The 288358-nt window shown below is 37.9% G+C and overlaps 1 long non-coding RNA gene across 1 annotated transcript; it reads left to right on the top strand.

Annotated features, from left to right (window-relative positions):
- The first annotated feature begins 82030 nt into the window (after positions 1-82030).
- Positions 82031-212008, top strand: LOC120317013. Its single transcript, XR_005559115.1, has 4 exons — positions 82031-82134; positions 119039-119106; positions 153983-154045; positions 211816-212008. It is a non-coding gene; the product is annotated as an uncharacterized LOC120317013 (long non-coding RNA).
- Positions 212009-288358: the final 76350 nt, after the last annotated feature.

The raw sequence follows: 288358 nt of genomic DNA, 5'->3' as shown, positions 1-288358 counted from the left end.
GAGGGAGATGCGTGTTTTTTGTAGGGGGGAATCCCTTCTTCGTTGGGTGGTCTGGTGCTGGAAAGTTGTACAATGTCGTTTGATAAATTTTAATGGATAACCGTTATATATGCACGTATGGAAGAGGTGTCTCCTCTCTTCTTTCTTATATTCATCCGTGCTGCAGTGGGAGTCAACGCGTTTAAATAATGTTTTAATGCAGCTGATTTTATGGGAAATAGGATGATTACTCTGGTAATGGAGGATTCTATCCGTGTGGGTTGGTTTACGGAATACCTTCGTATGTAGGTATCCATCTGGTTGACGGTGGATGGAAACATCTAAGAAGGCAAGAGAATTGTGTCTTTCTTCCTCTACAGTAAACTTTCTGTCAGAGTAGATGGAATTTAATATTCCCATAAATGTAGTTACATGTTGTCTTTTGACAATGGCAAATGTATCGTCCACGTATCGAACCCAAAATTTGGGTTGGTATAAAGTCCTAGCCTTATGTTCAAGCTGTTGAAGGACTACCTCAGCTATAATACTGGAGATGGGGGAGCCCATCGGGGTTCCTTTTATTTGTTCATAGATGGTACCTTGGAATGTGAAATAAGTCTGGAGACATATTTCTATCAATTTCACGAGGTCTTCCGTCTGAAGGGAATCTTGGTGATGACTTTCATTCATAGATGTCAAACGTTCTTTCAGGACAGAGATGGCTAAGTCCTGGGGAATGGAGGTGAAGAGAGAGGTGACGTCGAACGACACCATCATCTCATCATCCTCCACCCTAAGGGTCTTAATTCTAGTTAAAAATTCTAATTAAAAATATACACATACATACATACGCCCAGTCAGCTCAAATATGGGAAGAAGAAAGCTAAGGAGCTTGAAATAGCTATAGCAATCCGGTGATGAGAATCTAATGTCTCTTCACCACCACCCTGAACATTGCAGTTCTTTCCATACAGAAGGGACAGAGGTTATTCAGAACAACATATATCAGAAGGAAAAAAGAGGAAAAGCAATTAGAGTCCAGCAAGGGGTTCAGATAAATCAGCATTCAACCATTGATCAACTTTTAAAGCAAAATAAAACAATAAAGTCAAAAAGTGAAAGTTAAACTTCTGGTATGCTTAGAAAATGAAACTGCTTGACAGGAAGATAGATGTGCCCAGTGACTTTTCAATCACTTCCAGAGGGTAATGGAATCTTCAAGACTTCCCTTCCCCACTGGCTCTATGTTCATCCAAAAGTCATCTTGGATCATTCCTAACTGCTCCCATTCAAAGCCAGGGAGCATGATCACCAAAGAACCAGGTTCACCAGTGAAATCATCAGATCATTGGTAAGAGAAAAAAGAAAGTTACTGAACAGCAGCCATCTTGAAAGGAGGGGGACCATCCCTGGAATATATTTAATAAAATTATCTGATTCAAAATGGTCCATTTCAGTCCAACTTATCACACATTTAGTATTCCCATTTCAATTTTGAAAGCTTACTCTGGCTCATTAAATGAGTGAAATGATGTGTGTGTGTATATATATATATATAATCTGTACATATTTTAGTGTTCTGCCTAATATCATTATGCATTTCAGTAATTAACGTATATTCATATATGACTTTCAGTTAAAGGTCATTTAAATTGCAACTTGATTACTTTGGCTTTTGCATCTCAGATTTTGAATATTATTTAGCTCTAATCCTTAAAATATGCAAAGCATTCGGCATAAGATAAAGCATCAACTCTATGTGTAAAGTTTTTAAATTATACACAACACTTTAAAAAATACTTCCATACTGTTATATTGTTAAAAATCGTTTCTCTATGATCTTTGATAAATTTTGTTTCTTTAAAAAATTGTCTATTTTTTTCCAAGAAATTTCTTGTCTTCTTTCTACGTATATATTGAAACAATATTGATAACACTTTACCTGTTGTTACAATATATTCTTCTTGGATAATATATATTATATATTATATTATTTCCAGTTTTTTTACTTAGATAATTGTCTCTGTAGATGCTAATTTTTTTGAGAAATATTTATCTTTTCTGGAAATATCTTTAATCCACCTTCTTCTCTTTTTACCTCACCCAAATAGCTTTTGTTTTCTCTTGCCTCTTCTCATGAAAGCTTTGCTTGTGTCCCAAACCATTCTTATATCTGTATCCTTAGTAAGATTATTTTCTAAAAGTAATAAAATTGCTTTTTACAATCCATCATTATTGCTTGTCTCAGTATAAATTAAAATGTCACTAGGTTAACTAACACTCCCTTGAATAGGTATTCATGCAGCACTTCATTTATTAGCTACATAAACACAGCAGGGGCCCTTTGCAGTCCAAAAGGAAGGACTTGAAACTGGAAGATCCTAAGAGGCAACTGAAAACCATTTTCCACTCATTCCACTGCTTTGATCCTCACTCAGTAGTATGCCTCTCGCAAATTTGCCAGCATGTCTTTCGTGAGGGGGACAGGGTAAATGTTTTCCGCACAAAAGCAGAAAGCCCACAATAGGTAAGACATAGACAAAGGAACCCGTCCTTCTCACCCTCGGTCTGGTGAGTTGGATGAATCCAAGTTTCAGGTCTTTGTCTGTAAAAGTCTGAATTCCTCCAATTCCCTAGAGGCCATGGAATACAGTTTGGTTTGGGTAGTTTGGCCACCGGTAGAATTTCTATGGAACAGCAGTTGGCCGGGATGGGAGTGTATCTGACCCCTTTTCACTGTTCTGTAAATCCCAGTACTCCTTGGGGATCCGAGGGTCACCCAATCTTTGAAGTCTCCTCCCACCTCCCTTTTTGGTTTTCCCTGCTGCAGCTTTGGGGTAGGTTTTTGATGGTCCTTTTCCCCTCCCCCTTCACAGACGGCAAGCCAGATTTTTAGCAGCTCTCTCCTCCAGTGCACACAGGGGTTCCATTTCTGGAGCCAAGTCAGTCCTAACACAAAGGGCTTTTCCATTCCAGCGGCTATGATGAAGCTCAGGGTTTCCATGTGTGCATCCATCCTCATCTCTATTAGTTTGGTTACATATATCGCTACCTCCCCCCCCCCACCACCACTGAGCTGTCCATCTGGCAAAAAGCTATGGCCACTTTAAGCTATTTGATTTCATACCCAGTTTCTTGATCAGAGCAGGGTTGACCAGGCATCTGATACACCCCAAGTCCAGGAGGGCTACTAGGCTCCCTTTTGGCCCTGAGGATTGAACCACCTGTTCTATGGGGATGGTCACTGGGTGATTTACCAAGGGATCATCATTGTATTCTGCCTTGCTTTACACCAGGCCAGGGGTAGGCAACCCAAAACACTCAAAGAGCCACTTGGACCCAGTTCCCACCAAAAACAAAACACCAGGAGCCGCAAAACCCTTTTGATATCTAAAATGAAGATAACACTGCATATATCCTTTTTTACCTTTATTATAGGTGTGTGTGTTTGTGTGTGTGGGGGGTATTTGTGTGTGTGTGTGTGTGTGTATATGTATATGTATGTATGTATGTATGTGTGTATATACACACACACACACACACACACACACAGGTTAAAAAAAGGATATATGCAGTGTTATCTTCATTTTAGATGTCAAAAGGGTCTCTCTCTCTCTCTCTCTCCCTCCCTCTCTATCTGCCCTTGGTCTGCCACTCCTCTTCCCCCACTCTCTTTCTTTCTCTCTCTCTCTTTCCTCTCTCTCTCTCTCTCTTCCCCTCCCTCCCTCTCTCTTTCTCTCTCTCTCTTTCTCTCCCCCCCTCTCCTATCTGCTGCTCACCTGGCAAGCTTCAAGCTGTTGTGCAACAAGCTCGGGGGTAGGCAACCTCGTCTCTTTTATGACTCATGGACTTCAACTCCCAGAATTCCTGAGTCAGCCTAGCTGGGCTAGCTAGCTCTCTCTCCTGTGCTTCCTGCTTCCTGCAGAGACGCAGCAAAGGGAGGAGCTCCACCCAGTAAGCTTTTCAGCTCCTCGGAGAACACTGTGAGTGCACTCTCTTTTAGACACACACACACACACACACATACACAGCAGGGAAGCACAATTGCCTCTCTCTGTCTCTGTCTCTCTCTGCAAAGGCAGAGGAGGCTGGGAGCCACAGGGGAAGGCTCAAAGAGCCGCATGCGGCTCCGGAGCCGCAGGTTGCCGACCTGTGCATCAGGCTGTCCACCGGGTCAGTCAGAGTTCTCCTACCCTCTTTGGGGGATGGGGTAAACTCTACAACTTCTACTCCCTTCAGGGTGATTTCACAGGCTCACTGTTTTTTTCGCAGGACCCTGAGTTGCAGCTTGGCAGTCGGCTGCTTGGTGCCCCTCATTCCCACACCTGAAGCAGCCAGTGGATCGTCAGTATGGGCTCTGCACTGGTTTGGGGGCCTCTTTCTTTTCAGGGGGAGATTATTGTCATCCATAGCTTGACTGGTATTTGGATCAAGCCAGATTTATTTCCATTTCCTCTGCTTGGATATACCAGCCATGGAGGTTGGGGGGCTGGTATATCCAAGCACCTGAAAATGCAGGTATTTTATTTTATTTTTTCTTTTGAGAAGCATTAGCTCAATTTATATTCCACATTAAGAATTTGTAATCCATAATCAGGCCAAAAATTCAGAAAATCAATACTTGGAGTACCTAATTCAGTAATCCTTTCACTTTCTTGTTCTATCTGTGGATAGACTGTGATCTCATTTATCACAGCCAGCTCTTTGAATTTTTTTACAAATTCTCTGGCTTTCACCCAGAATTCAGTTAAAACCTCTGCTATTTAGAAACAAAAATCATTTCCTTCCTTCATTTGTCCCATTTAAATCGGACATTTTTCTTTTTAAGTCTATCAATCGGAAAGAAGTACTTTTTTCTCTTAAGAAGTATTCTACTGAGAAATTCTTTAAGCACATCTTTATTATCAATCTTTAGTCTTGTACTGAATTGATTTGCAGAACATAATAATAATAATAATAATAGTAGTAGTAGTAGTAGTAGTAGTAGTAATAATAATAATAGAATTGGAAGGGGCCTTGGAGGTCTTCTAGTCCAACCCCCTGCTCAGGCAGGAAACCCTATACCATTTCAAACAAACGGTTGTCCAGTCTCTTCTTTAAAAATTCTAGTGTTGGAACATTCACAACTTCTGGAGGCAGAGTGTTCCACTGATTAATTGTTATAACTATCAGGAAATTTCTCCTTAGTTCTAGGTTGCTTCTCTCCTTGATCAGTTTCCATCTATTGCTTCTTGTCCTGCCTTCAGGTGCTTTGAAGAGTAGCTTGACTCCCTCTTCTCTGTAGGAACTCCTGAGATATTGGAACACTATCATGTCACCCCTAGTCCTTCTCTTCATTAAACTAGACATACTCAATTCCAGTAACCGTTCTTTACATGTTTTAGCCTCTAGTGCCCTAATCATCTTTGTTGCTCTTCTCTGTACTCTTTCTAGAGTCTCAACATCTTTTTTACATTGTGGTGACCAAAACTGGAGGCAGTATTCCAAGTGTGGCCTTACCAAGGTGTTATAAAGTGGTATTAACACTTCACGTGATCTTGATTCTCTCCCTCTGTTAATGCAGCCTAGTACCATGTTGGCTTTTTTGGCAGCTGCAGCACACTGCTGGGTCATATTTGACTGTTCACTAGGACTCCAAGATCCCTGTCACAGTTACTACTACTGAGCAAGGTAGCACCTATACTGTATCTGTGCATTTGATACATTGTATTCTTCTTGACAAAGTGTACCAAATAACTCATGGAACATTTCTTAATTTCACAAATATATTTATTTTGCATAAACTTTGTCAATTTCTGCCTTTCTATTCTTTTCATTCCATTCCAAAAACATCAATAAATCTTTGATAACCTTTTATCTAATATCTTCCAGAGGATATTCAAAATCCTCTGGAATTACTCTTAATATCAAGCAGAATTCTTTTCCCTCCAATTTTTATAATGCCAGATTAACTAAATATTTTCCATTTCTCTGTTTATAGCTTCTAGTTTACTTTCCAAAAATTTCACTTTATCATTAATTTGTTTTACATCTCCAGTTACTTTTTCTACAGATTCCTCCATTCTCTCTTCAAAATCTGCCAAATTGGCATTAACTGATTCAAATAACTTCTTGCCCTATTCCTCAAACATTTTCTGCAACAAAGCTGGTGTAATTCCTTTCTTCAGGCTGCTCTAGTGAGCTTCTCTCTTTTTCTGCTTTTACATCTTTTCTGGTGATTGCCATTCTAATATTATAACTGAAACGTGAAAGTGTCTCAAATACAAGGTAAAAAGTAAAAGGCAAGCTTCCCTTTTGTTTTTCAATTTTGCCTTTCTCCATCCTTTTTTGCCTTTCTCCATCCTTAATATTTTGGTCTCAATTAGTACTCTAGTTACAGTGATAATCACAGTCTGTGTCTTATTACTTCATCTTCTTTGTTTTATAAAATCCATCAATTGTTTGCATTCTTTAACATAAAACAAACATTTCCACAAAAGTCCAATACATTTATCTATTTAATATAAATGATAATAATTAAGATGAGGCATTTTTGAACCTTGTGTTCATTACAGGTAGCATTATGGTTCTTAGCCTGATTTAAATTCTTTGACTCCCAACCACTTGACTCACATGTCAACAACAACAGCAAAAAAAAAACCCCTTCAATTCCTGAAGTCTCTTCATAATGAACAGCTATCCAGTGTATATGTGGGAAATTTCATTCTGTCTCTTTATCCAGAGAGATTTTATCCACCAGAATTCATCATCTGGCTACCAATCTCAGGGATGACTAATCTGCCATAGAACCTCACTTGGAATCTGGTATTCCATCACTGTTCTTACTCTTCATTCTTTCAAAATGAATTTGAAGCTAATTCCTGGTCAACTTCACTTCTGTCTTCATGAACCTTCTTAAAACAGGTAAAAGGTACTACAGATAGTCCTTACAACCACAACTGAGCCCAAAATTTCCATTGCTAAGCAACACATTTGTTAAGTGAATATTGCCCCATTCTATGACTTTTTTGCCATAGTTGTTAAGTGGATCACTACAGTTATTAATAAAGGTGATCACATAACCCTGGAACACTGCCACCATCATAAATACATGCCAGGTGGCAAGTGTCTGAATTGTAATCACATGATCACAGGGATGCTACAATGTGAAAAACAATCATAAGTCACTTTTTTCAGTGCGGTTGTAACTTCAAAGAGTCACTAAATGAATGGTTGTAAGTTGAAGACAACCTGGTTTGAGTCAATTTGTCCTTCCTCCAAGGAAAGACAAGGAATTAAATCAATGTGTTTTTCCTGAGCTCCTGTAGCTCCTAGAATAACAAAACTGTCTCTCTCTCTCTTTAGGAGTGGGGAATATTTTGAATCAACAGGGAAATTACACAATATTGAAGTTAACACAGTAGTTGGTTTTCAAATATTTCTAATCAAAAACATTTTCTACCCAAAATAGACTCAAATATGTATTTGATAAATGTTAACATACGTTAATTTTCTAAGACATAGACTTGAATAGCATCTGTCAATTGGCAATGTGCTTATAAGAATGTATCTGTATTGAATTTAGCACAATATCATAACATAATGATGAGGCTTCCAAGAAGATCAAGCCACCACACAATTCCCAGGAGAGGTGCTGAATTCCATAGAATAATATCTAGCTATCAACATATCAATGAGAATCCCAATAAGGAGGAAACCAATCATATGGTGCTTCTTGCTAACCAACATCAGAAGAGCGTTTAATGAAGTTTTTCATTAAAAATGTAAAATCATTTAAATTAACATAGGTATTATTTGCAAAGAAACCACCCTACTTGTATAAATTTGAATACTAATGCAAGTAGGTACATGTAATCACTGTTTTATGAATAATTACTATCAGTATTTTATTTTATTTCCTTTTGCTTTCATTGAATATGTAATTTAAGACATTATTTCAGGAGCCTAATAAAATGGACCACAAACTAGGAATGATAAATGTATTGGTCTTTAAGTTGTCACAAAAGTCTTTATTATTTTGTAAAGAGAGGAATTCAAGAATCTCAATGTCCCTATGCAGGATAAGAAATTCAAAATGATATCAATTTAGTAGAGCAAAAATTGCTTCACCTAAAGTCTATGACAAAATACTCTGTCATTATGGATTGTACACTTGACAACAGACATTCTGCAGACTTTAATAATGCATTTTGTAACAGCAACAATAGCAACTACAAATGTACTTGTAGCAGTAAAGGTTAAAGAATTTATTGCCATAAAGATGGAACTGAAGATTTCACAAGCAATAGAACATAGTCAAACTAGAGTCTTGGACTTCAAGAGAGCTAATTTCAATAAACTTAGAGAGGGCTTGGGAAGGATTCCATGGATGAGAATCTTCCAGGGGAAAACAACGCAAGAAGCTTGGGAAATTTTGAAAAGCAAGATAATAGAAGCCCAGTCTAGCTCAATACCAACAAAGAGGAAAAATAACAGCTCTCAAAAGAAACCAGCATGGCTGCATAAAGAACTCTCTGACAAACTGAAAGATAAAAAGGACAAATATAGAAAGTGGAAAGAGGGGCTCATAACTAAATCAGAATATCAACAAATAGCCTGAGCCTACAAAAATGAAGTGAGGAAAGCCAAGGCTCAAAATTAACTAAGGCTTGCAACCAAAGTCAAAAATAACAAAAAAAGCTTCTTTCAACATGTAAAAAACAAGAAAAAAGTGAAGGAAACGATTGGTCCATTAGTGGGTGAAAGTGGCAAGAAGGTGACTAGCAATAGGGAGAAAGCAGAACTATTTAACTCATTTTGTCTTTACACAAAGGGAAAAAACAGACCAACCTAACAAAAATAGTGCCATAAAAAACAGTATAGAAACACAAGTTAAGATAGGCAAAAAAAATGATAAGTGAGCACCTGTCCAGCCTAAACTAGTTCAAATCACCAGGATAAGATGGATTACATCCCAAGGAACTGGCAGATGTGATTTCAGAACCACTGAGCTATATTTTTCAAAGATCTTGGTGCACTGGGGAACTACCAGAGGACTGGAAAAGAGCTGATGTCGTCCCCATATTCAAAAAAGGAAAAAAAATGGATCCAGGAAATTACAGACCTATCAGTCTGACCTCAATACCTGGGAAGATTCTGGAAAAGATAATCAAACAATGAATCAGCGAACACCTATAGGCAAACAAAGTCATTACTAAAAGCCAACATGGGTTTGTCAAAAACAGATCATGCCAGACAAACCTTATTGCATTCTTTAACCAAGTGCCAAAATTAGTGGATCAGAGGAATGCTGTGGATATAATTTATTTGGATTTCAGTAAGGCATTTGATAAAGTAGATCACAACTTACTACTCAATAAGATAGAAAAATGTGGGTTAGACAGTATCACCACCAGATGGATTCGTAGCTGGCTGACCAGCCGTACTCAGTGTGTGGTCCTCAATGGAACTGCATCTACATGGAGGGAAGTGTGTAGTGGGGTGCCCCACGGCTCTGTTCTAGGCTCAGTGCTCTTCAACATCTTCATCAATGATTTGGATGAGGGGATAGATGGGGAACTCATCAAATTTGCAGATGACACCAAGCTGGCAGGAATAGCCAACACTCCAGAAGACAGGCTTAAGATACAGAAGGACCTGGACAGACTTGAACACTGGGTGCTATCTAACAAAATGAAATTCAATGGTGAAAAAAGTAAGGTTGTTCATTTAGGCAAGAAAAACCAAATGTACAGGTATAGTATAGGGGGTACCTTGCTCAATAGTAGTAACTGTGTGAGAGATCTCGGAGTCCTAGTGGACAATCACTTAAATATGACCCAGCAGTGTGCTACAGCTGCCAAAAAAGCCAACACACTTCTAGGCACATTAACAGAGGGATAGAATCAAGATCACGTGAAATATTAATACCACTTTACAATGCCTTGGTAAGGCTACATTTGGAATACTGCATCCAGTTTTGGTCACCACGATGTAAAAAAGATGCTGAGACTCTAAAAAGAGTACAGAGAAGAGCAACAAAGATGATTAGCGGACTAGAGGCTAAAACATATAAGGAACGGTTGCTGGAATTGGGTATGTCTAGTTTAACGAAGAGAAGGACGAAGGGGGACATGATAACAGTGTTCCAATATCTCAGGGGCTGCCATAGAGAAGAGGGAGTCAAGCTATTCTCCAAGGCGCCTGAAGGCAGGACAAGAAGCAATGGATGGAAACTGATCAAGGAGAGAAGCAATGTAGAACTAAGGAGAAACTTCCTGACAGTTAGAACAATTAACCAATGGAACAACCTGCCTCCAGAAGTGGTGAATGCTCCAAAACTGGAAGTTTTTAAGAAGAGACTGGACAGCCATTTGTCTGAAATAGTATAGGGTTCCTGCCTGAGCAGGGGGTTGGACTCGATGACCTCCAAGATGCCTTCCAACTTTATTATTATTATTAAGATGAAGATGAATAGCATGCCTTTTTAAAATTTGGAAGAAATTGCAATTGTTACAGCACTATCTCTCACATAGGCTATAATAATATAATAAATGGTAAAAATATGAAAAGTGGAATGCAATCACTACAGGAAGTTAAGTATCCCCAGTTAGCTAGTGCTAAAGCAATTTTAAGAAACATTTCATATCATTTTAATCAAGAATTTATGCAAGGTATTGCTTTGATTATGCAAATATAATAAACCTCTTTAGAAAAATAAATAAAATAATATTTTATATTTCTGAATTAATTGAAGACTTTGTGGGGTAGAGGACGGGGATTTTTTTCCATTCAATAACCGATCCCAACTTTAAAGAGTCCCCTCTTATGGTATTTAGAAAGGTAGAGAAACCATTTTTTTGTGAAGCTTTTATTCTTTAATTCCATAATGCAGTGATTATTAGGGAGGGATATTGGCTTTGTGAACATTTATTAACATTATGCATTTGTTCTATTGATTTTATCTGTTATATTATTAATGACACACAGTCTCTAGGGATGAATGGAATATATACTGCTCAAAAAAATAAAGGGAACACACCCTATAGGATTTCTTATAGGATGTGTTCCCTTTACTTTTTTGAGCAGTATACACACACACACACACACACACACACACACACACACACACATATATATATATATATATATATATATTTGTTTTCTGAGGTTTTCGCGGATGTTTGTATGTAGGTCTTTGGTTGTTCGGGTTTTCTCCCGCGTAAAATTGGAAGTGTCTTGGCGACGTTTCGACGAAGTCCCATTCGTCATCTTCAGGCTGGTGTTTTCAGTTTGAAAAGTACTGTACCATACCATCCATTATTAATATTAGGGTTCATTACACAGTCAGTCACATGTTTAACCTGGATTTCGCATTTTTATCCCCGTTTGAGTCATTCCAAAGGACCTGGGATAGACAGATGTTGTTGATGGTGTTAAAGATATTGGCACAAAATGTAAGATGTTCCAAGTAAAACTGCCTTTTGCAATTGACTGATGAATGGTGTCCAAGTGGTGTTCCAGATGATTTAAGATTGCATCCAAGGTAGCTATTGACTAATTGGTACTATCTTTGCTTTATTTTGCCATAGCCATTCTGATTGTATTTGCAGGACTTTGTATTTTGTGATTTTCTCCACTTCTTTGACTTCTATTCCATTGTATCCAAGTACTGCAATACCCATTATGCAGACTTTTTGACCTTTTAATTAACAAATGGCAGGTGTTTGTTTCAATTCTAAAGTTCCAGAGCACTTTAGCTTCTTCATTTTCTATTATTTTGCTATATTATAGTCTCACCAGTTCTTGCTTGCAGGGAAATGGTATTTCTTGAAGATATTCCAATGAACCATTATTGCCATTGTTGTAGTCAGTCTGTGTGATTTTGGGGGGGAGGGCAGCAATTAACTTCAGCTTCATGTGAAGTTACACCTGACAGTTCTTTAGCTGGTGTTGATCAAGTTCTTCTCCAGGATGTTGTAATATAGTATACTGTACGTGCAGATCCAAGCAGTGGGCCTTTTGCAATTGACATATGAAAATTTTGTCAATGTGCAGATGTTCTAAGTGCTATCCAATATTTTTGATATGGCACCCAGTGGGTCAATAACTCTTGGGACCACCATAGCCAGTTTATGCCATAATCTTTCCATTTTGATTTTCAGATCTTGATTTGTGATCTTTCCAATTCTTTGCCTTCTATTCTACTATCCCCTGGTATTGCCACCTCAATTATTGATACTTTCTTCTTTTCAGCCACAATTATATTATATCTAACGTGTTATGAGCCAAGACTTTTAGTGGAATTTACTTTTCTTTTGGAGGGGATAAAGCCTATTCCATTTATATAAAGAAGGCTGGAGGGCTTTGTTCTAGGAAAAAGTTCTAGAATTTGAAGGAGTATAGAGAACTTAACATTCCCTTTGGTTTTAAAGCAAATATAAATAAAAATTATATATGTTGTAAAGGTATATGTAGGAAAGCAATATGTTAAATGACATGTTCTATATGTTAAGTTTGTGAATTCTCTTTTCAACTGACAGTTCCTTCCAAAATATCCTCCCCCAAAAATGATTATAAATTTGATTTTTGAACTAAGAATAAATACACTATTTTCATATTATTTTTTTTTCCTACTATGCCCATTTTGTGGGAAAGCTGAATTCATCTACTTTTAATTAAGGCCACTCATTTTTTTTTCTGTTCCCAAATTTCTGGAGCAGATTGAGGCTTTGAAAATAGCTGGTTTGTCTTATTTTACAGCTCTCTTCGATAAAACATAGACTTTGGGACAGCAAAGGAGGTATATTGCCTAAGGAGGTATATTTATCTAATGTTTAATTACATCATGAAAATAAGCTGCTACCCATACTTTTCGTTGGAGGTCTTCTTTCAGTTTGGTTAGGCATACTTAAGGAATGGAAAGCCACTTGCTTCTATCTGCCTATACAATTCTCAGACCCATAACTATCAGATTTTGGGGACATTTACCTAGGTCTGTCTCCCAGCTTCAATTAGAATCTAGGGTCAGAATAGAAAAGCAGACATTTTCAATTTCCATGCAATTTACTTAGCTGTTCAGCAAAATGTTCCCCCTCATCAAACAGGCAAATTGTGACATGAAAATGGAAACTCAGAAGAACTCAGCTCTATTTTATGCCATCTTTAAAGCAACTTTTTCAGAAAACCAGTGTCACCACATCTTCCTCTGCCAAAATTATTTTTGACCTTGTCCATGTTTTGGTATATACCAGTAGTAGAACTGATTATTCTGATCTTGTTTTGTATACATTTGTATAGGAGTCTAGTTAACCATACCATTTCTTGTTCCTAGCAAAGATTCACAAAGCTTGACTTATAAAGTTCGCATCTCTTTTTTCCCCCCCAAAAAAAGTTATATGAAGGACAACTGTGATTAAAGGGCAACCCAATACAAGCACTGAACCTATTAATTCAAATTAAGCTTGTTAATTGAATTTTAATCATATTAGTATTACTAATATGTGCAAATATCCATTTGAAAGCCAGGTCACTACTCATCAATTTAATCCATAAGGATGTCTGTAAATTGGTTGATCCACAACCTGGGAATCAATGAAAAAAATGCATTATCTCAAATGTTACCCTGAAATTTGCAACTATCATTCAATCTTAGGTTACAGTTCCTAGTAAAAACAAAAAACAAAACCCTATCCCAGGTGTTTTCTAAGTATGTCTGTGTTTTCTTACATTGTATTCTTCTTCCAAATACTTACAATAAACAGTGATGAACAATATAAATGAATGAACTTTTCCGATCTTTTCTTTCAGCCACAAAACTGAAAGAGTGCTATTAATGAAGACATCTTTATAATGAGAAAGATTTATCCTGCTCTCAAATTCTAATTCAAATGATTGAAAATCTTACTATATACTTTGTATATCTTGACATCACTTTTCTAATGTCCCTGCTTCTTGATAATTGTCTGCTCTATGCATAGTGGGCATGGTAAAGTGTGTTTTACATGTCATAGTCCTACAAAGATTATAAATATATTTTAAAGGAATTTTTGATCCATTTACCAAGGTCCAATTTTAGACTTTCTAAAAGTTTCAACATATTCATTTCCATACATTTAGAAATATTTTAAAACATATAAAGCCAGAAATATTTTATATAACCAATAGAAATCTCAAAACTCATCTCTTTACATAAGGTATATTGATATATGAGCACCCAAATGAAGAAAGCAAGATGTAATCCTATTTAACTTATAACCAGAACACTTTCTAAAATACTGCACATTTATAAAATTAGGCAAACAGGTAGAGTATTGCTCCAAATTTAACAAAATATTATCAACATAAAAAAATGATTTATAGTCAAATCCTGCCAATGCAATACCCTTAATATCTAAAGATTTTCTTTCCATGGTGGCCAGAGGTTCAAAATTCAAATCAAATAGCAAGGGTAGCTCTGCCAAGTACCATATTGTAATGAAAAAGAATCTGAGATCATTCATTTTGTTATAATTCTGGCACAAGTTTGTAAATAATAAATCTCAATTGACTGGACAAAGTGCCATAGAAAGGAATGTCTGCAGTAATCATCACTTGCTTTAGAAATGTAAATTGGAACTAAATCAAAGGCCTTTTCTGCATATAAAGATACATACATCAGAATACCATAACATTTTTACGTTTGTTGGGCAAAATCAATATTATTAAAATGAATGATTTATGTTCTTAGATGCATTGCTATGTTAATACTAAGTAATTGTTTATTTTGGATTGATATTTAGGAAATTTATTTGGGATAGTGGACCCCCATGATTTTTCTTACCTAAGTTGAGATTACCATTTGAGCAAAATGACTTATTTTTTCCAACTTGTAATATTTTATCAATGGAATGAAAATTTAAATAAATATTATTACTTATGGGCTGTTATAAGGATCTTTTTATTATATAACTATAATTATAAAGAAATGAAATTATATAAATATAAAGAATTGAGTTCTACAGTGTGGAAGTTTCCTGGGAGTCTGGATTTATCAACTTTTAATATTAAAACCTCCTAAAGTTCAATAGGAGACAATATTGATTGAAGCAATAATATGTTTCATCTTAGATCATAAATACATTTTGATTGATAAGCAATAACAGTCATTTGGAATGGGACCTTGACATAACTATTGCAGCACTTCTTAATGGAAAGAATAACAATTACCTATTAAGTTTTTGCTTCCAACATTATGCCAATATAAGGATGCATTAATTTTATTTATTGAGTTTACTCATTATGTTCCTTCAGAAATAAAAAATTCTTGGTAAGTAATATGCTTCTGGACCAGTTAGCAATTCCAAAGTGCATTATCCTTATGTGTTAATGGGGGAGGATAAAGAGAGAATAACTCCAAATAATAGTTTTGTAAATACCATCTTCATTTTTTGTAATGTGAACAAAAATCTTCAGATTTATTTTAGTAGCTTTGAGACATTTGCAGTTATCTTACATGCATTTCTTTATTAAATGATCCTGACCCAGCAAAAGAGTAGCATACTGAAAATCTGTAATTGTTTTTCATTCTGCATAGTTATTCAAATTCCTCCACTGAGCTACTATGTTTGTGTAATTAATAGAAAAGAGCAGATTTTTATCAATGCCAGACTAGGTTCAATTATTACTATATTTCCTATCAAGATTTAGTTCAGGTGCTTAAATAGATGCTGATGCAGAGGCTCTGTTAGTGTGAGCAGTATGGTGGAATAAATTGTTCCTATTCCATGTGGTTAATAGTTTTTAAGAATTACTGTTGTCATCATATTGACCATTAGGATTACTGGTTTAATTCTCATTGGGAATTGCCAGACCCAATAGCCAGATGTTCTTCTCTGAAGTTCAAGCCCTCTACTAGGAATTAAATGTGCACTTTAGAAGACTATATACAATGCATTAGTTTTAGGAATTATCCAGGTCCTAGTGCTCAGTAGTTTCAGGAACTCCTTGTGATCAATGTAACTGAAAAATCTAACACAGGGTACACACTGGTTAAAAATAAATTACTCTCCCCCAAGAAGGGCAATGGATGTTTATAACACCTTGTACACAGGCATGACATAACATCTGTATCTTTCTGCTTTGAGCTTAAGGGTAGGTGGATTGTATTTAGTGTACATACCATATGTATGTACTATTCTGAGAGTTTATCATGGAAGCAGAGCATGAGTTCCCTCTGTGGAACAGAAAGCTTCCCGGGGTCGAAAAGCAATGTAAAGTAATCTCAAGGTTATTTTTATCTTGTTTATTTTTTTGTCAGCACTTTGCAAACTGGTCCTTAGAAGCCTCATGTGTAATTAAGTCACATGAGAACTGGTATATCTATTACATACACATATACACACATAGTAGGCACATTTAGAGGAGGAATATCCAACTGAGGATCCTACAGGACAAAAAAAAAAAAAAAAGCAGGATCTGAAAAAAAATCAGCAGAATGAACTGGCTGGTGGCAAAATTTGGTTGGTGGACTGAGCAGGAATCAGTGAGGATAACTTGTCAAAGGTGCTGGCATTCCAAGAAAGTTGGGAAGGTAAAGAAAGTTTTATTTCCCTTTTCATTCTCCTTTTGGCTTAAAGAAAACTCAAGAGGTGAAAGTAATGAAATTTTCTAACAAAATATGGATAAGGAATACTTGAGCAATCAAGAACAGAGCAAGCAAGACAATTAAGAAACTGTAAAAATAAATCCCTATAAATTATTGTATAGAAATGACTGTATAGTATGTTGAGCTAAGGTCACTGTATATTTTAGAACAGTGGTTCTCAACCTTTCTAATGCCGCAACCCCATAATACAGTTCCCCATGTTGTGGTGACCCCCAACCGCTTATATATCACCGGGTGCCAGGGGCATGGCCAAAGAAAAGGGGGGGGGAATGGCAGACTGCGTTGTTTGGCGACCACCGTGAAATGGTCGTTCGACCCCAAATGGGGTCCCGACCCACAAATTGAGAACCACTGTTTTAGAACTATTTGCCTAAAAGTACTATAATAATAAACATCACAGAAATTTAGAGAAGATTGTCTGTGCACATAGAGAGCTCCTGATCCTTTATAACTTCACTTTTAAGCTATTTTTTTAATAATAAGCTAGCCATCATGATATCTGCTCAGGTTTTATTTGAAACAGTAATTTATATTTCAGACAGAAAGGCTGGAAGTAGGCCTAATATGACATTTATCTAAGTTCATTCAACATTTAGCAGGATAGAGGATATAGAAACATATTATTGCACCATCAAAGAAAGGAAAGCAAGATCTAGTCTGATAATTAAGTGGAAAAGTGACTCACTGTTGGATAAAGATTTAATGAACCCCCAAATAAATTCATAAATTCATGAATTGAAAAAAGAAGCTACATTGTGTACTAACTATAAATACACACACATAACTTCCATCTGTAGGAAAGCAACAGCTAAACAATTATTAGATAATCTATTCAGGAACTTCAAATGAACCCATACAGGGCTATACCCAGGAGGGCACTTTTAAATATGCAGACATCTGTTGAGTTTAGCATGCAATAAGCTAGGTTGCCTGCAGACAACTTACTGTTCCTGATTTAAGCAGCTCCTAATAACATTATTTTTGCTTCCTGCCAGGGCTATGATTATAATAATTCTGCTCAGGTTTATGATAGCTGCATGTACATCTAACTAAAGGTTAACTCAAATTATTTCTTCCAGTGGTTAGTTTTATTGATGACCATTAAAAACTTGATACTAAGTTAAAAGTGGTATAAAGTTAAGTCAAAAGCCATGCAGGAATGGAATGATAAGCAATTACACAGAGTATTAATTCCTAACTGATTATATAACACTATAAAGTAAATATGGCCAGCAAAGTTAACAGAGCTAATTATCCCACTGTAAGTGAAGCAAAAAAAAATGTCCAGATCTTTTTCACATATAAATGATATTATGCAATTATCATAAATCAAATACTGAAAACTCCATTATGTATTAACCATATTTAAAAATTAAGATTAGATTTTTGAATAAATATCTCATGGGGAATAAAATTTGCTTTGAAATCATCTGCATGTGTAACCCCTATATATAGATTATATACATGTTTATATTTGAAATGGGAGATAAAATGAACCATACACCCATTCATAAAGCAATTAAACCATCCTTTTATTTCTGGATTTCAAAGGAAGGTTTGTTTTTTCAAAGATATAGAGCACAAGTAGGAATATGAATGCATTTATGCATGTGTGTGTACTACATGTATATGAAAGCTTGCCAGATGTAACAATGAATGGGGATAAAGATTGCATATCACTTTTTTTTCTCTTTCTGGTCTATTGTGTGAGACTGGGTGCAAGTTATAGGTTTTCCCTTCACCCACAGCAATATAACATTAATCTAATTGGAATTCCTTTTTGGTGATTAATTCAGTACATATTTATAATATGTATATATAAATTATACAGTTAAAGTAACCCAGAAAAAAATCTTAATATATCTGTTTTCAAATTATTAAATAATAGTACTTCACTGCAATAAAAATGCATTGGCAAAGTAAAGCTTCAACATATTTAATTTACACTGTCTTATGTTTACATAATTTAATATTTGATTTTTTATATTTATTGGTATTTATATATTAGAAGATACATTTCATAGCAATTAATTTCATCCAGAAAAAGGATTATGTTTATCACTTGACTTAATCAAAGTATGAATACAATCACAATCCTTCTCTGGGTAGCCAAGTGTGCATTTCCTGTTTTTATTTTAATTCTTCCCTCTCTATGGGTTATTGATATTTTTCAGTTGATTATATTCTCTATATGAAGAGCCATAGTGGTGCAGTGGTTAGAATGCAGTATTACATTCTGCTGACTGCCAAATGCCAGCAGTTGGGCAGTTCTAGTCTCACAGGCTCAAAGTTGACTCAGCCTTTCATCCTTCCGAGGTTGGTAAAATGAGTATCCAGATTTTGGGGGCAATATGCTGACTCTGTAAACCTCCTAGAGAGGGCTGTAAAGCACTGTGAAGCAGTATATAAGTCTAAGTGCTATTGCTATTGCCTCAGATTCTCCAGAATATGTATTGAGATCCTTGGAACTATTCTGAGATTTTTCCAGCACATTTAATTCTAGCTACCCAAATCCCAACTCAACAAAGCTATTTTTTCTGCTCACCCATTAACTTAAAGCTGCTACCTTTCAAAGGCTGGAAAAACAGCACAGTAAATTAAAGAAAACTTTGTCAGGTTTTAGCCTTCACTGAAAAAATATCAGCTGACCACCTCTGGCTATTAGCAGTCATCAGCTTCACAGAAGATGGTTACCTAGCAGCAAGGCTTTTTTTCTCATAGAATGCCCAGAACGGAGTTCCGGCACCTTTTTTGGATGGAACCTTGTAGGGTAGGCAAGGCGGGTTGTATGACATGTGTGAGTTCCGGCACCTTTTTTTTTTTTTTTTTTTTTACAAAAAAAGCACTGCCTAGCAGCAGTAATACATACAGTATATGCTAACAAGAAAAACAATCCGTGCTACTACTTTTGTAGCAAAATAATAACCCATCTTCCAAGTTATCTATGAAGTTGGATGTGATAAACAATTAAGGGTGATGAAATATCTTGAACACTGTAAGACTTAAACATTTTTCTGTGCTCATCCAAAAGAATTCCATTTGAAAAAACCTCTAGTGAATAATACAAACCAAACTGTATTGCATTTCATCTCTTAAACTATAGAATGCTGAATTGCTAGCATGCTTTGATGTAAATCAGTGGCCACCAGAGACCTATTTAAAAAGTAGAATAACAAAATAATGTGACCATCAGCACCGAATGAATTTTGTGGGGAGGGATGCGTGTGAATAAATAGCTAACTATTAACAAGCAGTTTTATATAACTTCATATCCTCATTACTGAAGGATAAACTTACTTTTGTTCTAAGAAGCTTTTATTTCAAGGAGTAGTTACAGATACATAAATTAACAACAGGCAAGAATTTCTCTGAGTCTCACCTATTTTCTCCAAGTTAATTTGGCAGGCTGGCTTCCCTTTTTTTACATAATATGCAATATTTAACAAATTTTAACAGGGGCAAGGAAGTAGAAATATACGGCCATGTAAACCATTTGCAGTAACCCAAGATGTAATATACAAACCACTCTCTAGATTTTTTCATTGATCATGAGAAAAACTTTATGGGCTGGCTTGTTAGATGCAGCCAGTGAGAATATCATAAGGTCATGTCTTCAACAATGATGCTATTCTATTATAAAACTCCAGCCCTGTGAACCAAAGCAATTACTAACAGGAGGATTATTTATAAGAAAGGGACATAATACTTCTTTTCAACTAGTGAACTGAATTGCTTTAACTGCATTTATTTTGAAAAGGAAAGCATCAGCAGCTGGTAGAAATCTAACTGAGAAATCTAAAACATTCTAGATGAAGGTACCAGCTATCCCCTACCAGACTGATACCAAGAAAACTCCATGTCTGTGTCTATGCACTTACTAGATGTTGAATTCAGTTTGAAGGTGACTTCATTTGCACAGTTATAGCATGCTTAACTAGTGTTTCCATGTTTTATACATAAGGAAATGTTCCCTTGCTAATAAGCTCTTCTGGCCTTTTTCCTCTGATCACATTTACCTTTATTCCATTCCAGCCAAATCTGTATAAAAAGAACAAATTGCTTCAGGTAGATAACTCTTTTCCTAGGTAGTTTTTGAAGACTCTTATTATGTTCAGACATCTTGTCTTATTCAAACTTCATTTCCATCTTAGACAATTTTCTGCCACTTCAGTTCTTAACTTCTTTTTTTCTTCTTCCATCATGATCTTAGAATTTTTAACTTTGCTTCATCAGTCCAGGACTAATCTTACTCAGTCTATCTTGCTGAGCTTTCCTTGTTATAAACTTTAGGCTAGAACCTTTGATGGAACCTTAATGAAATTTTAACTTTTCAAAAATATTCAGCAGGCCAATCCAAACTGTACATTGGTGTTTTTCAGGCATTTCAAAGCAATGACTTTTTAAGTGAAGACAGAATAACCTGGATATACATCTTCAATTCTCACAAGACTTGTTAGGGCAGAGATTCATCTATCCAAATTCAGCTGGCATTTATTTTTCTCCACTCAAATATCTGCCTGCCCCCCCAAAAATATTTTAAAAACTAAAAATAGAATACAATGCAATCAGCATTCCTTGTGTTCAGATAAGACCTTATATTTAATTTAATTTAATTAAGAATATTCTATTATTGAAATTTTCATGTCAAATAATAAAAGAAAAAAGCCCCCCTTTTTAGTGTAATCTAAGATAGTGGTTCTCAATTTTTCCACCAGACCCCCTTTGAATACCTTTGATGGCCACAGACCATGGCCACAGACCCCCAAGATTTAATTCATGATTTAAATCATAACATTTCTTCAAGCCTTCACGGACCCTCCCCCCATGATGACAGGGGTCCACAGACCACAGATTGAGAATCACTGATCTAAGATATCAAGAGATGATAGAAGTATCAATAAGTATAATAAAATATTTAAAGTTTTTTACACCAGAACAAAATAGCCAAACCACAATGCTATCATATTAATATAATAGGTGAAACACATCAGATATTTATCAATCCATGTATTCCTACCAGAAGTTATTTTTTAAGCAGCTACTTAAAAAGCAGTCACTCTATGTCATGCCCCTATTCTACTATTACATTCTAGATTCTATTAAAATTAGTCTCAGACACATTCATTGCAAAACACAAGCTAGTCAAAGAATGTCATGCCTCCGTCGGAGCCTGAATCTAGGAGGAAAATGAGCTGGAATGGGACCCTATGGAGGTTGAGGGAGAGGTGTCTGTGGTTTCAGAGGAAAGTGGGAAGAGCAGACCAAGGCAGGCCAGGGCCCTTCAGGATTGGGACAGGATGAACAGGAGAGACAGAGTTCAGGCAATGAGCAAGGGCCACCCTCACCTGATCCTAGAGTATGGACAATGGAGAGAAGGAGGAAACAACGCAGGCAGGCTCAACTATTCAGGAGGAGAGCATCCCTCCCCTCTCCACAAGGCACACCTGGAGACTGAGATTTAAGGAGATGCTGTGGGGAGAGGCATTTGTTGGGAACAAATGCTGATTCCTTGGAGTTTTGTGTGTGTTGTTGCTGATCTCTCGTTCTGTGCCTTCTGCTTGGAAACCTGGAAACTCTGACCATTGGACTGGCTGACAACATTGCTTGGATGTTCAAAGATCTTGGACTATATTTTGGCTTCTCTTTTGAAACTGCTCAGGCAAGCATGTATTCACACAGACTCGTTAGGTTTATGATATATGTGTCATTCCTTGTTATCTCTGTGGCCTTGAGTAAATTCATCTCCTAATAAGACTGTACGTGAAACTACTTGCAGCCAGAGGCGGTTGAAGGTGTGTGTGTGTTCCTTTGTTTAGAGGCTTGCCAGAAATGTGAGAGCATTTGGGGAAAGTTTGGAGCAATTAAAGGGCAGTTTGAATTACCAGCTGACTGCATTGCCTGTGCTGTGCTCTGAGTCATCACAAAGTGATTCTTGTCATGTGACAAATAATAAGATCTGTTTTGTTATTTATGTATTAGCTTCAAAAATTCTTGTGCTTATCTGCTTTGAGCTTGTAATATAGTTGTCTTTATCTCAAAGATGTAAATTTACTACAGGTTTGCAAGCATAAGTATATACACCAAAGCAAAAAAAAAAAAAAAAAAACCTCCAAAACATGGCAAAAGCCTACAGACAAGCTAAAGATAATACCAAAGAAAGGACTAAGCTCTTAGAATTTCTTGTCAGAAATCCATAAAGACTTCAACAGAACAGTATTGTTCCAACTATCTTATTAAGCCTAGCAGTTTTCTAAAAGCCAGCAGCATCTGAACCCACCCATCATTACTAATCAGGTTTGGGCTCTTTCAGCAGGTTATTCTTGAATAGTGTTGCAAAGTCTAGATGTCTACCAGTATAGCTGAGAATTTGTATATCTCACTGTCATTTACTCATATCTCCTTAGATGGAAGTGTTCTGAATGTTGCAGGAAGATGGTAAACTGCTGCCTCCAGGACAGATACAACATGACTATTTCTAGAGCTTCATTCTCCTTATTATCTTCCATATCTATTTTATTTTAGTTCTTTAGAAGTCATATTTATAAGGCCACCAATCCCATGGAAAGTCTGGAGAACATACAATCTTAAAAACAGCAAGGATCAATGTCACACCACACACATAAACACAATTACTTTCTTGGCATATTATGCAGCATATCCAATCAATAATAGTAGTTGGTAAATCATCTAAAATAAGTCATTTTCTCTTAGCATTTCCTGTTTCTTGTTTCCATGTACACAAGCATATGCTAATGCCAAACTTCCTACGTTTCTGCTGAATGATTTTGCTTTGGCTTAGGCAAAGCAGAGAAAAGACGGGTTTTTCAAGGTCAAGGGCTCACTGATGTTTCCTGGGACTTATACATTGTCATGTTGGGTGACATTGTCTAATGAGAAGTAATTACATTTCCATATTAAACATTTAACAGTGACTGACACAAGGTGTTCTTCAATGTTTTGTTAAGTTTTCTTACTGCTGCATTAAATTTGTTCACTGTTATCTTTCTTGTAACATTTTTTAATGAAGATGTTCAGAAAAAAAGTTTGTTTCTTTGATTTCCAATAATAGTGCATGAAAACTAAATCTGTTGCACTTCTTCTCAAATCAAAGTGTGAACATTGTGACAGAGAAGGAATTACATTAATATAAGTAAATAGATTTTAGAAATCCCTCCCCCCCCCCAGCCACCATGGTTAAATATGATCAAATTAAATTCCTCTCTAGCATTACATTATGTAGTAGAGTTTCAAAACTTTTCCATCCTGAAGTTATTAGCTCTGAGTACTAATTATTACTGGGATTTCCTTGAAGTAAATGGATACCATTAAACCATGAAGATTTCAAATGAAGACTATGGTTATGAGCCCACCAGCTTATGGATGTAAATTCTTTTGAAGATAATGAGTCCTAGCAAATATGGATGGTAGATTATTGTAGAACTATTTTAATCAATCTAGAATCACTTTGAATTTAATTAGAAAGTATAGCCTAATGAACTTTCTCACAATGAATGGATATGCACAGTTTATTCACACATTTTTGTTATTCTTGTTTTTCATAATATACAATGTCACTCTAATAAAAGTTTCTGACTTTTGTGGAGACATATAAATAGCATTTATTGGAAGTTGGCTTGTTTTCACTGTATTTGTGATTGTGGGTCATGGCCATGGCTTCCAAGAGCTGTCAACCAATACTAATTGGGTGACAGCTGGAAAATTGCAATGTGCACACAACTCCCCTACCAGAAATCCAATCACGTTTTAGACAAACCCCTTCCTGGCTGTCTGTACAGAAGAACAGAGAGCATTGTGAAAAAAGTTATGCCTGCAACCACATACCACTATTGTCTTCTCTTTCACTTTAATAATTGAAGGTCTAGCATTATATTTAGTTTTTATTCTGAAATAAAGAGTGATAAGAATACCTAACTCCACCTAAAAGAATATAGAAGAGGAATGCTGTAAGAGCTTAAAAACAAACATGGTTTTATAAATTTACATCAAGTTTCCCCACTCTATACATGGGGGGGAAAGGCCTTTTTACCTTAAAGGCCCTCTTAGCTACATTCAATATGTACATTCTGTAATAAAAGGTTCTTTCTTTCCTTTTTTTTAATAAAATGTCATCATCCATTTAGTCAAAGGACAAACCATTTAAAGCTCCAATAAATGTAAACTTTCAGAGCAAATATATATATATATATATATATATATATATATATATATATATATATATATATATATATATAAAACCAAAAAAACCTAAAAATATTTTCTATGTAACTTAATGCTTTAATGTCTGGAAATAACTGTATTTTCTGAAGTGTTGTAGGCTTCTTATTTAGGACTACTTCGTTATATGCCATTTAATATCCTCTACATTTCTCAGAAAACTATATTGGTAAAAAGGAAGATGAAACTTTTCTCTTGAAACTGTAAACAAACAAATTGTACAATCACATTCATTGTATAGGCTGGTTTATAAAGACATTTCTATGATATATTTTAAATTGTGCAGAACACAAAAAAGTGGATATTTTTATGAGCATCCTATATGAATTCTCCTTGCATTAAATCCTTTTTTCTGTATTTCTGAAATCTGGGAAGCTTTTTACCCCTAGAGAGGCCTATTATATCTACAAACTTCTAATTCTACTTTTAAAAAAAAGTTATACTACTTTTGTTTCCTTTTTTATTGTCAATGGGAAGAAAAACACATTTTCAGATTTTATTATTTGGATCACAATCAAAGTAGATGGTCTCCAAATGGAATTATAACTCTTTACAAAGGACTGGAGAGAGTCCCAGATAAATCTTATAATTAGTGCACCCCCTATTAAAAACCATTAGACATGCTTCCATTGCTTGAATGCAATTATTTTGTGGATATTTGGCTAATGTAGCTTCTAAACATTAATTAATTGTCCTGAAAATGTAGTGCTTTTTAGTTGCTCTTGTCTCATTTTTGCTCTAGAGACATGTCAGATATTTATATTAGTATTAAAATTGACAAAGGATTTCAAAAAAGCATGAAGGATAAGTTAATGTAGTAAGACATTTCAAAAGCAGGAGTACTGTAATCAGTGCCAGCAAGACAGCTATCAGATACTTGGTTTGTTTATAGGAATAATAGACTGATGGCTTTTGAAGACCAAAGTAAATATCAATCAGAAGAAAAGGGGTGAGTAAATACTGTGCCAGCTGTTCTAGTTAAAACTATTAAAATAATATATAATGCCATTTGCAGAGAATGAAAAGTCTACTTGCTCTGAGAAGCCCAAAAGGAAGCAGTTACTAGAAGAATGAATATTCCAATTTCCTCCATTCTAAGACATTCTCAAAATACTCAAGAGAGCTGAAAACAAGATACTTAGTTCTTATCTATCTATCTATCTATCTATCTATCTATCTATCTATCTATCTGTATCTATCATCTATCTATCATCTAGCTCCTTTCTCCCTTCCCTATTCCATCCCAATCTATCTATAACCAAAAACTAAACAGACTAAACATACAAATTTGGTATGAGAAGACAAAACTGAGTTTTAAATGAACCTGCTCATGCTAGGAGTTTGAGAAGAAAAAAAATTATAAATATTCTCCCAGTGTATCAAGAAGGGAAGAAACTTCTGAGACTTCCAGTTTGACATCATGGTGTGACGGATGCAGGAAGATGGGGCTCCATCTTCCATGTTTGATTTCACCCCACTGGGGACCCTAGAAGGGTTGAAAGTTACCCCAAAGAGGCAACAGAGAAGGAGTGGGTCCCCATTAATTGCAGCAGGGTGGCGGCCCTTCTGTTTGATCTGAGGAAGCCCTCCAAACCAGCAGGGGAAAGACTGGCTACATTTATGTGGCCAGTCAGAAGCTGCTGACAGCCGAATAAAATAAGCATTAATCAGCAACTTTCGAGCAACATGGATGAAATTGGGTGAGACCCTATCCTCTCTTTATGACTTTAAGACTTTTTCCTGGGAAAAGCCACCCAAAGCAAAGAATCCTCCCTGATGAGAGAGGGAAGAGGAATTTCCACCCCATTTCCTCAGAAAAAGAAAAGTGGTGAATTAATTGCTTGGGGGAAAATAGAGACAATTACAAGATTAATTTGGAAGCAATACACATATATAACTTTGAAATTTGGGGACTAAAAGTGCTTTTGAATTTTTTTAAAAAAAAGAGACTTAAAAAGTATGTAATATAAGTTTGGATGTAAAAAGCTGGAAGACGACGTCAACAACATCTAATGGCGAACTATAGCACTATAATTTATCATGTCTAAAGGAAACTTGGCTGGAAGCCCAGACTCAGATATGACTCTTGGGTTTTCAGAAACTTTCACTTTTGAAGACTGCAGCAGGGAAAAGGAGGGGGAAAAACCCTCTTGAACTGCTTATCTATGTGACAGAGACAATAAACTATTTTGGAACTGGCCTGCCTGGACTATGAATATAAATACTAACTGACTTTTAGAGCTGTGTCATGGAGCTATTTCCTTATAGAAGAAACATGCATTATTGATTGAGATGATGGAATACTTTGGACTATAAACCTTTGATTGATGAACAATTTTTAATTGCTCTTCTCTCTCTGGATGAAAGGATGTGTTTTTCATTGGACAGAAAAATTTGAAAAATTCGAACTTTACTTATATATGCTGAGGGGAGACTTAAGGCTGGCCTGATAGGCTGGCTGGATAATTAGGAGTTCAAATGACAATTGACTGAAACTTTTTAAATCCCTAAATAGATTGGACTATAAAGACTACATACAAAAACAAAATGGATGTTTCATACTTAGCTTCAAATGGTAAAAAAAAAAACCATCCCTAACATCTGTCTCCAAAGTCCCCAGCTTGATATACCAACAAGAAAATGTTGATGAATTTCAGAAAGAGATTCTTTCTATGTTAAAATCAATACAAGAGACAATTACCTTAGTTCATAATGAGACTAAAAATAATACAAAGGAGATAAAAGAACAATTCTTTAATCTAAATCTACAAACTCAGACAATGACTACAAAGAAGGAACTAGCAACCCCCAAAATAGAAGGAAAATCAGAGGAAGCAGATCCAAAGATGGAGGACCTATAGAAAGGAACTAACAGACAGACTCAGACAAATGAAGAATTAGAAGACATAGCAAAAATATTGGAAATGGAAAAGATATCTTACCTGTCAAGATTGCAGAACACACTTGATAAGAAAGATATCAATGGGCTGAGTGTCGTTCCAAAAATACTTTAATGAAATTGTCTTTCTTATTCCAAACAATATACACAAAACAGAATTACCTGATGATTCAAATGCACTAACTTGGAAAGTTAGTTGGCAAAGGAAGAAAGCTAGAGTAAGACTGAAGAAAATAGAGGTTTTGACCCATTAGATGGGATATTATACTATTAATCAGATGTTTGATCATGGCTGAGAATAGATAATTATTAGAAATAGAAGTATTATTATAACTAGAAAGATAGGATTTATAATTAGAATATTATATTTTGGTATGAGAAGGGAAATATGAAAATGCTAAGTGGGTTTGAATAAGCTTTTGGTTACCCAATTATAACTTATTATGAGAAATTATAAGTGATAGAGAAATTTTGAACACTGATGGGAAATTATTCTTTTTTAAAAAAGCGGGAAAACAGGATATTAATTGAACAAATGGATATTAAGTGCAAATGCAATTAAGATATGTTTTGGTTAGAAAAGATATTTTAAACCAACATTATTGATGGTATTAGGAAAATGCAACAAAGATATTGATATTCAATTATATATGTATTAACAGCAATAAGAATTGCATTTGCCTAATGTGAGAAAATGTTACTACCGGAAGAAGAGAGGAAGCATTGGATGGTGTAATATTGGGCCTAGATTGAAGAAGTTAATATGTACCACTGAATTACTGAATGGACCCAGGACAACACATTGTTTATTAAGTACTATGATTGTAAAACTAGAACATTAACAAAATATTTATTAAAAAAAAAGAAGGGAAGAAACTTCTGTCAGAAGGTTACTGACTCCTTTCCTCCTGACATGACCCATGAAGTATTATTATGAGTGGGAAATTCCACAAATCATAATGTGTATGTCTTCCCTACTTTGCAGTATATTACAATCAATAATTCAGTAAATGGAATATAGGGGGAAACTAACAACAATGAAATATTTTTTGTTCTTATATTCCAAGTGATTAGCTTTACTGACTGGTAAAGACAATATTCTGTTTGATAATTTCAACTGTGGAATTACATTCTGAAAGAGGAATCTTCCATGTATGCAGACTAGACAAATTGTTCCCTATTTAAAAAACACTTTTTGCTATAATGTTCTTTCAGCTATAAATTTATCTCAGATCCAATTGCTGCTTGGATGTCAGTTGATGTAAACATTTAAGCAGGGGGGTGCTTATTGTCCCCAATTCATTGCCAACTCGACAATATGCTTGATCGCCTGTTCAGCCCCAGAGATCCTTATATTGATACTAATTTTGCATCTGCCATATCTAAGGCACCAAAATTTCTTTCTTTTCCCCATCTGCAAAGGAATGAGAAGGAAATATACGCAGGCAGAAAAAGAAGAAGGTATAGGCAGATTGTGGTAATTGTCCATGTCAGAGACTTGCACCAAAGAGAAATTAAGAGAATGCAGCAGTGGCAGCCACTGATCTTGTTACAACTTCCGCAGTGATGAAGATGTTTGTGGATGCTATGCTGTAGAAATGGAAAGGAAAATCATCTATGTTTACAGGAAAGGCCTGCAGGGTAAGTTGTTGTTTGTGGCCAACATAAACCATAAAATACAGAAGGTCTATCAGATTGATAGCTATGGAGTTAATACTGATGGAACTTTTATCAGAGGGAGAGGCAGTTTGGTGTAGTGAACCAGGCTATAAACCAGGAGTTTATTAGTGCTAGTCTCTGAGTGACTTTGGATCTGTAACTCTCTCAGTCCTAGACAGGCAATGACAAACCATTCTCTCCCAAGAAAACTGCAGGGACTAGCCCATGTGGTCATCAGGAATCAAAGCTGACTTGAAGACATTAAGTTGTTTTGTTATTGTTGTTGTTTTATTAGAAGATAACTAGTAATGTAATTCCAAAGATGGTATACAACCTACAGCAGGAAAGTCTGGCTTCCCGGTATCATGGTTTTCCAGTTATGGCACTCAGGCCTTTTGTTTCCCCCCTTCATTTAGAAAAATTGCCCAGATTGCATTGATAGCAAAATTACCAGAAATTAGCATGAGTTGTTCAAGAATAAATATTAGTAGCAGTTTCCTTAATATATTGGAGATGCAATGCATATATTTTGACTTCAAATATTTGTAATAAGTTGATTAGAAATTAGTTAAATGTGGGCAGGTTGATGGAGTCACAATATCTATCTATATATCTAGCTAGTTCAAGTATATTTTCAAAAAGTGATTGCCATACTGCTCATTAAATTGAAAGGAGTATTAAGTGGAATGCTACAAATCTTAATCCCAGATATGAAGAGGTGGAGGAAAGAAATTCTTTTCATATTTCCAATTGATTCAAAATTTGATGAGTACCTCATACTCTAGACCTTCAGATACAAAAATAGGCTACAAGCAACAAAATTACATTTAACAGAGATCACTGTAATATTCTTCACTTACAAAAGACAATTGAAAGACATAGGTATAAAGTAGCTTGGTATTGGTACTTGTGAAAATATTTTGGAATGACAACTGATTACAAATGAAATATGAGTCAGCTATTTGAAATAGCTGCAAAAACAAAAAAATAATTATTTACAGTACTTTGCATCAACTGAAACATAATTTCAAAATCATGGGAAGTATTTATTACACTTTATTCAGTTTTGATCAGTCCATATCTTGAGTATTGAGTTGAGTTATGACTATCACTTTAAGAAAGATTCACCAAACGAATGACTCATTGGGATCCCCATATCAAAACAACTTACCTTATGTGTGGCCAGAACTTGAAAATAACATTTAACACAGCACAGTATTTAAACAAAATGGTTCGGTTGAGATCTGCATATGTGGGACTGATTGGGGTAGATTGCAAGGGTGACTCCAAGATATAATTTTATCATATTTTATCTATATTTTCAATTACTGTACTCTATTTTAATTTCATTTTAGACTGTATTTTACTCCAATTTCATTTTAACTCGTATTTTACTCTAATTCCATTTTAAACTGTATTTTATCAAATTTCATTTTAAATTGCTTTTATCAAACTTTAATAATAATTTGTTGCTGGAACTTTGCACTTTGATATGCCCCAAAGGCTAACCCAATAAAGATTTATTTTTATTTTTTTAAAAAAAAGAAAGATTCAGAGAAATTGGATCTGGTTCAGGGTATAAAACAAGGGTGACCAGTGATTAAAAAGTTTGTTATAAAGAATATGAAGGAATCTGTGTATGTTCAGGTTCATGAAAAGACTGCTGAGTGGGATATGGCAGTACTCTTCAAATAGTTGAAGGGATGTCGCAAAGAAAAATCAAGAATGTTAGTTTCTCTTATTCTAGAATGCTTGATTTAATAATGAATTAAAGGCAGATTTAAACTGAATGCTAGAAAAAAAGTTTTTGGGCAAGGATAAGAGATGTTTAATAATGGTAGGTTCTCATTTATTGGATGTTTTCAGTCAAATATTAGCAGCCATTTCCCTTCAATGCTTTAAATTAATTCTTGCACTCAGGAGTGGATCTGATGGCTTAAATGTCCCCTTTCAACTCTTACGATTTTATCAATATTTTTTTAAGTCTAGAATGCATTGTCAGTGTCTCAGATAGGTAGTTAAAGTAACTGGAGATTTTTGAAGCTGATTTTCCTGCTGACATATTGGCATTGGAAATCCAAATATGCTAGGTACACCACTCTTGGGTCCCCGTTTGTCTCTTTCTATTTTTTTTCACTAATCAACATGGAAACTCTTGTTCCTCGGCCTACATAACAGGCAGTAGTGCTGTTTTTTTTATATAACTTCACTAATTACATAGCCCTTAAAATGTTTCTGTGCAGGAACCAAAGATAGTTCTTCCAACTCAAATGTGAATCTTCTCTTTTTTTAAAGTTGGCACATAGTTATTAATGTTCCCTGGGCTGACAGATGTAGTGGGCGAACATGAATTAAGAAAAAAAAAAAAGGAGAATGAACCAATCATTTCAATTCAAATAGGAAAGAGAGGTGAGAAAGAATTGAAAAAGAGGAAGATTTGATTTGTAAATATATTGTTCAGATTTAACAGACTATTTACTTAAGTATCTCTATGTTGTTTTGTTCATAGTGTACACTTTTCCCCACTGAATGAAACTTTGTGCAAATGATTTCAACAACATTTTTTAAAATGTCTGTGGAGTATTTCACTTCAACAGAAGGGGATAGCTGTCCTACAGTATTTAGAGTTGCAATGTTAGAAAACCCTGGGCATGTTACAAAAGTTACATCCCTTTCCAGGAAAAAATATCTGAAACGTTGCCAGCTTTAGGCTTATCTCCTGCCAATCAGCTTCTCCAGAAGCACTGCAGGTGTCCAACATCCAGGTTGAAAGGAGTAGCAGGTGGCAGCACCTTTTTTGTAAAGAGTCCCTGACAATAAAGAGGAAAATTGGTGGTTTCAGAAATAATTAAGTAGGAAATGGGGCCATAAGGATAAGGTTGTTGAAAGCTACAGCTTCCTAATCAGAAGAGAAATACAGTATCTCAACAATATTCCTCTCCTTACAAATAAAAGTGAGCGCAAGCTATAGTTTGATTATTCTGCACTATCAAGTTGGTACAAACTTGATTACACACTGAATATAGCAAATGCATCTGAAATAAAATAACGTGACACTTCCAACTGATATTGGGAAGGATATGAAAATAATTCTTCTTTTTTACAATTCCTTGATGCTAACCTAACCAATATGGATTATGCTAAATGTTTTATTGTAGTTGCTATATCCACATTTCAGTTCTAGAGTAAACTAATGTTTATTTGCAAACTTACTACTAGACCATATAAACCTTTGTTTTAGAATAGTTAAAGAGGAACTGTAACAGGAAAGTGAATGGGAAAAAAACTGACAGGAAAGATGGGAAAATGTTAAGAGATAGGAATGCCAATTTATAGATAAAATTTGAGAGTAAAAATTATTTAGCAATAAAGAGATCGTATAGTATTTGCTAACAAATTACTACTACTTCAGTTTACCTTTTAATTTTGGTTAAAAAAAATTCATTGTTTTTTATTGAACTGTGATCAACAAACATTATCAAATAACTAAATTAACATAACTTTAAGATGCGGAGCGGTACGGAGCGACAGCGATGGCGGCTATCCTCTAGCCGTCCAGCTGGGAAAGTGTCAGAGCCGCGGAGCGCAGCGCGCACCAGCTGGCCCGCGGCTCGGAATTCCCTTCCCGGGCAAAGGGAAGGGACAGAGAGTGCAAGAGTAGAGGTAGAACCCCTGAACCCTCTCTGGATTTAATTCTAGAGGGGGTGAAAGGAGTGTTCCCTCGGAGCTCTTGCTGTCTCCGCCTCCCAGCTGTTTTTGCTTCCTAGGAAGCAAAAGAAACTGCCGCTTCTATCTCCGTGCTTATAGAGAATTGGTGAGTAATTCTTAAAAAACGGACAGAGCAGTTTAAAGGATTTTTTCTTATATAATTTAGGTGTTTATTTTTTTTATTTAGTTCTGATTATTTCTCCTTTTTTTTTTATTACTGTGGAGAAGGAATTAAGATGGCGTTTTGAAAGTGACGGAGTTTTTTTTCCCTTGTCTTTTGTTTCACTTTCTCCTTTTAAGGACTGGACTTTACTTTTGCTTTTGGTATTGAATCCTCTTTTTTGATTTTTTTTTCTTGGTCTTTTTTCTCTGGATTTTTAAGGATTATAGTGTTTCTGCTGCCTCTTTTAAAAGTAAAATTTTCTCTCTTTCCCCCTCATCTCTTTTTTTTGGGGGGGAAAGGGAAGTGAGAACTGTGTCATTTAAAATGGCTTCAAAGAGACAGCCGCCTTCTACAACATCCAAGGTGATTTCCTCCCCTATAACTTCTACTGCACAACCACAACAACAACTTAAACACGCACCACCGGCACAGCCACCACCCTCCCCTCCTTTGCCTGGACTTTCAGCACAAGAGGCTAGAGGTATAATGGGAGACCAGGGAGATGGTTGGCTTATCAATTGAGAAAGAAACAGAGACAGAGAACAATAGATAAAATAAATTACAAGGGTAAATTAGTTTCTCAGAAGGAACTGATTAAGAAATCTTTTTTGGATTATTATCAAAAATTATATAAATCTACTAATGTGCAAATTTTAGAGATAAATAAATACCTAAGCGAGGTTAGTTTCCCTAAATTGACAGAGGATCAGAAACATGAAGTTAATAGTTTAATTACTAAGGAGGAAATTTCGCTAGCAATTCAACAATTGAAACCAGGGAAAGCACCGGGTACGGATGGGTTAACAGCTGTTTATTATAAAGCCTTATTGGAGGAGATGACTCAACCATTAGGTGATCTTTTTAATGGCATTTTACAGGGTCAAGAGATTCCTCCCTCATGGCGTACTGCTTTTATATCATTGATTCCAAAGGAAGATCAAGATCTTACTTTACCAAGGAATTATAGGCCTATATCTCTTTTAAATGTGGATTATAAGATATTTGTAAAAATCTTAGTAAATAGGCTTATGAGGGTTGTGCACCACCTTGTGCATAAAGATCAATCTGGGTTCATAACTGGAAGGTACATGAAAAATAATGTCAGACAAATTATTAATTTATTAGAATATTTAGATAAAAACAACCAAGTTCCTGCAGGGTTGATATTTTTAGATGCTGAAAAAGCCTTTGATCAATTGAATTGGCATTTTATGTTAAGAGTAATGGAAGAGATGAATTTTGGTGAAAAGATATTGCAAGCTCTTATGGTAATATATCAAAAACAAACGGCACAACTTATTGTTAATGGTGGCTTGTTAGAGGTTTTTACAATAGAGAATGGTACTAGACAGGGTTGCCCACTATCACCGTTGCTGTTTGTCTTAACACTGGAAATACTGTTGATCAAAATTCGAGAGTCGTAGGAAATTAAAGGAATAGAAGTTAATAAAAAAGAGTATAAGTTAAGAGCTTTTGCGGATGATTTGGTCATCACTTTGTCGCAACCTACTTATTCTGTAGAAGAAGCAGACTTTGGTTAATTTGACGGGTTTTGAAATTGTTAATAAGGTAAAATATTTGGGGGTGATGTTATCTGTTTCTAATGCAAAATTATTTAAAAATAATTATGAAAGGTTGTGGGTTAGGGTACAGAGAGACTTGAAGAATTGGGAAAAGTTGCAATTATCCCTCATGGGAAGAATTGCAGTGATAAAAATGAATATTCTACCCAAGTTTCTCTTTTTGTTCCAAATGATACCGATTTTGAAGAATGAGATCAATTTAACTGAGTGGCAGAAAGGCCTTAATAAATTTATTTGGGCAGGGAAAAAGCCAAGGGTTAAGTTTAAAATTATGCAAGATTTCCGTGAGAGGGGAGGACTCAAGGTGCCGAATTTGAAATTATATTATGATGCGGTGGTTTTAACATTAGTTAGTGACTGGGTAAATTTGACAAATTCTGATATACTCCACTTAGAGGGATGGAATCTACTTTTTGGGTGGCATGCCTATTTAATATTTAATAAAAAAATGGATTGGGCTTTTAAATCTCATATCTTAAGAACTTCTTTACTTAGGATTTGGAGAAAATATTATAAAAGTGATTTCAAAGTACCATTATGGGCTATACCTTGGCATGCAATAGAAGGAATAAAAAGAGGGGTTAAAATGGATATGGTGTCTTATAGACAGTTACTTAAATGGGATGGACAAAACTGGCAGTTAAAATCACGGGAAGAGTTAGCACAAGAAAATATTATTTATTCTTGGTTCCAATATAGGCAATTATCAGATAGATGGAAGATGGACTGTAAGGTGGGTTTTCTCAGAGAAGATGAAAATCTTATTAAGCAAGTGAAGGATCAAAGACAAACCCACATTAAGAGGATTTATGGGGTTTTAGTTGAATTGGATTCAGAAACGGAACTAATTAAAGATTGTATGATTAGATGGGCGCAGAATTTTGGCGAGCCAGTTCCATTGGACACCTGGGAAACTATTTGGGTGAGAAATGTCAAATTTACACAAGCACAGAACTTAAGGGAGAATTTTTATAAAATGTTTTATAGATGGCACCTTGATCCACAAAAAATGTCTTTTATGTACCCTGACTTACAACCTAAATGTTGGAGATGTGGTTGTATGGACACTACTTATTATCATATTTGGTGGTCGTGTAGAGAGATAAAAGCATTCTGGATTAAGATATGGTGGAATATCCAGAGAATTTTTAAAAGGAGGGTAAAATTTACTCCACAATTATTTTTGTTAGGTATAGTTATTGATTGTGATACAAAGGAGGTTATATTGATGTTAAATTTGATTACAGCTGCGAGGCTGTTAGTAGGACAATATTGGAAGAAGGAATCTTTGCCTACATTGCAGGAATGGTTTCTTAAAGTGTCTCATTTGGCGGAAATGGCAAAGATTTCGTCTTTCTTAAAGGGACAAACGCAAGAGAAATTTCTTGCTGTTTGGGATAAATGGATAAAATTCATACAATTTAAATTTGATATAAAAAAATACTATATAGTTTTTTCATAATTTTTAACTCTATATATATATATATATATATATTCTATTTTATATTCTCTTTTTTTATAAATATAAATTTTTTAACTTTTTTTTAATTAAGCCTATATTCTGCTCTGGGAGGCCCTGGGGGGGGAAGGGGGGGTTGGGTAGGGGTGGGGGAAGGGAGGTTTTGTTGGGTAATGTTTGTTTTTTATTTGTATATGTTGTTTTTTGTTTTTGTATTGTCTTTTATTTTCTGTAAAATTTATAAAACTTTTTAATAAAAAGAATCAATCAAAAAAAAAAGATGCATAGAAGAAAAAATATATAGAAAATACAAAAGTAACTACTAAAAGTAAGTAAAAAGGCAGGTATTGTATGTGTATAAATTTACCTTATATTGTATGCAAAGTATCATATTATGGTTTATTGAGCTAAACCATAAAATCCATCTATATTTGACAGAGTTCATGTCTCTGACATTTCATTATTTTAGCTTGTTAATTTTTTCTAATGTGGCAATTGAAGACATCTTGTTAATCTACATCTCAATTTTTGAGATGTTGGAAAAAGAGTTTTCCAATGCTGGGTAATTATTATTTTAGCTACTAAAATTAAATAATTAGTTCCTTATTTTTAAGTTTGAGGTGTGTTCTTATGAATACATGCATTAAGCCCAACTCTGTGGAGTATTCAGTTCTTTGTATAGTAATGGTACCTATTTTCCCCATGGGCATAGTTTGAGCACATAACCATCACAAATGAAATAATTACCCCTTTTTGACAACCTCTGCTATATTTGGAAGAATACTTTTGACATATATGTGCCAATCTGACTGAAGTCTGGTGCAGCAATATATAATCTTCCACTGAAATTCTTGCACTGAAACTGAGGTAAATTCATCCAATTATCATAATTCCTGCCAATCCCATATGGGTTTACTGAGATCAGAACCTCAAGTTTCCTTTAAACCATGAGATAGATCTCCTATTTCTAATTGCAGTAATGACCTATACATCTTCAGGTTGTTCCTTTTTGTTGTTCTAAGAAGCGTTAATTCTCAAAATTGGTATAAGACCATGTTGCTGAAGCTCTAACATTTCTATTGCCCAAAAGAGATTTGAGCTAATATCAGAAGAACCGTAGTAACTTATCAGCTATTTGTTATTGATCTTTACTGAGAGTTCCCTATTACTATAAGTATCTTCTATCTGTAAATGTTGTATTCTATCAAAAAAAAATATTTTAGCCGAACCATAATGATTATTTTGATTTACGCACTCTATGTTATTAGAGGAGTTAAGGGGAAATATCTTTTATCAAAGTTATGTATTTACTCTTCCAAACTTGAAGTATCATTTTAGTGAACTATTTTCAATATGGGTTTTTCCAGAAACTTATTGTAGGTGACAGACCACTGATTTATATAATTATTTGGCTCTAATATAGTTTCAGTTTGTGGTCATTGTTTAGAAGAGTCCTCTGTAATGAATGGAATCATATACCTTAACAGTGCCACTTGATAATATATTTTAAAATTGTGCCTCCAGTTTAGGAGTTTTATAAAATAGTATCCTTCTATTTATTTTCATTTTTTTCCTTTTTGCATAAAAACAGAAGAGTTTTCTTTCTGTTTTATCCCAATGTCCTACAGCCTATTTTGGAATTTCTGCTGGGACACTGAAATAAAAAATTAAATCTTATAAGGATTTTCTGTTTTATAACTGCAATTCACCCTATAACGTTGAAATGTTTTGAAGACTGGTTTTTCATTTCCCTATTTAATTTCTTCCACCTGGTATACATGGAAAAGCCTGGAAACTTCACTTTGCTGCCTGGCCTGGCACCCTGACAGGCATGCTATATTGGGGCTGGCTGTTAGGGCAGAAAAGATCCCCACCTCTGGGCCACTCATAGCTTTAGTTTTTAGCTTTCCTGTTTAATTCTACTAGTTTCAATTGCTTTGTATTACCTTTTAATTTTTTAATTATATTGTATGCCATCCAAATTCACTCTTATCAGTGAGATGGGTGGCATAAACATTGAATGAATGAATGAATGAATGAATCCATCGCATCATTTGGTGTGAAGACTATTAGCCAAGGATCTGACAAGAAGAATGATACTGCAGTTCAGTAGATGGTGGCACTTGCTTAGTACTGAAGGAAAACTAGAGCACGCAGCTTTATCATACCTCTATCACAGCAACTTTATATGTCATGGTTCTGACTGACAGAGACAAATAAAGCAGAACTCCAAGGCTTGCAAGTTCTTCAAAGAACATGTTTATTGACACAAAGTATCGGCATGTCAAAAGTGAAACCAAGTCTGAATAGACACATAACAATCCCCAATACAAAGTTAAGAAATCCCACCCCTAAAGCTATGCAAGTTACTATGTTCCCCAATACATCTTCTTGGCGGGCTTTTCACAAAATGCCCAGCCTGCAGTCCTGGGAGCAGCCAATGACCTTGGTTTCCATGGGAGAAGATCTGTTTAGTCTAGTGAAGTACCTGGAAAACCCTCCTCCCTCTGTGCTATGTGTCAATCAAAAATGAATAGGGAAAATGGCTGCAGCCATGCTCATTTTCAAAGTTGACAGTCTGCTCCTCTTCAGAAAGAAAGAGTCTCCTGCAGGGGAAACAAAAATCAGATTAGGTATCCCCTCAAGGCTTGTGAGGGTATTTATCATAAAACTTTTTTATCAATCTATCTGCCTTCACATCTGTATATTTCACCCATGTAGCCTCTGAAAGGGGGTAACCTTTCCACTGGACAAGATATTGTAACTTTCCCTTGTACAGCCTAGAATTGAGAATATGTTTTATCTCATAATGCATCTCTCCCTCTACAATCATTAGACCAGGCAGCTCCTTTGGAATAGGTCTTAAAGTGCATTCTGACACTGGTTTCAAAAGACTGCAATGAACTTTCCTCAACAATTGTGGAAGTTTTAACTCCACCATCACAGGGTTTATGATTCTGATAATGGCGAAAGTACCAAGGAATTTTGGACCCAACTTTTTTCTAAGCTACTTTAACCATAGATATTTAGTTGAAAGATAAACTAATTGTCCAACATAAAAAGGGTTTTGAGGGGAACGTCATTTGTCTGCTTGCTCCTTGTAAACCTTGGTAGCTTTGGTCAGTGCCTTCTTCGTGTTCACCCAACCCCCCTGGAAAGATGTCACCCCTAAAATCCCACCCCTAAAGCTATGCAAGCTACTACATTCCCCAATACATCTTCTTGACAGGCTTTTCATGAAACGCCCAGCCTGCAGTCCCAGGAGCAGCCGATGACCTTGGTTCCCATAGGAGAAGATCTGCTTAGTCTAGCGAAGCACCTGGTAAACCCTCCTCCATGCTATGTGTCAATTGAAAATGAGTAGGGGAAATGGCTGCAGTCATGCTCATTTTCAAAGTTGACAGTATACATTTTTGTATGACATGGTTTTGGTAACTATGAGACTGTATTTTATAAGTAAATGTGGCTGTAAAGTGAACAGAACAGCAGAAGAATGTAAATGATGAATAAGGTAATAATCTAAAAGTCCCACCAAGCCTCAGAAGAGATTTGTTTGTGACCTGTGGGTCATTCCTTACGTTAATAAGAGGGTATTACAACTAGATACCAGAAGTTATAGAAATTAACTACAATATGTTTTGATCCTGCCTTTATCGTCCTATCAAACCAGAAGCATATTTAAATTATTTGATCATGGCTAACTGAATCCTTTAGAATCTATCTTGCTGCTTTTCCAAAATAGTAGGGCTGAACTTGTTCAGTAAAACATCTCCAAAATAAACTTTTGTCAGTCAATCATAACTTAAACAAAATGTTCCCTTCAGGCTGCTACCTGTCATGCTTATTGTCAATCTCACAGTAAAGTCATCTGACAACCTATTCATGTGAAATTTCAATTTATACTGCCATTTTTTAAAACAATGCTGAAAATGATGTTATTATAAAAAATGCAAGCAAAGCTGCAGTTTAGCTTCTAAAATTGCTCTTGCAAGCACATTTCTTTTAAAAACTTAGAAGTAAGCCTGAAATGTATCTATTAACCAAAAAAAATCTTAAAAAGCTAATTTTAACTTTTCTTAAAGTATTTTCTTTTTAGGATGTGGACTACTATCTTGTTCCCTTGAGTATTACTGGCACTACAAGAGCTACAGATCAAAAGCAACCCTTCAAAATGTGGGGTCAATAATGTCCCTTTTAATCTGTGCTTAAATGCTGGTCTGAATGATTCTGTCAGCAATTGCTGAGGTTCAAACTTCATACCAGCTTTCAGACAGAATACCCTTGTGGAACACATTTGTAGAAGGTACAAAAAAGCTCTCCAGTCCATGAGGCAAATTATATTTCTGATGCCCTGCTGCTCCAATAAAGCAGCATCAGTGATGCTTTCAAAAGAGAAATGGAGTGCTCTTGAAATAAAATGTAATTCTGGTCCTACACAGGCACAAAAATGAGCAGAAAATGAGGCATTAGAACATCTACCAATTCAGACAGCAGGTCAGCAGAATGAAGAATGAACTTGAATTCTGCAGTGGAAATCTATTACTCTCATTGTTGTTATTAATTTTTATATGACATATTTCCATCAAGATCTCCTGCTGGCTTTAACCTTAAAAAGGTTACCAAAAAAAGAAAACAAAACTCCCTTGTCCTGGAATAATTTTCTAGTTAATTATTACTTAAAGAGAAGATTCCACTAAATATTTTTTAAAGAGTTGGAGATATGAGGATGCCTGGTTGACAGGGTGGAAAAGATCTGTGCTTCTAATAGGCAGGGTGTATCAGTACAGCATTAACCTTGGTGGGTCTGTTAGAGATTAAACCACTATAGAGGAGCTCTACATCTTCAGAAGATATGAAATGGATTTATATTTCACAAGGGAAAGCTGTGGATGACAACCATAAAATATAGTGAGGAGTGGGACCCTAGCTTAACAGTAAGAAAAGTATAATAAACTTTCTCTCCACCCACACATACATTTCATGACTTATTTCTTTGCAGCTGATATTTAGACCCTCAGTTTAGCTGTACAAACTGTGTTTTGAGTTGAGTTTCCAAAGATGAAAAATACTAACTGTGGCAGATGTGGGTTTACCTTTTTCCCCTATGCATGTAATCCCTTTGCTCTAAAATCACACTACTCCCATTGTATTCATCACATTTAATTGAACTTTTTGCTATGAACTTCCATATCTGGCCATCAGCAGATGTTTTATTTCTTTAGGGAGATGAATAAATATCCAATACTAACCTCACCTTATTTATTCTTGGATCTAAGGTGGGTTACTGGAAATTGTACAATATATCTTACTTATTTTTAAAGAACTGAGTCATCTAGCTGATACAACAGTTCCTAAAAGTTCTTTGTCTATAGTAGGTATAATCAAGAACCTATTATATATTTTTCAGGAGGTCCTTTCTCACAATGACTAACTGAAGCCAATGGAAAGCCAGAAAGATGCTTCTAGATATTATGCCTGTGATTATTAATAACTACTGACAACTTTATCCTGCATGCACTTCTCACAGAATTCAGGATTCAAATGAATCTATATCATTTACTATGATCCATTCATTATATTAATAATAATAGTGACAGTAACATTCTAGAAACATCCTATTTTCTCTTCCCAGATAAGGAAATCTCAAGGAAACACTTCTGTACTGGCTGTGTTAGTGGGGTATAATAATTTCATGATAACACCATTGTGCCTTCATTTAGAGGGTATCTATTATGCAGCCAAACTCACTGTATTATTTTCTTTTTGAATGTTGATTTAACTAAAGGCTTTCGTAATCATCCTATCCTACTTTCTTTTCATCTCTGGTTCCATGATATGCCTTGCTATTTTGCAAATCTTATTTTGATTTGGATAATAAACCTCTTAAAAGCTATAAAGCAGATGGTACCTTTTGTCCCTTTCATAAGGATCCAGGCTAGGATCTAATTTGAAATTCCCCTGTTGAGTACAAAATTACTTTTTGCTACTATGCCAGCAGAGAGGAGAAGGTTTGTTTATCTGCATACATGGCAGATTCTTATTCTTGAAATAGTAACAGATTTACCAACTTTTTACAAAAATTATGTCAAAAGATCAATACCATGTTATAATTTGAGCTAAATTAATTTTCTTTAAAGTGATAGAATCATCTGAAATGAGAAGGCATATTTTAATTCCTTGGCACAAGAGACCATATCTGCCAATAATTTTAGCATATGAATAACTTGATCCTTAAAATTTAGTACCTTCATGAGGATAATTTACAGACTATATTTGCAAAGTTGCCTCTTAATGATTGAGAATGTGATAGTAAATAATAAGATTGCAGTAAGCTTCTATTTGATAGCAAATTCTGCAACATGTGTAATGCATGGATAATTTTTCCAATTATCAAATTATGGTAATATCTTCTTTAAAAAAAAACTGATGATATGTTTTTCAGTTAAACCTGAAACAAACTGAATCTTATGTGGCAATTTATTGATTACATTTTCTTCTGTTTTTGAATATTAAACTCCATGTGGTTAAAGATAAAAAAGCATTCCAAGAGTCCTTTAGTGAGTCCTTTGTTGAAATATAGCTTTGAGGTTGCATGACAGAGAACCCACCTTTCTGTACTGAACATTCACTTCACTGGCCTTTTCACCACCAAAAGTGATGTATATACAAGGCACATAGGTAGTACACATTTCTGAAACAAAGCAGCAAAACAAGCACATTCTTTGATTGTAGGCATCCAGGAAAAGCCTTTCACTTTTCCAGCTGCAGAAATGGTTTTTAACAACATAGCGTTCAATCATGTCCTATTCTGTTATAGCCAATTGTTTTTAAAATAGTAAAAACAGGGGCTCTTACAGGGAGCCTGGAACCCCCACAGAGCCTGTCCCCAGGTGGCGGATTGGGGGGCCCCTACCCATTATGGCTTTTATACTGTAATGGCGGGTTGGAGGGAATCAAATACCTCCCATGGACCAATAAGCCTGGTAAGTGGCAGCTGGCTTCCCAGTATTGACTGAAGGCGGAGACCATATTGGTTCGAACGGATTCAGAAGAACAGCACATGGTGTGATGGCAGCCACTTGAACAGCGTGTGCACAGCAATGTAGAAAGCAAAGGGAAGACTACTATACTATATATTTCCCAGGAAAATCATGTTAATGGCAGCAAAACCTAATAATGGGGCAGATGTGCTAAGAATCTCCCGGTCCGCTAGAAGCATGATAAACCCAAAACTACGAATTGGTATGTGGAATCTGAGAAGCCTATACGAAGGTGGGAAAACACACAACACTATCCAAGAAATGTCCAAATACAATATCTCTATATTGGGAGTGAGTGAAATCCGCTGGCCTGAAAATGGAATGTGTAGAATAGGAAATTATATTATCTACTACTCTGGTGAGGATAGCAAACACCATCAAAATGGAGTAGATATAATTGTAAACAATCGTGTAAATAAATGCATCAAATCCTTTATTCCTGTATCCGATAGAGTGATAATGATCCAAATAAATAGTGCTCCAGTATATATGAATGTTATACCAGTTTACTCTCCCACAGCTGACAGTGATTTAGAGAAGTTCTACAAAGATAAAAGCAGTGTACTGAAAACCCTAAAAAGTAATGATGTCACAATACTCATGGGGGACTTCAATGCAAAAGTGGGAGAAGGAAGTGATGCTCCTGTAGTTGGAAACTTTGGCTTAGAAATCAGAAATGGTAGAGGTGACAGATTTGTAGACTTCTGCAAGGAACATAGGCAATGTGTGATGAATACTTTTTTCAAGTTGCCAAAAAGATGCCTCTACACTTGGAGATCACCAGCATATACACGAAATAATGTAGTAAGGAACCAAATGGACTATTTTACAATAAACAAAAGATTTAGAAACTCGGTAAAATCAGTAAAGACATACTAGGTGCAGATGTACCATCCGATCATAATCTACTACTTGCTGAAGTCCAGCTGAAACTAAAAAGGATGAAAAACCCGAACCCTGCTAAACCAAAATCGACAGAAACTTCATCATTAAACATGGAGGTATGATTAAAGAAGAACTAGAAAATCATTTAAGGGAAACCAACAACCTGAATGATGGTGATGTAGAAGCGAACTGGAATAAATTTAAAAATACAATAGTAGAGGTAACAAATTCAAAACAGAGAGAGGGATACCACAAGAAACAACAGTGGATGACGGAGGAAATTCTTCGTCTCATGGATGAAAGAAGACCTTATAAAAATTAAAACAAAGAAAAATACAATGAATTGCAGAAAACAATTAGAAGAAAAATTCAACTGGCAAAAGAAAAGTGGTTTGCAAAGAGATGCAAGGAAATAGAAGAGACAGAATGTATACATGATAATTTCAATTTACACAAAAAAGTGAAAGCAGCAGCAGGCCTCTACAAAAAGAAAACCAACAACTTAGTTGACAAAGAGGGGGAAATTAGCTTAGATGAGGATGAAAAACTAAAAAGATGGAAGGAATATATTGAAGAACTTTTTGAGGACACTAGGGATGATATAGATATGGGAAGTATAACAACTGGACCAAATATCACTATGGAAGAGATTGAATATGCAATAAAAATAGCAAAAACAAGAAAAGCCGCAGGACCTGATGATATCCCAGTAGAAATTTTAAAATTGCTGGAAGACAATGGGAAGAAATTTTTACTGCAGCTCTTCAATCAGATATATGAAACAGGAAAGATACCAAATGATTGGCTAAAATCAACCTTTGTGACAATCCCCCAAAAAATAAATGCAAAGAAGCGTACCGAATACAGAACAATAAGCTTAATGAGTCATGCCCTGAAAATATTCCTGAGAATAATTCACACAAAAATATACAACAAAATTGAAGAGCATCTAGGTAACACACAATTTGGTTTCAGAAACAATCTTGGTACACAAGATGCGCTGTTCAGCATTCAGGTTCTTGTACAGCATTGTAGAGATGTCAATCACAGTGTTTACATGTGCTTCATTGATTTTGAAAAAGCTTTTGATAAAATAAGACATAGCAAACTATTAGAAATCCTGAAACAAGGGGGACTAGATGACAAAGACATCCAAATCATAAAGAATCTGTATTGGCATCAGGTAGCAAATGTGAGACTAGGCCAAAAATACTCAGCTGATACAGAAATAAGAAGAGGGGTCAGACAGGGATGTATTCTGTCTCCACTGTTGTTCAATATCTACTCTGAGTCAATCTTCAATGAGGCACTGGAGAACATCAATGCTGGCATCAAAGTAAACTGTGCTTGGATCAACAACTTAAGCTATGCTGACGATACGGTTCTGCTTGCCAGTAAGCATGAAGACTTTCAGCTCCTCATCAACAGAGTCACAGAAATATCTGAAAAATACGGCTTGAAGCTTAACACCTCAAAAACCAAGATCATGGTTGTCAGCAAAAAACCCATTAATTTACCACCAATAAATTCAGAAGGAGTACCACTAGAAAAAGTTGAAAGGATTACACACCTCGGTTCCAATTTACATGAAAGCTGGGACATGACCATTGAAGTAAAGACAAGGATAGAAAAAGCTCGAACAGCATTCTTCAAAATGAAAAAGGTCTTCTGCAGTCACCACATAAACCTAAGACTGAAAATCAGGCTTGTCAGATGCTATATTTTTCCTATCCTGCTCTATGGAGCAGAGAGTTGGTCTCTGACAGAAGGCCACCTGAAGAGACTAGAAACATTTGAAAAGTGGATTTATAGGCGGCTGTTATGTATAAGCTGGGCTGACAAGATCAGAAATGAGGAGGTGATAAGCCGCCTGAGAAAGCCAAGGGAAATCATCAAAACAATTAAAAAATGAAAATTAGAATATTTTGGACATCTGATGCGACACCCAGAAAAATATGGCATACTCCATTTAATCCTCCAGGAAAAGATTGAAGGCAAATGAGGTCCAGGCAGAAGAAGAACATCATGGCTTCAAAAGGGACTGGTTTGGACAAAACTCAGCAGCACTTTTTCGTGCGGCTGCTGATAAAAACATCACCAACATGACCTCTCACATCCTATGATGGATATGGCACAAGAAGAAGAAGAAAAACAAGGGATTAGAAATCAAGAATTATTATTAAATTTAGATTCTTTGGTTAGTAACTACAGATAATATAAATAATGTAATGTAAAATTCTGTTAAAAAGATATAGAGCTTTAAATGGCTTGAGGATTCTTTTGTAATGTTATTACTTTCATTGTCTTAGTCCAAAGAGATTAGAATTTAGCATAAATATTAGCTCTTTATTTTTTAAAAAAAATACTATTTTCATTGTTTTCTCTTTAAATAGCTTTGCGTGTATATGTATGCATATGTATGTGCATAAAAACATATTTTATATTTTTCTATTTGAATGAAGATTTATTGTTCTTTTTTATATCGATTGCATATATTGTCTTGTGGGTTATTTTTACTTTTACTCATGTATGAAGTTCATATTCAGGCAGCAGTTCATATGGCTTGGCTATGATGGTCAATCAGTGCTTCTGAAGAATATATTGTTCCTGGCTAATAAGAACAGTGTTTGAATTAACTTCAAAGTATCTTCACAAATGAGCACTGCAACAATATACTGTAGGCTAACTATGCTATCTATCCCAAGAAGAAATCACAATAGATCTAGCTATTGATCCTAGCTCTAGAATCATTTCACACAATTTTAGTTGAATAGGAAAAAGGAAATTCATTTAGAATAAATTAGTCAATTTGCTTATTAGATTTGAAAGTAGCACCTTTGATGTAGCCAGACAAATTATCACTTTATTAATCATTCATGCTGTTTTGTTGCATCCTTTATTCCCCTGACTCCTGTTGCTTCTCAATGCTACTTCCTTCCTTCTTTCCCGTGACAGAATATGGCTTCATTGTTTATATTGCAATGTCCATCATGACATATAATGTGTTTCCTGATACTTTTTTATTTTTAAAATATCTAAGTGGTTTACGCTAATTATAAAAACCAGAGGTAAAAATGAAATAAAATCAGAATTTTAAAACTAAAGTAAAATCAAGAAAAGTGTAATAACAAATATACAAATGTTAGGATAATTAATTGCTAGGGAACAACAACAGAAAAGACACAGAAAAAGTGTAATTTCCATTGAAGACTGTACATATCTTAGAGGCTGATGTATTTGAAAAGATTTTTTGAATAGCCTGACCCTTTAGGTCAAATAAAATTCATTTATTATGGTCATAGATCAGCATAAGGATGGAGTTTAGTCAATTGAAAAGCATGGAAAATAGAGATCTTCTCTTTTACAAAAATAATTATTAAAAGTTAGAAGGCATGCAAAATATATTAAAATCCAAAATCTATATAGAAAACAAATGTCTAAAACAATCTAAAAGGAGGAGTAATATTAGATGGACATAAGGAACATAAAGATATATGTTCCTACAGTATATCTATCAAATTATAGAGCACTCTAGTATGGCAAATTAGATACTCATTAAGTCAAGTTTATGGCACAGGTCATTTCCGATGAATTATAAGTGCTGCTGTGGAGAACCTAGAAACACTGAATGTTGTAGCAAGGTTAGTATCTGAAGGCAGCAGAGAAGTGTAGCATTGCCCTGATTAGTTCTAATGGGCAAACGTCCTTGTATCTTTGTGTATGACGCAGGAATGCATATTTAATAAGTGAGTGTGTGAGTGTGTGTGTGTGTGTGTGTGTGTGTGTGTGTGTGCATGTATGCATTTGTGTGTGTGTGTATGCATAATGTTTGGGTGCAAGAAAACAGATCTGAATATGTGGACGAAAGCATGTCACAAAAATACATTTTCAAATACAGAGGAGATTTAAAAAATATTGAATTTTCCTGTGTTTATCAAAGATATATAAACCAGTATGAGTTGAACATTCTTGTCTCCACAGTTTTCTTTATAGATTTTATAAGGTAATTTGCAATCATTTTCAAACCTGCTAATCCCAAACGTAATTGTAGTCCTTCCCATTTTAAAAAAAATGATATAAAATATACTTCTTCCAAACCTTTCCCCACCTATGTCGAGTTGTATGGGGGGGGGGGGAAATGTGATTTCCACAACAGCTGAAAAAAATGTCAACCTTTTTCTTTGAAGGACTTGAATCAGGTTCAAGTGTACTTGGATTTAGATGTTAAGGAAATTTAACAATTGGACTCTGTGTCAAGCCCTGTGGGCTTGACATGGATGGGAGGGGGGAGGGAGACAGCAATAAATGGCTGACCAATTCCCTCCCTGAGCCAACAAACAGCTGTTCAGTGCGAGAAGGCATGGGGGGAAAAGCGGCAGGGACGACTGATGCGGGAACGCTAGAAGGAATGTAAGGGGAAGGAAGACAGCGGAGGCCAGCGACAGGGATGCCAGGAAAAGGAGACAGGGCAGCCTTACCTTGACAGGAACTGGAAGCAGAGCAGCTGCTCGGCACGGGGACGTAACCTGGCAGCATGGACTAAATGGGGAGGAGACCCAGAGGCCTGCATCCCCATTTTGAATGCTAGCCACCGGATGCTGGTTAGGTGGGTGGGGGTAGAGCTGATTGGAAGAAAGGTATGTAAGGTGCTGGGAGGAAACTTTACTTTGCCATTTTGCTGTCTTGCTGTTTGAATAAAATGCTGGTCAGACCATTCCGTGTTTCCAGCCACCTGGAAGTCGACTACTTGCCTTCTGCGGCACCAGGGGTTGGTAAGGACTCTGACATGGACTTCATTGTGGAGTTGCTGGAGAGCCATGGCTATACAGTGATCTGGACAATCATTGACCTTTTTTCAAAGCAGGCCCATTTCATTCCGTGTAAGGGGCTACTGTCCGCTCGCAGTCTGGCCAAGCTATTCATCACGAAGGTGCCCCGACGGATCATATCGGATCGGGGGGTACAGTTCACAGTTTGTTTTTGGTGTGCATTCATCCGTTCCATTTGGTCGTCCCAAGGACTCAATTTGGCATTTCATCCCAGTACCAACGGGGCAGCTGAACGGGCCAATGCTATGGTGGAATGGTATCTGCAGTGCTACATCTCTTATCAACAGACGGACTGGGTTGATCTCTTACTGTTCACAGAAGTAGCATATAACAATGCAGTTCACAGTAGCACCGGCTTCGCCCCTTCTGGGTGGTACATGGCATGGACTTTGTCTCGATCCCAGAGTGTTCCCAGGGGGACCCCATCTCCTGTCAGCCCCATGAGTGGATAGCCCACATGGGGGGGGGGTGGGGGAACATGAAGAAGGCTTTACTAAAAGCAGAGGAGGCTTCAAAGGCACAGGCAGACAAGAAAAGGAAGCCCCAAAAGCCTTTTTGGGTGGGGGATATGGAATACTTGTAGACTAAGTACCTACACCTACGGTTGCCCTGCAAGAAGCTAGGGCCAAAATTTATAGGGCCATTCCATATCACATAGGTAATCAATCCAGTAGTCATACAGCTACAGCTACCCTGGCTTCTGGGGAGGATATACCTGGTTTTCCATTGTTTTCCTGATTGGGAGAAAGGTATGTAACTTTACTTTGCTGTTTTGCTGTCTTGCTGTTTGAATAAAACGCTGGTCAAACCATTCCGTATTTCCAGCCACATGGATGTCGACTACTTGTCTTCTGTGGCACCAGGGATTGGTAAGGACTCTGATGCTCTGTGCTAGGTCCAAAACCTCTACAAACTCTTATCATCTATATTTGAGCTGAGTGCATATTATTTCTTGCTCAACTGGAGAGTACATCACTTGTTATGATGTAGTTCTGTGGAATTTATTCTGGTCTTAAGTTTTCCTTCCAGGCCTTAATTTTAAGTCTTTCAGAATGTGGAGGACAAAAAATAATCTCACTACATACATGATACTGAAGTGCATGTTAAGCAGAACAGAAAATTGGAAACTGACTATTGGAAGGAAAGGAGACAGACAACATAACCTGGTTTTATTTTCTGTGGTGTGAAGGCACTCAATATATACTATAGCTACAATAAAGGTCACTATTTATATTAGAAGATGTTATATCAGCAGAAAGGGTAGGCTTAGATTCTCTTTAGAAGAGTAGAATGTAAAGATATCATGTCAATCAATATTAAGGTCAATCCATGTTATTATCAGAACTCAGTGTCCTGCAATAATCATTATGTTATAATTTTTAAGTCCTTTGTATCATTTCAAGGATATATAACCTATTCTTGTGGGCTTTGAGCTCTTCTGCATTTCTTTGTTTAGGAACTGAGAGATCACTGCATCTGTGCATGCCAATAAATATATTGTTGCGTATATCTCAAAAAAAGAAGAACTAGTGGCAGATGGACCAAAACAGTCATAGAATGGATCCCACTTGATAAAAAGCATCCACAAAGAGACCTAAAACAAGATGGATTGATGACATCAGCAAGAATTGTGGGCCCAGTTTGCAAAAGAAAGCTCAGGACCATATCTTCATCCTGCACTGGATAGACAATAGCTAAAATGACATCTCAAAACATTTTAATTTCTCAAGTGAGCATTTCTCCTTCAAGAGGAAAATGGCTTAATAGTTCTTACTTTATGTTGTTGTTGTTAATTGCGAAGTCGTGTCCGACCCATTGCGACCCCGTGGACAATGTTCCTCCAGGTCTTCCTGTCTTCTACCATCTTCTGGAGTCCATTTAAGTTCACACCTACTGCTTCAGTGACTCCATCCAGCCATCTCATTCTCTGTTGTCCCCTTCTTCTATTGCCCTCAATCTTTCCCAGCATTAGGCCCTTCTCCAGTGAGTCCTTCCTTCTCATTAGGTGGCCAAAGTATTTGAGTTTCAACTTCAGGATCTGGCCTTCTAAAGAGCAGTCGGGGTTGATCTCTTCTAGGACTGACCGGTTTGAACGCCTTGCAGTCCAAGGGACTCGCAGGAGTCTTCTCCAGCACCATAGTTCAAAGGCCTCAATTCTTTGGCGCTCAGCCTTTCTTATGGTCCAACTTTCACAGCCATACATTGCAACTGGGAAAACCATGGCCTGGACTATACGCACTTTTGTTGGCAGGGTGATGTCTCTGCTTTTTAGTATGCTGTCTAGATTTGCCATAGCTTTCCTCCCCAGGAGCAAGCGTCTTTTAATTTCTTGGCTGCAGTCCCCATCTGAGGTGATCTTGGAGCCCAGAAAAATAAAATCTGTCACTACCTCCATTTCTTCCCCATCTATTTGCCAGGAATTGAGAGGGCCGGATGCCATGATTTTGGTTTTCTTAATGTTGAGTTTCAAGCCAACTTTTGCACTCTCCTTCTTCACCCGCATCAAGAGGCTCTTTAGTTCCTCTTCACTTTCTGCCATTAGCGTGGTATCATCTGCATATCTTAGTTGTTGATATTTCTCCCGGCAATCTTAATTCCAACTTTTGTTTCATCTAGCCCTGCCTTTCTCATGATGTGCTCTGCATACAAGTTAAATAGGCAGAGCGACAGTATACAGCCTTGCCGGACTCCTTTTCCAATTTTGAACCAATCAGTGGTTCCGTGTCCACTTCTCACTGTTGCTTCTTGACCTGCATATAGGTTTCTCAAGAGACAAATAAGATGGTCTGGTATTCCCATCTCTTTAAGAACTTGCCACAATTTGTTGTGATCCACACAATCAAAGGCTTTAGCATAGTCAATGAAGCAGAAGTAGATGTTTTTCTGGAACTCCCTAGCTTTCTCCATGATCCAGCGTATGTTGGCAATTTGATCTCTAGTTCCTCTGCCCTTCGAAATCCTGCCTGTACTTCTGGTAGTTCTCGATCCACATACTGCTGGAGTCTAGCTTGTAGGATTTTAAGCATAACTTTACTAGCATGTGAAATGAGTGCAATGGTGCGATAGTTTGAACATTCTTTGGCATTGCCTTTCTTTGGAATTGGAATGTAAACTGATCTTTTCCAATCCTGTGGCCACTGTTGAGTTTTCCAAATTTGCTGGCAAATTGAGTGTAGCACTTTTACTGCATCGTCTTTTAAGATTTTGAATAGCTCAGCTGGAATACTGTCACCTCCACTAGCTTTGTTGTTGCTCAGATTTTCTAAGGCCCATTTCACTTCACATTCTAGGATGTCTGGTTCGAGGTCAGTGACCATCTCATTGTGGTTATCTGGGATGTTAAGCTCATTCTTGTATAGTTCTTCTGTGTAGTTTTGCCATCTCTTCTTAATCTCTTCTGCCTCTGTTAGGTCTCTGCCATTTTGGTCCTTTATCATGCCCATCTTTGCATGAAACGTTCCCTTCATATCTCCAATTTTCTTGAAAAGATCTCTGGTCCTCCCTATTCTGTTGTTTTCTTCTATTTCTTTGCACTGTTCATTTAAGAAGGCATTCTTATCTCTTCTAGCTATCCTCAGCTATTTGCAAAGCTTCCTCAGACAGCCATTTTGCTTTCTTGCATTTCTTTTTCTTTGGGATGGTTTTAGTTGCTACCTCTTGTACAATGTTGCGAACTTCCATCCATAGTTCTTCAGGCACTCTGTCTATCAGATCTAATTCCTTAAATCTATTTGTCACCTCTACTGTATATTCATCAGGAATATGATTTAGTTCATACCTGAGTGGCCTAGTGCTTTTCCCTACTTTTTTCAATTTAAGCCTAAATTTTGCAACGAGAAGCTCATGATCTGAGCCACAGTCAGCTCCTGGTCTTGTTTTTACTGACTGTATACAGCTTCTCCATCTTTGGCTGCAGAGCACATAGTCAATCTGATTTCTATGTTGACCGTCTGGTGATGTCCATGTGTAGAGCCGTCTCTTGGGTTGTTGGAAAAGAGTGTTTGTTATGACCATTGTATTCTCTTGACAAAATTCTATCAGCCTGTGCCCTGCTTCATTTTGTACTCGAAGGCCAAACTTGCCTGTTATTCCGGTTATCTTTTGGCTTCCTACCTTAGCATTCCAATCCCCCATGATGATAAGGACATCATTTTTTGGTGTTAATTCTATAAGGTGCTGTAGGGCTTCATAGAACCGGTCAATTTCATCCTCTTCAGCACCAGTGGTTGGGGCATAGATTTGGACTATTGTGATATTGAATGGTTTGCCTTGGATTCGAATTGAGATCATTCTGTCATTTTGGGGATTGTATCCCAGTATTGCTTTTCCTATTCTTTTATTGACTATGAAGGCTACTCCATTTCTTCTGAGGGATTCTTGCCCACAGTAGTATACCTGATGGTCATCTGAGTTAAATTCACCCATTCCTGTCCATTTTAGTTCGCTGATTCCTAAGATGTCAATGTTCAGTCTTGTCATCTCTTTTTTGACTACGTCTAGCTTGCCTTGATTCATGGATCTTACATTCCAGGTTCCTATGGAGAAAAAATCTTTACAGCATCGGACTTTCCTTTCACCACCAGATATAGCCACAGCTGAGCATCCTTTCGGCTTTGGCCCAGTCGCTTCATTCTTTTTGGCGCTACTAGTACTAGTCTTCTGCTCTTCCCCAGTAGCATATTGGTCACCTTCCAACCTGAGGGGCTCATCTTCCAGCGTCATATCTTTTTGCCTTTTAGTACTGTCCATGGGGTTTTCATGGCAAAGATACTGGAGTGGCTTGCCATTTCCTTCTCCAGTGGATCACATTTTGTCTTACTTTATAGGACCTACTATTCAGAATATTTTTTCATTTGATCAGACAAATGCAGGAAATAAAGTAAGGAAATGATTGAGGATGACTTTATCTAGTTTACTAAGTTTAATCTTGGCATTCAAGATACAAATTGTCCTGTTTCTGGTCTTGGTTCACAAGGTTGCAAGGTGAGGAAAGCAATTTACTCAAGGCTGAGCAGATAAGGGAAGAAATGTAAATCAACAAAGTCTCTTAGAAAGAAAGCTTGCCTGTGTGTTTTCACTTTTAACAAGAGCACAGGAGAAGTGTAATCAAAACCCAGTCGAAAGAGCCAACTCAGGTTTATCAGCCAGTCCAGGGTCAAAGTTTCACAAACAGGATTCACAGGAATGACACATCAGCACAGGAAATGAGACAGTTGTTCCTAACAAAGAAGCAAAACTTAGGGCTGCCTTTTAAATTAGGCTGCACCATCTGTCTTTAATCAAAAGAGTTACTCCCTTGCTTGGCAAGGAGCCTCATTGGAGCTTCTTTGTTGTGCTCTCTGCTCTGTTTCACCAGGTATGAGAGCCTGGAAACCTTTTGTCATCATCTGACTTCTCCAGCTGTTCCAATGGTGACTGTGTTTGATCAGTCTCAGGTGATTCCTGACTTGATGTCTCCTGAGGCTGACTAGTTCAGCTGGAACAGCTTCTACAGAATCAGAGTCTGGGCCATGATGGCTATCAATCTCACAGACTATATTCTACTGTAAATAACAGAAAAATAAGATAAACATAAAATAAATGTTCTAGATTTGTAGCATGAGGCATATAACTGAGTAATTCAGCTCCCTACCTCATTCTCGGGAGATGCATCAATTTCTGAACTTATAAATAAAATTGTATTTTTAAAAAGAAAATAGAGACTATAAAAATTCTTTTTGTTGCTTTAAATACTGACATTAAAAAATTACAGTTGGAAGAAACCAAACATATTGTTGCTAAACTCATAGATAACATCTTAAAGGAATCTGCTACAAAAGCTATCATAAGTTTGGAACAGATTACAGGATGGAAGAATTTGCCAATAATAATGGAGACTACTGGGCAGACCAAGGTACAATAATCAAACCTGTGTAAATTAAATGAATCTCAGAAATAATAATAACATTGACTAGCACATAAAAATAATAACTTTATTTTGGGTATTTTAACTCTAGGGTGTACCAATCTCCACAATAGTTACCAATATCTACCCACACAAGTAACAGTTATTTCAAATCAGAAGTTCCTATCAGATTAAGTTTAGCTGATCTTGATTTTTAGTACTCTGTAAATCAGAAACATATATCAAACTTAAGGCTTAAATTTCCCTTCCTTTCAATTAGACATTTTTTTAACCTGGACAAGAAAGGGCTGGGGGATAATTTCTTCCTTACTTCCTTACTTTGGTACTACTATAGCTATATGAAATGATAAGATGTGAAGAGGCTCCTCTCATAACAATGCTTTTAGATTACCTCCATTTGAGGAAAGCAAATAGAAAAAAAAAACATGTATAAACACTTTTATCTTGCTTATGCAAATGCATCCACACACATATAACACATAAACTGAACCCTGGACTCTGAAAATCTACTTTTGTATACTCAAAGTGTATGTCTATATTGCTTGTTTGTTTTGGAAAGGGGTTGGTATTTCTGTATTATTTTGAAAGGCACTTAATTTTTATTTTTGTAACAACTGCAGTGCTGCAATAATTGCAGCCAATTCAACTAAAATAAAACTAAATATTAACAACAATATTAATACTATTCAGCTTTCAATTTTACAATTAAAATTGTAGTGGTCTAAGCTACCTAAATTATAAGATACAGCCTACAAAATATAATAATCTAAAATGGTTGATGATAATTTAAAAAGCAATGATAATGTCAACTTTACAACGAAACTGGCTGTGGAATGTGGCTGATTGCATAGCTCTAGAGTGGGAAGTTTGACATTGTAATAATGTAACTCTTTGAAGGGAATTTCAGACTTGAAAAAAGAAATTGCTAAAGATGTAAAGACAATGTATTGTTTGAATTGAGTGATTATTTATTAATTTATTGGTCAAATATATATGACCATCCTTTTCACATGAAGTGGTATACAATAAAACCAACTTTGGTAGTGTACAATAAAACCAAATAATATATTCTATAAAACCAGTTAAAAACTGTTTGTGACAGATGAAAAACATAATATAAATATTTAAAATAAATTAATAGATCAAAGTAAATGTGTCAACTATAAAACGGACCTGGATGCGGCCATCTTGCTCATTCTAGATTGCCACACAAAAGGGTGGAGGTGCAGAGTATTTTTGCTAAACAATTCTCTGCCCCGTGGGAACCAAGGTCATTCTATCAGTTAGCTTAGAGGGTTGGGCGTTGTGTTAGAAAGCCCGCCAAATTATTCTATTGGGGAACATGGCCGATTGCATAGCAATGGGGTGGGAAGTTTGACTTTGTAATAGTGTAACTCTTTGGAGGGAACTTCAGACGTAGTTTCATTTTTAATTGTGCCGATATTTTGTAACTAATAAACATGTTCTTTGAGGAAACCTCTAGCCTTGGAGTTCTGATTTAATTAGTCTTAGCATCAGAACCATGACAAAATGTAGGAAAAAACTTCAAAGATCATCCTGCAAATGGAAAAAAAAAAAAGAATTTCTATAACACTCATAAGTGCTCTTTCTGGTAGTCAGATTAACCACTGATAGAATAGAGTCCACCATCTTCTCAGGTAATATGTTCTATTGTTAAAAACAAAACTTTTTAACATTTTATTTAATTTTTTTGTAATGTGAGACCATGGATTAGGTTTGCCCATTGAGCAACAAAATAACTATGTGCCTTATAGTTTATTATGTGCCATATAGAGGTTGATAAGATCCATGATCCTGGGGTGTTTCAATCTTTGTATATTTGGTTAAGTCAAATGTGTTGTGGAACAATGTTGTCATTGATTTTTTTGGCTAATTCTGGATCTATGGACATAAAAAGGCCTGTGATATCAAATGAGACCATGATTTCATTTTCATCTATTGTCACATCTTGGATTCTTTGAAAACACTTTAGTGGGGAGTTGATGAATGTGTGCTTCCCCTTGTGATGTGCCCAAGCTTATTTGGTAGTTCTTTTGTAATGTTGTAGGGAATTGGATTGAGAAATATATCAGAGGTAATATTTTGGGACATGCACAGAACCATGGGAGATGGGTCCACTGCTTCTCATCTGCCAGTATCCCTCTTTGGCAATTTGGCCTTTCTAGGTTAGGTTACTGAGAGTTCTCTTGAACTGGTTGTCAGTTTTCTTTATTGGGCTGGTGTTCAATGGGATATAAGAGTTTTTTTCTAGTAATTCTTTCACTTTTTGAATATATTGTGATCTGCACATAATAACCATGGTTCAGTCTTTGTCTGCTGATAGAATGATGATAGTCTGGTCCTTTTTTAGGTTTCTGAGGGCTGCTTTGTCCTCTGCTTTGTTCTCGTCTTCTTCTGATGGTTTGTCTAATGTTTTCTTGGATCTCTTTGGGAAGTTCAGTAGTTTTAAATGCTCCTTCTAAAGTTGCAAAGAATTCTAGTTGATTGGAATCATCTGTTAAAATTAAATTAAACTCTAAAAGTTTTAGCACCATTTGTCACTTCTAAAAATATAGAGCAGTAGTATACTCAGTATGCAAACTCTTATAACTCCCTTTTACAAAGCTTTCTAGATTGATGAAAAAAGTATCAAATATCTATACATCTCTTTAGCAATAAGATTGCCCAGGCCTCATATTTAATGACAGAACACAAGATGAAATTGGGCAATAACTTTTAATTATCTGGTGCTTAGCTATAGTGCTTTACGAAAGTATCATTTGTTACAAAATAAAATTAAAACAACCAGAAAACCAAATTAGGTGGAGAGAATGTCAAACGTTAACTGGGTTAAATAGTATGCATGTCACATGTTTGTAAAGGGATGGAAGCTAAGCCAAGAGTTAATTGATAATTGGTTGAATTATTCAGCTGTTATTAATGATTACTAATGAACAACACTGGAATAATCAATGTTCAAACCCCACACTTTGCCAGATGTCATGTTAATTGCTATTGAAGACAGCAATAGCCTCACAAACTGCGGAAACAAATTAGTGTGATTGATTCGAACTTAGCTATCTTATGCCTTGCTGGAGCTTTTTTTTTAGCTGTACTTCAGCAACATCTAAGCTATACTTAGGTTGTTGGAAGAAATTCTGCCCATGGTATGCTTTTAAATAAATACTTACATCTGAATTAGGGAAATATTTGTTCTGAGATTATTATGTGCTGCTGCACAATAATGGACAAAAAAACTCTCCTGCACAGTATAAAATGTGTACCAACAAACTAGTGCTTGTGCATAATGAAATCTAAAACTCATTCTCACAGAAACATTTATCTTTTAAAACCTATATTGCTTTTTAAATAATTTATGAATGAATTTGAACAAAAATCGTGAACTATTTAACTACGCTGATAGATGGGTACTAAAAATGCAGCATTGTTGGACTGTTGTTGACATTTTTAACTATTCTCATTCGAAAAGACAGATATAACAGTGGTAAGGAAACCTCTCTTTGAATAGATTGAAGTGAATTACTATGCTTCTAAAGTATCCACTAGAAAAGGTAGCTTTATACAGTATGAATCACTGAAATCACAAAGCCACAATTACATTCTAAAACCATACAAACCAATTTGCTTTTGCACAGACTTCCCAGTGGACCTTGTCTATGCTCAGTGGCAATCATTCTAGCAATGGTCACTTTATTTTGTTTGTCATAGTAACCTATATCTTAATTCCTGTTTACTGGCTGTGATTCTGTATCCTTTGAGAAATGTTCCTTTCTAGCTGTGGTCTGCTTTCCAATTATTGTTATATTTCTTGCCCCATGAAGCATGGAAAATAAAAATAAACTTTTGGATTTGATAGTCCAGTTGTTGTAATTTGCTGATGTTCAACAGCCATAAAAACAATAAGAAGCTACATGTGACCCTGGACCTTCACACTACCCATTTTTATTGTGATAGGAAAAGTAATCTATCCTTTGTGCAGTTCTTTACTCTAAATGTTTTAATGGGTAGGGTTACATTTCAGATAGCAATATAAATGCTTGAATCAAGGTTGTCCTTGTCCTCTACAGGGTCATTGATAATGATTACTGTATTATATGTGTATTTTCCTTATAATCATTTATTAACAACTGTCAGTCCCAAGGAAAGTGTTTAAATTCATTGTATATCGGAAATATTTACTTGGATAGGTGGGTATGAACCTTGAGACAGGGAAATTAAAATTTTCTGAAGTTTAAGTATTCTTAAAATATATGTAAAAAGTATTTTGCACATAATGCTTGCCAGCCTTAATTCATATTTCCATTGTACACTTTTTTAATCTACATATCTGAACTCTGTCTTGACATTTATTACTATGATCAAATAAGGAAATCTGTTTGTGAGATGACATCAGTCAGAGACAGGGAGACAAACTATACCCATTCAAATTGCATTTTTATACTACAAATATAAAGTTTATTTATAATAGTAATGTCATCATTTTTACTGTTTGAAACTTTACTGTACTTTCTATTTCTTGTCTTGTCTCTTTTCTATTCGTCTAGTTTATCTATGTTTTTATGGCTTACAATTTTTATATTCTTATAGAAGCTTCTTTACTCCTGTTCTTGTTTTACCAGATTTACAAACTAATCCTTTGCCAGCTCTCTCTACTCTACAATTATGAATGGCTTGCTGGATGCCACTGGAGGGTAGAGGTCACTATAGGCTACTACAAGAAAATTGCTATTAGTGTTTGAGCCTTTAAATGGGTAGCAGCAGTGGTGATGATCCCTCAGTGGAGCCTATGACCTTAGGTGTTCTGCTACAGCCAATGGTCTTTCTCAGCTGCCCCATTTCTATCTCTCTGCTATCATTGATGTGCCCTTGCTCTATTCATCTCTTTTCTTCTTGCCTTGTTTCTTATTTTGCCATCACTATGACCTCTACAGCTGACTCTTTTGTAACGGGGAAATTCATCAATCATTAAAGACAGGGGTGGAGGAGAGTCCCTGCACATCCTTCCTTTTATAGAATGGATAATAATTAATAGCAATTTGTTCTTGTATTTATCCTTTCATCAGCAATGCTTCATTTCTGCATTTTTTTCAAAACAGACTTTATGTTCTATTTTCGTTCCACTTTAAAGGACTAAAAGGACTTAACGACAAGTATACTCTTCCAGTTATTACTATGCTTTCAGATTCACTAGATCAAGAGAGATGAAATCTATTGGTATGTGGAAATGATCTTGGGAGATGGGGGAGGGCAGGCAGAGATGCTGCCTAGGGAACAGTCAGGTAAGAGAGGAAACAACCCATAGAAAAAAAGTTGCAGATGGGAATTCCCCCTCCCCCAGTTCTCAGACTATAAAGGAGATGGTGATAGATTTGTACTTTCAGGGTTGCAAGATTCAGTTAATGAAACTTTACAAAAAATCAGAATTAGCTTATCTGATTGTTTCCTGTTTGACCCATCTCAATCTTGCAAGTATAAAAATACAAATCACCCTCTATCAGCATTACTTGCACAATTGCACAATTTATAGTCAGTTCCTTTATTAATTTATTCTTTTTCACATAAAGCTAAATATATTGTCTTTTAAAATACTAAAAATGTGAATCCTGGGCATTATGCTAACAAATAAAAGAAAAAACGAGCATCAGGATATAATAAACCAGCCTGTTTAATATAAACAAGCCTGTGGTTAAGAAGAGTTACTAAGCTTTCGTCCGGCCAAAAAACTGCCGGCGTCATCAAAGTTAGAATAGCAGGAGAATGGGAAGGCTGCTCCTATAGCCTCCTGCCTCTGTGCCCGGCTCCTTGAGTGTGTCATCAGCCCGTTGATTGTGTTAATCCTTATCGCACTGAGTTGTTCCGCATCAGGCAAACTGTCTTTGACTCCACTGGTTGTTTTATGATCCTCAAGTGCTCTTTTTGAGCATGTGCAAGCACTTGGAGGGCGGATGTCAATCCGTCCCTGCGCCCGGTCCCCCTCCCTCCCAGGGCCATTATCCTCCCCCACCCCCCAAGGCCGTTGTCATAATTCCTCCGCCCCAGTCCTGCAACAAGCAGCTGTTCCAGCATTCCTGCTCTCTGTCTTCCACCTCCCTCCCCCTCTTTCCAGATTGCCTCAGCACTTCCGTCCCTGACTTAGGGCCATTTGGTCCATCATCTCGGTCCATGTGAATCATGTTCGTCCCATCTACAGAGCCATCATCCCAATTATGTAAAACGCTGTCATCTTCTTCCTTAGAGATCGTGCCTGTCTCATCCATCATTCTACCACCCCAATCCTGCCAAGGAAGAGTTAAATGTCTTCTCAGTAGGCCATGGTGCTGTTTTTCTCATCTCCTAAGCATCTGGTAGGCCGGCAAAAGATCTATATGCCAGTTGATAGAATATTAATTAGAGAGGCAGGCTTCCTTGAGTAGGCGGCCACCCTTGGTAGTCTCACGAGCTATAACCTCTGTGTTAGCTAGACCAAAAGTGTGGCCAGAGCTGAACATATGGGCCCACACTTTAATCAACGAACATCACAGGCGCTTAGGAATGTGGAAGGTAGGAATCCAAGAACATTATGAATGCTGCCATGCCCACTGACACATCAACATTATCAGGCACTCCACCAACAGGTCCACCAGCCACGGTAAGAGCGAGTCAGCAAAAACCAATGGCACTCCAATGTAAAATGGACATCTTATGGACGCCAGATAATGGTGGGCATACTATTAAACTAGTCCATAATCTGTCCTCCAAACCCGTGACCCAGGAACAGATTTCCCTCTTAGAATGGGATGCAGACCACAATCTGACGGACGCACAGGCAATTGACTTCGTGGCGTCTTTAGAGCCTACCATCCAATGCATGGAGGCCAATGACAAGGTCAGAAACACAATCAGACTGCAGGTTACCGGCCTGCTGATTAACCATAAACGGTGTCAGGTGCTCCATAAAGAGGAGGAAGAGGCCATGGAGCAACTAAAAAAGGACAGCACTATTGTCATACTCCCAGCTGATGAGGGCAGGGCAACTGTGGTTATGGACAGATCAGCATATTTTGACAAAGCCCAGGCATTACTTAATGACACTACGGCCTTCAGAGTCATCACTAAAGATCCAATGACAACACACACAAACCGCATCAATAAGGTACTTAGCAACCTCAAACATTGGGGTAAAATCAACGACGACACATTGAGAAGGATACGTCCCAGCGACGCAGCTATAGCTAGGTTCTATGGTCTCCTGAAGGTACACAAAGAGGGGGTCCCCCTACAACCTATTGTGTCCTTCAGGGGCACACCCACTTCGGGACTAGCCAAATGGCTTAGCGGTCGCATCAGCCACTTGGTCGATAACAATGAGACCACTGTAAAATCGGCTGAGGAGTTTCTGGAGAGAGTAAAGCCCCTAAGGATAGAGAAAGATGAGGTAATGATATCATTTGATGTTACCTCACTCTTTACCTCTATCCCCCAAGATCTGGCAGTCACGGCAATAAGGGACCTCCTACAAGAGGAGCCTGAACAACATAAGGACTCTCTCCATACCAATGATCTAATACAGTTGCTAACCCTATGCCTGAAGACATATTTCAACTTTTGGGGCGTGGTATACGAACAAATAAAAGGGACACCAATGGGATCCCCCATCTCAGGCATTATTGCTGAGGCAGTTCTTCAGTGGCTAGAGTCAATAGTAATGTCTAGGTACCGCCCAAAATTTTGGGCGCACTATGTAGATGATGCTTTTGCAATTGTCAAAAGATGGGATAGCGCCAAATTCTTGGAGGAACTGAACTCAGTATATCCAGACATCTGCTTCACTGCAGAAGAAGAGATCCAAGGCAATCTTGCCTTTCTGTATGCACTGATCAGCTGATGCCCTAATGGCACATTGTGCACGTCTGTATATTGCAAACCCATCCATACAGACAGAATGCTACATTATAATAGCAACCACCCGGTAGCACATAAAATCAGCTGCATCCGGACGCTGTTTAAATGGGTTAATTCCCATTGTAGCATGGGCAGAGCTAAAGCCAAGGAGAACAAACATCTCCATCACATCTTCATGCACAATGGCTTTCCCATGGGGTTTGTGAGACAGTATAGTAGACCACATCAATATCAAAAAGACTCACTCTCCAACGTGACAGCAATGCCGGCCACACGAACAACCCTCCCTTACATTGATGGTGTCTCTGAGGCCACAGCACCGCTGTTGGCACCCTACAATGTGAGCATTGCCCACAGGCCCAAGCACACCCTTAGGTCCAAGGTCATGAATCCAAAAGAACCGGTCCCCAATGGTCAAAGATCATTTGTGGTTTACAGAATTAATTGCAAGGACTGTGCAAGCAATTACGTTGGGAAACCACTAAAAGACTGAGGACCAGGGTTCATGAGCATGAACTGGCTATTAGAAGGCAGGAGCAATGCTCACAAGTGTGGGCCCATATGTCCAGCTCTGGCCACACTTTCGCTCTAGCTAACGCAGAGGTTATAGCTCGTGAGACTACCAAGGGTGGCCGCCTACTTAAGGAAGCCAGGCTCTCTAAAGAAAATTCCATCAACCAGCATATAGACCTTGTGCTGGCCTACCAGACACTTAGGAGATGGGAACAACAGCACCACAGCCTACTGAGAAGACATTTAACTCTTTCTTGGCAGGATTGGGGTGGTAGAATGATGGATGAGACAGGCACGATCTCCAAGGAGGAAGATGACAGCATTTTACATAATTGGGATGATGGCTCTATAGATGGGACAAACATGACTCACATGGACCGAGATGATGGACCAAATGGCCTTAAGCCAGGGACGGAAGCACTGAGGCGATCTGGAAGGAGGGGGAGGGAGGGGGAAGGCAGAGAGCAGGAATGCTGGAACAGCTGCTTGTTGCAGGACTGGGGCGGAGGAATTATGACAACGGCCTTGGGGGGTGGGGGAGGATAATGGCCCTGGGAAGGAGGAGGAATGGGCGCAGGGACAGATTGACAGCCGCCCTCCAAGTGCTTGCATATGCTCAAAAAGAGCACTTGAAGATCGTAAAACAACCAGTGGAGTCAAAGACAGTTTGCCTGATGCGGAACAACTCGGTGCAATAAGGATTAACACAATCAATGGGCCAATGACGCGCTCAAGGAGCCGGGCACAGAAGCAGGAGGCTATATGATCTGGCTTCCTAATCTCCTGCTATTCTAACTCTGATGATGCCAGCAGTTTTTTGGCTGGACGAAAGCTTAGTAACTCTTCTTAACCACAGGCTTGTTTATATTAAACAGGCTGGTTTATTATATCCTGATGTTCGTTTTTTCTTTTATTTTCTTTTATATATATATTTGTTTTCTGAGGTTTTCGCAGGTGGTATATGTCTTTGGTTATTCGGGTTTTCTCCCGCGTCAGATTGGAAGTGTCTTGGCGACGTTTTGACGAAGTCTCATTCATTATCTTCAGATCTTCAGGCTGGTGTTTTCGGCTTCGTGCTTCTAGGAGCAATGTTTGGTCATAGCTGTTCATACCCCCACTGGCAGTTAAAAGGAAGAAACAGCTGCAATCACACATTGCTCCTAGAAGCACGAAGCCAAAAACACCAGCCTGAAGATGATGAATGAGACTTCGTCGAAACGTCGCCAAGACACTTCCAATCTGACGTGGGAGAAAACCCGAATAACCAAAGACCTACATACATACATACATATATATATACATACATACATACATACATACATATATATATATATATATATATATATGTTTTCAGACATGCTATCTTACATCTACAAAGAGTGCTTCTAAGTTAAAAATATCATGTTTTCCATTATCTTATCAAATTAATTTTTATTTTTAGTGTGGCCTCTAGTGAAGTACATAGAATTGTGATAAAAAAACAGTTTGATTGTACAGGTAAACTTATATCTTCACAGAAACCCAAATCCCATATGGATTGGGGGGGGCATATCAACTTTGTTGTTCCTTTTTCTTATTATTTTCATAAAAATATGCAATCAAAAGGGTGACATTAATATATATTTAATGTATTGTTCTACATTGTCATTATAACGACAGCTTTTCTACCTAATCTAATATTTGACATCACATAATGACCAACCAAATGCATCTGAGAAGCTCATAGGCATACAGAAATAATTACAGGTATGTAGTATTTATGACATGCTAATTGCAATCCAGGAGTTGTTGAAATGTCACTCAGGAAAGCAACCACTAATAGGGATCTCCTTTATGGATCTTGGTGCTGGGGGAGCAAATATGGCCTATTGTAAGTCACTTGTGTCCTTCTCTTGCCATAAAATATAAAATAGTATTCCCTTTTATTGATCCTAACTCTCCCTTATTTTATTTTCTATCTAAGTTCCTTAATTCCAGCCATGTTGGACAGTATAAACACTCTGTTCATATTTTCCAAGCTGTTGGAATATTCATGAACAGGAAGAGTCATGTGGTAACTCAGTCAGCCAATGTAAAGAAAGTGCTACTGAGTCTGTGCAAAAAGAGTTTTGAGTGAGGAGCTGGATTTCCAGTCTCTGGTTTTGTCTCTGGTCTGTCTCTGTAAGAAGTCTTCAATTAAGCTATGTTGCTGAAAAGAAGAATGTATGGTAATGTAAATATTTTGATATAAAGAAGTTATTTTGAATCAGCTAAATGCAGTCAACTGTGAGAGCTTCTGATTTATTTTTTTACCAATAGAGAAATTAAAATTCTTTAACAGATTATGGGCCCAGAGCTTACTAAGGACTGCACTGTAATTTAAAGCTGGAAGAAATTGCCTGTGTTTAGAAAGTATAAGAACAAGGCAGATTAAGCAGAATGGCTGCAATGTAATTTGAGGAAAACTCTGTGCCTTGTTTGGGCCAGAAGAATTACATTATATGGGCTGCAAAAATGGAATGTTTGCTGAAAACTAAAGAGCTGTGGTATATTGTAGAAAATCCACCACAAGTGTTTGCAGCAGTTGATCAGAAAAGTCATGATCGAGCAATGGCTTATCTCACCTTGAATTTAGATGATGAACAATTTCTAAATGTTGCAAATTTAAAGACTGCAAAGGAGATTTGGTTGAAGTTGAGAGCTGTGCACATGAATGTTTCTGCATGCAATATAGTGCAATTGTCAAGAAAACTTTACAGGGCCTGTTTGCAACCAGGTGAATCTGTGGAACAGCATTTAAATAAAATGCAAAGTTTATTTTGGGACTTAGAACAACATGGGATTAAATTCCCTGAGTCCCAGAAGGTTTTATTGGTGTTGAACAGTTTAGATAAAACCTGGGACACAGTTTCTACGATATTTGAGTGTAAAGAAGAGCAAGACTTAAATTTTGAGGCTTTAAAGGCATGTTTGCTTAATGAAGAAATAAAGCGCCATTTTAGAAGCAGCCACCAGGAGGAGAAATTCCTGAGAAGGGGGTCCAGAGGAGAAGAAACAAGCAGATCGGACCCGGACCAAATTGCAACAAAGGAGAGATTTTGCAAGCAGAGAGCTGCTCAGCGGGAAAAGACTTGCTACATTTGTGGAGCAAACAACCATCTGCAAAGGAACTGTTTGCAGAGGAACAATTTGCAGAAAAAGACATTTGTGCAAGGAAAAAGGACTGCTTTCCAAAAGGAACATTTTGGTGTTGCAAAAGTTTGCTATAGCAACAACAGAGACAAGTGGCTAATAGATAGTGGGGCAAGTCAAATAATTGTTAATGACTCTGAATTATTTTGCAGGTTTGTTCCAGTAGCACAAGAAGCTATGGCTTTGGCAAATGGACAGAAAGCAAAAGTCATTGGAAAAGGCAATGTAAAAATTCCATATTTGGAATCAAAGTTTACCAATGTGCTTTGTGTACCTGAGATGGAACATAATTTGTTAAGTGTGACTAATTTAGACAAACAAGGTTTTGAGGTCATTTTTGTAAATGGGAAGTGTCTCATCAAAAGGAATGGGAATATTTGTGCAGAAGGCATAAAGGAAGATGATCTATATGTATTACAGGGACAAAAGGTTCAATGTTCCCATGTATTTAAGAATGTTGCAGAGTATGATTCATGTGTTCATCTTCTACATAGAAGACTTGGCCATGCAAGCTTTAAAGTTTTGCAGCAAATGCAAGATTGCATTTAGAAGGGCTAAATTTGAAGGGATGCAAAACATATTTGGACTGTGCAGTATGCAAAGCATCGAAGTCAAAGGCATTCCCAGTTAGTAAATGTAGCACAAGACAAACAAAAAGAGTTCTAGAGCTGGTCCATGCAGATCTGGTGGGACCTATGCCAGTTTGGGAGGAGCAAAATATGCACTGGTAATTGTTGATGATTATAGCAGGTATTCATTTTGCTACTTGCTTAGAGCAAAGACAGAGGTACTACAACAATTCAAACAGTGGATAAGTTTTGTAGAGAGAAGGTACAGACAACAAGTGTGTCAGTTGCAAACTGACAGAGGTACTGAATTTATGTCAACTAAATTCCAACAATGGTTGGGGCAGTTGGGGATAAGACACATTTGTCCAAGTACAAATCCTTACACAGCAGCAGAGAATGGTGTAGCTGAAAGAAGGAATGGTGTTTTGCAAACAATGAAAGATTCATTATTAGAGGATTCTGGTATGAGCAGGTCATATTGGGGAAAAGCCATATTGACTGCAAATTATATAGTTAACAGGCTGTGGAGTTCCTCCATTAATAATACCCTATATGCCATTCTATATGGGAGAAAGCCATCACTGGCACATTTGAGAATTTTTGGAAGTACTGCATGGGTACATATTCCGAAAGCAATCAGAAGAAAGGGACAGCAAAAGGCAAGAAAGCTCAGGTTTGTGGGTTATGAGCCAGGGTCAAAAGGATATCTCTTTAGCGATGGAAGTAAAAGAGTTGTAATTTCAAGGTCTGCTAATTGGGACAGAATTAATGCAAATTCTGGGTATGCCTCACTTAATGACGGTGATCTATTTAATGACAATAACTCATCTAATGATAAAAAATTGATTATTGAAGATGTCAATGTTCAGGGAGGAGAGGCTGAACAAGACATGAAACCAGAAAGACTTGAGACACAGGAGCAGTTAATACCACGTAGGTCAGAGCGATGTAATAAAGGAATTCCGCCTGACAGGTATTCTGCCAGCAAGGTAAAGGTTTGCAATGTGTGGTATGAGCCAAGAAGTTATAAAGAGGTGTTGGCATTACCAAAAGCTAAACAAGAAAGATGGAAGGAGGCCATGGATAAAGAGATGAAATCCATAGGAGACCATGAAGTATTTAAATCAGTGACTTTGCCACAGGGAACCAAAGCTGTGGGTTGTAAGTGGGTATATAAGAAAAAGGTATTGCCAAATAATGATGTACAGTATAAGGCCAGGTTAGTGGCACAAGGTTTTTCATGATTAAAGAATGTATTAAGTTAATAGGTCTGATGTCTCTTCCTGTTATGAAGGGAGGAGTGTTGGAATATTCATGAACAGGAAGAGTCATGTGGTAACTCAGTCAGCCAATGTGAAGAAAGTGCTACTGAGTCTGTGCAAAAAGAGTTTTGAGTGAGGAGCTGGATTTCCAGTCTCTGGTTTTGTCTCTGGTCTGTCTCTGTAGGAAGTCTTCAATTAAGCTATGTTGCTGTAAAGAAGAATGTATGGCAATGTTATTTTTTTACCAATAGAATGTATGGTAATGTTATTTTTTTACCAATAGAGAAATTAAAATTCTCTAACACAAGCCAAGGATGATTTTAAGTCTCTGATATATCTATTATGGCTTTAGCACTTCAGTAGTTTCTGTAGTTTTTCTTCAGATAGCAGCATTAGACCTGAGAAGACGAAATAGGTTTATAGAAGATATTAAAACAATGCAACAAAAGAGGCAAGCATGATGAGAGTTGTCATAATCTTTCCAGTCCAAGCTTCTAACACATGGGTGACAATTCATAGCCCCAATTTTGCCCTTATGAAATTCAGCATAATTTTTTTAAAACAAAGGTAGGAATGGAAGTAACACATATTTAAGAGACAAACCATCCCCAATGCTACCCTTCACTTCCACCTAAATATCCTAAAAAAGACCCCGAACTATACTAAAATTGGCAAGTATGGATTAATTAGAGGAAATATAGCTAAAGTGGATGCCAGAACCACCCCAAAATTGGCCTGAAAATTTCATTTCATTAATGTCAATATATTACCAATCTACTATGGCCTTTGAAAATCAGTAGGATGAACAACAGTCCCCAGTCTCCAAAATGATATATATGCCAGTTGTAATGTACATGAGAAAGATAAGATCCAAACTGACTAACCCGGATTCCTTGTGGCCATCAAAATGATTTGGCTTGTCTAGGAGGATTTCAGTTGTTATCCACTATGACTGCCTGTCTGCTGTGTACCCTTAAGGATTTTTCCCTCTATCAGGTATTTTATGTTGTATATTTTATTGTTTTATTTGTTATTTATTTATCTATGGTATATCACTCTAAGAAAATAGCTAAATAAATAAATAAATTTAGCACTTTGTTAACACAGAGAAAAAATATAGTTCTTCATATTCCTGTGATTATCAGAAACCCATTAGCCAGACTGACAATAAAAAACAACCAGAAGTCTGTTAACAAGTTTGATTTAAAAAATTAAACTTTCATGGGCTGCAGCTTACTTCATGAGGTGCACAGAATAGCCACACTGATGGAGAATACAAATTGGGGGGGGGGGGGAATGTGGGTAAAGCATAGAGCATAAGTTAAACACAGAGTACTTTATGAAATAACAATTCTATTGTGTTAAAAACCACTGTGTTTGTTGAGATCTTTTAATAAAAAAAATTAATTCCTTCTAATCTTTAGCCACCTTTATCACAGCTCTCTCTTTCTACAATAGTCAGTTTGAGCCAGTTTGAGAGTCCCATCATCTCTGCAAAATGGTATTCTCAGAAAATGGTTTGCTGTTTATCTGTCTGATACATATTGTATGTATAAACATTAATGGCATAGAGATAGATGTTCTGTTCTGAAATTTGAATAGAATCTTCCCATTAATGTGTCTACTCTGAAGCAGCATTTTGTGGGGAAAAAATTATTCTACTGCAAATGGATATATCATAGATAGACAGACAGATAGACAGACAGACATGAGACAGAGTGTGCATCCTATTTCAAAAGATACTTTGTATTCACTGTCTTAGAACAACAATTTAATTTATGTATATGTGTATGCTATAAAGTCAAGAGTTAGTGCCTAAAACATTACTAATAAAAATAGGATATTGATTCCATTTCCAGAACAGTAAACAATGCAATTTGTTTGAGCCAGCCTTTCCAGTTACCTATGGAATTTCGCTGATATCCTTGTTTTGCAGCCTCTGACAGACAGATTCCAATAAGGCACACTCACCTTTCCCTGAAGAAGTGGATTGCTTTCTTATTTCACTGAATAGAGTGACAGCAATGGAATATCTCAAGGGGAAAATACCACTACTATGAATAATTCCATTCCTTTTGCACACTAAATTAGAATAAGGTGTACATTGTCATTATTTTATTTTACTTGCTTTACTTTATTTTACTTCACTTGAATTTGTTTATCCCCTATGAATCTGTCATCGTTCAACTCCTAAAGAGCAATTTTGAAGTCAATTAATTAGTTTCCAAAACTGTAGAATCTGAAATTTATGTTGACAATCTGATTTTATAAAAGCAATGCTTCCCAATGGACTGGGTACAAAATAGTTTTTCTAAAATGAAACAAAATTTCCCCATATAGAAAGTTTCCATTGGTATTACTTCAGAGGCCTCAAGAGGCATTTTTTGCCTCAACTGTAACCTGCTTACTGCCCAAATGCGTAAGTTGATTTAGATAAAAGCAGCTCTAGGCTCTTAACAATATTTTACAAGATTTTCTGAAGAAAAAGGCTCTGCTATTACCAGGATTTATAACAATGCTGGAAATTAATACAAAAATTAGAATAATCTCATAGCTGGCTAGTATTAAAAGATCATAGTCTAGTGAAGTCCAATTTATTTGGAGAGAGGCAGGTTGGTTTTATAATTTGAATGTTGACTCATAGGCTTGTTTGTTGGTGGGAAAAGGGATCTAGCTGTTACATTAGCCATCCCATTCATCACCAAGATTAACTGGGCTGATCTGGCTGGATAGACAGCTACCCCTTCTTTCTCCCAAAACCATGTGCTGAGTGGAAGAGGATAATCATCCATACAAAAGACCATGCTCTTTTTTTTCAAAGATATATAATGTACTTGTCTGTCACACTGCCCAAAAGAGGTAAAGCAACATAAGTAAATCTATCTAACTGTATAACATCCTATTGAATATCCTATTGAATGTAAAATGTTAAGGAAATTTACATATTTTGAAGATTATTCATTGTGGAGTATAAGACTACATTTGCTAATGGCATTATTTTCAGAGCCATCCACTCCAATGTAACATAACTCTTTTTAAATATGTTTATAACATGAAGATCACAGAGAAATGCACTTTTTCAGTCTAAATCTGAAGACTAATATTTTAAACTGCAGTGTAAAACGCAATGGATAAAATCTGCATAATAAAGTAATGATTCTTGTTCATTTTCAGCAAAATGTTTAATATGAGTTTGTATACACATATACTGTAGATCCTGGATTCAGATTGCTGTGATTTGTCATATATTTTATGATGTTTTCTTGATTGTCAAAACAATGTATTTAATTTATCCCAAGTCTTTGTAACCACAGCCACGTAGAATTTTGCTTCATTTTCAGAATTGTTTTGAATGTGATGGTGAAATTGGGAGTGGGCAATGACTGACTATGAGGTTATGGAAGCTGACATCTAACACCAGAATGGAAAAGACTGCTCTAGATTCAGAAGCATCCTCCAACTGAGAATCTGGGATGCAATTATGTGTTCAAAAATACCTTCTGAACTTTCCTTTTTTGGCTTTGTCAAAAAAGTCAAGTTTTTTTTGGTCAGCTGGCTATCATGCCACTTTTCAACATATCTTAATTAATTTTACTTGGTTTACTTAATTCATTCTGTTATCTTTTTATCTTATTTCTTTTATTCTCTCAAAGCCTATTTTATTCTCTGCTTCCAAAAGTTTCTTTATGCTTCTGAACTATAGCTTCCATGATTACGTAACTGGTCTTATTGACTGAAGACTATTTGATGAGACCCAATTTGGTGCAGTAGTTAAAGCATCAGGCTAGAAATCAAGAGACCATGAGCTTTTGTCCTGTCTTAGGAATAGAATAGAATAGAATAGAATAGAATAGAATAGAATAGAATAGAATAGAATAGAATAGAATAGAATAGAATAGAATAGAATAGAATAGAGGTGGAAGGGACCTTGGAGGTCTTCTAGTCCAGCCACCTGCTCAAGCAGAAGAACCTATACCGTCTCAGACTAGATATGTCTAGTCTCTTCTTAAAAACCTCCAGTGATGGAGCGCCCACGATTTCTGAAGGCAAGCTGTTCCACTGGTTGATTGTTCTCACTGTCAGGAAGTTTCTCCTTAATTCCACATTGCTTCTCTCTTTGATCAGTTTCCAACCATTGTTTCTCATCCTTCTCTCTGGTACTTTGGTAAACAACCTGGCCCGCTCTGCCTAGTGGTAGCATAAAGCCAGCTGGGTGACCTTGGACCAGTCATTTTCTCTCAGCCCTAGGAAGGAGGCAATGACAATCCACTTCTGAAAAACCTTGCCAAGAAAACTACAGACTTGTCCAGGTCATTCCCTGAGAATTGGACACAATTGAATGAAAAAGAAAAAAGAAAACATTTGAAGACCACCATTTTTCTGTATCTGCATTACATCCTTATCATTGCTTTCAAATATTCTTATTGTTTTTGGTCCGCAAGATTTCTTTTTGTCATTCAATGTTTATATAGCTCTTAAACTCAATTTCTTGCTACCCGCATTTTCAGTTTATATTCCATTACAGTTCCTGCTGTATTATCACAAATCTTTCAGTTCTCTTTAATATACAATTATCTATGAGTCTGTTTCTCAGAAACCACTTCCTTTTCGCCGTTTCATGGTCTTTATTTTCTTTAATTGTTCCATTCAATTTTACTCCTCCCAGATTTTTATGCTCATATTTGTTTGTAAAGTTTCTTTTCATCTAAAAAGGAGCCCCAAAAAGCATATTCGGAGGACTATATCAGTTTGGAGCAATAAAGTAATATTTCTCTGTAGGAAAACTGCCTTGTCTTTCCTAATTTCACTGATTTAATTGTATCAAGGGATGTTTTCAGCTATTAAACTATAGCTGATAATTGCCTGAATAATATTGATATTTTTTTTTATTGAAAATTTTTAAATTTTACAAAACAATACAGTTCCCCTCCCCGAGCCCCCCCAATCCTCCCATACCCTCCCCCGACCTTCCCAGAGCTGAATACAGGCTTAATTAATATTAATAATATTGATATTATTGAATCAATACAATGAATCCAGATTAAAACAAATTAAAAATCCCTGATTTATCCATTCAAAAGCATTATGTAAATTACAGGAATAATATTAGTTTGCTGATATTATACATCAGATTTTCTCCTCACTGCTCACTTTAACATAATTTAAATTAGGTTTGATGGCAAATACATATAGAGGGATAAGTTCCATTTCACTTGTAAGAAGATTACATAATTTTGGTGAAGTTTGTTTCATAATTATTCAGGAATTGCTTATCAGTATTTGTCAACTGTTCATATTTCAATACATTTCCCAAGCTTGAGCAATAATCTTTCATAAATAAATGCATTAGAAATGTCCCCTACAAACCCTAAATTTCCTTAATGTATATGTGTAGGAACATACACTGAGTGTGTGTGTGTGTGTGTGTGTGTGTGTGTGTGTGAGAGAGAGAGAGAGAGAGAGAGAGAGAGAGAGAGAGATTTGTTAATGTAGTATGTTTAACTTCTGAATAGCTCTTCTGAGGATCCCCAATTTGTTGTCATTTTGTTACATTGTGTTGTAGCATTGATTTGGCATTAGCATTTACAGGCTTTGCCTTGTATTTACATTCTTGACAAGTTAGTATTATTTAGCCTTATCATCTTGTTTCTGATAAATGCTGTTTTGTGACTTGCTATCCATACCATGGCCCCATTTTTTGAAATTGCTGACAAACTCCAAAAATATGAGAGTTCTTGCTGTATTCCTTAATCCTCAGTCAGAAATTGGTCTTAATGTTTTTCCCAGAAATAAAGAAAACATACCACTCAGATACCAACTTTCTTCTTCATCTCTTATACAGACAGTAAAAAAAACTTTCCAATCTTAGGCAATTGCACGTAGCTACAATACTACTACATTTGATTACAGCTGTTCACCTGTGTTAGAGACCTTTACGTTGGCAATTAAACATGAAGTTGCATGAGATGCCAATTTTGTGTCTCCTAAGAACTGGGAGTACATCAAGGTTTTCATTATTCTATGAAGCCCTGCATACATAATGTGATTTCAGTTTGGGCCAAGTGGACCTCCTGTGCATTTTTATCCCAATAGAAGTAATATGTTTCATATTATGTCTAATAAATTACAGCAGTCTGCAGCCCACTACCCAGGAGCACTACAGAACTGGGCCACAGAAGTGGCTGGCAAGAGAGCGCATCCCCACTTGTGCAAGCAGCAGTTATGTGTGTGAGTGCACACTCCATTTGCACAAGTGGCAAGAGCGAGTGCTTGCTGCTCACATAAATGGAGCTGTGCGTATGCTTGCCCGCTGTTAGTGCAGAACCATCCCCTCTCCCCCCCCCGCCAGTCCGCAAAGCCGGAAAGGTTGGGGAACTCTGTATTACAGTATATAAACTGTTGTTTTAAAAAGCTATTGCTCCTGCATGCCTATTTATAGGGAATGGATGCATGTCAATTAACATTGTTCTTCCCTTTTGATGCCAACATATGAGAGCTTCCTTCTCAAAACCACTTTGCAAGGTAGAGTGAGCTTTTTGTGTCATAATTTTAGTCTAGATTACAGCTTTATACTGTGGCAACTGATATTAAATCTACACCTATATAGCAAAAATAAATGTAAATGCTAAAATGAATACAAGATAATGTAGTTGTGGCTTTGCCTGCCAGAAAAAAAAACGTTAACTGAAGCAAGAAATCATATATGCTGTTTTATGTCTCTGAAATCTTTAAATGTGTGGGGTTTTTTTATTTATCTATTTATTTTCTTTTAATTAAGCCACCCAAATGCACATGTAATATTGCCAGACTTCCTGTTACTCTTCCACAGTAAGAAGGAAAGGTTATATTTCTTGGAGTTATATGCTTCTGAAGTTTCTGTTTCCTGCAAAAGGAGAAAACGTTCAAAAGCAATTTTCTGTAGGCTTTCCTTGCCTCTTTTTTGTTATAGCATGAGGCAACTTTCCTGAACTTAACATGCCTGCTAAATGTATAGACTACAGATCCCAACGCCACTAATAACAAAGTTGCCAGGTTGGAAAATGTGAATATAAAGGAAGCAGCAGCATGACGATCACAGCCCATAACTTTCTTTCCTTCGCTCCTAGGCTTAATTAGTCTGGCTCAGTCTGAAACAATATTAAAGGCTTACTTCTAATTTAATAAATGAAAACTCCAGGCATGAACATCTGTTTACTTAAGTCATATGCTAAATGGGCTCCCACTCAAGCTAGAATAAGTAATTAAACCCCTCAAAAAAAATCCTATGTGCATGTTTTCTTATATTAAAGAAGGAAATTGGTATTTACTATACAAGGCCTATGTCATATGACTTTCAGTTGTGTATTTGAAAAAGAAAATGTGTTTTTGTTGATTAAATGGTATGTTCCTATATCTGTCAGTTATAAGTCTCTGAACTACTGTATATAACATACGTGGTATCATATTTCTAAAAATCTTATAAAAAGAATCAAATTATTCCATTAACTAAGGTAAGTCTCCACCAAATACCTGTAAAGCACCAAGTTACTAGCCAATCATAATGTAGATGTGTCCTTTATGTACAACCATAATGGAGCCCAAAATCTCTGTTGTGAAGTGAGACATTTGTGAGTTTTGCCTCATTTTACAATATTTCTTGCCACAGTTGTTGTGAATCAATTAACGTAAGTCAAGGACTACTTGTATATGAACTGCCTCTCCATATTGTTTCTATATAAGTCATGTTTTATAGCACACACATGATTTTATTTGAGAAAGCTGATTCTGAAAGTGGAGTGCATATTGAACCTATTGTATAATGTAATTTATTCAAATGATTCCCTTCATTTTTGAAATGTATAAGAGCAAAACCATTTATTCTATCCTTAAAATATAGACAGGCTGTTTAGAGAGCCAGTTTGTTGTAGCAGTAATGAGTTCTAGTCCTGCCTTAGGCATCAAACCAACTGATGACTTTGAGCCAGTCTGTCTCTCTGTCACCCTTAGGAAGAAAGCAGTGTTAACCCATTTCTGAAAATCTTGCCAAGAAAACTGCAGGGACTGATCCAGGCAGTCACCAGGAATCAAGACTGATTTGAAGGAAGCGTAAATAAATAAAGTTTACCACACATTTCCTATGCAGATTAACCACCTATGTAAAGTTAAAGTTAGCCTGCACTAACTAACAATCTACTGGTTTGTAAATGAATTAACAGTTGATTTTGTGGATAGGGAACTTTCATCAGTGTGTGTTTACAGATGGGCAATTAGAGGATCTGAAGCATGGAGGAAATAATAAAAGCAGATTTAGTCCCATCATCCTTTAGTCCCATCATCCTTCTGTGGCTTCCTTATCCACCATTGTACAACCATTGTACATGTAAATAGGAGCAATAAAAAGACACCTAGTCACAGCCTGCCTTACTAAAATTAATTCCTCTGAGTCAGATGGAAAGTCCCTGCAGTTGTGGAATTATGGATCCTCGCAAGTACAAGTAAATGCCTGAATCATTCCAGAGCATCATCTTTGAGAAATTTCACAGTCTCTCTTCCCAAATGCATTGAAATACAATTGTCTTTTTTAAAGACTTTGGTACAACAGCCAATTTCATATATGAGACTATTTGAATTACCCATAAAGTTGTTAGACAAACATGTGCTAGTTGAAATGACTGATGGCCAATTGCTCTGAGCTAGTCCTATTTTACAGCTGAAAATAAATGATTATACAGAATTCTTGACATTCTACAACACAGCTTCTTTTAATGTCCCAGTAGTATTGCTCTTAGATTGGCTGCAAACACATATTCCAGATGTTCACCAGGAGCAGGGAATGATTTCTCTTCCATTTCTACAGTGTTTTCTTCTTACTTTCTATCTGAATTTTCTTTCTTGCCAGAAAAGTATGCAACTTCTACAGATATTATATAGAAAGGGGAAGTCATTCCTTGCCTCTTCACAGAGAATGTGACCATACCATCCACTTGAAGCCCTGAACACAGATCCAAGGTAAAAGGGAATATTCCATGTTGGCTCCAAAATTACCATTTTAAAAGAGTTTCACGATAACCATTTGAAGAAAGGGTTTATGTGTCCTTCTATATCTCCAGTATCTGTACCGAGAGAGAGAGAGAGAGGGGGGGGGGAGGTGTACAATAAATATTTCAGTGAATGGAAGCCATGTTTGCATCTTATTATGGTTTGTCGCATAGTCAACCAGAGGTTCAGACTGGATTTGGCATTTTTTATCCACTTATTGAGTCCTTGCCAAGGACCTGGGATAGGCAAATGTTGACGTTTGATGGTATTAAAGGTATTGTCAAAGATTGTAAGCTGTTCTGAGTAAACCTGCCTTTTGAAATTGACTAAAGGTGATTTTGTCAATGCCAGGGGTGTTCAAGTGGTGCTCCAGTTGTTTTGAAATTGGACCCAAGTCACTTATAACTATTGGTAGTACCTTTGTTTTCTTTTGCCACAGTCGTTCTATTTTTATTTGTGAGTCTTTGTATTTTGTTATCTTCTCCAGTTCTTTCTCTTCTATTCTGCAGTCTCCAGGTATTGCCATGTCCACTATCTAGACTTTTTTATCTTTATCAACAGCTATTAAGTCTGGGATATTATGTGGCATGTGCTTGTCTGTTTGAATTCTAAAGTCTCAGAGTACTTTAGTGTCTTCATTTTCTATTGCTTTTTTATGGTCTCATCAGTTCTTACTTGCAGGTAAATGGTATTTTTCGCAGATCTTCCAATGAACCATTGTTGCTACTTTGACATGTTGTTGTTTCTAGTCAGTCTGTGCAATCTTCTTGCAACAGCTAACTAGTTGATCCATTGTTTCTTCAGCTTCTTTCTGTTGCTGTCTTCTCAATTCTGATTTTATATGCATTTGTTCTTCAGGACTGGTTTTGTGCAGCCAGAATTAGTCCTTCTGTCTATTTCTTTAATTTTTCTGCTCTCAGCCATTGCCAGGTCCTTGTTATTGTCTTCTTTGCCTGTTATATTTTTAATGTACTGACCATGTAATATTCCATCTTCTCATGTCTCTTTTTGGTATATTTATTTATTTATTTATTTATTATGGATCATCGCACAGTCAGCCAGATGTTCAGACTGGATTTGGCATTTTGTCTACCTATCATGTCCTTACCCAGGACCTGGGATAGGCAGATGTGGATGTTTGATGGTATTACAGGTATCGTCGCAGGATGGAAGCAGTTCCTAATAAGGCCGCCTTTTGCAATTGACTAATAGCAAATTTGTCAATGCCAATGGTGTTCAGGTGGTGCTCCAGTTGTTTTGGGATTGCGCCCAAGGAGCCTATGACTATTGGTACTACCCTTGCTTGCTTTTGCCACAGTCTTTCTATTTCTATTTGTAGTCTTTGTATTTTGTTATCTTCTCCAGTTCTTTCTCGTCTATTCTGCTGTCTCCAGGCACTGCCACATCCACTATCCAGACTTTTTTGTCTTTCTTATCGACAATTGTTAAGTCTGGGGTGTTATGTTGCAGGTGCTTGTCTGTTTGAATTCTGAAGTCCCAGAGCAGTTTAATTTTATCATTTCTATGACTTTCTCTATTTTATGATCCCACCAGTTTTTGCTTACAGGCAAATTATATTTTTTGCAGATCTTCCAATGCACCATTGTTTCTACTTTGTCATGCCGCTGCTTGTAGTCAGTCTGCGCAATCTTCTTGCAAGCTTACCAAGTGGTCCACTGTTTCTTCAGCTTCTTTGCATAGGCGGCACTTACTGTCTGTTGCTGTCTTCTCAATTTTGACTTTGTATGCATTTGTCCTTAAGGCTTGGTCTTGTGCAGCCAGAATTAGTCCCTCTGTCTCTTTCTTCAATTTTCCTGCTCTTAGCCTTTGCCAGGTCTTATTATTATCTGCTTTCCCAGCTATTTTTTTCACGTATTGGCCATGTAGTGCTTTGTCTTCCCATGCCTCTATTCTGTTCTTCATTTGGTCTTTCTTGTAGGCCAGTTGGTCTCTCCAGTAGTCAGTAAGCCTTCCTGATATACTAATTTCAGTGCATCTTCATCATTGTTCTTCAGATATTCTTCCAAAGCCATTTTTTCTTCTTCAACCATCTGATGTATTTGTAGCATTCCACGCCCACCTATTTGCCTTGGTAGATAAAGTCTATCAATGTCACTGCGTGGATGAAGGGCTTGATTCATTGCCATTATTTTTCTAGTCTGCCTATCCATTGCTTTTAGTTCTGCTTGAGTCCAGTCCACTATTCCAGCTGTGTACCTAATGACTGGGATTGCCCAGGTGTTGATTGCCTTTATGGTATTTCCTCCATTGAGTTTGGATTTTAAGATCTTCTTCACTCTCTTGATGTATTCCCCTCTAATCTTTTTCTTGACTTCAGTGTGCTTGATGTTGTCAGCTTGAAGGATACCCAAGTATTTGTAGTACTCTTCCTCATCCAGACTCTTAATGTTATTTTCATGGGGCATCTTGATTCCTTCAGTTTTCATTATTTTTCCTTGTTTGATAGTAAGTGTGGCACGTTTGTCCAAGCCAAACTCCATTGCAATATCTTGGCGATATATATGGACAGTGTTGAGCAGCGATTCTATTTCAGATGATGTTTTTCCATACAGCTTCAGATCATCCATGTAAAGGAGATGGGATAGTCTGGCAGATGTTTTTGATGTTTGATAGCCATGTCCTGAGTTATTCAGTATTGTTGACAGAGGAAACAGTGCAATAACAAATAATAATGGTGATAATGAATCTCCTTGAAATATTCCTCTCTTGATATTAACCTCTCCCAGCCTCTCACCATTGATCTGCAACTGTGTCTTCCATTGTGCCATCGATCTTTGCACAAATTTTCTGATGTTTCTACTGACTCCTGTTATTTCAAGGCACTTGATTATCCAGTCATGTGGCAGAGAGTCAAATGCCTTTTTGTAATCAACCCATGCCACATTCAGGTTGGTCTTCCTTTTCTTGCAGTTTTCCAAGATCATTTTGTCTATTAGGAGTTGATCTTTTGTTTCTCTGCTATTGGGGCGGTTTCCTTTCCGCTTAGGTGGAAAGAGATTGTTTTCAACTAGATGCTGTTGTACTGCATCAGCTACCACACCAGTTAGTAATTTGAAAGTTGTTGGTAAGCAGGTAATTGGCCTGTAGTTGCCTGGTGTTGCCCCTTTTTATCATTATTATTATTATTATTATTATTATTATTATTATTATTATTATTATTAAACAGGACAATATGTCATCCTGCCATTTCTGTCATCATTTTAAGGCTATCATAGCTAAAGCAGCCAGCTGAATTAAGTCACTCCTTCCTCCATAACTATGGCACATAGTATTCCTGGTTCATATTAACCATCTTCTACTGTACAATATTACATGATCATGGTTTATTATGAATTTGTTTATCAAGATGGCTTATTTTATTCCTTGCAATCAATTAAAAAAAACTACTTGATTCAATATAGGGGCTTAGTTAATCATATGATCTTTGATCATAGTTTTATATTCATATACAAGTTTTGGACAGCCCTTTTATCTGTGATATCCAGTTTTCCCATGTGATACTTCTGCTCTGTGAGCTGTCCTGGATGCCAATTTGCTTCTGATATGATTCATGAGGCTTGAATAGGGTCCAGTTGTCTGAGAAACTCCCTATCTCCTACAAATCAACAGAGTTGACATGCTCTGGGTCTCTTCAACTAAACAGTATCATCTTTCAGGACCCAAGAAGCACACCTTTCTTGTCATGGACTTGCTGTTTTCAATGAGGTTAAAAATATTCATCTCCCTGAGCTAAGGTAGTCAGAGCCCTTGGTGAGCATTATTAATCTATGTTTTCTTTAGACTACTGGGATCCCAAATCACTAGCTTCCATGTCAAGAAAGATTTAGAGAATTATACAGGGCCATTCAGACAGTCAAATGTAATGTGACAGAAGTAGGAAATTATTAAATACATGGGAAATGTTGCAGTTCTGAGAAAAAGTATTGATTACTCAGATTTTTCAGAATTTTATCATGGGGATTTTTTTTTTTTTTTTGCCTCTTTATGTGGGTTCTATTGATATATACAGAAAGTCTGACTGAAATCTTTGTTAATGTCCCCCTTATAAACCCAGTGTTTTCAAATAGTGTTTTCTGAATCTATCTCAGGCTTTGAACAAACAATGACAGGTTGTGTCAGGTCCACCATTCGTATTCTGGTGTTCTGCCATTGTGCTGAGGGAGAGGGAGGATGGCATGCTTGGAATTTTTTTGTTTCTGCTGTTCTCTTGGGAATTGGGGAGGGGGACAGTTTTCAGAAATGGGATGGTCTCCTTCCCAGCCAGTTTTCACCAGGTTCCAAGACTATCAGTCCCTGAGTGTGAGCTATTATCTGCTTAGCACTTCAATGTTCTCAAAACAACTTCTCAGCATCACATTGGCTGTCGGTGGACTAGTCAGGGGGGATGGGATTGGGAAACTGAAAGAATTGCTTTATGCTTTGCGTGGGATCTTCAGATTCCGCCTGACTTTACTGCATCCAGTTTCTCTCAGTAAAAGTTATTTTGATTGAACTCAATGGATTCAAGAGTCTTACTTTCCTGAGGGACCGGCTGGGGCAGGTCTGACAGGTTGCCTCTTGTAGGAAGAATTGGCTCAAGTCCCCAGACAGGAGAAACAAGGGTGCCGCCAAATGAAGAGAGAAGCCAGCTGTTTGGAAAGAATGTTCTCTTCATTGATGATCAGAAGTGACTTCAGCAATCGGTTGTGGGACAGCTGACCAATTGGTTTGGTGAGTTGATAAGTTTGTATATATTTTTGGTGTTTCATGATTTTGAGGCTAGGATTTGTGTATCTTTTATTATTTAACTAATGTTGTTTTGTTGCCTACTCGAGGTTGTGACCAGTCCCCAGAGTGGGGGAAATGCTAATCTTAAGTGTTGGTTTCCTTGGTCTAATCCTATCAGTTTGATTTAATCAGTTTCGGCTTGCTTCTATTATATTGCCCATTCGGAGATTGCTGCTGCTGCACTTTCCTATTGAATGGGGGAGGTCTGGTTTTATGAATGGAATGAATGAAACATTGTTTCTGTTCATGAAACTTAGTATCACTCAGGCTGTTTGTTTGAGGCTGTTTCTGAGGGTAGAAGTGGAGATCACTCTCCCGCTCTGTGAGTTCCTTTTCTTCAGGCTATTTATGGGGTTGGGGAAGGTGAGGGAGAAGGGAGGGGGGCTCTTACCACACTCTCTTGAAAAGAGTCATTATTGTCCCAAATCTTCATTTCATGATCTTCTGATTCTTACTATGGATCAGTAAACATAGAACAGAGCTTTAACAATCATTTTATAATCTTTCCAAGACTGTGAGATGTTCCTTTTTATTAAGAAATTTAGTTTGAATGGAGCATGTCATTATTTTAGAATATATGCCATGAGAACTTCACTGTTACAAGGGCAACCAAAGTTTGTAGAATTGATGAAGGGTCAATTTAGCCCTTTGTTAATTGCTTAATTGCTTTGGCTGAAGTGGGAAAAAATATAGTACTTTACCACACTAATATATTACATATTGAATTACATTTATTTATATAGATTTCCTGTACACATCAGTAAGACCCATAGAAAACGCTGATAATAGATTGTGTTATGTTTGCTTTTAGAATGCATCTGCACAGGCAGTGCTAGGCATGTTTTAATATGTTCATGTATTTCATGAGCTGCACTAGTTGCCAGTATGCTTTGTGATAAGATTCAAGGTACAGATTACATCTATAGAGCCTTATGTGGCATGGGGGTTATTTGAGGGACAACCCACCCATGTCCCTTCATATCCAGTTTCTATACAATCAGTACAAGGAATAAGTGTGCCCTGGGTCCCTTTGATTAAATACTGCCATTGGTTGGGACCCAGGAATCTCACTTTTTTTCTTATGACGCCAGCTCTCTAAAATGAGATCCTTCTTGAGATCCAAGTGGCTTCCACTCTGATGGCTTTCTGGAGGGCTTGAAGGATTGAATATTCTCCTAGGCCTTGAAACAGGGAGTAGGTTGGATGTATTTGACTGTCCAGATTCCATATTTTTTATTTATTTTATTATTACCTTGTTTTTGTAATAAAATGAGACTCCCAGGATTGGTTTTCTAGTCAAATGGTGCATAAATCAAATCAAATAATTTAATCATCATTATCATCCAATTTTCAGAGCATAACCAAGAGCACAGCCCTACAAACTTAAATTCAAAAAAGCTGTGCACTAATTAGTGCTCTTGATTACTTTAAGAATTTGTAATAAAATAGTATAAAATCTGTTATGTGTTAAATTTACCAAAATCTTCTTGATTAATTTGCAGATTGCAACTCTGCAATACAGTTTACATTCAAAAATGAAAACAAATATAAATTTGACAAGGGAAGGGAACGGGAGTTGCTTTAATAGAAGAATGAATGAATTGGCGTTTTGTAACAAAAGAATTGATATTGTTTATCTATCAGAAACATTTGAAGACTTTATGCTTTCTTCTAAGAAACATAATACTCATTTCATGAGACTCCTAGAAGAAATTAACTTTGAATTTTACACATTTCTTAAAAGAGTAAAAATCATAGTGAAAAAAAAGTGTACAAAGATAGATGCTGACAGCAAGGTGGAATGTGCATGAGAGAGATAGTATTACAGAAAGAGCTCTGTACATAATGGGAAGCTCTTTCTTATTTCTAACAATACTGATTTACAATACATCAAATGTCAGAATGAGAAAGGAATGTTTAATATGAAGTATTGAGGACACACTGTCCTTTTCAAAGGCATGTTTAATTCAAATTATAAAATGTACTGTGAATTCTGAAAACCTTCAGGATGACTTTACATGTATATAAAAAACAAAGTTTCTCATATAGTATAACATTTATACTCCACAAATATTGTACTCCACAAAAATGTTGCCTTCATATTGCCTGTTGGCTTTATAAAGTCTACTGCAGTCTTATAACATTTTATACACATCCACCATGGGAGCAAAAGGAGGGAAATGACAAAATCAGTGCCTGACAATATTCCCACTGATAGCTGTAACCAAAAACTAGATCACAGTGTTTTTGATGCCTACATTTAATTTTATTACAATAAAAAGTTAATATATTACAAGTAAAATATTTAAATATTTGTACTTCCATCAGAGGAAAAAAATGCTTTTAAGGCTATAGAAATACAATTCCCAGGCTACATATTGGGCACTTCAGTATTAGGGAAATATTGGATATAACTATAATGGGTAATCAATTATCTTAGATATTAAAATCACTTGCAATTTAGAAACTTTATGTAAATCCAGAGACTAACTAACTTGCTTAGCTTTTTCAAACTCTGCCAAAGTCAAATAGATCCTGTCAAACTCAGCCAAAGTCAAATAGATACAAGTCAAATTCTGGAAGCTCCAACAAAAGTCATAATTCATTATTCAATGAATTTATATACATACACAATATATATATATATGTTTGTTTGTTTTCTGAGGTTTTTGCGAGTGTTTGTATGTAGGTCTTTGGTTATTCGGGTTTTCTCCCACGTAAAATTGGAAGTGTCTTGGCGACGTTTCGACGAAGTCTCATTCATCATCTTCAGGCTGGTGCTTTCGGCTTCGTGCTTCTAGGAGCAATGTGTGATCGTGGCTGTTTCTTCCTTTTAACTGCCAGTGGGGGTATGAACTGATTGCATGAGAGCTTGGCTGTGTTCTGATTGGATGGAGGTGTGTTCTGATTGGTTGGGAGCTTGGCTGTGCTCTGATTGGATGGGGGGTTGACTGATTGGTTGGGGGAGTGTTCTGTTTGGGTGGGGGCTTTGTTGTGCTCAGGTTAATCTGAGTTGCAGGGGGATGTGAGATGGTGAGCATTGCCATTGCTTGGCTTCGCATCCGTGGCCATGCCCCATCTTCATGGTGGGTGTCAGTTTGCTTCATGTATGGATTGGAGGGGTTTAAAGTGGCTAATGATGCAGCTGTGGTCTGGTTTCTGGTTTGTGGTCATGCCTCATCATCGGTGTGGGTTTGGGTTTGGTTTTTACGTGGACATGTGGTGATGACATCCTGTGTGGCTTTCGTGAGTGTGGGTCTGGTGTCATTCTTTGTGCTAGGGACTCGTTTGTCAATAAGGGTGGGTTTCCAAATGGCTGGTAGCCAGAGGTATCATCTCATTTGTTCATGCTGTGTGGGCATTTTTCTATCTCGATGGCTTCTCTGATTATTCTGTTATTAAAGTGTTCAGTTTTGGCAATAGTTCTGGTCTTTTTAAAGTCAATTTCATGTCCTGTGATTTTAAGGTGTTGGACCAGGGAAGAAGTTGGTTCCTCTTTTTTGACTGAGTTCTTATGTTCTTCAATGTGTGCACTTATTCTTCTGTTGGTTTGTCCGATGTATGTGGTGGGACAAGCGATGCATGGGATTTCGTATACTCCTTGATTTTCTAACTCTATTTTATCTTTGGGGTTTCTTAGGATGGTGGATATTTTTCTGTTTGTGCAGAATGCTGTCTTAATGTTGTGTTTGTGGAGGATCTTGCTGATTCTGTCTGTGGTGCCTTTTATGTAAGTGAGGAGGGCTTTGCCATTTTCTTGTTCTCTGTCTTGGATTTTAGTGGGGGTTTCTTTTTGGATTAGTTTGGTAATCTTATTTCTTTGGAATCCATTGGATGTAAGTACATTAGTGAGAGTGTGTAGTTCGGTTTTTAGGTGTTGCTCATCAGCTAGCGTTTTGTTCTAGAGATGAGTGTCTTGGCTACGGAGTTGATCTGTGCTGGGTGGTGGTATGAGAGAGCGTGCAGATAGCGGTTTGTGTGTGTTTTCTTCTGGTAGATGGTGTGTGCCAGGGAGTCATTGGATTTCTTGTAGACTAAGACATCCAGGAAGAGAAATTGGTTGTTAGCTTCTGTTTCCATGGTGAACTGTATTTTGGGGTGTAGGCTGTTGAGGTGTGTGAGGAAGTTGTCCAGTAAGTTGTCCAGGAAGTTGTCCTACATACAAACACTCGCGAAAACCTCAGAAAACAAATATTGCACCTCTACGGGGAGGATATCCACCATCTGACCAGGACCTATGAAAAACTCGAAGTCCAAAGAGCTTCCATTTTATGTGACCTTGCATTCCTACGCAACTGCTGAGATCAAAATTTAATCCCCACAGGTTTCCAATTGAAATTCCACTCCAACTTTGCAGCCACCAAACGCATCCTGAAAAGAACAGAATTGGCCCTAATCAGAAATGAACTTCACACAAAAAGATTCCTCCTAGACCGAATCAACAAAGATCTCCTCACACTTCACCTCAAACTCAACAACAAGATCCACCCCGCACTTTGGGACAAATCCAAACAACTCGCCGTCTGGAGAGCCAAAACACAGACCACCCTCAAGACAGACACACACACCAACAAACTCCGAAGACTACAAGAACGCCAGAAACAAACCCCTCCTCCCTCACAGCCACACATGAAACAAACAGTGCATAACATCTCAGATAGGATCCTCACCAAAGCCGAAACCAATGTCCTTTCCAAAGGATTTAACTTTGCAGTCACTCCCAAACACATCCCCGCTGAAACCATTATATGCGGAGTTGAAACCAGCCTGACCAAAATCAACCTCGACGATGCGAACAGAATCAGACTCAAAATCACCAACATCCTCTGCACCAGCAAGCCACCCAAAAGCAACTTACCCAAAGAGGAACAGACAGCACTACTTAACCTAAAAGAAGGCACCAGCATAATAATCTTACCAGCAGACAAGGGCAATGCCACGGTGGTTATGAACACATCTGACTACCAAACCAAATTAACCAACCTACTCCAAGACTCTACATACAAACCCCTAAATACAGATCCCACCACCTACCTGGAAAAAAACACCAGATCCAAAATAAAAGCCTCCCCCATTAGCAAAGAGATCCAGCAAAGAATCATTCCCAGAGAGAAATCATCCAGATGCCCTAAGCTCTATGGTCTCCCCAAGATACACAAAGAAGGAACCCCACTTAGACCCATAGTCAGCTCCATAGGCTCACCTCTACAAAACCTAGCCAAATTTCTCGCCAAGCAACTACAGCCCTATGCAGAATCCATCACCTCACACGTAAAAAACTCATTCCATTTCTTAGAGATCATAAAGAAACAAAACTTACAGCCCAGCGACCTATTCGTGAGCTTCAATGTCATATCCCTCTTCACCCAAGTGCCAATCAAAGAAGGCTTGACAGCTATCCAAAACAAATATAACCCCCCCAAACACATCCTAGATCTGACCAATCACTGCCTATCCAACACATACTTCATCTATAATGGACAAAAATACAAACAAAGAGAAGGAGGGTCTGGATGGGGGTTAATAGACTCAGGCTCAATCCTGACAAGACCAAGTGGTTTTGGATGTTGCCTCCCAAGGATCATATTAACTGTCCAGTGTTGACTCTAGCAGGGGAAAATATACCCTCTTCGGAGCGCGTTCACAAGTTGGGTGTCCTCCTTGATCCACAGCTGAAATTGGAACATGATTTGATGGCTGTGGCTGGGAGGACCTTTGCACAAGTTCGTCTGTTGCACCAGTTGCAACCCTACCTGGACCGGGAGGCTCTCCTTACAGTCACTCATGCCCTTGTCACATCATGTCTGGACTACTGCAACGTGCTCTACATGGGGCTACCCTTGAAAAGTATTCAGAGACTACAGTTGGTCCAGAATGCAGCCGCGCGAGTGATAGTGGGTGCTCCTCGGTACACCCATGTTACACCTATCCTCCGTGAGCTTCACTGGTTGCCTATTGGTCTCCGGGTCCAATTCAAGGTGTTGGTTATTACCTTTAAAGCTCTATATGGCTCAGGGCCAGGCTATTTGTGAGACCGCCTACTACCTCATAGTTCCCTTCATCCGGTTAGATCCCACAGGCTGGGCCTCCTTCAGGTCCCATCGGCCAAACAGTGCCATTTGGCGGGGCCGCAGGGGAGGGCTTTCTCTGTGATGGCGCCCATGTCTTGGAACCAGCTCCCCCCGGAGATTAGTACTGCTCCCACCCTGTTGGTTTTCCGCAAGCTGCTTAAGACCTGGCTTTTCCGGCAGGCCTGGGGTTTATAAAATTTGACCCCTGGATGAATGTTATTGTATTGTTTGGTTTGTTAAGTTATGTTGTGTTTTTATTGTTAGCCGCCCGAAGTCCTGCAGGAGTGGGGTGGTCTATAAATTTTAATAAATATAAATATATAAGGAGCACCCATGGGATCACCCCTCTCACCTGTCATTGCAAACCTCTACATGGAACACTTTGAAACCGAAGCTCTAGAAAAATCTGATCACAACCCAAACTCTGGCTCAGATACATAGACGACACCTTCATAATCTGGCCACATGAGAAAGAAAAACTGGACAACTTCCTCACACACCTCAACAGCCTACACCCCAAAATACAGTTCACCATGGAAACAGAAGCTAACAACCAGCTTCCCTTCCTGGATGTCTTAGTCTACAATAAATCCAATGGCTCCCTGGGACACACCATCTACCAGAAGAAAACACACACAACCACTATCTGCACGCTCTCTCACACCATCACCCAGCACAGATCAACTCCGTAGCCACACCGATGATGAGACACGACCACAAACCAGAAGCCAGACCACAGCTGCATCATTAGCCACTTTAAACCCCTCCAATCCATACATGAAGCAAACTGACACCCACCATGAAGATGGGGCATGGCCACGGACACAAAGCCAAGCAATGGCAATGTTCACCATCTCACATCCCCGTGCAACTCAGATTAACCTGAGCACAACAAAGACCCCACCCAAACAGAACACTCCCCCAACCAATCAGAGCACAGCCAACCCCCCATACAATCAGAGCACAGCCAAGCTCCAACCAATCAGAACACACCTCCATTCAATCAGAACACAGCCAAGCTCTCATGCAATCAGTTCATACCCCCACTGGCAGTTAAAAGGAAGAAACAGCCACGATCACACATTGCTCCTAGAAGCACGAAGTCGAAAGCACCAGCCTGAAGATGACGAATGAGACTTCGTCAAAACATCACCAAGACACTTCCAATTTTATGTGGGAGAAAACCCGAATAACCACCCGCGACCGGTAGTTTTTGGCCAGATGAAAGCTTAGTGACTCTTCTTAACCACAGGCTTGTTTATATTAAACAGTCTGGTTTATTATATCCTAGTGTTCGTTTTTTCTTTTATTTGGTTAATATATATATATATATATATATATATATATATATATATATATATATATATATATATATATATATATATATATATATATATAGGTCTTTGGTTGTTCGGGTTTTCTCCCGCGTAAAATTGGAAGTGTCTTGGCAACGTTTCGACGAAGTCACATTCGTCATCTTCAGGCTGGTGATTTTAGCTTCTTGCTTTGAGCAGCAATGTGTGGTTTTAGCTGTTTCTTCCTTTTAACTGCCAGTGAGGGTATGAACTGATTGGATGGGAGCTTGGCTGTGTTCTGATTGGGTGGAGGTGTGTTCTGAATGGTAAGGGGCTTGGCTGTGCTCTGATTGGCTGGGGGAGTGTTCTGTTTGGTTGTGCTCAGGTTTAGTCTGAGTTGCAGAGGGGTTTAAGATTTTGGGGTTAGGGAGTCGTTGTCAATAAGGGCAGGTTTCCAAATGGCTGGTAGGCGGGAGGTATCATCTCGCTTGTTCATGCTGTGTGGGCGTTTTTCTATCTCGATGGCTTCTCTGATTATTCTGTTATTAAAATGTTCACTTTTGGCAATGGTTCTGGTATTTTTAAAGTCAATTTCATGTCCTGTGGCTTTAAGGTGTTGGACCAGGGAAGATGTTGGTTCCTCTTTTTTGACTGAGTTCTTATGTTCTTCAATGCGTGCACTTATTCTTCTGTTGGTTTGTCCGATGTATGTGGTGGGACAAGTGGTGCATGGGATTTCGTATACTCCTTGATTTTCTAATTCAATTTTATCTTTGGGGTTTCTAAGGATGGTGGATATTTTTCTGTTTGTGCAGAATGCTGTTTTGATGTTGTGTTTATGGAGGATCTTACTGATTCTGTCTGTGGTGCCTTTTATGTATGGGAGGAGGGCTTTGCCGTTTTCTTGTTCTTTGTCTTGGATTTTAGTGGGGGTTTCTTTTTGGATTAGGTTTGTAATCTTATTTCTATGGAATCCATTGGATGTTAGTACATTGGTGAGAGTGTGTAGTTCGGGTTTTAGGTGTTGTTCGTCAGCTAAGCGTTTTGTTCTGGAGATGAGTGTCTTGGCTACAGAGTTGATCTGTGCTGGGTGGTGGTGTGAGAGAGCGTGCAGATAGCGGTTTGTGTGTGTTTTCTTCTGGTAGATGGTGTGTCCTAGGGAGCCATTGGATTTCTTGTAGACTAAGACATCCAGGAAGGGAAGTTGGTTGTTAGCTTCTGTTTCCATGGTGAACTGTATTTTGGGGTGTAGGCTGTTGAGGTGTGTGAGGAAGTTGTCCAGTTTTTCTTTCCCATGTGGCCAGATTATGAAGGTGTCGTCTACGTATCTGAGCCAGAGTTTGGGTTTGTGATCCGATTTTTCTAGAGCTTGGGTTTCAAAGTGTTCCATGTAGAGGTTGGCAATGACAGGTGAGAGGGGTGATCCCATGGGTGCTCCTTCTGTTTGTTTGTATTTTTGTCCGTTATAGATGAAGTATGTGTTGGATAGGCAGTGGTTGGTCAGATCTAAGATGTGTTTGGGGGGGTTATATTTGTTTTGAATAGCTGTCAAGGCTTCTTTGATAGGCACTTGGGTGAAGAGGGATATGACATCGAAGCTCACTAGTAGGTCGCTGGGCTGTAAGTTTTGTTTCTTTATGATCTCTATAAACTGGAATGAGTTTTTTACGTGTGAGGTGATGGATTCTGCATAGGGCTGTAGTTGTTTGGCGAGAAATTTGGCTAGGTTTTGTAGAGGTGAGCCTATGGAGCTGACTATAGGTCTGAGTGGGGTCCTTCTTTGTGTATCTTGGGGAGACCATAGAGTTTAGGGCATCTGGATGATTTCTCTCTGGGAATGATTCTTTGCTGGATCTCTTCGCTAATGGGGAGGCTTTTATCTTGGTTCTGGTGGTTTTTTCCAGGTAGGTGGTGGGATCTGTATTTAGGGGTTTGTATGTGGAGTCTTGGAGTAGGTTGGTTAATTTGGTTTGGTAGTCAGATGTGTTCATAACCACCGTGGCGTTGCCCTTGTCTGCTGGTAGGATTATTATGCTGGTGTCTTCTTTCAGGTTACGTAGTGCTGTCTGTTCCTCTTTGGGTAAGTTGCTTTTGGGGGGCTTGCTGGTGCAGAGGATGTTGGTGATTTTGAGTCTGATTTTGTTAGCGTCATCGGGGTTGATTTTGGTCAGGCTGGTTTCAACTCCACATAGAATGGTTTCAGTGGGGATGTGTTTGGGAGCGACTGCAAAGTTGAATCCTTTGGAAAGGACATTGGTTTCGGCTTTGGTGAGGATCCTATCTGAGATGTTATGCACTGTTTGTTTCATGTGTGGCTGTGAGGGAGGAGGGGTTTGTTTCTGGCGTTCTTGTAGTCTTCGGAGTTTGTTGGTGTGTTTATCTGTCTTGAGGGTGGTCTGTGTTTCGGCTCTCCAGACGGCGAGTTGTTTGGATTTGTCCCAAAGTGCGGGGTGGATCTTGTTGCTGAGTTTGAGGTGGAGTGTGAGGAGATCTTTGTTAATTCGGTCTAGGAGGAATCTTTTTGTTGAGTTCATTTCTGATTAGGGCCAACTTCTGTTCTTTTCAGGTCCTTAGGGTAATTGTTTTAGAATTGGTTGTTTGTTAGAATAATTGGATGTGGTTGGTGGCTGCAGAGTTGGAGTGGAATTTCAGTTGGCAACATGTGGGGATTAGATTTTGATCTCGGCAGTTACGTAGGAATGCGAGGTCACATAAAATGGAAGCTCTTTGGACTTCAAGTTTTTCATAGGTCCTGGTCAGATGGGGGATTTCCTCCCCGTAGAGGTTCGATATTTGTTTTCTGAGGTTTTCGCGGGTATTTGTATATAGGTCTTTGGTTGTTCGGGTTTTCTCCCGCGTAAAATTGGAAGTGTCTTGGCAACGTTTTGACGAAGTCACATTCGTCATCTTCAGGCTGGTGATTTTAGCTTCTTGCTTTGAGCAGCAATGTGTGGTTTTAGCTGTTTCTTCCTTTTAACTTCCAGTGAGGGTATGAACTGATTGGATGGGAGCTTGGCTGTGTTCTGATTGGGTGGAGGTGTGTTCTGAATGGTTAGGGGCTTGGCTGTGCTCTGATTGGCTGGGGGAGTGTTCTGTTTGGTTGTGCTCAGGTTAGTCTGAGTTGCAGAGGGGTTTAAGATTTTGGGGTTAGGGAGTCGTTTTTCAATAAGGGCAGGTTTACAAATGGCTGGTAGGCGGGAGGTATCATCTCGCTTGTTCATTCTGTGTGGGCGTTTTTCTATCTCGATGGCTTCTCTGATTATTCTGTTATTAAAATGTTCACTTTTGGCAATGGTTCTGGTATTTTTAAAGTCAATTTCATGTCCTGTGGCTTTAAGGTGTTGGACCAGGAAGATGTTGGTTCCTCTTTTTTGACTGAGTTCTTATGTTCTTCAATGCGTGCACTTATTCTTCTGTTGGTTTGTCCGATGTATGTGGTGGGACAAGTGGTGCATGGGATTTCGTATACTCCTTGATTTTCTAATTCAATTTTATCTTTGGGGTTTCTAAGGATGGTGGATATTTTTCTGTTTGTGCAGAATGCTGTTTTGATGTTGTGTTTATGGAGGATCTTACTGATTCTGTCTGTGGTGCCTTTTATGTATGGGAGGAGGGCTTTGCCTTTTTCTTGTTCTTCTGTCTTGGATTTTAGTGGGGGTTTCTTTTTGGATTAGGTTTGTAATCTTATTTCTTTGGAATCCATTGGATGTTAGTACATTGGTGAGAGTGTGTAGTTCGGGTTTTTAGGTGTTGTTCGTCAGCTAAGCGTTTTGTTCTGGAGATGAGTGTCTTGGCTACAGAGTTGATCTGTGCTGGGTGGTGGTGTGAGAGAGCGTGCAGATAGCGGTTTGTGTGTGTTTTCTTCTGGTAGATGGTGTGTCCTAGGGAGCCATTGGATTTCTTGTAGACTAAGACATCCAGGAAGGGAAGTTGGTTGTTAGCTTCTGTTTCCATGGTGAACTGTATTTTGGGGTGTAGGCTGTTGAGGTGTGTGAGGAAGTTGTCCAGTTTTTCTTTCCCATGTGGCCAGATTATGAAGGTGTCGTCTACGTATCTGAGCCAGAGTTTGGGTTTGTGATCAGATTTTTCTAGAGCTTGGGTTTCAAAGTGTTCCATGTAGAGGTTGGCAATGACAGGTGAGAGGGGTGATCCCATGGGTGCTCCTTCTGTTTGTTTGTATTTTTGTCCGTTATAGATGAAGTATGTGTTGGATAGGCAGTGGTTGGTCAGATCTAAGATGTGTTTGGGGGGGTTATATTTGTTTTGAATAGCTGTCAAGGCTTCTTTGATAGGCACTTGGGTGAAGAGGGATATGACATCGAAGCTCACTAGTAGGTCGCTGGGCTGTAAGCTTTGTTTCTTTATGATCTCTATAAACTGGAATGAGTTTTTTACGTGTGAGGTGATGGATTCTGCATAGGGCTGTAGTTGTTTGGCGAGAAATTTGGCTAGGTTTTGTAGAGGTGAGCCTATGGAGCTGACTATAGGTCTGAGTGGGGTTCCTTCTTTGTGTATCTTGGGGAGACCATAGAGTTTAGGGCATCTGGATGATTTCTCTCTGGGAATGATTCTTTGCTGGATCTCTTCGCTAATGGGGGAGGCTTTTATCTTGGTTCTGGTGGTTTTTTCAGGTAGGTGGTGGGATCTGTATTTAGGGGTTTGTATGTGGAGTCTTGGAGTAGGTTGGTTAATTTGGTTTGGTAGTCAGATGTGTTCATAACCACCGTGGCGTTGCCCTTGTCTGCTGGTAGGATTATTATGCTGGTGTCTTCTTTCAGGTTACGTAGTGCTGTCTGTTCCTCTTTGGGTAAGTTGCTTTTGGGTGGCTTGCTGGTGCAGAGGATGTTGGTGATTTTGAGTCTGATTTTGTTAGCGTCATCGGGGTTGATTTTGGTCAGGCTGGTTTCAACTTCACATATAATGGTTTCAGTGGGGATGTGTTTGGGAGCGACTGCAAAGTTGAATCCTTTGGAAAGGACCTTGGTTTCGGCTTTGGTGAGGATCCTATCTGAGATGTTATGCACTGTTTGTTTCATGTGTGGCTGTGAGGGAGGAGGGGTTTGTTTCTGGCGTTCTTGTAGTCTTCGGAGTTTGTTGGTGTGTGTATCTGTCTTGAGGGTGGTCTGTGTTTCGGCTCTCCAGACGGCGAGTTGTTTGGATTTGTCCCAAAGTGCGGGGTGGATCTTGTTGCTGAGTTTGAGGTGGAGTGTGAGGAGATCTTTGTTAATTCGGTCTAGGAGGAATCTTTTTGTGTGAAGTTCATTTCTGATTAGGGCCAATTCTGTTCTTTTCAGGATCCGTTTGGTGGCTGCAGAGTTGGAGTGGAATTTCAGTTGGAAACATGTGGGGATTAGATTTTGATCTCGGCAGTTACGTAGGAATGCGAGGTCACATAAAATGGAAGCTCTTTGGACTTCAAGTTTTTCATAGGTCCTGGTCAGATGGTGGATTTCCTCCCCGTAGAGGTTGATATTTGTTTTCTGAGGTTTTCGCGGGTATTTGTATATAGGTCTTTGGTTGTTCGGGTTTTCTCCCGCGTAAAATTGGAAGTGTCTTGGCAACGTTTCGACGAAGTCACATTCGTCATCTTCAGGCTGGTGATTTTAGCTTCTTGCTTTGAGCAGCAATGTGTGGTTTTAGCTGTTTCTTCCTTTTAACTGCCAGTGAGGGTATGAACTGATTATATGTGGAGTTGAAACCAGCCTGACCAAAATCAACCCCGATGACGCTAACAAAATCAGACTCAAAATCACCAACATCCTCTGCACCAGCAAGCCACCCAAAAGCAACTTACCCAAAGAGGAACAGACAGCACTACGTAACCTGAAAGAAGACACCAGCATAATAATCCTACCAGCAGACAAGGGCAACGCCACGGTGGTTATGAACACATCTGACTACCAAACCAAATTAACCAACCTACTCCAAGACTCCACATACAAACCCCTAAATACAGATCCCACCACCTACCTGGAAAAAACCACCAGAACCAAGATAAAAGCCTCCCCCATTAGCGAAGAGATCCAGCAAAGAATCATTCCCAGAGAGAAATCATCCAGATGCCCTAAACTCTATGGTCTCCCCAAGATACACAAAGAAGGAACCCCACTCAGACCTATAGTCAGCTCCATAGGCTCACCTCTACAAAACCTAGCCAAATTTCTCGCCAAACAACTACAGCCCTATGCAGAATCCATCACCTCACACGTAAAAAACTCATTCCAGTTTATAGAGATCATAAAGAAACAAAACTTACAGCCCAGCGACCTACTAGTGAGCTTCGATGTCATATCCCTCTTCACCCAAGTGCCTATCAAAGAAGCCTTGACAGCTATTCAAAACAAATATAACCCCCCCCAAACACATCTTAGATCTGACCAACCACTGCCTATCCAACACATACTTCATCTATAATGGACAAAAATACAAACAAACAGAAGGAGCACCCATGGGATCACCCCTCTCACCTGTCATTGCCAACCTCTACATGGAACACTTTGAAACCCAAGCTCTAGAAAAATCGGATCACAAACCCAAACTCTGGCTCAGATATGTAGACGACACCTTCATAATCTGGCCACATGGGAAAGAAAAACTGGACAACTTCCTCACACACCTCAACAGCCTACACCCCAAAATACAGTTCACCATGGAAACAGAAGCTAACAACCAACTTCCCTTCCTGGATGTCTTAGTCTACAAGAAATCCAATGGCTCCCTAGGACACACCATCTACCAGAAGAAAACACACACAAACCGCTATCTGCACGCTCTCTCACACCACCACCCAGCACAGATCAACTCTGTAGCCAAGACACTCATCTCCAGAACAAAACGCTTAGCTGACGAACAACACCTAAAACCCGAACTACACACTCTCACCAATGTACTAACATCCAATGGATTCCATAGAAATAAGATTACAAACCTAATCCAAAAAGAAACCCCCACTAAAATCCAAGACAAAGAACAAGAAAACGGCAAAGCCCTCCTCCCATACATAAAAGGCACCACAGACAGAATCAGTAAGATCCTCCATAAACACAACATCAAAACAGCATTCTGCACAAACAGAAAAATATCCACCATCCTTAGAAACCCCAAAGATAAAATTGAATTAGAAAATCAAGGAGTATACGAAATCCCATGCACCACTTGTCCCACCACATACATCGGACAAACCAACAGAAGAATAAGTGCACGCATTGAAGAACATAAGAACTCAGTCAAAAAAGAGGAACCAACATCTTCCCTGGTCCAACACCTTAAAGCCACAGGACACGAAATTGACTTTAAAAATACAGAACCATTGCCAAAATGAACATTTTAATAACAGAATAATCAGAGAAGCCATCGAGATAGAAAAACGCCCACACAGCATGAACAAGCGAGATGATACCTCCCGCCTACCAGCCATTTGGAAACCTGCCCTTATTGACAAACGACTCCCTAACCCCAAAATCTTAAACCCCTCTGCAACTCAGACTAACCTGAGCACAACCAAACAGAACACTCCCCCAGCCAATCAGAGCACAGCCAAGCCCCTAACCATTCAGAACACACCTCCACCCAATCAGAACACAGCCAAGCTCCCATCCAATCAGTTCATACCCTCACTGGCAGTTAAAAGGAAGAAACAGCTAAAACCACACATTGCTGCTCAAAGCAAGAAGCTAAAATCACCAGCCTGAAGATGACGAATGTGACTTCGTCGAAACGTTGCCAAGACACTTCCAATTTTACGCGGGAGAAAACCCGAACAACCAAAGACCTATATACAAATACCCGCGAAAACCTCAGAAAACAAATATCGAACCTCTACGGGGAGGAAATCCACCATCTGACCAGGACCTATGAAAAACTTGAAGTCCAAAGAGCTTCCATTTTATGTGACCTCGCATTCCTACGTAACTGCCGAGATCAAAATCTAATCCCCACATGTTTCCAACTGAAATTCCACTCCAACTCTGCAGCCACCAAACGGATCCTGAAAAGAACAGAATTGGCCCTAATCAGAAATGAACTTCACACAAAAAGATTCCTCCTAGACCGAATTAACAAAGATCTCCTCACACTCCACCTCAAACTCAGCAACAAGATCCACCCGCACTTTGGGACAAATCCAAACAACTCGCCGTCTGGAGAGCCGAAACACAGACCACCCTCAAGACAGATACACACACCAACAAACTCCGAAGACTACAAGAACGCCAGAAACAAACCCCTCCTCCCTCACAGCCACACATGAAACAAACAGTGCATAACATCTCAGATAGGATCCTCACCAAAGCCGAAACCAATGTCCTTTCCAAAGGATTCAACTTTGCAGTCGCTCCCAAACACATCCCCACTGAAACCATTATATGTGGAGTTGAAACCAGCCTGACCAAAATCAACCCCGATGACGCTAACAAAATCAGACTCAAAATCACCAACATCCTCTGCACCAGCAAGCCACCCAAAAGCAACTTACCCAAAGAGGAACAGACAGCACTACGTAACCTGAAAGAAGACACCAGCATAATAATCCTACCAGCAGACAAGGGCAACGCCACGGTGGTTATGAACACATCTGACTACCAAACCAAATTAACCAACCTACTCCAAGACTCCACATACAAACCCCTAAATACAGATCCCACCACCTACCTGGAAAAAACCACCAGAACCAAGATAAAAGCCTCCCCCATTAGCGAAGAGATCCAGCAAAGAATCATTCCCAGAGAGAAATCATCCAGATGCCCTAAACTCTATGGTCTCCCCAAGATACACAAAGAAGGAACCCCACTCAGACCTATAGTCAGCTCCATAGGCTCACCTCTACAAAACCTAGCCAAATTTCTCGCCAAACAACTACAGCCCTATGCAGAATCCATCACCTCACACGTAAAAAACTCATTCCAGTTTATAGAGATCATAAAGAAACAAAGCTTACAGCCCAGCGACCTACTAGTGAGCTTCGATGTCATATCCCTCTTCACCCAAGTGCCTATCAAAGAAGCCTTGACAGCTATTCAAAACAAATATAACCCCCCCAAACACATCTTAGATCTGACCAACCACTGCCTATCCAACACATACTTCATCTATAACGGACAAAAATACAAACAAACAGAAGGAGCACCCATGGGATCACCCCTCTCACCTGTCATTGCCAACCTCTACATGGAACACTTTGAAACCCAAGCTCTAGAAAAATCGGATCACAAACCCAAACTCTGGCTCAGATATGTAGACGACACCTTCATAATCTGGCCACATGGGAAAGAAAAACTGGACAACTTCCTCACACACCTCAACAGCCTACACCCCAAAATACAGTTCACCATGGAAACAGAAGCTAACAACCAACTTCCCTTCCTGGATGTCTTAGTCTACAAGAAATCCAATGGCTCCCTAGGACACACCATCTACCAGAAGAAAACACACACAAACCGCTATCTGCACGCTCTCTCACACCACCACCCAGCACAGATCAACTCTGTAGCCAAGACACTCATCTCCAGAACAAAACGCTTAGCTGACGAACAACACCTAAAACGAACTACACACTCTCACCAATGTACTAACATCCAATGGATTCCATAGAAATAAGATTACAAACCTAATCCAAAAAGAAACCCCCACTAAAATCCAAGACAAAAACAAGAAAACGGCAAAGCCCTCCTCCCATACATAAAAGGCACCACAGACAGAATCAGTAAGATCCTCCATAAACACAACATCAAAACAGCATTCTGCACAAACAGAAAAATATCCACCATCCTTAGAAACCCCAAAGATAAAATTGAATTAGAAAATCAAGGAGTATACGAAATCCCATGCACCACTTGTCCCACCACATACATCGGACAAACCAACAGAAGAATAAGTGCACGCATTGAAGAACATAAGAACTCAGTCAAAAAAGAGGAACCAACATCTTCCCTGGTCCAACACCTTAAAGCCACAGGACACGAAATTGACTTTAAAAATACCAGAACCATTGCCAAAATGAACATTTTAATAACAGAATAATCAGAGAAGCCATCGAGATAGAAAAACGCCCAACAGCATGAACAAGCGAGATGATACCTCCCGCCTACCAGCCATTTGGAAACCTGCCCTTATTGACAAACGACTCCCTAACCCCAAAATCTTAAACCCCTCTGCAACTCAGACTAACCTGAGCACAACCAAACAGAACACTCCCCCAGCCAATCAGAGCACAGCCAAGCCCCAACCATTCAGAACACACCTCCACCCAATCAGAACACAGCCAAGCTCCCATCCAATCAGTTCATACCCTCACTGGCAGTTAAAAGGAAGAAACAGCTAACACCACACATTGCTGCTCAAAGCAAGAAGCTAAAATCACCAGCCTGAAGATGACGAATGTGACTTCGTCGAAACGTTGCCAAGACACTTCCAATTTTACGCGGGAGAAAACCCGAACAACCAAAGACCTATATACAAATACCCGCGAAAACCTCAGAAAACATATATATATATATATATATATATATATATTAACATACACATATACACACAGACACACACAAACACACTGTCTCACTATTAGGCATTATGAGTTCTAATAAATCTGCTTTTCAGCAGTGTCAAATTTAGAATTTTGGAGTTTGAATCAGAGCCAAATATCCCATTATTGTAGAGGTGACTGTTCAGGGACAAGGTATGTTAAAAACGTCAAGATAACAGCCATGAGTACATAATTGAGGTCACCCGATTATGTGTGTGCTATGTGTTCTAATCCCTTCTCCAAATAATCCCACTTGCCGTTAAGGCCCATCATATTTGAAATGCTACTGCATTCCCACAATATTTTAGAGTTAATATTGTATGCAAGATCAAAATCTTACCTACAAAGCCCATGTAGACTGAACTCTGTAAATTAGATATAAAATGTAAACATATTTCAGGGATTAAGAAAAGTTGAGAATGAGGCAATGCAAAACAAAAACAGTATAACTGAAGGACAGGATGGTCTTTTGATGACTTCTGACAGATGCTCAGAATAGCAAACTTCTTGTGTAAGTTCTTCACATTATTAAAGTGAAACACAAAGGAGTTATGAAATCTTTGCTATTATGAAATGTTTAATTGAACTGGGAATAGGTGTCTCATAAATCCTAATTCTCACATATTTCTTCATTACAAGAGTATTTTACAAAATGTGTCTGTGTGTATCAATGACACTGAGTTATATTTTTTATCATATTATAAAAATGGACTTGCCTGCCTTTCTTTCTGCCATTCTATGAGTTCTGCATGAACTTTCCTGTAATATCTTGATACAAAAGTCCAACTTCTCTGCATCTTCTCTAATTTTCGACAGCCTCAGCAGATTGTTTTTCAACCTGTGCCTGGCATCATGCTTTTAGCTTAATACCCCTATTTTCTCTTCAGCTAGTGATTATCATTTTCCATGAGCTAAAGCTGTGGAAGTTTGAGCCACGTGTCTAATGCATGTGTACACTGGCAAAATCTAAGCACATGTTCTAAGGAACAATGGAAGATTAATGAGCCTATATTTCATCACTTCCAAACACTGTAGCTGAAAAAAAAACCCCTGTTTTGGATAATTACTATATATCAGGAAAAAATGCTGCTCTCAGTAATTTCATTTTATTTTGCATTTTGGCCCTGATTCTCCTGTTCCTATGCCCTGTGTAATAACTTATCTCTATAAAATGGATGTAAAATGTTACTATTCCAGTGACTAATGATTAGGAGCAAGACAAAATTTTACAAAAGATTTTTACAGGTATAAATAGTTGCAGAAGTATCTTCTTATAACTTAACTCCACACATTTATAGATGTGGGGAAATAAATTTCATAGCTTGACCAGTCAGGCAAAATATATTTCTACAACTGTAGATCACAGCAGTCTCCATATCCTCAGAGTGAAAAGTTACAAGCTGAATTGGTGTAAAGGAAGATTTTAACCTAGAAAAAATAAAATAAGTTCATGGTATTCTCCAGAAATTATAATTCAGATTTTAGAATATGCTCTGGGAAATCAACAAAACAAAACATACCATAGAACTCTATTCAAATGGAGTACAATTGATACTGGAATCCATATATATGCATTATCCAGGACTTGCTGTATATTTCATCAAATGAGTAACACTTCTGTGAAAAGCTTCCGATAGATTGCTGACTTATTTTTCCTATAGGAAAAGAGAGTCTGACTTTCAGCTTTATTTATTTGCAAATCTTACCCATAATGATTTCATCATCTCCCAAATAGAGCACCCATTTAGAAGCTAGTTTTGCATTGCCTATCAAGTGATAGTGCAAGGTTCTTAGAATTATTTTGCAGAGTGATCGGGTCTGTTTCTGCATACACAAAAAGCAAAGGTCCATGTTGGTACAGAAATATGGAAATAGCCAGGAGCAATTCAACCTTGTGAACAGTTGCCACTAGCATGAAGAATTAAGACAGAGGAAATTTTAGAAGATATATTTCACAACCTGTTAATTATTTATCCCTGTTATTATGACCACTGCTTAAGTGACTGACTGAGTGGGATTTTTGTTTATTTGTTTGTTTGTTTGAACCTTGTTTGTTTGGTGAGTCTTTGCATTTTTCCTGGCAGGGATTTTAGAATTGGTTTGCTACTGCCTACTTCCTAGGGCCAAGAGAGAATGATGGTTTAAGGTCACCCAACTGGCTTTATGCCTAAGGCAGGACTAGAAGTCACAGTCTCCCAGTTACTAGCCTGATGCCTTAAACCACTACAGCAATTGGGTCTCTGAGGAGCAGCAGTAATAAGAAAATGTTCTGACTTGTGGCTTTTGAAGAAAGCTGCTGGATTTTCCAGGATAATATAGGAAGGGAAATCAAGCAAGGTTTCCATGGTCTCCCTACCAACCGAAGTAATAAATAATTTTCTAGTCTTAAGTCAATTTTGCTTGATTAAACACAGATTCCATTCAAAACTTTCAAAGCAGAAGTCAAACTTTAGATCATAGTGTGATAATGTTTCTCCTTCCTTTCTTTTCTGGTTCAAGGGTATAAACAAACCTGAGGAACAAAAGAAAATAATTATCCATTATCACTCTTAGATAGAGGTAAATTTCATATAACATGCAGAGCTGTCAGTGTGGTTGTATGGAATGTCTGGTAGCAACATTTAAAATTGCTTTCTCTACTGCTTTATCTCAACTCCTAAAAGTGTCTTCAGAATCATGCAAAGTGAACAATGTGTAAGTAATTTTAAAGCCATCTCCTTTTTATTCTTTTCTGTTCTCTTCTATTTCTCTTTATAGTTTGTATTAAATTTTACTACAAAAATTTGATAATCAACAAACTGACAAACTGAAAGACAAAAAAGGACAAGTACAAAAAATGGAAAGAGGGACGCATAACTAAGGCTGATTATCAGCAGACAGCCAGAACATGGAAAGATGAAGTCAGGAAAGCAAAGCCTCAGAAAGAACAAAGATTTGCAACAGAAATCAAGATCAATAAAAAAAAGTTTCTTTCAACATGTTAATAGCAAAAAAAGTCAAGGGAACTGTAGGTCCATTAAAGAAAGAAGATTGCAAGGAAATAACAAGTAATAGGGAGAAAGCAGAACTGCTTAATTCATTCTTTGCATCAGTCTTCACACAAAAAGAAATTATAGCCAAACATACCAAAAAAAAACTACTGCAAAAGACAAACTAGAAACAAAAATTAAAATAAGCAAGAAAATGGTAAGAGAACATCTATCCAATCTTGATGAATATAAATCACTGAGACCCTACATATTACATCCCAGAGTTCTGAAGGAGCTGGCAGATGTTATCTTAGAAACATTGTACCACATCTTTCAAAAATCCTGGGAAGTACCTGAGGATTGGAAAAGGGCTGATGTGGTTCCCAACTTCAAGAAAGGAAAATTAGACCCAGAAAACTAGGGCTATTTTACTTATAGAACATCCAGAACGGAGTTTCGGCACCTTTTTTGGATGGAAACTTGTAGGGTAGGCAAGGTGGGTTGTATGATGTGTGAGTTCCGATACCTTTCTTTTTTTTTTTTAGAAAAAAAGCACTGCAGAAAACTACAGACAAATCAGTCTAATATCAATACCTGGGAAGATCTTGGAAAAGATAATCAAAAAACAGATGTGTGAACAACTAGAAGCAAACAAAGTTATAACCAGTAACCAGCATGGATTTGTCAAAAACAGATCATGCCAAATCAATCTTATTTCATTCTTTGATAAAGTGACTAAATTAGTAGACCAGCAAAATTCTGTGGACATAGTATACTTAGATTTCAGTAGGGCATTTGACAAAGTAGACCACAACCTGTTGCTTAGTAAGCTAGAAAAAAGTGGGATAGACAACAACACCATTAGATGGATTTGTAGCTGGCTGACAAACCATACTCTGTGAGTAGTCCTCAATGGTACTACATCCACATGGAGAGAAGTAAGCACAAGGCTCCGTCTTAGGCCCAGGACTCTTCAATATCTTCATTAATGACTTAGATGAGGGAATAGAAGGGGAACTCATAAAATTTGCAGATAACACCAAACTGGCAGGAATAGCCAAAACCCCAGAAGACAAGCTCAGGATCCAAAAAGATCTAGACAAACTTGAACAATGGGCCCTATCCAACAAAACAAGTTTTACTGTGGAGAAAAGCAAAGTTTTACATTTAGGCAGGAAACATCAAAGGTTTAAGTACAGATTAGGTGAGACCTGGCTCAAAAACAGCAACTGTGAAAGGGACGTCACAGTGGACAATCACTTGACTATGAGCCAGCAGTGTGCAGCAGCAGCCAAAAAAGCTAATACAATCCTGGGTTGTATAAACAGAGGCATAGATCATGCAAAGTATTAGTACCACTTTATAAAACTGTAGTAAGACCACACCTGGAATACTGCAACCAATTTTGGTCACCATAGTACAAAAAAATGTTGATACCTTGGAAAAAAGTTCACAGAAGAGCAGCTAAAATGATCAAAGGCCTGAAGACTAAAACATATGAAGAATAGCTGTAGGACTTGGGTTTGGCTAGCTTAAAGAAAAGAAAAAATAGGGGTGACATGATTGCAGTATTCCAATATTTGAGGGGCTGCCACAAAGAAGAAGGTGTCAAACTATTGTCCAAAGCACCAGAGGGCAAGACAAGAAACAATGGTTGGAAACCATTCAAAGAGAGAAGCAATCTGGAATTAAGGAGAAACGTCCTAACAGTGAGGACAATTCACCAGTGGAACTGCTTGTCTTCAGAAATTGTGGGCGCTCCATCACTGGAGGTTTTTAAGAAGAGACTGGACAGTCACTTGTCTGAAATAGTATAGGTTCTCCTGCTTTTTTAAAAAAATATATTGTATTGATTTTTAACATAAACACCTTAATATTTGATAAACACCGTGTTGTCTGGGCTTATATTTCCAAAGTAATCACTAACCGTCAGTTTCCATATTCTAAAGTCCATATAATAGCTTTGCTTGATTTTGTCTTCTTCCCATAATATTCTCTATGCCAACCTTGAATTGATACAATTGTTATTAGTTTGATAACAGTTAAATATATATTTTTTTCTAAAATTTCTACAAATAATAATAACATCAATATCATACTTCTTTTCTACCTGGTCATCTTGTTTGCCTTCTTAGTTAAATGTGTTTTCCCTACAATGTTCAAAACATTCTTACTGGTTAAAATTTTCTCAAAGTTAATTACATTTAAGTATTTAAATCTATTTTCCTCATACAGGCCATCCCATCACTTTTACATTTCTCATGTCTTAAAAAGTAAAAAAAAAAAAAGACCAAAAACAAAATAGAAGAGAGAAGAAAAGAATAAGAAAATAATATACTACTTAAAATACATAGCCCTCTTAAACTAATGTACATTTATTTCCAATATTTTTCTATTCTTTTTACCATAATTAAACATATGTTTAATCTTTAAATGTTCCATTTAATAAATCCAATCATCTAATCTTTTAACTCTATTCAAAACTTTTTTTTAATTATCCGTTGGAATTTTCTTATAGTCAATTACATCTAAATATGTAAAACATTTCCTTTATATAGACCATCCCAAACATTTTTATATTTCTCATATCAAAAAACAAAGTAAAAAAAGAGAGAAAAGAAAGAATACTATATTACTTGGCGGGTTCATCCCTCTTAAGCTAAAATCTTTCTATTTCTTCAACCATATTCAAACATGTATAATTTTTAAATATTCTCTCTGATACATCCCATCATCTAATTCCTTAATTCTCACTTTAGCCCTCTCCATTTTGTCAAATCTTTTTTCTTATCCTCAGATTTATTTTGTGGTCTTAGAGTACAAGTTATCTTTTCCGTGTCCAATGTTTCTTTAGGTTCTCTTGCTTGAGCAGGGGGCTGGATTAGAAGACCTCCAAGGTCCCTTCCAGCTTCTATTCTATTCTATTCTATTCTATTCTATTCTATTCTATTCTATTCTATTCTATTCTATTCTATTCTATTCTTATTGAAAATTCTTAATAAAATTGTGTTCAAATGGAATACAATATAACAAGAACAGTACTTGGCTACAAGGTAGTCAATGACTAAATAATATGAATTAGACTTTGTGGACAACCCTCTAATATGACAATCTTCCAAGTTTACATTCCAACTACTGATGTAAAAGAAGAGGTTGATTAATTTGAAGATCAAATTCAATTTCAATCTTAGATAGAAAACCAGAGAAACTATGGAATAAACTAAAAGAAGTTATTAAAAATATATACAGTATGAAAGAAACTGCCAGAGAGAAAGAAACAGAAGAAAGCAACCTGTGTCAGAACAGAACATGACAATTGCCAAGAAGGAAAGCCAAAGCCAAGAAAAACAAAATATCAGGAAGGAATTCAATAGAGAAGAAACAGTTCTAAGGCTGATAGTTCTATCTATTGTCATTGGTTTGATTTTTTTATATTTAATTTTCAACCCATTTATCTCAATGTTTACCATGACTTATATTACTAGAGCTTGAAGACGCTTTGAATTTTCGATTATCAGACTAAGTGTCATCAGTACAAAGCAGGTTATTGATGCTTCTTCCTCCAGTTTTAAAAATGTGCTTATTTTCTTCCAATCTAGCTTCATGTAATATATATTCAGGTGTTAAGTTAAATAAGGGGTGGTGAGTATACAGTCTTGTGTTCCTTTGCCAACCTGGAGCCAGTCTGTATTGCTATGTTCAGTCCATACAATGGTTTTAGATTTTGCATGACAACAAATGAGATTTTTGGGTGGCCCATTTTTCTCAGTACATTCCACAGCTTGATATGATCAACACAATCAAAGGCTTTTCTATAATTTTATAACCCCAATCTTTTAGAAAACTTTCCTTTTTTATGACCATTACTGGTTCCATTTTCAATGGCCTTACAAATATTGTTGTAAAACTGCTTCTTTTTCTTCTCACGGTTTTCAAAGTTTTGAAGTTTTCAAAGAGGCGTTTAGCTTCTGCCTTTTAGGATCAACCATCAATAATAAAAGAACAAGCAAACAAGAAGTACAATATAGACTAGCACTCAGCAGAGAAGCCATGAAGGCCTTGGAAAATATATTTGGGCCTACAGAGCAGAAGGGCGCAGCAGTGGTATTGCTTGTGACCCTTTATGGAAGCAAAAGTTATACTTTAAAGAACTAGAATAGAAAATGTTTTGGAGAAGACTCCAAACAGCTTCTTTCTGAGCTTGGTTGTTTTTTTACAGATGTTTCATTACCCTACTAGGAAAAATCATCGGTGCTAGCAGGGAGTTGGGTTTGCTCTCTGTTTATATGGAAGTAGCTTGTCCTGTCAGTATTGGCGGGAGTGTTCTTGGTACAGTAGTTACTTAGGCTGCTGTTTACTGTTTATTTGTCTGAATTGGTAACTCCTCAATTTGGTATTATTTATTGCTTGATTGTTGGTCAGGTATTAATAAATTATTAATAATGAATATTAATCATTAATTATATTAAATTAATAATTAATTGATTTAAATTTAAATTAATATTAAATTAATAAAGTAACTACATTACAATTTAGTGTTCTGTGAACTAAATCTTATGTAGCCACTTTACTTTCTACCTGTTCTGTTTAATCAAAAAATATAATCATTGATCAAATGTTTGTTGATATTCTTGGGTTACTTTGATTTTCAAAGACTAAGTACTTTACTTTCTCACTTATTGGTCAATCAACATTATAGCCAGTTAATAATTGGCTACATTATAATTAATATACTAACTCAGTTGGTGTGTTTAAACCTAACTAATTGGACTATTATTGCAACACATTACTAGGTAATGTAATCTACAGAGCAGGAAATCCCTAGCTCCTGTCACAAAGCAGTTTATATGTGAATAATAAACACTTAGATATAGGTTTGTGGCCAAAATGACTGTGATTGTTAGAGAAAATTATTTGATACTGTAGGGAACTACATAAATTTATTGTATTATATTAGTGAAATCCAGTTTGGTGTAATGATTAAGGCACCAAGCTCTAAACCAGAAGACCACAACTTAAGCACAAACAAACTAGGTGACCATGGTACAGTCAATTTCTCTCAGCCCTAGAAAGTTAAAAATGGCAAACCATTTCTGAAAACCTGCCCAAAAAATTGCAGGATTTGTAATCATTTTTTCATAAAGTGACTAAACTAGTACACCAGTGAAATGCTGTGGACATAGTATACTTAGATTTCAGTAAGGCATTTGATACAGTAGACCATAACCTACTAGACAACATGACCATCAGATGGATCTGTAGCTGGCTGGCAAACCGTATAACAAGTAGTCCTCCACGTCACTACATCCATATGGAGAAAAGTAAGCAGTGGGGAACCACAAGGTTCCATCCTAGGCCCAGTACTCTTCAATATCTTCATTAATGACTTAGATGAGGGAATTGAAGAGGAATTCATCAAATTTGCAGATTACACCAAACTGGCAGGAGTAGCCATCATCCCAGAAGACAAACTCAGGATCCAAAAAGATCTGGACGAACTTGAACAATGGGCCCTATCCAACAAAATGAGTTTCAATGTGGAGAAAAGCAAAGTTTTATATTTAGGCAACAAAAATCAAAGGTACAAGTATAGATTAGATGAGACCTGGCTCAAAAACAGTAACTGTGAGAGGGACCTTGGAGTCTTAGTGGACGATCACTTGACTATGAGCCAGCAGTGTGCAGCAGCAGCCCAAAAAGCTAATACAATCCCGGGGTGTATAAATAGAGGGATAGAATCAAGATCACGTGAAGTATTAGTACTGCTTTATTAAACCTTAGTAAGACCACACCTGGAATACTGCAGCCAATTTTGGTCACCATATTACAAAAAAACTATTGAGAGTTTGGAAAAAATTCAGAGAAGAGCAACTAAGATGATCAAAGACCTGGAGACTAAAACATATGAAGAACGGCTGCAAGGACTTGTGTTTGGCTAGTCTAAAGAAAAGAAGAAATAGGGGCAACATGATAGCAGTGTTCCAGTATTTGAGGGGCTGACACAAAGAAGAGGGGGTCACGTTATTCACCAAAGCACCAGAGCGAAGGATGAGAAATAATGTTTGGAAACTGATCAAAGAGAGAAGCAACCTGGAACTGACAAACTTCCTAACAGTGAGGACAATTAACCAGTGGAACAGCTTGCCTCCAGAAATCTTCATCACTGGAGACTTTTAAGAAGAGGCTAGACAGTCACTTGTATGAGATGGTATAGGTTCTCCTGCTTGAGTAGGGGGCTGGACTAGAAGACCTCCAAGGTCCCTTCCAGCTCTATTCTATTCTAATTAAATTGTTACTACTTCATTTTTGCAATATAGCCAGAGTCACCTTTTTTGTGTAGCATCAAAAGTTATGTAATAAAACTTACTAAACTTTATGGAAATGGTAAGAATAGTACTTCCTTCCTATTCCAAATAAGTCATTAATGGCATCTAAATAAACGGCTTTTTGATATTATCTTTTTCTGCATTCCATATTTATAGGTCATTGAGACATATATGAGTTCATCCAACTAGTCATTTTTTTACATTTATGTAAACTGGATTGTCTTGTTTCTTTCATTATTCTTTCAGCATTTATCTCTCACTCTACATTTATCTATATTCTTCTCTTATTTATTTTGGTCTTTCTTCTGAGTCACCAAGCTCTATGAATTTAGCTATCATTTTTAAATCAAGTAACAATGCCTTTCTCAATCTTCTATGGCCAAAAATTACAAGTCTGTATAACTTTAAGCATTCAACAACTTTTGCTCATATAGCTCCCACCTTAAGTTCTATCCATTTTGTCTCATTTGATCTTTTCATCTGTAGAAATATATTTTAAACATCTCTATTTTAAAATATGTATAATACATTTTAAATTGACAAATAAGTGGGACATTCCTAGGATATTTTTCTTAAATCAAAATTTATTTGTTTAAAATTGCCCTTTATCAAGAATAGAATATTTCCTTTCAATTTAATAGTGCCTGTTTTTTTAAAAAAATATTAATACTGAAAATAGCAAGATATATAAGATTCTGATTGAGCCTCTGTGTCAAGTGAAATTAATCAGAAAGAAACAGCTTAGAGAGCAGCAGAGTTTATCGCTTACATGTGCAGAAGCAAATAGTCTCAAAGAAGAATGCATATACTTGAAAATTTATTTTTATCCAAGGTAGCAACTTTCACTTCCAAACAACCTATCATTAAAAAAATATCTGCTTGTGTAAACATTATTTTTTTGCCAATTGATTAAAGGCAGCTTGATGAATACAAAATGTTCTCCCTACTTTATCTTCATATGGATGAGCTGAAGTGCCCTTAGCAGTGAAGACATAATCACATCAATAGACTATATATTGGAATTCTGTAACAAGTAAAACTACATTCTGAAAATGACTACTAATAAGAAAATTCTGGAATCTGCACCTAAATATTAGCAATATTAGCAATAGTGTAAATCAGCTGATCTCTATATGTAATCAGTTGATCTAACAATCATCAAGCCACTTCCTTCACTCTGAACTTTATCCATAATAAATAGTTGAGTTTGGTGTATTAGTAGTATTATTAGTTTTAGTCCTGTAATTATTTTGAAATAGATTTTTAAATCAACCAAATCACAACTATAATTATCTTAATGTGATTTATATTAATTAATAAATGATCAGGCAAAAGGCAACAAGATCATACAATGACACAGAAATATTAAAACACCGGGAAATAAAACAAAACAGTACTTGCACAGTAAATAAATGAATAATTGAAAGAAAAATATCAGTTGGAACCCAAAAATATCAGTATGAGATATAAACCAAGAATAACAATGTTCTGTCCTAATACAGTTCTGATACATGCAGGTCTGGCTTTAGGTTGTGGCTGAATAGACAGTGATGTAGAACATCAAAGCTTAAAGTCACTAATATTACCCTTTCTTCTGAATAACTCTAAAAATGCAAATCTTTCCAGCCTAGGGGTGCTATATAGCCTTGAGCTGGCACTAACTACATAGATCTACATATACTATATGAGGAATAAGGTCTAAATGTGCTTAGGGATAGGCGTATCCTGGAAATTCTCTTTCTGTTCTCCATCCCATTACTTTAGAACCCAAAAGAAATTATGGGCTTCAAGATTATAGGTAGAGGTATCTTCTATGTCCCCAGTGGATCCTTTAAAATATGAAAACAATTAATCAGCCCATTTCAGATACAGTAACAAAGAATTTTAAAGGATTCGGAATCAGTATGATTAATTGCAGAACTGATAGAATCTGAAAAAAAAAAAACCAGTAGTGTCAGTATATAGAAAAACAAAACATAGTTTTCTTTGTCCAAATTGTCAAAATCAATTCCAAATAAAACTTAATATATAGCTATATTATACCAGGCATAACATAGTGGTCCCTGTGAAGGTTAAAGCAATCTTGTTCTTATTAATGCCTGGATGGATGACTGCCTGAAGAGAAATTTGTAGTGAGTGCCACATGGGCACATATAAATGTAAGGAAATATAATTGTAATTCCATCAGACTCAATTGTAAAACTTTAAATGATCCCACAGCAGTCAAATTCTCACTGTGTGACTCATGAACATTAAAGAAGGGAGGGGGAATGAAGCTTTTTCTGATTCTTGAGACTCTAAATCAGTGTTTTTCACTCTTGACAGTTTTAAGATCTGTGGATTTCAGCTTCTGACTGGAGAATTCTGGGAGTTGAAGTTCATACATCTTAAAGCTGCCAGGCTTGAGAAACACTGCTTTAAATAATATTCAAGGAATTATATGTAAACCCAATGACAATTAGAAAATAAAACTGTGCCAAAATATGCCTGCTTTCCGCTTATCTGTGATTCATCTGCATCACAGAATATAAGCTACTTAATTAATTGAAAGGGCCTGATTGATGAATTCTTTTTACATTAGAGGAAAAGGAAAAATCAAGACAAGCAAAAAGACTAAGAGCTCTCTCTCTCTCTCTCTCTCTCTCTCTCTCTCTCTCTCTCTCTCTCTCTCTCTCTCTCTCTCTCTCTCTCTCTCTCACACACACACACACACACACACACACACACACACACAAGCTCCAGAGCTCAAACTTTTTTTCATGTTGTTATGCAATTGTCATGTTCCAGTCTCCCACTGACCCAATTGAGATTGCTCAAAAACCTACATCAAGGCAATACACTTATTCCACATGGCACTTCCTCTCTGCATGGATGTGGAAATATTGCAAAATGCTGCAGTATTTCATTTGGAGAAGGAGCTAACTTCTATGTTCCCCAACATCTACAGAAGCATCACACCAAGAGCAATATGGAACACACATCAGAATGTGATTCAAATTTGGATTAGCATAGTATTTGCATGTGGAAGGAAGGACAGCATTCTCAACCTGTGGTAACAGCAAACATATATAGGTACACACACATGCAGTGCATTAAGAAAGTATTCAGACCCCCCCTCACTTTTGTCAATTTTGTTATGCTGCAGCCTGATTCTACAGCTACTGAAAATCATTTTTTTTCTCATTAAGCTACACTCAGTACCCATAATAACAAAGTAAAAACCAAATTTTAGAAATGTCTGTAAATTTGTTAAAAATAAAAAAATTGAAATATATTGGCATAAGGATTCAGACCCTTTGCAACACTAGAAATTTAGCTCAGGGGCCTCCCATTTCTCTTGATTGTTGCTGACATGTTTCTACAAAATGATTGGAGTCCACTTGTGGTAAATTAAATTGATTGGACATGATTTGGAAAGGCACACACCTCTCTATAGAAGGCCTCACAGCTGACAATGCACATTGTAGCAGAGCAACAGCCATGAGGTCAAAGGAACTGCCTGCAGATCTCAGAGACAGGCACAGGTCTGGGGAAAGCTACAATAAAATTTCTGCTGCACAGAAGTTTCCTAAGAGCACAGTGGCGTCCATGATTCTCAGATGGAATCATTTGCCACAACCAGAACTCTTCCAAGAGCAGGTCATCCAGCCAAACTGAGCAATCAGGGAAGAAGGGCCTTAGTAAAAGAGGTGACCAAGAACCCAATAGTCACTATGATTGAGCTCCAGAGATCATGTGTGGAGATGGGACAGAGTTCTAGAAAGATAACCATCACTGCAGCCCTCCATTGATCTGGGCTTTATGACAGAGTGGCTAGACCAGTGGTTCTCAACCTGTGGGTCGGGACCCCATTTGGGATCGAACAACCATTTCAAGGGGTCGCCAAACAACACAGTCCACCATTTTTCCCCCTTTTCCTTAGCTGTGCTACTCCCTTTTATTCTATTGGCTTTTGAAAGCCAATAGAATAGACTCTCTTGAATAGAGTCTAATTCTATTGGCTTTCAAAAGCCAATAGGAATTGTCCAGGCTGTCTCTGCCCTGCTGAGCCCGCCAAAAGCCCCAGTCTGCAAACGGTGCTGCAAGTTGTCTGCAGCGAAGGTGAGCTGTCTGGAAGTTTCCACCCCTCCCTGCTGAGCAACTACTAAAAATGTAAGTAAAAGAGGGCCAGGGGTGGGAGGTGGGAAGCCGGCGGCTGCAGGGAGGGTTGCTGGCGTGCGTGGGGCCCGGCGAGTGCCTTACCTCCCTTGAGCTGGACCAGCTGGTGGCCCAGCCGGTGGTCGGCCTACGCCATCTCTGCCGCTTGCCAGCTACGCCTCGGCCGGTGCAGGGGGGCAGCACCATGCATGCATGGCGCTCCCAGGCAGGGAAAGTCCTCGGCTTACAACCGGTTGGGTAGTCCTCGACTTACGACCGGTTGGGTAGTCCTCGACTTACGACCGGTTGGGGTCACAGCATTAAAAAGGTTGAGAACCACTGGGCTAGACGAAGCCTCTCCTCAAACAAATGAAAGCCCACTCGGAGTTTGCAAAAAAACACCTGAAGGACTTTCAGATTGTGAGGAACAAGATACTCTGGTCTGATGAAACCAAGACTGAACTGTTCAGCCCAATTCTAAACATTATGTCTGGAGGAAATCAGGCACGTCTCATCACTCCCCAATATCATCCAACAATGAAGCATGGTGATGGCAGCATCATGCTGTGGGGGTGCTTTTCAGCAGCAGGGACTGGGAGACTGGTCAGGGTTGAGGGAAAACTAAATGGAGCAAAGAACAGGGATATCCTCAATAAAAATCTGTTCCACAGTGCTCAGAACCTCAGACTGTTCACTTTCCAACATGACAACGATCCTAAGCACACAGCCAAGACAACACAGGAGTGGCTTAGAGACAATTCTGTGAATGTCCTAGAGAGGCCTGACTTGACCCCTACTGAACATCTCTGGCTGTCCATCAATGGTTGCCATCCAATCTGACTGAGCTTGAGAGGTTTTGCAAGGTAGAATGGCAGAAAATCCCCCAATCCAGGTGTGAAAAGTTTGTCGTGTCATACCCCAAAAGACTCAAGCTTATAATTGCTGCCAAAGTTGCTTCAACAAAGTACTGAGTGAAGGGTCTGAATACTTATGCCAATGTGATATTTCAGTTTTTTTCTTTTTAAGAAATTTACAGACATTTCTAAAGTTCGGTTTTCAGATTGTCATTATGGGATACTGAGTGTAGATTAATGGGAAAAATGAGTTTCAACAATTGTAGAATCAGGCTACAGCATGTCAAAATTGACAATAGTGAAGGGGGGTCTGAATATTTCTGAATATTGTTTATACATAGAAAACATACAGACATAATTTCAAGCAAAGATTAGGCATCCTAATCAATTGAATGATTCAAGCAATCCATAATGCTGCTATAATCTTTCCATGGTCCAACTTAAATGCCGTTCTGAAGAATTATTTTCAGTTATTCTGAAAATTAAAAAATCATATTGATGTGCAGTTGTTTATTAATTCAAAATAAGAAAATAATTAGTGGCAGGTATATGTTTGAAATAAGATGTTTTACAGAAATAGACAGTCCCTTTACTATCTTGTAGTCAGTGAAGAAATCAACACTGAAATTTCATTGGATATTTCAGCAGGACCAGGGCTTTTTTTGTCATAGAACACCCAGAATGGAGTTCCAGCACCTTTTTTGAATGGAACCTTGTAGGGTAGGCAAGGCGCGTTGTATGATGTGTATGAGTTCCGGCACCCTTTTTTTTTTTTTTTTTTTTACAAAATAAAGCATCGAGCAGGACAACAACCTGAAATATACCTCCAAATCAATCATGAAGTACATATAGGAAACAATGATGAGGAATTTGGAATTTTATTGACTGGAATATTATTGAATGATCCTGAGAAAACTGATCATTTTAAAAAGTTTACAACTATTATATTTACTGCTGAATTGTAAACTTTTCTTGCCTGATGGTAAGTTTTTATTGCCCTGAGCTGCAATTATCATTCTTTGTTTTGTAGATTACAATAGTCACAGACTGCAATATTTTTTACAATATTTTTAAATCTTTAAATAATTTTAAATATTTTGTGGAATTTTGTAGACTACTTTGTATTATCTTTTTATACTATATATATATTTGTATAATCATTTTTATATACTAACAACAAGCTGGCATTTTATTTTTTTACTCTCAGCTGAGATACTTTTTTTTCTTTTAAACTAAGATTTTGTTTTACTTTACAAATTATATTCATCTGTCATTTTCAATACAAACTATATCAAGAGGGAAATATGAAGATTAGCCCTAGGAAGGAACAAAAGGAGAACTTAGAACTTCTAGAACAGTATTTCTCAACCTTGACAATTTTAAGGCATGTGGACCTCAACTCCCAGAATTCCACAGCCAGCATTGCTGGCTGTGGAATTCTGGGAGTTGAAGTCCACATGCCTTAAAATTGTCAAGGTTGAGAAATACTGTTCTAGAACAAAGGCAAACATTTCCTGACAGTATAAACTTTTAACCAGTGGAATAGACTTCAGAAGTTGTGGATGCCTATTGTTGGAGTTTTCTGAGAGGAGTTTGGACAGCCATTTGTCCAAAATGGTATATGTCCCTTCAGCACTGTTACTCTATTATTCTAGAAGATTAACATTTAAGAATAGAAATTTCACTTTAAATTTTCTTTTTTTAAAAAAATCTTCTAAATTTTGGGAACTTTGAAAATAAACTTCTAGAATTTTTACAATTAAAAAAAAATCCTTTTAGTGAGGTGAGAGGCAGCCCACCTGTGAGGTGGTCCAGCAGCCCATCTGAGAGGAGGCCCAGCTGAGGGGTGGCCCAGCTGAAAGACAGCCCAGTATCCCAACTGAAAAGGGATACTGGGAGAAGGAGAAACAGAGAAGTTTAACTAAGTTTTCATTCTCCTTAACAGACATATTCTTAGATAATATTTTAGTCTTATTATTATTTACTTTAAAACCAGAAACTTTCCCATACTGAGTTATAAGTTCCAATAAATGAGCAGCCGCATGGGTCAGTTGTACTAAAGTTAAAACCAAATCATCCGCAAAGGTTCACAATTTATACTCATTCCTATTTAATTTTATTCCCTTAAGTACCATTGACTCTGGATTAACAAAATCTTCATTGTTAAAACAAATAACAATGGAGATAATGGACATCCTTGTCTTGTTCCTTTTTCAATATTAAAAGTCTCTGTCAGTCCCCCATTAATAATAATTTGAGCAGATTGTTGCTGATATATGGCCTTAAGAGCATATAAAAACTTATCACCAAAATGCATTTTCTCTATCAATAAAAATAAAAATTGCCAGTCTAATTGATCAAAAGCTTTCTCCACATCCGAAAATATAAAGGCCACAGGAATCTGATTATTCTTATCCAAATACTCAATTAAATTAAGAATTTGTCTTATATTATATAAATGTAAAAAATATTTTAATTGTTGCTAGAACAAGGCAGTGTCAATGAGGAATAGACAAATCTTTCCACATTCTAAGCAACTTTATTATTATTATTATTATTATTAATAATAATAATAATTTTAGTGTTTCTTTTAATTTCCTGATAATGAAGACCTTTTGTAAAGTTCTTATAAAAATGATCAAATGAAATTCTCATGTGCCTTTCCTACCCAAATTAAATAGGTATAACTGCTTCCAAGTTTGAACAACCCATTGTACGTGTCTGCTATTAAAAAAAAAGACCCAGGTTCATTGAGAACAATGGAATTTGTAGTTTACTGCATACATAGACACCTGACTGGGAAGAGTGACCTTGATATTTTTGCCTGCTAACAAAGGAATTCCAGCTGGCACAAGCATGCTTTTAAAATCAATTTCTTACCCAGAAATCCTAGTTTTACAAAATTGATGCAACTACTATATACTTTGACTGAATGTTGATATAATTCATAAGGCACACAATTAGAAAAACTACCAGTCACTTTATTAAAATTATGCTAATCAACAATATATAAAAACATATGCTAAGGTCTTATGTTCTGGGTAGAATGATATATTTAGTTGTTATAAATAGTTACATACAAAAGACATGTAGACAAGCTAACAGCAGCACTGAACCAAAGAACTAAGGCATCTAAGAAATGTGGAGGACTTTAAATACAATTAAGGAACCAAATGCAAACAAGGTCACATGGTTTATCAAACTGAATCAGCAACCTAATCACCTGCTGCATACTGTCTCATAAGAAGAGATGGAAGTTGAGAGAAGCAATTATATAGGCAGTGGGGGTTTTTTTGTCATAGAACTCACCGGAACAGAGTTCCGGCACCTTTTTTTTAAAGTAACTTTTGAAAATTTGATGTTTGGTCCACATGGACATGAATCTCCCTGTCGAGCGTAGCAGGTCGGTGGAAAAATCATTAAAACGGTGCATGCGGGCTGCTTGTGTGTCAAGTCCAATGCATGCGTACGTCATCTGGCTGCTCGGCTTGTGGCACTGCTTGTCTTGTGATTGGTCATGTGGTCACGCGCTGAGTGCTTACTGTGGGCAACGACCATTATGTTTTGTTACACATGTGTACAGTGATTGTCTACATGCGAAAGGTAAATAAAAGATTAACAAGATGTGAGTTCCGGCACCTTCTTTCTTACAAAAAAAGCACTGTATATAGGTACGAAAATAGAACATAGGTCACGTCTCTAAAGCCAAGGGTTTTCAACTTGGTATCCTGGAGCAGCTATTTGTAAAAATGTTTTACCTTCTAGGTAACATTACTCCCTCACTTTAGCAACATATTTTTTCTATGGAAGAATATTAATGAAATAATAATGAGCACCATATTCATTGGCCAAACAGCTGTTGTTCTCCAAGCCTGAATCTCCAAGGGCCTTCTAAAACTGTGGCTTTTTGTGAAAAGCCAAACAATTCAATGGGGTGTAAAATAGGCTTGGAAACACTCATGCAGCCTGTCAATCATCCCAAATTGTGTACATTTGGTTCTAATTCATATATAAAATACTTTGAAAATACATTTTTCACTTTTTCTAAAAAAAAAAGTCTACTCATTTTTTAGTGGGCAAATATAATCTATTATCTGTTGTAATAACTCCATCCTATTGCCCCCAAAACTGTTTCCCCAGGAACCAGAAAATACCTGGTTTGAAAGATAGTCTGGAGATAGTTTTTTCTTTCAGAACTCATAGGAATGTAGGAAGTCAATACATGTGAATGGAAATACTTTCAAAAATTGCTTTTTAATATTCTTATAGAAATACTGTGAGAATGGTAGGTGAATGTTTCTGTCAATAAAAATGATACAATCTAATGAAAGTTATGTTAATGTTCGACTGGACAGAATGAAAGCTCCAGATGGCACCTCTGGTATGGGACGATAGCAGCAATCTAAGAACTGAACCAGAACATGTCTCAAAAAAGATATCTTTTTCAGGAAGATTAAGAGTATCACTATTCCTTATAGGTGGCTATTCCTTTGTTTGTTTTGGGGCAGCAAAGATTAATACTATAAGTACATGTTGTCCTTTCATAGATAGATACTTTCTATTTTATAAAGCTTTAAATATGGAATCTCTATTCTCCTCCAAATTGTTGCTATGGTGTTGTCTTTTTAATTTATCATGCTATTTCTTTTTATATTTTTAAATATTTTTATTTTTAGGTAAGATTATGAACAAAGAAGAATTTTCTGGCAGAAAGTTTGCTGATTCACTGAAGTCAAGACTAGAGGTGATAAATATTCCATGTTATTTTTCCTTAGTTATTGGGAAGGTACTATTTATCAGAGTAAATATATAATAGTTGGCTAAATATATAATAGTTTCAGAGTGAAGAGGAGTGAATATATAATAGTTGATTAAATATATAATAGTTTCATCAGCCATAATTTCTGAAAGTTTCAAAACACATTTGAAAAACTTTTTAAAAATTATAATGCTAACAGAGATTTTACTGCATGATATTTTGTAGATAAGAATTCACCAATGCTGCAGATAAGAACCTATTATGAATTACAATATTCACTAGGCATAGGTGTTGTCCCCAGTTCGGGTCTGAGCCTGGTGCCAAAGCCAATGAAGAGCACCAGACATGAGGTGCAGGTTTTGTTTCCTTTTATTGTAGCACTCCAAGAAAAGGGGTCCTGGTTAGAAAATGCCTCACAGCCTGGAGGGAAGGAGAGCAGCTTTCAAATTGGTTGAGAGGGGACATGGCAGCTAGCTTCAAATATCTGAAGAGCTGCCACTTTGCACAGGATTCAGACTTTTTCTCAGCTGCCCTAGAGCAGAGGAGTCAAACTGTCAGCCCACAGGCCAGATGCATCACACATAGTCATGCCCACCCCAGCTCCGCAAAGGCAAAAAAACATCATGATACATCACAATACGTCACATGACATGATCAAGTTTGATACCCATGACCTAGAGGATAAGACTAGAACTAATGGGATTAAACTTCAAGGATATTGGTATAGTTTAGAAATTAAAAAGAACACCTTGCAGTAGGAGCTAACAATCAGAGGAATAGGGTACTGCATGGAAGGGATTCTTCCCTTTCAATGGAGGTTTTCAAACAGAGGCTGGATAGATATCTATCAGGGCTTGTATAGTGAACCCTGAACCCTGCAGAGTGCAAGGGATTGATTTCATGATCTCTTAGGGGCCTTCCAACTCTATGATTCTAAGGCAGAACCATTTCTGCTGAAGAGAATAATTTGCACAGTAGGTTGAATAAGAAAAAGGTTCTCTGTGAAATGGATAACATGAAATTTAGTGACAATTCTGTTGAGAGAGATTCATAATTTGAATCATTTTTCTTAAGAATAATAGTTCTTAAGACCAACTGAATTCTTAACTAAGATCAAATTGGGTTATGTGATAGAAGGAACTGCCTGAACTATTTAAAGTCCCACCATCTACCTATGAAGTTTCAAACTGTGATGCTAGGAAGATGGAGGTTCTGCTGCAAATTTATCACCTAAGAATCATGATGTAATACTTCTTGGACAGGAAGACCAAAAGTATAGTACTAAATAATTTGTCACTTTGGAGTTTCATCTGAATCCTCCACATGTTTTTAAAGGTTGTGATAGCAATTCTAATTAGCAGCTTTCAGTGCAAACTTGTGAAAAATCAGCACACAGATCAGCAGATAATAATGAGGATTATAGTTTGTAATTGGCTGTATGAATCTGTCTTAAAAATAGTTCAAGGTCCCTGTTGAGTCCTCAGCGAATGGCAAATAATGCATGAAGCAGTTGGTAGTTCTCAGGAGCCTCTTTATTGGTATACAGCATGCTGGTTACTACACCTACAATGCCCAAGTTCCTCTGCTCCTTTTAAAGGCAATCCCCGGGCCAATTGGCAACATTTGGCGCGCTTGCACCTCGCGCATGCGCGCGAGTGCTGACGACAGCCAGTCTGGTCCCGGGCAGCTTGCAACTGCCCAGGACCGTTGCAACGTCCTGAGCCTGCCTTCACAGGCTCAGGACACAACACCCCTTCCCCCCGAGCTAAAACTTCAACCACATAAATAGTGACATGCGACCTCAACACGAGCGTGGGAGCCACACTAGCTCCATGTACCAAGTTATCAATTTTGGCTTCCATCCCCCAGTGTTCATTATTCCCAACTTGTACAGGAATATCCTCTTGTTAATTTTGCTTTGCTAGCAGAGTTACAAAATCTTCTAGATATATAGGAGATCTTCTAGCTCTCTGTGACCTCCGAATTTCCTGGTACCTCCAAGTACCCCTTGCCCGGGGGAAGCTATATGTTTGTCCCCTTTGTTTGACCCTGGTGGTCCCTGTGGACTGTGCTCCAATGCCTGGCCTGCTTGCTTGCCCACCGGGCTCGTCAGGCCAGGACTTTGTTCTCTACTTAACCTGGTTGTCCTGCCTAGTTGCAGGCTCTCTGGGTTCTCGGTACTGTCCCAAAACTCAGTTGCCCCCTGAGTGATGCCAGAGGTGTTGTAATTGGGATTCGGTTCCTTGACCACCTCCCTATGTGCTTGCCCCTTTCTAGGAGCAGTGGCAGCATTGGGCCAACTAGACGGAATGTGTGCCAGCTCTCTTGCAGGGTGTGAGTTGTTTGGATGCTCCTGGTTATTCTCCCTGACTGGAGTTCTAAATGGTGCTGGTGTGTAGTGATTATGCCCCCGGGGTAACTCCCTGGCTGGAGTAGGCACTGGTGCCTGTGTTCTAGTTAGTCCCCACGAATTCCTGTTTGGAGCACTCGCGGAATCTTGGAATGATAAGTCTTCTTTAGCGAAAAGTCTCTGCTGCAATTCTCTATGTCTCAGTCCACATACAAATCTGTCTCTCAGCCTTTCTTCTAAATCTTTAAACTCGCAGGGTTTAGCGGCTTTTCTCAATGCAGCAATGTACTCTTTAGCTGATTCGCCGGGCCGTTGGTCCCTCTGTTCAAAAGTGTGGTGCCAAGAGGTGACAGACAACTTGGGCTGGAAGTGTTCCTTTAGCAATTTCTTTAAGTCTGTGTAGGTAACAGATTCTAAGGTGCAGGTGCTGCTAGGTTTTCAGCGATCTCAAATGCATCTTGACCGCAAACGCACAGCAGGGTGGCGGCTTTTAAGCTATCTTCTCTCACTTGATTGACCTTAAGATAGTTTTCCACTCTGGCCACGTAAGACTCCCATCTTTCCGGATGCGTGACATCGAATTCGGAAAGTCTACCTATTTTTGCCATCTTTCAGTAGTACAGGAAGGGTCTATCAGCCAGCTTACCCCCAATGCTTGCTGAATTGGCAGGCAGCTGCTGAGTTTAACGCCGTTTCCTGCTGCTCAGGACTCCAGGGTAAGCTTACAACTTGTCTGCAATCGTTGTAAGGCATCCCATCCTCGTCGCCAGTGTTGGGTCCTCAGCAAATGGCAAATAACGCATGAAGCAGTTGGTAATTCTCAGGAGCCTCTTTATTGGTATACAGCATGCTGGTTACTACGCCGAGAACGTCCAAGTTCCTCTGCTCCTTTTAAAGGCAATCCCCGGGCCAATTGGCAACATTTGGCGCACTTGCACCTCGCGCATGCGCGCGAGTGCTGGCGACAGCCAGTCTGGTCCTGAGCAGCTTGCAACTGCCCGGGACCGTTGCAACATCCCGAGCCTGCCTTCACAGGCTCAGGACACAACAGTCCGCTCTTTTCTTGGTACATTCTAAATGTCTTATCTTCTGAATATGTTAATGCTCTACTAAAGTTTTGGGTTGTTTGCTCATTGCAGAATCTATTTTAATGAGAAAAGCCCTTTTTTAAAAAAAGTATAAGGGAAATCTACATAAGAAATCTGCTAGTGGTTACGTCTACTAACCTAAACTTGAATAAGCTTGAGATGGAAGCTGTTATGATATATTTACTTCTAATTGTAGGGTTTCCTGCCACCTAAGTTTCTTCCTTAGTCACATCTTCAACAGCAGAAAGCTTAGTATTTGGCATGTGCTTATATCAAGGTACTGCACAACTCAAAACCTCTCTCTGAGGTAAGCTGGGATGAAACAGAATGATCATCCAGTGAATTTTCTTTGCTGAGATAAGACTAGAGCTTGGGTTTCCTTTTTCCTAATTCAAATGTTACCCATTTTACCACACAGTCTCTCCCAGACTTTAAAACAAATCATGTGCTATTCTAGCTTATGCTAAATATAGGAATTAATATTTCATTAAATGTACTTTGCATCACTATTCAATTATCTATACTGATGAAAGAGATTAAATCATCACCTTTCTTAAGGACATTTCTTAAAGCATATGTCCTGTTTGTTTATCTTGAGTTGTTTCTTGTGTATATTCTTGAATTATATATTACAAGATTTTCATTCCCTTGTGTTTCATAATTACAGTCCCACAGTGCCATCCACTGAATTTCTAAATAATGTTTTATGCTACATTTTCTCTAGAATGGTTCTAAGTTAATCAAGAAACAAATGTTTATTTTTCATGGGGTTCAAAAGATAGTGTTAATTGGGATTTTTGTTTTCTTTTGTATAAAATCTAATAAAATTATAGTTATTGTTTAAGTTTGGCTAAAACAAGTTTTTGTAACAAGATTTTATAATATAGGTTGACATCTATGTAAATAACATGACATTTAAATTATAATTTATTATTTAATAGTAACAATTATGTTTTAATATTTTTAAGAAATAGTTAGATAAATAAGGCACATACTAGTATTTTCTTTTCCTGATTAAGCTGGCCATATAAATAATATTTCCTTAAAATGTTTTGTCTAAATATATTTATTTTTTTTATCTTACTAGAACACCATAATTACTTATTTGAATTTTACATGTATCTGCAGCCATAGATAAGATGATTAGTGTTAAACTACCTATTTCCATTTTAAATAAATGGTAAGAGAGCATACACAGTTCAAATACTGTAAGCAGGGAGAATCAATGGCAATAAGGAATCATTTAACAGTTAAAGTATAGCTTATCAGAAATAGTCAAAGAACAACTAAACATTGCATAGCTTTATAAATTAAATTATGTTATTTTAAATTGAGAAACTTATTTTGTTTTTCTTAGAATGACAATGTGAGTAGATATAAATTGATTATTTTGGGGATGACTGTAGACACCTGACAGATATTCCATAGTACCTGTTATACTTCTATTTGCACAATTTGAGTTTTCTTTTTTTTCCACTAGGTGCTGTGAAATGGCATGCTTTATAGAGAATACATTGACAGCATTTTCAGGAAATCTAAGTCTAGGATGATTTTAATACCATTCAAAGACTGAGCAGGAAGGCCTGCAGAGTCATTTCCTCTTTTATTTCAATTATTTCACTACAAATCTCATCTCTTAGTCAGCTTTTATAGTTTAACATATAAAGCATTTCTAGATTTTTTATAATTTTCTTTTATTTGGGGGGAGTTGATAAATGTTTTACTAAAATAGTTATTTGAATTGGCCAGCATTAAGCTGAATTTGGATCTTTGTGCCCAGTGGGCACACTAATAGGAAAGGCAATATGACGCATTTCAACAACAACTATATAAGTTTATGGTTACAGTGGATTGTAATAGCAATAGCACTTAGACTTATATATTGCTTCCCAGTGCTTTACACTCTAAGTGGCTTACAAAGTCCATTGCCTGGGACCCAACAAATGTAGGTCCCCAGCTGATGCTGATCCCACAGCATGCCATCTCTGTCAGATCTAAGGGCAAGCTGATGTAATCAGGAAAAAGCAGACCTCAGGTAACAAGAGGCTATAAAGATTAAAATCGGCACCCTGAATTGGACCAAGAAGCAAATTGGCAATCAATGTGGTTTGCAGAGCAGAGGTGTGACATGTGCTGTTCTAGGAGCATACCACTACATTCTGCACCAGCTAAAGCTTCCAGATACTCTTCAAGGCATCCCCATGCACAACACATTTCAGCAGTTTAATCTGGAGTTAACTAAGGCATCAGGCTCTCCATCGAGACCCCCATAGTATCATTTAATTTGCCAAAGAGAAAGACATGCAATTGGGCATCATCAGCATATTCACCCCATGATGCCAGATGAGGACACCAAGTGGTCTCATAATGTTAAAGAAGAGAGGAGAAAGCACTGAACCCCAATGGCTGAAGGCAGGACCTTTCCTCCCCAATCATCACTGACTGGATTTGAAGGAAGGTTTCCTCTATTATATTAATAATCAAATGTAGTTTTATTGTTTGTATCATAGTATGTCACCAAAATAAATGTTGACTATATAAATGCCTTACACAGATATAATATGACAGTACATAGGCTTAGTGATATTTATACATAAACATTTTCAGGCAAGTAAGAATAACGTGGTTAAATGGTGATATTGTGAAATGAGAATTTCCAATTATTGACTGTTTTCATTGTGGGGATGTTAACTAATTTTGGGAAGATCTTGTTATATCTTGATAACATAATTTATTCCATAATTTGATTTCAAATTGATTCACATACTATAATATCCATTTCTGAAAACTAAATACCACCTATTAATCTCATCTCAAGGTGGAATGAGACCATTAGGTTCTTACCCTTGGTCACACCTCCTTCACCTTGAGCCTACCACCTCCGCCCATTTGTTTGCAGCATTCCTCCTTGGCTGGGCCACCCCTGCCCATTCTCCCTGGCCACTGGGCTCTGGGTCCTCTGCCTTGCGCTAAGCTGAAGGGCACGCGGTGGAAGGCCAGGGGCCCATTGGCCAGGGAGAATAGGTGGGGGTGGCCCAGCCGAGGAGGAACACTGCAGGCTAATGGGTGGAGGCAGTAGGCTCGAGGCAAAGGAGGTGTGGCCAAGGGTAGGAGCCAAAGGATCCTAGACCCATCTCAAGGGTATGACTTATAGAAGAATTCAACAAGGCAATTGAAATGGCTTGATATAGCTTATTATTACTAAAAATTTTCAGACTCCCCCTCTTCCCTGTTCCAAAAGGTATGATTTTATATTTAATAAACCAAACTGGCTTCATTAAAATTATTCACTAGTAGATGTACAGCACTTTCTCGGAAAATGTCAAAGAAAGGAAGAAAGTTTACTGCCAGATTATGCCAAACATAATTAGAAATAGGCTATGTAGTATGCTATTTAGTGGAATGAGAAAGTCTGCCAGGTAACATGAATACTTGTTGCTGGAATTTCAGTTGACAAAATAAACATTTTGGATACTATCATTAATTGGTATAAGGGAGCAAACAGTTTTTCTTCTAATATATTTTAGAATGACTTTTCTATCTGAAACAATACTTTTCTCTTTTAGTATGAAAAACAGGTGTCTGTCACCTCTCAAGAAATTTTTACTACTCTGATACTTTCAAGTGAATAGATAAATTTCCAATGAGTTTCCCACAGAAAATATCATACAGGTATTTTCTGGATGGCCATCATATGTTCTTGAAATAGCAGAGCTGCAACTGTAATCCAATGACAGTATTAGAAGCTCAAGTTGCTGGAATAGTTCAGAGTACTTTTTGCAAAGTTTGGTTGGTTCATTGGGTAGACTTTATTAGTTAGGAAAAGCTTAGTCATTCTAATCCAAGGACTAATAATCTCCTAGAAAATTGCTGTAATGATCCTTGATCATTACAATAATCCTTCATGGATTACTGCCTTGTCGTAGCGAAGGGGCTTGCATAACTCAATGAAGCTATGAGCTATGCCGTGCAGGGCCACCCAAGACGGACAGGTCACAGCAGAGAGTTCTGACAAAATGTGATCCACTGGAGAAGGAAATGGCAACCCACACCAGTATCTTTGCCATGAAAACCCCATGGACAGTACTAAAAGGCAAAAAGATATGACACTGGAAGATGAGCCCCTCAGGTCGGAAGGTGTCCAATATGCTACTGGGGAAGAGCAGAGGGCTAGTACTAGTAGCGCCAGAAAGAGTAAAGCAACTGGGCCAAAGCTGAAAGAACGTTCAGCTGTGGATACATCTGGTGGTGAAAGGAAAGTCCAATGTTATAAAGATCTTTTCTCCATAGGAACCTGGAATGTAAGATCCATGAATCAAGGCAAGCTGGATGTAGTCAAACAAGAGATGATAACACTAAACATCGACATCTTAGGAAACGGAAAACTAAAATGGACAGGAATGGGTGAATTTAATTCAGAGGACCATCAGGTATACTACTGCGGGCAAGAATCCCTCAGAAGAAATGGAGTAGCCTTCATAGTCAATAAAAGAGTAGGAAAAACAATACTAGGATAGAATCCCCAAAATGATGATCTCAGTGAGAATCCAAGGTAAACCATTCAACATCACAATAGTCCAAGTCTATCCCCCAACTACTTGTGCTGAAGAGGATGAAATTGACCAGTTCTATGAAGCCCTACAGCACCTTATAGAATCAACACCAAAATGATGTCCTTATCATCATGAGGGATTAGAATGCTAAAGTAGGAAGCCAAAAGATAACTGGAATAACAGGCAAGTTTGGCCTTGGAGTAAAAAATGAAGCAGGGCACAGGCTGATAGAATTTTGTCAAGAGAATACGATGGTCATAGCATACACTCTTTTCCAACAACCCAAGAGACGGCTTTACACATGGACATCACCAGACAATCAACACAGAAATCAGATTGACTATGTGCTCTGCAGCAAAAGATGGAGAAACTCTATACAGTCAGTAAAAACAAGACCAGGAGCTGACTGTGGCTCAGATCATGAGCTTCTTGTTGCAAAATTTAGGCTTAAATTGAAGAAAGTAGGGAAAAACACTAGGCCACTCAAGTATGAACTAAATCATATCCCTGATGAATATACAGTAGAGACAAATAGATTTAAGGAATTAGATCTGATAGACAGAGTGCCTGAAAAACTATGGATGGAGGTTCATGACATTGTACAAGAGGTAGCAACTAAAACCATCCCAAAGAAAAAGAAATGCAAGAAAGAAAAATGGCTGTCTGAGGAAGCTTTGCAAATAGCTGAGAAAAGAAGGGAAGTGAAAGGCAAGGGAGAAAGAGAAAGAAACACCCAACTGAATGCAGAATTCCAGAGAATAGCTATAAGATATAAGAATGCCCTCTTAAATGAACAATGCAAAGAAATAGAAGAAAACAAAAGAATAGGGAGAACGAGAGATCTCTTCAAGAAAATTGGAGATATGAAGGGAACGTTTCATGCAAAGATGGGCATGATAAAGGACCAAAATGTCAGGGACCTAACAGAGACAGAAGAGATTAAGAAGAGGTGGTAAAATTACACAGTAGAATTATACAAGAATGAGCTTAGCGTCCCTGATAACCATGATGGGGTAGCCACTAACCTCGAGCCAGACATCCTAGAATGTGAAGTGAAATGGGCCTTAGGAAAGCTGAGCAACAACAAAGCTAGTGGGGGTGATAGTATTCCAGCTGAGCTATTCAAAATCTTAAAAGACGATGCAATAAAAGTGCTACACTCAAGTTGCCAGCAACTTAGGAAAACTCAATAGTGGTCACAGGATTGGAAAAGGTCAGTTTACATTCCAATTCCAAAAAAAGGCAATGCCAAAGGATGTTCAAACTATTGCACCATTGCACTCATTTCACATGCAAGTAAAGTTATGCTTAAAATCCTACAAGTTAGACTTCAGCAGTATGTGGATCAAGAACTTCCAGAAGTACAGGGAGGATTTCGAAGAGGCAGAGGAACTAGAGATCAAATTGCCAACATATGCTGGAACATGGAGAAAGCTAGGGAGTTCCAGAAAAACATCTACTTCTGCTTCATTGACTATGCTACAGCCTTTGATTGTGTGGATCACAACAAGTTGTGGCAAGTTCTTAGAGAGATGGGAATACCAGACCATCTTATTTGTCTCTTGAGAAACCTATATGCGGATCAAGAAACAACAGTGAGAACTGGACACAGAACCACTGATTGGTTCAAAATTGGGAAAGGAGTCCGGCAAGGCTGTATTTTGTCACCCTGCCTATTTAATTTATATGCAGAGCACATCATGAGAAAGGCAGGGCTAGATTAATCAAAAGCTGGAATTAAAATTGCCGGGAGAAATACCAACAACCTAAGATATGCAGATGATACCACTCTAATGGCAGAAAGTGAAGAGGAACTAAAGAGCCTCTTGATGTGGGTGAAGGAGAGTACAAAAGTTGGCTTGAAACTCAAAATTAAGAAAACCAAGATCATGGCATCCGGCCCTTTCAATTCCTGGCAAATAAATGGGGAAGAAATGGAGGTAGTGACAGATTTTATCTTCCTGGGCTCCAAGATCACCGCAGATGTGGACTGCAGCCAAGAAATTAAAAGACACTTGCTCCTGGGGTGGAAAGCTATGGCAAATCTAGACAGCATACTAAAAAGCAGAGACATCACCTTGCCAACAAAAGTACGCATAGTCAAGGCCATGGTTTTCCCAGTTGCAAGGTATGGCTATGAAAGTTGGACCATAAGAAAGGCTGAGCGCAAAATAATTGAGGCCTTTGAACTATGGTGCTGGAGAAGACTCCTGTGAGTCCCCTGGACTGCAAGGCGATCAAACTGGTCAGTCCTAGAGGAGATCAACCCCAACTGCTCTTTAAAAGGCCAGATCCTGAAGTTGAAACTCAAATGCTTTGGCCACCTAATGAGAAGGAAGGACTCACTGGAGAAGGGCCTAATGCTGGGAAAGATTGAGGGAAATAGAAGAAGGGGACGACATAGAATGAGGTGACTGAATGGAGTCACTGAAGCAGTAGGCGTGAGCTTAAATGGACTCCAGAAGATGGTAGAGGACAGGAAGGCCTGGAGGAACATTGTCCATGGGGTCGTGATGGGTCGGAGGACACGACTTTGCAACTAACCACAACAACAGCCAGATCCAAATAAGATATCTTCTATTTTTATATGTGTGAATACGTCAGCTTCTAGAAACTACATATCAATATCAGGGCATTGCTCACAAAAGACTGAGAAGACAAAGAAATACCTCAAAATTATGTCTTGGGCCCAGTGCTATTCAACATTTTCATAAAAGGGGACTGAATGGGTGTTCATCACCCTGTCCAACAAGATGCCGTTCAGTGGTGAGAAAAATAAGGTCCTGCAGATAGGCAGGAAAACCAAATGCACATGTATAATTTAGGCAATATTTGGCTCAACAGTAGTGCTATGAGAGGATTACCTAATGAAGAGAATGTTTAGGGATAACATGATAGCTCTATTCTAATACAGGTAGTCCTTGACTTACAACAGTCCATTTATCAACCATTCAAAGTTACCACGGCACTGAAAAAAGTGACTTATGACTGATCTGTTAGCAATGATAAAAGGGGAGAGATTAAGAGACCTGTAGGGCTTAGCATTTTCTTGTCTACTGATCATCATTTACATGAAGTCATTGGGTGATATCATTCACCAGTATAGTGCAGTATCAGTATGTATATTATTCAGCAATACATGTTCACCCACGACTGGGGAGGACATACAGTGGAGATTCCAACTTCCTTTTATTTATTTATTTATTTATTTATTAATAAAATTTATATTCTGCCCAATCCCTAGGGACTCAGGGCAGCGTACAAAATTAAAACAATAAATATAACAATAAAAATAAGTGCATTCATACAGCATGTCCCAATCGTATCCCGGCCCCTCCCGGGGACATCAACCCCAGGCCTGCCGGAACAGGAGAGTTTTAATGGCTTTCTTAAAGGCCGGCAAGGTGGGAGTAGTTCGAATTTCGGGGGGAAGTTGATTCTACCACGTCGGAGCCACCACAGAAAAGGCCCTTCCCCGAGGGCCCACCAGCCGACATTGTCTGGCCGACGGGACCTTCATACTGGAGTTTCCAGTATGAAGGAAATAGACTCATATGAGTTATAATTATTATTGATTCATTTTGTAATCTGACTTTGTGCCAGAAGGCACAAATGGCAACTAACAATTAAAATACAACTAAATAGTAATTTTTAACATCTTATAAAAACAGATAAAATTGCTATTCAAGCTAAAGATCTAGCCAGAAAGGAAAAATTTTTCTAAAAGCAGAAAATTGAGATATAGTTCCACAGATTGATACCAACCAAAGAAAAGGCTCTCTACTATGCATCAGACAAATGGAACACAAGGCCTTATTTAAGACAGCCTCTCCTGGTCAGTTGATATTGAGATACTAGCAGAAATAGGTACAGGTACATATGATATTATATTCATTATCTTCAAAGAATGGTTAATATTCAAACCTAGAGAGACTGAAAAGTGATTCCTACTCTGTTTTTTATTATAAGACAGTCTGCACTGCAAAACTAATTAGCAGGGGAAAATTATTTGTGTTAATCTTCCAATTTAGAGAATCTTAATCCCCTCCTCCATAAACTAATCTTATTAAATGAATTCAGAAATGGTTACTTCCATTAACCTCCAGCCACAGCAACCACCAAAAAACTATAATTAATTGCAAAAACATTTTTAAACATTGAAACATATTTAATCTGCAGTTGTGTAGTTCTGATTACAAGGAATAAATATGCATGCTTGACCTTTTATAACTCTTCATTTTAACACCAAAACTCAGTAAGACGTTTAGTTGAAAAGAGCAGAGTGGGGTATCTTGAAATCAGGATAGTGATATATCACCAAATAATCCCTTTTCTTTTCCCTTTTTATTCTAACAAACAAAAAACACTAATATATATTATCTTCCTGAAGTGAGCAATATAGTCATTCAGCTTTATTTCCAGAAAAAGCAGCATATAACTTGATTGTTCCAGTTATGATCATCATCTGTAACAGATTTATTTGGGTAACAGAGAACTATTTTGGCTACATACTAACATAAAAATTTACAAGATAATAAAATGATTAGCTTTAAAATTCAGGGGTTTATTTCTTTAATGCTTTTTATTGCTGTTGTTAAGTTGGAAAAATATCAAATAAAGTTTACATCCTTTTTGGGGAGGACAACAATCTCCTTAATCTTCTACTGGAAGCCTTCAGCTGTAAATTCTCAATTTGTCCCTTCTATCAGCACCATTCCATAATTGTGGAGAGAACAAGGAATGGTCTTAGAGGCCAGAAGAAAAAAGCACTACCATGGCAACTAACAGACAGGTGTCTGATCTTAAGTCCATTCCAATAAACTAATTTGAAAAAAAAAAATCTCAGATAGCCCCCTCCCTAATTCACATGAAGGGAGGGAGGCACATTCAGGCTTGCATGATTCTGTTAGCCTAGCTCAGTGATGGCGAACCTTTTAGAGACCAAGTGCCCAAACTGCAACCCAAAACCCACTTATGCATTGTTGGGTGCTGGGTGGGCGTGGCCCATTGGGTGGGTGTGGCCCATTGGGTGGGTGTGGCCAATTGGGTGGGCATGGCTCGGTGGTAATGGAAGACTGGGTGGGACTAAAAAGTTCAATCAATCAATTCCAACTTTGCAAGATCTTTTTTTTCCCGCAAGAAGTTGAAATTGACTGATTGAACCTTTTTATTTTTTTTTGCACATGGCGGTGGAGGCCTGAAGCGAAAAGGTTTTATAAAACCCAGCTGAAGGCCTAGGACTGGGGCGACGGCACACGTGCCCACAAAGAGGGCTCAGAGTGCCGCCTCTGGCACCCGTGGGTTTGCCACCACTGATCTAGCTGTTCCAATAAAAATAGTTTAGATCTATAAATTATAAGACTGATTTCTTAGTCTGGTCTACCTTCTTGGGCTAACAGTATCAGTTCAAAGGAGATGTGAATATAACAAGTATGTTATACAAGTAATGCTAGGCAAAACCTCACTTTTGTGTCTATCATAATAATGTGATCATATAGCCTCACAAAGAGGCCTCCTGGGGAAGGCAAAAATAATATAGCACAAATGTTGATAACTTATCCTGTCAACAGAATAGGCTGACAGTTTGCCACTAAAATTTAATTTGATAAGTTTGTGCTGCAGAAACAAATGGAAGTTACTATTTCAGCATTTAAAGGTAAAACAGTCTCATAGCAGCCAACAATTTTTCATATTACACAACTACTTTTTCTAGTCATACAATCTAAATGTCTAATAATGAATTAAGCAGTATTCTTAAATAAACATAGTTTAAATCAAAATGTGCCCTTGTTCTCACCTCCTCCTTTTTTTTCATCTCACCTATGTGGCCATGTTAGTTTGTGACAAAAGAAAAACTGCACCTTAGAATTTAGTAAATGTATTTGAGGTGAATTTTCACAGATGACATCCACCTCATTAGATGTGAGAATAAAGTATTGTGAAAATGTTTTTTATAAATACATGTAAAGACATGAAGAAAAAGCAGATTAGGAGCATGTAAGAAAACCTGAAACTTGCTTAAGTTTACCACCTATGTGATTATTTCAAATATTGAAATATTATTAATAGATATTGTTACACTTAGTGTAAATCTCTACTTACTTATTATTTTAAACATTTATTGTGTTCTTATCCAGTACTGTTATAAGATTCTGTAGCAGCCTTTTAAGTGTTCAAATATTATAAGTATTGTAATCTACACTTATTTTATATGATGATTGTTCTTCTATTTCTGATCCAAACCAATGAGTAGAAATTACATTTCATATCCTGCTTTTAATGCCTCTTACTAGTAATTTTGTTAATTAACACTTCCAAGTATAGCTTTTCTTCAGAATTCAGGAAACTGTGAAATTGCTTTATTGGTGATGAGCAGGCTGAAGAAATGTTCCCAATTATTACTGTGCATCTGGAGTAAAACAAATGCAGTTATCTAACACAGAGAATCAAAGCAATACACAAACATCTTCTATTAGTAGATGTTTAATTATGACTTATGTTAAAGTTTCAGGACATATTGATGGATAGCCCATTGCATTATAATCTTGTTTGGTTACATGAAACCTAAGCACTGAAATATGAATAGGTAGATAACTTTACATGGGTTCCATAAAGAATGTTCATCATATTAGTTTTTGGAAAGCAGAGAACATCACACATAATAAGTCAAGAGGAGCAAGAGGAGGAGGAGGAGGGAACCATAGCTTCACATTTTAATTACTAGCTCAAATGATATCCTCCCCCACCTAAAAAAAATGAAGAATAAAAACACCCAGTCAATCTGATTAGTGTTTGGAGATGAGGTTTGTTTAATTTGACAGCAATAAATTCCTAATGCTTGTTAAAGCAAAAGTAATATCATAGCTTATTTTAACTTGTTATATATCACTTATTTTTCAGCAAGGAGGATTTTGGATTAGTTGTTTGAATTTCTTAATTTAAAATTGATAGATTTTTAAAGAAATAAATCTTAGACTAAAAAACTTCTTTTCTACTGAAAAACAATTCTTTGTAAAATACAAAGGAAATTAAATACATTTTTGCTTTCACTCTCTATGCATTCAGATATAATTCAGCTTTTAAAAGGGCACTTGTCAATATATAGATTGACAATTGGTAGAAGAAAATGTTAGTTTTTCTTGTTCTTCACAGCTTAGAGGAAAATTACAAGCATCTTTCTACTTAACAATTACAATGTAAACTACCAACTTTCATGGTTAGAGGAGACTGGTTAAATATATACGTACTAACTAAAAGATAAAACCTCTCATCTGTTGGAAATGAATCAAAAGAATATTAACTAACATTGTAATGAACATAATTTGCCTTCTGTAATAATAACCATTGCCAGAGGCATGCTTAATGAAAAGAATAGCCTTGTATGCACAGATAAGGCAAAAAATTACTTTACACTTTGCCAAATGATTTGAATGGAATGCTGAAGAACAGGGGTGTCAAACTGTCGGCCTGTGGGCCGGATGCATCATAGCGAAACCGTGCCCATCCCATTGCAGGCAATGGCCAAAAAGTCACGATACGTTCGCGACATGTCACATGACGTTGCAAGTTTGACACCCCTGCTGTAGAAAAATGTTTCTCAACCTTGGCAACTTTAAGACACGTGGACTTCAACTTCCAGAATTCTGACCCAGCCAAGGTTGAGAAACACTGCTATAGAAAGTTTAACTGCTCTGTGAGACTTCCATCAATGGAAAAATCAGGAGGCAAGAAACACAAACAGCTTACAATACCAATGCCTACTACAAAAATCTGACAGGGAAATATGGCAACATGTCAAAATGAAGAGACAATATGAAAATCTTTGCCCCCTTGAACAAACAAACTATCAAGCAATTTCACTGAGAATATGTTTGCAATCCTGTACAAAGTATAAGGATCTGAGGACCTATCAAAGAAATACACACGAGAGACACACACAAACATAGATACTCATGATTTAGATGATAAAAAAATCCACTTGAAATAACTGAAGTAGTTTTAAAATGTCTGTAATAGTGATACTAAATTAAGTGACAATAAATTAAGAAGTGAATTTTAGTCTGGGCAATATCTTCCCAAATTTTCTAATACCAGGAATCTCTCTAAGTATATACAGTATACCAGTTTTGAAGTAGTATTTCTTTGAGCAACATTTATTTTTCTTATAAACTCATAGATATCCATAAATATATGCATTTAATAGGATAGCTTTATCAAAACAATGGAGATGTGAAAATGTATTTCAGACAAATCTATGAAATATGCTAATGGCTATCCATGTTATTACAAAGAAATATGCATTTTCTGATAAAAGCTTGTAATACCTTTTAAAATGCTGGTTTTTAGCTCAAAAGTAGCAGAGCATATCTAGATAATGGAAAGTTTCCTCAATTCTACCAAAAAGAAAGTAATCTTTTTAAATTGTATAATCTTTAATTTCTGAGTAGAGAGTTGTATATTCTTCTCTTCTAAGAAATAATCATTATTACTAATGAGTATCTAGAAGCGAGGAGCACTAAGTTTGATCTCTAATGAAAAATGGCCTATATTAAGGCACTATTTTTAGACATGATTGCATTTGCATTTATATTGAGGAGCTATAATGTCCTCTTCACTTTTAGACACATAAATTTTGAGACACTTGATTCTGAATATTAATGAAAAATTTACAGAATATTTGGTGTACAGATTTAACCAATGTCTAAGATAATGTCAGAAATCAGGAGAAAAGTACTATGTTCTTTCTTAGCAGTAATCTCTACTCTCTGTCTGGCAAAGGGATTTTCTAATATTAAAATAAAAAAAGCAAAATAAATATAAATGATACAAGCGTGTACAAATGGCAATTTGTAGAATAGTTCGGAATTATTTTCTTTTCTTTGGAAATTATCATTTTCTGGCATTTTCCTAACTCTCAAGTATTTATTTATATAAGGTATTTCATTCTATCATCTTTATTTCCTCTAAAAGGAAATAAAAAAAAAATAAATTCTTCTTCGTCAAGGAAAAAAACCCAGTCCATTGCCTTTTGAAGAAAAAAAGCATCTTTGAGGTTCCTCTAAAAGGATTCATAAAACACAGTTCACAAAACACAGTAAAATAGTGCGAAAGCCAATATATATAATACAAAAAGAAACAGTATGCATAGTAGCTATGTTAATATGTTGTGATACAGCTTCAGTCCCTGGCATTTTATAAGAAGAGCAAGCCAGCAGATATCTCATCATCTAACCTGTGTAAATGAGAAGTTCAGATGTTCTTTTAGATTCTTCTGAGAAAAAGACAAATGGACCAATGAGCACTGGTGTAGACAGGCATATTTCCCACTCAAATTAAGCCTGAGTAATCAACAATAGTACTAAGTGTGATGTCCAAACTTGAGCAATACCTAACAGGTCTAAAATCTATTAACAGAAATATTACCAAAGACACTACTATAAAAATAAAATCACTCATAATTAATGAATGGTTTAAGTTATAGACTCTGTTTTCAAATTTTGAAATGGCTCACCTTGTATGTGATGGTCATGATTTATTCAAAATACAGAATGACCTAACTGATTTATTAAATAGCACCTGTAGAGGCATTGATGAAACATTAAAATACTTTTAAGCCAAAAGAAAGCTATTATGCAGTATTTTTCTTGTTGTTTTAAACTCCTTTTTGTGCACAGGAATAAATTACACTTCAACCTGCTTTCTACAGTTGTTCTTCTAATTTAATAAGTATGACACCTTTCCAGACTTCATCAGAAATATATTCCACAGTATCATCCCATGAAGCAAATACTAAAGGAATGTGAAATGAAACAATTCTATGCAAGGGAGTCAATTTGTTATTATGATGCACTAGCACATTTTTTAAAAAAGAGATTGTTTTGACATAAAAACTAAATAGAAAATCAGTATGTTGCAAACCAAGACATAAGCACCTTGTTTCTTTGCAACTTTGACTCTGAGCCTTTCAAAGGTCCCATTGAGATGTAGAGGAGAAAAATCATGTCTTCTTATAAATGGGTATTTTGTGATCAAATATATTTGTCACAGTAGCTACTGTATTTGGTAATGGCACTTAGCATTTGCTGACTGAAGTACCAAATGTGTCCCAGGGATCAGAAAAGGGACAAGATGACAGAGAGGAACCGTCCATTGCCATCTAGAGCAGCGGTTCTCAACCTATGGGTCGCGACCCCATTTGGGGTCAATCGACCATTTTTGGGGGGTCGCCAAAGGGGGCAATCCGCCATTTTTCGTGGCGCCGTGCACGCGCGCCGCGCATGGGGGCGCCGCCACGCACGCATGCCGCGCATGGGGACGGTGCCGTGCGGGCACTGCACATGGGGGCTGCCGCGCATGCGTGCCACGCATGGGGCCGTCGCGCATGCATGCCGCACATGGGGGCCGCCGCGCATGCGTGCCACGCATGGGGGCGGCGCCCCGCATGCGCATCACACAGGGGGGCGGTGCCGTGCACACGCGCCGCGCATGGGGGCGTCACGCATGCGCATCACGCATGGGAGTGCCGCGCATGCACGCCGCGCGTGCGCAGAACGTTTGTGTGACGGGGTCGCCGTCACACAAACGTTGAGAAGCACTGATCTAGAGAAAGAGAAGCTAATAATAAACAGAGGAATAATTTGGGGTATGATCTATACTGGAATACTTGCTCAGTTGCTGAGCAAAATATTTTTTCTCCCCTCAAGGAAAACCTGGCTACCTCAGGCAAAGCTGGCTTATTTTTCACAAGCTTGTAAGTGTAACAATAATTTGATAATTTCTTCTATGCTGCACATTTAACCTCTTTAATGATACTGTACTCTCAGTGTGATTTGGTTCTGCTTTCTTTGCTGAAAGAGATATGAATTATAGTTTGCATTATTCACAACTTATGCACCAAAAAAGATATTCCATTGCCCTCATTAATCATCACTTAAATTTAAATGAAATGTCCAAATTTCCAACTCAGCAAAAGCATTATGGGGTATATAATATAATTAAATCACTAAAAGTGCTTAAATGAACAGCATATGCTAAGTCTCTCACAAAGTTGGGTTCACTGGTTTATTTTACCTTCCATGTAAAAGGTTTAATTATTATACTGAAACTAATAAGAAATTAATAGATTTCTAAAGTCCTGCAAGCCCTCAAATCTTATAGCCGTACATTAATCTTAATTACAAAATGTATGGTTGAGTTCCTTCCATATGAGTGATTAAAACATAGAGGAAACTGGGGAGGGGAAAACCCTTGTAAATTCTTCAGCGAATATATAAGACAAGATGTATGACTGTCAGCAAATAATTTATGAATGAACAAAAAACAATACAAGCAAACCTTAGAATGAAGATTCTCATATATTCATTCAGCTACTATATATAGCTGATTCAAATTGCTTTTCATTGTTAAAATTGTATAATTGCTATTGTGGCAAAGTTTAAAAATTGCAGTACTATGCCTATCTGACTGCTGAAGAAAATAGGTAGATAAATGCATGGTTACTCAGTGAATATATCCTGCTTCATGTTTTGAATATAATTAAGGACTGGTTCACAAATATAAAACTTTCACTTTCCATACCTTATAATTCTATGTCATTTCCATGTTCACTGGGAAAATAAAAGCCATTGAGAATGAGCCCAGCTACTCAGCCTCTTTATAAGATCAGGTACATCCTATTGATTCCTACAAGGATTGTTTGATCTTTATAGTGTGGATAGGTTCAGCTCTAGTAGTTCTCTATCCAGTTCTCTTGACAACTCATTATGGCAGGACTATAATATTATATCTTACCTTGACCTGGAACACAACAAGTGGTTTATGTTTATATTGTATAGAAAACAGAGATACTTAGATACTATGATGGATGGATGGATAACTGGGTCATAGTAGACCCCCACCCTAACATTGTTTAGAAAATGCCTGAAAGCCTGGATTCTTTCCTAGGATTTGTGTTAGAATAAGGACAAGCCTTTATAGGATTTTTTTTATATGGTAGTCTAAATATTTTTTTTCTAGATGGACATTGGTTTTTTCCTTGTTTTATTATTTGTTTTTAATATTCTTTGGCTTCCAGAGTCTTGACAGGGTTCAGTACAAATCTGACAAGTAAATAAAATAAAATACTACCTACATTCCTGGGATGAGACAGTACTTACCTTACGGATTCATTGAGAGTTTGGGAATAACTTCTGAATGCTAATATTGTGTCTACATTCCACATCTATCTATCTATTTTCATAAATGACATGGGTCTATTTTTTGGGGCCATAGCTGTCTTCTATCTAATAATTCCTCCAATGTCAAGATTTTCCTACTACTAAGGCAACAATTGCATGTAGCAAAGGAAAAACTAATCCTTCTTCCATTTTGTATTCCATGCAAATGTGCACCATTCTGTTCTATTTCTATTAAGTATGTTTTTTCTGCATTGCTGAGAGTAGAATTTAAATAACTTGGAAGACTGATAAAATTGATTGGGCTCGAAAGACTGATGAAACAGTACTCCAAATAGTTGGCTAATATTTCAGTTATATTTGTACATCTATAAAAGACAAATATCAAGTACTACATATTCTCAAATTTTTCCCCTCTCCCCATTCATTGCACCAAACATTTATTTTACACAATTTAGGGACTGATATTATTAAAAAATATTTACATACATACTGTTCACAGTATGTGTTATGTATTGATATTAAGCGTTATTGTGTTTTAATTTAAATGTGTCTCCAACTGTTTTGGAGGGAAAGTTAAGTTTAAGTTTGAGCGGGAAAATACCGTTTGATTTGATTAGTCGCCGCCTAGAGGCGGCAAGTATAAATAGCCGTCATTCTGTCAGTTAAGCCAGTTCTGTTTTCTGTTGCAATGAATAGCTTTGCATTAAGCTGGTCTGGTCAATTCCTCCAAAGAACCCACTACATAATAGTGGCGACAAAGGTGGGATCTTGCTGAAGGAGACAATGATGCCTATTAGAGTTGAAGTCACTGGGTGTTAGACCAGGCACCAGAGCCCTGGTGGGACCACGTCCCCCACCCTGACTGCCAGTAAGATCTGTCCCCAGGATCTAGGCAGTTCATCTCCTATTGCAGCAAGAGAGGCAGTGTCCAAGACCTCACTAAAAAACTACCATGGCCAAGCTGAGCAGGCTGAACGAATTTGATGGCTCCCATCCAGAACAGTGGAGTTCTTACATCTCCAGGGTAGACAACTATCTGCGGGCCAACCAGGTTAGAGAAGATGGCTTGAAAGCAGCTACTCTACTCTGCATGTGTGGACAGGCTACATTTGACATTGCCGAGAATTTGGTAGCGCCAGCAAGCATCGAATCAGTAACCTATGTAGTGATGAAAGTTAGCCCAGAGAAGAAATATTAAAAAAGGGCAGAAAAATATATTTTTCTTCAAAAGGACTTTTTAAAACCAAACCTGGCCCCAAATCTATCTCTGCCCCAAGCAAGACTTTAACCCTATACAAATGCAGATGTAAAACCATCAGAAAGTTGAAGCCAGAGCAATCAGGAAGACAAAAGGGAAGATCTGCATACCCCACCCAAACTCTAGGAGTCAGCCCCGTCACCTGGGAAGCAGGATATGATAATAGAATTAAACCACAGATATCAAGGCCTAGACAAACACTCAGAAACAGCCTCAAGGTTCATGCCACAGGAACAGGAAACTATTCCAAACAAGGCTATAGAGGGGGTATAAAAGCCTACTGCCCCATGTGCTCTTTTTTTGCCTCTCTGCTTCTTCTTCTCTCCTCTGTACTTTCCTGAAGACCATCTTTCTGCAATAAACTGTAACCTTCTTCCCAAAGCAGTCGCCATGTTTGCTTATTTATTCCCGGCTTGGATGAACCAGGATGAAGACTTTACTTCTAACAATTTGGCACCCCGAGATGGGACTCCAAGCTAACCTCTCCAATGGACTGAGACTGGTAAGCCCCATCTTGCCGGCAGCAGACCCCTTTGTGTCTATGGATGGGTTTCCCAGGCCTTGCCCATGTGGAGCTAGGGTAGTAAAGGGAGTTTTGAGAGTTTGAGCTCAAGGGCTGCTTTGGAAAGAAGATGAAGGTGAGTACCTCTAAATTTTAAGTTTAAAGCCCAGGGGAACAAAGAAAATTTGTGTATATCTGATTGTGTGAGTGAGAAGACCTTTTTTTTCCCAATCACAATTGGATTTTGCTCCTTCTGGTCTTTCCTAGCCGCAGAAAGGATCTGTTTGATTGGCAGAACCTGGACAGCATGGGGGTTGGCCAGAGCACAGAACCTTTTGTTAGGGAAAAGGGAGAGTGTGTGAAAATGAAATGGAATGAGTGAATGAAAAAAAAATGGATTTGGGCAACTAGCTGGTAAGGCCCTGTAAGCAAAGCAAAGTTAGGAAAGAAGTCTTGCAAGGAGACTTCGACTGTGTAGTGCTCTTTAGGTTTGGAAAGAAGTCTCACAAGGAGACTTTGACTGTGTTAGGAAAGAAGTCTCACAAGGAGACTTCGACTGTGTTTGGAAAGAAGTCTCACAAGGAGACTTCAACTGTTAGGAAAGAAGTCTCACAAGGGGACTTCGACTGTGTTAGGAAGAAGTCTCACAAGGAGACTTTGACTGTGTAGTGTATAGAAAAAAATAGACTTTGCTTAGGGCTTTGCTGGGAAACCAATTTGGCTAAATAAAGGTACTAAAAAGGGAAAATAAGAAATAGTTATTCTCCCTCTCTCTATCTCTATCCCTCTCTTCTCTATGCAACCACGTGGTATGTTTAAAATGTGTGCCTTCCCTAACTTGAGTTATCTGAAATTTATGGTGGGAATGACTAGGATGTATAAAACTAAGACTTCTGTTCTCTTGTCTTTGTGTATATATGTTTGTCAAAGTCTGTGTGAGAGGTAAATGTGATTGTTAACTGTTTCAAATCCAAAGGAAAAAATTTTAAATTCTGCTAGAAATCATGCTTAAAAATAAGCCACAAAAAGGAAATACCTCACTCTGTTTGTCTGGCCAACAAACAGAGTGAAGAAAAAAAAATGTGTTTGTTTGTTTGTTTTCCTCTTTCTCTCTGTGTACTCTCAAGAACAGCCTTAAGTTACCAGGAGGGATTGTTTTAAGTTTAAAAGTTTCACTTGCATTTACTATATGTGTTTTATCTATCTTTTTCCTGAAAAATGTGTGTCTATCTACAAGAGCCTTTTGAAGCTCAATTCTGCTTGTGTGGGGAAATAATTTTCCTAAGTTACTTTTCATATCCTAAAACTTACTGGTGAAACTACTATGAAACTTTTCTGAAACAAATAAGCATTTTCTAATCTCTAAAATAATGTGGTCTATTTTAGAATAAATGTTCTCCTACCCTTGGCAAGTTGCACATATTAAAATATTAGGCTTTTAAAATTATTTGGAGTTTTCAGCATTTTCAAACTGCCTGCAAGCTACCCCCTTTCCAATTCTTTTCCTGCCCTTTGTTCTCCATACCTTTTGTCTGCCTCTCCTGGTAGAGTCCACCCAGAAAGCAGGGGGAGACCTTGTTCTTGTATCTTTCAGCCCTGAAACCCTCTCCCAAGCCTTTGGAAGCAGAACACACAGACCCAGATGCTGCCTCCATCCATTTGAGCCAAGGAATTGAGTTTTAAATCCAGCCATCCACTAAAAAGCCACCATGCAATCTGAGTGGGGAACATCTTCCCAAGTCCTACCATTTACCCAGATGCCTGTGAGAGCTGCAGAAGGAAGGTGGTGCCATGTGAAGCCTCAGAAGAGAAAATTAGACTGTGGGGGGAGGGTGGAAACTCATTGTAAACTTTTCTTTCTTGCCCCATTTGTATTGTAACAAGCCAGTTGAATGTATTAATGGAGAGATGGCATTTAGGAATAAGTGGCAGAACAAGTACTGAACACCTTGGACTTCTATCTGGCGGGAGGGAAAATTTATCCAGAATGTTTGTATTGACTATTTTGTAAAAGTACACACACACACACACACACACACCATTCAGAATCATACTTGAGTCCCCTCCACCTACCTTTAGTAAAGTTCCCCCCAGGCTGATTTTTGCTCTATTGCACCAAAGCTTTGTGGGACCAACTTCCAACAGATACCAAGGGGGAGGGAACTAGGCTCCCTCAGGTGATTTGCAATTCATATGCCCTGACTAAGGAAGCAACAGGAAAAATCCCAAACTTATGCCCTGAATATTTTGCACTGTTGAGCTCAAATTGGGATTCCTATAACTCATTATGTGCAATTTAAAGAAAATTTAATAGCCTGGCATATTGGACATTACAAACCTGGATGCACTGAATTAAGAGCTAAGGCAGGAAACAACCCTTGAAATTGGGGAGCCAGTGGTCATGTACTAAGGAGAACCATGGCTGTGAAGAATTTTGGGGAGTATGCAAACCTGACTGAAAGCTAAAGGTGATATCCAACATTTGAAAATTATTGGCACAGAATATTGGACACTATAAATTTCTTTTCCGCCCAACAAAATTTTGCCCTGACTTTTAGAACTTTATGGGTGCAAGCTCCCCTTTTGGGAGCCACTAAAGGGATCTTTTTCTGCTGCCTCCATTAATGTCTTTTTTTTTTTTTTGCTTACCAGTTTAAAAGCTTGCCTACCAAGTCTCCCTGACCAGATCAATTTTAATGTTATGCCAATAAGTGTGTCATAAATTCACACTTAAGGCACAAAGCGGGGATTGATGAAAGTTAGCCCAGAGAAGAAATATTTAAAAAGGGCAGAAAAATATATTTTTCTTCAAAAGGACTTTTTAAAACCAAACCTGGCCCCAAATCTATCTCTGCCCCAAGCAAGACTTTAACCCTATACAAATGCAGATGTAAAACCATCAGAAAGTTGAAGCCAGAGCAATCAGGAAGACAAAAGGGAAGATCTGCATACCCCACCCAAACTCTAGGAGTCAGCCCCGTCACCTGGGAAGCAGGATATGATAATAGAATTAAACCACAGATATCAAGGCCTAGACAAACACTCAGAAACAGCCTCAAGGTTCATGCCACAGGAACAGGAAACTATTCCAAACAAGGCTATAGAGGGGGTATAAAAGCCTACTGCCCCATGTGCTCTTTTTTTGCCTCTCTGCTTCTTCTTCTCTCCTCTGTACTTTCCTGAAGACCATCTTTCTGCAATAAACTGTAACCTTCTTCCCAAAGCAGTCGCCATGTTTGCTTATTTATTCCCGGCTTGGATGAACCAGGATGAAGACTTTACTTCTAACAGTAGATTTAAAGAGGAGGCTAAAAGAGCACTTTGAGCCAAAGCTGTCCATAATCACTTGGCATCACGCATTCGAATAACGGGAGCAAAAGTCAGGTGAATCAGTAGCTGAGTTCGTGGTAGCACTTCGTCAAGCGTCATGCCAATGTGAATTCCCTGACTTGGAAAACTGTCTCAGAGACAGACTTGTGTGTGGGCTGTTGAACAGAGAATTTCAGCAGCACCTATTTGCAAAGGAGAATCTGACCTTCCAAGACGCTCTGAATGAAATCATGGCAGATGAGGCTACCAGAAGAGCATTGAAGGCTCTCCACCCTCAGAAGACACATTCCAGCCCCGCAGCAATACATCAGGAGACCACTGAGAGACTGAGTGAACCAGATGGTCGATGAGATCGACAGGCTGCAGAAAGAGTCATTTAGATGGCATTGCACAACAGAAAAAGCAATCCTTCCTCAAAACTGCGCTAGCTGTGGAGGACAACATAAAAGAACTGATTGCAGGTTTCACACAGCCATGTGCCGTGCCTGTGGGAAGCAAGGCCACATAGCCAGGGTCTGTAGAAGTCACCAGAAAGAAGCTAGCCCAGCAGATGTACCTCAGAAAGTTAGATGGGCTCCAGGACAGAACAGGGTTGTTACTGTTCAGGGAGGAAAAGTGTTCAGCAGACAGGAGCCCAATGCCCACTCAAAGAGAAGTTGACTTCAATTTAAACTTCAAGGGGTCTCATGTTTTACACACAATAGTATGTGTCATTCATCAGGCTAAAGTTGTCATACTATTTCTCAAATAGAGCACTTCAGAGAGATAAAAGAAACAAATGTCCCCAAATTATTAATGAGACAAGGAATGTAAATGTTCAGCAAAGGAAACACATTCTTTTTTATATATAAAACGATGGAAGGAGGAAATGATTAAATTAACAGAAAAGGATTAAATTTGGATCAATGGATCCAAAATTATATATGCTGATTTACAAAAATAAACCTCTAGTAGGCTACATTAGTGTAGTATAGGGAAGTTTTATAAGGAACCATGAAAATATACTTTAGCAATCATATTTGAATAAATCAGTGCTGTGCTCAGAGATTTGAGATTTGTATTATAAAATGTCATAAAATTACCTCAATACGTAGAAAAGGACAACATTTTGAATTTCTCCAGAATCTTGAGGAATAATTTAAGATTCAGATCTTCAGTTTCATTCACAGGAAAGTAAACTTTATCGTTTTAGTAATAGTTTGAACTTAGGTCCATTAGCACTTTTTATTGTGTGTTTGTCAGGAACAATGACACTTTTGCTGAGAAAATATTTTAATACACTGGCTGACACTGATTTAGGAAAATTCCATAAATAAAAATGCCAATTTTACAATTGATTGGTATTTTTTCCTACATGAAAACTGATGTCCAGGTAATAAAAGAGGAGATATAAATTAAAAATGTCTCCAACAGTTCAAGATTAGCTCTGATAGAATCCATTTTCTGTGTCAATCAGTACATCTTCCAACCCCTGCTTCATCCTCCATTGCAAAATTAACTAACCATACAACATACAGAAATTGAAATACCTCTAGCAAAAAAGTTCATATTAAAAAACAAAGTCTCTTCATCTATTATAATGGACATATTAAATCATGGCAAATAAACAGAAGAGCACTGACACTGGTATCCCCTAAACTCTGCTGAAGATGTTACCTAACCTAGTACCGAAACATTCAGAAACCAACCCATAAGCTCGGAGAACTTAAATCATATTTATTACAGAATATGGACATATTAAAGGCTATATGAGAATATTTATTGGAATGACTACAGTTACAGCAGAGGTCCCCAACCCCTGGTCCATGGACCAGCACTGGGCCAGAGCATGCCAACAACCGGTCTGCACAAACAAGCAAAGCCCCATCCGTGGGATGCAGGCAGCACACAAAACCACACCCCCTCTGGTCCGTGGAAAAACCTTTCTCCATGGAACCAGTCCCTGGTTCCCAAAACCTCTGAGTTAGAGCTACCAATAGATAGCAGCAAAAATCTGTTAAGATTTTCTGCCACTTAGTAACATATAGATTTCTGCAGCTTATTTCTAAAGTACCCTACTGTAATGTTAGCAGAAATAGTGCCTATTATTGGGACAGTTAGGTTAATGTGTCATTACATTCCATGGTGCACTTATATCAATTAATTGAATGGTTTAGTGCAAAGGGACAGATAACAACCAATTATCATACTGTATAATACTTTCACAGACCAATGTATATAATAAAGAATCACCATTCAGATAGAAGAGATATCCACAAGGAATGATGAACAATCTGAGAGTGGCTGAGTTTTGAAGGCCAGATCTGCATGATGCAGATTATTATGGGATTCTACCTTGTTTTTTTAAGATTATTATTGGGAGATCAAAGGAAACAGGACAATTACACAGATTATTTGGCTCCTTTTTTTCTGATGATATTATCACATCACTGCCACATCTCCTATCACCTTCAGCCACCAAAAATAGTGAAAATGTTAATATTATGGCCCTTGGCCACAAATGTTTACATATCCTTGTCCTGCTGGCACTGAAAGTGTTTAATAACTGCATCTAGTTTGACCTGACTCTTATCTGGGCAAATTAGAAGATAGTGTCATATGAATAAATGCATCCCCAAATAAGATACTTTTTATAATTTCTGGACTTTCTGCAACCTTTCCCAGTACAATTAAAAACATAAAGAACCCAAATGAACAATTGGGGCAAGCATAAAGCTACTTTTGACCTTTTTTCTTCTGGCTAAAAAATATACAAAAGGAGTATGATATAGAAAGGGCAACTATTTTTATAAGTTACTGTACTCAGAGGAAAAATTAAACATGTCCTTACACTTTCCCTTTTAAATTGCTTGACTTTGAATCATTTCATATCAATCATATATATTCCACCCAAAGTCCAATACTGAGAGACTATACACCAGACAGAAGGAGAACGGTCAGGATACCCAAAATTCATAGCAGCAGTGGTCTACCACATTAGACAGGATCCAAAGTGAAGACTATGTCAAGAGGCTTCTGAGATAGTCCAACATATAGTGGCAGGTATAAGATGCAGGCAGGAGCAGCATATACAGAATGACATAACCAAGTAATTGGCATTGTGTACAACAGAATTCCCAACCTTTTCAGCTTTGTAGACTGGCAGGGGAGAGAAAGGATGGTTCCATGCATGCGACAGACAAGCGCATGTGAGCATGCATCTCCAATTGCTCAACTGGAGCACATAACAAGCATGCAAATGAAGTCCATCCACGTGCGCTTGCCCACTGCTCACACAAGTGGGGATATGCACACGTGTGCTCACCCATCACTTCTGCACACTGGTCCAAAAGGCTCAAGGTCTAGTAGTGGGCTACACCTTGGGATTTGGGGATCTAGGTTCAGAGGGAAGATTCCACAGAAGTTCATAGAGAATAGGGAACTGGAGGCTAAAACATATAAGGAACAGTTGCTGGAATTGGGTATGTCTAGTTTAACGAAGAGAAGGACGAGGGGGGACATGATAGCAGTGTTCCAATATCTCAGGGACTGCCACAAAGAAGAGGGAGTGAAGCTATTTTCCAAAGCCCCTGAAGGCAGGACAAGAAGCAACAGATGGAAACTAATCAAGGAGAGAAGCAACCTAGAACTAAGGAGAAACTTCCTGACAGTTAGAACAATTAACCAGTGGAACAACCTACCTCCAGAAGCGGTGAATGCTCCAACACTGGAGGTTTTTAAGAAGAGACTGGACAGCCATTTGTCTGAAATGGTATAGGATTTCCTGCCTGAGCAGTGGGTTGGACTAGATGACCTCCAAGGTCCCTTCCAACTCATTTATTATTATTATTATTACTATTATTTTAATGTTTTTTTAAAATAAGTTATTAGCCTATTTATGTCAACATACATAAGTTGAAGGAAGATGTTTATGATATCTCCACATTACAAGAATTTTCATAAGCAATATTTTTAAAATTATGCTGGACTGAAAGATTGCCCTAATATGAATCTTTAGTGACTTACACACCGCTATTTGCCATCAGGATCACACTGTATTTTAAATTATAAAAATGTTCAGTGTTTACTTCCAGCCTTGACAGAAACCATCTCAAACCCTTTTTCATGGCCCAAGGTTCTGTCGAAAGGTTTCTGTAATTTCTCAGAAATGAAAAAGATTGGTAAAGCAGTAATTTTTTCAAGGAAGTTTCCTATTTTATTTTACAAGCTAATTTTATAATCTGCAGACTTCAAAAGAAAATGACACATGCCACCATTTTTCAGCCTTTGCTGCTTGCAAAGAGCAAAGGGTCCTGCTCTAAGCAATCAATTCAGGAAGAGAAGCAGATGAACCACCTAATAAGCAATAAAAATCAGATCATAAAACATTCTGGTCAATATGTCAGTGAGCAAGTAACCAGTGAAGGTTGACTAACAAAGGGGGTCATACAATCTGATTTCTTACTCCTAGCAAGGACACAAACAGATGAGTTTTTCTCACTATAAGAAAAGTGAGACTTCACAGATTCTATCCTGGAGAAGGATCATATATCAGAGTCATCAATTTGGTTGGCAAAAAAGTGAGCTATGAGAACAAAGCCCTGGCAGTGTGGAAAGTAAATGTGAATCAAATTACCTAGGTAAATGGCAGCCAAAGAACCATCACTTTTTCCTTCCCTGTCATAATATTGAGTAGGAACAGTGTTGCAAAATAAGATAAAAGTTTTTCAGTTAATTAAAGAGTAAAACTCACTTAAGCTTAATGAAAATAAATTTGCATGTCAGAATTCTTAATCCTGGAAAACAAGATGAGATAGAAATGAAGCATCAGAACTGCATATTCTATCCTTGTAGCAGAGATGGCAAACTTTCTTTTTAAGAGCTAAGGCCAATTCCTATGATAGGTTGGAAGTTGTGTATCATCATTGAGCAAAGCTGAAAAAACAGTAAGTGGAACCCAAACAAAGCCAAATAGACCATCCTGTAGCCCAACAATCTCTTGTGACCCTTCCTCATGTCATGTTTTTACTTTTCTTATTCTTGTATTTTCCCTCTTTTTGTCATGTTATGAAGGGCTTTCTCTTCACCAAGCCTTTTCCTTTCTGACTCTTGCACCATTATCCTGGCTAAATTATTTTCTGCCCATCAGCTATCATCTTGGAAATGAGAAAAAAATGTCTCTTGCTATTCCACTTCAAAACTAGGAATATTCTAGAGGCAGAGTGAACCAGTCTCCAAGCAAACTGTGGGTTTGCTATTGATTCAATGGCTACCTTTAGAGCTTACATTTCAGAGTGGCCCATTTTTATGTTTATGTTTATTTTAGAAGGTTACATATGTTATTTCGCCAAAGTAATAGGCTATTGGGGGTAAAGAGAATAGAACTCAATATAGTATCCATTTAGTATCAATTTGGAATTATTTAAGTCTAGACGATAAAGGAATATATTGTTTCTTTTTATTATGTTTACAATAAGACTTTAAAAATGGATAAGACTCATATCCTGAATTCATCCCTTAATATCAGGAAGATAAGATTTTTGCAAGTATTTAATATTTTTCTCTTTCTTTTTCCCAAGCTCAATAAAAATCATGAAATGTCAAATTCAATATATTAGGAATATAATTTAATACCATCAATGCACCTTTAAGCAAAATATTTGTTTTCAAAATGGCATTAATATATGTTTTGATCTGAAATGAAGCTATGGCTAGACAAAACCAAATCAAGGGTTAAATAGCCCTCAAATTTCTTATCTGCAGAAAAAAGGAAATCTAATATCCAATCCTTTTCAAACCTTTTTGAAGATATATTAAATAGTATTTTCTAATGAACTAACTTTATTTTTAAATCATAAGAAGTATATTTTATATTGCTTAAAGCTTAGGGCTAGTGATTTTGCAAGATTGTGTATTCTAATTCTTTGGTTCACGTATCACGTATGCAACTATATTAATCTTCATTCTATTTTTTTTATCTGAACTGAATATTTTAAATACTGATTGATTTAAGGCTCTTAAAATTGCAGATAAACATCTGAACCATACTATTTTATCCTAGCACTGTGTTGGCCTTTTTGGCAGCTGCAGCACACTGCTGGCTCATATTTAAGTGATTGTCTACTAGGACTCCGAGGTCCCTCTCACAGTTGACAATCACTTAAATATGAGCCAGCAGTGTGCTGCAGCTGCCAAAAAGGCCAACACAGTGCTAGGCTGCATTAACAGAGGGATAGAATCAAGATCACGTGAAGTATTAATACCACTCTTCAATGCCTTGGTAAGGCCACACTTGGAATACTGCATCCAGTTTTGGTCACCACGATGTAAAAAAGATGTTGAGACTCTAGAAAGAGTACAGAGAAGAGCAACAAAGATGATTATGGGACTGGAGGCTAAAACATATAAGGAACGGTTGCTAGAATTGGGTATGTCTAGTTTAACGAAGAGAAGGACAAGGGGGGACATGATAGCAGTGTTCCAATATCTCAGGGGCTGCCATAAAGAAGAGGGAATTAAGCTATTTTCCAAAGCACCTGAAGGCAGGACAAGAAGCAACGGGTGGAAACTAATCAATGAGAGAAGCAACCTAGAACTAAGGAGAAACTTCCTGACAGTGAGAACAATTAATCAGTGGGACAGCTTGCCTCCAGAAGCAGTAAATGCTCCAACACTGGAAGTTTTTAAGAAGAGACTGGACAGCCATTTGTCCGAAATAGCGTAGGGTTTCCTGCCCGAGCAGGGGGTTGGACTAGATGACCTCCAAGGTCCCTTCCAACTTTACTACTATTACTCTTTAGAATGTAATATCTCAGGGTCTTTAAAAATATCTATTTTAAATCAACTGGTTCAAAGTATTTATTCTTTATTTGTTTCAGGATGTACCTGAGCCAAACATGTAACATCAATCATACTCTATTCAAATTCAAATTATTCCTCACCACCATTGATCAATATATTTTGATCTGCATCAAAACTGCTGATCTATTCATAACAAAATATATCTTATATCTTCCAAGACTGGAAACAAAGATTTTTGTTTAGAGTACTTAATTCCTAAAATCTGCAGATTTCAAAGAAGTTGCACACTCACTCAGGGCTAGAACTCACAAACTCCAGGTTTCTAGCCTGATGTCTTAAAACCACATTATTGTACAATTTAAAGCTTTGATAATGACAACAATGAGAACCAGTTTAGCATAATAGTTAAGATGTTGGTCTAAAAAAAATGGGGTACCTAGGTTCTAGTCCTGCCTTGGCCATGAAGCCAGTTGAGTATCCTTGGGCAGTCTCTTGGTCCTAAGAAGAAGGCAATAATAAACCACTTCTAAAAATCATGCCAAGAAAACTGCAGGAGACTGCTCCAGAAGTCAAGACAGATTCAAGGTATCCTCAAAAAAATGACATTAATTATTATCTAAAATGAAAAGCAATTGATTTAGCAATGAGTTTAAAAATTAAAGAAGACATGTGGCATCCTCGACTTCCATACTATAACATGATATGTTAAGAAAAAAAAAACCTTTTGTTATGATTCTATTTCCTAGATGAAGGTACAAAATTGTAAACCGATGGATAAAAATAGTGAAAAACCCATATCTTCCTGGAACACACTTACTAAACTGAATCTGAACCTAAGACCTAATTTGATTGGAAAGATTTAGGAAAGTATCTTACTAGTATAGTACTATGGAAATGTTTATTTTATTACATAAAGTAGTTTAAAAGGCTTTATTTCCTAGATTCTTAAGAGTGTGGAAATAAAGAGACACAGTAATAATGTATACAGCATATAAGACACATGAAATTATGTGACAACGCTTAGATGGAATTCCGGTCGAGTCTTATAAAAAATATGAGTGATACTACAATGAATAATGTTGGATTCCTAGTAAGTAGTAGAATATGAAAAAAGGAAAATGTAAATAAGAAACAATGGGGCAATAAGGACAAATATTTCAAAGAAGAAAGAGGGGGGAAATGTAAAGAATAGAAGAGTACTATAACAAATTGCTGTTAACAAAAAAGGATATATTACGTGTGTATGTGTGTAATGTTTGTTGTGCTTTATTTTGTTTTGTTGGTCTAAAAGAAAAAAAAGAAAAAAAAGAAATTATGTGACAATATGGAGATATTCAGTCAGTAATTACGATTTATTATCAATAAATATCAATTTAAATACCATTAAACAGAAAGATAACATTTAAAAAGCATTATTATACCCCATGGAGGATAATAATAAAGTCACAGTAAAGAGGGCAGTTGAAAAATGAAAGAAAAATGCTGAGCTAGCATGAAAGATTGTTATATCATTTAGAGGCAGAAAAGTCTATATTTACCATATATCCTGTTTTGAAAAGAAAGAAAATCATTGTGTGGAGAGAAAATCAGATAATTGTATATGTCAAGTTTCAAAATAAACTAATATAAGCATCTCTGAAAGAAAATGAGAATTAAAACGGTTTGCTTAGTAAAGCAAATGCAATATTCCCTAAAATAGTGTGTACAACATACATTGGTCCAAGAGAGGAAAAAATTCAATTAAACCATGAAAGAAAGCAGGTGTACAAACACAGCTGTCAGAAGAACAAAACAACTGAGTGTAAAATGAGTTGTATGCAAATATCTCAGCAGAAAAACCAGCATAGATCATCTAAATTCTCTTCTCCTTCATTGTATTCACTCCAAAATCTGGTAATTTAATTCCAATAATTGATTGACTTGGTTGCTTATATTCTATTTAAGCCAAGCAGAGATTTCTGTGACTATAAAACAGAGAAGGGCCCTGCTTCCATTAGGATGGCTGCATAAGTTCACTAAACTTCCTTGGAGAATTGAATTATGCTTTTCTGAGCTTCCCAGGGAGATAGATATTTTTCCTTGTCCTCTGTATTCCTTTATCTTTCTAAAAATCAGCAAAGGGATTTTTTTTTGAGCTCCATCAATAACTAATGAAGCATGAACTATTGAGCTCCCGCTACATAAATGTATAGAGCTGAGCTGAACATCCAAGGAATTGTTATTATATTCAATGTCTTAGTGACCTAGAGTTGCTGGCTGGAGAACTACTGTATGTCAGCAACATTCTCTCATGATTATCCAAGGCTTCTGCCCCAAATGGTCATATCCAGAGTTAAGGCAGAAAAAGCAGTGACAGTAGAGGTGCCACAAGGAAGAATCAAAGAGATGTTTTATTTTAATTGTTTCCAATCTTCTGTCATTTAATCTTGGACACATGTTTAAAACACCATTATGGTCAACTAATCAGATTTCATAAGATTGCACTGTTATCTGCAGAATCCCATATATTAAGCATCCTTCATCCAAAATTATTGTAAACCACCGCCCAGTCCAATATAGCATAAGGCAGTGAACCTTAGTATACTTTATAATGCTATTCCATGCTAGTGTTGAAACTGGAGCAAAAAAATAAGAGCATAGAGAAATAGTGCAATAACTGAAAATATTCTGACACATTTATTGCGATTCTATTTATTTTAGAATTAAATAAATTTGGAGAGGTCCTTCCTTATTTTTTATTTTAAAAAAAACTCAAGCTGCTGAACCTTTTTATTATTCCTATACACCTTTATAAAAATATGTGTCATCCTTTCTTTCATTTCAGTCAGCAAATTCCCACAGAAGACCTTTGGGTGGGAGAATTTATTACATTTTCATATCCAGACATGTGAGTATAAATGAAACAACAAAGTATATTTTATACATGTAAGAATTATACTGCCATCATGAGCATATTTTCTTTATAACACACAAAGAACTTTTTAAATTAAATATCAACATTAAATGTATGGTTTATAAAGAAATAAAAATATTATACCAGAAGAGCTGAGTTAGATAACAGCTACATTTTTATCATTATTTTTAGTTCAGACTTTTCTTTTTCAAATTTTATCACAAGTATATATAAAAGTATTAATAAAGTATGCATTAGTTATATCCAAAATTTAAATTCCCAAATTAAAGTGAGCTACTTTCAGCCAATTTTGTGGTTCCATCATCAAGTGTTTCATAACAAGACCTGAGTTCATGAAGTTGGAACCAAAAATCTGATTTTCATGCTTTTTAAAAAAAATGATTTGTCTTATGGTCTTGTAATCACATTCTACATATATAAAGAGATATGGTCAGTGGTGGGATTCAGCTGATTCGCAACACTTCAGCAGAACCGGTAGCTAATATTTTGTTGTCCAGGCCCAGAATTGACTTCCAGAAGCGTCATCCACACAGAGAACCAGTTGATCACATATTTGAATCCCACCACTGAATATAGTATTTCCACTTCCACTGACAAAGAATATGAGAAAATTTATAATTATGTGCCTCCAATTTATAAAGATTCTCTTCGCAAACTCCATAGCCCCAATGTACAGTATCTATTTGAAAGGTATCCCTTCAGAAACTATATGTTATTTAATTCTGCCAAAACCAAAAATAGCTATTTCTAATTTTTGATCAGAAGTTAAAGTTCTAATTCAAACATCTGAAATCATTCAGGCTTCAAAACTTTTGAAATTAATTTCACATGTCTGTAAACAAGTTTTTAATAATACACTTATTTACAGTGCATTCAGAAAGTATTCAGACCCCCTTCACTATCGTCAATTTTGTTATGCTGCAGCCTAATTCTACAGTTATTGAAATTCATTCTTTTCTCATTAATCTACACTGACTACCCAAAAATGACAAAGTGAAAACAGAAGTTTAGAAATTTCTGTAAATTTATTAAAAAGAAAAAACTGAAATATCACATTTGCATAAGTATTCAAACCCTTCACTCAGCATTTTGTTGAAGTACTTTTGACAGCAATTACAGCCTCAAGTCTTTTTGAGTACAACACGACAAGCTTTGCAAACCTGAATTGGGGGAGGGGTTCTGCCATTCTTCCTTGCAAAACCTCTCAAGCTCAGTCAGGTTGGATTTCAACCATCAGTGGACAGCCTTTTTCAGGTCCCTCCAGAGAGCTTCAATAAGGGTCAAGTCAGGGCTCTGGCTGGGCCACTCTAGGACATTCATAGAATTGTCCCTAATCCACTCCTGTGTTTTCTTGGCTGTGTGCTTAGGATCATTGTCACATTGGAAAGGGAACCTTCTGCCCAGTCTGAGGTTCTGAGCGCTGTGGAACAGATTTTCATTCAGGATAGCCTTGTACTTTGCTCCATTTAGCTTTCCCTCAACTCTGAGGCAAACACCAGTCCCTGCTGCTAAAAAAAACACCCCCAGAGCATGATGCTGCCACCACCACTATTGGGATGGCATTGCGGAGATGAGGAGTGTTGCCTGGTTTCCTCCAGACATAGCGTTTAGAATTGAGGCCAAACAGTTCAATCTTGGTTTCATCAGATCAGAGAATCTTGTTCCTCACAGTCCGAGAGTCCTCCAGGTGCTTTTTTTGCAAACTCCAATGTGTTTTGCACTAAGGAAAGGCTTCTGCCATAAAGATTGGTGGAGGGCTGCAGTGATGCTCATCCTTCTGGAACTCTGTCCCATCTCCACACAGGATCTATGGAGCTCAGTTAGAGTAACCATCAGGTTCTTGGTCACCTCTCTTACTAAGGCCCTTCTTCCCCAATTGCTAAGTTTGACAGCAACCAATATTGTGACCAGGTGACCAGTATTCAGAGTCTTGGTTGCACCCAACTTCTTCCATCTAAGAATAATGGAGGCCACTGTGCTCTTAGGAACTTTCAGTGTAGCAGAAATGTTATTGTAGCCTTCCCCAGATCTGTGCCTTGCAATAATCCTATATCTGAGCTCTGCAGGCAGGTCTTTTGACCTCATGGCTGTTGCTCTGCTACAATATGCATTGTCGCCTGTGAGGCCTTCTATAGAGAGGTGTGTGCCTTTTCAAATCATGTCCAATCAATTTAATTTACCGAAGGTCAACTCCAATCAAGGTGTAGAAACATGTCAGCAACGATCAAGAGAAATGGGAGGGACCAGAAATAAATTTCACGTTGCAAAGGGTCTGATACTTATGCCAATGTGATATTTCAGTTTTTTCTTTTTAATAAATTTAAAAACATTTCTAGAATTCTATTTTCACACTGTCATTATGGGATACTGCATGTAGATTAATGAGAAAAAATGATTTTCAACAACTGTAGAATCAGACTGCAGCATAACAAAATTGACAAAAGTGAAGGGGGTCTGAGTACTTTCTGAATGCACTGTATTTTCTTACATATGGTTCAGGAAGGCAGAGCTCTCACTTGAGACATGAATCCTGGAAAAATAATACACTTGCTTCTAGATTTAAATCAGAAATTCAAACTCCAACTGGATTATGTTCTTAATGCATACCCTTGAAGATTTTGCAAGTGGAATAATCTGGATAAAAAAGACATGTGAGAGGGATAAAAAAGATAAAATACTTCTAACTTCTATATATTTATATTTTTGTATTTTTAAATTTCTTGTTTGTTTCCTTGTTTATTTAATAAGCTCCCAAACAACCAAGGACGGAAGAGAGAGAGAGAGAGAGAGAGAGAGAGAGAGAGAGAGAGAGAGAGAGAGAGAGAGAGAGAGAGAGAGAGAGAGAGATATCGATCCTCTTTTACCGCTTCAGGTGTCAAGAGAGATACAAGGGACTGGGTCTTGCTCTTAAAATGGCCTTAGTCATCTTTAATTGATGTTCTTGTAGTATGTCTTTGATGTTTTCTCTCCGTCTTCTTCTACATCTGCCTCATATTCTTTGACTTTATACATTATAATTACATACTAAACATTATAATAGTAATTTTTAAATGAAAAACACAATCCAGAGTTTGTCTATAAGTTATTTCAATGTCACATGTTTATATTATTTGGATGATAAATGTTGCTTATGTGCAACACAGATACATACAGGGCAGATGCAGAATACTCCACACACATACATACATATAGTATGTATGTATCATATTTAAGTCACTTTTTAAAAAAAATAAATAAAAGGATTCTGTATTTTTCACTTTGATTCAAAGTGTCTGGGGGGGGGGGAATCAAGAAAGTGGTTTTGATCAACTTCTCTCCTAAATGTATTATATTTCTTTAGACTTATTTTAAAGAGACAACTAAAAGAACTATATGATTAAAAATAAATTGTACTGAGATATTTATGAGAGATAACAGTGCAATCTATTTCCATGAACTGGATTTTTAGCAAGTATAGGCTCATTGTTAAGTGTAAAATTGTTTCTGTGATATAACCCTTTGCTCTCCTTTGATCAAAAATTTATTTTCAAATGTTCTACTGTAGCAAGAACTATAATTGCTATATGCAGAAAAAGTTCAAAACAATAATTTTATGGGAGAATTGTAAAAAAAAATGTTCATGAAATAACTGAAGAATTCTATATCTTGGTGATTTATCTCTGAATTGACCTTACATTAATTGGAAACAGGATATCCATATGTAAGCTAAGAAATGTAGCTTTCTTCAGATTGGATGAACTAAGAATTCTGCTCTATTCCCTCAGAGACATCCTTATCTCTGCATCCCATTTCCTACCAGCAATTCTAATCAAACCATTACATAATACCCAACATTACATAATAATTTAAGTATTAGGAAGCAATGCAAAAACAAAATAAAAGTTCCCCCAATGATGAATAATGCATGTATGTAACCAATGAAAGGAATAAAGCATGAGATTTAAAATTATTAACATTACTTTACACACACATTATATATAGTGTTAATTAACAGAAAAAACAGCAGAGGAAAAGGCCCAGATCTTTTTTTTCCTCTCATAATTTATATGATGTTGCATAAGTAATAGTAGTAAAGTTGGAAGGGACCTTGGAGGTCATCTAGTCCAACCCCCTGCTCGGGCAGGAAACCCTACACCATTTCGGACAAATGGCTGTCCAGTCTCTTCTTAAAAACTTCCAGTGTATTTCTGGCTACTGCTGAAATTAAAGATAAGTCAGAATCAAATGCCTCCATCCATCCTTTGCTAATTCTTAAATGGTGATTAATCTGCCATGAAATGTCACTCTTCAATCCCTTGTAATTGCAGCGTAGAATACAGTGATATATTTAGCTTATGGCCTCACTAAATACAGCACATCCAGATGCATTATATTTCTGCTACGAAAATGAGATTCATTTCTACTGCATACAAATTGATAAAAACTATCTTTGCAAAGAATTCATATGCAATAACCAGGCTGTTACATTGTTGGGATAAAAAAACAGTTGCAGCAGGGACTTCTTTTCATGTCTTCATGCATCTTGACTTTTTTTTCTTCTGGTTAGGCTGGAATTATGAGTAAACTACAGTGCTAGAGTCAGTATTTTACTCATGCAAAATGGATTTTCATAACCTTGGAAATACAAGAACCAAATAGTTTAAAGTAAGACATTCTGGTCATTCTAATTAAATTTCTTTACCTATGGCAGATTATTACTTCTTCCATTTTCACAGCTCTCTCTATATATGGGACTATTAATAAATACTGTGTATTCAACAGAGAAGCTTCCTCAGGAAGCATCTTCTGCAGTAATTATTCAAAGTCCAATGAATAAAAGATATCAGAAGAAAGAAAATAGTTTATTCAGCAATGACCATTGGATTTGTCCTGCAACAACAGATCACAGCATTAGCATGGTTCCAATACATGCATAGCACATGTGCCTATTTTCAGTGTGGAATTGCAGGAGTTCTCACAATACAACTTCATGTCAAAAAAAGCTTCCTTGACTTCCTTCCATTTTTTTCAAGATCTGCCTGTCAATCTTGATTTCCAATGTGTCTAGTGTAGGGGTAGGCAACCTTGGCTCTTTTATGACTCGTGGACTTCAACTCCCAGAATTCCTGAGCCAACATGGCTCAGCTTGGAAACCTCTCCCTTTCCCCTCAGCATGGCTGGCTCAGGAATTCTGGGAGTTGAAGTCTATGAGTCATAAAAGAGCCAAGGTTGCCTACCCCTGGTCTAGTGATTAGCCTTTCATTGATTGAAGCATATAAACTCAGCACCTTTCCTAGGAAGGCAATGAGCAATAGCACCTGGCTCTTGATAAAGGGAGGAGACTACAATCATACCTAGGCACTCGACTACTTCAAAATTTATCAAAGCAGAAATCTTGTCCCAATCTTTCTTCCAGTGGTTGACATGCAAACAAGAACTTGCTGATGTCAGCTGCCTTGTGATTCACTATTTCTTCTGGCCAAAATAGGTAATCACGTGGTAAGTCACATGGTTTTCTTAGTACCCATAGGTTTTAGTATTCGGCACGTTTTCCAGAACAAATTACCTACGAGGACCAAGGTATCATTGTATATCCAAAGTAGAATTTAAATTTGAAAGTATTACATGGATTGATCTTTATGAGTCATGGCAATAAACTTTGAATTGAACATATTCCAAAGAACTGTCAGAGATCTGGATATGGGTCAGTACTAGGAAAATTCTCCTTGAGAAAAGATTTTTTTAATTACAAAACAAAAATAATTTGTTTTACAATAACAATGTTGTGCTTTCTCATTTATTATGCTATTTCATCTTTTGTCTGTTTCCTAGTATTTTTTCTTTATTGTATTTTATTATTTTTTCTTGCACTCACATATTTTGGACTTCAATTTACAACCGCAATTGAGCCTGGAATTTTGGTCATAAGTTGTTGAGGTTGTAAATCACATCATTACTTGACCGGACTCAAAATTATGACTTTTTTATGACCTTTGTTAAACAAATCACATGATCATTAAGCAAATCGTCGGTCATAAGTCTTAATCCAGTTTATTCAATGGGTATTTTTTTGCCAGGAATGACAAAAAATATTACAAAACATGATCACAAGCCCATGGGAGGATGCAAGCACTGCTAAAAGGCAAGCTGGTTACCAAGTGCCTGAAATGCAATCACTGTCACATGTTCCGACTAATGAAGCACTTCAAAGAACTTTCAGGCATGTTTCCTAAAGTCTTTATTTGCAGAGCTACAAATTTTGCCGGTCACCATGTTGGACTGGTTAATGCCAGAATCTGAACTTCCTGTCGCTGGCATCAAGCTTTCCTTGCTCAACCCCTCCCTTCTCATGCAGTCACAGGTCACATTATCCAATTAGTGAGAAGGTCAAACGTTTACTTCCTCTTTCTTTCCCGGGCTTTTTCCCCGCTCAGTCTAAGCTAAGTATTAACCCAATAAATGCCAGACAGTTTTGCATATTGTCAAAGCAAGAATATACAGTATTTGCAGCATTGACAATCACATGACCACAGGAATATGGGTATTGCACTTGTAACTTCAAGAATGGTTTGTAAATAACTTTTTTCAGTCCATCATAACTTTGAATGGCCGTTAAGCAAGTGGATGTAAGTTGAGAACTACAGTATCTATATTCCTATTTTTTCTTTCCATGGCATATGTTTTTAGCCTTAAAATCTATTCTATTCTTTATTTCTAACCTATGCCCCTTTTTCTATCCATTTTTGCTTTTACTTATTTCTTTATGCTTATCTTCAATATCTATGGTTTTACACATTTTTACAGTTTCATTGTACTTCCTAGATTCTGAAGTTTAATCTGTAGCTGAATGTCTTATATCATGTATCCCATATTCCATTTTTCAGTCTTCTATTTATCTAGGGCATTTTCTAAATCTTCATGCCTAATACTATCCTCTCCAATCCCCACAAACACCTTCTAATTGCTGGATTGGTATCTTCTCTGGCTGGTCCCAATTTTCAAGACTGCAGGCAGTAAAAAAGTGATTCTGCAGCACTTGGTCTTAGCTCCTGGCACCTTCCCTATTGATTTTTTCGTTCATTCTTTCTTTCTTTCTTTCTTTTTCTTTCTTTCTTTCCTGACTTTCCAATGGCATACGTGCTTTTCTGAGGTCCTTTGGGAACTCTTCTGGACAACAAATTTGCCTGAAAAGTGCTCCTTCACTTGCCTTTGGGACCCTTTCAGGCTGATTTGTGTCTTTTCTCCTTTTCCTGGGTGGTCAGGTTTCTGCATCATTCCAGGCAGTTCTGCTGTCCTTTGGCCAAGACTGTCTTGCACTCCATTACAACTGTTCAGGCCCATTAGAACAACTCACTGCTGGACAACTCACCATGGCCAACTAGCCACAGGACAAGTGTTAAACTAATATCGAAAAATGGTGGAATAGAATCACTAAAGAAAGGGTGCCAAAGGAGGGACAAAATGAAATGTGAATGACAACTATTAAAATAATTAAATTGAATTGTTGAATTGTTCTGTGGTGAGTTGCCTGTGGTGAGCTGGCCATGGTGAGTTGTCTTGCAACGAGTTGGCCATGGTGGCCATGGCAAATTGACCATAGCAAGTTGGCCATGGCGAGTTGTCCCATTCCATTCTCTGAATATTCTGTAACTGTACCCACTATTCCTGATGATTGAGCATGGGCAGGGAGAAAGAGATGATGTATCTTCCCAATCATTCCCTGACTCAAATTGGCTAGAATTTTAGTAGAAAAATCTGCCACCACCCAGATTACCACTGTTCTGAGATTCCTGTCACAGCTGCTGCTGTCATGGTTTGGCTGCTTTTGTGCTTCTGGGGGATGGGTATTGCTGTTGGCTTCTGCCTTTGATATTTATGGAGATTCTCAGTCATCCAGGTCATGGTTGTCCCAAAGGTGCTTTTTCAGGAGGCAACTGGACTTTCTTGTTTTTTCTCTGAAGATGTTTCGCTTCTTATCCAAGAAGCTTCTTCAGCACTATCCAGTCAGAGTTATCCAGCTGCCTCCTGAAAAAGCACCTTTGGGACTGCCTTTGATGTTATTTACTTCCTCTTTATTCCCTCCTACCACCTGAAACTCTTCAGCATCTTCTTAGCTTAGATTTTCAAACACATATTTCTTTCCCCTGAATAAATCTTTTAGGTTAAGATAACCAAGACAGATCCTCAAGCAACTGTAGACCCCTCAACAGGATGCCGGCAGGATAAAGCAATTCAGTACACTTATTAGCCTGCAGCTGTCCTCCCTACTGAGCTTAGCTGATTTTGAAGAACCTAAGTAAGTCAAGTCTAGCTAGTACTGGAAATGGATGTTGTAGAAAATTCCAGCGTTGTGAGGTACATTGAAAACTTTAGCAAACAGAATCTTGGAAGAAGAATAAAAAAACTACCCTCTCAGGAAAAAAAACCCTCATATTCATACAGTCATCAAGAAGTCAGCTTGACTTAAAGACAGCCTTACTTTATCTTCTACATGAAAAATTGCTTTAGTAGCATAGTTGAAGATTTTAAAAATCATTAGTGATAATCACCAGAAATGAAATTTGTTAGGTTTATGCAAACTAAATATATTTATGGTAACTTTAAATTTTTTTATTATGGTATAAAGTTGCAAGGAGTGGGATCTAGTTTGGTATATCATATGATGTATTAAAAGCAAACAATTATGAAAAAGTGGTCATGATAATAGAAATATCCTAGTATCAGTAAACTAACATATGGAGCAGGGGTAGTCAACCTTTTTATACCTACCGCCCACTTTTGTATCTCTGTTAGTAGTAAAATTTTCCAACCGCCCACTGGTTCCACAGTAATGGCGATTTATAAAGTAGGGAAATAACTTTACTTTATAAAATTTATAAAGCAGAGTTACAGCAAGTTAAAGCATATAATAATAATTACTTACCAAATACTTTATGTCGTACTTTCGCTAAGTTTGACAGAATAAATCTTTATAAAACAACTTACTGTAGTTAAACCTATCTTTTTATTTATACTTTGCATACATAGAAGCATGAAGTCTGATGAAATTACATTTAATTAATTAAATTATTAATGAGATCCCTGAGGCTGATGCTGTGAAACTAAATACTGGATATCTGGCTCAATTTTTGTAAGGAACAAACGAAGGTCTCCTCTTTCAGAAATATTCAGGCAGTTTCTTTCTTTGGTCATAATATGATTAACAGCACTAAAGCCTGATTCCACAAGATATGAGGTAGGGAAAGGTATCAATAAACTGAATATCATTTTCCACATATTTGGATATAATACAGGCATTTTTTTACTTTGCCATAGGTTTTCATATCCACCACTATCAAATTTATGTTTACTTTCTTCATCATATCTAATTTCTAACAGTTCTTCTTGGCAAGTTGTATCAGCCTCTTCAACATTTGCGGTAAAAGGATTTTTCGTCCAGTCATACACCTTCAATTTCAAAATATCTTCAAATTGTTTTTCCATGTCCAATTTAAGTTCGTTGAGGAGGCTACTGAATCTGTCAATATCCTCTGGAGTTACATCATCTTTTATAGATGATAATTCAGGAAACTGATGAAATTCTCTCTTCAATAGATTATAACGAAGTAGTTCAAGTTTGTCAATAAATAATGACACAATACTTTGGCAACCTATAAGAGTTTTATTAGCTCCTTGAAGCTGCAAATTGACATCATGAAATCTCTTGAAAATATCTGCCAAATAAAAGGCATCATTCTTTACTGTTTTTAACTGTTCACACAGATTGGTCTCATTATTACTTTCAAAAAATTGTATGACACTATCATATAATGCTACAAAACGAGCCAAAGATGTACCCTTTAACAGCCAACAAACTTCTGTGTGTGCAAAAGTAACGTAATAAAATCTTCATTATTGTCCTGGCAAAGCTGTCAAAATATTCTATCATTTTTTGCATTGGATTTGATCTTGTTTATGGCTCAAATTATTATGGTTAATGATGAATGGAGACTTGTACTTTGATATTTTCCTACAAGATGTTGTCTGTGCACCACACAATGAGTACATAGAACATTTGGCACTTCTTCCTTCAAATAAGCAGCAAATCCACAATAGCGACTTACCATTGATGGTGCTCCATCAGTAGCGCATGCAACAATATTATTCAAATGTTATTTGTATTATTTGTATTATTTTTTGTAAAGTATGATTTTACAGTATTAAATATAGATAATCCTCTTGTATCTGTAATGAGATTTATTGCGAATAGCATTTCTTCTCGTAATGTATTGTTTTCATCAAAATAACGTACATATGCCATTAATAAAGCATTATTATCTGCAATGGTAGACTCATCCAATTGCATGGAAAATGAAAAGTTTTGGAGAATACTTATCAGGTTTTTTTCTACATTAACTGCCATTTCTTCAATTTGTCGTTTTACTGTGCTATCGCTTAGGGGCAACGTTTTTCAGGTATATCCTGATGCATTACTGTTGAGATAAATTCTTTTATAGAGGGTATTATTACAGTTTCTCCAATATTATAGTTTTTACCACTTTTTGCAATTAATTGTGAAATGTGATAAGTGGTAATTAATCCATCTTCGTTCGCTGCATGTTGTTTCTTAAATGATGCAACGATTGTTGAATGATTTTGAAATTTTTTATATATTTCCTGAAAATATTCAATGGGCTTGTCCTTATCATTTGGATGCTTTGTAGAAAGATGTTCTCGCAATCGACTTGGCTTCATTGCCTCATTGGATAATGTTTTATGACACAATAAACACATTGAATGTTGTTTATTTACAACAGATTCTATGAAACCCATCTTCAGATACTCTGGCAAATAGCCACAAGCGTATTTCTTTTTTTGAGACATGGACTCACAATATTTTGTTTGAAGCTGTAGGCAAGTGCTCACTCTCACAAATATAACTGCGTACTGACCAGTGCGACCACAAACAAAAGAGCCTTCGCCGTGTATCGTCTTCTGCGCATGCCTCTCGCACATCGTGGATTGGGTTTGGGGGGTGCCGGCTACCAGCTCTGCTTGTCTGTTACAGCTGGGTGGTGTGGGGGGAGATGCACGAGCTATTCTGAGGCTCTTTTGTTTGCAGTCGCACTATAGCGCCATTTAGTTTCACTTACATAACGTGAACTAAACTTATGCGCGGGTAATACAAATAGTATATTTTCAGAAATTTAAATTGTCACAGGGAATTTTATGAATACCTAATGAAAATGTTTTTAAATAATGCTATGGAAATTTTTTTAAAAGTCAATTAAATTCAAAAAAAGGAAAGTGCTTCAGTATCGGACAAAACCCCTACTGCCCAACATGAAAGCTGAAACACCCACTAGTGGGCAGTAGGGACCAGGTTGACTACCATTGATATGGAGTGTGAAAAAAATTGTCCCAGTTCAGGTGATAAAAAATAGAACTCAATTATTTGATTGTTTGAAATTCAGCAGTGTCACTTTATAATCTTATTTTGCAACTTTTGTATTCAAGAATGCTAATATTGGTCAACAAAAAAATATGAACTATAAATGCTTTGTTTTTTCATTTCTGCCAATTTTGGTCACTTTTAGTTATATTTTTGGTTCAAGAAAAAAAAGTCTATTTTAATACAGGGTTTCTTGCTCTGTCATCTTGGATCTTGGATAATTTTGTCCAGAAATTATATGCCTTATGTACTGTGTCTGTGGGTTATTTTCTCTGTTATTATTATCATTATCATGGTAGTTATTGTTAACTGTAGATCTGCCATGGACAATCCTTCTCTCCAGGTGTCTAATTGCCTTTTCATCAGCAAAATGATTTGTCATCTGCAGATTGGTTTACTTGGCAGATGATAAGAATTAATAGGATGGAGAATGAAGAGAATGTACAACTAGTACATATATAGGTTGTAATTGCCCCCTTGTTCCAGCAAAAAGTTATTAAAAATAAGAATTTTTCTGTATAATCTCTTCATAAACTAGTTTTTTAGGCTGTTCTTAAAATCAGTGGCCATTTAGTTCCCATGATAATTCAAAACCAGTCTAATGCCAAAATAAATTATATTTGGCAACCAAATGCTATAATTTCTGTTGCTAGATGTTACCAATATTTTGAAAATGTGTTGCAGCTTGCATAATATCACCTTTTTAAAAATTAAACATAAATCACACCAAACTAGAACTGTTCAAAGGCTTGTCTGGTATAGATTTCTGTTTCCGTAGAGTCCAGATCTACTTACAATGGCAACTGAACACCTATAACAAGCATATAGTAGTTCTTGACTTACAAGGACAATTGGGACTGGAATTTCAAATTCTGTAAAGTGTGACCACATCATTTATTGATGGAAATCCCTACAGACCCAGTTGCCATCTCTCTAATCATTATCGAGACAAGTTCCTGCCACTTTCCTGCAACCAAGTCAGTGGGGAAGCTGGCAAGAAGTTGCAAGACCCGACACTGGGTTTGCAAGCAGGCTGGCAGGCAAATAAGTGGCTTCTGTCGGATGGGAGAGGGCACAAGAGATTGCATGAGGGTGAAAGAGAATGTGTGAAGATGCGAAGAAGGCACCTGCCAAAAGGATGTCCTTTTGTCGCTGGGAGCTGGCTGAAAAAGCTGCCCGCAAAAGGAGCTGAACTCCTTTGGCAGGATGGGAAAAACAAAGCACAGATCTGAGTTCCCTTCTTACATTCCACCACAAATGTTATCTTCTGCACATTATCTTCTGCAGTGGGGAGCTGAACTCCTTCAGTGTTGGAGAAGTGGAGCTCAGAAAATGAAGGTCTCCCGAAGAGACCTATTGCTGAACCCCACTGAAGGCATTTCCTTCCATGCACAGAGGGGAGCTAATATCCTTCAGCAAACAGCTCTTTCAGGTACCCCCTAGAGAGGAGAGGGAGTCAAGATTCAAGCAGTGAGCAGAGATGCAGCATGGTAAGGTAAGGAGTAAGGGGCTTCAGGTGGGTGGGGAAGCCCTGGGAGGCCCAGTGCAAGCTGCATATGAGTGTCTCTTCTTCTGAGACTGAAAATCTTGCTTGTAGGGGAGGATTTTCAGTTCCCAAATGGAGCCTCCCAGAATCTCCTACATTCCTTCCCAAAGCCACCCTGTGCTTCTTGCCCAGAACTTTGTACACTTAACAACCCACATGAACCCTTAGGATCCAGATCCAGAAGTGTTGGGTTTACATTCATTGAAAAAAGGAGTCATGTGGGCAGTCACATGATGTCTTGCTTAATGACTTCACTCAACAACCAATATTCTGGTCCCAACTGTGGATGTTAAGTGAGGACTACCTGTATATGGCATTCTCCTTACCAATTTAAATATTCTTTCCTTTCTTCTGCATAAAAGGTTATTTCTTTATACTTCATTCCCTTGAATCTAAAGTTAAGTCATATGAAAAAAATGTTAAATGATTTCAGACTATATTTCTTGGGAAACTAATAGCATCATTTAGCAATAGTTAACATTCATTTTTTTAAAATGGAATTTGTTGTATAACAGCAATTTTATTGAGCTGATAAGAGATTTTAGATTGTTTTAAAATTAACAGAGACATTTCATCATTGGTGTAGAACACAGCAAAAGCATTTAACAGAGGTTGCATTGCTGACTATGCTTCCCATAAGGGGTAACGTGTAAACTTAAATCCCTAGACAATATAGTTAAACTTTAACCATCCCACCTATATATTCAGTAATAGAGATTTTAGAGCTGGTCAAAGTTTCAAAGGGTTACTTTGATTAATTAAGCTTTGATTGGATCACCCAGTTGAAGCAGATTTACGCAGCAAAGCACAGATTTGTTTTGAAGCAGAGAAATAAATCAAGTGGTTTTGAAGCACATCAAAGTTTTATGAAATACTTTACAAGCTTGATTGCTTTTCTTCTGTTTCTACAATTGTTAGAGCAAACACTGCAATTTCACGGTCATCCATGGGAAATGTTGAGAATAAGTGTCTGAAGAAAGATAGAAAAGAGGATGAGGCAAATACAAGTAAAACTGGCAAAATAAAATATAAAAGGATTTAAAAAAATAGTACAAATGTTCAATCTCCAGTGTATAATTTAAAAAAAAAACATACTGAAATCAACTGAAAATTGTTTGGCTTCCACATACTTTTTAACCTTCCCACCTTTTTGGTTACATCATTTTATTTTTGTTTGTTTTGTGCCTTCAAGTCAGTCTTGACTCCTGGATGAGCTCCTTCAGTTTTCTTAGAAAGATTTTTGGAAGTAATTTGCCATTGTCTTCTTTTTAGGGTTAAGAGATAGGGACAGACCTAAAGTTATCAAGTTGGTTTCATGCCTCAGGTGGGATTAGATCTCTCTGTCTCCTAGTTTCTAGCCTATTGTCTTAATCACATACCAAATAATCTTCTCTATACATTATTTTACTAGCGCTACAAAACACAGTGATGAAAATAACTGATTACAATATTTGCCAGATGCTCTGAATGATTGCTTTATATAGCTATGAGAACTAAATAGTCTAAACAAATATTGGATGGCTTGCAGGTATGCTAATCTCTATTCAAGGGCAAACAAAATTCATAGACTTGTGTAATAAATAAAAACAATCCTATAAGTACTAGGGTATTAAAAGTTCAATAAAATAACTTTTTAACAATAAATCCTTTGAGAATTACAGTACAAGGAAAGAGCAATAGAATATATGCAGGTATTTCATTTTTTAAAAGAATACTTGTAAAAGAAAAGCTTTGAATAAGAGTTCGACATTATGTGCATACTTGAGGCATTCCATTCAAAAAACACAAATCTTAAAATATTTCTATGGCAAATATACTTTAGAAAAAATACCTAAAACTCACTGTTCATTTGTTTAAGAAAAAGACATTTGCTGATATAAATTGATATAAATTTGGTTTCTACAGGATATACAATTTGGAGATAGAACAGAGAAGGTCTTCTTGGTAGTATGGCATTAATTATTAAAATTTTCAGCCTTGGTGGATATGCAGAAACCAACTGAAAGTAGTTTTAAGTATTTTAGGTGTTAACACTTTTCAACGATATATTTTTGGGAGGGTTTTTTTTTACTATTTATGTTAAGATTTTAAGCCAGGCTATGAATAAACAGAAGTGGCAGCTGCTAGAAGTAAGTATTCATTGAACCACGTACAATGGTTGAAGGTAGTCTACAACATTAGAGATATCCTACTAGAGGTACAGTATGTATTATAACAAGTGGACTTTGATGTTTAAATATGCAGATTGATTGTGATTGTCCTGAGGAGGTATTCAGTCTGGGAAGGAAGATCTTTCCTAGGTATGGATTATTTAGGGGGGGTGTCTGGCATCTTAGAAGAAGTTTGATGGAACCAGTGAGGTGCTAGTCTACGTTTTATGACTGTATATTTATTTAGGGGGCAGAGGTTGCTAAAGAGAGCGGACAAATCATAGAATTTTAACTTCTAATGTTCTTTTCTATGTTATTTTTCTATTTAAATTCTAACGATAGCTTTTATGAATTACAACATAAAAGGGTTTTTTTTAGCATCTTGTTTCAAATAAAATGATGCTTTCTGCCCTTGTACTCCTCAACATTTCAACTCTAGCCTCAACATTTCAACATTTCAACTGTAGCCAATGTAACCACCTTAAATAGGCAGTATGGCATTTTAATAGATGAACAGGAATACAGTATAGATAAGAAATGTGCCGGAAAATAGTATATTCAGAAAAAGATTATTTCTACCCAGAAATATTGAAAGGGTCAATTATCAGTGCTTTATATCAAGAAATGTGGCATTTCTATTCCACATTTAATGTAGGTTAAGTACATTAAGTAGATTACTAGGTGAGTATTTGGCTATTTGAAGTCCTGCTTAGCAAAGTGCCACTCCACTCCTATTCTTTTGCTCAGAACCCTGCTGAAAGTTATCTAATGTACTTCCTGCAATCAATTCAGGTTCCTGCAAAAAAAAAAAATCAATGTGTGATATTTCATAAGTTTCCATACTTTTAAACAGTATTAAAAGTGTCATCACCTGCATTTTACACTATTGTGTACTAAATTAAATCTGTTAAGCAAACTGAGGGAGAATGAAATATAACCTCTACTGATTATCACTAAATAGTTCACAAATTAACACTGTGCCTCAAATGAAGAAATAATGTCTCTCTTTGAGTCAAACATATGCTTCCAGTAATTCGATAAAATAGTTGGTAAACATTGAATGCCATCTACTGACTAATGGGAAGTATTTACAAGGGCAAATAATTCCAAGTACTAAGTTTAATAAATTAGTTTACAGTTCAGTGTAACAATATTTGGACTAAATGTCAGTCCTCCCCAGTAAACCAGACAGGAAACACCTGACGAACTAATAATACATTAACAAAATGTTGCAAGTCTGAAAGTGCAAACTACTTCCACCACTTTTAACTGCTTGATCCATTCGTGCAGGTCCTTCCTCCATTTCTTTCTCTGACTGTTAAGCCACTGGGGATTCCTGCCTCTCTTCTCTGAAGGTTTCCTAGGCAGCGTCTCATTCCTTCATTCCCCAAGGTCATTTACAGATTCCATTACATCAAAATATATTTTATTTTTATTAAGTTAAACTTGGACGTGTAAGCTAATTAAAAGTGACTGATCAAGTAGCTGATTTAAGCTTAACTTGTACATTAAACAGAATCCTTTAATATGGATCAGATCTTAAGAATCAATTAATACATTGCTGTACAGTTTGGGATGAAATGAGTTCAATATTAATATTAATATTTCTAGTAATGTAAGAAAAATATTTAGTTCTTATTTGTTACTAGGGTGGATATATCTCATTTGTTAGCTATTATTAAACATTACAAAATGGTTTATTCCCATGATTATATATTTAGGACATTTTAAATTCCAAACGCTGATATTATAAGCTATAACATCGATAAACTATATATCATATTGATGGTCAAAAATTTTTGTCTGTATGTTCTTTTCTTAACTATCTTGAATTTTCAATTTAGTTTTGAATATTTTGAATATTTAAATACCAATTATTTTATGCTGATTAATGACTGTAATAAAGTTAAGGTACTATAAATTATATTGATAGTGAATACAAATCTAGTTCTGCACTCACTTTTCACCTCACTTTTCTTAGGATTATTTTACAATTATGTATTTTACATAAGGATATTGCACAAATTACACAGTATCAGCAGACCTATAAACATATAAATGATATTTTAAAAAGCAGAGAATGTACACTCACCTAGTAGTCAGAGGTCTTTTAAAATACATGTGTTTAAATTGAACATGTGTTTAAATTCCATGTACATTATATGGAACATATTGATGCAGAGAAATACTGTGTTTCCCTGAAAATAATACCTGGTCTTATATTTTTTTTGCCTCAAAAATAGGCATGAGGTCTTATTTTCAGGGGATGTCTCACCTGCTTACCTTAGGACCACCACAGCCAAGCCTCACATGCCCCAACACCTGTTGCGCCACTGCTTGACTTCTTCTGTGGCCACTTGTGGCTGCTTGTGGGCAACATGCCGGTGCTGCTGTTCGCAGCAATAGGCTGCATGGTACTTTGCGCCGGTGCCACCACTTGCATTGCATCAGTGCTGCCGCTCATACATGCCACGGTACGTGCCATGGCATGGTGCACCACATGGCCTCCTGTCGTGAGCAGCAGCACTGGTGTGAAGCACCATGCAGTGTCGTGCCGTGAATGGCTGTACTAGTGCGACGAGCCACATGGCATCCAGCAGTGAGCAGGTGCAAGCAGCCACAGAAGAAGTTGAGTAGAGACGTGATAGGTGTAGCGGCATGGGAGACCTGGCTGTGGTGATCCTAAGGTAAATGGGTGCAGGCTGCTTGGGGCAGCTCCATCCCCCACTCCTGCCCTAGCTTGATTTTTATGCATGCACCTCACCCCAAAACTAGGGCTTATTTGGGGGGTAGGGCATATATTAGGTGCAAACATAAAAATCAAGCTAGGGCTTATTTTCGGCATAGGTCTTATTTTTGGACAAACAGTATCAATATCAATATACAAATTTATGGCCTCTTTCCCTCGCACAAGTTGTGGTTGCTTGCGTTCACATGCAAAGCTCCCCTCACACAAGCAGTGACTGACTTGTGCTCATGTGTGAAAGCTCTCCTTGCATGAGTGGCAATGGCTTGTGCTCATGCATGAAGCTCTCCTCACACAAGTGGCAGCTGTTTGCACTCACATGCAAAGCTCCCTTCATGCATGTGATGGTTGTCTTGCACTCGCATACATTCTCCTCACATGAGCAGTGGCTACTTGCCCTCGCACATGAAGCTCCCTCACGCGAGCAGCGGGCATCTTGCGCTCTCACACAAAGCTTTCTTTGCATAAGTGGTCGCTGCTTGTGCTTATTCATGCCCACCTGCCACTCACAGGGAACTATCCCCTTCCTACACCCCCCCCACTGGGCTGACAAGCCAGAAAGTTGGAGATCATTGTTCTACATGCTACTTGGGTTGGGATGAAATTAGGTTTTCCAGTCTGTATTAATTCATATTAACCTACATTTTATTCTGCAAAGATAATGTTATCAATGTCAACGCTGCAAATACTGTATATTCTTACTTTGACAATATGCATAACTGTCTGGTATTTTTAGAGTTAATGCAGAGCAGAAGAGCGAGACGGAAAAGCCCAGGAAAGAGAGAGGAAGGGAACCTTTGACCTTCACACGAATTGGATAACGTGATATATGACAGCTAATTTAGGGAGGGAACATGCTGATAATTTAATTGCTCAGGGGAAGAGAATTTAGATCTTAGCATACCTTCGTTATGCCATGCCAACATTTTGTAACATAGTAAATGACTTTTAGGAAAATCAATGCCTGGAAATTCTTTGAAGTGTTTCATTAGCCGGAACCATAACAATCAATTAATAATAATAATAATAATAATAATAATAATAATAATAATAATAATAATAATAAAGTTGGAAGGGACCTTGGAGGTCATCGAGTCCAACCCCCTGCTCAGGCAGGAAAACCTACACCATTTCGGACAAATGGCTGTCCAGTCTCTTCTTAAAAACTTCCAGTGTTGGAGCATTTACTGCTTCTGGAGGCAGGCTGTTCCACTGATTAATTGTTCTCACTGTCAGGAAGTTTCTCCTTAGTTCTAGGTTGCTTCTCTCTTGATTAGTTTCCACCCGTTGCTTCTTGTCCTGCCTTCAGGTGCTTTGGAAAATAGCTTAATTCCCTCTTCTTTATGGCAGCCCCTGAGATATTGGAATACTGCTATCATGTCCCCTTGTCCTTCTCTTCGTTAAACTAGACATACCCAATTCTAGCAACCGTTCCTTATATGTTTAGCCTCCAGTCCCCTAATCATCTTTGTTGCTCTTCTCTGTACTCTTTCTAGAGTCTCAACATCTTTTTTACATCGTGGTGACCAAAACTGGATGCAGTATTCCAAGTGTGGCCTTACCAAGGCATTGAAGAGTGGTATTAATACTTCGCCTGATCTTGATTCTATCCCTCTGTTAATGCAGCCTAGTACTGTGTTGGCCTAATTTATTTCATATTATTTCTTAGTCAATCTTTCACATTATTTTTTCCTTGTAAAATACACTTGGGTGACAATAACTAGCTGGGAAGAAAATATGTTGTAACCTTCCTTGAGTCAAGGTGATTTTTTTCATCTGGAAAGAATTGATTTTCCAGTGTTTGTATCAGGTTAATTATAACCATGATTAATCTTCATCTGATCATGCACCGTACATGTTTTATGGCCATGCACTGATTGGAAGATTCATTCTGAAAAGGCTATTGTTTAATATATAAACACAGCCACCTAGTTATGATTTATCTTTAGTTCTGACTGAAAGACTGTATTGTCTGTATGCCTTTCATCCATAACTATTTACAATTCTATTCATCTTGCATAGAACATATGTTTTTAGCATACATTTTTTCCATGTGCTAACTGGTCCATTTTTTATAAAATGATCTGAATGATTTATTTGTCTATATCAACATTCAGCAAATATATGCAACACCAATTTCATGAAGTTATGGTTACTGGTCAAGACCACAGCTGATTGATAGCTGGTAGGGAAACTATTCTTTGTAATCACTAAAATTCCATACAGTTTAATTTAAAATAACAATAGGTATCACAAATTTTAGATATTCTAACACAAATGACACCATGTGCAATACTTTCATAGGAGTCATCCATACAATCCTCTTCTCTTCGGTGTCCAGGTCTTCGAGGCTGTCTCTTAGACTAGAAACTCCATCTTGGAACCAGCCTGCTGCTAAGACAAACTGAACCTCTCTTAAAGAAACTGACAAAGAACTTCTCAACTGTCCAACTAGCAAACTCAAAATTAAGGAATCTTCAAGGCTTTGAAGTGCCATAAAAAATAAAACTTTATTGAATACACATCTTGGAACTGAAGAAGCAAAACCAGCTTTGGTTTTCCCATGCAAAAGATTGTTTAGTTAAACACCAGCTTCCCTTGCCCCCACCCACCAAGTGCCCCAGTGTCCAATCATAAAACTTTGTCTTGTTATGGGAATGGTCCACTTCTCATCAAGCACCTGTGTTAGTGATCTTGGCATTTCTGTAGGCTCTCATGATCTGTGAATGGGTTCTTGAAATCCTGTTTCCTCTCTGTGCCTTCTACTTCTCCCCCCTTTTCTATAGCAAGTTGATAAGTGATAGAAGCTACCGGATCTCATAGCAATTCAACAGAATTGGTGTTTTCCATTGGAAATGTGACAACTTTGTGATTCTCATTGTGAACCTGAAGGAGGTCAGTGATCTGAAATTATCCAATTGGCCTTTGGCAAGATTGCCACCTCTTGTATGGCCATGGGGTCTTGAGCATCTGTGGCTATTTTTCCCTTAACTGCCAGAGAGAACAGAGCCTCGTCTTGCAGTTTTTTCCTTTCCCATCTATCTTTTTGCTCCATTAGGAGATTTCATGAAACTGTTTCAGTAGTTTGTTCTTTTTAGTGACAATATCCACTGCTTCTGGAGAAATAAACCAAGGCAAGAGTCAATAAGTGTCTTTAGATATTTGCAATTTGGAAGAGCAAATGTTGTCCCATTTGCTATTAAGTTACTCAAAGTCAAAGTTCTGAGTAGATTGCTACTTGGAACTCTGATCTCAACATTGGATTCCATACGATCTAAATTTCTTTTTAAAAAATACAGTACCTCATTTGATTTCTAATCCCTCAACATAGTTAGAATTAGGCTTCAACTTTTTTGGAGGTTCATGAAGTTTTGGGCAAAGCGAATTCTTTGAGTGACTTTTTAGTTCATCTCACCCTGAAAAAGAGATGTGACTGCATTCTTCAAAGATAAATTGTCCAACATCTGCTATATTGTGGTTTGTCAAAATCAGCCTTGTTAAAAAAAATAGTTAATTTTAAGAAAGGCTTCAGGTTTACATATTCAGGCAAATATGACAAAATATTCTCAACTTTATTTTAATAGACTCATCTGAAGTCTTTCTATTTTTTTCCAAGATTATGTATGCTTCATATGCTTCTCTGCCTGTATGATATGTTACTCATGAGAGTGAAAATCTCCCCTAAGAAAATCACACCTGAACTTTTCAACCATAGAGTTGGAACCTATATCTCATCTCTTATTAAAATATCCTTTATATCCATATCAGTAATTAGAATTCATAACTCTGACTATTAACATTTTTAATTTCCTTCCTGATAAGGAGATCATTGTTTATCTTTTAAGTCACTAATTTTCAGATGTATCGGGGCAGTGGCTACATTTTTATGTGCACCATTAGACTATAAAAACTGATTGGTGTTTCCCTCACAGTTTTGGCTGACTTGACTTTATTTCATTTTTATGCATATTTTTAATTGTTGTATATATTTTAAGATATTATGGTTTGTTCTTATACTTTAAGAAAATAAAGCTACATATTACCACTACAATAATCCCTAGCCTTATGAATGCTAGAAGACTAGCAGAGAAGGTGAAAAGGACTCTTTTCACTTTCACAATTCTTTATTTTTTTTTTCACTAACACCAGCAGAAAATGTTGCCTCTGTCTTTGTGTAAGAACAGCAATAGAAACTGCAATGTATTTTCCACTTTGCCACTACTTTGAGGAGGAGAGGAGATTTAGGGAACAACCTCTAGGCTAAAATAGATTATTTATTTCATTTGAATGCAAAGATGTTGCTTTGACGGCAAGCTTGCCAGCATTCCCATTTAATGAGAAAAAAAGCCAGTGCAGGGGTTACCTTCTTCAGCTGAACGACTATGTCTCGACTTTGATTACCCTGGCAAAGATTTCCAAATACAGTGTTGTATTTGCTATTAATATAAGATATATTGAATTTAAGTCAAAACAAAGAATTGCCCACATTCACTGGGAAGAGTATTCCACTAAAATAACAGCAGAAAAGTGGGAAACAGCAGGTTAACAAACAGCTATTGCAGTATTATCCCAATCATAAAATAATTGAAGCCAGAGTTGCACTGCATGCACAGATGTATATTACACACACTTATTTTAGATACATCTTAAGTTACTGCTGTATATCGTTCTGTAAGATGGCTCCTCTATCAAATATTTATGTATTCCCACCTCAGCTAACAAGCTGTGCAATGCAAAGAGGCAGCCATGCCAGCATTGCCTAGCTACTAAAACTCATAACACTGTTCACCAGAATCTTATTCCTGAAGTTTTAATTACTATTCTTAATATTTACCTCCTAATACTCCTAGCAGTTAAATATTTATATTTCTTAGTTTGATTTTCTTCTTTTTTTGGCAATATATCCTAACAAACTGCTTACCCATTACTCCAGGAATGTTGATGTACCTCCTAGCCACCCTCCCAGCTTAATAACTGTTAGTCAAATAGTATGTATTCTCAGAATCATCCAGCTAGAAAGAAAACATCATTCATACAGACTACTTCAAACAGGTAAGTCTCATACAACTATAACTGCAGACTGAGCTGGGACATGGCACACTTGATTCTATGCTTGGAACTGGATTAGAAGCAGCATGGACATCTCAAACATTTGAAATTTAATTAAATTAATATGAAGTACAGTATTTGTCACATCCAAAACACCCATTGAGAAATGGAATTGGCATTTTCGGAAGTATATTTCTGCTTTGGCTATGTCAGTGGTTAGAAGAAAGCCAATTTCTCCAAATACACAGAAATACTGATAATTTAATACAACAGATTTTTCATTTACTTGAAACCTTTCTCTAAGGTTTCACTCTTACAGCTGATTGAAATTTCTAGTTCCCTGGTGCAAATATAGTTGAAATTCAATTAACTTAATAAAAGAAACCTACAGAAATTTGAACTATTCTGAACTATTTATATTGCAACTGGCAATAAGTGAGGATCATTCCTAAATATATTTCAAAAGCTTCAAAGCCTCTGCTCCTCTGTAGATTTCTCAGCCTTTACTATTTTTGAAGTAAGCTATTGGTGGATCTTCTCTTAGCAAATTGCTTGATAGAAAGCTACCATTTTTATTTTTCTTTAGACATTTTCATTAGTTTTCCCCTACTCCTTAGGCACTGGTCATGGCAATTTAAAAACTACAGGAGACACAAAACCCATCAAAAATGGTTTGTTTGAGGTTTACTATTTCTTATTTCTCCATTATATTTCATTCCACATTTCTTCAAGGCACTCACCATGGCTTCATAACAGCTTTAGACAGTCTAGAGAACAGCAATGTGCCTAGTGCAATCCAAAAATGCCCTGAGAAGTTATAATTGGAAATTAATATTTCTATTCCAAACTCTACCTGTTATCATAACAGTAAAGAGTATTGAAAAGTTTTTGATGTTATATTTGGGGGAGGGAGGCATAGGGTTGTGATTTTTAACTGGTGAAGTCCCCAAAAACTTTGAGGCTTGAATACCTGATTGTATAAAATCTGCAAATTTGGAAAGATGTTTCTGTTTTCAGATATCTATATATCTGGTAAGTAGCCCATTCTTCCCCAATTATAGAATGCACTCCCTCATTCCATTCTGTTCTATTTGTTCTCCACTGCTTGTCTTTAGAAACATGCCATTTGCCATGATTCTATTTCAGTTATTAAATTCTTCATTTTATATTTTAGTTGTGTTTTGATTGTCTTTCACATAAATCTTCTAAAAATACTGAACAATTCTCCCTCATTTTCTGTGCTTTGTCTACTTCAAAAGTGAATACCATGAGTAACACGGCTAGCAAATACATAGCTTCTTTTTCATTATTCTGGCTGAAAAACAGAAAACACAAACTGTACGCCAAATAATACTCCAAACTTCTAGAACAGCAGTTCTCAACCTGTGGGTCGGGACCCCATTTGGGGTCAAACGACAATTTCATGGGGGTCGCCAAACAACACAGTCCGCCATTTTTCCCCCTTTTCCTTAGCTGTGCTACTCCCTTTTATTCTATTGGCTTTTGAAAGCCAATAGAATAGACTCACTTGAATAGAGTCTAATTCTATTGGCTTACCAAAAGCCAATAGGAATTGTCCAGGCTGTCTCTACCCTGCTGAGCCAAAAGCCCCAGTCTGCAAACGATGCTGCAAGTTGTCTGCAGTGAAGGCGAGCTGTCTGGAAGCTTCCACCTCTCTCTGCTGAGCAACTACTAAAAATGTAAGTAAAAGAGGGCCAGGGGTGGGAGGTGGGAGGCTGGTGGGTGCAGGGAGGTTTGCTGGCATGCATGGGGCCCAGCGGGTGCCTTACCTCCCTTGGGCTGAGCCAGCTGGTGGCCCAGCCGGTGGTCGGCCTGCACCATCTTGGCTGCTTGCCAGCTACGCCTCGGCCGGTGCAGGGGGCGGCACCATGCATGCGCGGCGCTCCCGGACAGGGAAAGTCCTCGACTTACGACTGGTTGGGAAGTCCTTGACTGATGACCGGTTGGGTAGTCCTCGACTTACGACCGGTTGGGATCGTGGCATTAAAAAGGTTGAGAACCACTGTTCTAGAAGCTGCTACATACACAAAATAACTCATGTCTTTCTGCTGTGGGAAGTGGCAGTGAGTGGAAAGGAATGAGTGCTATATACTAGTACATTAGCTCTGGACAGTAGATTACATCAGAGGCAAGTCTGCAGCTCACTTTTGAAAGGCAAAGAAACTCCTTTCCTCTATTTCTACAGAATGGGCAAGCAGTTTATTCAATAAACCACCTCCCTAATAACTATTTGCCCTGAGACAATTTTGCTAATTACAAAACAGACATATCCATCATGCTCTTCCATCATTATTCAGAGCTCAGAAAAGTAATGAGAAATAGTAAGCCAAAGAAATTACAGGCATGAAATAATAAAAGGAAACTTGCTTATACCAACATGATCCACTGTAGCTTTGCAAGTTGTCCTTTTTTACTCCATGACATTCGTTGTGTTTCATTATTTAACTTCTCCCTTTGCACCTTCTTAAAGAAGACATCCTAAATTTAGCAATTATATTCCATGTTATAAATATTTCATAATGGAAGTCTATTTGGTTTATTAGATGAAACAGCATCCCTGTGGTGGGCAAGTGGGCAGAGTGATGCAGGAAGTGTTGTCGATCTCTATATGTACTGTAATGCACACCAATCAAGTAAAGTTCATAGTGTGATGATCATTCTGATAAAAGTAATAAAGCCCTGCATATGCCATTGATTGTACATGTTAACATAAAAACATACAATATTATACACACACACACACACACACACACACACACACACACATATATATTGCTAAGCAAAAATCTATTCTGTGTACTCCCCCCCACACCCATAAATTTTACTTCCTGTTTTATCGGGGGGGGGGGTAAACTATGTGCTGCAAACTCCACATGGTGTCAGGAAGGGTATCCAGTCATAAACACTGAGGTCCATCCAATCATCCCGACTCTCCCAAATTAAGGAATTTCAGGGTCATAAAAAATGGAGGGGGTTTTTGTACCCATTGTCCCCTCTTCTAGCCTTTTAATCAATATTCCACAAAATATTCTATCAGGAACGATTTATGAAAGTATCTTCATGTGGTTTTTGCATTTACTCTTTCATCTTTGTCTTTCTATAGAAAAAAGATGACATTAATCCACTCATCAGACTTCATATAGTCTTCATACACATGAAAAGCAACTTTCATAGCCATTATGCAATCCTCCATAAACTGTGGTCATCACCATATGGCCTCACAGTTATTAATATCTAGTGCTTATCATGTTTTTAATCAATTGAAGCTTTCCCATAACAATTTTCAGTAAATAGATAAGGTATAGATGATATTATCAATATTTAAATGTGCATAATAGATAAGTTTTGTCTGCAAGTTTCTTTTCCTTCTTGAAACAATAAAATCTAATGATTTGCTAGACTGATGGGTTTGGAAATCATTAAGAATATACTAGAGGAAGAAGAATATTAGTCAGAAGGTGGACAATTGAGAAACATATTTTGTAAGTTATACTTTAGAAACATTTAGAGAAATGTATCAGTTTTTAATCAGGCAAATAAAAATTACCTCTAATTCATCCAAAATGTAATTTACTGCTCCTATATTAGGTTAAGTAGCTGTTTTTAAAATGGTGATTTGAGTGTGAGGAATTAAAACAACAGCAGACACAGACAAATGGAATACATACATAAACCAGAAATATATGCATCAGCTTCCCAAAAAAATTACAGCTTCTACAGCAATTAAGTGCTATGTATATAAATCTGCTATTATAGACTCCAATACAAGATGTTTTTGGCAGTTCGCTGTATGCACTAAGCTTCCATTTGGGCTGTCATGTATCAGGGAAATATCTAAGATATGTTTGCTGAGTATGAAAGATTTGATTACATTTGCAAAGAAAACCAACGAATCTATTGTTGATTTCTGGTCTACAGCTCTAGTTTTCAAGCAATGCCAAAAGGAGGTCAGTGGACACAAGTGCTGGAGCAAGAATGACAAATGATCCTAAAATAACCAGCTGCTAAGCAATTAAAAAGCCCATGTTTGCTATTTTTATCTTTAGAGAAATCAATTTAACTTGTTAATTGGATGAAAGAGCCAAGTGAAACACTACAGAAACAGAAGATAAACCAAGGCCTGGCCATTTATTTTTCTAAAGATAGACTAGCTACAAGCAGGCAAGTAATCTCAGGGGCCATTTAATTAATTGTGTTGATAAAAACATGAAAATGATGAATGAGTCCCTGTTCAAACATACTACTAAACAAGGCATTTAAAGAGCTTTTGGGTTTGAAGTTCTGAGTAATTTACCTGCTCTGAACTCTGAGGAAATGAAGCACAGTGTATGTCAGGTGAGTGACTACACCTTCATCAATCACCTTGTTCAATACCTACTTTTCAGTGGTAACCTCTGGCCATCAGCCAACACTAAAGCCAACTGCACTACATTAATGGGAAGAAAAATGGCAAACATGAGACAATCCAACCAACTGTGAAAGCTCTGTTCATTTTCAGTGTTATCATTCCAACATTGCAAGCACAAGGTTCCATATCGTTCTCTCCCCTCTGCCCCTGCCTTTTGATTATTTATTTTCTGATAGTTAAATCCTGATAAAGAATGCTTTCTATTTTAAATCTCTTTTTTTTAAATATGCCCTGACAAATCACAAATTGAAAAGGATGTTTTTGGTTTTTAATCCACAAATTTAACATGACTAAGGAGCAAAAACATTTTTCTAAGTCCAGAAATATATATAGTGAACATATTATGATACACATAGTTGAATTCATGCATCTACAGCCATGTGACAGCATTCAGTCTATAAAAATATATACTAATAGGCAAACAGAGTGAAATGCTCAAGGTGGAAATTGATCATTCCTCTATATGTAGTTTGAAAGTAATCTAATGAAATGTGTAGTTAAGCTGAAACCTAGGTTACATTATCTTAGGCATCAAAGTATTAATATAGTGAAAACAATGTTAATTAGTCTGTATTAGTTTATAAATATAGATTCTAAAGCTATATAATCAATAATAATCTATTTTATGCTTCAGTCTTATTCCTTGATTTAAACAAATAAGATTTGCTTCTAATATCAAAGTATTTGATTCATTTATAAAATCTTTGTTTCAAATTGTTTTTGAAAGCAGGAGGAACTTTGAATTATCAGTGTATTGCTAAGATCATAATATCAGCTAATGTTAGAACATATGACTCTCCCAGCAAGATCAAATATTTTTCAAGAGAATTTTTCAATAAAAAATGATAGTATCATTTAGATATACACAGTTAGGGTTAGGATGATCTTATTCCTTAGAGGAAAAGCTAAGAAATAAAACAAGTTAGAGAACAAAATAAAAGACACCCTAAGAAAAATGGAAAAAGAAAAACAGCTAACACCACTAGACAGAAAGCACATGCAACCACAAGACTCCTCCACACCCAGGTTCTATGGACTCCCAAAAATACACAAGATTGGGATCCACTTACACCCAATTGAGTCTCTGCCTGGAACACCAACATACAAACTAGCAATAACCCTGCAGAGGAAATTTGGACACCTGGTCAATGACTCAACCCACTCAATAAACTCCCCAGAACAATTTCTCCAATGCATCAAACATATCAAGATCAACAAGGAAGAAATTATGGTCTCATTCAATGTCATCATTCACCTCACCCCAATAAACAAGCCTATACATCACCTACTCATTAAACACCATACCCACTATAGAACACACCATATCCACAGATACCATCATAAAATTCCTGGATCTATGTCTCAACACATACTTCAAGTTCAATGGGAAAATCTATAAGCAAGTACACCATCCAGCCAAAATTTTGGACACACTACATTGATGATACCTTCATATCAAATGCTCCCAAACTGAAGAAACACACCACCTACTGAATAACATATTCCCTGGGATCAAATTCACATGCAAAGAGGAAACAGACAACAGACTCCCATTCCGAAAGAGAAATGGCTGCTTGATGTCTTTCTCGGTAATGGCTATCCAAAAAACTTCATATTGTGACACATAGCACCCAAACCCACACCACACCCCACAGATAATGCCTAACATTCAAGACAACATGTCTAAAACTCAGTTATCAAAGAAGTTGTAGTTTAGTATCATTTGGTGGGCAACCTGTGAGGTAGTGCAATATTAAAATAGATGAAGCAATGGTTTGACTCAATAAATGGCATTTTAATTTTTTGTTTTTTATCAAATGTGTACACTGCCCATTTCACTGTTTTCTTCACAATTTTTCATTTTTATTCAAAATATTAAAATACAAACTCCCCCCCCCAAAAAAAATACAAAAACAAAACACAATTAAGGTTACACAAAAAAATAAAAAACAGTCATATATATATATATATAAATTGTCCCCCTAGTTGAATACTGATAAATATACTTCAAAGATAATAAGTATTCTTTTACAAAGCAGGCATACAATTTATAAATTTCTAGAATAGTACTTACCCAACCCAGTTAGCCTGATATCTATCTACTGTATGGAAACATAATTAACAGCAGCAATAAAGCAAACAGCTAAATTAAACTTTTAAACCCTATGTTAACAGTCTATTTATTGTATTTCACATGCAGAAAGCCCATAACAGCTTCTGATCTACCATAAGTCACCGGAGTCATTGTATCAGGTTCATCCAGGATCAAATATCCTTGATTGATTCTTAATAATGAGGCTTTTCCTTAAAATATTAATTGGCATTTTTCCTAACAATCAGATTTTATTCCCCAAAGGCATAAGTTATTGTCGTTTATATCTCCACCCCATTTGTTGTACAAAAAATTCTCCTGTAAATTGTAACATAACATCTTTTAATGCTTTCTGATTGGGTAGGAGTTCATAGAATTGATAGAACTGCCCATTTCACTATTGACTCTTTTTCACTTCTTGTGAAATACAGTTTTCCTTCCAGGGCCTTTGCAATAACTGCAATGTTGGTAGCCCTATGTAAAAGTGAACAATATCAAGATTGCAGAAACCAAAGCTCTAAACTACACCCAATCAATTTTTCTTCAGTAGGAAAAGTCATGAATGGGTTCATTGGGGAAGAATATGATTTATCACATTCCCACTTTCTCTGCTGTTTTGCCAGATTTCTAGATAATAGTTTGATGCTGCTGGAATGAAGATGGATTTGCTCTAGCAAGAAAATCATGTGTACATATATGCATGATCTCCATATTCTGTGCTCTATAAGTCAATAGCATATACACCTGGGGTCCCCAACCCCCAATCTGTGGCCTGGTACCTGTCCACAGCCCATTGGGAACTTGGCCACGCAACTGGACAAGAGTGAGAGCACATGAAGCTCCATTTGTGCAAGCATTGGACACACACGCACGAAACCTTCCCCTCTCCCCCCCCCCCCCCACCATCAACACTGCTGAAAGGTTGGGAAGGGCTAATATACCCTGTAGAGTATGCAAGATTTTTCTTATGGTTGTTGTAATGCTAAAGAGGTTTTCAAAAGCACTTTTGGGTTCAGCAACATTAGAACCAAGCATCATAATTTCAATAATGTGGGCACAGAAGTGTCCAATATATCAGCAGTTTTCTTTTCTTAAGTACTTAGAGGTACTTGTTTGAAGTCAGTTTTCTTTATGACTCCTCCATTTGGCTACCTTCTCAGCTAGCAGCAGGTTATGCTTTTACGAAGGGTAGATTAAGCTAGTTATTTTAAAATAAAAGATTTCTCTTTTCATAAAGGAAACATCAGTAAACACATACAGGAACATTCTAAGCTCTATTGACTGAGCTGGCATTATTCTAAGCTAACAACATTATTTTCCTCTTTTCAAACAACATTTTTTCTATTTATCCTCTTACTGGAAGAATGGAATATAAAATCAAACACATTCAGTGTCATCTTGTAAAGTCCAGTGCAACGTGTCTAGGTAGGGCCTTCTGCCAAAAGCAGAGCCCTGTGTTTTTTCAGTGCAGTCCCCAGGGATGGCAAGAGCCTATTGGAAAAGGGCTGCTTTCAAGGTGTAGTCATTTCACCTTTCTGCAATTTTTGTGTAGGCACAAATGAGCAGAGGAAGATTTTGAAATGCAAATGCTCAACAAACAAAGCATGACCCCAGAATAACATAATTGCATGTAAGTCAGATAGATAAGTAAATAAATAAATAAGCAAGATGCTACTCTTGTTACACTTCAGAGTGTATAGCTGGAAGAAATAATAATGAAGCCCAGGAGCTGCATGCAAATCAGAGAATTAATCTCCTGAAGAATGCTTTATGTTATAGGAGTCCACAAACAGATTTGCTTCAGCCACAATAAATCAAACGTGTGGGTACTTCAGTTTGACTGATGGTTGCACATGCCACTGGCAGCAGAGCAGTGACATATATGAAATAGCAATAAATAGTTGTGCTGGCAGTTCAGCAGCCCTTGCTCAATGTCACTGGAAGAGATGGAAAGCTATGGGAGAAAATTAAAAGACAAACGGAGGAAAACAGCTTTGCTTTTCAGCACCTATTCTCCTATTTTGCTTTTGTGAGACAAGAACAGACATTCTTTAGCAAAGATTTGAAATTATATATAAGCCAAAGGGATTGAATCTCTCTATTGACCTTTGTGCTGCTGTCATATTATAGAGAACTACTTATTCTTTTCCCCTCCCTATCACTATTGGCTATTGGGAAGTTCAGCGCAATATTTAAAATTAAAGCTATAGTAAGTTTCCCTCTTCCCTTTAATTCCTAAATAAAAATATAGTAAAATTCTGAAGTAGTTATTAGATTCAGGGGCAGGCTACAAATCCAAATTCAACAACACAAGAACAAAAATACTACCTTTTGTAACAGGTAAGATTTAAATATATGGTCTAGTATTTTTCTTTCAGTATTGGATAACTCAGTACCTTTGGACAGGCATATTGGAAAGAGCTATTGACTTTTTTCATCCTAAGTGACAGAGTAGCTTGTTAAGTTTGGGCTTGTATGAATTCACCCACTTTGCTTTTTAAGTCATGGCTGAACTAATTACGATATTATAAAAGTTGATTACAATTATCTTGTTCGTGCATATACTGTAAATAGAGTAGTCCTAGTTAAAATTATCCCTGTATTGTGTGTTACAGATTTAATAGGGAGGAAAAAGGGAAGAACAGTCCATTCTGAACAGATACTCAGAGCATTTATAAAGCTGAGGTGAGGCTTCTCATTTTCAAAAGTATTCAGGATCAGACCAGGCTATTAGATCTGATTGATATTTCCAGTCACTCTGTGTACATATCTCTGCAAAGCCTTATTGAATCTAGTCCTTTCCTCCTTATCTGTCACAATCCAACTGATAGCTCTTGTCATATCCTTCCTCAGACAAATTAAATTATTGGAAGCAGAAAAAAATCCCAAGAGCTGTAAAATTATATGAAATGTGCAAAGGAAGACATTTTAATTCCCTGTATGCAATCTTCTTTCTGAACCAACAAAAAGGTAAGGCGAAAGTACTTGAAAGGGCAGCCCTAAAGTTAAGAGTCTGGAGGAACTTCTCAATGAGAAAATGAGCCTGGGCATATTAGAAACTGGTGTCATTAGATGAAGCTACCTCATTAGATGAAGTACAATGAACTAAGAAAGCTTCTATGAAATAAAATTAGGGTCATCAACTTTAATGATTTTTAAAAGGTATTTGATAAATATATGGAAGGCAGAAGCATATTCCTGAATACAATTCAAAATATAATGCAATGAGAGCTATTCTCCTCAGGCTTCTTGAAGGCAACTGGGTAGTTATTATAAGAAACAGGATGACAAAATATATAAAGTTTTGAACTGATCTATTGGGATTTTACTTTTCATAAATTCCACAAAATACATTGATCCATTAGTTCCCACTCAGGCCAAACTACAAAAGTCTAGAGAACTGCTTTATATCATTTTATGACTAGTATTTCCATCATCATTTTTGCCTTTAAACCAGTGGTTTGGGTCACTTTAAACTATTATATTAATACAGTTTGTCCTACTGTCTGTGACATTCTAACTGCTGCATGAAATTCAAAGGGAAAAAATAGATGTCAACGCTGTAAACATTGGATGTTCCCACTCTGACAACTGAGGAAAATTGCAGCCATTTTCTATTTGCTTTTAATGTGCTTTTTCTGGTATTTAGAAATGAGGTGCAGAAGAAGGGGGGTTGGGATAAAAACTTGAGCTCAGCTAGCCATAATAATGACACTGCTTGTGGGAACCCAAGGACGAGCTGATAATGTTTTGGCGGGTTGAGGAGCTGGGTAGAAAGCTCTCATTTTAGGCTAATTGGAGAATGTGATTTATGACAGCTTATTGGGGGTGGGAATTGCACTCTGTTACTTTATATCTGGGGGAAGAGAATTTAGTTTTTGGGTTCAACTATGTAGTGCCAATACTTTATTTACCAAATAAAATGTTCTTTAAGGAAGAATTCTGCCTCAAAGTTCTTTTGATGGGTTTCATCTATCGGAACCATGACATTAGATTTGATATATTAAATCTTTAGATATGACCTAGGATGTTCCTAAGCATAAAATCTTGGTCTTAAAGTTTGGCTGCTTTAGAAAATTTGGGCAAAAAGAATATACTAGTCCTTTGATAAGTAAGACTTAAACTCAAAACATTTTTCTATAAAAATAGCTAGAATGCTCTTATATTTTTATGTCAATGATATATGGACATTTTGGGCATGTTTGAATAGTTAGCCAATAATTGTTTTTAATAGTTAAAAGTTTGTGATCAATACTATGCAGCAGTAAAATAATTATATCTAATATATCATTATACCCAGCCTATATATTTTTTAATTTTTATACATTAAACACATAAAAATCTTCTCAGAGCTCTATACAATACATTCCTCATGCTACAGAGGAAATTGGCACCACATAAGAAAAACCATAGATCTTTCTGTTAATAATGATACATTTGAAAGGATAGTACATATAATAGGACCCCTCCATAAATATTTAAGAATGGATAGCATATAAAGTCACATCAATACATCTTAAGATCATTCATGATGTACTTTCTTGAAGAACCTCCAAACCAGAGATGGATGAACATGCACATAAATGTCTGTTGGCTGAATACCAAAGACCTAATTAGAAATATCACATCATCGTTTGAGCATTTGTTGAGTGACAATGAGGTGTAGTGAAAAACAAATGCTGAATAAGCCTTATTTTCACTAGATTACTGTCATGATATCATGGTGTGCAAAATGATATTAACATTGACAATGTTGATAATCAATTAACTCCTGAGCCTATAGAAACATTATCTACTTTTCCATTAATCCTTTGTAATTTGATTGTCCCATTTTCTAAAAAGGTAGCTTCTGCTTTATAAAGCCTGAGTCCTCCACTTCCACAATTAAACTAGTATTAATTGTTTACTCCTAGATGTACAGTGCTTTTTGTGTTGTTTCCTCTAACCTGCAAAATTCACATACTATGAACAAAAATCATATGTCAAGTCAAAATCTTAAATCCCACTGGTCCAGATCCAGACAGTCTTCTTAAGCTAAAGTATGAAGTATAAAAGTTAGAAATATACTTTATTGATGCATATGGATAGTTTAGTATCCTCTGACATCATTTATAGTGAAATGGCAATGACATTTATGAATAGGAAAAACATATCAAATTTGATTTCGTTGGCACTGATTTTGATGCTCTGCATCTTTATCATTATATTCAGAGCTTAAATTGTATATTCCAAAACATATAAGTAGATGATAGAATGGGGGAAAGACAACTGAAAGTATCTCTGTTTCATTGTATATGTTGCTTTCCCCTGGGCTTTGTTAAACTGGTTTCAAAACTCACAATTTGCAAAAAGAATCTGTTCTTTTTTTTAAATATACGTACATCTTGTTCAAACTATTAGATGGGATTTATTCTGGAGTATCTGACACCTGGTTTAAGTATCTCAGCTGAATGCATTTAAAGTTTGGTTATTTTATCTTTACAATATGTACTCAGTAATATAGACGTTTTTCTGATGTTGTTCAGTTAATGCCAATTGAGAAAGAGGCAATGTATTCTTGCCTGATTGGTTATATTATTGTCAATTCAGAAGTTTTAGGATAGCACAGAGGTAAGTTATAACTTGTGTTTCTTCGGTTATACAGCAGTTACTACTCATTTCAGTTCTTTCTAATCACAGCATATTAGTCTGGAATAATAATTCTAGCAGACATCCCAATTAGGTTTTTTAGCACTGCCAAAATCCAACAGCTAAACAAAGATAATGCTTTGTCAAAATTAATAGCTATGAAAAAGTTGGCCTGTTTGCCTATACTGCAAAGAAGTCCCAAAACCATTAAGTGTTTTTACTTCTGAGCATTTTAGCTGCCAATAGCTGATAGAATTAACCATGTGCCAATAGAAAATAGCTGGTCACCCATCTCATAATTCTTCATTAGTTACATACTTGGTTAAATGTTCTATAACAGGGTTCCCCAACCGCCTATCCATAGACTGGCACCAGTCCAAGGCATGCCAGAAATCAGGTCAGGCAAACAAGCGAAGCCCTATGAAACCATGCCCCTTCTGGTCCGTAGAAAAACCACTCTTTCCACAGAACTGGCCCCTGGTGCCCCAAAGGTTGGAGGCCATTGTTCTATACGGCTCATCTACTAAATCCACAGCATTAGTTTTTTCAACTGAAAGATCATACTTGACATAATATCAAGTACCAGCAGTCATCGTATTGACTACTGAATATGGTTTTCTAATTGCTTTATTTAAGATTGCCTCTGAAACCTCAAGGACTTACTGTTTATATTCAATATTAGGATATTAGGATTCATTAAGAGTCTTAGAACTACTGAAATGTATGATGGATCAACATTTCTGTTCTGATCTGCAAAGAGCCAAAATGGATTTATCTAGTCCAGTGCTTTTCAAACTTTAAAATGTGCAGACTTCAATTCCCAGAATCCCTATGCTGGCTGGGGAATTCTGGGAATTGAAGTCGCACATCTTAAAGTTGCCAGATTTAAAAAGTACTGATCTAGTCCTGCAGGACATAGATCCTTTCTTCCTCATGCCCTAGCTAAGCTGCTTGCCCATCTTTAGCCAACTCAAAACTATCCTTTGATTAAAGCCATAAAATGTTTTTTATTCTCACCAACATCAAAGCTTAGGATGTGAATAAAATATGTCAATATGCCTATTGAATAGATGATTATGCCTACACTTAAGAATATAAATTCAAGTAGCAACTCTTGTTGCTGTTTGAAGCACATTTGGTTTTACTGCAATAGAAATGATGTTGACTAGAAAAGTCACCAGAGATTATTTTACTTCCCTCTACATTCAGCACAGATAAATCCTGAGGGCTTGGTGCACTTCTGAATTTTATATTATTTTCAACCCACTTTGTGAGGATTAAAATAACAGCAATCTGTTTTTTCCCCTTTTTTACTATCTTGGACTTTTGTTCGCTTTCATGCACTTTCATTTTTACAATATAATTTGGATCTTTACGTGTTTTAAGTATTTAGTTTGTATAGAATGGAAGTTAAAAGCTACTTCTTTTCTAATCTTAAGTTTTATTGATGAGCCAATGTTGTTTTCTCTGTTGGCATAGTATCAAGGCAAATAGAGTAAGTGTCTTCTTGCTCAAAATGAAAGTTTTCTAAAATTCAGAGTAATTGCTGGTTCTGTTGAGTGTGCAAGATTATCTTGAGAGCAAAATTTGAGGAAGAAGGTAACTTTTTGTTTTTTTCTGAACTGGCAATTAGAAGACAAAGGGATAGTATCTATGTCTGTGACTTTCTTACAGAAATTAGGGATGTGATTGTTTAGGTGCCTAATGATTATCTGTCCCTTACCTGACACCATTTCAATTTAGTATTTATAATATTATTGTTAGAATGCTACAATGCAGCATAAGTAGATTAATTTATAAGGTTAAATAAATTAATGTAATATTTTATTATATCCTTAAAAATGTGAACCTATTGAACCTTGCAAAATTTTGAACTTATTGTGCATGGTCAGCAGTTAAATTATTTTATTCCAATGAGAATAATTTGACTGTACTTGATTTAAAACCCTGAAGTGGAGATTTGTTTTAGTTTTATTATGCATTTTCTCTTTCTTTCTTTCTTTCTTTCTTTCTTTCTTTCTTTCTTTCTTTCTTTCTTTCTTTCTCTCTCTCTCTCTCTCTCTCTCTCTCTCTCTCTTCTTGCTGTCTAGTATTTGTAGTATATATATATATATATATATATATATTATATATATATATATATATATATATGTTCAATGATGCAATCTTCGATCTCCGGGAAGAGTATACTCCAGTTATTTATTGTTAAAACCACATTTAAAACAATAAAAACAGTTATATACAAAAATTAAAACAACTTAGCTTTCGCTGGTCCTCTGCCAGCGTCCTCAGAGTGGGGCTTAGGGGGTGGATCGTACGGCCCAGAACACGGGGGAGGGGTATGACCAACCACAGGGGACTGATCAAAAGAGAGGGGAAGAGAGAAAAGAACAGAAAAGATGAGGCACGCTTCACGGGTGGAGAGGGGATATTTGAGAAGGGAGTAAGAATGGAGGAGAATAGTCAGGAACAGCAGGTAGAGCTGCAGATTAGAGGGGGGGAGGAAACAGGAGAGAGTGGAGTTGATAGGTATGGAAAAGGGCAGGCAGGAATAACAGGCAGGACAGCAGTTTTGGGGGGGGAAGTTTGGGAAGGAGAGTCCAATAGGAACGCAGGTCGGTAAATGGGAACAGTATGTAGGACAGCAGGTAAGGGAAGGAAGAATGCTGGAAGAAACAGCAAACAGAGCAGTGGATTGGAGAGGGGGGAGGAAACAGGAGAGGAGGGGACTGACAGGAAAGGAGAAGGGCAGATAAGAATAGAAGGCAGGATGGCAGATTGGGGGGAGGAAAGCTTAAGAAGGAGGGTTTAACAGGAATGGATGTTGGTATGTGGGAACAGCATGTAGGATGGCAGGTTAGAGGAGGAGGAATGCTAGAAAAAAGAGGATGTACAGAAATGGATGAACAACAGGTAAGTCAGCAGATGATGGGGAGGATATTGGAGAGGGGAAGATGGACAGTGGGGGAGGAGGGTAAACAGGAACAGCAGGTAGAGCAGTGGATCAGGAAGGAAAAGATATTGAGGAAGAGAACATCAATAAGGATGGTTGATGAAAGGCAGGAGCAACATGTTAATCAACAGGTGGGAGGGTTGAAGGAAGGGGGGAAGGATGACAGGAATGGACAACAAAGGGTGTATGAATCGGCAGGCTGGGAGAGGAGGGGGGTTGGAGGAAGGAGTCGTAATAGGAACTGGCAATGGTATGCAAAAACGGGAGGCAGATCAGCAGCCCAGGAACGTGCTACTGATAACAGCACAGGGAGGGGGAGACAGCACAAGGATGACAAAGCAAGAAAATACCAGGTTAGAGTGCAAAAAAGAGAGGGCAGAACAGTTGAGGCAGTCACGAGCAATCAGGAAGAGTGGCCCTGTCACGAGGGCAATGAGGAGGCAATTGGATCAGCAAGGGGATAAAAAGAGGCAGAGGACCAGCGAAAGCTAAGTTGTTTTAATTTTTGTATATAACTGTTTTTATTGTTTTAAATGTGGTTTTAACAATAAATAACTGGAGTATACTCTTCCCGGAGATCGAAGATTGCATCATTGAACAAATATGCCCGGGATTCGTATTTTTATAACTATTAAGGATATATATATATATATATATATATATATATATATATATATATATATATATATATATATATATATATTGTTCAATGATGCAATCTTCGATCTCCGGGAAGAGTATACTCCAGTTATTTATTGTTAAAACCACATTTAAAACAATAAAAAAAAGAACTTCCCACCCCCTAAGCCCCACTCTGAGGACGTTGGCAGAGGACCAGCGAAAGCTAAGTTGTTTTAATTTTTGTATATAACTGTTTTTATTGTTTTAAAAGTGGTTTTAACAATAAATAACTGGAGTATACTCTTCCCGGAGATCGAAGATTGCATCATTGAACAAATATGCCCGGGATTCGTATTTTTATAACTATTAAGGACATATATATATATATATATATATATATATATATATATATATATATATATATATATATATGTTTTCTGAGGTTTTCGTGGGTGTTTGTATGTAGGTCTTTGGTTGTTCGGGTTTTCTCCCGCGTAAAATTGGAAGTGTCTTGGCGACGTTTCGACGAAGTCCCATTCGTCATCTTCAGGCTGGTGTTTTCAGCTTCGTGCTTCGAGGAGCAATGTGTGGTCTTAGCTGTTTCTTCCTTTTAACTGCCAGTGGGGGTATGAACTGATTGGGTGGGAGCTTGGCTGTGTTCTGATTGAGGTGGAGGTGTGTTCTGATTGGTTAGGGGCTTGGCTGTGCTCTGATTGGCTGGGGGGTTGGCTGTGCTCTGATTGGCTGGGGGAGTGTTCTGTTTGGTTGTGCTCAGGTTAGTCTGAGTTGCAGGGGGGTTTAAGATTTTGGGCTGCCTTGCTATTTTTTGGCTTCGCATTCGTGGTCATGCATCATCTTCATGGAGGGTGTCAGTTTGCTTCATGTATGGATTGGAGGGATTTAAAGTGGCTAATGATGCAGCTGTGGTCTGGCTTCTGGTTTGTGGTCGTGCCTCATCATCGGTGTGGCTTTGGGTTTGCTTTTTGCGTGGATGTGTGGTGGTGACATCCTGTGTGGTTTTGGTGAGTGTGGGTCTGGTATCATTTTTTGTGTTAAGGAGTCGTTTGTCAATAAGGGCGGGTTTCCAAATGGCTGGTAGGCGGGAGGTATCATCTCACTTGTTCATGCTGTGTGGGCATTTTTCTATCTCGATGGCTTCTCTGATTATTCTGTTATTAAAATGTTCACTTTTGGCAATGGTTCTGGTATTTTTAAAGTCAATTTCATGTCCTGTGGCTTTAAGGTGTTGGACCAGGGAAGATGTTGGTTCCTCTTTTTTGACTGAGTTCTTATGTTCTTCAATGCGTGCACTTATTCTTCTGTTGGTTTGTCCGATGTATGTGGTGGGACAAGTGGTGCATGGGATTTCGTATACTCCTTGATTTTCTAATTCAATTTTATCTTTGGGGTTTCTAAGGATGGTGGATATTTTTCTGTTTGTGCAGAATGCTGTTTTGATGTTGTGTTTATGGAGGATCTTACTGATTCTGTCTGTGGTGCCTTTTATGTATGGGAGGAGGGCTTTGCCGTTTTCTTGTTCTTTGTCTTGGATTTTAGTGGGGGTTTCTTTTTGGATTAGGTTTGTAATCTTATTTCTTTGGAATCCATTGGATGTTAGTACATTGGTGAGAGTGTGTAGTTGGTTTTTAGGTGTTGTTCGTCAGCTAAGCGTTTTGTTCTGGAGATGAGTGTCTTGGCTACAGAGTTGATCTGTGCTGGGTGGTGGTGTGAGAGAGCGTGCAGATAGCGGTTTGTGTGTGTTTTCTTCTGGTAGATGGTGTGTCCTAGGGAGCCATTGGATTTCTTGTAGACTAAGACATCCAGGAAGGGAAGTTGGTTGTTAGCTTCTGTTTCCATGGTGAACTGTATTTTGGGGTGTAGGCTGTTGAGGTGTGTGAGGAAGTTGTCCAGTTTTTCTTTCCCATGTGGCCAGATTATGAAGGTGTCGTCTACGTATCTGAGCCAGAGTTTGGGTTTGTGATCCGATTTTTCTAGAGCTTGGGTTTCAAAGTGTTCCATGTAGAGGTTGGCAATGACAGGTGAGAGGGGTGATCCCATGGGTGCTCCTTCTGTTTGTTTGTATTTTTGTCCATTATAGATGAAGTATGTGTTGGATAGGCAGTGGTTGGTCAGATCTAAGATGTGTTTGGGGGGGTTATATTTGTTTTTGATAGCTGTCAAGGCTTCTTTGATAGGCACTTGGGTGAAGAGGGATATGACATCAAAGCTCACAAGTAGGTCGCTGGTCTGTAAGTTTTGTTTCTTTATGATCTCTATAAACTGGAATGAGTTTTTTAACGTGTGAGGTGATGGATTCTGCATAGGGCTGTAGTTGTTTGGCGAGAAATTTGGCTAGGTTTTGTAGAGGTGAGCCTATGACTATAGGTCTGAGTGGGGTTCCTTCTTTGTGTATCTTGGGGAGACCATAGAGTTTGGGGCATCTGGATGATTTCTCTCTGGGAATGATTCTTTCTGGATCTCTTTGCTAATGGGGGAGGCTTTTATTTTGGATCTGGTGGTTTTTTCCAGGTAGGTGGTGGGATCTGTATTTAGGGCTTTGTATGTGGAGTCTTGGAGTAGGTTGGTTAATTTGGTTTGGTATCAGATGTGTTCATAACCACCATGGTGTTGCCCTTGTCTGCTGGTAGGATTATTATGCTGGTGTCTTCTTTCAGGTTACGTAGTGCTGTCTGTTCCTCTTTGGGTAAGTTGCTTTTGGGTGGCTTGCTGGTGCAGAGGATGTTGGTGATTTCGAGTCTGATTCTGTTAGCGTCGTCAGGGTTGATTTTGGTCAGGCTGGTTTCAACTCCACATATAATGGTTTCAGTGGGGATGTGTTTGGGAGCGACTGCAAAGTTGAATCCTTTGGAAAGGACATTGGTTTCGGCTTTGGTGAGGATCCTATCTGAGATGTTATGCACTGTTTGTTTCATGTGTGGCTGTGAGGGAGGAGGGGTTTGTTTCTGGCGTTCTTGTAGTCTTCGGAGTTTGTTGGTGTGTGTATCTGTCTTGAGGGTGGTCTGTGTTTCGGCTCTCCAGACGGCGAGTTGTTTGGATTTGTCCCAAAGTGCGGGGTGGATCTTGTTGCTGAGTTTGAGGTGGAGTGTGAGGAGATCTTTGTTAATTCGGTCTAGGAGGAATCTTTTTGTGTGAAGTTCATTTCTGATTAGGGCCAATTCTGTTCTTTTCAGGATCCGTTTGGTGGCTGCAGAGTTGGAGAGGAATTTCAGTTGGAAACATGTGGGGATTAGATTTTGATCTCGGCAGTTGCGTAGGAATGCGAGGTCGCATAAAATGGAAGCTCTTTGGACTTCAAGTTTTTCATAGGTCCTGGTCAGATGGTGGATTTCCTCCCCGTAGAGGTTCGATATTTGTTTTCTGAGGTTTTCGTGGGTGTTTGTATGTAGGTCTTTGGTTGTTCAGGTTTTCTCCGCGTAAAATTGGAAGTGTCTTGGCGACGTTTCGACGAAGTCCCATTCGTCATCTTCAGGCTGGTGTTTTCAGCTTCGTGCTTCGAGAGCAATGTGTGGTCTTAGCTGTTTCTTCCTTTTAACTGCCAGTGGGGGTATGAACTGATTGGGTTGGAGCTTGGCTGTGTTCTGATTGGGTGGAGGTGTGTTCTGATTGGTTAGGGGCTTGGCTGTGCTCTGATTGGCTGGGGGGTTGGCTGTGCTCTGATTGGCTAGGGGGTTGGCTGTGCTCTGATTGGCTGGGGGAGTGTTCTGTTTGGTTGTGCTCAGGTTAGTCTGAGTTGCAGGGGGGTTTAAGATTTTGGGCTGCCTTGCTATTTTTTATATATATTCAAGAATATTGGTAAAAATACGACTCCCGGGCATAATTATAAATAAAAGAATAAAACACAATCACCAGGAGAGTTGAAGTAGAAATACTTTACTAAAAATATACTAATACTAAAAAGTTGTCAAGCTTTCGCTGGGGGAACTCCCCAGCATCGTCAGGGCTAAAAGGCCATTGCAGTAAAGATGGTTTAAGTAGGTTCAAGTAACGTTTGCGCATGGCTCTTAGACCGTGTTACTGGCCCTGATTGGCCAGCTGAAAGCCAAGATGCGTCTATAACGTTATGTTCTTTTTTTCGGATGCCCTTCCCTATCCCTCCACTATTGGTCTTTAGAGGCGTTAGTAACCTTACATCCCCTCCTCTTCCGATAATACCAATGTCTGCCGTGTCGGGGGGAGGACTTGATCTGATGTTTTCTTGTGTTTTACAATGGGGATAGGGCTCCACTAATTGTGGGTTAATATCCCTTCCCAGTTGTGTATCTCTCTCCTCCTTTGTCAAAATGGGGCGAGCAGCGTTCACAACTTTGGATGCATATGGCGCAGGAGGGCCATCAATTTGACTTTGCTAATACCTATATCGTAGCTAGTGATGCCATGAAGGCAGGCTGGCTACTGAAAGAGGCCTGGTTCTCGAATGACAGCTCAATTAATCGTCGCATTGACTTGCATCCAGCGCAACAAGCGCTGGGGAAATGGGACGCAAATCATCACTCATTACATCGCAAGCAATCATACCAACACCTGTGGCGTTATGGACAGGAACCCGCATCCCCCCGCCGTCGGGAACGCCTGCATATGGACGTAAATAACTATACCATCAAGACCCCCTTGCCAGGTGACCAGCGCTGGATCGTGCGGCGAGAGAGTCTCCCACCCCAACATGTGGACACTGGAATAAAGGCTATGGACTCCCCGCGCACGGAGAAAGAAAGGGAGGGGGTGCCCGATATGGACGATCTATGCACCACCCAACAACCCCATGTGAGCCTCACACACCCCCAGAAGGGAGGGAGAGATATTAATGGAGCCGGAACACCTAAAAGACTTAATGCTAAAATCTCGGAGTGTGCGGTTGCCCATAGCAATGAAGAGGAGCGTCCCATGTGGAGAGGGAAGAGAAAGCATAGAATGACAACCCGCTCGATCAGCAAGGGGAGGAGTAATGAGAGCGGTTTGAGTGCCAAACAACGGGAGGGAACGTATGTAAGGAAGACTGAGGTGGGGAATAAAGACTTGATTGTTGAGGCATACCATACCCGGATAGGAGCTGTTTACATGACCAAGGAGGAGAGAGATACACAATTGGGAAGGGATATTAACCCACAATTAGTGGAGCCCTATCCCCATTGTAAAACACAAGAAAACATCAGATCAAGTCCTCCCCCTGACACAGCAGACGTTGGTATTATCGGAAGAGGAGGGGATGTAAGGTTACTAACGCCTCTAAAGACCAATAGTGGAGGGATAGGGAAGGGCATCCGAAAAAAAGAACATAACGTTATAGACGCATCTTGGCTTTCAGCTGGCCAATCAGGGCCAGTAACACAGTCTAAGAGCCGTGCGCAAACGTTACTTGAACCTACTTAAACCATCTTTACTGCAATGGCCTTTTAGCCCTGACGATGCTGGGGAGTTCCCCCAGCGAAAGCTTGGCAACTTTTTAGTATCAGTAAAAAATGAATACAGGGTTAAAATTGAAATACATATGAAGTTTATTTGGAGCAATTTCATATTTCACAAACACTAAATTTCATCCCAAATGTTTCTATTGATTATAAAAGTTGTACCTTATCAGGTTATTTTACTTCACCTAACCTTAATTACTAGGAAATAAATCTCAGTAAAGTAATCCCTACTTAGTTCTAACCCCTGAATCTGGGATTCAGCTGTTGTAAATTATCTTTCTCAGTTTTTATGTAATGTTATGCAGTTACAGCTCTCTTGACATTTGCTCTGTAGATTGTCTTTTGAAAGCAGTTACATTAATTCAAGTATGTGCATGGAGAACTGAAACTAGCATTTATAATCCAGCACAAGAATACTTGAATGCAATAAAAATTTCCTTTTGTGAACTAATTATGGGTTTCTGTTCACAGAGTTTATTTTGTTGGTACTGCTGTCTTTTATTGGCAATATTAGGATCAGTGACTAAACCATTTAAACTGATATGGAAAACTGACCTTCTGGAGGTCTAAAGATTCAAAAATCCTGGAACATTTTTTCAATGTTTATTAAAAACATTGAGTTAACTTAGAGTTAAGGTTAGGGTTACAGAATGGAAGACATTGTTTGCAAACTTTCTTTCCTAATCACTTCGGGAATCTGCTTGAAAGCACTGCATGAGTTTGCCTTCAATCCTTAACAGAAGAGTTTTAATTACAAGCTTAAGAACTTTCTAAAAATTGAAATAAGCAGTAAAGCGTTGATTTAAATTTTATTTAAATTTTGATTTTAGAAAGCTAAAAATGGACTAAGGATCCAGATAAATTTCAAGTAAGATTTTTAAATGAATTATAAAGAATTCTTCCCATGGAAAAATGCCTTTGTTTTAAATTCTTTTTAAAAACATAATAAAATTGTAAACATTGAATACTGGAGAAAAGTAAAGATTCCAATTAAGGGAGAAGAACACATAAACTTGACTAATACTTACAGAATGGTGGTTAATAGTCTAACATTGTCAAAAATTAATATTAATATTATCAACAATGATTTCTGCCTCCACAGATAGATTATGTCTAAAAGATGTTATGGAAAGAAGCACAGGTTTTACCTGATAAGACACAGACTGATTTGGAAGTGGATTTACAAATGACAGAGTTACATGAAAGACTCAGAAAAATGTATTACAGTGGATACAAAAAAGAAACTAGATGATATTTTAATATGTAAAGGAGCATACAAAGAATAAACCAAGAGAGTGACCTAGATAAATTTTTAAATTAGGCTTATAAAAGAGGCTTGTTAAATTTTTGAAGACTATATTGAGAAGGTACAAAGAAGAAATGAAATCATGTTCTGTGACATTATTTGAATGGACTATAGATTAAGATTGTCAGAAGAAAAAAGAAGGAATATAAACATGGGGGGTTTGTTCAGGATTAAAATAGGTAAGTTGTTATTTCTGGTAAGCTTTAGTGGACTCTTGCTTACACCAAGACTAATATGACAGTGCTTTATGGATTTGTTTATAATTAAGAGATAGCATTAAGGGAAAAAAAGATCATTTGTGGTAATTTAAGAGAAGTTGCTAAAATTGTTTATACTTGTTGTGATGAAGGTCGGAGGTCATGTTTTTATTTATTTTGTCTTCATTATATTCTTTTTTCTTTTTTTCTATTCTATTTTTTCTTCTTTCCCCTTTTGCATTTTTATTCTGTCTTTCTAGTTTTCTATCTTTCTGTTTGCTTGTATTAGTTTTTACTACTGTAATTATAATTTTTTATAAAATTACTTGAAAAAACTTTCAGAGGAAAAATAGATGCTTTAAGTATATGCAAAGCTTAAGACATTAATTTCATTCTTTAAAATGAAATTTTAAATTTTCATTCTTTGAAGTTCCCAAGGAGAGCAGAAAGACAAAATCCAATCCCAGGCCAAAAAAGCTTATGCATCTAATTAAATCAATAGTGGCAAGATTAATTGCCAGCTGCTCTCCTAGACTTTTTGTGAGGGGGGGTTTAGTGCTCCCTAGAGATGCTAGAGACTAAATACTGTATGGGACTTTCTGCATTTCATTATATTAACACCTAGAACCTGATTAGAATCTTTGAGAATATATCAATATAGTTTTTTGTATTTCTTGTAATAATAATATTAAGTATAAACTTTAAAGCCCTATATGGCTCAGGGCCAGGCTTTTTGCGAGACCGCCTACTACCTCATAGTTCCCTTTGTCCGGTTAGATCCCACAGGCTGGGCCTCCTTCATGTCCCGTCGGCCAAGCAGTGCCATTTGGCGGGGCCTCAGAGGAGGGCTTTCTCTGTGATGGCGCCCACGTCTTGGAACCAGCTCCCTCTGGAGATTAGGACCGCTCCCACCCTGTTGGTTTTCCGTAAACTGCTTAAGACCTGGCTTTTCCGGCAGGCCTGGGATTTATAAAATCTGACCCCTGGATGACTGTTATTGTACTGTTTGTTTTGTCATGTTTTATGGTGTTTTTATTGTCAGCTGCCCAGAGTCCTGCGGGAGTGGGGCGGTTTATAAATTTTAAAAATAAAATAAAATAAAATAAACATGCTATGCAATAATCATATGATGAAACCTAGTACCAAATCATTTAAATGGCTATACACACACATACACACATACACAAACACACACACCAATGCAAATAAGACTATTTTTACACAGGTTTGCCTGTTTGAAAAGAACTCCAGAGCCTTATGTTCCCCAAACATCAGAATACCTGGATCATTTATTTTTGGTTGAGCTATAATGTAAAATAGGTACAAGTTTTGTTTGTTATTTGTTTTCTTTTGAAACAAATTCCCATTTGAAGAAAACGCATCTCTTACTCCTTATTCCAGTGCTGAGTTTTTGGTCTTAGCAGGAAAAATATGTTAGCTTAAGAAATTGACAGCTCATACATTAATAGCCAAAACCAGTCAAGCAGAAGTGAAATTAATATGTGGAGTTTGTTTTCTCTTTGTGTGGAGTAGAGATAAGGGATTTATTTTTATTATTATTATTATTATTATTATTATTATTATTATTATTATTATTGCTGTTGTTGTTAATATTATTATTAATAATAATATTAACAACAACAGCAATAATAATAATAATAATAATAATAATAATATCAGGGCTTTTTGTCATAGAATGCACTGGAACAGAGTTCCAGCAACTTATTTTAACAGATTTTCCAGTTTTGCGTTCTTTTCCTATTGTTGCCCTTCCAATCCTTGTTTGCTTTTGAAAATGCCCTGCTGGCAGTATGGTGTGAGTGGGATCCCCTCTGGTGCTGTCTGCCTCCTCTAGGAGGAGTCATGAGGTGCTGGAGCACCACAGCCAAAGCATGGCTTGATTGGCTAGGAAGCCAATGGTGGTAGTAGGAGACACATAAACATGGAGGCCATCTTTCACAAGAGGGTGAGTGAACCTTTTGCCTTCTCTTATAGAAAGTGGAGTGTGAGGTTAAAAAGAGGTAAAGCGAGAGGAAAGAAAGGGGGCTGGCATGGAAGCTTGCCCGACAGTGAAATTTTGCTGTTTTGGTTCCTTGGGTAGTTCAAAGGCTGGGATGGCTACGAAAATCTCTTTTTAGTCTTTTATACTTTATATTCAAACTGTAGAGGGGAAGAATAAGAATAAAGCCAATGTCTTGTGATTTGGGGGTATTATTATTAATAATAATATATATTAATTATGTATTGGTCAAATGTAAAGGTAGACCTACAGTATGAGGTTTAATCAGATCTATTTATTAAATTGGGTTTAACTTAAAGGTTTAAATTAAAAATAATCTGTTCACTGACAAAGTTTCAACTTTAATTTGCTTCAAGTCAATATCTATATTAAACTCCAAATGTAATTTTTTCTACCTTGTTTGACAACTTCTTAAAAATAATTCAATCTTTTACAAGCAACCAAATTTTGTTTTATTGGGCCAATTTCATTCCACATAGAAAGATGACATTTCCACTCATTAAACTAAATGGGTATGCCAGTGGTAAATGTCCCAAAAGATTAATAAAATGCCTTCTTGTAATTTAAAGCCACACAGTGCATGGTAACATTAATAGTATAAACTTACCTTGAACAAAATCCTAATCTTTTAAATACACTAAAAATTGAAGGGTTTTTTTTTTCAACTACAAAGGTAAACCTTGTAGGGTAGGCAAGGCAGATTGTATGATGTGTGTGAGTTCCAGCACCTTCCACATAGAAAGATGACATTTCCACTCATTAAACTAAATGGGTATGCCAGTGGTAAATGTCCCAAAAGATTAATAAAATGCCTTCTTGTAATTTAAAGCCTCACAGTGCATGATAACATTAATAGTATAAACTTACCTTGAACAAAATCCTAATCTTTTAGATACACTAAAAATTGAAGGGTTTTTTTTTTCAACTACAAAGGTAAACCTTGTAGGGTAGGCAAGGCAGATTGTATGATGTGTGTGAGTTCCAGCACCTTTTTTTTTAAAAAAAAAGAGCACTGATTATTATTATTATGGATCATCGCACAGTCAGCCAGATGTTCAGACTGGGTTTGGCATTTTGTCTACCTATCGAGTCCTTACCCAGGACCTGGGATAGGCAGATGTGGATGTTTGATGATATTACAGATATCGTCATAGGATGGAAGCAGTTCCTAGTAAGGCCGCCTTTTGCAATTGACTAATAGCGAATTTGTCAATGCCAATGGTGTTCAAGTGGTGCTCCAGTTATTATTATTATTGTTGTTGTTGTCGTTGTCATTGTTGTTGTCATTGTTATGCAACAGCTCAGGCAAAGTAGTGACTTTCATTCCTTTTTCTCAAAATTTCAGATCACCAAGATGAAGACAATAACAGAACTCCTTCGAATTGCTATGGTTTGGAGAGTGAAGGGGCAGGCAATCTGATATCATCATTAGTCCTATTTTTGAAATTAAGAGAGAATTCCAGACAGAGTGTCTGCTGCAGTCTGAAATAACACAGATTTCATACCTCTGAAAAGATGGATATTTTCTGCAGGTCATGGAATCTTAGAGAGTATGAGCTGAAATGTACCTTTTAGATGATCTAGGTTCTAGTCCATCCTATTGTACAGGAATATAAAGTAAAGCATCCCTGACAAATGGTGTGTTCTTAAACACATCCAATAAAGAAAAGCCTCCCCTTTCTCTAAATGATTAATTTCACTCTTAAACCTTTCTTAATCTTAGGAATATTTTCATAATATTCAACAAGAACTTGGTTTCCTATAACTAACATCTATTATTCATAGAACTATAGAAAGTAAGAGTTAGAATTTATAGGTTATCTAATTCATCTCCCAATTGAGTACAGGAATACATTCATTCCCAACAAGTGGCCATACAAACCCATTTCAAACTCTTCAGTGAGAAGAAATCCACTGCATAAATTCAACTGCATAAATAATACTGTCCGAAAAGTCCTCCTAATGTTCAGTCTAAATCTCCTTTCTTTTAATTTTAGCCCAATGATTCTACCTTTGATTTTAATAGTGAACAATTCCACCCCAGCACCATCCCTGGAAATGAAACTCATTTAGATATATAGGTATCATATCTCCCCCAAATCTTCTCTATTGTCCACCAAGCATCTAACTTGTTCCTAGTATAGTTTGTTATCTGGACTGCTTATTACTCTGGTAATAAGAACCTATACCAGTTTCTTCATGTTCATTTTGAAGTGAAATGTACTTCATTTTTAAAAATAAATTTAACTAATTTAGTAATCCAGCTAACATACATATTTTATTCATAATGGAAGAGACAGCCCCTCTAATAATTAAGCTGCACAATTCTTGATTGAGCAATTATAAACTAAATTTTCAGGTCTTATTATACCCAAGGACCACATAATGCAAAAATAAAACACACTCCCAGACCAGTTCTGGAACACCAATCCCAGGACTTCTCCAGTCTCAGAGTTGGGTCCATACTTTGGAAGATCCATGAATTTCATCAGTCTTTAGTTGGTAGATGGACTGATTATGTGTCATTAATACTAAGAAAATGAAAGTGACAAAAGAGTTAGTGATCTTTACATCACCTTTCATTTTTCACTAGTTCACCCATTCTGTATGTAGGCACACAAAGAGTATGAATTGGCTACTTTAAATATTCTTTGCTATAAATTTCCAATTTTATACCAAAGGCCTCATGAGTAAGTATTCTAGTAAAGTATATAAAATGTAAAATAGTAATTATCACATATTTGGATTCTGGCTGCAGGTAATTATAAATTAATATATGGGAAATTTCCTAAATGTCACAAATATAAGATTTGGCTTTTATATTCTGTCTTGAAGGAGAACAGTCATTATCATTTTCTTGTGATAGAAGTATTTTTAAAATAACTAAACAATATATCTACAAGCATTATTATCTTGAATTCCTTCCTGTAGGGAACATTTCTTATTTTTACACAATACCAAAAGAAATTCAGTGAGATAATAACAATTTAAAGTATTGATTCATTGTTTACCTTTTTGTATTCTGCCATATGAACTTCTTGAAATTTAATCTTCAGAAAAGCAGACTATTATTTGAATTTTACAATGCCATTATTAAGTTTGTACAAGAAGAGCAGAACAATTTATTTTATTTCATGAACAGAAACAAAATTTCAGCAGTTCTAGCAAGTCTTCTAAGTGTCCAATATATGTAAAAAGTAGGACTGGCCCAATCTTTCTCACTGAAAAGGGTCCATTTCTAGGTACATGAATAAAAAAATAATATAACATTAAATTTTGTTTTTCAGTTAAGATAATGCATAGAATCTGTTCAGATTTGATAGAATTGTGGTTCCTGTCTCTGATGTTTTATCATTCTAACTTTGTGTCTAACCTTTTCTAGAATGGCAGTTGAAGAAATTGAAGCCTTATTGATCTACAATTCAATTCTTAAGTTGTTAAAGATTTTCCATCATTAAACAATTATTATTATGGTTCTTACAAATAAGTAAAAAATATGTTTTTTTTATTTTTAATCTTAAGATTCAATCCCATAAATAAATACAATGACCCTAATTCTGGAAAGCATTCAATTGTTTCTTTAGTGATAATGCTTATCTCAGTGAAAATTTTACACCAGAGTTTATATGTCAGTCACATATGACTATTATATATGAAAGATCCCTTTTTTAATATCTTCTATACTACAACTGTGGTTCTGGGGTCATGATGTCATCACAGGGGGTCCACGAAGGCTTGAAGAAATATTATGATTTAAATCTTGAGTGATACATGGCCCTGGCCCATGGCCACAAAAGATATTTAAAGAGGGTCAATGATGAAGAAAGGGGTTGAAAACCACTATTCTAAAGCATTTAGAAGAATAGTTGTGATGTATGTACAATAACTATGTCAAATATCTGCAGTATATTTGACACAGTTATTGTACATACATCACAACTATTCTTCCACTGAAACTCCTGCATAGACGCTGAAGTGAATCCACCTGGTTTCTATAATGTATGCAAGCAAGAAGCTGTGTTATTTTGCAGTTCCAGGAAGAATTTGTTTCAGTTCCTAACCCATCACTTTTGTAATGCAATGTTCCCAGGGATGCATCTGAAAATGTATCTATTTCTCTCTTCTTCCTCAGACATGTATCTCATTCCAGTTATAAAAACATTGCTCTGATCTTTAATTAACCTTCCTGGTATATAAGAACATTAGCAGTGCCTGCTGGATCTGACTCCTGACACATCTAATCCAGCAATCTGTTCTCATAATAATTAACCAACTGGATAAGGAAACCCACTAGCTTCTCTGTGGATGATCTTTGGAAACAATCCCAATGCCATCAAGACTAATATCAATTGATCCCCATGATTTCCACGAATTGGTACAACACATTTTTGAAGCTAGTCAAGCTGGCAGTCAACATCATATGTTGTGATATCTTCCTCAGAGTACACAAGCCCCACAGCCATGTCAAGGTAGTGCCGCACTGGGGGATTATTATTATTATTATTATGGATCATCACACACTTTACAATGCCTTGGTAATACTGCATCCAGTTTTGGTCACCACGATGTAAAAAAGATGCTGAGACTCTAGAAAGAGTACAGAGAAGAGCAACAAAGATGATTAGAGGACTAGAGGCTAAAACTTATAAGGAACGGTTGCTGGAATTGGGTATGTCTAGTTTAATGAAGAGAAGGACAAGGGGGAACATGATAGCAGTGTTCCAACATCTCAGGGACTGCCACAAAGAAGAGGGATTCAAGCTATTCTCCAAAGCAGGACAAGAAGCAATGGATGGAAACTAATCAAGGAGAAAAGCAACCTAGAACTTCCTGACAGTTAGAACAATTAACCAGTGGAACAACCTGCCTCCAGAAGCGGTGAATGCTCCAACACTGGAAGTTTTTAAGAAGAGACTGGACAGCCATTTGTCCGAAATGGTATAGGGTTTTCTGCCTGAGCAGGGGGTTGGACTAGATGACCTCCAAGCTCCCTTCCAACTTTATTATTATTATTATGGACCATTCTTTCAGCTTGTGACAAAATAAGATGCAACATAAAAGAACAAGATGACAGCTTAGAGATACAAACCCAAATTTTGACTACAACCAAAGAACTAACAACGCAGAAGATAACAGAAGAAGTGGAACAATCAAATAATAAGACAGAGAACTCAATTGACCAACAAATACAGTTAATTGAAAATCCAGGAAAGGGAGTTGTGGTTGAAAACTGATGTAAGACATAAATTCTAAAAGTTAAGGAAAGCGATGGTAACATTTTTGTCTGGACTTCTTTGAGGACCACAGTAAAACACATAGAAAAATCCCATTGCCAATCAAGATGAAACTGGAGTTAGGGTTAGGGTTAGCGTTAGGTGTCCTTGGAGTCGGAACCAAAAACTGGTGTCTGGGATAAATTCTTAGAGGTTCTATAATGAAAGTAATGCTGAGAGTTTTTCATTTGGACCACAGTAAAACCATTTCCATAGAAAATAAAACTAGCATTCGTGTTAGGTTTAGGTTTAGGTCTCCTTGGAATCAGGGCTGAAAACTGGGGTCAGAGAAAAATTCTTAGTGGTTGTCAAGGTAAAATGAATGTGTTAGTTTTTCGTTCAGACTTCTTTGTAGACTGTAGTAAAATACATGGGAAAATCCCATTTCCATAGAAAATAAAACTACAGTTCATGTTAGGGTTAGGGTTATGTCTCCTTGGAGTCAGGGCCAAAAACTGTTGTAAGAGATAAATTCTTACAGGTTATCTAAGAAGAGCAATGGTGGCAGCTCTTCATTTGGACTTCTTTGTGGACCACTTCAAAATGAAATGAGGGTTAGGGTTAGGATTATAGTTTGTATTAGGTTTAGGTTTAGGTTTAAGTTTAGGTTTAGGTTTAGGTTTAGGTTTAGGTTTGGGTGAGGGTGAGGGTGAGGGTGAGGCTTAGTAAAATACATAGATTGCCAAAGAAATTAAATTAGGAAAATTAAAGAAAATTAGGGTTACAGATAGTTAGGGTTAAGGTTAGGTCTACTTGAAGACAGACCCAAAAATTAACATCATGGCTACATTATTTGAGATTATCTAAGGCAGGGGTCCCCAACTTGTGGTCCGCAGCCCACTACCAGTCCGTGGCCTACTGGCCACTGATCCACGGAACAGGCTGGCCAGTGCGTGCATATGTGTGTGCGCACTTACCCCCACTCGGGTTATCCAAATGGGGCACTGCAGTGGCAAAAACAGGGTGCTGTCACTATGCAAACAGAGTAGCACATGGCATGAAAACTGAGCAGCACATGGTGTGAAAATGGGAGAAAACCAGGCAGCGGATGGCACAAAAACGGGAAAACTGGGCAGCATGAGGCACAAAAATGGGAGGAAACTGGGTTGTGTGCATTGCAAAAACCAGGCAGTGTGCAGTGTGAAAATGGGCAAATTGGGTGGCGTGTGGCGCAAAAACTGGGTGGCACACAGCGTAAAAATCGGGTGCTGCACAGCACGAAAACGGGGCGATGCTAGTGCCCATGTGGCAAAACTGGCGCAGTGCTAGTGAGTGTCACATGGGTGCTAGCACCACCCCATTTGCATAGTACATGCTTGTGGCCCCGTTTGTGTGCGCACAAAAGTTGGAGACCTCTGATCTAAGGAAAGTGATAGTAACTTCTTTTCGTTCAGACTTCTTTATGAACCACAGTAAAATACATGGGAAAATCCCATTGCCAAAGAAACTAGGATTAGGATTAAGGTTAGGGTTAGGACTCCTTAGAGTCAGGACCAAAAACTGATGTCAGGGATATGACAGTGACAGCTTTTCACTCTAAGTTAGGATTAAGTTAGGGTTAGGATTAGGGTTAGATAAGAGCAGACATGTCAAACTCGCAACGTCATGTGACATCGCACAACGTATTGGGCCAGTTTTGCCATTGCCAGCAATGCATTGCAGAGCTTCCACGTGAAGCATCCGGCCTGCAGGTCAGCAGTTTGACACTCCTGAATTAGAGTTAGGTATTACTGGAGTCTGAGCCGATAACTGAAGTCAGGGATAGATTCTTAGAGTTCACTTGTCGTTACTAGGATACCTTTAAAATTACTTCTAGCTTTTCTTTTGTCTAAAACAATCCATTTTTATATCATGCTTGGATGGAATTCACTTTCCTAATATTCCATCCAGTGTTTATAATTATTTGTTTTGCGGTTGATCATATTACCTACTATTACCATTTACCCATCAATCCTCCTACCAAGTCTGGAGAAATGTTCTCATGTTGTCATGGTAGCCTGGAGCAGGGGGAAATCCTATGTGAATTTATCAAGGGGCATCAGAATTATTCTGCACCTGATGGCAGGACAAGAAGTAATTGGTGGAAGATCATTAAAGAGACATCCAACCTTGAACTAAGGAGAAATTTCCTGACAGTGAGAATAAGTAAATGGTGGAATAAGTTACCTCCAAAAGTTCTAGGTGCTCTGTCACTGGGTGTTTTTTTTAGGAAAAACTGGACAGCTATTTGTCTGGAATGGTACAGGATGTCCTGTTTGAGTAGAGGGTTGGGCTAGAAGCTCTCCAACGTCCTTACAGCCCTATTATTCTATGTCCTGTGTTATATTTGGTTTCTATTGGTTTTAATTTAATTGCTGCTTGAGGAAATGGTTGATTAGATAACCATGGAATATTGAAAGCATTGTAGAAATGGAGGAATGAGCAATTAGCAAGTTTGTATTCTCAATTTTTAAGGGAGCTTATAGAAGGTTTAAAGAAACCTTGCCTAAATACTTGTTTCTCTGAGGCTATGCTGCCAATTCATCAGTCTATAATCATTATGGATACTTGGTTGTGGAAACTGCAGAAAAGGCATTGAAGAGGTTAAGAATAAAAGTCAAGTATTCTGTATCATACATTCACAAGTTGGATATATGTATGGATTGATGGGTGATAGGCCTTCAACTTTCACTCTCTAGCAATCAATATTTCTTTTCCAAATAACTTAAATATAATATACCATAGCAGCAATTTGAATATTGGATGGGTTTGTTCAAAATACAAAAGAATTCAAATTGTTTAAAACTACTTTATATTATTCCATTTTTTCTGCAACAGTTAAGCATCCTATAAAGGACAAGGAAATGTTAACGGTTTATTAGTTAAGGATTTATAGCCCTAACATAAAGGTAGAACACTTCTACTAAATTCTCCAGAATTCAAACATTTTTATTCTTGTAATATAAATTGGACTGCAGAAGATGGTAGAGGAGAAGAAGTCCTGGAGGAACATGGAGTCACGATGGATCAGACACGACTTCGCAACTAACAACATTAATGGGGTCTTTCATATTTAAAATCTCAATGGATTTGAATGATCAATGCCACTAATTTCCAGTTCTTTATAATTTCTAGTTCTTTATAATTATATGTACTAATTTCTTGTTAAGTTAAATACTATACAATTTCCCATTTTATATCAAATGAAATCATATCTAGAGCAACTTCTCAAATGATCTCAGCTACATGTAAGATGACAAATATTTGTAGAATATTTTTAAAAAATTAAAATTCTGTTTTAAATGACTTGCCCTAATTTTGTATGTAATTTAATGGAAAAATAAAGGATTCCAAATGTACTATTTTCTCTGGTTATTTGGTTAACTTGAGCATGACAGAGCTTTTAGGGCTGAAGTAACCTAAATTTCTAAAGTTAACATATAGAAGAAAAATAAAATTAATAACACTCTACAACTGCTATTATTTATAAATGGCAAAGAACAAACTTAATACTTTCTTCTAGCATATTTTTCTGTGATGTGTTGTGGTCCAGAGCTGTTATGGTGTTCCAAGAGAATAACACAATGGAGATCCATTATAGACACAAAAGGTCACAGGATTGGTTGTCATCAATGCCATTATCCCGCCCTCCAGACCAGCATTTTTATAATAACTGGAGATACTTTCCTCTGAATGGAAAAGGAACAGGATAAGAACAAAATCTGGCAGATTATTAAACTACTAAAAGTTGAACTAGTAGATGCCAGAAGTAATAAAACTGATTACAAAAAAAAAAAGATAAGATTCCTTCAGAAGGATTCAGCAATTTTCCAGTAAATATCACTCTTGTTTGTATTGTTAGATTACATTCATTTTTTTATTTCTTTAGCTGTCCTTTAATTTTAATTTGTCTTATTTCATTTGATAAAAGATCAAGTGAAGTTTAACCTACATTATTCCATATTGTCAAACTTTGCACTACTTCAGTAGTAGTTCTTGCTGTTTAATTTTACCTTAACCAATTAGATTGTGTGTGGACAATGATTAACTTTAATCTTTAGATTTCTTTAGATTTCTTTTGCTTTTGATCCTGCATATGTTCACTTGGAAGCCAGCTGCTAACTGTTTTGTCAAATGCTAAGATCAAGGCAAGCATCTATGCTTGGAAGTTAAGCAAAGGTGACATCTGAAAATGACAGTAACATGAAGCCTTCCAGACAGCTGAATACTGTAGGGAAGAAAGGAAGCTTTTTCTCAGCTCCTCATGTCACTTCAGAACAGGACAAGGGATGTGTCATTGGTTAATTTTTCACCCACTGTGAATACAGTCTATTCAAAGGGTTATTTAATAAACTGAAAAATCTGCTGCATCTTTTAAAAGCATTAAAGTGTACTAACATTAATATATACTAAAATAAATGTCTACAATAGTAATGAGGAGATGCGGGGGAGAATATGTTCTATCATTTAACAATCACACCTTTGGGAATTGAAAGTGCCTGCTTTATGCTTCAGAAATTTAATTATCTCATGGAAAATAACCTGTTGTCTCTATGTTTTGCTTAATTAATCATATAGTTATAAGATTATTTCCACATCTATTTAAGGAAGGCGAATGCCTACGTGGATGAAAATAAAAAGAGGAAATGAGCCGGTATTATTTTGAATTATATATTGTTATATATTATTATGTATAATAATATATAATTATATGATATTATATATTCTGAATTATATATTGTTCTATACAGAACATTAGGAAATGCCAACTGTATTTTCCTCTAGGATGTCAGATTAGCATGAAGTGCATAACAATATCATAATTACCGTGTTGACAAGCGGACAATACATTACACATACATTCTGACTGGTAATTTTATTAAGTAATGAACTCTGTGTCTGTGTTTGTATGTTTCAGAGCTGACAAGTCAGTGGTGAAGAAGGCCGAAAAAATAATTGGCAGATCCCTCCCTCCCATCCAGGACACAGCACAGAAACATTGCTTGAGCAGGATCCGTAAGATTATCTGGGACACCACATATCCTCTTCATAATCTGTTTTCCAAGACAAGAGAAGACAAGAGAAGGAGATGGGAAAGAGAAAGAGAAAGAGGGAGACAGAGAAGGAGGGAGGGAGGGAAACAGGAAGGAAGAGAATGAAGAAGATGGGAATGAGAAGGAGGGAGGCAGGAAAGGAAGGAGGGTAGGGAGGGAGGGAGGAAGGAAGGAAATTGGAATGAGAGGAAGGGAGGGTTTGAGGGAAGTCCTGCCTTAGCACTTGGCCAACAGCAGCCCTTCTGCCCTTTCGCCATCCCCTTGCCCCCTCCTCCTGGCCTATCCTGGTGGTCTCCCATCCTATCACTAAGGATGATTTGATTACAAATCTGGGTCTCCTTGCATGGAGAGGGAGTGGGCCTCCCTCTGATCCATGCACTTTGCCCTCCTGCACCCATCATGAGCAACCTGGCCAAGGAGAGTGAGCACAGCAGCAGCAGCAGCCACAAAGAGGAGGTAAGCATAGCTAGATGCCCCCTCAGGGAAGTGGAGCTGGACTGGGTTGGGCTAGTGCCCCAGAAGCTCATGGGCTGGGCTGGGCACTTGCCCTTCACTGCCCAGGGCTCTGGGCAGCCCACACCACTGTCTGGGAGTCCCCCACATGGGCCAAGAGGGGCAGCGAGGCTCCTCCGGTGGACCATGCCCTGCACCCACCCCACCTCCCTCCACTGGAGACCCCCAGATCCCCCCACAGGCAGCCACAGGTGCCCCCTGACCTGAGCAATGTTGAGCTGGCCACACACACCCCACCCTTACCCCCAACAGTAACCACAGTGCAGATGCGGCCCTCAATGAAATCAAGTTTGACACCCCTGATATAAAAGGAGGAGGGGGGAGAGGAGAGGATATAAAAGGAGGAGGGGGAGAGGAGAGGATATAAAAGGAGAAGAGGTAAGAAATTTGTTAAATGAGTTTTGTCCCATTTTACAACTTTTCTTGCCACATTTGTTAAGTGAATCACTGCAGTTGTTAAATCAGTAACACTGTTGTTAAGTGAATCTGGTTTCCCCATTGACTTTGCTTGTCAAAAGATTGCAAAAGGAGATCACATGACCCTAGGACATTGTGACCATCATAAATATGAATCAGTTGCCAAGCATCCAAATGTAAATCACATGACCCTGGGGATACTGCAATGGTCATAAGTGTGAAAAATGGTTATAAGTCACTTTTTTCTGTTCTGTTGTAACTTCAAACAGTCACTAAGCGAACTGTTGTAAGTCAAGGACTATCTATATTTTATCACTTTTTTCCTTTTTTGGGGGGGGGGTCATCAACTTTTTGACATCTTGCTAGGCGATTGGTAGTACTCGGATATTGCCATATCCTAAAAGTGGTACAATCAGTGAAAAGGTTGAAAAGCCCTGTCCTAGGCTATTGAAATCTTAGAAGATGAAAATGCTACAGAATCTTCTTCCAAATTTATTATTCAGTCTCTTTGTGAATTTATTCTTTTGCACAGATAGCAAGTGCACATACATTGTAAATTACAATATCAGTGGAAATGAACTAAAGGAAATAAACTAAGCAAGAAAATTCATTGGGAATCAGATGGCATATAAATGTAATTAATTAATTAAGGAAATTTGGTATGAACTTTACTTTATCATGAAATCCCAACATGTTTCCAAGGGATGCCTCTTCATTAGGGACATAGAGTGATACAAACAACCTTCAAAGAATAGTTGCACTCAAAAAATTATTCCCTCCAAACACACTGAAACTGAACTGCAATAAAGACTCTTTCACACCAATTTTCTTCTGCTGCACCAGTGATATAATTCAATGGAGCATATTTATCAATGTTATTCCACTTGAGTTCCTTGAATTATGAGTAAATTTGTCCCATTATTATCTCACATTTTTAGGTTTATCGTCCTATTTTCTATTTGCAATTTGTAGTGATTTCACCTTCACAATATCTACTTTACTGACTATCTTTATAGTGAACTATAGTATTAACATACTTATAACATGCCAAATTCTAATTTTATCAAATGGAGGTTAGAAATCTTAATATAATCCTTTTCTAAACTGTCCACTAATGAATCGTGTAGGATCAATAGCTGGGTAAATTTAAATTTTAGAAATTATTGAGTCCATGTGGAATTTAAAAAGCAATTTTTTTCTTATATTAGACTCTTCATATGTAAGATTTCTCAAACAATGCAAATTGTTTTCTGAATGTAAATGCAAAGAAATGCTTTTTAATAACTTCCCAGATAGAACTGTAGTTGTGTTCATTTATCTAAAATTATTGCCTTTTTATATTATCGCTTTAGTCCAGCATTCTTCAACTGATGCTATCTAGATATGTCAGCTATATGTCACCTTTTCTTTAAATCATAGCTGTTTCCAAATACAATAATGTAAATCTGTAAATTCAAACACTACAAATACTAGAAAGGTTTTGCAACTGTACAGTCCTCTTACAAGGCTTTCCCCTGAGGACTAGTATGATGACCTACTGATGAATTAGATAAAAAATAAAAATGCTGACATTTTCTGCATTTTTGAAAATTGATGGGGTTACATTTAGCCTAAAGATATATGTTCTGCAAGTATAGTCACCAAACTCTTTTTTTTTTAATACCTTGCATCAAGATGGAGTCGGGTGACTGATTGGAACTGAGCATTCACTGGCCTGATACACTTCCTGACGCCTATGTGGAGATCACAGCAGATATTTTCCCTTTGCACTCTGAGAGAGAAATATCTGCTGCTACCTAGGATCGAACTCGCAGCCTTCTGATTGTGAGGCGAGAGCTCCTCCTCTAGGCCATAACACCGCTTGCACCAAATTCCTATACAACTAAATGTCTTTTGCATTTGTCAATGAAATACACTGCACATAAAGTAGATCAAAGGTTCTGAAGACTAGTTTTTAATAACATGGAAATGGATTCCCCACCCCCAAAGGAAAGTCAGTACAATTTCAATGTGCAAGGGAACCACCCAAGTAAAATACACCATTTGAATTATACATGGAAAAAGTTTTAAATTTGCACAATCTGACGAGAATAAAGTAATAACAATAGCAATTATTTCCTGTAATGAAAATAAATTCTTTTAATAACCTTTCTTTGTGTTTCTTCATCATAACTCTACTTAAAGAAACAGCACAATTTCTTCCAGATGAAGTGCTACAGTAGTTGCTGTTTTAAACATCAACCTGCATTCTTAACTTTAGAGACTTTTTTAGAATGAAGATAAATGTGGTTCTGAGTTCTCTTCATATATATTATTTCTGTAACATTGAGACAGGTACTGCTTGTACACTGACTTTCATAATGTGAATTTTATGGAGAGATATAGTTTATTGCAAAATTATTTATATTATAGAGATATTATATCATCTTTAAGGACTGCATAACTGGTGCAAATTTTGCTTCTGACAAATTAAACTGGTTACCAGCTGACAGATGTTTTATTTAACTTGTAGGATTTAAAACGAAGTTCCAACACTCTGATTATTTTCTTTTCTGAAAGAGAAAAATATCTGCATTTATAATTGTTTTATAGTCTTAGAATGATAGGCTTGGAAATGAATGCTGGAAATTCATTTGTTATGTACAGTACTAAAATCCAATAAAACTTCAATTTAAAAATATAGTAGTTTTCTGCATTGCAAGATGGAGAAAGCCATTTTTTTTAAGTGCCTTTGAGTCAGATTTGACTCCTGGTGACTGGTTGGACAAACCCCTGCAGTTTTCTTGGCAACATTTTCAGAGCGATTTGCCATTACTTCCTTCCTAAAGCTGAGAGAACGTGACTGATCCAAGGTCACCCAGCTGTTCCAAGTCACAGGTACCTAATGAGATTAAAATTAACATCTCCCAGTTTTGGCCTGATGCCATAACTGCTACACCAAACTGGCTCTTTTGTCTTTTTTAACAATTTATTTTTTATATAGAATAGAATAGAATAGAATAGAATAGAATAGAATAGAATAGAATAGAATAGAATAGAATAGAATAGAATAGAATAGAATAGTTGAAAGGGACCTTGGAAGTCTTCTAGTCCAGCCCTCTGCTCAAGCAGGAGAACCTATAACATCTCAGACAAGTGAATGTCCAGTCTCTTCTTAAAAATATCCAGTGATGGAGTGTCCACAATTTCTCAGGGCAAGCTGTTCCACTGGTTGATTGTCCTCACTGTTAGGAAATTTCTCCTTAGTTCCAGGTTGCTTCTCTCTTTGGTCATTTTCCAACCATTGTTTCTGGTTCTTCCATCTGGTGCTTTAGTGAACAACCTGGCCCCCTCTGCCTTGTGGCAGCCCCTTAGATACTGGAACACTGCTATCATGCCTCCCCTATTTCTTTTTTTCCTTAGACTAGCCATACCCAAATCCTGTAGCCATTCTTCATGTGTTTTAGTCTCCATGCTTCTGATCATCTTAATTGCTCTTCTTTGATTTTTTTCTAAACTCTCAATATCTTTTTTGTGGTATGGTAACCAAATTTGGCTGCAGTATTCTAGGTGTGGTCTTACTAGGGCTTTATAAAGCGGTAATAGTACTTCTCGTGATCTTGATTCTATGCCTCTGTTTATAAAACCCAGGATTTTGTTCACTTTTTTGGTTGCTGCTGCATACTGCTGGCTCATAGTCAAGTGATCATCCACTAGGATTCCAAGGTCCCTCTCACAGTTACTGTTTTTGAGCCAGGTCTCGCCCAATCTGTATTTGTGCCTTTGGTTTTTCCTGCTTAAATGTAAGACTTTGCTTTTCTCCACATTGAAACTCATTTTGTTGGATAGGGCCCATTGTTCAAGTTGATCAAGATCTTTTTGGATCCTGTGTTTGTCTTCTGGAGTGTTGGGTACTCCTGCTAGTTTGGTGCCATCTGCAAATTTGATGAGTTCCCCTTCTATTCTCTCATCTAAGTCATTGATGAAGATATTGAAGAGTACTGAGCCTAAGAAGGAACCTTGTGGTACCCCATTGCTTACATCTCTCCATGTGGATGTACCCCATTGCTTACTTCTCTCCATGTGGATGTAGTGTCATTGAGGATTACTCATTGAATATGGTTTGTTAGCCAATTACAGATCCATGTGGTAGTGATGCTGTCTGTTATGTCCTGGGCTCTGATTGACAGAGCAGGTGCAGGAAGCTGCACCAAGACCCGGGCAGACCACGTGGGCTGCCTGGGCCAAACAGGCTGTCTCCAGCCTACTGAGCATGCACATGAGCAGGAAAATATGTTGCATTCATTGGCTGATGCTGTTCCTTGCAAAAGGTATAAAAGAGGAGGAGCCTTGCAGAGGTTGTAAGGAATTTGCTAATGTGTTCAGCCCTGAGTTAGGGGCCTACAAAGGACCTTCTATTTCCTTAAGGTTAGACCCTTCAATTGCACCGATCAGGATTACGCCTTGTCGGGTGCCCTTTGTGCTTAAGCAAACAATCAATGCTGAGCTGGACAAGCTGTTACAGCAAGGCATTTTGGAACCTGTGTATAGTAGTCCATGGGAAACACCCATTGTCATGCCACTTAAGGCCAATGGAGAAGTCTGCATTTGTGCTGATTATAAATGCACGCTAAACAAAGCATTACAGCAGCAGTCTTATCCAGTGCCGGTAGTGAGCCACATCCTGGCGTCTCTACAGGGAGGCCACATTTTCGCCAAGTTAGATTTGGTGCAGGCCTATCACCAGCTGCCGATGGACAACGCAACAGCAGAGGCCCAAATGATTGTGACCCACTGGGGTGCCTTCAAGATCCGAAGGCTACAGCCCCTGGCATCTTCCAAAGCATGATTGAGTGAACGCTCTGTAACATTCCGGGAGAGTGCCCATACTTTGATGATGTCCTCATCACTGGGGAATCAGTCGAAAACTTGTCTGACAGGCTTCGGGCCATTTTGCAGCCTTTCCGCAAAGCGGGGCTGAAGCTCAAACAGGAGAAGTGCAAAATTGGAGTAACCTCCACAGAATTCCTGGGGTTTCATATAGATGCTGAAGGCATCCATCCTGCTGAATCTAAGCTAAAAGCGATTCAGCAGGCCCCAAGTCCCAAGTCAAAGAGCGAGCTTCAAGCCTTCCTTGGACTTCTAAATTTTTACCATTCATTTCATCCCCCACAAGGCCACAGTGGCAGAGCCGTTACACCAGCTCTTAGACAAACAGGCTCCATGGAAGTGGACAAAGGTCCACGAAAGGAGTTTTGCTGAGGTCAAAGCATTGCTGTCGTCTAATGCTGTTTTGGCTCATTTCTATGAGCAGTTGCCAGTTAGCATAGCTTGCCATGCATCCCCTTACAGAATTGGGGCTATCTTAAGCCACCTCAAGGCTGATGGGACACAAGTCCCTGTAGCCTATTATTCTAGGACTCTGTCTTCTACTGAGCAAAATTATGCAGAGATAGAGAAGCCTTGGCCATTGTGGCTGGCATTAAGAAGTTTCACGACTTTTTGTATGGCTGCCATTTCACGATCTTCACTTCTGGGGTTGTTCACAACGAAAAAACAAACGCCCAAATCATCTCTCCTAGAATGTTGAGATGGTCAGTATTTCTTTTTGCTTATGACTACTGCCTGGTTCACAAACCGGGTAAAGAGATGGGCCACACTGAGAGCCTTAGTAGGTTGCCTCTACAGCTATTAGAGTCGGATCCTGCTCCAGCCAATCACATCCTGGCTATCCAGGATTTGCCTGAATCTCCCCTCAATGCAGGGGATGTAGCCACAGAAACGTCTACAGACAACACGTTAACACGCATGTTGAACTGGGTGCTATCAGGATGGCCTGACATGTGTCCTGGCACTAATTTCCAGAGTTTCTGGAAAAGGAAGCATGAGTTATCCACCTTTAAGGGTTGCGTCCTGTGGGGCAGCAGGGTAGTAATCCCGACCTCATTGAGGACTAGGGTCTTGGCTTCCTTGCATGAGGGACATCCGGGAATAATCCGGATGAAGGCGCTTGTGCACAGCTATCTCTAGTGGCCTGGGCTCAATAAAAAAATCGAGACCCAGGTCCAAGGATGCCACATTTGCCAGCAGTCCAGGCCCGAAATGCCACAGGCTCCCATTCATAGATGAGAGGTCACAAATGCTCCTTGGTTGAGGGTTCATATCAACTATGCTGGCCCTTTTCAGGGGCAATTCTTCCTCTTGGTTGTGGACAGTCATTCCAAATAGCTGGAGGTCATTCCAATGTCCACTACAACTACTGCCAGGACCATCCAAGTGTTGAGGGGGATTTTTGTGTCTCACGGGCTCCCAGATGTCCTCGTCCTGACAACGGACCTCAATTCACCTCCTTGGAGTTCCAGTCCTTTCTGAGGGTGAATATGATTAGGCCTGCTACTTCAGCACCTTTTCACCCAGCCTCAAATGGCCAAGCTGAGCACATGGTGCGCACCACAAAAGAGGCCTTGAAATGGCTCACCCATGGAAACTGGCATCACAGATTGGCAGATTTCCTCCTCTGCCATCGTATCACTCCATGCACATCTATGGGCAAGAGCCTAGCTCTGCTCTGATGGGGTCACCGCCTTATCACCAAGTTAGACAGATTAGACCCAGACTGGGTGGCTTCACAGGTGCCACAGCCATGGGAACCAAGGCGCTTGCAAGTGGGTGATCCGATTTGGGTTCGAAACTATGGACCTGGACAACTCTGGGTGGTAGCAGTGGTCTGCAAAGTTACTGGGTCACTATCAGACAAAATGGCCTTGGAAGATGGTCGTGTGCTGCGCAGGCACATTGACCAGCTGCATTGGTGGTTACCTAGCCACCCTTCTGCTCTTGACTTTGCTCTCGGGGGGAAGGAGGACCATGATTGCAATTGTGTATCTCAGTCTCTAAGTGAAAATAAAACACAGCATGCACCAATCGGGGGTTTTGCCAACGAGGCGGCTCCTAACTCGGGCACAGCGTCCATGGGACATTGCACTCAACCAACTTGCCACACCGCTCCTTTTGCAGGCAATGTGCCAACGGGCCACTCCACTCAATCGGCTTTCCACACCGCATCTGCCTCGGGCCTTGTGCCAATGGGACAGTGCTCCCAGCCAGCTGTTTACACTGATCCGAGGAATTCCACCCCATCAAGGAACTTTGGCTCGGGCCTACCGAAAAGGGCCAGTCAAAGTCAATTGGACAAAGGTGTGGGCCTACCGGAACAGGCCAGCCTTCATGATCCGGTTTCACCAGTATCTAACGGGTCTCAAAGTCCCGGTCTGCCAAGCCTGGCAGGCGAACTTGCAGATCGGGTGTTTGCAGCAACTCCGAAATGATCGGACCAGGCCAAAGGCCCACCAAAGCTCTTAAAGGACTACATGAGGTTTCTGTCTTTGCAACCATAAAATGCTTTGGTATTTTATTGCAATTGAAATGCTTGTGTATGTCTTTGTGGGAACTGGTTATTTTGTGCTATGATATGATGTATGAAAAAGGGTGTATATTCCTTGTAAGGGAATTTAATTGATATTATTATTTGATAATTGGAAGACCTATAATGTTGTGTATTATTGATTGTTATGATAACATTGCGAGGGTGCATTGTAATATTGTAAAATAGTAAGTATTGTTCCTGAACCAAGAGGGGAGGGGTGTTATGTCCAGGGCTCAGATTGACAGAGCAGGTACAGGAAGCTGCACTGAGACCCAGGCAGACCACGTGGGCTGCGCGGGCCAGACAGGCTGTCTCCAGCTTACTGAGCATGTACAGGAGTGGGAAAATACGTTGCATTCATTGGCTGATGCTGTCCCTTGCAAAAGGTATAAAAGCGGGAGGAGCCATTTTGTTTGCTGTTCTGTTGTAGTTGAATAAAGAAGTACCTGTTTGTTACTCTGCCTCATTCAATACCTTCCAATGCGGGAAACAGAACACTGTCTATCCCACCTTTTCTTAGTGTACCAAGGAGTAGGGTGTGGTCTATTTGTCAAATACCTTATTGAAGTCTAAGTATACTATGTCCACTGAGTTTTGCTGGTCTACTAGTTTAGTCACTTTATCGAAGAATGAGATGAGATTGGTTTGACATGATCTATTTTTGACAAACCCGTGCTGGCTACTAGTTATGACTTTGTTTGCTTCTAATTGTTCACAGATCTGTTTTTTGATAATCTTTTCTAGGATTTCCCCAAGTATTGATGTTAAACTGATTTGTCTATAGTTTCCTGGATCCATTTTTTTTTTCCTTTCTTGAAGATGGGGACTACATCAGCCCTTTTCCAATCCTCTGGTACTTCCCCGGTGTTCCAGGATTTATGGAGGATGTGGTGCAATGGTTCTGAGATAACTTCTGCCAGCTCTTTCAGAACTCTGGGATGTAGCCTGTAGGGTCTCAGTGATTTATATTCATCAAAGTTGGATAGGTGCTCCCTTACCATTTTCTTGCTTATTTTAATTTTTGTTTCTGGTATGTCTTTTGCAGTGATTTTTTGGGTATGTTGGGCTTCTTTTTGTGTGAAGACTGACACAAAGTATGAGTTAAGCAGCTCTGCTTTCTCCCTGTTGCCTGTAATTTCCTTGCCATCTTCTCCCTTTAGCGGGCCTACAGTTTCCTTGATTTTTTTTCTTGTTATTAATATGTTGGAAGAAGCTTTTTTATTGTCCTTGATTTCTGTTGCTAGCTTTGTTCATTCTAAGCCTTTGCTTTCCTGACTTCTTCTTTGCATGCTCTGGCTGCCTGCTGGTAATCGGTTTTAGTTATGTGCCCCTCTTTCCATTTTTTGTACTTGCCCTTTTTGTCTTTTAGTTTGTTAGTGAGTTCTTTGTGCAGCCAAGCTGGTTTCTTCTTGGATTTCTTGTTTTTCTTTCTCAGTGGTATTTGCTGGTATGGACCTTTGTGATCACATTTTTCAGGATTTCCCATGCTTCCTGGGTTTTTTCCCCTTTAGGATTATCATCCATGGGGTTTTTTCTAGGTTCTCTCTTAGTTTGTTAAAATCGACTCTTTTGAAGTTTGGGACATTGGTTGGATTGTTTTCTATAGCTGGTGTTTGCATTATATTAAATTCTAGTATGACGTGGTCACTTTCACCCAAGGTTCTGGTAATTTCAATTCCCTCTATGACTTCTGTTCTGTTTCAGGAAAAGAGGCATTGAGATGAAGCAATGAGTTCCAACAGTCTCCTTTATTGCAACACCAACAGAACAGATTTTAAAATGGTGCGGCCCCCTTTTATAGCCCCCCTGCACAATACCTTGCTGGCCAATCATTGCAAGGCTGGAAACAGCCTTTCTTGTTCCGGGCATCCACATGGTCTGCCCGGGCCAATCGCTGCAGCCTGTGCCTGCCAGCCCAGGACATAACACCCCTCCCCCCTTGGCTAAAATAATAAGGCACACTTATTATTTTAAATACTCCAACATTCCATTACATTGCATACATTGCATCTATATATACACAACACTACAGTCTTGCTATCACCATGCTCCCCACTCCCCTTGAACCGCATTATTTAACCCAGACTACCAGGCCTGCCCATGAACTGACAAGGACCGTATATAGTCTTGTAAATATTTGGGAGGACCTCTGGCCCGCCCTGATCTTCTCATGGCCGGTGTGTGTGCCTGGCCTGCCAGCTCGCCTGCCAGGCTAGGCAGACCAGGACTTTGTTGCCCCAAAGACCCAGAGGACCCACCCAGCTGCTGACTGGCTGGATCTGCTAAATCCAAGCCAGGGTTCCTTGGGGGGGTGGAATTCCCCAAGTCCCCAATGGACTCCTCTTGGGAGCACTGTCCCTTGAGCCCTAGACCCGCAGCTGGAGTGGCCTGAGTGCCAGAGGCCAGAGTTGCCTCCATGGCAAACCCCCTTTCTGCGGACTCCCTGTTTGGAGCAATAGCTGAAGCCTGGGGATGTTGGAGAGACCATTGTCCACAATCGTAATTGTGGTCCTCCTCCCCCCCAAGAGCAGAGCTAGGAGTGGAAGAGTTGCTGGGAAGCCTCCAGCGCAGTTGATCAATGTGACGCCAGATCACACGACCATCGTCCAAGGCCACTTTGTATGACAGCGGCCCAGAGACCTTGCATACCACTGCTGTGACCCAGAGATGTCCTGGTCCATGGTTCCTTGCCCAGACCGGATCTCCCACTTGTAGTCTCCTAGGTGCCCGCGGCTGTGACACCTGTGAAGCCACCCGGTCTGGGTGCAATCTGTCCAGTTTCGTGATGAGGCGGCAACCCAGCGGAGTTCAGCTGGGCTCCTTCCAGTAGCTGTGCAAGGTGTGGTGCGGTGGCACAGAAGAAAGTCCGCTAGCCTGTGATGCCAGGTCCCGTGAGTGATCCTCTTTAAGGCATCCTTGGCTGTGCACACCATTCGTTCAGCCTGGCCATTGGAAGCTGGATGGAACGGTGCCAATGTGGCATGCCGGATCATGTTGGCCTGGAGGAACGCCTTGAACTCAAATGACATGAATTGGGGCCCGTTGTTGGAGACAAGGACATTGGGAAGTCCATGTGCGGTGAAGATCCCTCTCAGCATCTGGATGGTCCTAGCAGTGGTAGTGGAGGAGACAGGCACAACCTCTAGCCACTTGGAATGGCTGTCCAGGAGAATTAAGAAGAATTGCCCCTGAAAGGGCCCAGCGTAGTCAATATGGACCATCGACCATGGGATATGAGTCTCTTCCCACCTATGAACTGGGGCCTGGGGCATCTCCGGCCTTGACTGTTAACAGACAGTGCACCCGTGGACCTGGGCCTCGACATCTTTGTCAAGCCCAGGCCACCAAAGATGGCTGCGTGCTAACGCCTTCATCCAGACTATTCCCGGATGTCATCATGCAGAGACTGCAGGACTCTAGTCCTCAATGAGGTTGGGATTACTACCCAGCTACCCCATAGGACACACCCCTTGAAGGTGGAAATCTCGTGTTTCCTCTGCCAGAAGCTCTGGAATTCTGAGCCTGGACATGTGTCAGGCCATCCAGACAATGCCCAAGTCAGCACGCGTGTTAGCGTGTGATCGTGGCTGTTTCTGCAGCCCCCTCCCTAGCACTGAGGGGAGATTCAGGCAAGTCCTGAATAGACAGGATGCGATTGGCAGGTGCTGGATCTGCCTCTATCTGCTGTAATGGCAACCTGCTGAGACCATCTGCATGACCCATTTCTTTACCTAGCTTGTGAACCAGTGTATGGTCATATCCAGACAAGAAGATAGACCACCTCAGCATTCGGGGGCATATTATGTGTGGGGTTTGTTTGTTCGAACAACCCCAGCAGTGGCTTATGGTCTGTAAAGACCATGAAGTGGCGGCCATATACAAAGTCATGGAACTTCTTTATGCCAGCCACTATGGCTAAGGCTTCTCTATCTATCTGTGCGTAATTGCGTTCAGCTGATGATAGGGTTCTAGAGTAGTATGCTATCGGGACTTGCGTTCCATCAGCCTTCAAGTGACTTAACACAGCCCCAATCCCATAAGGGGATGCATCACAGGCGATGCACACTGGCAAGTTCTCATTGAAGTGCGCGAGGACCGCATTTGAAGAGAGCAAGGCCTTGACCTCTTTGAAGCTCTTTTCATGTGCTTGTGTCCACTGCCATGGGGACTGTTTGTCCAAGAGCCGGTGTAATGGCTCAGCCACTGCAGCCTTGTGAGGAAGGAATGAGTGGTAAAAATTTAGCAGTCCCAGAAAAGCCTGAAGTTCGCCCTTGGATTTGGGACTTGGGGCCTGCTGAATTGCTTGCAGCTTGGATTCAGCAGGGTGGATGCCCTGAACATCCTAGAAACTCTGTGGAGGTAACCCCGATCTTGCCCTTGTCTTGCTTAAGCTTCAGCCCCGCTTGGCAGAAACGTAGCAAAACGGCTCTCAGCCTTTCGGCTAAATTGTCAGGTGAGTCCCCAGCGATGAGGACATTGTCAAAGTATGGGCAAACGCCAGGGATATTTTGAAGTGTTCACTCCATTACACTCTGGAAGATGCCAGGGGCCACATTTACTCCAAACTGCAATCTTTTTACCTTGAATGCCCCCCTGTGAGTCACTATAGTTTGGGCCTCAGCCATTTCCTCATCAACTGGCAATTGTTGATAGGCCTGAGCCAGGTCAAGCTTAGCAAAGATCTGGCCCTCCCTGAGGGAGGCTAGAATGTGACTGACCACTGGTACTGGGTACAAATGCTACTGCAGCGCTTTGTTAAGCATGCACTTGTAGTCCACACAGATTCGGACTTCCCCATTGGCCTTCAGTGGCGTAACTATGGGTGTTTCCCATGGACTACTGTCCACAGGCTCTAAGATACCCTGCTGAATCAGTTTATCCAGCTTTGCATCTATTTTTCCCTTTAATGCAAAGGGCACCCTGCGTGGCTTGATTCTAATGGGGGCTATGGCTGGGTCTAGCCTCAGAGAAATAGGAGGACCTTTGTAGGAGCCAAGTTCTGGACTAAACACATCTGCAAACTCCTTGCAGACCCCAGCCAGGCCTGTTGTTTGCACGCTGTGTATTCCAGTCACCTGAATTCCCAGGGCCTCAAACCAGTCGAGTCCAATGAAACTCGTACGGTCTCCCCCAACCACAACTACATCCAGTAGCCCCTCAAAATTCCTACGCTGCACGAGTGTGGCCTCCCCCCTCACGTTGACTCTGGAATTTTGTAAATCTGTGAGGATGAGGTTTGATGGCCTGAGTTTCACCCGTAGGCCGCTTCTGCTGCAGACCTTGTTGAAGGTGTCTAGGAAGATGATCAATAGAGTAGACCCAGTGTCCAACTCAATCGACAAGGGGACCCCTTGCAACTTCACATTGATGTGAAGCTTCTTCCTAAGTGGCCTGTGGACCCCTGTTCTAAAAACTCTCCTACGTGACGCACAGAAGCCCACCCTGTTCTGGCTGGGGACCCTGGTAACTTTCTGAGGCAATTCTTCTGGGTAACGTTCCTTCTGGTGACCCAAACAGATGGAGGCAATGTGGCCTTGCCTCCCACAGGCCCTGCAGATGGCGGAGCAGAAACAGCAGTCTGTGCGGCGATAGTGGCCTCCACACCCGATTCACGAGGGGATGATGCTGGCTGGGCCTTCCCTCCATGAGGCCTTCTCCCTGGAGTCTGATGCAGCCGGTCCACTTCCCATTCTGGATCCTATTCGGATTCTTCGTGAGCAATTTCTTGATGGGCGGTGGCTGGAACTTGAGGGAGCTTGGGGAGCCACAAGGCCTTCACAGCTCCGCCTGCTGCTTCTTCCGCTGAAACTTCCCTCAGGGCATCTTGGAACGTGAGGCCTTCCTTCGCAAAGAGCTTCTGCTGCAACTCCCGGCTTTGCAGGCCACAGACCAGCCGATCCCTCAGTCTCTCCTCCAAGTCTTTGAATTCACAGGGCCTAGCTGCTTGTTGCAAGGCCACAACAAACTCTGCTGCAGACTCACGAGGCCTCTGGTCCCTCTGCTCGAACATGTGTCGCCAGGCAATCACTGAGAGCTTGGGTTCAAAATGCTCTCGAAGCATCCTCTTCAATTCTGTGTAGGTGATTGATTCCAGTGGTGCTGGGGCGACCAGATTCTCCATAATCTCAAAGGTCTCTTGCTCACACACACATAGCAGCGTGGCAGCTTTGAGGTCATCTTCACGAATTTGATTCACCCGGAGGTAGTTCTCCACCCGGGCCACATATGAGCTCCAGCGTTCTGGGTGAGCTGTGTCAAATTCTGAAAGCCAGCCTATCTTTGCCATCGTTTCAGCCCAGGAACTTCGTCCATGCCTCTTGCTGCAAGGATTGAGAAGGGGCCCCCCTTTTTGAGCTTACCTCCAGCATCTCAGTGCTGGCAGGCTAAGTCAGTCTCCAGGAGCCACACTTCTCCAAGCTGCAAGACCCCTGTGGTGAGTCAGCTTGGCTCCTTAATCTGTTTGCCTTGCAGGCATCCCATCCTTGTCGCCAATGTTCTGTTTCAGGAAAAGAAGCATTGAGACGAAGCAATGAGTTCCAACAGTCTCCTTTATTGCAACACCAACAGAACAGATTTTAAAATGGTGCGGCACCCTTTTATAGCCCCCCTGCACAATACCTTGCTGGCCAATCATTGAAAAGGCTGGAAGCAACCTTTCTTGTCCCAGGCAGCACAATACCTTGCTGGCCAATGATTGCAAGGCTGGAAACAGCCTTTCTTGTCCCAGGCATCCACATGGTCTGCCCGGGCCAATTGCTGCAGCCTGTGCCTGCCGGCCCAGGACATAACAACTTCTTCTCTGTTTGTAAGGATTAAGTCCAGTATAGCTTTACATCTAATTTCCTCCTCCACCTTTTGAATGACAAAGCTGCTGTGTACAAAAAAAAAAGGTTCAATCAGTCAATTTAAACTTCTCGCGGGGAAAAAAAGATCTTGCAGAGTTGAAATTGATTGATTGAACTTTTTAGTCCCACCCAGTCTGCTGTTACCACCACAGCCACAGCCACCCAATGGGCCACATCCACCCAATGGACCACACCCACCCAGCACCCAACGATGCATAAGTGGGTTTTGGGTTGCAGCTTGGGCACTCGGTCTCTAAAAGGTTCGCCATCATTGACATATACATTCTCTCCCTCCCTCCCTCTCTCTTTCTCTCTCTCTCTCTCTCTCTCTCTCTCTCTCTCTCATACACAGAGAGAGAGAGAGAGGGAGGGAGGGAGAGAGAGAGAGAGAGAGAGAAGAGGCAGAACATATAGTGTAATGGCTGGTGTTGTTTTCATTTTTTTTAACAAAAGCAGCAAGCGCATACACTCAAATTTGCAAAATGCAACTCTATTGGTTTCAGCAAAAGAAGGTTTGATATTTCATAGAGCCCAGATCTCAAAGCTATGCATTGCTTGTTAACTTACTGGTAGAAAAATCATTCCATTGATCAGCTGGAAGTTAATTGTAGGCATAGCAAATTAAGTCCATATGAAGGTGAATAAATAATATCCTTACCTATCATTGCTGCCTTCAGGTTTTTTTAGTTGGTTGGGCTAATTGATCCTAGTTGACCCTTTGTTAAATTTTTCCATTCCACAATGACAGGTCCTTCCAATATGATCTATTGCTTTCTATAGATTTGGCCCTATGCCCCAAATACAAACTGAATCATGACAAAGAATGTGTGTGTTCTTTGGTAAAGGGTGCTATTAAATCCTTTTAAATTAGGAAGTCTGATACTTGCAAACCTTTAGGTATAAAACTTTCACCTCTTGATTAAATATAATAAAACAGTAGTTGGGGTGGGCAGAAAGAAGATAAATGAGATTTTGTTTTTGTTTTTCCTGAGAAATATATTGAATACACCTCTTAAAGCTTTTAAATGAGTATGTAAAAGTTATAAGCATTAGCTGAAGGTACTTCCAATCATGTATAATTGTACATGAAGTTTTCAGTTCAATAATCAGCAAAGTAAAATTAAGACATTTTATATTTAGAAAGATTTATACTGTTGTTTATGTTGGCCTTTACTCATTACTGATTATGACTTTATTAGACCTCTGCATGCTTTTTTTCTTTGGTCCCTTATGTTTTTCTAGGTGTGTGTGTGTGTGTGTGTGTGTGTGTGTGTGTGTGTGTGTGTAAACACATACATCCAGTATATTACAGGTATAGGAGTATGGTGAAGCATACAAAATCTTCAGATTATTTCAAGCCCCTTGTAAAAAAAATAATTCTGTAGCTGTGCTAAAAGCTATTTCAAGTTTTAGAAATAAATTCTTTTTTTTTATTGAAAATTTTTTTAAAAACTTCTACAAAGACAGAAAAAAAAACAATAACAACAAAAAAAAAACAATACAACCCTCCCCCAACCCCTCCCAAACCACCCCCTCCCTCCCCCCCCCGGAGCTTCCCAGAGCAGAATATAGGCTTAATTAAAAAAAAATTAACAAAGTTATAAGATAATTAAAAATAAAATATATATGAAAAAAGAATTATAATCCTTAAAAAGAGAAAGTATTTAAAAAAGAAAAACAAAGAAAAAAAAGAAAAAGTACAGTTTTTATACAAATTATAAAAAAGCTAAATGATATTTTTTCAAATCCAGTTTAAATTGTATGAAATTTATCCATTTTTCCCATACAGCAAAAAATTTCTCTTGCGTTTGCTCTTTTAAGAAAGCCGAAATCTTTGCCATTTTCGCCAAGTAAGATACTTTAAAAAAACACTCTTGCAAAGTAGGCAAAGATTCCTTCTTCCAGTATTGACCTACTAACAGCCTTGCGGCTGTAATCAGATTCAGCATCAATATAACCTCCTTAGCATCACAATCAGTAACAATACCAAGCAAAAACAATTGTGGAGTAAATTTTACCCTCTTTCTAAAAATTCTCTGAATGTTCAGCCATCAACATGTTAAATTGTGTTCTTAAGAACTTTATAGATTCCTTAACCTTTTCATCTAAAGGATTTAAAATCAAAAACTTTTCTTTTAATTTAATCTCATCTTCCAGTTCCTTACGCTTCTGAGTCTGCTTTTGTCTATGAACATTGTTCATCTTTATCAAAATCCCACGCATAAAAGCTTTACCTGCATCCCATACCATTGATGTTGATGTCCCCTTATACATATTCAAAGCAAAATAATCCTTTAAACACTCCTTTAACTTTTGAACATTCTTTTCTTGTCTAAATAAATTCATATTCACCCTCCAGGATCTCCTCTCCTCTTTTTCATAAATCAGCTCCATCCAAACTGGACTATGATCCGTCAATGACCTAGGAAAAATTTTTACGTTCTTTACCCTATTATATAAGTCAGTTGTAATCAAAAAAAATCAATTCTTGAAAGAGATTGATGTCTATCTGAAAAAAAGGTAAAGTCACGCCAATAGTCTCTCAATTCCCAATCCTCTTTCAAATCAAAAAAGGCTTTGGGTAATTTAGCCTGTTTAAAAAGGATAGAGGAACCTTTTTTGTCCCTTTGTGTATCTAAAACACCATTCCAATCCCCCATTAATATCACAGATCTATAGTCCAGCGAGATTATTTTCTGATGTAACAGTTTATAAAATTGTTCTTGTTGCTGATTTGGTGCATACAATCCCACTACAAGTATTTTCTTACCATATAAACCAAGTTCAATCATTACATATCTTCCTTGAGGATCTGATTCTACCAGACAAACTGGTAGATTTTGCTTAACATAAATAACCACTCCCCCTTTTTTCCCAGGGGCATGAGATACAAAATGAGATCCCAAACGAGCATTAACTAAATATTTTTGATCTTTAAGTAAAATATGAGTTTCCTGCAAGCAGATAATATCATTGTTATGTTGCTTTAAATAATAAAAGATTTTCTTTCTTTTCTGAGGGGAGTTAAGGCCGTTAACATTCCAGGTCAGGAACTTTGCCATCTCCCTTAACTAGGAGCCTGGAGAAGACTGCCTGAAGATCTGCCATTGATGAATGTGTTGCAGAACTCTTGGGTCTTGCTCCTCCCACCGGCAATGAAGCACTTTCAGAAGAAGATTCTTTGGGTTCTTTCTTCTGTTGTTCCTTTTCCTTGTGTCTGTGTGCTGCACGGGTCATCCTCTGCTCTTTAACCTCTATTTGACGTTGCCATTCCACTTGTGACTTCCCAGCAGAGATCAGACCTAATCCTTCAGATTGCTGTTCCACCTCTTTGCCACCCAAAGATTTCTGGATCATAGATAAAGATGAGCCTGCTCCCAGGACCGTATTATAAAACTCTTTGGCTTTAGCAACCGTGTTAAGCCTATAACGCATCCCCGCATGGCTCAAAACAATACCCGTCGGAATCTCCCATCTGAATGACATCGATCTTGCTTTAAGTTCATTAGCTAGAAAAGCAAAGTCTTTCCTGTTGATGATCAAAATAATAAGAATTTATTTTCAGCTTTGAAAATCACTAGAAGTGGCTTCACATTTTATGAAGTTGTTTTCTCTTTGATGACAGACAAGATTGAATGTACATTAATCCAAGTTCCATTAATCCAAGTTCAGCTTTTGTTCAGCTTTTGAAATAGCAAAAATCCTTCATGTAAACCTTCATTAGTCTCTGGCTTATAAACTGTATTTTTTGTAGTGTCATAGGCTTTAAAACAGTGCAGAGAAAATGATTCTGTGAAAAAATATTCCAAAATGATGCTCATATTTTAGAATAGAATGATTAATCCAAGAATCTAAAGCTACATGCTGCTGTCAGTTTAATTTCAAAGATATCTGGGAAGATCTATTTGTTTCCTTCCAGAGACTAAATGAGAAGGGAGGGGAAACAGTATCAGAGAAAAAATGGGAAAAGTTAAAAAAAACTTTTGGTTCTATGCCTGTCCACTACCTCAACACAGCTTCCAGATAGATCACTTGGAGGGCCAAGCCCTGTGATATAAGATCATGAAGAAGCCACAGTTTTGCAAATCAAGCTAATTTCCAATTTGGGGTCAGGTAGTATAACTGTTTACTTAGTAAATAACTTCCTTATTTCTCTGCCAGTTTGCATTAGAACTCCATTCCTTTGCTTATTTCTCTTCTCCTGTAGCTAGTAAAAAGAGAGGAGAGATTAGAAATGGTTAATTTAGAAACAAGCCACATGATGATGCAAAGAAAAAGAAAAGAAAGACCAAGATAAAAGAAGAAACACAAAGCTTTCCTTCCCCTGGCATTTTCCCTTCCAGTGATTACCATCTTTTCAAATACAATATATCAAAATTATTTGAGATGTAAATTATCTTATTTTCTACCTGCAATTTTAGTAATGTTTTCCACCCCTTCTTTCTTCAATCATATCATACTGTTCTCAGGAAAGTGAGTGGTAAATATCCAAATTTTCAGAGCTAAGGGTTTGCTTGGCCATCTGTAGGATTCGGTGCTCTTTTAATTTTTCAATACAGGCAGAAAATATGCTACAATTGCATTTCCTGGTGCATGATCCATAGCTTTAGGATACATTTCCAGACATCTGTTTCTACCAAGATGCAATGCATAGTTGCATAGCTGCAATCAATATGTATGTGTTCTGTATTAGAATGAGCAAGCCCATGCAAATTACAAGCCAATTGATGTGGTTCTAACTTATTATAAATGCCAAGGCAAATTTAAGAGGTTTTGGAAAAGAAGAAAGCCTCTTAGTCATGAGCCATGAATTCCTTATAGCACTTTTGACACTTGCTGAAATTTATAGTCAACAAGGTGATTCGGCCAGCTGCAAGCTCTCCAGCTAACTTTTAAATACTGCCGTGCTCCAGTAGCTATATTTCTTTTTCCATTATCAGGAGCTGGGTTTAAGATGCTAGTATTGAAGAAGCTGGTATTAGAATCTGACATCTCAGACAACAGAATAACTTCATCATTAGAGCAGATAAGTGAGCCAAGGAACTATCATTGATTGTTACAGAGCCTTACCAAATATTATTGGGCACTGTCTGCAATAATCAAATAATATGTTCAGTGCCATGCATGCTATAAATTTCACCTAAAGTAAGTATAAAGAGTCAGTATACATCAGAATGTGGATATGAAAGTATGTTTGGGTGGGTGTTCTCGTTTCTATAATGTCACATAAAAATCAATAGTGATTTATTGATACACTAAGTCAATGTCAGCAACAGCACTCCTGATGCTATCTGAGGCAGTCTTTGTTAATATTTAACTGCAATTGACTAGCACGGATGCTTCCAGGGATTCATCTATAGCAGTGTTTCTCAATCTTGGCAACTTGAAGATGTCCAAACTTCAACTCCCAGAATTCCCCAGCCCAGCTGAGCTAACCTAGCTGAGGAATTCTAGGAGTTGAAATTTGAATATCTTCAAGTTGTCAAGGTTGAAAACCATTGACTTATAGCATTGTAGCTGAGAAGCAAGCTACACATTAAATCCTATAATATTTGCCAATGTACTCCATCCTAAAATTCAAATTCTCATTTTAACATCTGATGAGCAATCATGGAAAATAAAATGAGAGATGCACACCTACTGCCTGCTTATCTTCTCCCAGGTGTTCTCTAATCCATATTAAAATTCACAGTGAGCTATGATATATCCAACAGACCCACTAATATCAAATGCAGACTCTGGAAAAGGCATGTGAAGTCTTCGATTTTACGAATGTTGATAATAATGAACATCCTGGTAAGGCTAAGGAGAGTTAAGACAATCTAGAGATTCACATTTCTCTTCAGTATTGTAGATGTAGAACTGATTCTAACTCCAGTATTTTCCTCTCCATCATGTGAGGACTATATTACAATGATAGGGGACAGGAGGGGCAGTGATTCCATGTGTTTTGAAGTAAATATGTGATTCTTTCAGATATGAAGAATTAAATATTTGAAGAATACTAGCTCACATTTATTCAGACAACAGATTCCTGTACTATTTGTTAGGTGACATTAGGTCACAGGGAAAAAATATGGTACTTCTTGACTGTACAATTATTTTCTGTTATCTGGTAGAGTTTTAGTTTTTTCTCATCTCTTTAATTTCTGTTCTTCACAAAAAATGGGGGTAGGAGAGATGGATACATCGTATACAGCGATTTTTTCATGACAGGCAAAAATGATTTTGTCCTTTAATGAGACTCTCCCCATTGTAGAAAATCGCCTTCTTGTTACAAATTTTCCATAGATTTCTCAAGGAGGTGTATGCCTTGTTTGGCTTTTAAGGCAGTTTGTTTAGTTTAAATGAATTATTCTTTCAGTAAAATTGGTTCCAGTGTATTTTAAAAGGGTCATAAAAAGTCATATTGTGAGTAGAAGAATGTAAATTTGCAGAGAAGGAGTTTAATAACCTAAACCAGGGGTGTCAAACTGCCGGCCCATGGGCCGGTTTCATCATACTGGAGCCACGCCCACCCCGTTGCCAGCAATGGCGAAAAAGCTCCAATACGTTGCGTGACATCACGTGACGTCGCGAGTTTGACATGTCTGACCTAAACTATACTTTTTTCTTTGCTTTATTTTCCTTAATATATGAATTAATCAAGCCCAAATTTAAATTTCTCCAGTTGTCTCTGCTTGCCCTGTGAGATTTGACATGGTTGGCATGCTCCAGATTTCATATATTAGGAGACTCAGGGAAGTGGTGGGATTCAGCTGGTTCGCACCACTTCAGAAGAACCAGTAGCTAATTTTTTGTTGCCCAGGCCCAGAATGGACTTCCAGAAGCGGCATCCACACAGAGAACCGGTTATTCACATATTTGAATCCCACCACTACCTAGGGGACATTAATTTTCTATCATGATATCTGCCTCTGAAGATTCAAACAGCCATGATCCTACTTATAGTAAACCTTAAAAACTTGGATATTTCCAGAGGCCCTGGGTTTAGTACTGTAAGATGTATGCCAGCTATATGATGGGTTTTATGTTTTGATAATATAAATTTGTTCCCCCTGTTATGCCACATTAAATTCTTTTTTTAATTTTTTATTGTATTGTATGGGCTTGTTGTTCCTTGCCATTTTCTATTATCTTTGAACCAACAAACTATCGCTAATTGTGAATCAAAATAGGTTTCCTAAACTTCTCCAGCAATATAGAAGAAAGCAATCTTTAATCTATTTTAGATTAAAAGATTCACAATCCTTTCCCATTGGCTTCACTGACTGCAAGGGGACTGAAGTCCAAAATATCTTTAAAATACCAAGTTATCTAATCTATTATTTTCTACTACACATGGCTAAAAGTTTTATTAACTTTTTGTATAGTATTCATTCATTCTATAATTCCCTGTCTTATAGGTTAGAGATAACATTAAGAACTTCTGATTTGATCTACACGAGGTTGGGAATAATAAAATGTTTTGATATGTTACTCAGGCATTAATAGCTATTTGGATTTAGTTCAAATGCAAACATGATTAATTGGTTCATAATCAAAACTACATATCCATCTATTATTATATGGATCTGAAGTATAGGCAAAGATTTCCTCTTTCCAGTTATGTCCGACTCTAGAGGGTGGTGTTTATTTTCATTTTTTAGCTGAGGGAGCCAGCACTGTCCAAAGACATTTCTATGGTCATGTGTCCAGCATGACTATACACCGAGACTCACAGAATGCTGTAACCTTCCTACCAAAGAGGTACCTATTTATCTACTCCCATTTGCATACTTTCAAACTGCAAGGTGGGCAGGAACTGGGGCAATTAACAGGAGCTTACCCCATCACAGGACACTCAGGTCTCAAATCCAGGCTGTCAGCCTTCCAGCTGACAAACGCAGTGACTTTAATTGCTGAATCATCTCGCCCCCCCTATATAGATCTAGTGATAGTAATCAAAAAATTGTGCCATGGGGGAAAAAATGGCAGGCTTTTGGCTTTATTTTACTAAGCTTTTGGCTTAGTATTTTTCTCATATTGTCTAAAATCAGACTTCTATCAAAAGACACCCCCCCAAAAAAAATATCCATTGGGTTAAGGTTATACAATAGTTAATTATATTTGAAGAAGAAATTTTGACATTAATAAAAATGAAACACAGGCTTGATATAATAAAGTCCTCCAAATAAATACAAAAAAGACATAAACCTGAAAAAAACAGCATTCATAGAAATATTCCTACAAGAGAAAATGCAGTTTTGGGGTAAAAAAAAAAAAAGGCCACATCTCCTGCAACTTCCATAAATAATTCACTGTCAGCTTGTAAACAATAGAAATGCGCAGTATGAATGCCAAAGAGGACCTTTATATGTCATAAAGCCACTCAAAAGTGCACTTGCTGCAGCAAGGCTGACTGTGAGCTTTGATGTGCAGGAAAAGAAACTGCTAAGCTGAGGTCATCACTTAGTAGAAAACAATTTCCCTCATACAGAGAAGCAGACTCACTGCTGTGCTTCTGAGACAGAAAGAATGGGTTTAAGAAACAAGACTGCATAATGTGGGCTTTGAAGGGGGAAAGAAATCTTGTGCACACCTTGAGAATGACCTGAAGTGGGCATAAAATAAATGACTTAGCTTGGAATAGCCAGAGGAAATTGACATGCCTCAGGGTCAAGGTTCAGATTTGGGGCTATTTATACTTTTAATAAGCAACTGATAAAATGCTTCCCTTTTCTTTAACTGAACTATTACCACGGAATCTTGATGCTCCTTTTATGAACTGTCATGGATAAAATGGATTTGGAAATATAGATACAGAGACAGAGACACTTAGGATACTGCAACCAAACTGCTAATCTCCCATGGTGGTCCCAGCTGTTTCTTAAGCGAACTTCAAAGAATGTAGTCTAGATTGCAGTAGGTTGCCAATGAGGCTGGGCAGTGGGCTGATGCTCAGTTTTGACCAGTGTTTCTCAACCTTGGCAGGTTTAAGAGAGGTGGACTTCAACTCCCAGAATTCCTCAGCCACCACGCTGAAGTCTACTCCTCTTAAACTTGCCATGGTTGAGAAACACTGGTTTAAACTATTATAGTCACTGATTGGTCATTGTCTTTTTTCCTGCTTTTTCCATCTATGCACAGCAGGCAAGTCACATTGCTTCTGTGGGGACAAGCCTATGTATGTCTGTCTTTTTTTCTTGGGGGAATTGTTTTCTTCTCATTACCTCCAGATGTTTACACACTTCACCTCCATCCTTCTCTATATATCTCTTTGATTCTAACTCAGATCTTTTTTCCTTTTGTACTACCATCGTTCTCAAAATGCAATAATCAAAGCAATAGTGAATACATTATTCTTTCATTGCTGTGTTCCTCTGAAAGTCCATTAGAACCTCCCCATAGAAGGTTGACTTTATTACATTCCTACCAAAAATAAAAAAGTTCTTTTTTATTATATGTTATTGTATTTCTTCTAACGTGTCATAGAACATGTGTTTACGTGAAATTATTTTACAATGCCTGCAATGTAAGGTTTTAGGATATGGTTCCTGCAGTGAGGCATATAAGAATCGCCAAATCTTCCCGAGGATTTCCATACTATGTCATCCAATTGTTTCTCTAAAGCTGGCTCCCAAACTTGTTTCACATCTGGTAGATTATCTATTGTAATAGTTATTCCCAATAGATATAAGTAAATCATGGGGAAAAAATTTAGATTGTGTAAAATAATTAACAATCAATTTCTCAAAATTTGAGCCATTAATAAGTTCCTTTATCCTCTTCATTCATAAAAACGGGTTTACCTGAAGCCAAAGTAGTCACAATAACCTATCGCCTAGTTTTTTTTCCTACCTATTTCTTGCTATACATAACCAAATTTTTATAATCTCTTTTGTTATAATTTGTGAGCTATTTTACCCTAATTCTAAACCCTAGAAATCATAAATTATAAAAAATAATAAAGGCAGGATGTAAATAAGTATATAAAATGTAGTTAATTGAGAAATATTTGGTAAAGAAGACAAGTACCTTATGATTGCTCATCATTAATTTTCATTAATACAGCCTTTATTTTTAGAGGAAGCCAATAGAGTTTACATATATATCCACATATTGAATATTTTATATTTGTGTCTATTGTTTTATCTAAGTAGAATAATAAATGGAATGATAGTGTAGCGAGCCCTCCCCCAAAAGACAAAATCAGCTGGGGGACAGTTTCTCCAAAATAGGAAGAAGGCTTCCATGAAATAAAAACCAACTTGTGTTGTCTCACTAACAGGGGAATTGCCTGAAGCAGCTTTTGCAATGATCCAAGTGTTTGTGAATAAAATGTTTTAGATCCATTCACAAAGGCAGAGCATTCCTTGTGAATGGATATTTAGTATCTGGACAGCCCCATTTATAAGCAAAGTGCTGCGGGCTGCAGCCTTCACAGGTAACCAAAACTGAACAGATTAAGAATACAAAGACATTTGTATGTATATTTCCCCACCCAACTCCAAGGACAGTACATCCCAGCCACAATAGGAATCATCCTACCACAATTAGACTATTAAAAGACACACATTTAAATCTATTGCATAACGAACCTAGTTATCTCAATCACAAAGCCCCAAAATCATATAAAAATCCTTCTACTCTGGAGACCAGGTTGTCAGCTGTCCCAGAACCGATTGTTGTATGTCACTTCACTTCTGAATCAATAAAGGGACATCCTTTCCAGCTTCACATCCTCACTTGACTGAGGAGGCACTCCCTCGCATTCGTTCTCTCAGCTGGAGAAGCGAGCCTGATTTCTTCCAACAATATATCCTAATTATGCTGTGTATCTTAGCTTTCTGCAGGTCTCTATATAAAAAAATAGATTGCAATTATTTAAAACAAAACCTTCCAATTTTTACTGCTTAATTTTTTTAACTTCATCCATCATTGAGAAATAAATAGGTCACTTTGGAAAGACCTAGTATTTTAACTTATTCAGTTAGTTTTAAGATATTGAATGAAGTTTTACTCCAGAATACATACTTATTTTCATACTGGACAATAGTTAATATTAAATAGCTTTTAAATCTGATCATGATAAAAAACATCTGGCTCTAATCACTACAGATAATACTGTTTAGGATTAAACTTTTCATTATAAAGCCACTTTCAAATTCATAACAGTTTGGGGAATATCAATTAAATGCACCAACTAATTTTATTTTTATTTCTCTTTTTAAAGCATTTGCATGTTGCATTGCTTCATTTCACAGAATAATTTAACCATATATTGTACATCTGCCTTGATTCAGCTTTAGTGAATGACCTTGAGTTTTAACTTATTTCTGTTCAGTTCTTCCACACTGAAATGTTACACTCCTGTCAGAAGGGAAGAGATAGACTGACTGATAGAAGAAATATGTGGGAAGCCTAAAACCTGGCATTTAATCCTTTTAAATTAAGTTTCTCTAACAGATTTTTAGCATATTTACTCAGGATCCTATGCAGTTTTTAAGCAAACATATCCAGGGTTATAGTTTTATTTGCATAAACTGTAAATAGTGAAGAAAAATATCTGTGGTATTTCTGACAAATAATATATTCTACTATAATTTTTTTTCCTTGGTATTCAGGTTATTTGTTCACTTCTGCACATTTTAAAACCATCATTTGGCTTTCTCCCTTTTATATTATAGACCTGTGTTTTTTTATTTATTTCATTCATTCTCAACGCATAAATTCCCTTTCCATGTCATGCAAGTTCATCACAAGCCACATTAAGCAACAGATACCTGAGCATAGCAGATACCATTTAGTATATTCCTTTGCCATCTTTCATTTATCCACATTAAACAGTCACGCAAACAAGAATTGAATCATCATAGTATATCCATTCATTCCCTTATGTCATTTTACTTTCAGTATTCCTTGTCTTCATTCATGTTATTCTTTTTCAAAGATGCAGATAAAGCATATATTTCGTGCATAGATAATTCACATTATTGTTATTTATTTATTACATTTATGCCACTACATTTAATAGATTCTAATGTTGTTGTTGTTGTTAATTGCGAAGTCGTGTCCGACCCATCGCGACCCCATGGACAATGTTCTTCCAGGCCTTCCTGTCCTCTACCATCTTCTGGAGTCCATTTAAATTCACACCTACTGCTTCAGTGACTCCATACAGCCATCTCATTCTCTGTCATCCCCTTCTTCTATTGGCCTCAATCTTTCCCAGCATTAGGCCCTTCTCCAGTGAGTCCTTCCTTCTCATTAGGTGGCCAAAGTATTTGAGTTTCAACTTCAGGATCTGGCCTTCTAAAGAGCAGTCGGGGTTGATCTCTTCTAGGACTGACCGGTTTGAACGCCTTGCAGTCCAAGGGACTCGCAGGAGTCTTCTCCAGCACCATAGTTCAAAGGCCTCAATTCTTTGGCGCTCAGCCTTTCTTATGGTCCAACTTTCACAGCCATAAATTGCAACTGGGAAAACCATGGCCTGGACTATACGCACTTTTGTTGGCAGGGTGATGTCTCTGCTTTTTAGTATGCTGTCTAGATTTGCCATAGCTTTCCTCCCCAGGAGCAAGCGTCTTTTAATTTCTTGGCTGCAGTCCCCATCTGAGGTGATCTTGGAGCCCAGAAAAATAAAATCTGTCACTACCTCCATTTCTTCCCCATCTATTTGCCAGGAATTGAGAGGGCGGATGCCATGATTTTGGTTTTCTTAATGTTGAGTTTCAAGCCAACTTTTGCACTCTCCTTCTTCACCCGCATCAAGAGGCTCTTTAGTTCTTCTTCACTTTCTGCCATTAGAGTGGTATCATCTGCATATCTTAGGTTGTTGATATTTCTCCGGCAATCTTAATTCCAACTTTTGATTCATCTAGCCCTGCCTTTCTCATGATGTGCTCTGCATATAAGTTAAATAGGCAGGGCGACAGTATACAGCCTTGCCGGACTCCTTTTCCAATTTTGAACCAATCAGTGGTTCCGTGTCCAGTTCTCACTGTTGCTTCTTGACCCGCATATAGGTTTCTCAAGAGACAAATGAGATGGTCTGGTACTCCCATCTCTTTAAGAACTTGCCACAATTTGTTGTGATCCACACAATCAAAGGCTTTTAGCATAGTCAATGAAGCAGAAGTAGATGTTTTTCTGGAACTCCCTAGCTTTCTCCATGATCCAGCGTATGTTGGCAATTTGATCTCTAGTTCCTCTGCCTCTTCGAAATCCTGCCTGTACTTCTGGAAGTTCTCGATCCACATACTGCTGGAGTCTAGCTTGTAGGATTTTAAGCATAACTTTACTTGCATGTGAAATGAGTGCAATGGTGCGATAGTTTGAACATTCTTTGGCATTGCCTTTCTTTGGAATTGGAATGTAAACTGACCTTTTCCAATCCTGTGGCCACTGTTGAGTTTTCCAAATTTGCTGGCAAATTGAGTGTAGCACTTTTACTGCATCGTCTTTTAAGATTTTGAATAGCTCAGCTGGAATACTGTCACCTCCACTAGCTTTGTTGTTGCTCAGATTTTCTAAGGCCCATTTCACTTCACATTCTAGGATGTCTGGTTCGAGGTCAGTGACCATCTCATTGTGGTTATCTGGAATGTTAAGCTCATTCTTGTATAGTTCTTCTGTGTAGTTTTGCCATCTCTTCTTAATCTCTTCTGCCTCTGTTAGGTCTCTGCCATTTGGTCCTTTATCATGCCCATCTTTGCATGAAACGTTCCCTTCATATCTCCAATTTTCTTGAAGAGATCTCTGGTCCTCCCTATTCTGTTGTTTTCTTCTATTTCTTTGCACTGTTCATTTAAGAAGGCATTCTTATCTCTTCTAGCTACTCTCTGGAATTCTGCATTCAATTGGGTGTATCTTTCTCTTTCTCCTTTGCCTTTCGCTTCCCTTCTTTCCTCAGCTATTTGCAAAACTTCCTCAGACAGCCATTTTGCTTTCTGCATTTCTTTTTCTTTGGGATGATTTTAGTTGCTACCTCTTGTACAATGTTGCGAACTTCCATCCATAATTCTTCAGGCACTCTGTCTATCAGATCTAATTTTTTAAATCTATTTGTCACCTCTACTGTATATTCATCAGGAATATGATTTAGTTCATACCTGAGTGGCCTATTGCTTTTCCCTACTTTTTTCAATTTAAGCCTAAATTTTGCAACAAGAAGCTCATGATCTGAGCCACAGTCAGCTCCTGGTCTTGTTTTTACTGACTGTATAGAGCTTCTCCATCTTTGGCTGCAGAGCACATAGTCAATCTGATTTCTATGTTGACCGTCTGGTGATGTCCATGTGTAGAGCCGTCTCTTGGGTTGTTGGAAAAGAGTGTTTGTTATGACCATCGTATTCTCTTGACAAAATTCTATTAGCCTGTGCCCTGCTTCATTTTGTACTCCAAGGCCAAACTTGCCTGTTATTCCGGTTATCTTTTGGCTTCCTACCTTAGCATTCCAATCCCCCATGATGATAAGGACATCATTTTTTGGTGTTAATTCTATAAGGTGCTGTAGGGCTTCATAGAACTGGTCAATTTCATCCTCTTCAGCACCAGTGGTTGGGGCATAGATTTGGACTACTGTGATATTGAATGGTTTGCCTTGGATTCGAATTGAGATCATTCTGTCATTTTGGGGATTGTATCCCAGTATTGCTTTTCCTATTCTTTTATTGACTATGAAGGCTACTCCATTTCTTCTGAGGGATTCTTGCCCACAGTAGTATACCTGATGGTCATCTGAGTTAAATTCACCCATTCCTGTCCATTTTAGTTCACTGATTCCTAAGATGTCGATGTTCAGTCTTGTCATCTCTTTTTTGACTACGTCTAGCTTGCCTTGATTCATGGATCTTACATTCCAGGTTCCTATGGAGAAAAAATCTTTACAGCATCGGACTTTCCTTTCACCACCAGATATATCCACAGCTGAGCGTCCTTTCGGCTTTGGCCCAGTCGCTTCATTCTTTCTGGTGCTACTAGTACTAGCCCTCTGCTCTTCCCCAGTAGCATATTGGACACCTTCCGACCTGAGGGGCTCATCTTCCAGCGTCATATCTTTTTGCCTTTTAGTACTGTCCATGGGGTTTTCATGGCAAAGATACTGGAGTGGTTTGCCATTTCCTTCTCCAGTGGATCACATTTTGTCAGAACTCTCTGCTATAACCTGTCCATCTTGGGTGGTCCTGCACGGCATAGCTTATAGCTTCATTGAGTTACGCAAGCCCCTTCACCACGACAAGGCAGTAATCCATAAAGGGGAATAGATTCTAATAGCTCACATTAAATGCCAATCTGAAATAAAATCTACTCACTTTTCCAAACAGAAAAGTTTCTACGCCAACTATGGAGGTCACAGGACTAATTGCTCCTTTCCTTCATTTGAAGGTAATAGATAGTCTTCTGAGTTCCATTTGTAGGTCTACAAAGTTTCCTCTGCTTGGGAAAAAAAAAATTCTTTAAAACTCAAGACTTTTGGTCTATCATAAGAGGATATTAATTCCATATATCAGAGTTGGCACAAATCACCAGTACCTTGTTAATCTTAATAATGTAGTCCAGTTTTTAACAAAAATAAACTGTAGGCTTAGAATATTCTAAACTACTTTCCAATAAAATTAATTACATACTTTCAGAAGCTGCTATAACAACAAATCCATGTTGCAAAATCAAACCCTGTTTTAATTGTATATGTTGACAATTTGCAATTTTAAACTACAATGCAACAAATGTACTGAAGAAGGGATTAAGAATAAACTGATCTAAACTCTTAATACCTTTTCCTGCCAAGTACCAAAAACTTTATGAATTTTTTAGATTGGAATTATCCCAAATTGCTAATTTGTCATGTGATTAAGAATCAAATTTAAAATGCCTTCCTCAGAATATACCAAATACATCTAATGGCTTTTAATTCTGGAAAAATCAATTCAATGTTAACTAAAGAAACAGGGGAATCGCATAATAGCTTTTACATATGCCCATTACTGGGTTTTGGAATAAATAATTTGAATGCCACCAAAAGAAAAAAGAAAAAAATATATATGCCCAATGCAAGTTAAATATGAAAGAAGTAAAGGATACCCTTGAAGGATTCTGTAAGAATCCTGATGGTTGAAGAAACTATTCCATTTGTAATAATGCTGAAATGTTTAAATGCTGCATTTCTTCAAATAAAATCCAAACAAAATCCATTTTTATCAAAATAATTTGTATCATAGTGAAACACTTCCCCCATTCTAACAAAGGTACCATTGTCAATTCAAATTTTCTCCAATTAAATTTCTAAAATATCTATTAACAGTTTAATATTATCCAAAGTTTGTTGCTTTTTTATGAAGCCACATTGTGCAGGATAAATTATTAAATCAATATGATTTTCAGTGTTTGCACCAAAATTATTGTCAACATTAAATCAATATTTAATTAAGAATTAAACAATATTTTGAACCATTCACTGAAATCTGTTGTTTACTTGGCTTAACTGTTATAAAAAAGAAAACTTCATTCACCAAAGTTTATACAGAGTATCTCAAGCAGTAGTGGGGGTAGGAAAACATTAGTTTTCTATCATTTATGGCTTATGAAAACCATCTGGATCAGAATCTGCCCAGTTTTATGGCTTTATTAGTACATATTCTTTTGGTAACAATAGCAGTACCACAAAATCAGCATGTTGCAGCCTCTGTGTATGGAACACTTTGTCTCCTGACAGGTGGGCTACCTTTTTTATAGCTTTATGAAAGACTACCTTGTTTGCATTGGTTGCTTGCTAGACATCGTGGTTGATGGGATATGATGAGCTACTTATTTTTATTACATTAGCTTTCTTTTTTTTTAATTTTAAATCCACCATGAGTCTTGGTGTAGGCTAGTATATAAATGTTGGCACAAATAAGAGGAAAGTTGGGAAATGAAATGGTGAAGTCACTGGGAGAACATAGAAAAGAAACAGAGATAAAATCTAGATCTGTTTATTTATTATTTGTAGGATTTATATAGCTGTCTATCTCATACAATGTTGCTAGTCAGCTCACAACAATCCACATGACCTAGTTAAAAACAAGGCACAAGACCAAAATCCTCACATCTCAAGCACCATCCTAATCCAAGACTTGGTATATGAGTCAGGTCTTCACAGCCCTCAAAAGACTAAAAAGGTAGGGGTCTTTCTGATGTCTGATGGGAGGGCTGGAGTGGCTACAAAAAGAATACCTCCAAGGTCCTATCAGAGGGCAACATTTAAGGGACGGCACTTGGAGCTTACCCATTCTTTCTAACAGAGTAGGAAAGGGGGATACCCTCAAGGAGATACCCTCAAGGAGAGGCAGTCCCACAAATAACTTGACCCTATGCCATGTAGGGCTTTATAAGTTAATAACCAGCATCTTGAATTGTACTTGGAAAGCAATTAGAAGCATGTGCAACTCAGGCAGCAGTGGTGTTGCACAGGTGAACCAAAGATCACCCAAAAATGCACATAGCACTGCATTCTAAGCCAATTACAGCTTCTGGGTGGTCTTCAAGGGTAGCCCCATGTAGAGCTCATTGCAAATGGAAGGTGACTAATGCATGGGTGACTGTGGCCAAAGCCTTCCATCCAGAAATGAGCATAATTGGCACACAAGAAGAAATTGTACAAGCCCCCCTCCCCCAGCCATAGTTGCCAAATGCTCTTCCAGCAGGACCAGTAAGTTTCAGAGGAACCCCAAATGCAAACGAAATGTGCTGCCTAACCCTTACCTTCTAAGTACTTGATAGGCTGGTAGTAAATCAGCACTCCTGATGACATTCCATTCATACCATAGCTTGCCAAACTCTAAATTACATGTGTACATATTTGGATGTACATGTGTGGCAACCTATACCCCATTCAACATCACAACTAGATGGAATACATGGACAATATTAAATGCATGTTTCCTACTGTTTATTAAACTGTACCAATTAGTTAATTTCACTTGAAGTAGCATGGAAGTAAAATATTTGATGCATTTATATTTCCTCATACACAATTGTCATGATTTAGCAGTCAAATGTCTGGATATAGACTTGGAAGCTCCTAAGTATCTCTTTCAGGAGAAGTGAGTGCAGCCTTTATATTGGAAACCTACATCAGATCATATGTCTGTCACCTTGATTTATTTGTAGAAATAATAAAGGTGAGATACAAATAAATAAATACATATTTTGTGGTTGTCAAGAATATGAAGCAATATATGGACATAGTTGAGGAAAGAGTGCTTTGCATACACCAAAAGGAAATAGTGTGTTGTGTGCCTAAGTTTGTGTGTATGGGAAAGGCACACCAATGAAACACAATACTTCATAGCAAATGTGCCTCATATTAATTTTTGTCATTAGAAATGAACAATATTGATTTGGAGAGTACTTAAAAGTATTGAATGGAATAATAGATTTAAACCTGGGCAGAATGAGTATAATTATGCAGCTGCAAATGGTGTAATTCAGAATTTTTCTATAAAAACTGACTACCTTTCTTTATATAGAGATTTAAATATGCAATAAGAACTGTCTTGCAAGATTTTTCAATGAAGATTTGGGTTTGATTTCATTTAAAAAGAAGATATAATGGTTTAATATCTACTTTACCTTTATACTAGCTAGCCTTCATAATGAGGATTTACTTTTGCATTTATTCATCAGATAGATAATAAGTGCATCCTTTTTCTCTTGTCAGGAGCATTCAGCACAGAAAAAAACATTGCATTATGGCAGATTATTTTACATCCATTTTAATAATGTTTAAATAAAGATTCAAATATCTTTATATATTGTCTGCATCCAGCCATCCCTGAAGGTTATTGAGCTAGCAGCTATAGTTTCAAGGACGTTTTATTTTGTGTTGTGAGAGTTTTCTTTGTTGCCCTGTCCTTTGACATCACAGCATGCTCTAGTTCATGTGTTTATCTTTCTTGGATTCTCTCCATGCATATTTGTAGCTAATATGGTTGAATGATTACAAACCGACTGTAACTCCTAGTTCAAGGACAAATCCCACAATCCCCTTCCATTTATCCTTCCATTATTTATGACTTCAGTTTCTATCATACTGCAACTGTTTGTGACATACAACAGCTTTGTGAACTTATGTATTTTAGAGGAACTTATTCAGAAATGCATTATAAAACTGTCGATAATCTGAAAAAGAGTTTCTCTAATGTCCTTTACTTTCTCAGAAGAAGTTTCAAAAGAAAAAGGGTTTGGATATTATAAGAAAAAAAACTTCTAATTAATTTAAATGTCAAGCATCTTGATATTAGTTGTATATATGCAGATTCCATCACTTTACAGTTTTATTTAGAAGGATTATATTCTAGCTGTTATGTCCCGAGCCTTGCAAACAGCTCGGGCGTTTGCAGGCAGTCCCGGGCAGGTGCAAAGCTGCCCGGGACCAGACAGGCTGTCGCCAGCGCCGTGCGCATGCGCGGGTGCTGGCGCGGGAAAAGTAACCCATTTACCCGGGAGTTGCCTATATAAGAGGCTGCGAGGCGTTTGGGCGAGGCTGAAGCCATCTTCCTGTAAGCTGAACGCTGAATAAAAGAAACTGAGAACTCCAGCTGCTTCTCGTGTCTGTTTCCCGCCACGGACTCAACACTGGCGACGAAGGTGGGATTGCCTTGCACTACCTGGAAAGGAAGAAGTGTAAGCTTACCCAAGGAGTCCTGAGCGGCGGAAGAGGAACGGCGTCGACTCGGCAGCTGCCCGCCAATCCGGTGCGCATTCGGGGGTAGGCTGGCTGATAGACCCGTCTCCTGAAAATCCGAAGATGGCGAAAATCGGAAGGCTTTCGGAATTCGACGTCTCACATCCAGAGCGGTGGGAGTCCTACGTATCCAGAATGGAGAACTACTTCAAGGCAAACCAAGTGAGGGAAGATAGCTTGAAGGCTGCCACCCTGCTTTGCGTTTGCGGCCAAGACGCCTTCGAAATCGCAGAAAACCTTGCAGCACCTGTCCCAGTAGAGTCTGTAAGCTACGCAGACCTGAAGAAGCTGCTGAAGGAGCACTTCCACCCCAAGGTGTCCGTTATCTCATGGCGCCACACCTTCGAACAGAGGGATCAACGGTCCGGTGAGTCAGCCAAGGAATACATCGCCGCGTTACGGAAGGCCGCCAAGCCCTGCGAGTTCAAGGACCTCGAGGAACGACTGAGGGACCGATTCGTGTGCGGGTTAAGGCATCGAGAGCTACAACAGAGACTTTTTGCTAAGGAAGAATTATCCTTCCAAGACGCCTTAAGGGAAGTCACCGCAGAAGAAGCAGCAGGCGGCGCCGTCAAGAACATGCGGCCGATCAGAAGCAGTGCAGAGGGTGCGTCCGTGCACCAGGAAGACGTCCGACGAAACTCCGAGGAGGATCCGGACGAGGAAGTCGACCGTCTACACCCCGCGAAGGAAGAAAACCAGAAGGGAAGCTCTTCGGCTCCGCTCAAGTGCATCGGCTGTGGAGGTCGCCACAGGAGAACCGACTGCAAGTTCCGCTCCGCTACCTGCCGGGCATGCGGCAAACAAGGGCAATTGCAGCTGTGTGTCTGGGCCGACGAAAGGCACAACCCCAAGAAGAACGCCTGAAGGGTACCAGACTCCCCAGCCAGAATAGGGTAGGTTTTTGCGCTTCGCGAAGAAGCATCTGTAGGACAGGCACACACAAGCCCATGAAGAAAAAGCTGTCACTCAACGTGAAGCTACAAGGGGTTCCATTATCTATGGAACTAGACACAGGGTCTGCCCTTTCCATCATTTCATTGCATACATTTAGGAAGATTTGTTCCAGTAGTGGGACTAAGGCCAAGTTAAGGCCTTCTGATATTGTATTAACAGATTTTCAGAACTCAAGAGTGTGTGTTAAGGGGGAGGCCATCCTTAACGTGCAATACAAGAGTTTTGAAGGTCCACTAGACTTATTAGTAGTAGGGGGTGAACGAACGAGTCTCATAGGACTCGATTGGTTTGAGGCCCTGGGGATACACGTCACAGGACTCAACAGCTTACAAACACTCGACCTACAGGAAGTCTGCAAAGAATTTGCAGATGTTTTCAGCCCCCAGCTGGGCACATTCAAAGGACCACCTGTGTCCTTAAAGCTGACCCCGCGCCAGCTGTCAACATTCTATCAATCCAAGCCTTGCCCGAGCTCCCTCTTAGTGCCAGGGATGTTACCGCTGAAACAGGTACAGATCACACACTTTCACGTGTCCGCTCCTGGGTCCTGTCCGGGTGGCCTGAGCACTGCCCTAGTCCTGAGTTTCAGAGTTTCTGGTCCAAAAGGAACGAACTGTCCCTTTCTCAGGGTTGTCTGCTTTGGGGAAACAGAGTTGTCATTCCCACCTCAATGAGGACTAGGGTCTTAGAATCCCTCCACGAGGGTCATCCTGGCATTGTTCGTATGAAGGCTCTTGCACGAAGCCACTTGTGGTGGCCTGGTTTAGATAAAGGTATTGAGGCTAAGGTACACGCATGCCACCTGTGCCAACGATCTCGCCCAGAGATGCCCCAAGCTCCTGTGCATAGATGGGAGGAAACACAGTCCCCATGGTCTAGGGTGCACATTGACTACGCTGGGCCCTTTCAGGGCCAGTTCTTCTTGGTCCTTGTTGACAGCCATTCAAAATGGCTTGAGGTTGTGCCTGTCTCATCCACCACCACTGCAAAGACTATTCAGGTACTGAGGGGGATTTTTGCTGCACACGGGCTGCCAGATGTCATTGTGTCCGACAACGGCCCTCAATTCACCTCCTCCGAATTCCAAGCTTTCTTACAGGCAAACCTGATTCGTCATGCCACGTCTGCGCCTTTTCACCCGTCCACCAACGGTATGGCTGAACGCATGGTGCACATCGCAAAGGACGCCTTGAAGAGACTCACCTACGGGGACTGGCATCACAGGTTGGCTGACTTCTCCTTTCTTATCGCACCACACCGTCCACTTCTACAGGGAGAAGTCCAGCTGAACTTCGTTGGGGGCGCCAACTTACTACTAGACTTGACCGGTTGCATCCGGACAGACTGCCTTCATCTACCTCACATCCTAGGGCACCTAGACAACTACTTTGGGTGCCCCGGTTTGGGCTCGCAATTACGGGCCTGGTCATACATGGGTCCCCGCTTCTGTGTCCAGGATCACAGGTCCTCTCTCCTACGAGGTTGCCCTGGACAACGGTCGTGTCCTGCGTCGGCACATCGACCAACTCCGCTCTAGGCGGGACTTTTCTGATGAGACTCCTGGGTCTTTTCCAGGGGGGGAGGGGGACCCTTTGGAGCAAAGGGAAGGGCAAGAGATACTGCCCATCTCCACTGAGGGAGCCACAAACGGCACATCCCAAGATTCCGCAATTGCTCCGAAAAGGAAGTCATGGAGCTTACCCACACAACAGGCACTCACACCTACTCCAGCCAGGGAGTCACCCCGGGGGCATACTCACTCTCCACACACATCACACAGCACTCCAGTAACGGAGGATACCCGGGGGCATCCCAACAAATCATTCCCCGCAAGAGAGCTGGCACACAATGCCCAAGGTTGGCCTGACCTTACCCCAAATCCTACAGGGGGTCAAACATACACAGAGCTAGTCGAGGAACCAAGTCCCGACTACAACACCCCTAGCACAAATCAGGGAACACCTGAGTTTTGGGAAAGTACAGAAACCCACACGAGCCCAAGCACAGAATGGGGTTCAGGGAATGGACAGCCTCCTGACAGGTCTTGGACTGACCTAGGAGGTTCTACAGAGACGCCCAGCAGTGGCTATCACTTCAAGGGGCCTGAGGGTCTACAGCTAGGTAGGACAACCAGGTCACAAAGCAACAGAAGCCCTGGCCTGACGAGCCCGGTGGGCAAGCAAGCAGGCCAGGCATCGGGGCACAGTCCTTGGAAGACACCAGGGCACAATAGAGAGAACAGGCTCACGCCTCCCTCCAGTCAGGGAACTTATGCCAGTAACCCAGAGCTAAGAAGGTCACAGAGAGCAAAGAAATCTCCTAAGTACCTAGAAGATTACATAACATTGCTGGCAAGGCAAAAGCCAGTAAACAGTGGGAGCACTGGGGAGCAAATGTCGTATAAAATAAATGTTGTATGTTGGTAGTAGTTTTAGCCCGGGGGAAAGGGGTGTTATGTCCCGAGCCTTGCAAACGGCTCGGGCGTTTGCAGGCAGTCCCGGGCAGGTGCAAAGCTGCCCGGGACCAGACAGGCTGTCGCCAGCGCCGTGCGCATGCGCGGGTGCTGGCGCGGGAAAAGTAACCCATTTACCCGGGAGTTGCCTATATAAGAGGCTGCGAGGCGTTTGGGCGAGGCTGAAGCCATCTTCCTGTAAGCTGAACGCTGAATAAAAGAAACTGAGAACTCCAGCTGCTTCTCGTGTCTGTTTCCCGCCACGGACTCAACACTAGCCAATAGTCTGGCAAGTATAAATTTAGGCAATTTAGAAAAGCCAAAAATAGCAGATTGTAGTTTATTATAAATTGGTCATGCTCTATTCCTCAAAATGGGACAAATTCAGTGGTGGGATTCAGCAGGTTCCCACCGGTTTGGTAGAACCGGTAGCTAAATTTTGCTGCATTCGAAAAACCAGCTGGCTTCCAGAAGTCCAGTCTAGGCCTTGGAGGCCTGAAGAAGGCCTCATAGGCCTAGAACGGCCCACCGGAAGTGCATGGATGCCACTTCCAGAAGTCCGTTCTAGGCCTCGGAGGCCCAGGCCTGCATCAAATAAGAGAATTGGTTGTTCAGGTATTTGAATTCCACCACTGGACAAATTCCATACAGATCCATTGCCAACCAAAGACCCACTGATAATGAAACTCACTATTGGTTCTTTCCTCATTGTATCCCTGATATTCATGCTGTAATTATGGCTTGTGAAGTGGGAAAGTTATGGACACTGACTTTTATATAGTATCATTCTAGAGGTTCCATGGAGTTCTGGGAGATATTTTTCGCCTGAAGATTCTCCAGTTCAGAATTTAACATAAAATTAATATGATCTACATTTCTTCTCCTCTGTACTTTTAACATTCAGCCTGGAATTCTGAAGAACTGTAGCATGACTTTATGACATTTCAATTGGTACTTCTCAAAAAATTGCTTACTATGGCTTTTGAGATTTCTTTCCATATGTCAAACAAGACCTGAAATATCTTTTAGTTTCTAAAGTGAAGTGATGTTCAGACATATTGTGCTTGAATAAAGACTCCACAACATGAATTTTAATACTATAAAACTCTTTTAAATATAAGATAAATATAATAGGCTTGTTATTTATGCATTATGGTAACTCTGGTGGGGAAAAAAGAGAATCTAAACTGAAAATCTCTCTAAATCTGTCACTCCATTCTCACTGAAATTTTCTATTTATTTAACATAATGGATGAAATTATAATATAGCTCCCTGCTGTTCACTTATCAAAATTATTTGTTTTTGAAGTACATCTGTTCTATTGCTAGAGATAGTCAGATAAAAATAAAAAATCATCATATTTTAGGTAATGCAGGCCCAAATTGTATTTGGCTATGATTCCATGCTGTAGTATGAAACATAAATTACTAACATGGCAGCTTATCTGAAAAAATGTTTTTTATCTGTAAGGTAGAAACTTTCTAAAAACAAATTGTTTTATTCTTAAAAGTTAATCTCAGTTACTTCCTAGGTACCAGCAATGTTAAGCAATGTCAATATTATTTATAAAATGCCCCAGATATCCATGTCTTAGTTTCCTAGGGCTTGAATATTGTAACACACATTATACATAACAGCATTTGATAAGTTTTTAGAAGATAAAACTAGTGCAAAAAAGCCCCCAAAGCTTTTTAGTGACTGTTTTCTGTCTGTCCTATACAATCCAGAAGAGAAAGGATATGGCAGGAATCCACCCATAGAGATTTCAAGGGATATATGTACTTGGAAATCAATATTCTTAGAGGCAGATCTCTCAGTTTGGAACATTTTACTCCCTGAAATAAAGTTAATCCTTACCCATTTATCCCATATCAAACAGGTAACAAGCATCCTCTTCTTCTTGCCTTTAGATGAGAAAGTATTAATGGAAAAAAGCAGATTTTTAATGATTACAATATGTATAGATTTTTATACAATTTTATTAAGAATGCTTATTATAACAGGACTTTTCAACCTTTTCACCCATTGTACCACTTTTAGGATATGGCAACATCCGAGTACCACCAGTCACCTAGCAAGGTGTCAAAAACTTGATGACCCAAAAAAAAAAAAAAGGAAAAAAGTGATAAAGTACAGGTAGTCCTCGACATACAATAGTTCACTTAGTGACTGTTCGAAGTTACAATGGCACTGAAAAAAGTGCCGAGCAAGACACTTGCCTGCCCGCACGGCGGCGCTCTTCCTCCTGTCCGAGGTTTTCATTGTTGTGAGCATTTCTGTTGAGGATTGGCAGTGAGGGTGGGGTGGGGGTGTTTGGTTTTTATTCCCCCCATCTGCTGGGTGGTTGCAGCAGGTCTTGGTCACTTCACATGACCCTGGGACACACTGACCATCATAAATATGAATCAGTTGTCAAGCATCTGAATATAAATCACAAGACCCTGGAGATGCTGCAACATTCCAGCTGATCAGCGCTTCTTCTGGGCTCAGCAGAAGCACCAGGATCAGTGCTGCTTTCCAGCTGATCGGTGCTTCTTCAGGCTTAGCAGAAGCACCAGGATCAGTGCTGCTTTCCAGCTGATCGGTGCTTCTTCAGGCTTAGCAGAAGCACCAGGCTCAGCACCGAGCTCCAGCTGGAGCTGGGCGCTGATCCTAGCACTTCCACTGAGCCCTGACAGTCCCAAAGAAGTGCCGATCAGCTGGAAAGTAGCAATGATCCTGGTGTTTCCACTGAGCCCGACAGCCCTGCAGCTCCAGCCATCTCTCGCTCAGGTTTGTGCGGTGCTGCCACCGGTTCAGCTCATTCCCCTCCCCCACTACCACTTTTCTAGGATGGTCACATACCACCTGCCAGGTGCCAATGTACCACAGGTGGTACCCGTACTACTGGTTGAAAAGCCTTGCTTATTATAATAGTAAAAACTAATACAAACTAAACTTAAAGAAAGAAAAGGAATAGAAAAAGTGAGAAAAGTGCAATGAAAACAGAAAGAAACAATATAATAAAGAGAAAATAAATATATAGTGACTTCCAATCTTCATCACACATATAAACAAATTTAATGACTTCTCACTCCCTCTAAGATTGTAATTATCTCTTCATCTCATACCACATTCCTTTTCTATAAGCAAATCTATAAAATATCAGCTCTTACATTCTGGTATCAGCAGAAAGTCCCTAAAGGGTTGCCAGATGTAACAACCTGTCTTATCTTAACCTTGATCAAATAGAGTAATTTTATATTCTTTCCTTTTACTTCCAACAGTCTTAATCTTTAGCTCATTCAAATATTGTTATAAAATTTTATTTCTCTTCATTTTTTCTTCCCATCACACAAAGTTCTTCATAAATTCAATAGGAAAAACATTATCCAGTTTACTCTTTTGGTTTATAGTGTCTATTTCCCTTTTGAATTTAAAAATATGAATCAATTTCTTTTGTGGATCCAAGTCATTGTCTTTGTAAATCTATGTTCAATACCAACTTGATCTTGTCAGCTAAAATTTGTTTTACAGCACTCATTTCTTCAATAATATCTTTGGACATAGTCTATTCACAGAAACAGACATTATTTGTGACATTATTGATACTATGGCTTCTAATTTCTGACTCCATTCTTCAAAAGTCTCCTTCATTATTTTCATTTTGAATGTTATAGGTTTGTATTTTTTTTCACTACCTAAATTTTTATTTCCCTCTGATGTCCTGTTTTCCTTTCAAGGAAACAAATAGGCCAAAACACCTCTTTGCCAGCAATGAATGAATGAATGAATGAATATAATCATCATCATCATCATCATCATCATCATCATCTGTATGGAAAAACATCATCTGAAATAGAATCGCTGCTTAACACTGTCCGTATATATAGCCAAGATATTATTATGGAGTTTGGCTTGGACAAATGTGCCACACTTATTATCAAACAAGGAAAAGTAGTGAAAACTGAAGGAATCAAGATGCCCCATGAAAATAACATTAAGAGTCTGTATGAGGAAGATTACTACAAATACTTGGGTATCCTTCAAGCTGACAACATCAAGCACACTGAAGTCAAGAAAAAGATTAGAGGTGAATACAACCAAGAGAGTGAAGAAGATCTTAAAGTCCAAACTCAATGGAGGAAATACCATAAAGGCAATCAACACCTGGGCAATTCCAGTCATTAAGTACACAGCTGGAATAGTGGACTGGACTAAAACAGAACTAAAAGCAATGGATAGGAAGACCAGAAAAATAATGACAATGAATCATGCCCTTCATCCACGCAGTGACATTGACAGACTTTATCTACCAAGGCAAATAGATGGGCGTGGAATGCTACAAGTACATCAGATGGTTGAAGAAGAAAAAATGGCTTTGGAAGAATATCTGAAGAACAATGAAGAAGATGCACTGAAATTAGTATATCAGGAAGGCATACTGACTACTGGAGAGACCAAACTGGCCTACAAGAAAGACCAAATGAAGAACAGAATAGAGGCATGGGAAGACAAAGCACTACATGGCCAATACATTAAAAAAATAGCTGGGAAAGCAGATAATAATAAAACCTGGCAATGGCTAAGAGCAGGAAAATTGAAGAAAGAGACCGAGGGACTAATTCTGGCTGCACAAGACCAAGCCTTAAGGACAAATGCATATAAAGTCAAAATTGAGAAGACAGCAACAGACAGTAAGTGCTGCCTATGCAAAGAAGCTGAAGAAACAGGGACCACCTGGTAAGCTGTTGCAAGAAGATTGCACAGACTGACTACAAGCAGCGGCATGACAAAGTAGCAACAATGGTGCATTGGAAGATCTGCAAAAAATATCATTTGCCTGTAAGCAAAAACTGGTGGGATCATAAAATAGAGAAAGTCATAGAAAATGATAAAATTAAACTGCTCTGGGACTTCAGAATTCAAACAGACAAGCACCTGCAACATAACACCCCAGACTTAACAATTGTCGATAAGAAAGACAAAAAAGTCTGGATAGTGGACGTGGCAGTGCCTGGAGACAGCAGAATAGATGAGAAAGAACTGGAGAAGGATAACAAAATACAAAGACCTACAAATAGAAATAGAAAGACTGTGGCAAAAGCAAGCAAGAGTAGTACCAATAATAATAGGCTCCTTGGGTGCAATCCCAAAACAACTGCAGCACCACTTAAACACCATTGGCATTGACAAATTCGCTATTAGTCAATTGCAAAAGGCGGCCTTACTAGGAACTGCTTCCATCCTGCGACGATACCTGTAATACCATCAAACATCCACATCTGCCTATCCCAGGTCCTGGGTAAGGACTCGATAGTAGACAAAATGCCAAATCCAGTCTGAACATCTGGCTGACTGTGCGATGATCCATAATAATAAATAATAATAATAAAGTTGGAAGGGACCTTGGAGGTCATCTAGTCCAACCCCCTGCTCAGGCAGGAAACCCTACACCATTTCAGACAAATGGCTGTCCAGTCTCTTCTTAAAAACTTCCAGTGTTGGAGCATTCAATGCTTCTGGAGGCAGGTTGTTCCATTGGTTAATTGTTCTAATTGTCAGGAAGTTTCTCCTTAGTTCTAAGTTGCTTCTCTCCTTGATCAGTTTCCATCCGTTGCTTCTCGTCCTGCCTTCAGGCGCCTTGGAGAATAGCTTGACTCCCTCTTTTTGTGGCAGCCCCTGAGATATTGGAACACTGCTATCATGTCCCCCTCGTCTTTCTCTTCGTTAAACTAGACATACCCAATTCCAGCAACCGTTCCTTATATGTTTTAGCCTCCAGTCCCCTAATCATCTTTGTTGCTCTTCTCTGTACTCTTTCTAGAGTCTCAACATCTTTTTTATATCATGGTGACCAAAACTGGATGCAGTATTCCAAGCGTGGCCTTACCAAGGCATTAATATTTCACGTGATCTTGATTCTATCCCTCTGTTAATGCAGCCCAGCACTATGTTGGCTTTTTTGGTAGCTGCAGCACACTACTGGCTCATATTTAAGTGATTATCTACTAGGACTCCGAGATTCCTCTCACAGTTACTACTATTGAGCAAGGTACCCCTTATACTATACCTGTACATTTGGTGTTTCTTGCCGAAATGTAGAACCTTACATTTTTCACCATTGAATTTCATTTTGTTAGATAGCACCCAGTGTTTAAGTCTGTCCAGATCCTCCTGTATCTTAAGCCTGTCTTCTGGAGTGTTGGCTATTCCTGCCAGCTTAGTGTCATCCGCAAATTTGATGAGTTCCCCATCTATCCCCTCGTCCAAATCATTGATGAAGATGTTGAAGAGCACTGGGCCCAGAACAGAGCCCTGGGGCACCCACTACACACTTCCCTCCATATAGATGCAGTTCCATTGAGGACCACATCGCTGAGTACGGCCGGTCAGCCAGCTACGGATCCATCTGGTGGTGATGCTGTCTAACCCACATTTTTCTATCTTATCGAGTAGTAGGTTGTGATCTACTTTATCAAATGCCTTACTGAAGTCCAAGTAAATTATATCCACAGCATTCCTCTGATCCACTAATTGTCACTTGGTCAAAGAATGCAATAAGATTTGTCTGGCATGATCTGTTTTTGACAAACCCATGTTGGCTTTTAGTAATGATTTTGTTTGCCTCTAGGTGTTCACTGATTCGTTGTTTGATTATCTTTTCCAGAATCTTCCCAGGTATTGAAGTCAGGCTGATAGGTCTGTAATTTCCTGGATCCATTTTTTTTCCTTTTTTGAAGATGGGAACTACATCAGCTCTTTTCCAGTCCTCTGGTAGTTCTCCTGTGCTCCAAGATCTTTGAAAAATATAGTTCAGTGGTTCTGAGATTACATCTGCCAGTTCCTTGAGAACCTTGGGGTGTAATCCATCTGGTCCTGATGATTTGAACTTGTCTAGGCTGGAGAGGTGCTCACAGGTGCTCACTTATCATTTTCTTGCATATCTTAACTTGTGTTTCTATACTATTTTTTATGGCACTATTTTTGATAGGTTGGTCTGTTTTTTCCCTTTGTGTAAAAACAGATGCAAAAAAACAAGTTAAATAGTTCTGCTTTCTCCCTATTGCTAATCACCTTCTTACCACTTTCACCCACTAATGGACCAATCGTTTCCTTCACTTTTTTCTTGTTTTTTACATGTTGAAAGAAGCTTTTTTTGTTATTTTTGACTTTGGTCGCAAGCCTTAATTCATTTTGAGCCTTGGCTTTCCTCACTTCATCTTTGCAGGCTTGGGCTATTTGTTGATATTCTGATTTAGTTATGTGCCCCTCTTTCCACTTTCTATACTTGTCCTTTTTATCTTTCAATTTGTCAGACAGTTCTTTATGCAGCCATGCTGGTTTCTTTTGAGAGCTGTTATTTTTCCTCTTTGTTGGTATTGAGTTAGACTGGGCTTCTATTATCTTGCTTTTCAAAATTTCCCAAGCTTCTTGCGTTGTTTTCCCCTGGAGGATTCTCATCCATGGAATCCTTCCCAAGCCCTCTCTAAGTTTATTGAAATTAGCTCTCTTGAAGTCCAAGATTCTAGTTTGACTATGTTCTATTGCTTGTGCTTCCATAATGTTGAATTCCAATATTGCATGATCACTACCTCCCAAGGTTCCTGTGGCTTCAAGACCTTCTATCATTTCATCTCTTAGTGAGAATTAGATCCAAAATGGCTAATCCCCTAGTTCCCTTCTCTATTTTTTGGGAGACAAAGGTGTCTGCTAGGTTTGTCAGGAATCTGTTTGATCTTCCACTTGGTGCAGAGTTTGTCTCCCAGTTGATGTCAGGGTAATTAAAGTCCCCCATTACTATGGTGATGTGTTTCCTACATACCTTAGTTAGCTGACTAGCAAAAAGTTCATCTATTTCCTCTGTTTGGTTGGGTGGCCTATAGTATACACCTATGACAATGTCATTTTTTTCTCCCTTTTATATTGACCCAAATGCATTCAAGTTGACCCAAATGCATTCAAGGTGAATGAATGAATACCTGAATTTTCACTGAAACAAAATATAAAGAATGTATTATCTTGAGTTTGAAAGACTTGCTTTGGTTTTTAATCTGTTTTTTTCCTAATTCAAAGTGCTGTTTATTTGGTGCATTTACAGCTTGAATGGTCAAATATTCTAAAATATTTCTGAAATATCTGCTTTTGTGATCTATCATAGAAGTCCTGCTTTGCAGTACAGCCTCTCACTGTTTTAGATATAGTGTGGAATTATGTAGAGCACTGCATTTTCCATAAGAGTTCAAAAGCTTTGAATCTGCGTCCCTGCTTAAAAAAAAAAAAAAAAAGTAGGATCTTAGCTTGTAGTTTACAGAAGTGCAGACTTCATTCTTTCTTTGCTTGTCGAATATATATGTGATATAAGGTAATAACTGTTGCAGTACTCTATCCAAAAACATTAACATACAGTAGTAGAGTAAAAACATTAATCTGTAAATTCCAGGGTTTGGCCAGCACAAAAAGGAGAGCCCACTGTGTCCTTGTCCAAATAAAACTTTGCTTGTAAGGAGTTATGTTTTATTAATGTAACATCAAACATCTGAAAATCCTAAACAAGTAGTGCTGAAGAACATCTATTTAAAAATGCAAATTATTTTAGATTTTTCCAGTGTGAAAGAGTTTTGAAAGCAATAACAAATTCAGAAGCAATGCTTCAGGGCTTTATTTGATGAGAGAGCATTCCAGTGTCTTTGCAACCTATTTAAAAATATGCAAGCAGAAAGTATTGGAAGAAAGCAGACTTAGAAATGCTAAGTCTATATATATGCATTTGGTAACAAGATTTTTAATCACGTAACTATGACTTACTTCCTGTTTTCTGCTCCCCTCAAAGAAGCAGTAGTGTTCTTTTAAACACATGAAAATAAATCTTAGATATGGAATCTTAGAATCATAAGACCGGAAGGGACATTGGAGGTCCAAACCCCTGCACAAGACAGGAAAACTTATTGCATCCCAGATAAATGGTTGTCCAGTCATTTCTTAAAGACCTGAAATGATGGGGCACCTCTGGGAGGCAAGTGGTTTCATTGATTAATTGTTCTTCCTGTGAAAAAATTTCTTCTTAGTTGGCATCCCTCTGATGAGCTTTTATCCATTGTGTCTTGTCCTGCCCTCAGGTGCTTTGGAGAATAAATCAACCCCTCTTTCCTATGATAGCCTTACAAATGCAGGTAATCCTTGAGTTACAACTGAGCCCAAAATTTCTGTTGTTAAGTGAAACAGTTAAGTGAGTTTTACCTCATTTTATGACCTTTCTTGCCACAGTTGTTAAGTGAGTCACTGCAGTTATTAAGTTAGTAACAAGATTGTTAAGTGAATCTGAATTCCACATTGGCTTTACTTGTTAGAAGGTTGCAAAAAGTGATCACATGACTCCAGGACACTGCAATCATCATAAATATGAGTCAGTTGCCATGCATCTGAATTTTGATCACATTATTATGAGGATGCTTCAAAGATCGTGTGAAAAATGGTCATAAGTCACTTTTTTCAGTGCCGTGGTAACTTTGAATGGTTGATAAATGGACTGTTGTAAGTCAAGGACTACCTGTATTAGAATAGAGCTATCATGTTATCCCTAAACCTTCTTTTCATTAGGTTATCCTCTCATAGGCACTACTGTTGAGCCAAATATTGCCTAAATTATACATGTACATTTGGTTTTCCTGCCTATCTGCAGGACCTTATTTTTCTCACCACTGAACGGCATCTTGTTGGACAGGGTGATGAACACCCATTCAGTCCCCTTTTATGAAAATGTTGAATAGCACTGGGCCCAAGACATAATTTTGAGGTATTTCTTTGTCTTCTCAGTCTTTTGTAAGCAATGCCCTGATATTGATATGTAGTTTCTAGAACCTGACGTATTCGCACATATAAAAATAGAAGATATCTTATTTGGATCTGGCTGTTGTTGCGGTTAGTTGCGAAGTCGTGTCCTCCGACCCATCACGACCCCATGGACAAGGTTCCTCCAGGCCTTCCTGTCCTCTACCATCTTCTGGAGTCTATTTAAGCTCACACCTACTGCTTCAGTGAGTCCATTCAGTCACCTCATTCTCTGTCGTCCCCTTCTTCTATTTCCCTCAATCTTTCCCAGCATTAGGCCCTTCTCCAGTGAGTCCTTCCTTCTCATTAGGTGGCCCAAGCATTTGAGTTTCAACTTCAGGATCTGGCCTTTTAAAGAGCAGTCAGGGTTGATCTCCTCTAGGACTGACCGATTTGATCGCTTTGCAGTCCAGGGGACTCAAAGGAGTCTTCTCCAGCACCGTAGTTCAAAGTCCTCAATTCTTTTGCACTCAGCCTTTCTTATGGTCCAACTTTCACAGCCATACCTTGCAACTGGGAAAACCATGGCCTTGACTATACGTACTTTTGTTGGCAAGGTGATGTCTGTGCTTTTTAGTATGCTGTCTAGATTTGCCATAGCTTTCCACCCCAGGAGCAAGTGTCTTTTAATTTCTTGGCTGCAGTCCACATCTGCGGTGATCTTGGACCCCAGGAAGATAAAATCTGTCACTACCTCCATTTCTTCCCCATTTATTTGCCAGGAATTGAGAGGGCCGGATGCCATGATCTTGGTTTTCTTAATGTTGAGTTTCAAGCCAACTTTTGTACTCTCCTTCTTCACCCACATCAAGACACTCTTTAGTTCCTCTTCACTTTCTGCCATTAGAGTGGTATCATCTGCATATCTTAGGTTTTTGGTTTTTCTCCCGGCAATCTTAATTCCAGCTTTTGATTCATCTAGCCCTGCCTTTCTCATGATGTGCTCTGCATATAAGTTAAATAGGCAGGGCAACAGAATATAGCCTTGCCAGACTCCTTTCCCAATTTTGAACCAATCAGTGGTTCTGTATCCAGTTCTCACTGTTGCTTCTTCACCCGCATATAGGTTTCTCAAAAGACAAATAAGATGGTCTGGTACTCCCATCTCTTTAAGAACTTGCCACAATTTGTTATGATCCACATAATCAAAGGCTTTAGCAAGTCAATGAAGCAGAAGTAGATGTTTTTCTGGAACTCCCTAGCTTTCTCCATGTTCCAGCGTATGTTGGCAATTTGATCTCTAGTTCCTCTGCCTCTTCGAAATCCTCCCTGTACTTCTGGAAGTTCTTGATCCACATACTGCTGGAGTCTAACTTGTAGGATTTTAAGCATAACTTTACTTGCATGTGAAATGAGTGCAACGGTGCGATAGTTTGAACATTCTTTGGCATTGGCCTTTCTTTGGAATTGGAATGTAAACTGACCTTTTCCAATCCTGTGGCCACTGTTGAGTTTTCCAAATTTGTTGCAAATTGCGTGTAGCACTTTTACTGCATCCTCTTTTAAGATTTTGAATAGCTCAGTGGAATACTGTCACCTCCACTATCATTGTTGTTGCTCAGCTTTCCTAAGGCCCATTTCACTTCACATTCTAGGATGTCTGGCTTTAGGTCAGTGACTACCTCATCATGGTTATCAAGGATGCTAAGCTCATTCTTGTATAGTTCTTCTGTGTAATTTTGTCACCTCTTCTTAATCTCTTCTGCTCTAATTTTCCCACAACCAAGGTTAGTTAGAACAGGCAGACCCATCACACGATCAATGGGTAAAGCACGGAGTCAACTGGGTTTATATGCAAACTCCCCACCCCAAACACTTACTCTGATGATGCTGACAGTGGACCAGCAAAAGCTAAGACAGCCAAGTTTAAGGTTTGTAAATAGTTATTTTTATTGTTTTTATTGTTTTAACAATAAACAGGTGTTTTAAATCCATCCCAGAGTTCGAGGACTTTATATCCAGGCCCAGAACAGACTTCCGGAAGCGACATCCACACAGAGAACCGGTTGTTCACATATTTGAATCCCACTTTCCACTTATTAGAGTTCTTTATGGTTTCCAAGCCTTTCATTTATGTGAATTGTCAACCATTTTATATTATTCCTAAAACTATTATTACTTTTCTGACATTTCTGCATCTTTCTGCACTCTAAGATTGGATATGCATTAAAGCTGTTTTTGTATATATGTCCCTGTAGCAGTTAGCTACATATTTATTTTTTATGTCAAAATTCCCCACCACCACCACCCTGAGGCCGCTTGCTTTGAAATAAGTTTAAATGTGCTTTCCCATTGTAGCCTCATTTTGCAAAATCATGGTAATATGTAATGAAAAAAAAGTGCAGAAGATTACAAAACAATGTAATCAAGTGCAATAATGAATATTTCAACAGGCCAACATTTCAAAGTTTTAATTAAAATTACTAGTGCTATTGATATTGTAATGTATTTGAGTAACATAAGAGACGAGTCATCACCTCCCAAATGGACTTCATTACACATGCAATTAATTATAGATATTGCTGCTGAGAATAGCTTGGGATGTCTGAGATTTAAAGCAAATGCTCCAACATTTAACTACAGAACATTTTTCTGCTAGCATTGCCAGCAGATTTACTGTTGCTATATATAAACCAGATACTATATTCCTGGACTAAAATGCATATCTTTTTTTTTCTATTTTTCTATCCAACTAATTCAGTATTGTTTCTGCAACCGTCAGATGAAACCTTTTTAAAGTGTCTCTCTGTGAGTGACTCATACATACAGTGAGACACACAAGCTAATACAAATGCAGAATATTTCTTTTGGGCAGCTGTCTGAGCTAGAAAGCAAAAGCATTTTAATCACAGAATGCTGTTGTACTGGTTTTCCTTCTCCCTTTGACACTCTCCCTGCACTACCCCCAGTCTCTTCTAATGATGTCTTAGCAGCTGTGTGATATTGTTCTAAAGCAGTTTGGACTAAAATTAGTATTTTTCCTCCTCTTAAATCTAGACAGGGAAAAAAGAGTGTCTTCTTCAGCAAAATAAAAGAAAATTTGGACCTTTTCACTTTCAAACAAGCCCCATTTGCTTTTTGACATTGATGATAGCAATGTTCTATACATATATTAAATTAAAATGGGTCCTCCCTTTACTATTTACACATTGTTTTTTAAAACAGCTTCCAGCCCACTGCTCTGGTTCTCACATTAAATTAAAGGAAGTCAAAACTATAATCAAAGACTTCTTACGTATGGTTGTTAAGAAGTCAAAGTCATTCTGGGATCAAACTTATTTTAGAAAAAATGAAAGAGTAAAAGTAAAGTTTTCTTATAACCTTTGCTCTTTTTTACTGGATGAATTTACACTTTCTACCTGTTGATAGCACCCTTTCTTTCTAACAAATATTTAATCTATGCAGAAAGTTACCTTGCTAAATCCAAAAATATGGACTCAATTTTGATGCCAATATTAACTCAATAATATTTCCCCAATTAAGATTAGGAAGAGCTAAATCTTTAGAAACTGATTTAGCATGTAACTTGGTGCAATCCATAACACACACACACAAACACACCCAGTGGCACCTATCCTAAGTAAATGTGCATTAATTAGTGGTCTCAACCTCACATTTCAGCAAGAGGAAAAGAATGAGATATTAGATGATATTGCTTCTTTTTGAATAAAATAATGCAAACTAATCACAGTCTTCTTACCACCTTAAGAGTATATGGTATACAACCCATCTCATCTGGTATTCTAGTTGAACAGTAACAGCACCCAAACAGTATAAAATTAATATTTGGGCTTCTACAATTGTAATAGAGATGTTGTGATATAGCCTGCCCCATCTCTAGTTTGTAATGCAAAATATAACACCTAGATGGATCTTTACAGATTGCTCCTGAAGATTTTTTTATCATCTTGAAATAGTTACGTTCTCTTTATTCCATCCAATTTCTATAATGCCTACTTCAGCAATGAAATCCCAAACTTTTCCTAATCTATTGTTTCAGTTAAAGGTATGAAAGGGAATGGAAGTAAAGCACTTCATCCTCCAACATCCTTGATATTTGTTGTGTGATCTAACTGGGCATGATTTAGCAAAGCAAAGTCTGTTATATGGTCAGCAGACCTCCAAGTGCAACATAATAGTATAAAATGCATTTATAGGCAAAGCTAGTAAATTTCACTACTCAACATAATTCAAAGCAGAACAATGGAGGTACATAAGTAATTAATTTAACCTAATCTTATAGGTAATCAGAAAAGGAATCTGGATACTTCTTCAATAGTGGATTTATCTTGCTTAGAGAAGAGATAGGATACAGACAACTCAAATGCTCTTACACAATAAGAATATTTCCATATTTAAAAGCATTGACTGATCAGGGAAGTTGCCTGCTCCATGGCATCACTTTCCAATTTATGGAAAGAACGTATTATATGGTGTTTGCCAATACACTCCTTCTATCTCTCACATGACGTGGTAGAAAATTACTGAAGAAGACAGTTGTCAATCTTCACTTCAAGACAAGGCAGTAAGTCTTAGGTCTTAACTATCTAACAGCAGAAATGACAAGAATTTGACATTTAACATTAAAGTTATTTTATTGCAGAAAAGTGATAAATATATCTAAGATCTACCGACTTCAGAATACAAATCAAGCCCTATATATGCTGTAGGTCATCCCAGACTTTAAATTCTAGGACTTTTCCTTCTGGCTTTTCTGGGCAATGGATTCTTAGCAGTGCTTTTCCCCAACTTGAGCACTGGATAAATCTGATCCAAGTTAATATAATTATTCTGTCCTGTTTCTACCTGATCAGACTCAACCTTTCATTAATGAAAACTTACTGTTCAGGATATATATCCTTCATAAACCAAACTGCCTAGTTCTCTAGTGTCCAAACAACCATTACCATAAATCACCCATCATGAGGTATATTCTCCGCATAAAAGGCTATCTGTTCTGATCTAAAAGAATGATCCCTTAAACATAATAGTTTCCCTTTTCTTTTTTATTAGTTTATAATATAAAATACAAAAATATAAAAAATGTAACAACAACCTTCTTCCCTGAAATTCTTTTTCTCCTAACTGCAGAGGGACTGTCACTCTGGAGATAATCATTTACCTTGCCACAGCACAAAATGGCCCCAAGCATCTCAGCTGGACCTGCCCAGTCAGAATCTATACTGAAGTAGACCCAAACAACTTTATCCACCAAATAGTCTGAATATATTATTCACAGCAGTTCTGTAAATCAGGGGTGGCCCATGGGCTGGATGCATCACATGTAGACCACACCCACACCGGCTCCACAAAGGCAAAAAATGTCACAATATGTCACGATACATAACATGACATGATTGAGTTTGACACCTGTGCTATAGATGATCTTGGGATCCTTCCTGCCCAGCAGGGAATATGACATCCTAAACAGGTTGCTGACTGGCTATACCAAAAGACATGATAAGGACAGAGAAATGGGTTGTTTTGCTATCTATATAGCCATGAGATAATCTCTAATTGGAGTTCTCACCATGTTTAATCGCACTTGCTTCAATTCTTCCTTCAATAGCACTCCAAGTGGCTTTTCAGGACCATCTCCTGGAGCTTCTCAGTAAACCAAAGTGCACCTTGGGTTCACAACATGGGGGGAGGCTGAATATAGTGGCAAACTGATCCAAGATTCCAGCCACCTGCCCATTCCAGGCACTAAATAAGACATCGTCCAAGCTGCTCAGTACATTCCCCAAGAGGAGAAGTAATATGTAATACAATACTTAGAACTTAAACAAAATATTTGGAATCTATAGTGTAAATTCTGACCTTTACATACTTAGACTCAGTGCCTTTTTTGTAAGAAAAAAGGTGCCAGAACTTAGCACACGCCCCCCCCCCGGGCAGGCCATTCCTTGATCAGTGACCTTTCACTCCCCTCCTGAGCCAGACTGCCATGGTACAGCGGATGGGATAGGCGGGGTAGGCCTGGTCCCCCTCCGCTGTTTCAGAACCAGGGGGAAGTGACAGTGAATGGCTCCACTGCTGCTGTGTGCCGCTGGAAGGGCTTTCTTTAAGCTTTTCCCCGCAGATCACCTGTTCAGCGCTTCCCTCTGCCAGTCCTTTGTTGCCTGTTTCACAGAGAACGGAGAACTTAGCAGCTCTGCACAGGGAGAACAGCATTTGCTTGCTGCCCTGCATTGCCCCACATCTCCCTTTTCCCTTCTGGAAATGGCAGCCCTGTTTCCTGCTGCTTCTCCTCCCAGCGCAGCTCCTCCCTCTTCCCAAAAGCATTTCTTTGCTAGCCTGCTTTCCAGCTCTTGCATGTTTCTCTTCTGCTGCAGGGAAATGGAATTTGTGGGACTAAAAAAAGTTCAGTCAGACCTTCCAATTCCTTGTGAGATTTTTTTTTTTTTTTCACAAGAAGTTGGAAGGTCTGACTGAACATTTTTTAGTTCCACAAATTCCGTTGAAAAAAGATGCCAGAACACCGTTCCGTGCATTCTATGACAAAAAAAAAGCCCTGCTTAGACTCATCCAACATCTTGCCCCACCAACCTCCTCAGAGCAAGCCAAACATGCCTGATGACCAAGCTACCCCAAGCACTTCCAGAATCAAATTGATCTCTTTATTGTTTTGCCAAGAAACTGAAGTATCTCTCACTCACCCCATTTTGTTAATATCTGGCATTCTTAATGTTCAACCAGAATCACCATTTACGTCAATACTGTTCTAAAGTACAACAGTGTAAAAGATTTATTATTTCTGTTGTGTTATGAGTACAACATATAACTAAGTTTAATTAAACTTAATTTAATAATGATTTCAATTATTTTAATTTAATAGATCATTTAATTAATTATTAATAGAGACTGATCCATACATTTTGTAAAACATAGAAAGACCTACAGACCCTACTAAGGTTTAACCACAATTACTGCAAGATATCTTGGTTATAAATCAGGCGATTTCACAATACTAAAGCAAACCTTAAGGAATATGATAAAGGCTTTGAGAAAATTATATTTTAAAGCTTCCCATTTAATACTAAATGATTCTGCTTCTTTACTAAAGATGAAAAATCTGCATGTTTTTCAGTGGCAGGGAAAGAGATTTTTCTATGAAAAGTTCAAAATGAATGTAGTTGATGTCTTCTTTAAAGTCTCTCAGACAGAAAGCAAAATACAGATAGTTATTGTGCAATCACATTCATTTGCATAAACTCAGAAGACTTGCTGAATAGAGAATTTAGAAAGTTAGTTACTTATCAGACTTGCTTTAAAATATACTGTTTCTGCTATGTATTTCTGAGAGATTTAACTAAATAAATGAATGAAATGGAATTCAGAACTTTGAAAATAACCTCAAAATTATATATTATATATATAATTATATATCCATTTATACACACATGCTTTTCTCAATGAGTTTTAATTACAGTTTAGAACAGCTTTTTAACTACCATGAATTTGTTCCACACTCATTTAAATCCAATTAAGACATTTTCAGCAACTACTATGTTGCAAAGGTGCAATGGGTATTCTCTTGAATAAAAGTCACAGATCAATGTCTGGGGACAGAAGAATAGCAAATGATATTTATGTTTGATGTCTTATTTTTCTTTAACTACAATATTACTAGCATAGTTACAATGCCTTAAGTACTTATACTTAAGGTCTTTTCTTTGAAAAGTTAATCTTCACTACTGCAAAATAGTGAAAGATGGGATCCAAAACTATGCACGTAGCATTGTCTGCAAGCAGAAACATACAAGTCTAAAAGGTCAGCTCCCTGCATTGGTGATCAGAAGTACTCCAGAATTGTAAAACATGAGTTTGGAAGCCATATGCAAATAGCTTCTCCTTACTGCACCACGTTCATTGAGTTCATGGCTTTTCATGACTATTTTCCTGAAATACCATCTTAAAGATAAAATCCTTCAGAGGAATCAGATTGACCAAGTCTATGAGCTTCATGATTGAATGCGAACTATCTTTCACTCTCCAATTCTTCTCTGGTACTCTGTCACATGTTCATTTGTTGTTTCACATTTATATGTGTGTATGTGTGTGGAGAGAGAAGGTACGTTATATTTTACTCAACTTCCACCCCAGCTTTTTAAATATTTCAAATCAAAAGCATATTTCAAGAGTGAAAAAAAGACTGATCCAAAAAGTTGAAATAATACTTTTAGCAGATAAATCTAAACCTCACTACAGGAAACAATTTTATGCACACATGTATAATAATGTGTACATTTATTTACAGTTTCAAACATAAAAACACAAGCCTTAATATACTGCCTTCATAAAAAGTAGGCCAAAGTCAATCTGTTTTATTGGCAAATGTCCCTACTGTCAGACTGTTTAAATATGCCAAATTGTTTGGTTGCTAGGCATTCTCCTTTTTGCCAACACCATTGCTCCAATCTGCTGTTATTGAACTAAAAATTCTAGAGATTTCAAAACAGATGAATTTCCCAAACAGATAATCTTGCAAACATAGAGTACTGACTCATTGCCAGAACAAACTGACAGTCTAATCTCATTACTTTAAAGGGAGCTGAATCAGTGACAGTCATTCAATAATAGTGAAAAATAGAATCAGAGAGCAGAAAACAAGTAATAAAACAAAAACACATTTTTACAGTGAGTATAGAGTGTGCTAAAATATAAGTGAGTTTATACTGCAGCTTGTAGTAGAAGAATAATCCATACCCTGTGAAAGATTAGGTAAAATAAAACATGGTAAGATAATGAACTTTGCTGGCTATTATTATGTTCTCACTAATTTAAAACTGTTGAGAAAGATTATTGATCGTTGTCAAGATTTACATTATGCTAGTCATAAGGATGCTGTGTAAAATGATTTCAGTATTTTCTGTTTGGCCATACACCCTCTAGTACTGAGTGTCTGTTGCCACTGAGCTGCCATCAGGCAGAGGCAAAATTATGTACTTAGCCATGACAAAATGGAAAACCTCTCTGAGAGAGTATGGAGTGATGAGATCCATTACATGCTTGTTTAACCCTTAAATCAGCCAGCCCCCAGGGAGGAGATCTTTGATGTAGAATAGGCCTCTGTATACTTAAAAGAGGCCCACCCTTGATCCAGATGACCTTTCTCCTTATAATCCTGTCTGGTGATAAAGAAAATGATGGCTTCTCAATGAATTGGAACCACTTCAATCAGGGCTTCATCCACAATATATTTGTGGGTCATCATGGTGGTCATGTGACCCATCATCTGGGTCATCATGGTGAATCAAACCAGATCTTGATTACAGTCACAGACCAGCAGAAACCAGGATGAAAGGCCTTGCTGGGAACTAAGAGTGCAACCCCGTTAGTCTTCTTGGATATTTCAGTGGCATTCAATATCAGCTATGGTGTCTTTCTGGATTGTTTGACACAGTTTTGCCTTCAGAGCACTATTTTGCAATTATTCTGATCTCTCCTGAAAGGACATGGCAAGAACAAAAAACCAGCAGAAGCCAAAAACAAAATACCAGATTTGAAAATAGGTTATATTCATCCTAGGACTGAAGAAAGATAAAGTTGGAGAGGGGGAGATCAGATGTTACAAATACAACTTTTTAAGTTTTTGTTTCCTTTAAACTTATAAGCATGAAAAAATAAGGCTGGAATAAATATCAGGGAGCAGTGCAGAGCACTGTGTTCATAAAAAACACAAGGGTATGTGGTTTTCTCTAGCTTTCATGAGCTCATACCCCAACAGTTGTAATTTGATCACTGGAGATACAGCATTAATTGTAGCAACCAATGAAAATGCTTGCTATTTTAAGAATTACCTGAGCAGTCTTCCTCAGTCTGATGTTGTCATGTTTCCAAATAAATAAATGATCCTAGATGGCTGCTGATGCTTAGAATTGTACTTCACCAGATATGATAAGCACTGGACTGTGAAACTCATATCAGAGCTTATATCAAAATATATGAATGTAGTTAGTTAGTTAGTTAGTTAGTTAGTTAGTTAGTTAGTTAGTTAGTTAGTTATCTTCCATAGACTCTTATACCCGCTCCCAACCTTCACAGATAACTTTTCTTGGAAAATAATTCTTCCTGATAATGCAATGCAACAGATACTGACTCTGGTTTGCAACCACTTCCTACACAAAAAGGAGCATTTTATTTTTACATAAATTTGTTGAACTTTTCACATAATCCAAGGGCAACCCACCATTTGATGCCACAAATAATCCTCCGGCCCCAAAATGAAATCCCAGAATATCCCCAAATCATCTGCTAAAATTCAGAAGTAAGACTGCCCATATCTAACAAATTAATTCTGTTTCCATGAGATGTAATGCACCTGTGGGGTGTAGCAATAACATGTAGTAACATATATTAATATGTACTAATCCTACATATTAGTATTATTATGTAATCAAACAGATCCTTTTTACATTACATGTTAAAAGGAAATTTATTTAAATAATGTGTGACCTCAGATTGAAAGGCCTGTCCAACCTGATTTAAGCAAACAGAATGTTAAAATAATACATATTCAGTACACCTTATATCAGTACAAGTATACAATTTAAGGCTATTGGATTGCTTATTGGAACATTTCCAAAAGCTGCCATTGAATTATGATTGTTAATGTGACAGAAGGAAAAATTAAGCACTTTGAAATAATCTATTAACTGTGATGAAATAAATTTTAATTGAATTTCAGTTATGTTAAATCCTTTTCTCTCTTTTCTCTCTCTCTCTCTCTCTCTCTCTCCCTTCTTCCCTTTTTCCCTTCATCTTCTCCCATCTTCTCTCTCTCTCTCTCTCTCTCTCTCTCTCTCTCTCTCTCTCTCTCTCTCTCCTCCTTTTTGGAATAAAATAATGGAATGTCACTGAAATGTTGTGTTGCCTTCTGGCTTTTAAGTAGATAAAAGTTTTGAACCTACTGTCTGCAGGATTGATCATACAGTTTTCAAAAAATGATAGATGAAAATGTATTTTTAAAATATTTTATTACTACTTATGTTTTTCATGTGAAATATTTACTTTGGTGCCCTATAGGTCAAAGTTAACAATTAGAGGTGCAAAGTTAATTGTGTGCCACATTCTCTTTCAAAGGTTAGAAATAAGATTCTGATGGCATGAGGGTTGAGTAGCAGCTTTTTCTTCCTATTCTTTTGCCAGACTGTATATACGGAAAGACTGTCAATACAGAATGACAGTATGTCATTCAGTATGTAAGGAATGTCAGTATGGAAGGACTGAATGGAAGAACATATTATGGAAAGCTCTTTGGGGGTGTGTCCAGTCTGGGCTGGTGCTAGAGCAACTTCAAAGGAATTTAAGCTTCTTCCTCCATTGCACCCCATTCACAGCCTTTTTCATGAAACTTTTAATGATGAAAATGCAAAAGGACAGAGAGAAAGCCCTCCTCAAATTTATTTCGGGTTTGTCAGATTTCAGGAAAAACAGCATTTGGATCATCAATGTCTTCGGAGATTCTCAGTCATCCAGGTCATGGTTGTCCCAAAGGTGCTTTTTCAAGAGGCAATTGGACTTTCTTGTTTTTCTTTGAAGGTGTTTTGCTTTTCATCCAAAAAGCTTCTTCAGTTCTGACTTGAAGCCAGATGGTCATTTGCATTCTTTTAGAGAGTCATTGAAGTCACTTGAAAATTTATCTGTGTGCTCAAGGTCACTGGAGTGGTGCAAATAGGTGTGGAGCCTTCTTGGAACTGCTGAAAGGACTGTGTTGTAGACTGGAGATAGATGATGTCATATCCCTCTCCTTCTATTGAACAGCCCTCTCTCAACAGATAAACCTCCAGGTAGCCTCAACAAGTCTCTAAAACAGGGGTGTCAAACTGCCGGCCCGCGGGCCGGACACGTCATGATGAAACCGTGCCCACCCCATTGCTGGCAATGGGGAAAAAGCTCTGATACATTGCATAACATCACATCAATGCAAATGACCAGCTGTCTGCAAGGAGTATAAATCTTTCCATTCCCCACCATCCAGTCAGAGCTGAAGAAGCTTCTTGGATGAGAAGCAAAATGTCTTCAAAGAAAAACAAGAAAGTCCAGTTGCCTCTTGAAAAAGCACCTTTGAGATAGCATTTGGATCAGTTGAAGTGCTCCAACACTGAACCACTTAGAGCACAAAGTGACTTTTTATGCCATTATACTCAACGGAATAAGGAAGCATATGTCAACCTATTATTAGAGGGGGAAATGTATTTTTCATCCTTACTCATTGTATTCATTGGAAGTAAGAACATTTTGTTATGCTATATTTATCAAGAAGCCACAACTATCTATGGGATATGTTATTCTATATAATACCACACCATTATGATGTATCATAATTAAATAGTACTTCAGCAAGAATTTCAGAAACATTAAGAATTATTTACTTTTTGATCTAGTAATAGCTTAACATGACCTAATTTAATACAAGAAAACCTCAGAAATAAGTATAGATTTATTATTATTCTCAGACAGTTAATTACAAATAAAAGTAACCAGAATTTGAATTTATATTGTTTTGGAACAAGGTGGAAAATAATGAGATATTTTATGATATAAAGAAAAACTTGCAAAGCAGAAAGCAGACCATTTATTTGTCACCCTAACTGTAACATTAATGCTCACAGATAATAATTTCTGGAAGACTGAAGACAGCTCCACAAAAAGTGGAGTCAAGAACCTCAGTGAAGAAGGAAACAACTAAAACAAGAGGATGAGAGATCATCCACAAATGCTCCAGATAGTTGCTCCTCATAAGGAGGCCACAAGACAGCAGTTTCCAGCAGGTTTTCAGCACGGGAATAGGAGAGAATAGTTATTTTGCACAAGCCATAATTAGTATCTTCCAAAAAAAACTGAATTTGCAAATTTCTAATCACATTTGGGAAATTGCTTATTAACTACTTTTCAACTATTAGAAACCTTTGGATCAAAACAGCTGAAAATACCAGATAGGTCTGCCTTCACTCCTTAATGAAAGAAAATTTTAACTACAAGCTAAAAAGCTAAAAATTAATAAATAAACAGCAAAGGGTTAAGAGTTTGATTTTAGAAAGTTACAGAAAGACTAAGGGCCAGATAAATTTGAAATAAGATTTGGAATTAAAAATAAAAGATACATCTGATGGGGAAATGCTCTTGTTTTAAATTAAAAAATAATAAAATTTTAAAAATTGGACACTAGATGGAACTAAAAATTTTAAGTAAAGAAGAAGAATACATAAATTTGATTTACAGTTACAGAATGGTGCAAAACATTCTAACACCGGAAATGCTGGTAGATTTCTTTAAAAAAACTGAAGTCAGAAGTTAATATTAACAACACCAACAGCAATATCTGGATCTATGAATAAACTGTATCTAAAATAAGTTATCGAAGAGGAACAGGTCTTACCTGATAAGGTACTAATTTAGTTGAAAGTGGATTTATAAATGATAGGCTACAAGAATAACATTTTAAAAGGTGTTATACTGGATATACAAAATAATCTAGTTGATGTTTTAATAATTAAAAGGAAAGACAAAAAATAAACCAAAAAACTGGATAGTTTTTTCTATATTAGATCTATAAAAGAGACATGTTAAAGTTTTGAAGAATCTTGTGAGAAGGACAAAGAAGAAATGGAAATTCATCTTCATATATTTCTGCTGGGTTTTTTTTAATTATACTCCTATTTTTCTTTCTTTTTTTTCTTTTATATTCCTAGTTTTTCTCCTTTGTGCCTTTTATTCTTTTTTTATCTTTCTTTTAGTTGGTATTAGTTTTTACTATTATAATTATAATCTTTAATAAAATCACTTTAAATGATAAAATGAACACAGATTATTAAAATTTTTGTTTGGAAATATGTATACATTAGTGTATGTATGTGTGTATATATGCTTGTATGTTTGTATTTTTATAACTTGTAAGCCACTCAGAATTATCTTATAGGGGAAATGAGCATCATTACACACAAACACACACATACACACACACACATAATATATATAATAAACATATATTAGATATAGCATATATAATGTTCAAATAACATATATAATACATATTGCATATTGCATATGATAAAAATATATTATAGAACAGGTTATGTTTATAGATATGACAATGATGCACATTTTCAAATTATGCTTGATATTGAGATGATTTGTTAACTACAGCTTAGTTAACTACAATGCATGCAAGATACAGTACAGTATCATTAATTGTCCTTGGCTTGCAATGTGGGAGACTTCCCAAGATAACTTATTCTTCTGTTTAGGTATTAAATGTTTCCACTTAGCTTTTTTTAAAAAAAATGAACAGTATCTGAAACAATATCAATGTCATGTCTTCTTCACTTTAAACCTTTTGTTCTAATTAACAGAGCTTAGATGGCAAGGATATTGTCTGTATAATTTATGGCCTTAAATGCATTTCCTTGTTCTTTAAGTTTGCTAAGACCAAATATCCTTCCCCTAATTGTATTTCAAAGACTTCATTCTGCCAAATTTGTCAATAACTGCATCTGTCACTGTCAAGCTTGCTGATTTCCATACAAGTCAAGCTATTGTCCCTTTGCTCTGCCTCCAGGGACTTTGACTCAGCTCATATGAAACACATGCTGAGATTCAACATGCAGGGGCATTTGCTACTGGCTCGCTACTTTCTCTCGCCTGCTGTTTCTGCCATCCAGTAGTGAGAATGGTTTGATCTAATAAATATTGTACATTTGCTAGGAGTAAAACAATTTAAACACTACTCTTTTTAACAGAAAGGCATCTGGATAATGAAGCAGATATTTAAGCCACCTATAAGAAAACACTGATAGTGGAGTGGAACAGGAAGGAATGGAACAGAACAGCTACAAAACTCGAAAACCCTTTCAAATGATAATTATTATTTATATAACTATAATATGACATAAAGGTTTTTAGTAACCCAATTTATTTTTAGCTTGGTTAATGGCTCAAACTCTAAATGGAAGCCTCATCTATGCAATGAGGAATAGATAACAGTAAAATTGCCTGCTGCACAATCAATCAAGATTCATAGGACAACTGTGCATTCAAAATTACCAGACAGTTATTAGACTACAGGTCAATTAATAATAGACAAAACTAGAGCTACAAGTTTGGGGCTACAGAAATCTAGAATACTATAAGTAAGCAGATACATCAAACTCTTTACTCTTTGCTTCCATGTAGTGGTCCTCTGAATTATTGCAGCCCAGACTTAGATCTAATTTAGAAACATATTTGAAATGACTTCAATGTCTCTGTAAAATCACAAATATTTTAAATAAAATTTTAAAAGATAATTTAAAGGTCTTGCTAATGTGGGTTAGTTGCAAGAGGTTTGGAATAAAAGGTTAGAATATTCCATATTAACAAAGCAATGGGTAAAGAAAATAAGAGCAATTTAATTTATTTTTAAAAGAATATTAAATATGCTTTTTGTATTTATTGTATACCTTACAATATTTTAAAAGCTTTGACATTAAAAAAGGCACAAGACAGGGATGTCCATTATCCCCTTTGCTATTCATCTTAACACTGGAAGTACTGGCTAGAAATATTAGGCAGGACACGGAAATAAAAGGATTGGAGATAAAAGACCAAAAATATAAATTACAAGCTTTTGCAAATGATTTGATTTTCATCTTGGAGGAGCCACTAGAAACAGCTACTAAACTGTTGCAGAAAATAGAAAAATTTGGAGAAGTGGCTGGTTTGAAAATAAACAGAGAAAAGACTAAGGTCTTAACAAAAAACCTAACAGACAAACAGAAAACTTACCCAAAAGACAAATCTGCAAATAGTCAAAAAAGTGAAATATCTAGGCATTTATTTAACATCAAGATGTACAACACTAAAAGACGATAACTATGAAAGACTGTTGAAACAAATAAAATTAGATTTGGAAAACCTCCAACTATCACTGCTAGGAAGACTAGCGACAGTGAAGATGAATGTCCTATCGAAACTACTCTTCTTATTCCAAACAATTCCCTTAAAATTGGGAAATTATATTTTTGATGATTTAAATGCAATAATATTAAGATTCATATGGCAAGGGAAAAAAGCACTGTTAGAGAATTTTAATTTCTCTGTTGGTGAAAAATAAATCAGAAGCTCTCACAGTTGACTGCATTTAGCTGATTCAAATAACCTTTTATATTCATATCAAAATATTTACAATACCATACATTCTTCTTTACAGAAACATAGCTCAATTGAAGACTTCTTACAGAGAGATACAGAGACAAACCTGAGACTGAAAATTCAGCTTTTAACTCAATACCCTTTTGCACAGACTCAGTAGCACTTTCTTCACATTGGCTGACTCAGTTACCACATGATTCTTCCTGCTCATGAATATTCCAACAAGCACGAATTAAAGTTAAAATGTTACAAGAAGCTAAAGATAATGGAGAATTTGGACTCCCGGATTGGAGACTTTATTATCAAGCAGCCATCTTACCATGGCTTAAAGAATGGATAACCTTGATAAATAAAAGACTTCTCTATCTAGAGGGGCATGACCTACAATTGGGTTGGCATGCCTTTCTGTGGTACGGGAAAAATAAAATACACAGATATTTTCAAAACCATGCTATAAGGAATGTACTGCTTCTAGAGTGGGAAAGAATAAAACAAAAAAAATATATTAAAATACCAGAGTGGCTTTCAACAATGGAAGCTTTTGCTTACCCAAATGTAATTAATTACGACAAAGTTGTTATTTATAAAGACATTTTGGACAAGGATGGAAAACTTAAAGACAGGCAAGACCTACAACAACAAAGTATTGACTTAGTATGGTGGCCTTACCTACAAATCCAAACAAGATATGAGAAAGATGTAAAGACAATGGGATTTTATAAGAACGGATAGAATTTAACCAAATACTCTTGAAAACAGATGAAAATTTGATTAAAAACTTTACAGATTTCTGCTAAATTGGAAGATGGAAGAAGAACAAGTAAAAGAGACAATGATAGTTTGGGCAAAAAAATTTGGATACTCTATAGACTTAGAAGACTGGCAAAAGTTATGGAATAGAAAGATTAAACTGACTAAAGTAGCTTCGTATAAAGAAAACGTATCTAAAATGTTTTACAGATGGCACATGACACCAGTAAGGTTAGTAAAAATGCTTTAAAATGTTTCAAATAATTGTTGGAAATGTAAACGAAAGCCAGGTACTTATTACCATAGCTGGTGAGTATGTCCTAGTGCAAAAAAAATTTGATCTAAGATTCATACATGGCTGGAAAAGATGACTAAAATACAGACAGAATTTAAGACAGAACTGTTTTTGTTAGGAATACCAGGATCTAACTATGGGAAAGAGAATGAGTATTTAATATAAAATGAGTATTTTATATTGATAGCTGTGAGAATAGCATTTGCCCAATATTAGAAAAATGAAAATATACCATCTGATGAGATCATAATTAGGAAAATTCTAGAATGTGCAGAAATGGACAGACTAACCCTAGAGATTAAAGAGAAAGAAGACTCAGTCTATTTTAAAACATGGGAAAACTTTTACCAATGGTTAGCAAAACAAGTTAGCGAGAAATGATTGTGAAATTTAATAAGATGAATGATATCTGCTGATTAATCAATATACTTTATGATTATTGTTACTTTTGTTAACTACAGCTATTTATTATCATATTAACTATTCTTATTGAATATCTGTATCCGGACAATAGTCTGCTTGCTAAAGCTTGGAAATATTATTGGGGGCAACCCCATTGTTGTACCTACCCCTATCCCAACCCACTACCTATATCGATCCTATTTTTCCCTCACCCTTATAAAACCTAATAAAATATTGTTAAAAAAATATTTTAAAAGCGTTCCTTATAAACTTAATTAGACTGGAACTCTAAAATGATGGAATGACCGACCCTTCACATATGATATAGGCTTCCTCTATATTGTTCTGTTTTGGTTAAATGTCCATATATTTTTAAGTACAACAGTACTATGGTATAAATAAGTGATTTTGAAATTTCAAAACAAATCTATGAAGAATTTTTACTAAGATATAGTAAGAAAACAAAAGACTATTCTATTGCAATGGAAAAACAGTACCACCCTGACATACAACCTTAGACTGATTACACGTGCTTGAACTCTCCTTATGAACTAGCTGCCTGATTAATATTTCTTCACTTTAATGCTGCATTAAATATGGGTGTGACTGAGTGGATTACACAGACCTGCATGCAAATTCCAGGCAATAGTAAACTGAAGTTGATACAACCATTACATTGTAGATAATGAAACATGACATATTTCTGAAAAAAACTGAGTGTCTACTTACAAACTATAATAATAATAATAGTAAAGTTGGAAGGGACCTTGGAGGTCATCTAGTCCAACCCCCTGCTCGGGCAGGAAACCCTACACCATTTCGGACAAATGGCTGTCCAGTCTCTTCTTAAAAACTTCCAGTGTTGGAGCATTTACTGCTTCTGGAGGCAAGCTGTTCCACTGATTAATTGTTCTCACTGTCAGGAAGTTTCTCCTTAGTTCTAGGTTGCTTCTCTCCTTGATTAGTTTCCACCCGTTGCTTCTTGTCCTGCCTTCAGGTGCTTTGGAAAATAGCTTAATTCCCTCTTCTTTATGGCAGCCCCTGAGATATTGGAATACTGCTATCATGTCCCCCCTTGTCCTTCTCTTCGTTAAACTAGACATACCGAATTCTCGCAACCGTTCCTTATATGTTTTAGCCTCCAGTCCCCTAATCATCTTTGTTGCTCTTCTCTGTACTCTTTCTAGAGTCTCAACATCTTTTTTACATCGTGGTGACCAAAACTGGATGCAGTATTCCAAGTGTGGCCTTACCAAGGCATTGTAAGAGTGGTATTAATACTTCACGTGATCTTGATTCTATCCCTCTGTTAATGCAGCCTAGCACTGTGTTGGCCTTTTTGGCAGCTGCAGCACACTGCTGGCTCATATTTAGGTGATTGTCTACTAGGACTCCGAGGTCCCTCTCACAGTTACTACTATTGAGCATGGTGCCACCTATGCTGTACTTGTGCATTTGGTTTTTCTTGCCTAAATGTAGAACCTTGCTTTTTTCACCATTGAATTTCATTTTGTTAGTTAGTGCCCAGTGTTCAAGTCTGTCCAGATCCTTCTGTATCTTAAGCCTGTCTTCTGGAGTGTTGGCTATTCCTGCCAGCTTGGTGTCGTCTGCAAATTTGATGAGTTCCCCATCTATCCCTTCATCCAAATCGTTGATGAAGATGTTGAAGAGTACTGGGCCCAGAACAGAGCCCTGGGGCACCCCACTACACACTTCCCTCCATATAGATGCAGTTCCATTGAGGACCACTCGCTGAGTACGGCCGGTCAGCCAGCTACGGATCCATCTGGTGGTGGTTCTGTCTACCCCACATTTTTCTGTCTTGTCAAGTAGCAATTGTTAACAGATTCAACATAAGGCAATATTGAACATGACAGATCTACAGCTGGGAGTGGGTATAGGTGTAGGTTTGGGTTTCTTTTCTTACAATCGTAGAATCATGCAGTTAGGAAGGAGGTCTTCTATTCCAAATCTCTTGCTCTGTGCAAGAAGCACTATACCTCTGGTCCCAGTGACCGATTCAGTTTGAATCCTGCAATCCCCACACCATTCTGGGTAAATGGCTTGTAAGGATTCTTTGTTTTCTAGGGATTGAACATGCCACAGTGTAGCATATAACTGTATAAAATACTTTTTATATCACATCTTTTCCTAACAATAGGTTGTTGCCATAGGTTAACTCCTCTTTCCTAGATTTTACAAGTTAATGCAACCACATAAATAAGTCTTTGAGGGTGAAGGTTCTTTCTCTAAGCTTGTGGATTGGTTTCCAGAAGTTTCATTACCAGGCTTGGTAACATCTTCAGCGAAGTTTAAGGGGTGTCAGTGTCAGTCTTCTGTTTATAAGGGCTTCAGGTGTGGGTGTGTCAAGTGAGGGTCTTGTGATGGGTCAGGTATGAGTCATCAGTAAGAGGCTTGTGATGGGTCTTGTGATGGAAAGGTTACATCAGGTCAGGGTCTTTGGGAGGTGAACTACTGGTGGGAAGGGGAGTGCTTGGGTGTGTTGGTTGAGGGTTGGTGCTGTCTCCGGTTGGTTGTGTGGTTGATTTGGATTCTGAGGGGTTCATAGGCTGGTTGTAGGTAATATGTCTGTTGATGGAATTGCTTGTGGAGTGTCAGTATGGGCACACATTAAGGATTTGGGATCATGGCATTAGAGTGCCAGCCGGTGCTTGTGGATCCTGGTTTTTAATTGGCACGATGTTTCTGCCACATAGAATTGGTTGCAATTATTACAGTTGATTTTGTAGATTACATTGTTTCTTTCATCCCTCTGTATCTTGTCTTTGGTTTTGGACAATTCCTGGCAGAGTGTGGTGTGGGTTTGTGGGCTATTGCTATTCCTATGGGTTGGAAAATTCTGGCTGTTATTTCCAACACCCCTTTTGTGTATGTTAGGGTTAGGTTTTTTTGTGCTGGTTGGCTGTGTGGTGTGTTGTGGTTTGGGTGCTGTGTGTCAGAATACAATGTTTTTTGGATAACCATTACGGAGAAAGATGTCAAGTAGCCATTTCTCTTCTGCTTTTCTTAGTGTTGTGATGCTGCAGTGTGTCTTGGCCCTTCTGAAAAGGGTCTGGACACAGCTTCTTTTGTGTATAGTGGGGTGGTGGCTTGTGAAGCTGACGATCTGGTCTGTGTGCATAAGTTTGCAATTGATACAGATTTTCAGTTCTCCATTTTCCAGTCTCCTTATGTCGATGTTGAGGAATGGGAATCTGTTGTCTGTCTCCTCTTCACGTATAAACTTGATTCCAGGGAATATGTTATTAAGTAGGTGGTATGTTTCTTTACCACTGATGATGAAAAGACCCTCCTCATACATGTCGTCAATTTCAACTACAAAGATTCTGACCCAATTGAATTCCTTGTCAATCTCAAATCCATTGTAAAAACACACCATCTGGACCAAGAAACACAAGAAGACATCAGACAAAGAATCATCCCCAATGTACAATGCAACAGACAAGACAAAACACTCAGCCAAAAGGAGAAGAGAGCACTAAAGACACAGAAACAAGATGAAAGCATCATCATACTACTGGCAGAGAAAGGCAGACTGACAGTAGTAATGGACAAAGCTGACTATATCCACAAAGCTGAAAACCATCTCAATGACACCAACACCTATCAAATAATCCACAATGATCCTACAAAACAGCTAGAGGATAAAATAAAAAATACTCCAAGAAAAATGGAAAAAGAAAAACAGTTACTACTACTAGAAATAAAGCACATGCAACCACAGGATTCCTCCTCACCTAGGTTCCCCAAAATACACAAGAATGGGATCTCCTTATGCCCAAGTATGTTTCTACCTGGAACACTGATGTACAAACTAACAATAAGCCTGCAGAGGAAACTCAGACACCCACTTAATAAACTCCCCAGAACAATTTCTCCAATGCATCAAATACAGCAAGATCAACAAGAAAGAAATTATGGTCTCCTTCGATGTCACTGCCCTCTTCACCTTGATTGATATTGATCTGGCTAAACAAACCATACACCGTCTACTCACTAAACACCCTATCCAGAAAGATGATGCCACTACAGAACATGTCCACAGAAATCATCATGAAACTCCTGAACCTATGCCTCAACAGTTCAATGGGAAAATGTACAAGCAAGTACAAGGTACCCCAATGGGTTCACCCATATCAGGCCTAATAGCAGAAGCAGTCATGCTTCTGCAAATCCATAGCTCTAGTCACCATCCTGGATACGCTGTCAGTGACACCTTTATCAACATCAAACGCTCCCAAATTGGAGAAACATGCCACCTACTTAATAACATATTCTCTGGGATCAAGTTTATATGCAAAGAGGAACCAGACAACAGATTCCCATTCCTCAACATCGACATTAGGAGACTGGAAAATGGAGAACTGGAAACCTGCATTTATTGCAAACTTATATACACAGACCAGATCCTCAGCTTCACAAGCAACCATCCCACCGTACACAAAAGAAACTATGTCCAGATCCTCTTCAGAAGGGCTAAAACGCACTACAGCACCACAACACTGAAAAAAAAAACAAAAGATAAATGGCTGCTTGACATCTTTCTCCATAATGGCTATCCAAAAAACTTTGCATTTTGACACATAGCACCCAAACCACAACACACCACACAGCCAATCACCACACAAAAACTAACCATACCATACACAAAAGAGGTGTCAGAAATAACAGCCAGAATTTTCCAACCCCTAGGAATAGCAATGGCCCACAAATTCACAGCCACACTCTGCCAGGAATTATCCAAAACCAAAGACAAGATACAGAGGGATGAAAGAAACAATGTAAACTAGAAAATCAACTGTAACAATTTCAACCAAATCTACATGGGCCAAAATCACATCAATTAAAAAATAGAATCCACAAACACCAGCTAGCAGTCAAATGCCACAATCCCAAAGCCTTAATCTCTGCCCACATTGACACCAGACAACACCAGTTCGATTGGAGCAACACTAAAATCATCAGCTAACACTAACACCCATTACACTTGTGAGTTCATCTAAGTCTGGCATTCCACAAGCAATTCTGTCAACAGACACATTGACCTATAATCAGCCTATGAACCCCTCAGAATCCAAATCAACCATGCAGCCAACCAGAAATAGCACTGACCCTCAACTAACCCACGAAGGCCTTCTCCTCCTCCCATCAACAGCTCACCTCCCAACGACCCTGACCTGATGTAACCTCTCCATCACAAGACCTATCTCTCTGATGACTCACAGCTGACCCATCCCCCTCCCACCAGCAGTTTGCCTCTCAATGACCTTGACCTGATGTAACTTCCCTATCGCAAGACCCATCACAAGCTTCTCACTTGACACACCCACACCTGAAGCCCTTATAAACAGAAGACTGACACTGACATCTCCTAAACTCTGCTGAAGATGTTATCTAGCCTGGTAATGAAATGTTCAGAAACCAACCCACAAGCTCGAAGAATGAACCTTCACCCTCATCCTACATCCGAGCTACAGATATTCACCCCTATTGCAAGTCTTTGATTATCATTCCTTATAAAAGTCTTAAGTGTGTCAAGTAACATACAACCTTTGCTTCTCTCCCATATTCAAACATTCTCACACCAGTTTGGATTAGGTGCTACCTCAATATACACTTGGTCCTTTTCTGATTGCTACCAGGATAGACATGCTCTATGTCTCATCAGCCAAGTAATGTCAGGAGGCATGCCTTTTCTGCCCCAATGCCTGCCCTCTGAAACATCCTCCCTCCTGAGATTAGGATGGCCCAACCCTGCTGGCCTTTCAGAAGTCCTTGAAGACCTGGCTATGTGCCAAGAGTTGGGGTCTCAAGCAAAGGAAGGGCCCCATTTCCTTGTTATGTTGTCACTGACAGATTACAATACCTTGGCTACTATTTCTTTTTTGTATTGTGTTTTTACTGTTCTGTTTCTATGATTGTTTACTGCCTGGAATCACTGACTTCAGATGGGCAGCTATACAAATTGAATAAATAAATACTAACATAAACTAATAACAGTAAAAGCAAAACAGAATAAAGAAAAAAATGCAGAGGGAATAAAAACAAATAGAAAAAAGCTAGAGAAGATCCTTTCTGAGCTTATTTCTTCACCCATTATGCACCCATTATCTGCCCTCTTTTTTCTGATCATTCCCTAAGTAGCAACTCTTCGCCCCATTTCTCAAGGTCTTTCTCACATACTGTCACGCTTATTGAAGTCTAAGAATACTATATCCACAGCATTCCCTTGGTCCTCTAATCTAGTCACCTCATCAAAGAAAGCACTAAGATTTGTCTGGCACAACCTGTTTTTAACAAATCCATGATGATTTCCAGTAATCACACAAATTGTTTCAAAGTGCTTGCAAACCCATTGCTTAATTATCTTTTCTAGAATTTTCCCAGTTACAATGTCCCATTTTCCTTCCCTTTCTCCTTCTTCCTTATACTATATTAAGGCAATTTTTAAAAAAATCACTAAGGATATCTACCCAGGAATGTCTTCTTTGTTGCTCCGAAAGGCAATGCCTTCCTATTATGATAACGGCTCTTTTGGGGGACTTTTTGGGCATCACTAATTTATGTTTTTAAAAACCTGAAAAGTTGCAGATGTGAAAATGTGTTTCCAAGCCTGCCAAATATTAATGAAATAACTTCAATATAACTGAGCCATATGAGGTCTTTTCGAGAAAACTTTTTAGCTGTCTTCATTTTTATATTTGTGGAGTGGGAGTGGGGCAAACCACACATTTGCCAAGCAGCTGTTAGTGTTGCAAAGGGCCAAGGGAGCATGAAAACAAGACAGCTAAATTGCTGCATCTCACAATTCAGTTCTACAACTCAAAGAAAGATGAAGTCTCATAGGAGTATGTTTAAAATTGGGATTTATATTTGTCCTTGGTGTGAAACCAATCTTTTAGGAGAGCACATACTGTGATATTTCAGAGATATCAGTACATAATACAAAAGTGACAACCTTGACCAAGATGAGTTTTTTCAGATTGCATTTGAAATAGTGCCTTTATTTTAAAATCTACAGTTTTACATTCCTACATATAGATGTTTTACAGTTCGATTATATTTATTAAGTCAAAATTATATGATCACTATATTTATTTACTCTCAAACCACAGAATCCAATAATATACACTCATGCTGGCTCTAAGGTTTAGAAAATTTAGATACTTTAAGAAGCAGGAGTATAGAACCTTAAAGTATGGGTGCAACGTCAATAATGAAAAAGAGTCAGAAGGTCAGGTGAAGAATCAAGCCAGAATCAATAGACAGTGTAACTTCTAGGCAAAGACAGAAGTATAAGTTGCAGCAGATTGGCAATAGATGGCAAACATCTATTTAAAAAGCATCATGCTCATCTTTAACAGCTTCCACTCAGAAAAGATACTTTTACTAAAGTTGTTTTTCCTTATTATAATCAGTTAATATAGGCAATAAAAAACCCAACTTTTTAAAAGCTCAGTTCCACCAGCCAAATGATCTAGCATAAGAAAAGAATGATGGAGTTGGAAGCTGGCCAACATGATTTTCTACATATTACTAAAATCACAAAACTCTGAAATCCTAATCCTTACTGATACCACCTTGGAAAAATCTATCATCCATTCATCCATCCATCCGTCTATTTCTATCTATCTATCTATCTATCTATCTATCTATCTATCCATCCATCCATCCATCTATCTATTCATCTATCTCTACCTAGATATCTATCTGGAATCTATTTTATGAATCTATTTTAGGGTGGATGTCATAATTTAACATGCTCTCCTTTTTATCCAGATGCACCTTCTTCTGCAAAAAAGGCACTAAAATAAATCAGTGGGGATAATCATTGAATCATACTTCTATGCTTTATGTCAGGGGTCTTCAAACTTGGCCCTTTTATGACTTGTGGACTTCAACTCCCAGAATTCCTCAGTCAGGCACGCTGGCTGAGGAATTCTGGGAGTTGAAGTCCACAAGTCATAAAAGGGCCAAGTTTGAAGACCCCTGCTTTATGCTTTTAAAGTTAGAGATTTATTGTTTTGGAGTAAGAGAGACAGAGAAAATGGTTTGAATATAGATCAAGATGGCTAAAACTATAAGAGAATTATACACACAATATATGGCAGGCATTGACATGGCTGGGTGAGGTGGGGAACAATCAAAGAGGAAGCAGGTCAAACAACAAGTGGGCCTCAGCATTAGTGGCAGAAAATGGATTGGCCTGCAGGATGGAAATGACCTGAAGAGAAGTTTTTAAGAAGAGACTAGACAGCCATTTGCCTGAAATGGTATATGGTTTCCTGCCTGAGCAGGGGGTTGGACTAGATGACCTCTAAGGTCCCTTCCAACTTTATTATTATTATTATTATATCAAATAATTTATTTAGTGATATAAGGACATTCTGCTAAGTTTCTACTCTCACTTCAGTATTTTTACTTGGTTACACTAAAAGAACAATGACAAGCAAATTGCAATATTAGTATGAACAAAATAGCCAGTTCTAGGGTTGCAAAAATCAAATATCCTTAGTTATCAAGCATGATGGTTAACAGAACATTTATGGAAGGAAAAACACAATCCTAATTCATGTTTACTTGGAAGTAAATCCCACTATATAGCAATAGGTACTTCAGATTAAACAGGTTGTTGAAATCTAGTACCAAATAACATTGGAAATGTATACCGTTTTAAATATGGAATATGTAGGGGAATAAACAACTTATTGATGTTCAATAACTGATTATTTATTAGATTATTGCATGCAGCAAACATTCATTGACAGAAGTGTTTTGGAATATTTCAAACACATAGAAGCTCTATGCCAGTGGTTCTCAACTTGTGGTCCACAAGCCCCTGGGAAGCTGTTGTCATAGAGGGGTCTGTGAAGGCTTCAAGAAATGTTATGATTTAAATCTTGAGTTAAGTCTTCAGGGTGCGTGGTGAAGAAAATGTTGAGAAACATTGCTCTATGCCATTTGTTAAAGCAGAGATCTTTCTTTTGAGTTTTCCAGGCAAGCCTGTTAAAAGCTTCTGTTGCTTTAATAAAATCATTAAAGCTGCATGTCTTTAATACAGCTCCTAAAGCGTCTATATTTTTTTTTCAGGCTGATGTTATTGTGCATGTTTTAATAAATAACACAGAAGCAGAAAGGTGCTGTGTTTGCACAAAGCCAAGAGCATTTCTTCCAAATAGTTTTTATAAGTGTGCCTAGCCCTATTAGATATAAATATGCATATCTGAAATAAAATTGAGCTTACCTGATTTGTTGGGGCTGCAGAATATGTAGATGGAGTGAAAAGATTATAAAAAATATTCTTGTCCAGAAGATTTATTGTGCCACTAAATAAAAACTCAGTTTAGGGCAAGATATTCACCACATTCTAAAATATGCTACTAAACTAGCACAGCAGGTATTAGAGGCAATTGTGCAATGCAGATATTATATGGGGCACTGAATGTAAGTTTCTGTGTTATGTTATGTGCAAAATGATAACTTGCAGAACACATGCTGTAGAGCTCTAAATTTTTTAAGAGCTAGGCAGTCCTTTTCTCAGGTTCACATTATATGAGGTTTTTATTTGAGATTCATTGTTAAGTACAAGTTAGGTAACCTACAGAGTTTGATTTCAGTGCTTTATTGTTGAATATACTGAACTAAGCTATTACTCTTGACAATGGAATATTAACTGAATGATGTGCAAGGAAAGACTGCCACTTACTGGTTCATCATTAATGTCAATTTGATTCAGCTGTAAAAATTCTAAATAATTTCATCTAAATTTACTTTCCATTTAATATCTTCTTGCTATAGCAACTGTGTCCAGTATGCTTCATATTCATTTGGATGTCTGCTGAATTTGCCAATACACAGTATGCAATTTTCTCATTCAATGACATTTCTGCAATTACTAAGAAGTCAATAGAATGATAGAAGAATATGAACCATTCCACTGTTTTCAAAGGAGATATTACCACTGAAGAGTGTTTATTATAATTCCTCAACAATTGCACCATACATGGCTTTTTTATTATTAATAGTAGACTAGACAATTTAACAAATAACAATCATACTACATCATGTTCCGGATATGATTAATACTGGATGGAAACATATTCTTAGGCTTGTCTTACTGACTTGAAAGGTTCACACACTGGGCTAAATCCTGGTTTAGTTTAATCATATTTCTTGAACAAACCACAGTAAAAGGTTCCAAGCAGCATGCTGAGTGAAATCCTTACAAAGACACTACAACTTAACCGAAAGAATGAAGTAGACATAAATCCCAACTTTTTTTAAAAAAAAAAAGGCTTTAGGAGACCCGTTCTAAAGATAGCAGCATTCATAATAGCCATAAGATGCCAAAATGATGACATATAGAAAATTATATAACTCTGCAAATGCTGTAAGATATCTGCAGGACTTAACCTAAGCAGCAGCATAATTACATATCATGTGTACATTATAATTCCTTCCATTACATGTCTGAAAATGCTTTTGATTTCAGAGATCCATTTAATACAGTGGCCCCCAACCTTTTGGGCACCAGGGACTAGTTCTGTGGAGAGAAGTTTTTCCATGGACCGGAAAGGGCCGTGGTTTTGTGTGCTGCCTGCATCCCACAGATGGGGCTTCACTTGTTTACGTGGCCCGGTTTCTGGCATGCCGCAGATCAGCACTAATCCATGGACCGAGGGTTGGGGACCTCCAAT

This window comes from Crotalus tigris, unplaced genomic scaffold (assembly GCF_016545835.1).
Source record: "Crotalus tigris isolate CLP2741 ecotype Arizona unplaced genomic scaffold, ASM1654583v1 scf7180000017589.2436309, whole genome shotgun sequence".
NCBI classification, from domain to species: Eukaryota; Metazoa; Chordata; class Lepidosauria; order Squamata; family Viperidae; genus Crotalus; species Crotalus tigris.
Note: the sequence above shows the minus strand (reverse complement) of the source record. Positions and strands in the feature narration are given on the sequence as shown.